Source organism: Verticillium nonalfalfae (assembly GCF_003724135.2).
Source record: "Verticillium nonalfalfae strain VnAa140/NRRL 66861 chromosome Unknown scaffold_6, whole genome shotgun sequence".
NCBI lineage: Eukaryota > Fungi > Ascomycota > Sordariomycetes > Glomerellales > Plectosphaerellaceae > Verticillium > Verticillium nonalfalfae.
The window spans coordinates 95,049-359,762 of NW_021167231.1; the positions used below are offsets into that span (position 1 = coordinate 95,049).

Here is a 264,714-nt window from a genome sequence, read left to right on the forward strand (position 1 = left end):
TTCTCAATACGAGGTGTAGCATCGCAAAATACCGGCTTATTGATCACGTACTGCATTGAGATCACATGTTGATGCTCATCTATTCAAGATTCGTTGGGGCGAAGAAGTGGGGTAGTCTCCCATTCAGCGTGTGTTCTGAGGAGCTAAATGAGCGGCCCTTATGCATAAATTCCTTCAGGGCCATGATCTCGACCCTTTTTCATAGGTACCTAAGAAGTATGTCGAATACCAAGTCCAATCGCGGTACCCAACACGACCCCGACTACCACGCCGACCGAGATCCCGATGACTGTACGTTTGCTGGGTGTGAGCATGGAGCCAGATTGTGGCCCTTTGCCGTATTGCTGCCTTTCAGGGTCATTGGTGTCAGAGAAAGGTATGTTGCTTGCAGACCACTGTACATTGTGAGGCATGATGTGTGAGTGGCGGTGTGAAATGCGTGTAATTCCGTCGTGGAAAGCGAGAGCAAGGTTCTTTAGTGAGGGCTGAGTCTGTCAGATGGGAAACATATCTCATCTCATCTCGGGGCGGCAGTTGCGCTTCTGAAATACAGCATATGTTTTCTTTCTTGGAATGCGTTGGTGCTCATCCTCGGTAAAAACTCCATGGTGGTGCTGATACTGTAGGATTCGACAAGGTCGTGTCGCTCTCAATAAAGTTATTTTGAGAACGCTTATCAATAGAATGGCAGTCCCCGAATGACATCAGTCCAGGTATTGATCGTCACTTGCAGTGCCCGTAGATCTCTTCCACGCCACTTCCCATAAGCCGACACAAATGACTTTGTAGCAAAGCATCTATCTACTATTACTCGATAAACGGACAGTGGAACCTCCGTATTCATATTCCTGATTCCGAACTATTGCAAGTAAAATGGCACAAGAATAATGAGCATCACTGTACAAACCGTCTCTACCACACCATCTCTGCAACATAAGGCCAAATGGCAGCACTCATCCTTTCTCACTTATTCAACGCACCTTTCGAGGCTTGGAAGCCATACCTATTGCTCGTTTTGGCCGTCAAACTCACCATCGTTACCCTGGCCTTGCCAAAGGTATCACCTTTTGCCTCTTTCATCCCACCATATGCCTTGACGCTGTGGTCATTACTCTCCATCAGCCCGACGACAACCGCTTGGTCTCCGCCGTACTTGGAGTACTCACTTGGAATCACTTGCATTGTCAACCTGATTATCTTGCCGCGCATATTACTATTCGAAAAGCACAACGTAGTTGCTGCCCCGAAATTTGATGCTCTGCCGAGATCGAACTCCACAGGATCCTGGCGGGAAACCCTGTCAAATGCCACAAGCATCTGGAACAACCCTCGAAATATCACGACGACGGAAACATATCTATGGCATAGGTCCTCTCCAGCCTTGATTTGGTTCATGGTCGTTCGTTTGATACGAATTGGCTTTCTTGTTTGTTTGCACTATACAGTTATCCGGAGACTCTCAGACCCCTATTTTCTAGATATTGGGCTGGATGACGTTTCACCAAGACGAGAAAGCCTTGTCAGACGCTTGGTTTGGTCTTTAGACGAAGTCACACAGTTCGAGGTCATTCTGCGCATGCTTATGCCTCTGAACTGGGTCTGGATGAATTACCTCTGTCTTGAGTGCTACCACGACTTTCTGTCCATCCTTTTTGTCTGTATTCTGCGGATAGACGACATGAACCACTGGCCTCCGCTTTTCGGTAGCGTCACAGAAGCTTACACTGTCAAGCGGTTCTGGGGCAGGTTCTGGCACCGAGTCACCGCCCACAACATGGCCACTCTCGCAAAGCCGACATCTCGAGTTCTTCTGCGGTGTAAGCCAGGCTCGAGGGCGGATAAAGCGACAATCGCGTTCTTCATATTCATTCTCTCTGGGGCCGCACATGCGGTAGTGGCTTGGAGAACCGCGGAAGGCTCTGAGATTCGCGACATAGCTTTTTACGTGGCGAATTTCGCTGCTGCTGCGGCAGAGGTCTCGGTTTCACGAGCATTCTGGGGAAGCCAGTTTGTGCAGTCACTGAAGAGAAAAGGCTTCTTCGAACGCAGTGTCGTTCGTATCTTAGGTCGTATAGCGGGATTTCTTTGGGTGTATATGTGGTTCGTGTGGCTGGTTCCTAAGTGGCAGTTCCCTAAGCTTCACAGTCAGAGAACGAAGCAACTACAGATGGAAATTGCCCTATTCTTTGGAGATTTGTAGTATCTTAGATCCAAACTCAGCGCTCTTGCTTATCTTTTTAGCGCTCTATATCCTAGCTCATTCTGATAAAAGTTTCTGACGCATTGCAAAACTTCTGTATATTTTTCGCCAGCTTGGTCTGTGACGAAGTCCTGGACCCGCGCTACAGGGAGACGGATGCCTGCAAGAACACTGGATTCTTACGTGTTTCAGACAACCCAAGGTTGTTAGCCATGACAACCCTCGCTGTAGAAGATGCAGCAAGCGCCTCAAAGTAACGCAATCATCTGGCCTCATGGAAGCTGGTGGCGAAGCTGAGGAAGGGCGCATAATCCTAATGCTTGGCAACACATGGGCCATGGAGTAGACGGCCTGTAAAAATAGATTCACGATGGTGCCCCGCGCTCAAAGAACCACTTGCACAGTGCTGGCTCGCCTACGCTTAAGCATGACAGATCAAGTCATACTTCGTCGTTTCGCAGAGCTTGTAGTGGTACATCTCAGCAGGCAGGGGTCTGGATGCAGTCAGGGATCTGCACGCGGCTAGATCCGTGGGGGTGTGAGATCGAATCTCCAGGGGTCTTGGACCACACAGCAACCCACGTGCAGGCCATATGAGATGAGCGCCTGTTTCTCCTCCGTCCTAACTCACAAGGATCCGTTTCGATCTTTTTCTTTTTCTAGCTCACATGGTCGTCATTGTAAGACGAATCCGGACATGCTGGATTGTCGTTGATAGGATTCGACCCCTGCAGTGCATTATCATCGCCTTCCACATGAAGTTGCAACATCAATTCAAAGAGTGAGGCCAGACACTACAAAAGAATTTTTAAACGGATCATTTTGCCAAGAAACGAAGGATTGTGAGACTCATGGCTCACTCAATATTACCCTTTCAAGGCCGTACATGTCCGCGGCGTGTCAGCCAGCCTTGAGGTGGCGATGGAATATCACTTCGAGCTTCAACGTCACTTTCAAATCCTCTGAAGATCTTTTGATTTTTGCAGTAGGGTTCTATAATTGGAAAGGCCATATCTGCAAATCGAGGTCTGCCCAGAAGACTGGCCAGTTCAACAAGCTCAGCCTCACTCGAGGATCTATGAGAAGGATTTGGCATGCGCTATGTCGACGATCCGCTATTGATGGCAACTCAATGATCGACCAGAGTGTAAGGATAGTTCTGGCTGATGTGTGGTTACTTGTGTTGACGTCAGGCCAAGTCGCCACCTCAGACCGTGAACATCTGAAGCAGGTAAGACGGCATGAAGCATAGGATACACAAGATGGAAACAGCTCAGACGATATGGATAGCTATAAAGCTGATGATTGCCTCTTGAGGAGTTGATTCATATCAAACAGACAACAGTAACAAGGAAAAGTCCTCATTCCTGAACCTTACCATAAGAACACTATATTTTGACTTCACGAACCATATCCATCTCTTTCCACCATAACTCCGGACTCGTTTTCGTTACACCATAAACGCCAAGATGCGTGTTTCAGCTGTTGTTCATCCGCTTATCCTTACTCTCGCCTGCGTGGAAACGGCTGATGCAAGCTTCATCGGCGCCGCTGTCAGGGGTGTCCGTGCCGGCACAACGGCCGGTCGCATGTCGGGCAGCGTCAACACCTTGGTCCAGAACGCATTCCGCAACGTCCGCACCATGTTGACGCCTGGAACTGGCCAGATGGCTACTAGGATCAAGGACCGCGCGGCCGCTGTTCGCCAGGCCATGACCCTCTCGGAAGAGGGAAAGAAGTTCCTCAAGTTCGGCATTTTGAGCAGCACCATCTCTGGTACTGTGTCCGGCACCATATCCGGAAATATCAGCAAGAACAGTAAAAAGACACGCCGTATGTACACCGACCGCTCCGAGCTTCTATCTCGTGAGCTCCTGGCCCGCCAGGATGAGGTCGCTGAGCCTGGTGCCGCGCCCGAAGGCATCAGCCAGTACGAGTGGGACCTCTGCTTCTGGGACACTGTTACTGCTGCCCACGTTGTAATCTCAGGCGAGCACAATTGGATCCAGATGGACGGCCTCCCCCCCGTCTGTGTCATGATGAACGACAATCTGGCCGGGGACCCTGAAGCTGGCACTGGTATCAATTGCGGTGAAGGCTGCATTCGATACGAAAACCTTTCGCCCGAGGACTTCAACTCCATGGCTGATTACCTCAATGGTCTTGTACCTTGAGCAAAGAGTCATTCGATCATTATGGAACGTTCTTTCGTTATGCAACATACTGTTGCCTCTGTGCCGTGCGCATGTCTTTGCAAGTGCTGGGTGGTAGCAGCCATGGGAGAGGCCTAGGGTTCCTAGGTAGTGAAACTTGGTTGAGGAAATCTCTCTTTCTTGTGATCTTAGCTTGCTGTCTGTATCTATCTTGCTCAGTCATTATCGAACAATCCAATACTTCACTTAAACCATGGATTTCTGGTCCTGTGTTCCGCGAGACACACAGTATGAGCGAGGTCCGGAATGGACGAACATACCTCTGTTCTTAATACCACTAGCAGCATAAAGTAGCATAGGTCTCACCGGTGCATGGAGTACCTGGAGATAGGTTGTTTCCTGAGGCGAATTGCTCACTCTTCAGCAATTACACTCTCATGCAAATGTTGGTAGCAATAATCGAGGAGTTTTCGTCTAGTCCTGATGATGCCTAACGCATCTGGATGAGTAAACACCCTTTTTGACCTCTTGTGACTGAAATGGTGTCGTGATATCTCGTCCTGAACTTACACTGGCTCATGTTTGTTATGGACCACCTATCCAAGTAGCCAATCTAGGTCAAGATGCACAGATTCTTTACAATTTATTATCTGAAATTTTCACAGTTAGCATAATACGAGATAATTACTTTAGATTGAATGGTGCAATGGAAGAGTTTTCCTGCATGAGAACTGTTTACAACTTCCACTTCCACTTCCAGAGGCCATGCCCGGGTACCCTCGTCGCCTCGGCTCTAACTCCAGCCACAGACACAGCTGCCACAGCCATCAATGCTCCCACCAAAACTGCTACAGGCGTGTAACTGTTGGCGTCTCTCGGCACACCGTGGCCCGGAACTAGTACGCCAGCGACAGGAGTGCCCACAAGCGTGGCTAACCCTTGCAGCATGTAGAAAACTCCACCCATGCGAGGAATCTCCTTAACCCCAAACAGCTCAATCAACGCCACTGGGAACAGACTGATGAATGCGCTAGCAAACAATCCGTATAGGACGGTAAAGCTGATGAACAGGTTCCTCGCTGTTGGTTCGTCGACGGTTGCGACAAGTGTACTGGGGACCCATAAACCCAGGCTGATTATCGCAGTAAGCAATGTCGTTAGAAAGAACGAGTTGAGTCTTCCAACTCGATCCGAGATGAACCCCACCGCAATCTTGCCGACAGCATTGCAGGCATTACTCAACGCTGTCAAGTTTGCCCCCTCTCTCTCGTCGTAGCCTAGTGATTTAGCATAAAGGACTGTGAAGAAGACCGGCGTGTAATAAGCAGCGCTTTGGAATATAGTGCTGGCAGCTTGCAGAATAAATTTTGGCCGCTTCGCAGTCTGCCAGTCGGGAAGGGGAATGTTAAAGAGTGCTGTAACAGGGGATAGGGCCTTGTTTTTGGCGGCGAGATGATTCGCCATGCTCGGCTCCCAATCAAGGAACGACCCAGAAATACAAATAATCGTGGTAGCCAGGCATGCCGTCAGTCGCAGGGTATTCCGGAAGCCGATGTTGTTGATACATGCTGAGATTGTTGGTGCCCAGACCAAGCCGCCGATGCCAGTGCCAGCAGAAATAAAACCCATCGCTAAGCCCCTTCGCTTGTCAAACCATGTGGGTGCAATGGTCATAGACGGGACAAACGAAAGCCCTGTCGCGATTCCGAGCAGCAATCCCTGAGCCAGCTGAAAGTGCCACAGGACCTTGCCGAAACTCGCCAGAACGCTCGCGACACCAAAGAGGATGCCGCCAGCCCATATGGCGTTTCGAGGCTTGAAATATTTGACCCATGCCATGACAAACGGAGCCGTTACTGTCATGAGCGACGCTGAAAGCGTCCCTATGAGGTCTATTGTAGCCGAAGAGGCCCCAGTGAAGGGGCTCCCTTCTCGAAGCACCATGGTTTCGTAATGCTCCTGGTAGACACCAAAACCAAAGAGTATACCGCAGGCCGTGAAATTGATCATAAATGCGGCCAGAATGACTGTTAAGTATCTCCTTGCGTTTCTATCAGTAACTTGATGAGACGTATCTGAGGTGATTCTCCACGTTGCTCACCACTTTGGACATTGAATTTCAGTTGGATTGCCGCTCAGGTCTGGGGCTGGTTCAGTCATGGTTCGGTGTCGGATCGGCCTCGATGGGTGAGTATGCCTGAAAACTCTGGAGCTTTCGAGCCATCAGTTATTAATACATATTTGGGCACGAGGTGGTTACATAGTGTTATATACCCAGTCTCCCGTGACACTCTCTGGATTCTCCATTGCTGTGTCATACCCCGTATTAGCCGCACAGATGAGGAAGGACTTTGCGATCAAGCCCCGCCTGTTGGCGTCGCCGCTGTAATCCATTGGATGAAATGGAATGCTTTGCGGATTTGAAAAGCAAAGGGAATGAACACCGAGGCGTAGACTGCCTAATATTTGCCAAAGATACCTCGAAAATCTCGTTTGAGGATTCAAGTAAATAACAAAGCACATTATGATGGATATTTTCAGTATAGCGGCAATGTGGTGGATGAAGAGCTTGCGCCAGCTCAGAGATGACATGGGAATCAAGACTCTAAAAAACTGGACATGAGGAGGGGCAATACGACAAGGCGCAACCACCAGGATTTACACTCTATGTACCATCCTGACTTTTGCGAAGACTCGAATAACAAATGGGAGGACGCCGGAATAACACGTTGGAATAAACTTGTTTTGCGGAGAAAGTGCACACGATTGCCCGACGCAACCCTTACTCATCTGAGAACAGAGAGCCCGCCAGGTACTTCAATCCAGTGTCGCAAGCTACTGTAACGACTTTTTTGTTCGCCCCCAATTCTTTAGCGAGCTGAATTGCTGCAAGGACATTCAGGCCCGATGATGTTCCAACCAAAAGACCTTCTTCCCTGGCCAGCTGGCGGCACATGCGACGAGCAGCCTCTTCATCCACTGTGCGGACTTCGTCATACAACTCTTTATCGATGTGGACCGAGATGAACCCGGGTGCGATGCCGTCAACGCCATGCGAGCCGCTCATGCCTGTAGCCAACAAAGCCGCTGAGCTGGGTTCAAGCAGGATAACTCGAACATTTGGGTTCTGAGATCTGATCGCTTTGGACACGCCCATAGCCATGCCAGCTGTTCCAAACGCACCACAGAAGACGTCGAAGCCGTCCGGAAATTGGCTGTTTAGCTCATGGCCAATCTCCGCGTATCCGATGAGTGCGTCATGATTGCTGAATTGATCAGTATGGAGATACTCGTCGGTCGACCCGAGATCTGCGGCCCTGTTCTTCATCGATATCATCAGGCTTGCCGTCGCTTGCCCTGTGGGGCTGTGTGTGACGTCGACCGCTGCTCCGAATGCAAACATCGTTCGCAATTTCTCCTTTGCATACGCGTCGGACGATAGAGCCAGGAACTTGTACCCTTTGACGGCGCAGATAAAGGCCAAAGACGACCCGGTGCTACCACCTGTAGCTTCAATAACCGTCATGTTGGGTCTGAGCTCTCCGCGACGCTCGGCTTCTTCAATCATGGATCTGGCCATGCGGTCTTTGTAAGAGCCTGTGGGGTTCATGTACTCGAGTTTGACGTAGACATCGGCGCAGCCTTCCGGAACGACATGCTTGAGCTGCACAACAGGTGTATTACCAATGGTATCCAGAATTGTAGGAGCTAGGGGCGGAGGCATGGGAGCCATGGTTGGAAATGATGTTCGATTGGTCTTGCAGAACCAAATCAAGAAAAAGAAAAACGGCACCGAGGGAGGCTTGGCTTATTATATGGTGAACGTGCGAGCCATGCAGCGCTAAAGTTACAATGATCGCAAATCATCTTCTTCTTCGCCAGAAGTGGAGCTCCTTGAGTTTGCGTCTTTTTGGTCAACTGAATGGTTTGAGCTTTCGGAGAAGGCTTTCTTTGCATCGCTCTCTTCACCGTCCACACGGGGGGGGACAGCTCTGGAAGCCGGAGAAGTTGTGTGGCATGACTCAAGCAATACGTTGAGACGAAGCGAAAAGGGATAAGGAAGGCAAATGCGATCAGCCCCGCTGTGCAGCTTGACAAGCCGCTAGGTTGAATTCACTCTAGCTTTCTACGTAAGGAAGGCGGATGCGATCGGTTCTCCTCCAGCGACTCACTCCAATGACTCACGTTGAGATCTTGTCTACCTAGTGTATTACGCTGCCTCGGGCAATGACAAACGCAACCATGGTCGCGTGAGGGCTGACTCCTTCATCCAGTCGTCGTGCGCTGTGGTCATTCCGCTACGGGCAGATAAACACTCATCTCAAACCCGTTGGTATAGGGGAGGGTCAGATTGCGAAACCCATTCCTCGGCTCTCGCAGATATGCCAGTAGGTCCTTGTATCCTTCAGCGCCAGATATCGTATTGTCTGTCAGGATGACTGCACCGTATCGCAGGCGGGGCAGGACGACCTTGAGTGTCGGGAGAGCGAGGGCCGACCAGACTATTCATAAGTCAGCGAGACCCAAAGGGCTGTTTTTGGATCATAGCAAAGCGAGACTCACTGTCAAGGAGCAAAAGGTCAACCTGCGGCAACCCTTCCTTCAGGGTTTCAAGCAGATTGCCCACTCTCAAGTCAATCTCTTGTTCGACTGTCGGGCCGCAGCGTGCCCAGTACTTGCGCGCAATTTCTGCCTTTTGCGTCTCCTTTTCGGTCGCGATGATAGTCCCAGTCTTTCCTGTGGCGGCTTTTGTTTTACCAACAGCAAGAGCAAGATAGATGGTGCTGACGCCGAAACTAGTTCCGGCTTCGACAATGTTGGTAGCTCCCATCGCATTGATGAGTTGGTACGTAAACTGGCATTTGTCTTCGTCCAAAGCAATGAATTTATCGAGCATGAGCTTGTCGAATTCGCTCGCAACATTTGCATGAACGTGTTGATCTTCGAGGTCGCCAATGACCTCGGAAGAGAAAACTTTCTTCCCACTTCTAGAAATGGCCGCTTCCTGTTCCAGGGATTTCTGGTGAAGCTCGGACAGGAGTTCAAGGATGTGATCCGGAGCATCGATGGCTGGAAGAGATGACATGATGTGATCTGAAGCTTTTGAGAATGTGAAAGAAAAATAGGCAAATGACAAAGTGTGATGTGAACAAGAACATAATGAGTATTGGGAATTCGCAGTTCTTATACTTGAGCTGTGCTTGGAGCAACCTTCAGTGTGGCTCCGTGATGCAGCTTGCTAGCTTGTTCTGGGCCAATGTGCTTGGCCTGGCGCCATGGATGCCGACAAGATTTGCGAAGCCGATTCCATTTCTGGCTCTTCTATAGTCATCCTCAACAGGCTTTCGCTCCCCAAGCTGCGTTGAATGTGGAACCTGAGATGTTGCCGCTTTAACCTGAGCTCAGGGTGGAGTAGGGTGAGCAAAGAGCTATCAACCCTGGTCTACTACTTGGCCTGGCAGGGCTTGGGCGTAGCACAGATCGGGCGTAATATAGACATCACTAGCACGTGATGCCGCCCACTTGTAGTTCATGTTCCTGCCAACGTAACCAATCCATTCTATTTGTCCAGTCTCACTTCCACCAACCAAAACGTTGTGTAGTTCTCTAAATCACTTATCAAATACCATCAACCACATACTCCTCCACATCTCAAGCTCTCGAGACTCTAGACCAGATACCACGAAGAAAGTGGGTACGGCGACGGTCATGTACTCCGGCGACAGCTTCATGCCTTCTAGCCTCACACGGTAAACAGCGCAACAGATGCATCAAAAAATCAATTCTCGACACGTTGTTCAATAGTACTCGACTTTTGCTTTCGGCACGCAGATCGGATTCTTCGCGTGATGATCCATGGTTCTGCTCTTTCCAAATCTTAGTTGGAGGTGCTTTCCTGGCACGGGAGAACCGCCGGCCGTCGCAACTACTGGCTGATCAATAGCCTCAACCCATCCAACCTCCTTCAGTGGCGCCCATGTCCTTACGCCGGCCGACGTGTTTGAAAGTCCGGGCTCGTTGATGCTGCTTGGGCGGTCTGATTCCAAGCTCAAAGCGATCAATTCAGTCATGCTCTCCCATGCGTCGCTCGTTTCCCCATGCCAAAGCACCCACAATGTGTGACCCAGCGCAATGACGGCGTGGGCCATCAAGATTGCCATGCAGAGGCGATCGAACCATCCTCGAGCTGACATTGCGTAACCTGGGAGGATCATCTGAAGCTTTACGCTAACCATGTCGTTGGCGCTTTCGGGACTGAAAGCTGTTTTAGGTTTGTTCAAGTTCACCAGCTTTTTCGCAGTCTCGGCTGTCCACGGGTGTGACACGAGCGGCTCCAGCATGGCGCTGTAATTCGACGTCATGAAGCTTGATGATCGGGACAATCCATCGACGACAAGAACAGCAAGTGCGAGCTCCGTAGCCTGGAGGGCGTCCCATCCTTGAAGAGTATCGGAAATAGCGAGATTCAGGATACTCTCGACAGTGGTGACTGACGTGTCGTTGGGCTGATTTGGACTAACAGGCACCTTGGCCCCAAGATCATCAAACCAAGCGCTCGATAAACCCACGCGTTCCCACGAGCCGTCCATTGGTGCAGTGAAGTCGCGCCACCTAAAGTCCTCTGTGCCTACCTCACTGTCCACAAGAATGTGGCCCTGGTCGGCGGCAAAATTATACTTGATAGCTCGATAGTCCTGGTCGACAGTCATCTTGCCAGCTGCCCACCAAGAGTCGATGGTGCAGCTCATGGTCTCCCATGATTGGACTTCGTCAGCCGCAAGGCGGAAGAGGAAAACACCCAGATAGTCGAGTCCTTTGTCATTAGTGGGCAAGTCCACGGCGACAGCGAAAACCCCTGGGCCATTTCCTTGGCTCAGCCGAGCCCTTACCGGGTCAGTCATGTCAATATGGGAAAGATTTGTCCATGCAGTCCCCCCTTCGTCCAGATATCTTGGGCGGCCGTGGCCTGGATACATGGGGAACGACCCGAGGACCTCAAAGCTTTCTTGTTGTGTGGAAAAGCTTCCCAACCACTCGTTGCAAACGATCCGAACCGCTGGGATCTTTGTCTCAACAACGGCGATCCTGGTGTCGCCGTAACTCAGCAAGTCAGGATCTGGATGAACGATGCCGGCTGGTTTTGTGTCCCTCAAGTATTGCAAGGCACTGCCCCAAAGAGTATGCCATGCTGCTTGAGTCGTCGCAGTGGGCGTGTGAGCTGTGATGGCCCACGTGTCGATAACGTATTGGCCGTTGAGGCGGAGCCTTGCATGAACGTTCTTCCTGATACGTGAATCTTCCAGTTCAAACGAGATCAGGTCGTTGACAAATCTTCTCTGGCGGTTTCGAAACACGTTGTAGATCGAATGGTAGCCATGAGCGAGGCATTTCTGAGCTACAGGATCGGTTTTGGGGCAATCGCTCAAGGGGACGGGCAACGGCTGATGTGGCCACATGTCTTCCTGTGATCCTATCAAAATTTAGTATGCCTGTTGGGAAAGAATGGGCCAGACGGTCAACAATACCATTGAGCCAGAATCTGCCCCCGCCTGCCGGCCAATCCATTACTCGAGGAACCATCAGGACAGCGCTGCTTGGACCAGCAAGGACGGTGATTATTCCGGACACGAACAACAGTAGGACCAATCCGAATTTCCGAAGTACAGATGCATGCTTGTATCTGATGGAGCCCCAGAGGTCGGATGACCAGAGGTAGCTGAGGAATCGGTCAGCAAGAGTTGATTCGGATTCTGTGTTAATCTCTCACCTCAGCGTTGTGAAGCGAAACCCAGCGCCCAGCCACCCCAACGGAATACCTGGCCCAAATGTCATTTCCGACCTCACCACATGGAAGATAACTGTCGATAGACTAGCCACGATGAGTAGCTCCTGCACCTTCGCACAGAGCTGGAGAACCCCCAGCTTGATGCTGTCAGAGCCCCGCCAACCCTGGAGGCGTGTGCCGATAAAGTAACCCATCAAGTTGATGGAGATGAGTATGATTGATATCATTGCTGGCAGTAGGTGCACTATGCAACGTGCGAGGGCTGCTTTGCGCGAAAGTACAAAAAGGCTCTTTGGCGGCTCAGGCCCTTTGCGGATTGTGATTATCTCAAGGCCAATGGCGCGAATGGCTCTGGCATATCTTGTGGTGATGTCAATACAGCCACGACCAACCCTTTTCCATGGCTCAAGCCAATTTGACCTCGGAGGAGGCATCTGTGCTGTTTGTGCCGTCATAGAGGCTGCTCGTATTTGGAAGTAAGGCTAGTAATGTGGCACATGTCCCGATCAGGGCCCATCTGAGTATTTATATTTGTGTTGAGGCTCTCGAGCACATTTTCAGCTGGGTGTGCCAAGAAGGCTCCCAGCCTGATCCTCTGTGGCGGCGGCAACTCTGTCGAGCAGGCTCCGGCCATACGGGAACGTCGCAACCAATCGCAGCTGCATGGAAGTATTCACGGCTGACACGTGGCTGGTCTGGTCACATTCTACCACGGACGACGAATGCATTCGCGATCGTTATAGCCTCATATTTTCCAGCAAGGGGTTCCCAATCAGTATTGCCTTCGACTTCCTTCAAAGAGACGCGGTCAGGCTGTGTCGGCTATCTGGAATCCTCCTCTGGATCTACCAGCCATCAAGACATGGCACTACAGGTCATTTAGAACCCCAGGACATTCCAAAAAAAAAAAAAAGCTCCGGGCCTCCAGCCGTTGATGCGAAATAATCGATGCCTTATCTTCAAATTTTCAGCTAACTCCCGTCTGTGAAGAATGTCACGTCCCAGTGGTTCCCCTCGTCCTAAATCCGCTTCAGCACTCGAATCCCCAAGCAAGTTCAAGCAACTCACCACATAGATGTTCCCGGAACGAGCTTTGTACCGGCTCGCGCCATCAGAGCGGTTCGAGATCCTCGTGAACGTGCCCCTTACGTATCGGTTGAGGGCCGCGTTCTTGGCAAAGTCGAGCTTATGCCCCGTGCTGTGAGAGTACTTGCCCGTTGGGTGGCCGACCTCGGTGCCGCTAGTAATGATAAGGCTGCACTTGCACGCCTTCTTCAGTGTGATGGCGCCAGCGACCGTCGTTGCCCGGATGCCGGAGAAGGACGTGCATCTTGGGTTGGACTTGGTCGTACAGGCACCCGTAGAGCGCCAGAGGATGCCCGCGGCCTTGAAGCGCTGAGAGGCTTGGAATTGGGTGAGCTGGGTCTGGGCGCTGATGCAGAGGGCCCAGAGGACGGCGGAGAGAAAGAGGAATAACTGCAGCATGAGGCGCGTTACCCTCGCATCAGTAGGTATTCACAGGGCAAGCTGGTGAGAACTCACCTTCATGACTGGCGTTGTGCACAAATCTTGGATACTGCTTTTGAGAGATCTATCGCCGCTCAATGCAACCTGAAGCAACCAGATGCACCTGTCGGTACCTAGGATTGAATGCGACGTTGTTGCAGCTCAGCGTTAAACGCAGAAAGATCAGTGTGACGGATCAGTGCGACGACCTTTGAGATAAATACTCGCATGCAAGCCGCCGGTGCGATGCTGACCCGAATAGAACGTTCACGCGACGTAAATAGATGCTCGGCTGCGTAGGCCAATGATGGATTGCATATCGCCGGCGCCTAGGCTCACGATAGGTCCAATCTAGAGCATGACAAGGGCAGTGCATAATCCCCCGGACAGGCCACCAAATAAGGCCCAGAGGCCTGTCAACATGTGGAAAATAGACGCCACGTCTTATGCCTCAATTATGAGGGGATAATCACTGGTTTGTATTCTTCTTAATATTAGTTAGGGATGAAATAAGTTGTGGCATCAGGAAGACTCACCACCGACATCCGCGTTTGGTTCCAGTACCAAGCTCCACTGCTAAAGTCTTCTTGTCTTGTCCAGGCAGTCTCGAATTATCGCGTCCGGCCTCAAGAGCAGAACCTGGTCGCCCATGTTCGCCGATGAATCAGGCTACTCAAATCCCACCACCGTAAGCGGCTTCATCGGGGCGTCATTGTGCCCTGAAGCTGTACAATCTAAGGTAAGTATCCTCCACTGCCGCCGTAAGCTCATCCTTTATGACCTCCTTCATTACGAACCCCAATATATTGATAGTTCGCGGAAACCAGGCGATTCTCCGACTTATCCCATAATACATCAGCCAATGAGTCCAAGCCGAGCTTCTTTTAGTAGGGTTTCTTGCCCGTCATTCCGCATACCGTGCGACTGGATCATATGCGGACGGAATACTGATACCTTGGGTCAATGGCCCTCTAATTGCTGAGGGTCTGGGCATTATGCAAACCAGGGAGCTGGAACCTCACCATCAACGCGAAGCCACCATTGCATCGCCTCGGATTTACCGGATGAATCCCGTAGGTCCTGCTGCTTCCATATTGACTCGATGAGGCTTCGCATAACGCGAACATTCCCAACATTTCGAATTTCGTCCATTCGCTCCAAGACTCTGAGGATTTGAACGCGTTCATCTTCTGTGCGTGCTTCGCAAGCGGTGATAAAAACTGGCCAGGGGCTCGTTGCCACCCGGACCGTTCTCAACGCTGCAAAAATCTGTTGTAAGTATACAGCGCTTCGCATGTCGTCACCGGGGGCGGGAGCGACGCGCTGGAGATACAATAGAGCTGCCAATCGATATAGTTCGGCAGTCGCCGAAGCATCTTTGATCTGCACAGTTGTAGAGTTGGCCGCTTCATCGGGGCTGAGGTGCTGGGAGGCCATTCGCAACCTCTCTTCCAAAGCCATTCGCTGTTGTGACTGTTCACCCGGATCGGGGTTTACGCTTGAGTCCGACAACGCCATGCGCATTTGATTGATGAATGAAATGCTACTGAAAACATCGGTGGAGCATCCGAACAGGCCAATGATCTTGATGCAAGTCAGCCAAGCTCCGGAGCGTTAGAATCAAACTGACCAAGTTTGACGTGGGTTGTAAGTTGCTTGAGTAAGTTAACACGCGCAAATCTCCCCGACTACCTCGGGAAGGTTGAGCGAAGCTACTAAGAACGTCGTAGTAGACTACCCAGTTCATGAGAAAATCGGACATCGGGCGCTGCTGCTGATGCGATTGTAGGCCGCGCAACATCTTTTTCGCGCCGTCGAGGTGCAAGTGAAACTGAGCTTCCTGCTCGTCAAAGACCTGAACACTGTTAGCTGCGAATGCCCTTTTGGTTTATCGAAATCCGGCTTACGCTGTACATGCACAGCATCATAGTAGTAGCTAGCTGTGCCTCTGCATCTGCGTTGCAACCAAATCTTGATGACGCCGCCAGTGACTCATGGAGACACTTGATTGCACTTATCTTATATTTCAGCGCGGCACCTGGTCCTTGGTGATGATATGCAGAGATGGCTAGCAAAGAGCTGCACAGAGCTGTCGCGGACCCATCTCGACAGGACAATACCACCGGCAGGATCTGATCATGGAAGCCATTCCTCGCCCGAGTTGTTGAGCACATGGGGGCTATGATCTGCTGATCTATAGCATGTGAGCTGGAGAACGGACACAGTTTGCCAAAGGTTACAGACAATACGCTAAAAGCATGGCATCTTCGCCAACGATTGGTGAATGGAGCGACAGGGAATGCAGCGGCCCTGCAGATGTTCGCTCTATGAACTGACGCCAAGTAAGGCGCTTTTCCTTCAGGCAAAAGTCCATCCAGGTGAAGTTCAAGAATCTGCAGTAATTGTCTTGAGGGTAATCATGGGGAGTCGCGGCGTTTGCCACATGGCATAAGATGAGTTCTCCACGCCTGGCACAAGGCTCGTCAGGCCAGACCAATCGAATCCCGTAGCCTGCACATTGCCTTTTTGTTCGAACACAGTTGTTACAATGAGGAATTGTCCTGTCACAACCAATTTTGCGGTCTAGCAGCAAAGTCAGTGTTTTAGACTGGTGTTGCAGGCGGACTGCGGTAGGGGGCCCACAACTCCTTACTCTTGCACGTCCAACAACCCTGCGGCGCCGTCATGGTGGAATTGAGGCTGTAGATGCTTCATGGTGTAATAAAGAGCTCCGTCTTCATAAGATGACTGTCCGGCAAAGAAGTACTGAAGCCCCGCACGATGACTAAGGTTTATGTTGACCATTTCTCGTCTAGTCCCGTTCCGGGGCGCCGTGGGCAGGAAGGGAACTAGATGGAGACAGACATGACTGCTGTCATTTTAGCGGCCATGCCCCACAAGTGAATTTCAATTGTGACCGTCACATTGGGTATGTAGACATCACAGACCTATAAGAATGTTCTGCCTCCGCGCGGGATGAGCCGGGGACACCTTTTTTGAGAGCTAAGGAAGATGACTCAGCGCATGGCCCAAGGCTCCTGCGACGAGAGTGGATATCTCGAAAGGGGAAACTTCGCATTTTCAAGTCTTTGAAGCAGAACTTTGCGTACGGGGTGAGCCGAATCTTAGGGGGAAATATAGCAGGAGTCGTCAGTACGAGGACAAGGGTATTCAGCGTGACTACTACGATTGATGAAGTCATTCGTCAGTGGTAGCTCTATTGACTCCCTCAGTAATCTTATCATCCTATCCATACCAGTGCCAATAACCCAGCGACCACCGCTCAGACCATGATCTGAAATCTGCAGTTGCAAATATCCTCAGTCTAGAATCAAGTCTCTAAGATGTTTTAACGCCTTTCATAAGATAAGATGCTAACAACACCAGACTAAACATCCTATGTCTATGTGTTCACAGTTTATATCTTCTCGTCTAGGTCTATTCTATGCCGAATCCATAAATCAAGCGCCAAATGACACGCGTGTATAAACGCAAACGAAGGACCCAAACCAACCGAAAGACCAAATCCACAGACTAAAGCTTAGATCGAAACCCGAGGGACGCCTTCCTCCTCTTAGTCTCACGCGCGAGGACCAAAACAGCTGCTCCAGCGGCCATACAGCTTGCAGCAAACATTTGGGCATTCAAGTAATCAACCCCGCCTTTGATCAACGTCCCTGAGACTGCTGGTCCGATGAGAGCACCGAAACCAGACACGGTATTGACCATGCCAAGAAGCGTGCCTTGCTTCTGTGGGTCGAACCTTACAGAAGCCAGCGCAGTAGGCGCAAGCGACTGTATCCCGCCCATCGATAGGCTGAAGAACACGGTCCAAGCATACAACCCTCCGACGGTCGTCACCGGGGCCCACAGGAAGACGACCAGAGACGTGACGACCACGTGCACGACGAAGAGATTGAGAGGGCCAATGATCGGAGAGATGAAGCTGGGGGCGAGACGACCGACGATGCCGACACCATTCAAAACCAGAATCAGGTTGAGAGATTGGGTGTACTCCAAACCCAATGCGCTGCGAGCATATGACGCCAGGTAGAAGATTGGAAAAAAGAGTCCAATGTAAACCTGTGGATTGAAGTCAGTTTTGATATCATATAGAACAGGGGTAACGGCGTAGAGTCTGAAATTACCATAAACGATCCAACGGCAAATAAATTGTACTCAGGGATCATAAAAGCGCTCCAGTCGAAGAACGCCCCTCCGATCTTAGGTGTTACCCTAGGCCGGACGACAACCAGGGCTGCGGTCAACGTCACCAGCTGGATAAGTCCAATGGCCCGCATCGTCCAACCGAAACCAATCGTCGGCAGTAGCGTTCTAGCCATGCTGGGAAAAACGAGACCGCCGACAGTACTACCGCAGGCTGCAATAGCCAAGGCCACGGCTCGCTTCCCCGTGAAGTAGGTCGAGATGACCGTCATGGTCGGAGTGAACATCAAGCCGTTGCCTAGGCCTGTGCAAACGCCTTGCGCAAGGAACACCTGCCAGTAGGTTTTGGATATTGATGTCATGAAGGTCCCGATAAGAACGAGCAGACTACCTGCTGTCATGGTGCTCCGGAAGTACCCTGCGTCGGTCAATGCCCCGGCTATACTGCCCACGAAGAAGAGCAGGAAGACTTCGAAAGATCCAATCCACGAGATTTCAGAAGAAGACCGTCCAAGCGCCGTGACGTAGTAGGTTTGGAAGACACCAAAGGATATGAAGACTCCCCTGTTCTCATTCAGCCGTTGCAGCTGGCAAGTGAAGACGAGAAATGAATACTGACCAGGTGTTCATGATGACGAAGAAGCCTGACACAACTACGACCCGATGTTAAAAGAAATTCCCCGCAGCAGATGTCAGGCTAAATAAGATTGCGTACCAGACAACCACGCCCAAAGGCCACCATCGGGTGGTTGAGTTTCAGAATTTCCAGAGGGACCTAACGGCGCGCTCTCGATCGATGGTTCGTCGTGGGTCAGTATGTCTTGGGCGTTTTCATTTCCACTCTTTTCGGTCGTTAAAGACATTTTTGGTGAGAATTTCGCGTCAGGTCTACTAAGTTATTTGCGAAAGGTTATTCGGGCAGTGTCAAAGTCGCATCCGATGTGATAAACTGTAGTACGACCAAGGGGAGGGCTCGATGATGTTTTTTCTTGGGAAGTAGATTACAGAGGATATCATAAAGGTATTAAGGTTTATCGTGACATTCTGATACCAAAATTCAGCTGCAAGAAGAGGCTCCTGATGTTTTATACGGAATCAGTCGTCTTCTTAGTCAAAGGGGCGAGCGCCAAAGAATTCCCTCCCTAACTGATTTTAGCGAGAGAGAGGTTCCAATTGAGGAAAATAAAATCGATGCTTACGGTTGGCTCTGGCTTTGTAAAGGATAGTTTGATTTGTCAGTTGCAGAAGTGCTGTGCTCGTGTGGTTCGGATTAGAGACTAGGCCAACTATAGTAACTAAACCCGCGAACCACTGTGACGTGTGTAAGTAATATCGCCAGCGTCAACAACTACGATGGAGATCCGGCGACGAACTAGGGCATCTCATTACGTCGTGTCTGGCATTTCGCAGGGTCGAGCTTAATAAGTTCATCTTGCCGATGGTTGATAAGGCTTAGCAAGCTCGCGCGGCGTGTCCGACGAAAGGTTTTCAGTTCGAACGAACGAGAAGCTAGGAATGCTTTCGTTGAGAAGTTCTCGGGTTACATTGAATGCTATATTAACCAGTCTAAATTCCCGATTCCAAAAAAGCAGTGCATCCAGTTTTCCTCAGATCAGTTGACTCAAGCACCCTAACAGACGAAACACCACCCACACCGCAGCCATGCCTACTTGCTCAGGATTCAACAGCAGCGTCAGCATGACCTTCATCGGCACGGCGACCGCTATTCTTGAGATCGACGGTGTCAAGTTCCTGACCGATCCCTTCTTCGCGCCGGCTAAAACTTCCTATCAACACCCAGAGCGCGGGTACCAGCTCTTCAATCACGACGAACCCGCTCTGACCCTCAAAGATCTTCCCCCTATCGACGCCGTCCTACTCAGCCACGAAGATCACTGGGATAACCTCGACGAGCTCGGCCGCCAGCTCCTCGACGGCCGTCATGTATTCACCACGATGGACGGTGCTAAGCAACTGGCTCCTCGGCCAGGCGTCGTCGGCATGCGGCCGTGGCAGGAAAACACGATTGCCTTGGGCGGCAAGACGTTCCGCATCACGGCTACGCCCGCCGTCCACGTTCCCGGCGACGAATGCACCGGCTTCATCCTCACGACCGAGTCCTTTGGCAAACACCCCGACGGTCGTCCCAACGCCCTATACTTCAGCGGCGACACCGTGTACACGGATGAGCTCCCTGCGATGGCCGACAAATTTCATATCGCGGCCGCCATTATGAACATTGGCGATGCTCGTTTCCAATTTGAGCCTGAGCCTGCCCCGAAAACCCAGATCACCATGGGTGGTAAGGACGCAGCCCAGCTGTTCCGCGCCATCAAGGCCGACTGGATCATTCCCATGCACTTCGACGGTTGGGACCACTTCACGCAATATCAACAGGAGTTGACGAATGCTTTCGAGGAGGCTGGTGTTCATGGGCATGTCATCTGGCTCAAGCTTGGAGAGCCAGTCAAAATCTTTTGAGATGGGCAATCGGTACATGTACATAGAGAACGGTGAAAATTGAATATAGAAGAATATGCAAGGCCAACTGCGTCGCCCGGGCGTCTGAGGGTACACTCAATCTCAGCCAATGGTCGTTTCAACTTGCTGTATGTTTGTGAGATCAAGTGCACCGCGCGTTGCGACACCACAGCAAGGCTCATAGTCGCAAGCCAAGCTTGCCTCCTGATTTACAATGGCCCTGAACCCTCCAACAGGGGTTCGGCATGAGAACGACTCGGTCGTAGAACAGAAGCAGCCCTTGCCGAATCCATTGTCAGGAGCTCACTCCCTACCTGTCTACCTAAGGTACCTAAGGTATGTAAGGATCTGGGATTCGTCCCCACGTGCTCGCGGGTACTCGAACCTGCTGCACGATGTGGGGGTAGCCCAAGTACCTGCCAGCAGCGAGGCTCCCCAGCAGCGAGGCTCCCCAGCAGCGAGGCTCCCCAGCGGCGAGGCCCCAGCGGCGAGGCTCCCCATCAATGCGGGGCACGTGTCCAGCCGAGCGAGCTTCAGCAGGCCCAAGCTCCCTCCCCTCCCTCCCCTCACTTCCCCTGTTCCTCGATCCGCACGCATCCTCGGCATTTCGCCCATCCCCCCCCCAAGCCTCCTCATCCCAACGGATATCCAACTCCGCGTCATAAGAAGAGGCTGTCTCGCATCACCATCATCACCAACCATGTGACCGAACTTGCGGATAGCCTGCTGCATTGACAGGCACCATTGACGAAAACCATTGAAGCATCGACCTGAGCTGCGAATATCGAGTAGCCAAACACACAAAGGCACCAGACCTTCTAGACGCCACCATGATTGGCCCGCCACCTCTCACCGGGCTCAAGGTCCTCGAATTTGCAGGCCTGGCACCTGGCCCCTTTGCCGGCATGCTCCTCGCCGATGCCGGCGCCAGCGTCCTCCGCATCGACCGCGCTGTGCCCCAGGCCGACGGCAAGGGGAAGCCCCTGCCGACCGAAGACATCCTCGCGCGCCACAAGGCCTCGATCGCCGTCGACCTCAAGGACCCCGCCGGCGTCGCCCTCGTCAAGACGCTCGCCGCCTCGGCCGACATGCTCATCGACCCCTTCCGACCAGGCGTGCTCGAGAAGCTCGGTCTCGGCCCCGACGTCCTCTGCGCCCTGAACCCGCGCCTCATCTACGGCCGCATGACCGGCTTCCGCCGCGACGGCAAGTACGCCACCATGGCTGGCCACGACATCAACTACCTCGCCGTCTCGGGCGCCCTCGGCGTCCTCGGCCGCGACGGCGAGAAGCCCCACCCGCCCTGGAATGTCCTCGCCGACTTTGCCGGCGGCGGCGCCACGCTCTTCCAGGGCCTCCTCCTCGCCGTCGTCGCGCGCCACGCCACGGGCCGCGGCCAGGTCGTCGAGGCCAACATGGTCGACGGCGCGAGCTACCTGACGACGTTCCCGCGCTTCGCGCTCAAGACGCCGCTCGGCAACAACGGCCGCGGACGCAACCTCCTCGACGGCGGCTGCCCGTACTACGACACGTACGAGACGAGCGACGGCAGGTACATGTCGGTCGGCGCCCTCGAGCCTCAGTTCTACAAGGCCCTGATCCGGGGCCTCGGCCTCGAAGGCCAGGGCTGGGAGGCGAAACGACAGGATCCGCAGGTGTGGCCCGCGATGCGCACCCTCTTCACAGAGGTCTTCCTCTCGAAATCCCGAACAGAGTGGGAAGCCATCTTCGACGGCACCGACGCGTGCTGCACGCCCGTGTTGGAGTACCCCGAGCTCGAGTCGGAAGCGGGGCGCGAGGGCGACCAGCGCCCCGCCGTCACGCTCGTTGAAACGCCATGCCTGGCCGTCGTCGCAGGGGCAGAGGATGCGCGCCAGGGCCAAGGGCCTGGGGTGCCCGGCGCTGGATACGTCGGCATCCCGTTGCGCCCTGGAGACGGCGGCGAGGCTATGCTGCAGGAGTGGCTGGGCTGGAGCAGCGGCAAGGAGTTCGAAGTGCTGCGAGGAGGCTTGGTCCTCAAGTCAAAACTGTAGACTGGAGCACCTTTGGGAAATCAATGGACGACGGACTTGTTTTTGTACCAAACTAGCAAGCCTCCCCCGCCCGTTTCACAATCTGATGGCCCCTTTGCCGTGTCCCGTGCGACTCTGCGTGTTGTCGACTTGCTCTACTTCCCGCTCAGTTTGACCGTCCAGTGCACCAGCGTCTCGTCAATCTCCTCCGCGTGCTCCCCCTTGCCGAGACCGAATGGCGACAGCTTCAGCTTGGCAGCCTCGACGAACATGTCCCGCGACAACAGCCACCTCAACACCGCACCGTACGCACTGTCTAGCGCCCCCGAGATCCAGGCGTGGTGCGCGCTCAGCGCCTCGCCGCACATGGTGAACTTGTTACCGCAGAACATGTCCTGGAACGGCGGGTACAGGTTGCTGAACTGGCCCGGGCCGAACAGGGCGAACGCGCCGCCGGTGAACGGGTCGTGCGACCACGCCCAGGCATGGTGCGCCGCGTAGTCGCCCCACAGGTCGTCGAAGCTCGGCGGCTTGGGCTGGCCGGCCCACAGCTTGACGAGGCCCTGGAGGCAGACGGCGACGATGGCGTCGCTCTGCTGCGGGGCGACCTTGGTGTAGTCGGGCACGAGGGCCGCCATGCGCGACGCGTCCTGGGCCCACGAGTAGGAGACCATGAGCACGTTGGGGCTGTCGGCGCCGTCGTCCCAGGAGGGGTAGACGACGTTGCTGATGGGGAGGTCCGAGGACGAGACGCCGCCGTACTTGTCGTTGCCCTGGTAGAAGCTCGCCCACCAGCGCGTCTTGAACTTGATGGCGACCTTGGTGGCGCGGTCGTAGCTGAGCGCGCGGATGCCCGTGAGGATTCCGTCATCGAGACCGAGGCCTTGAATGTCCATGCGCTGGAGCGGCGCCATGGCCGTCGTGTTGAAGACCATGCCGTACTGAGTCGGGGGCTGGGGCTTGCCGTTCTGGTCGGCCGTCGTCACCTCGATGGCGGTGCCGTCGGAGGAAAGGCCCATGGCCACGACGGGCGTCGAGCAGGTGACCTTGATGGCAGGAGTCGTGGTATCGGGCCAGCTTGAGCCTTCTACCGTGCTCCTCATGGTGTCGGTCACCACAGACATGCCGCCCTCGAGTCGGTACCAGGGCTTCTTCGTCGCCGCGTTGAAGTCACTGTAATCGCACAGCGTCTCGGTGAGGGCCTGGTCGAAGAGCCCGGTGGATCTGGCGCACGATTCCGAATCAGCATGAAATACACGACACGGACCGTACCTAGGTCTGCACGAGGTTCTGGGCTGCGTGAGGGCTCACGTATCACTTGTCTCGCCAGACATGGTTTGGTCGTAGGTCAGGCCAGCCTTCAGCATGAGGTAGTCTCTGGTCGAATAGTTGTCGTTGCCATCAGCGTAGTACTGATCAGTCTGGGTCGTGAACTGGGTGAGGACGGCCGCGATGGCGGTCTCAAAGGCGGAGCCGCTGCAAGACTTTAGTCCATGTCCATAGTGCCAGCTGCAGCGCAGTACTCACTCGGGTGATTTGGTGTTGGAGTACCAAAAGCTCGTCGGTTCGTACCCATTTCCATTAGCATCGAGGACCCGGTACACGTAATCAACCAGCTTGTCTGGGATGTTCAGCAGCTTGGGATTATTGATGAGATTCAGAGTCCTAGGCATCGGTCAGCCGGGCTCCCATAGCCCAAAGCGAGCGCCTTCGGTGACTAGGTACTCACGAAGCCATGCCGGGAATATCCGGAATCCTCATCGCGCCCATGTCGTAGTAGTTATGAGTACAGGGTGTAGAGTCAGTAAAGGTGTATGTGGCACACCGACCGCCGGCATGGTCAGAGGCCTCGAGGATGTCGACGTTTGTGATGCCAAGGTACTTGAGCATCATGGCCACGTACAAGCCCGCGGCGCCGGCGCCGACGATGCAGATCTTGTCATCAAAACCTCCGGCGGCGCCGTAGAGCCTGTGAGCTTCATCAAGAGATGGGAGCGAGAAGGGAGGAAGAGGCGCCACGTCCTGGTTCTTGACGCGGGCTCTCTTTTCCTCGAGATACTTGCTGAGGTGCGATTTGGCTACAGCTGCGCGAAGGCCAGGAGGTACCTCGGGCAGTATGTCAGCCGAGATTCTTGTGCCACGGAGAGCCATTGTCAAAGATTTTGATGTGCTGATGAAGTATTTTGATTCTGAGAAGAGTTTATCCCATAAGAACCTGGACATAAGGATGGATCAATGGATGGGATAGCTGACACTCGGTTTTATAGTTAGTTGTGAGGTCGTCGAGCCTCAATGGCAGCGTCCTCTCAAAGGCAACTAAAAGTCAAAGTTCCAGTTATCATCCCCTCCCCCCTCTCCTTCCCACACATTGGTGAACCGGTGAAGCACACGAAACACCAAATGCGAAAGTCAATCGATCCTGAGCACATGCCCGTGCATGCAGCAGCCCATGGTGGCCAGCTGAATCACGGCGGCTCGGTTGAACATGACGGGTCACATTTGTGACATGCGGCAACATGACAGCTAGTATGAGCTGAAGACTCGCCTCAGCCGGAACAAGGCAAACCATCGACAGTCCTGGCCAAGCTAAGTCGCGATGCACCACGAAGGGGGAAGGTCTGGATCCAAGCCACTAAATCCATTCACATATGCGTTAGTGCTGGCCGGCGCGGACCTCGAGCCGCGAGTTGAGGGGGTCTCACAAAACTGGAGCCTCAAGAGGAGGAGGCGGCGCTGCATTGCGCAGCCTGCGGAGGGTGGCGTCCGCGGGCCGTCGCGTGGCACCTGAGATGTCGCTTGAAATGCTGCATGGTATTCTCCGAATGGCATCTTCTGACCGAGCTCTCCTTGCAGGAACGTGCTGGAAAATGGCGGCGTTGAGGGGCGGTCGAAGCCGGATCCAACTGGTTGACGATGGCCTCGCCATGTGCCGATTGGAGTTGGGCTTTGCAGGGAGGCTTTCTCGAAAGCTGAGTTGTGAGGCGCCAATCGTCGAAAGGCAGGTCATTGATCATCCAAGTCGAGGGCATGCGTAGCTAGCTGACCGCTGCTTTGGGTTGGATGAATTTACAAAAGGCTAGCATGCGACTGGGATTGTGACGACTATTGGATGGAACGCCCGTTCGTCGGCCAATCGCCCAGTCGCAGAGCATGCCGCAGCCAGCTGATTGAAACGTCGCCAAATCGCTGCGTCTCGTGTTGGTGAGGTATTTCGCAGAGTCGTGTGGTGGGGGTGCTCACATGTTGTGACGAGTTGAACTCGTGAGGGGACTTGCAACGGGCTGAAAGCTGTCGATTGTCAACAGACTGCAAGCATCATGCTGAGCGACGCACCATTTGCTGGTGACCGGTGTGAGACATCTCCCCCTCCCTCCCAGATGCTGTGGCTTGAGACTTTGGCGCTGAAAAGCATACTCTGCCTTATGCAACGGCAATCGCCGGACTTGAACTGCAATCACTCGGCAGTGTGCTCAATGGCGACGGACTGTATTGTGTAACCCAACCTCACGTCGTGGCCCCTCCAATGAGATGCAGTGCCTAGCTTGATCAACATGTGCTTCGGCATGATCAGCCAGCCTAGAACTCCTGACAAGTAGGGTCATACGGAACGATAGCAAGTCACAGCAGACTTCTAAGCCGCTCAGGTAGGCCCAATATTCACCCATGCATACTTCACAGATCCATTCGCTCAAATAAGAATACTCGTATACACACACCCACTCATCCTGCAAACGGCCCTGTTCAGACCAGCTTTTGGATCCCGGGCTGGATGTCCTCCAAGATGCCCATCAGCTCCTCCCAGACCTTGGATTGCATCACCTCGCCATCATCGCCGTTCAAGATGGGGGCATAGTCCGCGACGAGGCAGTTCTCCATGTACCGCCCGTGTGACTCCTCATCGGCGAGCGCTCCGGCCAGCAGGCAGCGCGAGCCCATCTCCGACGTACGCCCGACGATGCGTAGACCAATGTTCACGGGGTAGTTGAAGGGGAAGGGCATGGAACGGAACAGCTCCGTCTGGCAGAGGCCAGGGTGGACCGAGTTGATGATGATGTCCTCATCGGCGCTGTGCGCCGAGGCGCGTGTCGCAACGGCGAGGTGTTTAACGGCGATGATCTGCAGAAGCTTGGAGACGTTGTAGCGGTCTAAGAGACTGCGGTTCTCGTTGAGAGCTTTGAAGACCTCCTTCTCTTTACGCTCGTTGAAGTAAGCCTAGCCAATGTTAGCGGGAGGGTTCAACATGCGAGACACTCGTATGGTGGAGTTGTAGTGAGCCTTACCAGGTGACCTGCCGCACTAGCAGTGACAGTAAGATGCGGCTTCGTCTTGTACTGCTTGGCCGTCGCCCTCATCTTGGGGAGCAGAAGAATCGACAGCAGGAACGTCCCGATGACATTGATGGCCAGCGTCGACTCCCATCCCTCGCCCGTGTCGGCGTACTCAGCTGTTGCGAGACTAGCATTACTCAGTAAGATGTCAACACGGCCAAGCTCCTTCTCGACACGGGCGGCAAAGGCCTTGACATTGTTAAAGACGCCAAGGTCGATCTGCCAGACATCGAGACGGGTGGGACTGTCAGGGTGGGAGGCGCGTATCGTCTTGACTGCGGCCTCCCCCTTTGCGGTATCGCGACAAGCGACAATGACGCGGTCAGCGTGCAGGCGGGTGAAGTGACGCGCAGCCTCGAGGCCGAGGCCAACGTTGGCGCCAGTGACGATGATGGTCCTTCCTATCTGCAGGTCCTCGGGGACTGGAAGGTTTTTGAATTGAGAGACGAACGAGTTGATGAACCCGGCCATTGCAGCGATAGACCGACGAACCGATCGATTGGGAAATGCGAGGAGTCGTCTTTACCCAATCAGCTGGTCTTATTGATTCGTCACGTATATATGAGATTCGTTCATGAAACTTTTGAGAAGGCCAAGAGATGAAAGTTGCCGAGGCCCAGACAAGGTGTCGTTACATTGTAGCTCATGCCTGTGTCATGTCGTCAGGACACGGCTATGTCACTAACTGTCTCACCGATATGGGTATGCAATTGGGAAGGGTAGTCCTTTCGCGGTGTCTCATGCCCATACCGCCAGCAGCCACTCTCCCTGGCAGGCGAAGATGTGCGCGAGAGAGAGACTGTTGAGGACCGAGTCGGAAATCACCGTGGTTGCTACATTTGTATGATGTTCGGTACACACTGCCGTTACACCGATCGTCACACCAGATCGGGCGCGTCGGTTACGCATGTCAGACTGACTAAATCAAACCGAAGGATCCCAGCAGTCCGGCGACCCCTGACATGTCTCCACAGGCCGCCGTGTGTCATCCGGCGTATGCGATTTGGTCACATACATTCTTTGTCCATAGATCAATCGATATCATGACGAGCAGGTTCGCAAACAATACATCATGATAAAATTCTAAGCTACCCCCTGCCTAATCGAAAACAAGGGGAGACAGCGGTCGCGCAACCCAAGGCACGGGCAAGCCAAATTGTAAAACGCGTCAACAAGAGTGTGCAACACCAAAAGCGCACCGTCTGGACTCCCCCACTCCTCCCTATGTCGGGTCCTTGCGGATGAATCGGCCTCGTGATGTCCACATGCGCTTCCGCAACTCGCATCATGGATGGGGCCATCCTTCGTCGAGAACCGGTAATCTCGGAGACCTGCACACACGTGCTCCTTCTAACACTCGCCGAACGTCTCCCCAGTATGCAATTCGAGAATGTGCGCTTCGTAACCTCTCTGTATCGTCGTCGTCATCGCATCTACTGAACCTGGCTGACAATCTCGCTGGCCCGCGCGAGGGACTCGACCATTTGCTGGCACTCCTTTCTCCGGCGCACGGTGAAGTCGCTTTCCTTGAGCAGGTCGTCGAGAGTATCGCTGCGGTACATATTCTCCAGGAGCTCCTTTTGCATCTCATCCTTGGTAAACCTATTCACATGTCAGCAAAGTTTTGATATCATAACGGGCGGGGCTACGTACTGAACAAGATTGAGCATGATAGCCTTGGGAACCATGTCGATCATGGTACGCTTCGTAATGTTGAAGTAAGATGAGATAAGCAGCTCTAAGGGTGATGGTTAATCGACTGATGATAGACTTTCCTTCCACTTGTGGCAAACTTACTGATGACCTCGACCTCAATGTTCTCGCGCTCAGAAAGCATGCCAGAGGCCTTGAGCGTAGGGGGAGGGGCCTCCATCGCGGCCGCCTTCTTCTTGTTCTTCGCTGCGAAGAAACTGCCGAAGAAACCACCGTTGGCGTCGCTTTCAGGCACGGTTGGGGACTGAGCCCTGGGTGTTCCGCCGGGCAGAGGCTTGCCGGTCTTGGGGTCGACCTGCACAGGCTTGGCGGGGTTGTACCGCTCATTGACGATTGCCATGGCACGGTGGCCGTTGAGGAAATCAGGGTGTCCAGTGTTGACATAGCAAGCCTCCATGCTGACAAGATCCTTGACAAGCTTGTTCGTGGGAGTCATTGCCTTCTTGAAGAAACCGATGACGACAGCGTGCATCTTCTCCTTGAGTTGGGGATACCTCCTGTAAAGAGTTTTGCCAAGAAGCTGTGAAAGAATGCGAACCAACTCGTCATAGACGAGCGACACGCACTTCAGGCTAGGGTCTTCCAGTCGCTTGATCTGCTGCTTGACGATCAGCTCAAAGGCGGTCGTGCCTACAAAGAGTGCCGGCGAAGAGCCCGAGGAGTTGTAAAGGATAGTGCGGATATCGACATCCTTGACGACATCAAACGGATCGACGGCCTTGACACCATTGGAGTACAGTTCGTGAAACACAAAGCTGATACGGGCACCACCCGACAGCTCTGTGCTCGACAGCTCCGTGTTGTTGCCGTCCAAAACCGTACGCCATTCGTTCGTAAACTCGGTGATAATGTTCAGAACAATATTGCCGCTGTTGCCAAGCATGCTAGGGCCCAGGCTGTCCAGCTCCGAGGTGTACTTCTGTAGAGAGCTGGAAATGCGAGCCTTGATGTCAGGAAGCGTTTGCTTGATATGCATCATAAGGATGAGGTTAAGCTTTTTCGCCAGGTACGGTGTACCGCAGTAGGAGCTCTTGTTGCGGTATGACTTGTGGTTCTCGAAGAAGTTCTTCTCAGCCTCGAGGGCGCTCGTGATGGCCTTCTTGTTGTCGATGTCGCGCTGTCCTCGGTTGACGACAGGGACGTAGCCGAGACGCAGGGGGATGATGCGACCCGCCAGAATGTCTACAACATCGGTTCCGTCGTCCATCAAATCAATCTTGGTCAAGACGCCGATAGTTCTTTGGCCCTCGGGGTCCACCTCCCTCGCCATCTTGAGACCGTCAGAGTTTGCCAGATCGATGTTGGCTGAGGTTACAGCAAGGACGATGGCGTTTGGCTTCGAGATGTACTTGAGCACCATGTCGCGAATCTGCCTCTCGATATCCCTGGGCTGGTCACCAACAGGAACTTTGGTCAAGCCAGGCAAATCAACAAGAGTCAAGGTAAGGACATTGGGAGAGTAGACACGCAGGTTGATCGGCGCCGCCGAGATGCCGGCATTTCGGCCAACCTTTGCATCAGTCTCCCTGCTGATTTCGTCGCGGATCTTGTTGAAGTCGAAGAACTTCTGGCCTGGGATGTGGAGGAACTCGCCCCACTCGTCGTTGTTGGCGGCCTTGTCGGAGCTGTTGGCGACCTCGTCGTTGACGCCGTTGGAGGCTTGTGCCGGTCGGTTGATGAGCTGGAGGACAAGCGGTCGTCGTGTGCAAATACCAGCACCTCGCGGCAGGCTGGTGGTGGTGGGGTCAGCGTCAGAACCACATGAGCAGGGACAAGGAGGGGTAAGGAGAAAGGGGCTTACAAGTCGCGACCAACGATGTTCTCTAGCACGGAACTCTTTCCACTGGACTGGCTGCCGACAACAGCGATCTGGGGAAGGTCGATGGGATTGTTGACACCAACTGTCGAAAATACATCCTGGAGCTTGTTGACCAGTCTACATGCCTTATTAGCTGCCTGCATCCAAACGTGTAGCGGAGGATGGAACAAGCGTACGTGATGAGAGCAGGATCGGAAATACCGCCGTGGGCGCTGGCGACATGAGCGTTGGCCGCCATGATGGATGTCGTGTGGTTTTGTAAAATATGGACGTGAGGTGTGGTGATTCTGGCGATGGGCTCGTCGGCCGTCTCTGGAGTGACGGTGAGGGTGGCTCGTGTCGCAGATGGTTGCTGAAGCGTGACTTGAGAAGGACTTGGGTGATGCGGTGAATGTTGTTGGAGCGACTTGGCGGGTCTATCCGTCTCGATGGATGTTCGCAACAGCTGGCGCAACGAAAGCTGGTGGTCAGCAAAGATGCGAGTGCTCGAAGGTTCTCTCCTCGAAGCGTCGTTGTTGGGTTGGGGCTTTGGGAGACATTCACAAGCCTGACCGGGGCAACAAATCCACCTCGACTTACGACGTCGCTGGCCAGAGCAGGGGCGCTAGCCACGTGTGGCTCGAGCTCAGCCTTCTGGTTGCCAGCCTGAGCGTGGATTGCGCTGGATTGCCTAGTGCGAGGCGATTCCCCTACGAGACCCTCCCACATGATTGGCGATATGTGCTTACTCATCGCTTCAAGGCAGTCGCACCGCCAATCGAAGTTGCTTAAATTCAGGTGCCTAAGTCGGACAATTGTTGATTGATGTTGTCGTCATCAGAGTCGTCACTAATGGGGTTATGTATCATGTTTGTTCAAGTAGGTAGGTAGGCAGCAACCTTTGTACAAGGAGTTGTTGCCGAGTGGAGGCATTCTTAGAGTTTACATGTAGCGAGGAAGCCGGTGTGGCGGCAGGACAGTACGAGGTGCTGTTTGAGCGTGTTTGACTAAGTGAAGTACCTTTTCTTGAACTTGAACCGAGCGCTGGAAGGGCACCCTGGAATAGAACACCCTCATCTGTTGTGCAGTCAGTGACTGGTTCTGGCCTAAGAAACCTTTGACACGGCATAGCTCGTTAGGCTTGTGCTAGGCTTTTACTGGCCTCTATGCGGCCCCAAGACATATGCAAGGCTTCTCTCATGACACATTTCGAACACTCCAAGAGAGGTGACAACACAAGCCACCTCTCTTTCTAGCAGTCGTGACCCACTCACGCACTTGAAGCATTTTGAGAGCTCTGGCCCGAATGGACCGAATGGAGCGAGTATCAGGCAGGCGTTCAGGTGGGAGGCACCTGACTTGTTACTAACTGGTGTTGGCGGAGAGAGCACGCCAGCAGCAGCAGCAGCAGCGCCCTGATAAGATCAAGCAGCACATACCCCACAGTGGAGCGGAGCCTGCGGAATCCCTGCGTCGGCCACCTGGTTGGTGCTGGTGCCATGATGACGTCCAATCAAGGTCGCCTGCTGTCATGTGCTCACCTCTTGCAGCATTGCTTCTCCAAGCCAAAACGCACCTGGCTGCCCAGTACGTACCTGGTCGATGGTGACCTACCTACCTGCACCTTAACCTCACCCGGTCCCAACCATTGTCGCCGTCACTCAAGCATACCACGAATACCAACGAGCGCCAGAGACTCCCTCTTACATGCTACCGTGTTACTTTCTTGACGGGAGTCGCCTTATTCCTTAGACAAGCTCTTGCTCATTCCACCGCGGGATCATTCCCGCGGTGAACGGCAGGTCGTCGACCTCACGCTGGACTCCCATCCTCATTCCCCTCCCCATTCCAATCCCGATCCCAACTCCGACGGCCCATCTACCTCGCCAAATCCTCGACACATCGCCGAACCCGTCTCCTCTGCCCCCAATCCAGACCAGCTTCACCAGTCCCCGCCATCAACGTACACCATCGACAGCCGTGAACACCCATCTTCGAGCTCCCATCCTCGCGCCAGTACCCATACGATAGCATCGAACCAGCCACGCCAGGCCCTCGGCCGGAGACAACGCAGCGATTCAGACCAGGAACATACGGACTTGGTCGGAGGTACCCCAAATCGGAGCTCTCGTTACAAGCGCCACCGGACCGACATGCCAGCTGATGACGATGCTCGTACCTCGAACGGGACGTCGAGGCCTAGCCATAATGGTGCTTCCACTGCTGAAACCACGACATCCTCGGCTAACGGCATATACAAAGCGGCGATAGCGACAAATGGCTCTTCAGCTGCCTCTCGTTTGGCCTCCTCCTCATACCATGGCCATGACAAGGAGGAGGTCACTCGCATCCTCATACAGACCTTGGCGGACATGGGATATCAGTCCGCTGCCGAGTCTTTGAGTCACGACAGCGGCTTTCAGCTTGAGAGCAAAACTGTTGGAAGCTTTCGAACTGCTATCATTGATGGGGTGTGGGATGTGGCCGAAGAACTACTCTCTGGGGCTGCTGCCTCCGGTGACAGGGGCCAGCAGGGCAATGGTTTGGTTCTTGCTTCAGGATCCAACCCAAGCCTCATGCGATTTTGGATACGACAACAGAAGTTTTTGGAGTTACTGGAAAGCAAGCACATTAGTCAAGCTCTTGTGGTTCTGAGGACGGAGCTTACGCCATTATACCAGGACACTCAGAAGCTCCACATGTTGTCTAGTCTACTCATGTGCACCTCGACCGAAGATCTGCGGTCGAAATCCGGCTGGGACGGCTCACGGGGGAATTCAAGACGTGAGCTGCTTTCAGAACTATCCAGTGAGTCCCTTGCCAACCCGGCAGTTTCCGTGTGTTGATCGAAGAGCAGAATGTATATCACCGTCCGTTATGCTACCTCAAAATCGCCTGGCTGTCCTTCTGGACCAGGTGAAGCAGAGTCAGATCGATAGCTGTCTCTGGCACACCAGCGCATCCTCGCCATCTCTCTACTCCGACCACACTTGTGACCGCACTCACTTCCCCAACGAGACTGCACTGCAACTCACTGATCTGACGGGTGAGGTTTGGGGTGTTCAGTTTTCCAATGACGGACGGAAACTGGCTGGATTTGGATCTAATGACACAGTTATGATTTGGGAAGTCCCCTCTTTCAACGTTGTCCGGACACTAGGGGACCATGTCGATGGCTGCGCGAATCTGGCATGGAGTCCGGATGACTCCATGATAGTAACATGCGGTCGCGATAAGCATGCACGGCTGTGGGATACCAAGGTGGGCTCTTGGTCCTCGTATCCCGTTCCACTCACTAACGACAACAATAGTCCGGCCACCTCCTAAAGAAGATTGGCCGCCTCGCAGAGCCTGTCAGCGGGTGCGTCTGGGCGCCGGACGGCCAAAGCTTCGTGGTCAGTTCACTGGACAAGGAGCACAGTATACAGTCCTGGAGCGTAGACGGAGAGCTCATATGCGACTGGGCAAAGAAGCACAGGGTCCAAGATGTCTGTGGATCCGCCGACGGCCACTGGCTTGTCGCCGTAGACGACTCGCAGTCGATTCATATCTACAACGCTGTGACGCGAAAGCTTGAATGCACTATGAAGCTCGATTCTAGGCCAACCTCGGTTAGCATCAGTGTGGATTCGAGGCATCTGCTGGTCAACAAACAAAACGACGAGGCGCAGCTGATCGATCTGATCGCTCGGAAACCTGTACAGAAATTCATCGGACACACAGGCGGCGCCTGTTTGATTCGGAGTGCTTTTGGCGGTGCGAACGAGAGTTTCGTCGTCAGCGGCAGCGAAGGTTTGTGACACTTGAGTCTCGCCAGTCACCCCTACTAACCGGACTCTCCAGACGGCAGCATACTTATCTGGCACAAGAACAGCGGAGTGGCCGTGGAAAGGCTGCAGGGCCACTCTCCTCGGACAAATGCTGTTGTGTGGAATCCGACAGATCCGTGCATGATTGCGTCCTGTGGTGACGAAGGCGTTATAAAGATGTGAGCAGAACTGATTGATTTCTGCTATTAACTGTCACTAACATGGCACAGATGGTCCAACAAAGCGAAGGGGGCGACACTTCGGTCAATTCGCGGGGGGGCGGATCTTTAGTTATAGAGGCATCCTAGGCGCAATGCGATTGTTTCGGGCTCAAAGACTCAATACAGAATTCTATCGATAATGATGCCATCCAGCGTGCGGTCCAAGCTCCTATGTTTATGATGAAATGTTCACAGGAACATCCAGAGAAGAGTACCCATTCCGCTAGCGAGCATTGCAGGGCCAAAGGTGGCGGCACCTGAGCTGTTCGTCGATGTCGCTGGATCGTTGTTCGTGTGCGCCTCGCTGTCGCTGCCACCATGTTCGGTCGAGGTTCCCGTAGCATTGGTCACCGGAGAGCTCGCGCCGTCGATGAGCAGCGACGAGACGGCAGCCAGCACGTTCAGGGCCTCGCCAGCACCAGTCGTGCCATCCGCTTCCGGTTCGACGTACTCGCCGAGTGACCAATAGAAGCCGCATGCACGTCCCGAATCGCCACCAGTGCACTGCTCAACGGCGGCTTGCGCCGACTTTTGCAGCACGGGCAGGATGAGCTGGCTTGTAGAGGGGACGAGCTGGGTGACGACAGCCAGGAGTCGATGCGCATAGCCCTTGTACGCAATCATGTCGCCAGTGCAGCGACCCTTGGCGGCCTCGCAGGGGACCTCGTAAGCGACGTCTTCGGGGAAGAAGTCCTGGAGGAATCGCCCCACGAGCTCGTTCGTACGCTCAAGCCACTTCTCCTCCTGGGTGTGGTTGTAGATGAAGGCAGCCCCCTGCGTCAGGAAAGCAATGTTCGTGGAAAAGGTGGCCTTGTTCACATCGGTACAGTTTTGCTCAGAGTGCGCACCATCGTACGCTCGCCAGGTCTTGTGGTCAATGTATTCCAAAGCCCAAAGCCAATCCCAGGTCGCCTCGGCCTGGCGCAGGTAGGTGCTGTTACCGGTGTAGCGGGCGAGGCGCGCGCCCAGGTTGAAAAAGACGGCGTTGGAAACGGTATTCTTGTACTGGTAGCCAAGCTGTTCGGGGGAAACAGCCCAGGCCAGCCCTCCGCCGCACCGGTCATCGAGACGCTCAACCTGAATGTCCCAGACGGCTTGTGCCAAGGGCAGCCAACCTTCATTGTCAGGAGCGGGAAATTGATGTTCGGCAGCCAGCATAGCGGCCATGCCCCAGAAGCCTTGATCGTCGTTGACGAGGGTAGCAGTCTGGTTGGCCGGCATGTAGTTGCGGTCCTTTCCTGCCTGGTGGGCCAGGCCCTCGGCCACGACATCGTTGTAGGTCGCGTCACCAGTCAAGTGCCAATAGTCAACGAGGGTGCTCATCATTGTGGCTGCTTGGTACCAGTAGTAGTCACCCAGACCCTCAGATGGCGGTCCCGGCAGGAGGCCGGGGGTCTTGCCCGTGCTGTTGCCATCGTAAAAGCGCATCGCGTCGTACGCAAGGGTCTGGGCTGACTCGCGAATTTCATCTTTCACACTGTCAGCCAAGCCTCGAACCCCAACTCTGAAAGTGACTCAACGTACCATCTGTACCAACGGAATAGCCCTGCGCCAGGGCGGTGGCGAGGCATCCCAGGACGAGCAACGCCGAGGGGCGGCCACCGGTGGGCAGAGACGCAAACATGGCGATGACCGACGAAACGGGGAAAGCGAGCGGAATTAGCCTGCGGTTTCAAGGTTGCAGGCGATGGTTGCTGAGTAACAACAACGAACGAGTGGCGGCTCCTATTTCTTACACTAGGTGCCAATGTGTGGGTTGAGAGAAGACTTGCTACTCAGCATAAAGATAGGCGCCTCAAGTAGCTGGCATGGAGAAGAGACTGGCGGTTCAAGTATTGAGAACGACATCTTGCTGCCTATTCTGTGCCGCAAACAAACTTGCACTGCAGCGCCGAAGAACTTGGCGACAGGGTTGATGAAGGATCCTTCAGGTACGAAGGAAGCGAGATCTCAGGTGAGCTGTCCATGCAGACGCTGCGCGGCCATTGGCCAACGTCACGCGCCTCGGACCTGGTCCTCTGCAACAACATTGGCAAACCCAATTGATTGTTGAAGACAACCAAGCGCGGCATGCTGCAGACCTTGGATATGTTTTCGTATCATCAGAATACGAGATGAGAGGCTTGAGGTGTAGCACTCGCAGCAAGTGGTCGGGGTGGACCTCCACCGCCCGAAATTTCCGCGGGGAGCAGGCTAGCGAGCTTCCTTTTTCGTAACAGAGGGCACTGATATTTGAATTGCGACTGCCATGGAAGTTCAAAGGCTGAGCTGCCACGTTTGTTGTCCAAGGTACCTAGCATGTGAAGCAGATTGTACAACGAATACGACCTGAACTCGTTGTGTGGAGCCGTTGACGATAATTGAATCGCGCTTTCTCTGGTGTCAACATTGTTGAGGAGGACGAAGGACACCCATCAGCTGGGGAAGGATTGTAGGCACCGCCGAGACTTTGACGAAATGATGATGGTTGGAGTATGTCTAAGCATGCCAGCTCACCAGTTTTCCTTCCACTTAGATGACGACTTTCTCGACATTGCCAAGCCGCACCTCCAAACCAAAGTACCTAGCTTAGTCGCCTCAGCTGCCCAATATGTGTGCTTTGAGGGAGGGCAACCCATTCATTCTTTCAGCCGGCGGAAGGTTGGAACAAATATGGAATGAACCTGCTTCGTGGAGCTTGGTGTCAAGTAAGGTAAGGTTGAGGTACCATAGGTAGGTAGGCAGGAGCTTAGGTAGGTAGGCAGGTACCTAGGTAGGTAGCTAAGTACCTAGTCATCTATAAGGTAGCAACCATGACATTCATTCACTCTTGCCTCCGCAGGGCAGGCACAATGCAACTCACTTACCCGCGGGCATCTCTTTCTTCAGCATGTGTCCTCAGCTTTTGTGATTCAGAGCAAGCTTCAAGTGATGCCTTCCACTTCCATATTGAGGATCGGCTCCGCCTCTTAAATACATACCTTCCTCGGGCAAGACGACTCTATTGACCAGTACCCTAATCAAGTTCGGCCTTGGTGACCTTGATTATCTTTCAGTCACTCTACTAGACACCTTCGTTGGCGAGCTCACATTGAGGCAAAAGCTCCTGGTGTTGAGAGAGACAGTTTCCGGTCCTGATTACCTAGGTAGCAACAGAAGGTCATTCGAGAATGCCTACCTCTGCTGCCCATCCCTGCCTGCAGTGCAGTGCGACGTTCAAGAGCTGGAAGTCGTTGCAAACGCACCGTGAAGAGGAATATCAGAAGGATGGCTCTCACGTACATTGTGCCACCTGCGGCCTTACCTTTGGCTCGGTCATTGTCATGGTACACCATGTGAAACAGGTGAGTCTTCATCGTTGACGACCCAAGGCCCCCCTAGAACGTCCTTCAATGTTGACTCTACGGCATCAGGCCCACGGAAGGGAGCAGGACCTGAAATGCCCAGGATGCGAAGCCAGGTTCGCCCGAGCTGGTGGCCTCATGGGACACCTCGAGTATGAGGAATGCTCCGTCATCCCAAAGTCTGCTCTAGACGCATATCGCACAAAAAAACTTGCCATGCCCTTGGCCTTGGAGAAGCTCAGCCTGACCGAATCAGATTCTGACAAAGCCAACTTGAACGCTGGCAATGCACACAAATGGGTCCGACACCCTGCCGAGAACCAAGCCCCGGCTAACAGGCTTTCGTTTGCTCCTGATGCCTTCCCCATACTGCCAAGCCAGGCGAGCCAGGTCTCGCAGCCACAAGCCCAACGTCAGCAACCGGGCGGTCAAGGTCTCCCTGATGCGTGGGGACGACAGGAGAATATTTTTCCAAATGCGACGGCCGTACAGAGACCAACATCCGCACAACTGGCTGAGGCGACAAGACCCAATGCAAAATCAGAATACCTTGCAGCTATCCATGATCCGAACCATCAGGATTTCGATGCCGAGAAGTACTTCAATGACTTCAATAACCTATTTGAATGTCCAATGAAAGGATGTCCGCAGTCGTTTGATTCTGCCGTTGCGATCACGAACCATCTGGTGACCCGCGGTATGCACGGCACTGGTGACAGACTTCAATGCCCGGCGTGTCTTCGATTCTTCGTCGGTGTCACGGCCATGACCCAACATGCCGAGTCTCAGTCAACGCGCTGCAACATCCGAACATCGGCAAAGTATCGGCCGTTTCTGGCCCAGCTCACTGCCGGTGTCATGGACGCCGTAGGACAGCACTCCGACACGACCATCAAGTATGAGGTCACCAACGAGGCCCTTATTCAGTACGGCAAAGTAAGTCGCAGTCTCAACGCTGTCGCTAGTGTCCAGCCAGGCTCGATCAAGCTCTCTGAGCGTGCCGACTACTGGCGTACTCATGAGGTCAAAGATGCAGAATGGTAAATCGAGGACCCAAGTTTTGAGTGCACAGGGCCGACGAGATGCAGCTCCTCGGTAAGCAAACAAAGTGTTTCCCGCCCTTGGCCTCGGTAGGACCAACGACGCGTAGATAGCTTAAGCAGACAAATGAGAACCCCGTAGGAAAAGTTAAACACAATGCGCTGCAGTGTGATCATGCTGCTCGAGAATGAGAAGTGACGTCCACCACGCTAGCCAGCACGCGACGCGTGTCCCAGATTACTGGTACGACTTGACATCTGGCCCTCGAATTTGCACCGCCACAACCTGGCCTCGGTGTTGGTCAGCACCAGCCTCGCCCCCTGACCCTCTCTCAGGGACCCCTGATGCCCTGATTGTGATGGTATCAGATACCGAAGCTTCCATTGAAGGTCGGATCGTCCGCGTAGCCATCAACCATCCACCATCACCTACGGAGTTTCCGGCATTCGCTTTCTGACGACGCACAACATCTGCAGTGCCTCCATGCGACGATAAAACATTTTCTTTCCGCTTTCCTGTCCACGCTATGAGAGGCATCCTCCTTGCACTTCGCACTCCGTCCCCTGTCTGCTGATGGACTCTATTCGACCCGCATCACCAACACCCTTCACCATGGCTGGGATTCGTCGGTGGGCACGCAGGATCGAGCGCTGCTGCTGCACCTCCCTGACCTACTTCCCTCTCCTTTTCGTTTACGGCCTCACCACATGGGCCGTCTGGGTAGACGTCAACATTGGCTCTTCCCAATCCAAGGTTGCTTGGCTAGGTGCGTGGCAGCCCACCCCTCTATGTCCGTTCGATTTGATCCAACAGCACTGACCTACTGGTATAGGCAACGGCTCATCCTTCGTCGCGATCCTTATATATGGACTTCTCAACTGGTCCTACACAACTGCCGTCTTCACAAACCCTGGCAGCACCACCAACGACAATGGCTACGCCGAGTTACCAACCGAAGCCCCGCCAACCGCCACTTCCTTCACCGTCAAGTCCAATGGTGAAGTGCGTTTCTGCAAGAAATGCCAAGCCAGGAAACCCGATCGCGCCCATCACTGTTCTAGCTGCCGCAAGTGTGTTCTCAAGATGGATCACCACTGTCCTTGGCTGGCCACGTGCATCGGGTTGAAGAACCACAAAGCTTTCCTGTTGTTCCTGATCTATACGACAATCCTGTGTTTTTACTCCTTCGCCGTCTCTGGTAGCTGGGTCTACGTCGAGATTGTCAACAACACTACATACGTAGACACGCTGCTCCCCATCAACTTCATAATTCTGAGCGTTGTGTCGGGCATCATCGGCATCGTTGTCGGAGCGTTCACTGGCTGGCATATACTGTTAGCCAGCCGAGGCCAGACCACCATTGAGTGTCTCGAGAAGACGCGCTACCTCTCGCCTATCCGCCGAGCTATGCAGACGAACAATATCCGCGGTGTTCCGCTACCGCAATATGGGCAGCAGCTGCTTGACGTTCACGCCAACGCCCTCCCGGGCATCACCCGCCCCGAAGAGGGTGAGGAATACCGCTCCGGTGTGCCCGGTCTTGACGGCCAGCGTCCCGCATTCCAATCCTATGAGGAGGTTGAGAGACACAACGCCCGGAAACGCTACGAGGACTACCTCGATGAGCAGGACTCGGAGAAGCTCCCTAATGCCTTCGACCTCGGCGCCAAGCGTAACCTCTTCCACCTCTTTGGTCCCACGCCTTGGCTTTGGGCCTTTCCCATCTGCAACACGACTGGCAATGGGTGGTCTTGGGAGGCCAGCCCCAAGTGGGTTGCAGCCCAAGATCGTATCAGGCGGGATCGCGAAGCTCAGCGCGCCCGTGAAGTCAATGCTGGATGGGGCTCCGACGATGCGCCGCCCCAGTTCCTACGTCCCAACCCTCCGGCCGGTGCGGGCCGCCACTTCAACCAGACGTCAGCGCCCTCGCCCTCGCCCTCGACACTCACAGGCCGAAAAACACCCTCCAAGGCCGACCGTGTACTAGGCCGTGACCCTAACCTGTACGCAGACGAGATGCAGGATGCCGTCTCCATGCGAAAGCTCAGCCCCAGAGGCAAGACGATTGAAGACGACCTCTTTGCCACAGACGATGAGGGCCACAGCCCCCAAGACGACGCCGAGGCCGCAGAAAACAGGGCCATGAACCTCGTGACGAACGGAGGCTGGGGCCGCGGCGGCGCAAGCGGGCTGCTGAGGAAACATAGCAGCAACAGTACCAGCCCGTCCATAGGCGGGACAGGCTTTGACCGACGGGCGTCGGCGGTGGATGATGATCTCGACTAAAGTGTTTCTCTTATTCTGCTTAAGGGGAAGGGGAGAGGAGTCATGAATATACCACGCGCCGGCCGGATATGTCGGCGTTCTGTTTCGGTCTGGATTTTTCTGTAGTTTATCATGGGAAGCATCATGTCGAAGGGGCTGGGAGAGCGCTTTCCCGACTGAAGCTATTCATTTCAAGTCATGTATCGTGAACAAGATTGATATAGAACTCAATCATGGGACGGCAGCTTAGGCTTTTTAACTCAATTCGAAGCACCACTCAAGACGAAACCCATGTTTGATTTTGTTATTGATACGGTGCAATGTTATGAACGTGATTATCGCTGTGCCATGGAAGCACAACTGGGTCTTCAATCTGATGCCTTTTCCCTATTCCCTTGTCCTCGTCCCATGGTGCAAAGCAGACAACCTCATAAAGACCTCTATTGAAGCAATTCCTTGGAGCACAGAAAGCCGGAGTTGCCTCACCGGCAGGTCGTCGTCTCGTCCCAGTTCGCCCGATGTACTCTGATGCTAACGCTAATGCTTCTTCCTGAGTCCTGAAACTCGTGCCGATGCTCCATTCTTCCAGAGATCACTGAACGGTAAGGACCTTTGTCTTGTTCTCCTTCTGCGCCTTCATCGCCTCCACCCAGCGATCCGTCTCCCGCAGCGCCTTCTTGGGATCCTTCTTCCTCTTGAGCAGGAATCCCTGAATCTCCGCTGGGCTCAGAAGCCCGTCGTCGATTTTGCTGCCAAACGCGGCCGCAATGTGTGACAGGCCTTCGACGCCGTCGTCGCCGCCGCCCTCGGCTCCCTTGTTCTCCGCCTGTCCGTTCTGCGTCGCCTCGCCGCTCTTCTCGACGGCGGCGTCGTTCTTGGCGGCATCTGCCTCGTACATACGCTCGAACAGCTCGCGCGCCTGCTCGCTCGTGGCGTTTCCAAAGGCGACTTGTAGATCGACGCGACCAGGCCGGATGAGCGCGGCGTCGAGGGCCTCGGGGTGATTGGTCGTCATGACGAGGACGCGGCCTTCCTGAGACGCGACGCCGTCGATGGCGTTGAGGAGACCGGAGAGGGAGATACCCTTGCGGTCGTCGCCGCCGGCGCCGGGTGCCTTGAGGGCGCGGGCGAGGTCGGAGACCTTCCAGTCTTCGCGGGGGCGGTGGGCCGCAGGCTGGTCGTGTGATGCGGAGTCCTTGTCGCCGTTGACGCTCGCGCGCGCACCGCGGCCTGGGCGGGTCTTCTTGTCTGTGGCTGGTACTTCGCTTGCTTCCTCTTCCTCTACCTCTTCTTGTGGGCGGCGGAGGCCGGCGGCGTCAATGTCTTCGAGGAGGACGACGCAGCGCCGGGGCAGGCTGCTGAAGAGGGTGCCGAGATCTTCTTCGGAGAGCGTGGGCTCGAGCAGACTGATGACGTAGATGTCGAGACCGAAGACTCCGGCGAGGGCAAACGACAGAGACGTCTTGCCGGTGCCAGGAGGTCCGTGGAATAGATAACCGCGACGAAGAGGGATACCGCGGTTAGCGTACCAACGCGGGGTCGCAGGGTGGAGATACTCGTTCATATCGGCGAGGACGGTCGACTTTTGAGCGGCGTCGAGGATGACTGTGCGAAGGGCGCGGACGGGACGAACTGCCACAGTCGCCCAGTTGCGAGGGTTGAAGCGGCGGAGGGGCTGCGGCGAGGGTCGTTTAATGGTGGTGCGGGCGACGTGGTCGCTGTAGTAATGCTGCTTGACGGCCTGGAGGAGAGTCTTAATAGGTGTGGTTGAGCGGCCGAAGCAGGAGATGACGAGGACCTCCTCTTTCTCCAGGGTCGTGCCGGTCGAGCCACGAGCTCCTCCAGAATTATCGTCGAGGAACGACTGGTGCTTCCGCTGCAGGCGGAAGTAGCGACGTCCATACCAGAAGCCGTGAAGACCAACTGCTGGCACGAAGCGAGGGGGTGCGTTGGCCTGCTGGTTGGAGAAGTTGAGATACTTTTCATCGCCGCCGCCGGCAATCGTGCGAAGCTGAAGGGCATCTATCTGATCCTCGTCATCTTCCCAGGCGGAATGAGCAGCGGTCTCGGCCATGAGTGAGCGAGACGTCGTGACCAACGGCTGAACGGCGAGCCACTTCATCATATGAACATAGATTTCGTCTGTCGAGGCCACGGTGATGGATGCCATGAAATGGGCAGTTACGATCGCAGCGAGGGCGTGGTAAAGCTGTCGGGCAAAGCGGTTGATGGCCCAGGCGGCGGCGGCGAGGGTCAAGAGGAACGAGGGGTCGATGGGCAGGCCAAGACGGGCGCCGAGGATGTTGTTGGCGAGATTCAAGGCGCGGAGAAGAGGACTGAGTTGGCCTCCGAGGAGGGGAGCCAGGGCGTCCAGAAGGGGGTTCTTGGGAAGTCGCCCATGGCTGGTAAAGGTACCAGAAGATGATGCCGTAGGTGGAGTCCCAGCGCAAGCATCTACTGTGCTGTTTGGGCCGAAGAGGCCGTAGAGGATCTCCTTAATGTCCATCACGGCCACCCTGCTTGTGGTGTTGTTGTTGCTGGTTGTCCTTGTAATCTCAAATCTGCGAGTTTCTTCGTTGAAGCCTTTTGTAGGCCTTGCCCGGTCTCGCGCAGTGTCCCGTCTTTCGGCTCGGCCGATTGGTTGTAGCCGGCGTTCACGATATTAGGTTGGCCGGTCGTCTGGTCACTTGCCCCGTCGTCCGGTCACTTGCCCAATTCCAATGTCCGGACCTCCTTGTCTTCCAGCTCTTGAAACCGTCCAGCCTTTATTGCTGTTCGCCCTTGCTCGGCCTTGGGCTGTCAGTCCAGCTCGATGCTTTGATGTCTATGTAGCTCCTAGTGATCCTGGTAGAATGAAGGATCATACGTTCTATGAAAGCTGGGAAGAGGCGAGTGACAGGAGGAAACGTAGGCCGGACGATGACTTATACCTTGAACGCCTTTGTGGGCTCAATGAGGTACACTCTTTAGGCAGCAAAGTTCACTTGACTTATGACCAGCCCCTAGGTGAAATGATCTGCATGAGGTACCTTGTGTATAAGGTTTTCGGGCGGGTTGCGGTATTGTGAAGGCAATGCTGTGAATCGGTGCCTGAACTGCCTCACTCGCAAAATGCCATGTTCTCTATAAAAAGCCAGCAGGCAAGCAGATGACGTCTCTCTTTTCATCGTTGCGTTACAAGGTAGTGTGGTGGGGCTGTCATCATCAGTCGCCACCTACTTGCATGCAGCCTCTGTTGTCGGTTTTGGGAACGCGAGGTCTTCTGGACAAGGCAACGAACCCAGGCACCGAGCCCAGGCACAAGGGCAGAAGTGTTGATCAATAGGTCTAGAACAATATTGTCAAGGCAGCCAGTCGATGTAAGCCGTTGGATTGGCCCTCTGCTACATGCTACATAAGTCTTGGTTGGGAATGGGGGCTGACTCACAGTCGGTGTTCGTATTGGGACTGGTCGGTGTCCTATCTGGGCAATCATCGCTGGCCTAGCTGGCTGAACAACCACCAATCTGTCTTCTGATCTGCTTCCATCCTCACTTGCATTGTGGTATTGCCTGTATGACTCGTCGAGCCAGTATTTTGGCCGGCCGTTTGTGGCCTTCTCGGTAACCTGATTACAAGGCAGGCCCTCGGGGTCCAACGCCGCTTCCCGTAACCTCTTCAGCCTCGACCTCATCGTCGTCTGCCTCTTCCTCTCCTTCCACATCCTCGTCCTCGTCTTCATCCTCGTCATATCCCCCTGCTGTCATTTCAACGTCCGTGTCCCTGAGAGCATCTGCTTGTCGTTTTGATGGCCCGCCGAAGCGATTAGCCCCGAAAGCCACGTAATCGTCATCGTCGTCTTCTTCGTCGTCTTCCTCCTCATCGTCATCGTCATCATACTCGTTACCCGTCTCTTCGGCCTCGCCTTCCATGGGAACGTAGAAGCTCCGGTCGGCATACGGCGATCTGCTCGCATCATTCTGGCCAGCCGACCCTGTCAATTGCGCCAGGATGCTTTCCTCTTCCTCATCTTCGTCTGGTTCTCCGTCCTCCTGCAAAATGCCACTCAGGTTCGGATCGATTTTGACATGATCATCTTGGCTGTGATCTGACGTCTGCTCGTCTCTGCTGGCTAGGGCGCGGGCCGTCTCATGTGCGGAATGGTATCTATTCGGCCCGCTGCCTCCTTCGAGCGGCTCGTCGTCTTCGCCATCGACTTCTGCCACGCTTTTGAGCCGCGGCCCGCGCTTGTTCTGCCCAGGCACGCGATAGTCAAAACCGTGCGTCTTCTTTTTCTTGGGTTGCTTCCAGTTTCGACCGTAAATCTCGCGCATTTCGTCGTCTGTGAGCTTCAGATCAGGGACAGGGATCCGCACGGCTGACGAGTTAGGCGGGGGCGTGGTGTCCCGCACCTCAAACACTGCATCGAACGCCTCATCAGGGAACTTGCGCCCAAATTGAACTGCCATCATCTTTGTCTTCATAACAGCTTTAAGTTTCGCCCACGTGGCTCCGTGGAACCACCCGCTCGTTAAGATGCTACACTCGGGTCGCACGGGCGACTCGTTTACGATCCGTGCAATGACTGGGTCGGTGATGTCACAGACCTGCCAGATCTTGCCATCGGACCAAAACGATTTGCCGTCAAAGACGTGGCTGTTAAAATTGTCGCCCATCTGCTGTCGGGCTTCGGTGCGGATACTGCGAAGGCCTTGCCACGTCTCGCCGGCATATCCCGGCTGCAGCTTGCGTAAATTGAAGATGACAGTTTGGTATTTGCGGAAGCTTGGATCAGACCGAGGATCGACGCCGTACTTGATGATGGAATCACGGAACGGCCCACCCCGAAACTGATATCCTGCAAAGCCCGCACAGCGCTTGACGATGTGTGCGTTACGAACCTTGGTCCCGAGGGCGTTCAGGAGCGATCTTCGGGTCCATATCGGCCTGTCCTCCATAAGCTCCTTGGAGAGAGTGATGCACATCTCGACCTCAGGGTCACCGCCATCATACTCGAACTGCGGGCCCGTTGGCACGGGGTACTGGTCGGCACTGAGGAAATAGCCGACCAAGACAGGCATTTGTGTGTTGACCAGTGTTTGCTTGCCACTAGGGTCCATCTCGGGACGCACGTATGGATTCTGCTCGTACGTATAATTGAACGGCAGGGCGGTTGTAGCCCATTGTGGAGGTGGGATGAGCTCAACATTCGGACCCAGGTCTGTTCCCTCGTTGAATTTGAACTCTCGCATCTTGTTGAGGTCGCCAGACATGACGCCCTCTTGGAATCTCTTGATAAAAGGCGACTCGTCCATGTTCCATTGAAAGTCAGCTGGGCCTGCGTCATGTCAGTCATGGGCCTGTCTACCAAGCACGCGGCGTCAAACCTCGAAATCGGTGCGTGCCCTTCACAAGGCCAACCGGCTCAACACGATAGTCGTCGATGTTGTCTTGTAGCTTCCGCCGTAAGACTCTTGGATTATCTTCTCGTGCCTTGGAGCATACGTAGGACGAGGGTGCATCCACAGCCCCAGGCTCCATCGCGTTCGACTCGCCCTCGAAGGGGCCGCTTGAGCCTTTCTTACGTTTCCTCCCTGTCCTTTTGGGAACAGTGATCTTGAGCACAACGTTGTGTGTAGCGGCGTTATGCGACATGACAGGTCTCCTGAAAGGACTCTCCGGGTTGAGATAGAAGGGGATGCTCAGGCGATCCAAGTCAAGCACGTTCTGGAAACTGGTGATTCTTCCAAACGCCTTTTCAGCCCGGTCCAGATTCATGACAATCATGGGCACTTCGACTGCTGATAGGACACGCTTGGGAATCGGGTGCCTGCGCGCTTCGTCATCAAAGATGTCGCTCTCTGAGCTTGACGTGGATTCCGATTCAGATGAGCCGAGAATATTTTCCGACCTCGCTGCTGCTTTCGCCAAGGCGTGCTCCATGGCACCCTTTCGCAAATGGTCGGCCGGCCGATATGCGGCGTCGTTGGGATTCTGCATCTTGCATGCAGTATGGAAGATATGTTGATGGATATCAATATCGTTGGTGCTCGAGGATTACCCTCGTTTACACATCTCTGGACGATGCCACTGGGCGCCGGGGAGCTCGCTCGCTTGACGTGCTCATCTCCCACTGAGGGAATGCAGCTCTTGCACAGAATGAAACAGACGGCTTGGCTGAGCAGGCTTTCATTAGCTATAGGGTTGTCGATGAGCCAGGCTTACATCGGACGGGCAAGAATTGCTGAAGAAGTAATTGCCGAGCATACAGTGTCTCGCCGCCCTTCGACAACGCGCACTGTAACTGGCCCCAATCGAAGAAGCTGCCAAATCCCGTGATATCTGGCCCGTGCACCAGTCCACCAAACACCCCCCACTGGCCGCGTGGGATCGTGTCCAATGTACCTCCTAACAGCTTGGGTGCAATCTTTACCAGTGCATTGACGAGAGGGAGATTGGCCAGTACCTGCCTCCCTCAATCCCCCCCTTCCCCTTCCACTCCCACTACCTCAATTTGCCGTCGCCAAGTGCACCTAAGGGGGTTCCTCTTACCGTTACCTGTAGGTGTTCCTGAAAGTCCGGATCAGCCCCAGGTGTGATCAGCATCGACCTCGATCCTGACAACTACGTACAGACAAGCCTTTTCATTTCTTTTCGTTTGATTCACTGATCTTTTGCGACCTGCCGCGCACGACAAATTGCCGGATATCCCCCGGCTCGTCGTCGAGGTGCCTTACGCTACCTACCCAGCTTAGGTACCCAAGGTACCTACCTAGGTACTAGAGGCTAGCCCCATATCTTACCACGAGTCCCCTGCTATTCCACAGGGCCACCCGGCTCTCAGCTCTCCCAAAGGTACCTACATAGCCAGGAGACAGAGAGAGAGCACCGGGGGTCTAGTTGGCTCCGTGTTGTCGCACACCTCACGTTGGCCCCGCAAACAACTGCGACTCCAACTCCCAGCATTCTCCCCGACAACACCACTTCCGCAGCTCAAGCCCAACTCGAGGTCGAATCAGGCCAAAAATACACCAAGGGTCTCCCCCCCTTTCGCCTGCCCTCGCATCCCACCTCACCTCGCCATAATTGTGCATCAGGCCTTCCTTGAGTGCCTTCGCCTCCCAAGCCGAATGGGTGTGCTTCTCTCTGGCGCCCCTCATTGAACACCCGCCTCTGGCTTGGCCTGTGCCCTGTAGCACCACCCATCATCATCCTAACCACGTCAAACTCCCCGACACTGCGGTCGCACGTTCGCGAGGCGAACTCCATCCCCTCCCCACCGAACATTCAAACGCCTTCCCCCCTCAACCCGGGAGCAAGGTGTCTCCCATTGACTCCTGCCAATATTCTGCTCCTTCCTTCACAAACCTGTCCATCGAATCAGAAGGCGGTGTCATCGTCACGACAGGCCTGAACACCTACCCTCTCCGTGTCGCGATACACCTGTCGGCCACCATCCAACACGACCTCGCGCGACCGCAATCATCTCCCAACAAGCTCTGGCTACCTCTTGTGCCTTTCTTGCACCCGCCAGCCTTGCCTGTATACCTACCTTGCCGTTGCCCCTCAGCTGTTCCCGCACCGGTGCCTGACGCAACGAATCACCCCTCGGCAACCCCCGTTATCAGCGTTCGTCACCATCAAATACCGTACTGAGGTGTTCTATGAACAATATGAATCGCTTCAGCCAGCGCGTTAAGGTATGCTCCTCACTCCACCTCCGTACGAACTGCCCACTGATCTTGTTGACGAACTCGGTACAGGCCCAGTTGTCGCGCGGGAAGGACCCCAACAAGCCCAAGAAGAGCAAGGACGCCAAGGATGGTGCCGCCTCACCTTCGTCCGTGGGCTCGGGTCGCGACGCAAACCAGTCCCCTGTGTTGACGCCTTCTTCTTCGACTTCTACCCTGAACGACATTCGCAACAAGCCTCTGCCCAGCGGCACCGCAACCGACCACGGCGCACCGAACCAGCCGTCACCTCTGAGCAACCAACAAACCGCGGGCCAGGATCGTTTCGGTGGCACCTCACAAGCTTCCAATGGCAACGGTACCCCTTCCCGACTCGGGGCTCTACCTCCGTCCGTCGTCATCAGCCCAAGCGCTCCGGTAAGATACCCCCCTCTCTCACTATCAGCCCATGCCCATGAATCCAGGCGTGCATTCTTGGTCCGCTGCTAACGACAACTCCACTGTAGCACGTCCCCCCTCCTGGCGCAGCAGAGACTATGCCACACGACCTGGCACCCCCCAAGGCGGGCACCAAGTCGCTGATGTTCGACCGCCTTCATCAAACACCGAAAGACGTGCCCGAGGGCATGCGGACGCCAAAACGCCAGCACTCTTCGCGATTCGACATCTCAGCGGATCGCGAGCTCGAGAAACTGCCGGGCTTTCACGAAGTACCTCCCAATCGGCGCCAGGACCTGTTCATGCAGAAAATTGATCAATGCAATGTCATCTTTGACTTTAACGATGCCAGTGGCGACATGAAGTCGAAGGAGATCAAGCGACTGGCACTGCACGAGCTGCTCGACTACGTGGCCAACAACCGTCAGGTCATTACAGAACCCATGTATCCGAGGGTCGTCGAAATGTTCAACAAGAACTTGTTCCGTCCCATCCCGCCCCCCATGAACCCCCAAGGCGAGGCTTTCGATCCGGAAGAGGATGAGCCCGTGCTGGAGGTAGCGTGGCCTCATATTCAGGTCGTGTACGAGTTCTTCCTTCGCTTCATCGAAAGCCAGGACTTCAACACGAACATTGCCAAAGCCTACATCGACCATAGCTTTGTCCTGCAGCTACTGGAATTGTTCGACTCCGAGGACCCTCGTGAAAGAGACTTCCTGAAGACCACTCTTCATCGCATTTACGGCAAATTCCTGAACTTGCGATCTTTTATCAGGCGCTCCATCAACAACGTCTTTTTCCAGTTCACTTATGAGACAGAGAGGTTCAACGGTATCGCGGAGCTTCTTGAAATCCTGGGCTCGATCATCAACGGATTTGCTTTGCCGTTGAAGGAGGAACACAAGACCTTCCTCACGCGAGTTCTGATCCCCCTGCACAAGGTCAAGAGCTTGAGCATGTACCACCCTCAACTAGCTTACTGCATTGTGCAGTTCTTGGAGAAAGACGCATCTCTAACAGAAGAGGTAAGTTTGTGTCGGCGCGTCAGCCACCGTATCGAGAGCAAAGAATAGCGCTAACCGCTGCAGGTTGTTCTCGGTTTGCTCCGATACTGGCCCAAGACCAACAGCACCAAAGAGGTTATGTTCCTCAATGAGGTGGAGGATATCTTTGAAGTCATGGACCCTGCCGAATTCGCCAAGGTTCAGGAGCCCCTATTCCACCAGCTTGCGAAGTCAGTTGCGAGTCCGCACTTCCAAGTCGCCGAGCGCGCTTTATACTTCTGGAACAACGAGTACTTTTGCAACCTTGTCAGCGACAATGTGGAGATCATCCTCCCCATCATGTTTGCACCCCTATACGAGAATTCCAAGGGTCACTGGAACAGGTGTGTTCCTCATTTGGTATCCCGTAACTGCTTGAGCTGACAGCCTTATCAGGACAATTCACGGTATGGTGTACAACGCTATGAAGCTTTTCATGGAGATCAACCCCCAGCTCTTTGACGACTGCTCCCACGACTACACTGAGCAACAAAACACTGCTGTTGCACGCGAGACCGAGAGGAAGCAAAAGTGGGACTCAATTGCCAGCCTTGCGAGCCAGAGGAAATCCACAAATGGCACCGCTGGCCCCCGAGAGCACACCCCGTCTCCAACAGCAATGTCTCAGTTAGCTTTGTGAGCGGCGCATTCATTGCAGAACTCGCGGGCAGAGACTTTGGCCCGGACAACGATGGATGTCAAAAAAGGAAGGGATCCATGAGGCCACACAGTAGACCGTAGACATGGAATAGGAGCATGTCAAGTATACGTTCCGCTGGCACGATGCCCAGCTTTCGGTATCTGAAAGTTACAGGATGGGTGGTTAGGCCAAGTGTGCAGAACAAGAATAACGTCGCTCGGTTTGGGCTTCAGAATTATTAGCGCTGAGACTGCATTTCATTTTAAACAACTGTCTGAACTGCTCGAAGGCTGTGACACGCATTCTTGACAAGCGCTACCTCCACCGTCCTCTGCCCCTGTCGTGGCTGCCGCGGCTGCTGTAGCCCCCCCTCCCGTACGACTGCTGCGGCTGACTATACTGGTGCAGCGGTGGCGGCGGCGGCGGTGGCGGTTGTTGCTGGTGCTGCTGCCAATTGGCCCCCGGACCCCCTGGAGGTGGTGGTACGGGGGGGAACCAGTTCGGCGGCGGTCCGCCCATGCCCAGGTGAGGCGGAGGCGGAGGCGGTGGTGGCCAAGACCCTTGGTGCCCAAAGTGTGCAAACTCCCCACCGCCAGGGCCGGGCGGCGGAGGTGGGAAGGGCAATGGTGGCGGGAAGGACGGCGGAGGGGGTGGCGGGCGTCCGCGTTGCGCGTTGGCTGTCGAGTCGTAGTGAGCGTGGTCGTCACGGTCCCGGCTACGACTCAGACCGGGGTCGTGATCTCGCGATGTAGAGGATGGTGAGATGTATCGCCGAGGGGGTGTTCGAGATCTCGATCTACTATAAGACTGAGGCCGAAATCGTCCTCTTGGCTCGGGGCTACGTCGTGCGGTGTCACGGTTCCGGCCACGACTGCGACTTCGGCTGCGGCTCGGGCTCGGGCTGTTGCGGGACAATCTTCGTCGCTTGAAGGCTGGCGGTGAGTTGGTGCGACTCCTTGATCTGTCTCGAGACGGGCTCCTCGAGCGACTGGACGCCTGCGAGCGCTCGCGGCCACGGCTCATGGGACCCAGCTTGGCGTTTTTCTTTCGCTGCTTCATCTTTTCGCAGAACCCTCGCGACCAGCCGTAGTATGTTGTGCCGCCAATGATGTCCCCCGTGATCTCATCGATGATGACCTGCTCCCCCATCTCGTTCCGGTCCACCAGCGAGTCTTCGTCGCCCGTCGCTTCCTTGCTGTAGATGCTCTCCACATCTTGGAGAAGATTCTTGACGGCCTGTGCGAGGGCCTTGTCGGCGGGGCCGGATGCTAGCTGAAGAGGCTTGATCATGTCGGGGTGCATGGGCTTCGTCGAATTGGGCGTCAGGTGAGGGAGCCAATTGGCCGCGGGCAGGTCATACCACGACAGCCGAGGGTCGCCGTGCATCGAGGGCAACAGGTATGGAGCCTCCCTCCCAGATCTTGCACCGCTGGCCTGGCCAGAGCTGGCTTTTGCGTCGTCGTTCGTCGTCTGGGCGGCCGTGAGGCTCTGCGGATCTGCTCGCAGGATGTCCCTCAGGTCCTGAATCAGACCAGGTGAGAAGTAACGCTCTTCATCCCAGAGTGACAACAGGCTGCCGAGCTTGCTCATATGCTTTGGACTGTTCTGGAAGCTCGCTGCTTGGCGGAACAGGCTGGGCAAGCTGCCCTCGATCTCCTTTGCAAAACCAGCATTGTGCTGCCGGCTACTTGTATGATAGATGACGTCATTCAAGACATAGAGGATGTGCAGCTGCCTGCGCTTCGCAGATGGTCTCCTGACGCCGACGGCAGCATCACCGGTCAGGGAGCTCGACAAGGCTACCAGATATTTGCCTAGGGCTGCGACGCGTGCCGGCGATGCGCATAGGTGGTCAAGGATCCAGCGCTTGCATTTCTAGAAGCGTGGTGGTTTAGTCTCGAAGCTGGCGACGGGAGAAGCGCGTATCGGCACGAAAAGGGGCCGAATGAGCGGACAGGGCAAGTCAAACCTGAACGTTGGCAGGGGAGCATTTCGAGATGGCATCAGAGAGCAGGGTGTGGAACGACTCGATTTGGGGGCGGGTCAGAGGCGTCGGCTCTTTGCGGAAAAGGACGGCGCTGAAGTTGACCTTCGCGATGGCCAGTTGAGGGGTCGTCATCGTCAAGGAACTTGCATGTCGACCGTATCGTGGTTCTGGGCAATCGCGCCTGTGTCGTCGTGCGGCGCGGCTGCTTGTTGGAATTGCTAGCCTGAAGCCTGGTGAGGTGCATACACACAGTCGGAGGAGATCCGCGAGTGGAGCCTTGGACCCATAAAAGAGCAGATGCACGTGATACTGATCGCACGAATTACCATTCGGGCGTCTGACGTACCTTACATGTACATGCGTCACACAGCTCCGGCCATCGGAATGAGAAGAACTTCCCCAGACGCCCCACTAGCAGCTTGGCTTGCTTGCTATTTCCTACCTATCCAAACCTTTTCCTCCGAATCGAATCCACGTTATTTTGAATGACTCTCTAGTGGCGATTACGCAGCTGAATCTCACCCTGACATCTACTGAACATTTCCTGCCGACCGACTCATCAATTGATTGATTGACCTGGACAACATCAACAATCATGTGCCCGACTCCCGATCAAGCTCCGGCCGCGAACGGCCATGCCAACGGCGCGAATGGCTCGAACGGCTCCGCCAACTGCATGTCATACCCTGCCCACCTATGGCTTCCTCGCTCACCGGAGAGGATGAGCGTTTGCTAACATGTACCACAGCCCACCCTGGATTCACGGCCATTCCCGTAAGTGTTACCCTCCAGTGATACAGGCGAAAGCCTTACATCAATGTCCATTGGGTCAGAGCTCTAATCGCCTCGTCCGCAGACCAAGCAAACGCACTCCAGCCCCTACCAGCCTGTAGGCGACTTCCTCAGCAATGTTTCTAGGTTCAAGATCAGTGAGTCTACCGGCGCAACAAGACCAAGATTGACGGGCCATGAATCGTCCTCGAGTAACACGCTTCTGACACCATGTGCTCCCGGCAGTCGAGTCCACCCTGCGCGAGGGCGAGCAGTTCGCCAACGCCTTCTTCGACACAGAGACCAAGATCAAGATTGCCAAGGCCCTCGACGATTTTGGAGTCGACTACATTGAGTTGACATCCCCCGCGTCCAGTGAGCAGTCGCGTAAGGACTGCGAGACGATCTGCAAGCTCGGCCTCAAGGCTAAGATCCTCACCCACGTTCGCTGCCACATGGATGATGCCCGTCTGGCCGTTGAGACTGGTGTTGATGGCCTTGACGTCGTTATCGGAACATCTTCATATCTTCGGGAGCACTCGCACGGCAAGGACATGACGTACATCATCAACGTGAGTTATCCAAGTTCGATCGGGTGTCTTAATGCAGCCGAAGCGTTCACCTAGTCAATGACATGACGCTGACAACCTGACAGACGGCCATTGAGGTCATTGAGTTCGTCAAATCGAAGGGCCTTGAGGTTCGCTTTTCCAGCGAAGACTCCTTCCGCTCCAACCTCGTCGACCTTCTCTCCGTGTACAGCGCCGTCGACAAGGTTGGCGTCACGCGTGTCGGTATCGCAGACACAGTGTCAGTGGAATCCTGTTGTTTGGTGCCGAGTGTTTGCTGACCTTCTCTTAGTGGCTGCGCATCCCCCAGACAGGTCTATGACCTGGTCAGGAGTAAGTTGCGGAGCAGCACATCCCTCGGCTTGGAGAAAACTGTCTGACAACGTTCCCTATAGCTCTTCGTGGCGTTGTCAAGTGCGACATTGAGACCCATTTCCACGATGATACTGGCTGTGCCGTTGCCAACGCCTACTGCGCTCTCGAGGCCGGTGCTACACACGGTGAGTTTCATCACAAAACATGGTTCTCTCTGGAAACGATACTAATCAGATTACTCATCAGTTGATACTTCCGTTCTTGGTATGTCCATGCCTGCCATGGCAAAGGCTCTGCAGTGTCTTAGTGGCTCATGCACCAAGGTGATAAGAAACATGACACTGACGTTGTTGTCTAGGAATCGGTGAGCGCAACGGTATCACCACTCTCGGTGGTCTGATGGCGGTACGTGTTGAGATATCCCGATACCTTGAACTGTGAGCTGACATCTTTTAAAGAGGATGGTTGTCGCCGATCGCGAATATGTTACCAGCAAGTAAGTTGGATGCTTGGTCCGTCCTGCCTCACCCTGAGGCTAATGACTACACAGGTACAAGCTCCACAAGCTCAAGGATCTTGAGAACCTCGTGGCCGACGCTGGTATGTCTTTTTCCCTGCCCATAATACCACTGTTTTGCGATTGTTACGAAGCAAGGTTGTTTGAGCTTTCAACCCCAACACCTGAGGTTCATCGGACGTTGCCTTCAAACCCAATCGCAGTTCGCGAATCGTGAAAAAATCATGAAATAAAGGCTGACTTGAACAGTCCAAATTAACATCCCGTTCAATAACCCTATCACCGGATTCGTACGTTCTCCCCCAAACCTCAAGCTCCTCCATTATTTGAGTCTAACACAAGCGTCAGTGTGCTTTCACCCATAAGGCCGGTATTCACGCCAAGGCTATCCTGAACAACCCCAGCACCTACGAGGTCCTGAACCCCTCCGATTTCGGCTTGTCTCGCTGTAAGTTAATCTGCTATCGCGACGGAGAGCTTTGCTGACCTTGCACCCAGACGTCCACTTCGCGTCTAGGTTGACTGGCTGGAACGCCATCAAGAGCCGTGTCGAGCAGCTTGGCCTGACCATGACCGATGCACAGGTCAAGGAGTGCACCAAGAAGGTCAAAGCCATGGCCGACGTGAGGCCGCTCGCTATTGACGACGCTGACTCCGTCATCCGTACCTTCCACCTGAACTTGACCTCGGACGAGGAGAAGCCTCTGCTTCCCGATCTGACCTCTGAAGAGCATGCCAAGTTTGTGCAGGCCGAGAAGGAGATCGCCGCTGAGCCTGAGAAGAGATCACTGGATACCACTGAGGAAACAAATGGCAGCGCTGCCAAGAAGGTCAAAGTCTAAATACGCTGGGGATGTACAACAGGCGCCTAAAAGGGGTGGACAGCTCCCACAAGTTTGAAATCATGTACGTTTGTCACAGATACGAAGGGAAGAGTTGCAAAAAGTTTACAGTCAGCTTGCTCAAGATCTCAAGATGTGGTAGCCATTGGAAGCGTGGTTCCTTCACGATTGATTGTATGAGTGTTCGAGCCGCTACCAATGCGTGACGGAGGGAGCTGGTGAGGGGTGGAATTTAGGGCATGTTGACAGTGATTCTGTTGGCTTGTGTGTAGATCTGAGTAGAAGAATGTCCGGTATGGTGAAGAGTGTTTTTGGTGTAACTGATCAACGGGAGCTAGCTGCTTAATCTCACATTGCTGCCGACCAATCCCCTGCACACGGTTGCATGGTTACCTGCAACGTTGACGTTGTGCACACCGCATCGTCAGCGACGACCGCTGCATGCGCTACCATTGGGCAGTTTGTGAGATAAGACCAAGGCGTGCTTGGCAACTCGAGACTACATCCCCTCACAGAAGGGAAGAAGGATAATGAAATGTAGAGGGGAGGCTTGGGTCGTTAATTCGTAGCGCCACTATCAGCTCGCCGTTTCTAAAGAGAACGTAGCAAATCCGCATTAATAATTGTACAATCACCCCGGGCACCGTATTCGTCCCAGGGCAGCAGGGCACTCTAAACACGACGTTTCTTCCACCCGTTTGTGTGTGTCTGCAATCAGGAAAATCGGTCTCCCTTCGTACTCCTGAATGGCGCAGCACTCTCATACTTGCTCTTCTCGAAGATTCGTTGTTCCTCCGTCGTAGGCGCATGGCGCGTCGGCGCAGGGTCGGCGCCAGCCTCCTGGCTGGGAGAGCCAGCCGTGTCGGTGCGGGCAGGGCTGGCGGCCGGGGTGCCGCCCATTGTCGCGGACGAGAGGGGCCTGCTGGGGACGTTCTCGGAGTATTCCATCGACTCGATCATCTGCTTCTTCCTGCGCTGGTCCTCAAGCCTGGTCATCCGATCGGCGTTGATGCTCTTCTTCGCGAAGTAGTATGCGCCTCCGCCAGCTGTCGTCATTGTGTCAGCAGTCTGTGTGTCCTAGGATCAGGCCTATCAGGTAGCGTACCAACACAAAGAGAGCCCCATCCGAGCCTAGAGTCGAGAATGGTCAGTTTGGCAGGCTCACGGGTTTGAGCGCACCAGGCATCACGTACCAGAATGATTTGACCTACGCCATCCTCAGGTCAGTCATGGCACAACACGTGAGGTCATCGCCGGGTGGGTCTTACGTTGTTCATCTTGTGTTTGCCGGTGAATTGGCCGTTCTTGTCTGGGTTGCGAAGAGACGAAGGAGTGCGTAGAGGAGGAAAAGGTCGAGCGACGGCGACGAACGGGGCGAACGATTGTAAAATGTTCAGTCGTTCCGAGCGACATGGATTAATGGGGTGATATCGACGACTTCTCCCATGGTCCAGCCATTCAGATCCCGCCTGAACCGTGCGTGCTTCCCTTGAAGACCCCACCCCACCTCCGGCTCCGGCTGGCTTCGCCTGCTACCTAAGGTGCCTGCCTACCTACCTACCTAGGCGGCAGTCATGGTACGGGACTGGGACTGACATTTAGGCTTAGTACCCTGCCTGGCTGGTGACGGGGCCATTGATGGGCGAATGCACGCGATGTTGGCGATTTACAGGGGGGTTCCAGGGTGAGGTGACGCAGTTCTGTAGCCGGCTGAGGCCCTGTGGCCGCAGCATCTACCTACCTCTACATGTACCTAGGTACCTAGGTAGGTACCCTCGCTACCTACGAGTACCTCGCGCCTGCTACGAAACCAACTCAACAGCCCCGCGCCGGGCGGGGCTCGAGCTGAGGCGCCCTGGTCCTTCCTGGCCGCGGGCTTTCTACCAGTGGCTCTTGAGCTCCTGCCCAGCCAGGGTCGATGTGCCATCAGGTGGTACCCACGGTACTTGCCCACCTAGGTAGGTACCTTGGTACTTTTGCCAGGCACATCAAACGGCTTTGCCCAGTTCGGCCCAGCGCTGTGGGACCCCAGCCCAGTGACGCTGTCGAGCGGGAAACAGCTTACGACAGGCGAGGCGGCTGTTCAGGCGTCGCCAGGACACGAGACTTTGACAGCAACTGGAACATCCGACACTGCCACAGCCCGCCGATCTCCCTTTCAATGCCGACTGTCCTCAACAGGCAAATGCCCACGCAGACACCAAGCGATACGAAATTACCATCACAGTAGACTCGCACAATCCACAGACCACACCCGACCATCAGCTCTCTCTCTGTCTCCCAGGAACAAGCCATGTCCTCCGAGTAGCCTCTGCCCCCCCCGCAAGCTTCAACTCTAAACCTAGAGATATCATTATGATCGACCCTCCAGTGCGGCCCTATTCAACCTCATCGACTTTCCAAATACAATCAGTCTCGTCCTCCCAGGCAACATCTAGTCACGGACGTCATTCTGCCGGTGGACTCCATCGCTGCTCTGGTGGCTCACTTCGCGTCCCTTGAGCTCTCAGCGCCAGTGTCCGACCCTGGGTATTATGGGTGTTCTCGATTTGAAACCCCGCTGCCGACCTGACTCCCCCCTTTCGTAGCCACAGCATGGCGCCCCCAGAGGAGAACGGGCCTGATGGCTCGTCGCTTGTGAGTCCCAGCTACGTGCTGATGTGCCTGTCCATGTGCTGATAGCATCGCAGAAGCCCGTGTCGTCGCTACGAGCCAAGTTCGAAAACCTGCAGATGGCCCATCCCCCCGAACCAGGCGTCGGCCCCTCGCCCCCTCGAACAGTCTCTCCGGCGCCCAAACCAGAGCGGTTGCGCGAGGTCAAGACAGCGCAAGAGAACATGCATCATGCGCCCGCACCGCGGCCGCCGCCAAAACCACGAGCCGATCGCGGCAGTGTATCTGCAACACATCTCCCCCTCCCTCACCATGAGCTTGACCTCCGCGCCTCCACGCGTTCACTTGGGCCACCGCCTCCGCTGAGTCCAAAGCCAACGACCATGGCCCCGTCCGTCATGATCGAGCCTCCTCATTCTCCCCCGAAACACATGATCGCCAAGTTTGCTCGGGATGATGCGCCAAGTCTCCTGAACCCCGACTATATCGTGACTCCTTCGACTCCGTCCGTACCCTCACGTTCCTTCAAGATACCAAGCCGCACCTCTACGCCCACACTCGAGCCTCGGAAGTCGCCTATGCTCACTGCTTCGCGACCACCATCGCCGCCTCCGCCTAGGAGGTCCGGGGAGATGCGAAGGGAAAAGCCACCACCGCCGATCAGCCGAAACGAGAAGCCCCTAATTCCAGCACAACGGCGAACATCAGTTTTCGCAGATCCGATACGATTGCCAGAACCGAGGCGACAGCCGCAAGAGACCTCTCCGTTCAATAGTCCGCCCAGCAGCCCGGGAAGTCCTGGCGGGGACACACCTCCATTGCCTTCAAGGCCAAGACCGCATGTTGCGCAGACAGATGTATTACGACCCAGGAAGCTAGATCTAGGGTTCGAGCCGCCTCCTCTACACCATTCGCTCGTGACTAAGCGTCAACGCGACAACGATCTGGGCATGAGGGAACAGATGGCTTCTCCGCATATGAATGAACAAAAACCAGCGCTTCCGACACGGCCATTATCACAGATCGAGCCACCGCCTCGACCTGCGCCCTTGACCTCCACGACGATGATGCCCCCACCCCGGCCAGCGCGGCAGGGCTCCGCTATGATTCCCACGCAGGAAGCAGCAACGCCTCCGAAGCGTATAGTCTCTACGCCAACAACGGGCGTCATTCCGCCCCCAGCTCGGATACCTGGACGATCAAATACTGTTGTTGACAGGTCCCTTGACAGGAGCGCTCCGCCAGACGTGCGTTCTATTCGCACATCTGCTCCTGCACAAGCATCGTCGGCCCTTCCTTCTACCTCCAATCCCGCTGCCCAGCCGCCTATTACAAAAGCAGACGGCGTCAACCAAGGCTCCACGTACCCCGATCCCTCTAACACGAATCGGAGAGCCCCCTCGGTCAAGCAAGGTGTGCACGAGGTACCTACCAAGTATGACACACGTGTGTTCGATGTCTGCGGGGATCTTGTTTGTACTACAGGTCTGCTCACCCGAGTCTGGAGTCTTCGCGACGGCGAGCTCCTCGTAAATCTTGCACACGGCGAAGGCGTCAAAGCTACATCCATCGCGTTCAAACCTGGCTCCAACGTTGACGAAGAAGGGCAACGGTTGTGGATAGGAACAAATATGGGAGAGATCCTGGAAGCCGACATTGCCACACAAACCATCGTAGCCAAGAAGGCTACGGCCCATGCACGACATGAGGTTATCAAAATTTATCGGCATTACAACGAGCTGTGGACACTGGATGAGAGCGGCACGCTTGCTATTTGGGGTCCGGATGAGGATCATACGCCGAATCTCAATGGGAACCCGCACCAGACCTATCGACTTCCTCGGACACACGCGTTCTCCATGGTTGTAGGTGATCTTCTATGGCATGCAACCGGCAAGGAGATCCGGATCTTTGCACCTACTCTCGAGGGCGAGACACAGTTTCAAGTCCTGATTCGGCCACTCGTGCAAGACAGTGCCGGGGAGGTCACTTCCGGGACGCTGATGCGGACACATCCGACAAGAGCTTTCTTCGGGCACGTCGACGGCAAAGTCAGCATCTACAACACCAAGGACTTTTCTTGTCTTGCAGTACTGAGTATCAGCGGGTACAAGATCAACTCGTTGACGGGTGTCGGTGATTACATTTGGGCTGGTTTCAACAACGGCAAGATCTCCGTTTACGATATTAGCCAGACCCCATGGACGATCAAAAAGGAGTGGCAGGCACATGAAAACCCTGTCGTCAAAATCGTTTCCGACCCTTCTAGTTCCTACAGGATAGATCGACTGCAGGTTATTTCCCTCGGGGCCGACAACGTCATCCGCGTATGGGATGGACTGCTACAGGAAGATTGGCAAGAGGACGAGATGAAGGCGCAGGAAGCTCAGTACTGCGACTTTGAAGACATCAAAGCTTTGGTCATGACTTGGAATGCTGGTGCATCCACTCCTCATAGTCTTCGTTACGCGGACCAAGACGCTACCTTTATCCGCAATCTGCTTCAGTCGAGCGACTCGCCCGATATATTGATATTCGGTTTCCAAGAACTTGTCGATCTTGAGGACAAGACTGCTACCGCCAGTAAGTGAACTCTGACTTCCTTCAGTCAACCGTTATCTGACACAGAGCAGAGCGTTTCTTCAAGTCCAAGAAGAAGGAAGGGTCAGACCAGGAGCGAATGAGCCACCAGTACCGAGACTGGCGTGATTTCCTGATGAAGAGCCTTGACGACCACATGCCTCGGCATGATCTGTATCACTTGCTTCACACAGCCACGCTCGTCGGCCTCTTCACTTGTATTTTTGTGAAATCCTCACTTCGAGATCGGATCCGCAACTTGAGTGCCTCCGAGGTCAAGCGTGGCATGGGAGGCCTACATGGGAACAAGGGCGCCATTGTCGTTCGCTTCCTTGTTGATGATACTTCCATGTGCTTCATCAACTGCCATCTAGCTGCCGGTCAATCGCAGGCGAACAGCCGGCATAACGACATCGCTGCCATCCTGGAGACACCGCTTCTGCCAGCTGAACGGGATGCCAACAAACGCATCGACAGTTACACCGGCGGCGGCGACGGAACCTTGATCCTGGACCACGAATTGTGTGTGTTGAACGGGGATCTCAACTATCGCATCGACACCATGTCACGGGACACGGTTGTAATGGCAGTCAAGCAGAACAACTTGGCCAAGCTACTGGAGCGAGATCAGCTTCTCGTAGCCAGGCGGCGTAACCCTGGCTTCCGTCTTCGAGCTTTCGAGGAGCTGCCGATCAAATTTGCCCCAACGTACAAGTATGATGTCGGCACGGACGATTACGACACGAGCGAGAAGCGCCGTTCACCTGCTTGGTGCGACCGATTGCTGTACCGTGGCCGAGGGCGCATCAAGCAGCTTGACTACGTGCGTCATGAGGTTCGCGTATCAGATCATCGGCCTGTGACTGGACGTTTCAGATTCACCGTAAAGCGGATTGATCCTAGAGATCGGGCCGTTGCATGGATGGACTGTCAGGTTCGTTTCGAAGACCTCCGGGCGAGGGAGGAGAATAACGAAAAGTGAGTTTCTCTTTTGTTTGGCCCACTGAGACGACGTGCATCATGCTCATTCACCACAGGATGGCATACCTCATGCACGTAATCGGGTACGACACAGCCACAGCCAAGTCTCTGGCAAAACCTCGAAGGGATCGGAGTCCCAGTAGGACGCGAGCATAGAGGAGAGGTAACCATTGCCAGCTTGGCAATTGACTCAACAGTCGGTAGGGAGAGGTGGGAAACAAAACGGCGGCACGACATGGGACTGGGACTGGGAGGGTCGGATCTTCATTGTGCTTTGAAAAAGGCGACACGGGGCGCAGATAGACGGGCCGCAACACGCTCGAGGATCAGGAAACGGGGAGGGCGTTGCACAATAGAGATGGTGACGCAACGGTTTGGTCGCTGTCACATGGAGACGAGGTACGCGGTTGGCTGGGGCGCCAGCCAGCGTCCAAAGATGAAGCATATCAACCAGATGATGAATAGATTTTTTGTTTCAAAGCTTGAGCTCCATGTTCATACTGCTCGCTGCGGATGTTTGCGTGTGGTTTTTGCTTGGTAGATTGCGACGTGAGCGTTTGACTTTCTCATCGGCGCCGATATGGCAAGCAACTACCAGACAACCCTTCTCGTAACTAGCATCAACCACACTGACGGCCACTCACACCGCATCGAGGGTCCGCCACGCAGACAGGCAGGTGCACAAGGTCAAGCATCGGGGAAAACTAGCAATTGGCCCAATAAGTTTGTATTCTGTTCTTCAACAGGTCTAGCAGAATGATAACCCCAGCGCAGCAGCTGGGGAGAGAAAAACGAAAATGAGTCTAATCATACGGTGGTACTGTGGGCCTTTGCTCTCTCAATCCACTCTTCTTCTTTTTTTTTCGAGGATACCATGTTTTCAACGCGAGTAGACGCAATCAAGGAAAGATCCCTCTTCCGGGACAACATGGGGTGCGAAGTGGCGCTTCAAAGGCCAAGCAGAGCACGGGCGCCCGGCTCGCTGCAGACGTAAATAACGTCGTGGTCGTCGGAGAAGCCGTTGAACTTGGTGGCAGAGCACTTGGTGTAGGCGCCCATGTCCTCAAAGTAGAGCCAGTCGCCAACATCGAGTTCGTGTTCGAAGGAGATGCTCTCGGTGATGCGATCAATGCCGTCGCAGGTGGGGCCCCAGACAGAATAACGGGTTCCCTGGCCTTCGGGGCAGGCGTTGGCGGCGGGGTGATCGAAGAGAGTACGCGCGCTGGTGCGGAGGACCTTGGCGACAGGGTGCTGGTGGTCGAACATGATGGAAGAGAAGTTTCCGTAGAGACCATCGTTGACATAGATCATGTAGCTCTTGTCGTCGGCAGGCGTAGGACCATCGACGGTGCGACGGGCAATGACGTTGCAGGCAATGGTGAAGGCCGAAGACACGTAGTAGCGACCAGGCTCCGCCATGATGTTGACGTTGCTGCTGGGAGGGAAGTACTCGTCGAGAGCGCCACGAAGGACAGCCGCCATGTCTTCGAAACTGTCGTCGCAGAAGCCGCCGCCAATGTCGAGCGTCTTCATGTTGAAACCGAAGGCGCGACCCTGCTCGAACACGAGGTACGAGTCGTGGACAGCCTTGTAGAAGGCCATGGGGTCAGAGGCACCCGAGCCAACGTGGAAGCTGACGCCGACAACGTTGAGACCCAGGTCCTTGGCGAGAGCGAGGAGCTCTCCCGCGATCTCCTTGGAAGCACCAAACTTCATGCTGAAGCGGCACAGGCTGGACTCGTCGTCGGTCATGATGCGGAGGAAGAGCTCGGCGCCAGGGTAGAGCTTTGCAATCTTGTAGAGCTCATCGGCATTGTCAAAGGTCATCTGCTTGACGCCCTGAGTCTTGACGTAGCGGAGGTACGAGTTGGTCTTGCAGGGCTGGGCGTAAATGATGCGCTCGGGGGCGAGGCCCATGTTGAGGATCTGGTCAATCTCCCACTTGGAGGCGCAGTCAAAGCCGGTGCCGAGGGCAGCCAGGAGCTCGATGACGCGGGGGTCGGGGTTGCACTTGACGGCATAGAAGGGCTTGACGCGAGGCAAGTTGAGCTTCCAGCGCATGTGCTGGCGGTAAACCTCGCCGAGGTCGGCAACGAAGAAGGTGTCCTCTTCGCCGGCTCCGCAGGACTCCGTGTCGATGCTCTCGACACGGCGGCGGAGAGCCTCGCCGATGAGCTGCTTGGGCGTGATCACGGCATTGTTGGCGGGGGCGTGATCAGCGTATTGCTGCTTCGCCTTCAGGATTGTGTGGTAGCTACGATCATAATTGATGGTAGGAAGGGCATATTGCTCAAGAGCGACAGTTGCCATAACCATATCCGTGAAGTTGACTGGTTGGTCAAGGACGAGCGGTTAACTTGTCTGGTGGTGTTGAAGCCTGACGGTCAAGCGGGTCCTAGGGTGGCCGGAAGCGGTAGCAGGCAGATCCCTCAGCGATCTGGCGAGTTCTCCTCGACTCTCCCTCGACGAGAGGAAGAGGCTCCGAGTGCGTCCTATGCGGCAGCTGATCGGGTGTAGAGTCGACGGGAGGCGTCTGTTGAAACAGAACGTCGAACAGGAAGAATTCGAGTTTTTGCTTAGGCGTGCGCAGGGGCGGGAGGGGGGATGTTGTTGGTGATGTGGAAAGACTTCCGAACGCTGAAATCTTGATCACTGACGAAGCTGACGGCCGCGGGAGCCGTGGTGCACCTGTTGCCTTTGAGACGACCAAAGGCGAGTCGGGGTTGGAAGGGGAGAAATCTCCGTACTGTCGAAGATCTGGACACCCCAACTTTTGTCAGTCTTGGTACTCTTCAAGTGGCGTGGCCCGTCATGGAAGAAAGAAAGGGTCTGTCTCCGGTGATGATTCTGGCGCGTAGGGGGAAGATTCTGGCACTGCGTGACAGGCAGACTGTGGGAGGCTTTCCGGGAGGCGAAGGTGGTATTTTCAAGAGTCATCCGCTCGCTGTGTGTGACCCAATAGACCTGTCCTTTCGTGCCGAGCCTTTCCAGCCAGGCGTGCCGTCGTGTGCCGACTATTCATGCCTCGTGTGTTACGCAGAACGTTCGGACTTACCCAAAAGATTTTGTTTGCGGGGAGCACCTCGAAAGCTGAGACAGCTGCGATGCGATTGATGAGGCGAGATGGTGTTGGAAGCGTGTTGAGCTCAAAAGAGGTGTTTTGGTCGAGGACAAGAGCCAGCCGGGTCAAGGTCGTGGTGGGGTGGCAGGAGGCGGGAGGTTTTTATTCGGTAGCAGGCAATTCTTAGGTCAGCGCGGCCGGTCGTGGTAACGCCAGGCAGGGCTAAAACTCTTCAAGGCCTGGCGCTGGGGTGTGCCTGCCCAAGCCCGTCTGCCCCTTCCCCCTGGTATCTGTTGCGCCTGCCAGGAAAGAGTTCGCGTCCGCCCAAGGTACCACGTCTCAGCCCCCCTCCAATGACGGAGCGTTACCCGCCTGCTAGGCCCCTTCGGGTCGATCGGTCGTGTGCCGGTACCCAATTATCTGTTTTTCATGATGCGTGCCAACCCTCTTGCAGCCCACCAGGACCCAGACGGTTCTCGACCGTTGCCATATCGTTGCTCCACTGGCGAGCACAGGTAGGTACATGTCGTCTGGCCATACATCGCGAAACGGTACCTGGCAAGGAGACACAAGGTCGAGGGCTTTGTACATCGTGATCGACCGCTCGCGGAGCCGCCAAGGATGCCCTCGATCTCCCAGACGGGATACGGCGAGACAGCCTCTGCAGCAGCGCCTCCTATCATGTGCATCCGAAATGCCACCCTCCCTCTTCCTCTCCTCCAGACCGCAACTCGAGCGGGTCACCACCAATAGACAAAACAGTACGATGGAACCGCCCAGGAGGCCGCCCTGCCGCATCTGACCAGGGAAGCTTTCGCTCGACCTGCAAGAGCTCCAGAAGCTCGAACCTCATCGACAGACCGCCAGTCTCTCTGCGCCTCAACACCATGTAATCCCGTGAAGAGAAATTCCCTCATCTCCATCAGACAGGACAAACCACCCATCCGGACGTCTCCCCGGAACAGCCTGTCCACCCTCCTTCGGGGAGCTGCTCAGACCTGTCTCTGCGCTGTCCTGCTTGCTGTCCTGCTTGCTGTCCTGCCTGCTCGAGGTTTCCTCCCTCCCCGCCTCCTCCATGGTCGTGCCCGTCGTGGGTCTCTCCGACCGGCTGTCTTTCCCGGTTCTCGCACATGCAGAGCACTGCCAGGGGGGGAAGGAAGGGAGGGGGGGCAGGAGCGCGCTGCCCATCGCACACACAGCTCGAGGCCACACACTCTCAGGCTCGCACCCTCCTCGGTCCCCCGGCCATCGGGCACCGTGGCCCTCATCGAGAATTCTCCATGACAGCTGGGCCCGGGATGCTCCGCCAGACGAGCGCAGAAAATGGGGATCCGCCCGTGTGCAAAAGGCTGCATTGCACTTGCGCACCGCTTCCATGAATTGCGAATTGGCGTGGCGGGGTCGTGACGTATGCGGGGCACATCCGTTTTCCTTTACTTTCTTGGTCCCGTTCGGCCAGTCCGTTTTTCTTATTTGGGTACTCTTTGTTTTTCCATTTTCACGGAGCCATCTACGGGACCTAGTGGGGACATTCGTCAACGCAGTCTTACTGCCGTCTCACCGTGCAATCCGGGGTGCCTACGTGTTCTTGCGTGCGTGCCTCACTTCCTGGATTCATCGCGTTGTCCCGTCGGAAAAGAATTCACTTGTGTCATGGGGCGCAAATTGTGTACTCTGCCACTTAGTCTGATGGTCCAAGACTGCGGACCTCAGGTCTGAAAAGGCGAGCGCGCCGGTTGCGGTGGCACCTCCCAGCACTTGCGAGCCAGGAGAGGCCGCTGACCCCCTGGCGTCCTTGCGGGTTGCTATTGCGTTTTGCTGTGGTCTCTTTGCCATGGAGAAGAATGGGCAGGAAGACGTATCGTATAGAAACGCGTAGGTTTGGTCATTTCACGGACAGAGCAGATGAGAGAGCCTCCAAGAGTCCCAGCACTCGGAGAAGGGGTATTATCCTTGGGGCCATGATGATGGTACAGTAAATGGGTACAAGATGGTACAAAGCCGTCAGAGGGACTCGAATGGCCCCCTCTGGCTGAAAGCCGCCAGTCGTCGTCTGTTCTTTAGTCGAGCTCCTCGGCCCCCTGAATGTCCATCTCTTGGACCTTCCAGGATCCGTCAACCCAAGCTCTCTTCTCGCCGAGGAAAGCCACCCGCTCCTCCTCCTTCTTGAGGCCGTCGACGAGGTACTTCTGCGCCACGGCGCGCACCTGCTCCTTCGTCACGTCGAGCAGCTGCTCGCGGCGCGTCTGCTTCATCTCGTCGGTGATGCCAGACAGGAAACGGCCCATGCCCTCCTCGTTGACCGAGCGGGGCGCGTCCACGCTCTGGAAGATGGACAGTTTGGCCTCCTCGAGATCCCTGTCGGCCCACGACTTGTCGACCGCCCACTGCCCGGCGCCACGCATGATGGAGAGCGTGTTTTGCGGGTTGGGGTCGCGGTATGAGTAAAAGCCGAAGAGGCCGTCGAGGGCGCGCGAGTACGCTCCACCGCCGTACGCGCCGCCCTTTTCGCGAATCTCGTGATGGAGGTGCTTGTGGGTAAGCAGCTGTGCCAGCACCTGCAGCGGCGCACCCTCGGCCGAAGTGTACGAGGTGGTGGGCAGGGCGAGCGAGCCATAGTACACCTGGTAAGGCAGGGGGTAGAACGACTTGGCATCCCGGGCAAAGCTTGTTGGCTGCGTTGCCGGCAGGGACACGGTGCTCTGGGGCACGGACGACAAGAACTTGCCCAGGGCCGACGTGTTGGCTCCCACGCTCTCGGAGCCGCAGGTCAGAGCGGTGCGCATGTTTCCGCCGGCTAGAGCAAGCTGCTGGATCTTCTTGAGCTTGTCGATCACATCAACCAGCCCATCCGACTCGGGCCGGTTGGCCAGCGAAGTAACAAGCTTCACCTGGGAGAGGCCGCCAATCTGCTGCCGGAGCCAAGCGTTACGCGTCAGACCGGATTCGGCAACCCCACGCGCGAATTGGTGACCGGACGAGGCGATGTCATTCACGACACCGTCTGCCGAAGCTTGTAGGAGTTGCCTGATCCTTTGACCGGCCTCGGGGCTGTCAAAGTCGGTTTCCTGGATCAGCTTACGCAGAAGATCGAACATGGCAGGGACATTTCGGTCCAGTGCCATGCCTGCGAAGATGAAGCCCTCGGTAGCGTGCTGGAAGTCGGTAGGCGAAGGGGTGGAGTGGTAGCCGACCGACATGCCGCCAGTCTTGAGCTTCATCAGGTCTTCCAGCTGCTCCATAGACGTGTCCTTGGTGCCCAAACGCATGATGCTGTCCGTGAACAGGGGAATCAGCTCTCTCAGCTCGTTGGGGAGGTTTTCGATCGTGTTGACGGCGCGGAAGTAGGTGAGGCCGTTGGTCGGGGCCTCGTGCCACTGCGTCTTGACGCCATTGGTGCTGTCATCGCGCACCACGACCGGCTCCTTGCTCCTAGGGATGTCCTTGACGTGGACGGTGGGCAGGCAGGAGAGGTCCTCAGTATTCGACTTGCCCTGCTCGACAAGCAGCTCCAGCTCGCGCTCTTCGAACTGCTTACGGGCTTCGGCCTCGCCTCCTGCCTTCTTCGTCGCTTCCTCAATTTTTGAGGCCAGCCTCGTCTTCTCCTCGGCAGCGAGGTCTTCGCTGAAAGTAGCTGAAGGCGTCATGGTGAATGTCAAGGTGTTGTCATTCAACAAATACTTGTCGATCAGCCTCTCAAGGTAGTCGCCTTCAGCCAGTCGGGCCTCGAATGCTGAGATGGTGTCACTCCAGGCGAGCGAATCGAAGGGATCGACTCCGGTGAACCACTTGGGCTTAAGCCTGTGGAGCAGAGACATGCCAAAGTTGGCAGTCTTGTGCTTGAGTGCCAACTCGAGCTGGTGCAGAGAGCCGTCAATTTTGGTGCGGTCGAACCCGTTCTGGCGGGCCTCCTTGAGGATACGCTGAATCTCATCTTTCAACTTGGGGACGTCGGCCTCCTGAACGCCTGTCAAACCAACAGAGTAGATGCCCAGCTTGCCAGAACCATCATAGCCAGCGTTGGGGCTAAAGTCGGTTCCGAGACCCGATTCGATCAAGCCCCTGTAAAGAGGAGAACCGTAGCCGTCCATGAGCAAGGTTGAGAGGAGCGACAGCGAGAATGTCTCAACGACGTCCGAAGTCTCTCCCATAACCCAGGAAACGGACGTCTTGAACTGCTTGTCCGCGGCAACTAGGGGATCCAGGGGTCCCTCGACAATGTGCTCCTGCGGCCCGTTGCTGAGATCGATAGGGCTGTGAACAAGCGTGTCCTCGGCGATCCGGTCGAACACCTTCAAGCGCGCGTCAACCTCTTGCAAATGGTCAGCCAGAGGCATGTCGCCGTAGGTGAAGAGCTTGGCGTTGCTGGGATGGTAGTGCTGCGCATGGTATGACGATAGCTGCTCGTACGTCAGGTCGGTGATCTTCTGCGGGTCGCCACCGGAGTTGTTAATGTCGGGGAATATCCTGTCCTGGAAACGGATGTAGAACAGATACCCGGCATCGGACATCTGACCCTTCATCTCGTTGTAGACAACGCCCTTGAAGACGAGCTTGCTGTCCTCGGGCGTGGCCTCAGCAGTTTGCATCGCCTGTGGATTCTCGGGCCCTATTCTCCAGCCTTCCTGGGTAAAGTCGGTCTTTTTCAGAAGCGGGTGGAGCGTGGCGTCCATGTAGACAGACATGAGGTTCTTGAAGTCTTGCGCGTTTGTCGTCGAATACGGGTAGAATGTATGGTCGGATGCGGTGAAGGCGTTCATGAAGTTGGAAAGAGTTCGCGGAAGCATCTTGAAGAACGGATCGCGGATGGGGTATCTAGTCAGTGTCAGCTTGGGAGACTCGGAGGATTCTCTAAAGCTCTCGAAAAACGTACTTCTGGCTACCACAGAGCGTTGTGTGCTCGAGGATGTGAGGCACACCAGTGTCGTCCGGCGGGTTCGTCTTGAAGCCGATGGAGAAGACATTGTTGCTGTCGTCTCGGGCGATGTGGAGGTAATCGGCGCCAGTCTTGTCGTGCTGCAGGTGCAGGGCCGTCAGCTTCAGCTCAGGCACATGCTTGGACCGCAGCAAGGTGAAGCCGTGAAGCTTCTCGCCGGCCTTGGGGTACTGTGCGAGCTCGGTGACAGCTGCGCGAGCTGTGCTAGCAACGCTAGCCGCGTTCTTGGCCGTGTTGCGCAGCATGGTGATGGTGCGTATGTGGGAAGGATGGAGAGATCTCAAACACGCAGTGGCAGCATGGTTCTCCAGACAGAACGATATGGTGTGACAGGGGTTCTAGTGCACAGGGCGAGGATGAATCATCCAGACTTCGGACCTTCGGGCGGTTTCTTCGATGGCAACCGACAGGCCCTGAGCCACAGTGGAGCCTCGTAGGAGGCAATTCCCAAATTTTCTCTGGCAGTTGGACGGAAAAGGTCCACTCCAACACATAATGCCGTGCATTCATTCGTCATCGGGAGGCCAGGGCGAGGATGCTTTGATGCAATGCACAAGCCACTTGTTCTTCTATCGGGCTACTAGTCCCTGGCCAACGCATTATCGGGTCTCTCCCCCATCTGCCTGGCCCGACCCATGCTCGAGGAGCCAATGTGAGGCCTCGTTCGGATTCAATGACCCAAGGACAAGACGTGCTACGACCTCCGTAATCCCCAGCCCACCGGGTCATCATTGCTTAAGCCGATAATTTCTGGATCGAGTCCTCACCATCCGCAGCCATTCATCGTCAATCTCCTCTTCCTTCGTGTTGGCCCTCACCCAGATCGCGACAGGACGGGACCAAAGACATGCGGGACCCCTAGACCGGAACATAATTCTTGAAGGAATCAATAAGGACACCTTGGAACAGAGCCCAACGTAATAACCCATCCCCCCCTCCCGAAGCAGCACACATCCACTCCCGTGTGGGCGTTGCTTTTGCATTGCATTCCATTTCTAATGCGAATGCCCTTCCCCTAGTCGACAACGCACCCCCAGCCTGACTCAGGCCTATCCGGACGACGACAGCCTCAGAAAAACCCACCGCTGGGACTCTCCCCGACCATCGTTCGCAATTCCACTCGCTCTTGCGAACGAAACCGAACGGCCAGATCCGCGCGACGTCTGCACTGCTGACAATTCAGCCTCCCCACCCTCGTCGCTGGACGCATGCAGGACCCGCCCTCGTGACCACGACGTCCGTCGCTCGATCACACACACACTCGCTCTCGCCCCCTCAGCGATGCCAGCTAGCTCGCCTGATACGACTTTGCCAAACGGGCAAGACGGAGCTATCCCGCCAGGTGTCGCCGGCTACGCGAGGAAGACAAAGGCCAAGAAACCCGTAGACATGAACGCGTCGAAGCTGCTCAAGCATCGCATTGCGCAGCTGGAGCAGGATGCTGCTGGTGAAAAGGATCAGGAGGCCGAGATTGGTGAGTTGCATCCCGTGTCTTCTGTTTTTTTTTTTGGAACGTGGCCGGCATCTTGGCTGGTGGGCGCTGTCGGACGCCGGGGAGGACTCACGTGGCTGACGGTGCCATCACAGAGCGCGAGGTCAAGAAGGCAAGCCGGGAGATGATGCAACAGGTATCCAAGATGACCGACATGGCCAAAATTGAGCACCTCACGCGCAAATCCAGCGAACTCCTGGCCGATATGCGACGCATGGAGCGGGAGAATCAGAAGAACAAGAAACGGGGCGACGCTCTTCAAAAGGAGAAGGATGCGAACCGCACCGAGCTCAGCAAGACGGTTGGCCTCAAGGACAAGCTGGAGAAGTTGTGTCGTGAGCTGCAGAAGGACAACAACAAGTACAAGGTGCGCAGCCTGCAGGGATTCAGGATGATGGCCACGAACTACGCAGGGACTAACCGAGGCAGAACGACAACAAAACCTTCCAGGACAACCTCAAGCACAATAGCGCATCCTACGATGAGAAGTATTCGATATTACTGTCCAAACTCGAGGGCATACAGGAAGAAAAAGACCATCCCCGCAAGCAGGTTGTAGAGATTGGCGTCGAGACGCTGTTCAGGAACCGTTTCAAGTCCTTTATTGAGCAGTACGAGCTCCGGGAGCTGCACTTCCACTCGCAGATGCGCACCAAAGAGCTCGAGGTGCAATACCACATGGCACGGTACGAGCGCGAGAAGAAGAACGCGGAAGCCGAAGCTGCCAAGGCGCGCCAACTCCAGGAGCAGGTCCGGACCTTCACCAAGACGGAGACGGAACTGAGGAATCAACTCAACGTCTACGTGGACAAGTTTAAGCAGGTATGTGTGGAGGGTTTGCGAGTCCCTCGGCCCAGATCCCCCCAGGCTAATCGGCCAAGGTTGAGGACACACTCAACAACAGTAACGATCTATTTCTCACGTTTCGGAAGGAAATGGAGGAGATGTCCAAGAAGACGAAGCGGCTGGAGAAGGAGAACGAGACGATGAAGCGCAAACACGAGGCGACGAATGCCAACATCATCTCCATGGCGGAGGAGCGCGAGGCCATGCGGACCAGGACGGCCGAAGCAACCAAGAAGACGGGCAAACTTATCAGCATCATTGAGCAGATGCAGCAGCAAGGCCGCAAAGTGCCTCCGGGCATGGCGGCCACGCTGGAGAGCTGCTACTCGGATAGCAACGGGCACGTGGATGGAGACGGAAGCGACTACTCTGACGAGGGCGACGACGACGAGCAAAGCGAAGAATTCGACGACGACACGGAGGAAGAGCCGCAGGCCGCCGATGATGTGCCACCACGCCCCTATGGCCCTGAACGTCCACCCGTATCGGCCCCTCAAGCCGCGACAAACGGACACTAGGAGGAGTCTGCACGCCGCGCTTCAGGGGCTAGCATCAAGACGGCACCAGTATCGCCCGCCGAGCTTGTCGACACTTGCGAGAGCAAGTTGGATGTGCCACGGGGCGATACGTCGGCAGTTGTGGGCCTCGACGCGAGCAGCCGGTCTCACTCGATGCCAGAAATGGCGGTCGGGGATCGCGAGGTGGCCAATAGTATCCAGCACCCAAGCACAAGCAGAACGATGCCAGGCTCCTATCAGTTCAACGGCGTCGGCTTCGGCGTCACAGGCACGCTGGAGGACCACGACTCTCCGGAGAGGCGGCGAACACGGCTGCTATCCCGCCTCACGCGGTTCACGCGATGGGCGCTGTAGCACACCTTTTTGCTGCAGCCATTTTCGGCGGCCCCGGTCGTGGTCAGGCCGGCTTGTCATCTCGGGCTAGGTCTTGCTGCCGCTTTCGCTTCTCGTGGCACACGAGCCGCGCAGGCTGAGGCGTGATCTCGGGCGAGGAAAAGTGCGGCCTGGATACCGGGCTGTCCCTGTGTTGTTTAAGATCTCTCTGCTCTGAACAGCGATAGTGTAGTGCTAGCGGGAATGTCTACAGTATTGCTTCTGATGCGTGATCGTGAGGAATTTGCAGTCAGCGCTGACGGCAGCACGACGAACAAGTAGAATTGAGTTCGACACTCTATGTTTGTAGAGTCAAGCACGGATCATGGTGGATGACTCGGATCGCGTCAAAGTGACTGAGAATCGCAGTGTTCCAACCAACGAATGGCGCTGCGACGTTGGATCGAGAGGTGGGGGAAGAGCATCTCTGCATCTGTACTATGGACGGCAGCTGCAGGGTCGAGAGCTCTTCCCACTTTGATGGTGGAACGGGCGGCAGGCGGCTGGGGAATGTTGGGGGGGGGAAGGCCCCGCCCGCCTAAACGCCAACCACCCGCCGAGTGCTCTTACCTTGGCTTGCCGCTTGACCTTGCCTGGAATCATCTTCTCAGGTTCCGTCTCAGACGCATACACGACAAGACCAGGCTCCCGTCAGCATCAGCTCTCCAATTCCTCCCCAAGCCAATGTCTCGTCCATCCGATCCCGTATCACACTCCGCGCATGGCCATTGAGCCGGCATAGGCCACGGCCTCGCACCCTCCTCGCCTCGTCACGATTTTTGAGCAACTCGGCTTGGGACTGCGACGGCTGCCCGATGCGAATAGGTGACCTGAAGGGAGCTAGCGACGTCATTCAACTGCCACCCTCCCTTCACACGCTCTCGATCTACCATCCCCTCTACACATAACAATCATCCTCCCCGCGGGTGACCGCCACAATGGACTTTCTCGAAGACCCCCGATTGCGCCAGCGCTGGAACCAAATCTCCCACACGACAGGCGAAGTCACCGAGAACGCAGCTGCTGGCATCTGGTCCTTCCAGCACCACTATCTCAACCCGTGCCTCGCCTCCCTCGGCAACGCCATCGATGCCTGCGCCGCCCCTTGCCTCGGTGACCTTGAGGAGCGCGCTCGCCGGCGTCGCGAGGCTGACCGCCGCGCCGCCGAATACAGTTTTGACTTTTACGACGACTGGTACGCCGACGACGGGCTGCCGGGCAACAGTGGCGATGACTCTACCGCGCTGGGAGGCGCTGGCGCCGGTGACGGAGGCTGGAGCATCGCCGACTGGGACCGGCTGCTGGCGGGCACAGGGGCCCAGAGACGGCACGGCGGTGCCGACGGCGAAGGGGTGCAGCAGGAGCAGCCGAAGCGGAAGAGGGGCATGAGCTACGGCACACGTGGTGCTGGGCGGCGCAAGGCGAGCGGCGAGCTGGATCCGACCATTATACCGAGCACACAGCCGATAGGCTTCCTGAGCAAGCTGCCGTGGAAGTTGGGCAAGACGCTACGATACAAGCCCAGCGCGGCGGATCTGCAAGACCATCCCGGGCAGCACGAAGCGTTGGGCATGGGTGAGGCTGAGCCGTTGCTGGACGAGGGCAGTGAAGGGTCAGAATATGACGGGCAGGCGTATCAGCCTGAACGGACTGTCGCTGCCGGTAGGAAACGCAGCGGAACGACGGGGTCGGGCGACACATCAGACTCGTACCGTTCAAGAGGAGACCTGTTCCCGAGCGATGGCGAAGGCGAGGAGGACGCTGTGCCGTTGGACGACGAGTTTTCAATGGTCCTATCCCGCGTCAATACAGGCGATGATCGCAGCAGCGGCAAGACGAGACGAAGCAGCAAAGGCAAGAGGCCCGTCAGCGGCATGTCACGAACCGTGTCTCGCGCAACCATTGACTCGATTCGCACGCGAGCAAGTACGCCTGGACCGCGACACAGCTCGGGGAGTACACCAGTGACCCCGGAGTTGAACCGCGTGCAGTCGATGGAGGATTTACAACGAGAAGAGGATCAGATGCGCGAGGAGGAGGATGCCGAGGTGGAGGCGAAGCGCAGGAGAGCCCTTGCGCTTGCAATAGAGAAGGGTCTGCGGGGCGTGAGCGAAGCAAATGAGGCCGTCAAAGAGGACAAGCCTACAGCGAGCGACGAAGCGGATGTACCAGAGCCGACAGCGTCCAAGGGTGGCGAACAGCCAACTTTCTCGGGAGACAACGACGGTCCGTTGTCGGGCGGTCGGCCACCTGGAGGCTTCCTGACCATCACAGACGGAGGCCAGCTGGGAGGCGAAGAATTTGTTCCTGCTCGCCTGCCGCGGTTCAGGTGATGAAGGTCCGTCGAGCGATAGTCAATTCATCTAGGAGATCTGGCGATGCACAGCACGCCATCGTAAACGAAGGACGAGAGACGAAGCCATGAACCAAGAGCGTCACGTCAGTTACGATACCACGGCTTGTTCGAATTAATACATTGAAGGGCAATCGGCTCAACGATTTTGATCTATCGAACTTTGTTTTGGCGATGAAACGCGTTTTCTTGACGAATCTCCACATCTCAGCATAATGGCAAAAACAGAGATGGTTTACGGACAAATGACCATCAACAAGAAAACACTACTCGCCATCTCGCCATCTCGCCGTTCGCTTGGGAGCGTGCCGACGGAGCGTCTGCAAGATGTGACACCGACTCCGACGGCGAGCACCGATCTAGGGTTGAACCTGGGGAAACTAGGGAGCTTGGGGCCAAGACGGCGAGCTGGTGTCCGCACACGGAAATGCCGAGGTCGCGCGCCCCCAGAGGACTCCCCCGCATCATCAGCTGTTGGAGATGTGCCCCCTGTAAAGCTCGACCCCAGATCGCCACTAGAGTTCAACCACATACATATGTGCATGCTGGCTTCTACTCTTCAGACGGCTTTTCCCCGCGACTTGCATACATTGTTTGGTCCGCCAATCCTGACCTCATCATCGACACGCCGTCACGACTTGTACACTGCCTCTCACCGCATCGAGGTATTATCACCATGGCACCCATCACAACACCCTTGACGACCCTCCTGGGCGTCTCGCACCCCATACTTCTCGCCGGCATGGCTCGCACGTCAGGCGGCCGCCTTGCCGCTGCCGTGTCCAACGCCGGCGGCCTCGGTGTCATTGGCGGCTTCATGTACACACCCGACCAGCTTCGCGAGATTGTGGCCGAACTCAAGGCTCATCTCACTGACCCCTCCCTCCCCTTCGGTGTCGACCTCGCTCTTCCTCAGATTGGCGGCAACGCTCGCAAGACGAACCACGACTACACCGGCGGTAAGCTCGACGAGCTCATTGACATCACCATCGAGTCCGGCGCCAAGCTCTTTGTCAGTGCTGTCGGCGTGCCGCCCAAGCACGTTATCGACCGGCTGCACGATGCCGGTATCCTGATCATGAACATGGTCGGGCACCCGAAGCATGCCGTCAAGGCGCTCGACCTCGGCGTCGACCTCATCTGCGCGCAGGGTGGCGAGGGCGGCGGCCACACGGGTGACGTTGCCAACTCGGTGCTCATCCCTGCCGTCGTCGACGTGGCGCGCAAGTACCGTCCCAAGTTGCTCGGCGGGCTCCCGGCGCTCGTTGTTGCCGCGGGCGGCATCTACGGCGGGCGCTCCCTCGCGAGTTCTCTCATGCAGGGCGCCGCTGGCGTATGGGTCGGCACACGCTTCGTCGCTTCTGTCGAGGCGGGGTGCAGCGAGGAGCACAAGCGCGAGGTTGTGTCGTGTGGGTTCGATGGCACAGAGAGGACACTTGTATTGTCTGGGCGGCCGCTGAGGATGAAGACGAATGACTACATTCGCGGGTGGCACGCGCAACCCGAAAGGGTCAAGAAGTTGTGCGACAGTGGGACGGTGCCGATCGAGCACGACCTCGAGGAGGGGAACGACATTGATCCGCCGCATCTCATGGGCCAGGTTGCTGGTTTGATCACGAGGATACAGCCGGCGGGAGAGATTGTTGACGAGATGGTGGCTGAGGCAGTGGACATGTTAAAGCTAGGGAGCACGTATCTCGACGCGACGAAGAGCAGATTGTAGGTTCCAGGCGGAGTCTGCGGATCCGATGCTCGCACTCTACGTGTACTACCACCATTTCTACTACTGAATAACACAGGCTCGTCTTCGTGCCATCGTTCTGTGCGGTTTCTCGATTCTGTTGAGCTTCCCATCAACCAACCATTCCAGTCCCCTTGTGTCCGAGCAACTTGTTTATTCTGCGTTTCTCATCGGGCTGTTCATCCTGGGTCCTCTCGTTTAGACTCGTCAACGCCTAGCCCACGGCCTCTTGTTTTCTTCACACGCTCAAATCAAGTCTCCAAGCCAGCCGGAAACGAAGCACACGTCCCAGGCAGCGGACCCCGAGACGAAGGGGCTCAGCAGCACAAACACGGGCATCCTGACCACGACGAGCCAGACAAGCCTCGCCGCAGTCCACGCGGCCTCGCACAGGCTCTCCTTCCACGCGTCCGGGTCGACGACGCGGCCGATGCGCACGCGCGCCGTGGGATGCACCCTATCCCCCTCCAAGCAGTCCGGCAGCACGCCGTTCCACACGCGCGCCGTCCGCACGGGGCCCTCGCTGCCGTAGAGCTCCCGCAGCTGGTCCGCGTAGCCGGCCGTCGCGTCGCGCGCGTAGACGACGTAGGCCCGCGGCCCGACGACGGGCGCCGGCTGCCGACGGCGCGCGCGGCGCAGGCGGTACGGGCGGAAGACGTAGGTGACGGTCTCGAGATCGGCAAAGTGGCCGAGCAGGTGGTCGTCCTCGGGCGCGCGCGTGTCCTCGAACGAGACGGGCGCGCCCCAGGTGGCCGGGTGCGGGCAGGGCGCGTCGGGCAGGCAGGGCGCGAGGCGGCGGCGCCAGGTGCCGTGGCGGGCCTCCTCCCACTGCAGCTTGCGCGGCTTCTCGGTGATGGCGACGACGAGGTGGCGCGTGTTGAGGAGGTGGCGGACGCGCGGGTCGCGGAAGCTGCGGCCGCGCGCCGTGTCGCGGATGGGCATGAGGACGGCGTCGGCGTCGAGGTTGAAGGGGTCGTGGTGGCTCGGTCGGCGGAAGTCCGTACCGGGCACGGCGCGGCGGAACTGCGTCGGCCGCGGGGTCGGGTCCTCGGGCTGAAGCGGGTGGCGAACCGTGTTGGTGCGGTGGAGGTGGCGGAGGGCCACGAGGCGGGCTTCATAGCAGACGCGCAGGAGCGCGAACGACGCCTGCGCTTGCTTGATGCCGTTGTGTCCGAAAGGGATGGTCTGCGGGTGTGGAAGCAAGGAGAGACGTCTGTTCAGAGACCACTTGCTGGGGGGGTGGGCAAAGGTGATGAGCCGGTTGGGCATGGCAAACTCCCAGATCAGCTCCCTGATTTCAAAGGGAAGGCGGGCAAAGCACCTGAACGTCGTAGTCTTGTTTCTGTTTTGGCCTTGTTAACAACAACACCATGTGAGGATTGATGCGAGGGATGAGGTACCGGTGGATGAGCTCGCGACTTCCCACTTTGATATCGGCTTTGATCTCCTTGAGGGCTTGATTGACTCCGTTCAGGGAGCTGCTCAAAGACGAGGCAAGCCTTTTGCTAGTCAGGCGGAGAGCTTGCAAGTGAGCGTTCGTCTCTTGAGCCTGGTTGCGTGCGTCGTTCTCCTTGCGCTGGATGACAATGCTGGGCTCTTGGAACCTGACCTTGAGCTCTCTCCCTGACGACGCCATGGCTGCGGTCGCTCACGTTGACCGGCGTAAGCTTTGCAGCGTGAAGGCCAGCGGCAAGACCAGATGAAGGCGTGAGGCCGGTCGTGCTCGATGTTCAGTTAGCTCAGCCAGCCGGTATCTATGCTCGAAAGCCAGCAGCAGACAGCAGGCCGCAGAGACGTCGTGAAGAAGAAGAACAAGAAGAACAAGAAGAGAGAAAAGGAAGAAAGATTAGTTGAGTGAGAGAGTGTTGATCTCAGTCGACAGGCTCACTGGTCCTCGCCTATAGAGGACTTGCAGGTCAGCAGAACGCAGAGGACGGTGCCGAAGTTTCTACCACGGAAGGCACGCAGCACCTTCCCTTGGGGCGACTGAGGTCTCGTGGGAGAAATCATCGGGCTGTGTTTGGTTGCAAGCTTATCGCGACATTCACCGGGTCTCAGGCTGTGGCAATTCATAGGGGGCGGCACGGCGGTTTATACACATTCCACGGAAGCGGGCCGTCTTCGAGACTCTTGTGCTGCAATCACAAATGCCAAGACCAACCCCCGCCCAGGCAAAACCGACTCTGTGGCCTATGCTTGACTCGTGAACAGTTCAAGCGGCGAGACAAGCCATCACCGTGGTCGTGTGGCCAGACCTGGCGGTCTCACAATCGTTGACGAATTCCTGACCCTGCGTTACGCTGCTCCAGAAAGAGGTTCACCCAACAGAAACCGACGGCCTCTCATCAGCATGCTTGAAAAGAGCAGGAAAACCCGTGTCGCTCTTTTACACCATCGTCCATAGGCCCCGGGGCGAGATACAAATCCTGTGACGCAGGTTGTTACGATGTTTAGGTAACTCCTTAGGTAACCCTGACATTCTCCAACCCAAAACCCAAGCAACCGTCCCTAAGATGACTACAAACTCGTCGCCATGAGTCACCGCAGGCATCCAAGTAGACTGTGAAGACCCTGTGACGTGGTCGTCACGGTGTCTATTCTCCTTCATCGTCAATTTCCGCTTGGTTGTCCCATGAGACTTGAGAGCAAGCCGTGGCCTGTCCTGCAGGCACATTCGTTAGGCAGAAGAAAAGTCTACCAAGAGCAGAGTGGCCGAAGCAAAGGTGCTCATATGGGAACACCAAATGGGAAGAGCACCGCACAGCTCATGAACGAAATGAAGCAATGCCATGGATACGTGGCTCGTATTTATACAGTAGCGCTACCAATGACGCCGCTGGTGACCCCAGCCAGCGTTGATCCCGCTTCATCCCAGGGGGCCAAAATGCCTCTAATTGAGAATGAGAACCGCAACGATGATGGGCATGAAATTTCAGCAACCGGGCGCCTAGTTCCTCATGTGCCGTGCACCATGACTCCAGGCTCCTTTAGGACAGACCAAATAGCAAAAGTGAAAACCAGTCGCGATCAACCTCCGAAGGAAAAAAAAAATACAAGTGGTCTAACTGCCACGGAAAAGGAACTGCATGTCCTCCGGGCTGAGCGACTTCATCGCCTTGTCATCCCCATTGACGGTCGAGTGAATCATGTTCGTCTTCTTCTCTTGGAGCTGAACGATACGGCTCTCTACCGAGTCCTCGATGCAAAGACGGGTAATGGTACAGGGACGGCCCTGTCCGATACGATGGCAGCGATCCGCAGACTGCCACTCGGCCGCAGGGTTCCACCAGCTGTGACTTTGATCAGCAAAACGCACATAGAAGCAGGGAACGAGGGGATTGCTTACGGGTCCACGATAAAGACGTGAGACGCCTCAGTCAGGTTGAGAGCCACACCTCCCGCCTTCATGGAAACCAGGAAGCACTCGACTTCTGGGTTCTTCATGAAATGGTCGATAGATGCTTGTCGTTGCGCGGGCGTCATCGAACCATCGAGCATGACAGTGGTGACGCCGGCGCGGCGGAGACGCCACTCGATGAGCTGAAGCATCGACGTAAAGTTGGAAAACACAATCGACTTGTGCGTGGCCTTGTCAGACCGGAGCTTGTGCAGCTCGTATACGAGCGTCTCGATTTTGCTTGACGAAGTCCACTCCTCCATCTTGATGCGGTTGATGATGGACGACTTCTTTACCATGGCCTGGTCCTGCTCAATCTCGGGCTGCTCCAGGTCGATCGACAGCGGTATATGGCACATGGGACACGACAGCTCATCCATGTTGCTCTTGGACGACATCATGTAATCCCTGGCGCAGCCACGGCAGAAGTCGTGCCGACATTTGGACCGAATCGCATCCTCGGCGGGTTCGTCGCAAATGCAGCAGACCATGATGTTCTGACCGCCCTCGGCATTCTTCTTCAGGATCAAGTCAGGATGATCGGCAATCTGGCGCATTTGCATGAGTAGACCGAAAATGTTGGCATACTGGTTCAGCATGACGCCACGAGCCACATACGTGTCGAACTGGCGTTGCGTGTTGGTCATGATGCTGCGCGCAAAGTCATTCTCCACCTCGCTGAAGAATTCCCGGTTGATATTGATCTCTTTGACGGGCAGGTCCATGGCACTCATGTGGTCCTTCTTCAAGCGGCGAAGCATGAACTTGCTAGTTATCAGTCGCAGCTTTTTGAAGGCGATGGCACCGGGTCCCATGGCACCGTATTTAATGATGGGGTTCAAAATCTCCTGGTTGAACACGGACACGTGCTGAATGGCAGAATGTCCGCAACTGTTGCACATCTTGTGCTCGTCCATGTTCCACTCGAGTTGGCTGCACTTGCACTGCTTGCAAAGATACGAGGCGAATGGTGTAATGTTGAGGAAGCGCACAAGTGAGAACAGCTCTCCGATTCGGTTCTGGAGAGGCGTGCCTGTCAGACACCATCTGTAGTCGCCTTTCAAGGCGATGCATGCCCTGGCAGTGCCCGTGTCGCGGCCCTTGATGTAGTGTGCCTCGTCGAGAATAATTCGGTGGAAGTCGATCTGGTGGATTATGCTCTTCTGTTTGTGGACCTCGCCCTTCTTGCGCTGGTTGAACCCCTTTTCCTGCTTGCGAAACATGGACTCCAAACTATTGTACGACATCATGATGACATCGAACTTTTTGAGCTCCTTGGCTGTGACATTCTTGACCTTTGTATTGGTGCCATGGAAAACGAACGTCTTCAGGGTTCCGTCTGTGTACGAGGCAATCTCGTTGGTCCATTGCATCAGGGCAACAGGCGGGACTAAAACGAGGGAAGGCTTCTTGATCGAGCCGTGGTCGGACATGATGAGGGAGACGCTCTGTAGGGTCTTGCCCAAGCCCATCTCATCACCCAGAAGGCCACCCTTCCAATCAGTCATCTCCATCTCTTTCATCCAAGCAACACCCTTCAGCTGAAAAGGCTTGAGCTGTCGTGTAATATTGGTGGGCTGAACCGCCTCAGCACCGGACATGGCAGGCCGTGCTTCCAAGTCTGTCCACATCGTGTCGAGTTCCGGGTGGTGTCTCTCAAGTCGGTCCCGCTCTCGGCGGGCACGGCGGCCGAGCACAAAGTCATGCGAATCGTCAAGATTTATCCGAGCGCTAGCATCAGCAAGCTCGGGGAGCTCCTCGTCCGACTGATCTGGGTCGAAATCATCATCATCAGGCTCCGAAGAAGGAAGGAGTGGCAACGTGGCAGCCGATCTGAAGCCTTGAGGAGCATTGGGCCGAGTTGGACGCTTCTTCTTAGGCAGCGCTCCGGAACGTGGCCGCGCAACTTCAACCATATCATCGCTGCTGTCGTCCTCGCCCGTCTCCTCGGGGGCTTCAAAATCATCCGATTCTGTCTTGATGCTCAAGGCCTCGCTAAGGTCTGAAGACGAAGCTTGACCATTGGCGTCATCAGAGAGGGCATCGTCTTCGGAGTCAGTGATAAGCTTCTGCTTCTTCGTGGGTCGTTCGATGCTTGCCGAGAGTGGAGACTTTGATGGTCTGCCGCGTTTGCCCTTGACTACAGGGGTTCTATCCAAAGAAGCTCGCAGACCACGGCCTGGACGACTGGTAGACACGAGAGCTGGCATGTCCATCTTTTCATACTCTTCTTTTTGTAGGCGCCGAGCAATGATTTCGTCGGGAGGAGTGTCAAAAGCCAACTCGTCCTCGTCACTGTCGAGAACTTCATACGTGTTGCTGCTGCGCTTCGAGGCGCGAGCGAGTGAAAACCGGGTGTTTCTAGTGGCCCTCTCACTAGGGGCTCTTTCCATGACTGGAATTTGCACCTCCAGACGACTCATCATGGGTCGAGTTGATGCCGACTTCTCGTCAGCAGCCGGTGGCGCTGGCGTGACCTCGTGGCTCGTAGCCGGAGTAGAAGCCTCGCTTGCTGAGGTGAAGGTAGCCGAGGTCGAGGCCGACGTTGTCGATTTGCTGCCTCTCACGACCACACTCAAGGGTTCGATAGCGTCCACAGGCGGCAGAGAAACTGCAGAGCTCAGCTTTTGGGTCGAGGTAGACCTGGTCATTCGGCGAGAGCGACTACTCTCTTTAAGAATTAGGTCAGTGAAATGGTGTGGACCGTGGTATAAGTGGTGCTGAGCAAAAGGGGACTACGTAGTGCGGGGGTCAACAGCACTCACCAGGGGTCTCAGGCCTGGACGCAAGAGAGTGCGCGGCTGAGGTGCGGGCTTTGCGAGGCGCCATTTTGCCCAAAGATCGGGGAGAACAGGACGGGTAGGGCCAGTATATCTTGCGGCGATTGAGATGGCGTCCGGGGGGACACCGCAAAATCTTGCCTCAGGTCAATCGATCAACCAACAGGGAAGATGACGACAACAGCAGGACCAGCTGCAAGGCTTTGCGCGCGCGTCAACCAGTCGCAACAGACGAGCGGGCGACTCTGTGGAGGAAGCGCTCTGCCTCACTTTCTAACAGGCTATGGGGCGTGACAATTGACAAGAAGGGGCCGGAAGCCGACGAACAAGACGAAGATGACCCGGGGGAGTGAAGAAGGAAGTCAAAAGTAGTCGGTCTGAAAGGGTGGGAAAAGTTGTTAGATCCGGGGAAGGCAGCAGCGGCGAAATTGGCCAATCCGGGGCAAGTGCAGCTGTAGCCTTCTTCGGTGAGAGGAACAGAAAGATGACAGTGAGAGCATAAGGTTGGTCGATGGCGACGGGTGGAAGGGCTGAGTTGCGACCGAGGACGCCTCGGCAGCTCACACTCGCAAGAGAAACGGGAAGCCTTGTTCAATAGCTGAAAGGTACGTCCGCCCGTTCACTGGTGTCAGGGGGATGGACCAACGGGGCAGAGCTGGCACTAGGTTGCCACCCTTTTCCTCCGAAAAAGTAGTGGTGAATACTGACAACTGGGGAGTTGGCGGACGCGTTTGGCGGGCAGGGGCGGGGTGGCAAGTCTTCACGAAGTCACGTGGAGCCCCTTTTCCCATTAAAACCCTTGCATCCGGGGGCCGTGCGCTGTGGCGACTGACTCTGTCCAAACGCCATACAGTGCATCGCACCCATGGTTTTTTTGGATATCATAGACGTCATTGGCATTACTTGGACACGACGAACCTCGAGTTCGCTTCTTCGCAGAAGCAAATTGCCTTGGCTGGGACGTTGAACATTCGGCAGGCTTTACACATGCAGCTCGATGCATCATTGCCATATTTTCAACCACGGCTACATCATTGGTGACGGCAAATGTGGACTGATTTCGAAAGACTGTCTCACGTCCCTTGCGGACCAGTGGCAAGGCAGAACTCGAAATGCTCACGAAGTCACGTGACTTTGCAGAAAGTAGCGCTGCCCAGAAATGTGCGGGTCGCTCAAAATAGCACTGTGATGATATGCGAGACTCCAAGCTACCACACAGTGCTAATAAGGACATGATTCAGCAGCTGGTGAATCGGCTGGGAAAAGGGGCCCAAAAAGGAAAGACCCCCACACCGTGTTTGCAATCCCTGCAGGAACGATGCCCCCCGGTCCCCGCGAGGTACCTTCATAGGCACCGCGTTGAGGGACCCTTGGGACCGGACCGTTCTCTGCGCGTCTCCCGTTCCCTTTCCCTCGGCAGCTTGGCGGGTTCCTGCCTAGCCGACATCAAGTTGCCACTTGCCTCACACTGATCTTGGGCCAAAAATCTGTGAGCCGCATCAGAGTACCTACCTACGTTGACCAGAATTACCAACTGCGGCCTGTGACCACCCGACTCTTGTCAGAACTTGCATAGGCCGAACCGTCTTCAGCCGTCTTATTTTCCTCATCATCTCAACTGCGTCAGAGGCTCACACTCAGCACGATGGTTCGCAACGTGACCGGTCCGTGAGTACCATCGCCGCCAGCACTTGCCTCTGAGTACCCAGGCAGCCACTAACTCAAGGACAAGGCGATCGGCCCTTACTTCTTTCCTCGCCGTCCGTCATCTCCCTCTCTGATCTGTCGAGGTTTTCATCCTGATAGTGTATCATTAGGCAAATAACATCTCCGCCCAGCAAATCACCCGCGATGTAGAGCAGCGTCGTGCAGCTGCCGCTGCTTCCCTCCAGAATCAAGCCCAGGATGATGACGACCGAGGTGACGACAATGAGGATGAGCCACAGCAGGACGGTGACGGAGACCATCGCATGACTAATGCCGCCGATGAGACGGCTGAAACAACTGCGTCCGCCGACACATCTATTGATGTTGCTGCCCCGGCTACGCCTCCGCTCGCGACCGCCCGCCAGAGAGCCGCCGAAAAGAGAAAGGCTAGCAAACTCGCTGCTGATAAGATCAAGGCCCGTAAGGCGGCCAAGAAGGCTAAGAAGAGCGGCGACGATGACGGAGATTTCTTTGGCGACCTTGCTGACCTCCTCGATGGTCCGGTGGTTCCAGTGCCCGGTCAGCTGAACAACTGCGAGGTTTGCAGCAAACGTTTTACTGTTACACCATACTCCAAGGCTGGCCCTGATGGTGGACTTCTATGTGCCGCCTGTAGCAGAAACGTGAAGAAAGGCGATGACAAGCCGAAGAAAAAGGTCACCAAGTCGACTGGCGGGGTTGGCAGACGCCGTGCCGTCCAGAGCAACATCATGGACGGCAACTATCATCGCGGCGCCAAGAGCCTCCTGACTCTCTGCATCAACACCCTTGTCAAGAACCTCAGTTTGGCCGAAGATTTGGGGGATCTGCCTTCTCATGTCATCGACAAGATCGCCCGCAGCATCGCGAAGAGGCGTCTCCTCGATCCCAAGACTCTGGCCCTGTTCACCCGCCCATCCATTGAGATTCTCAGCATCTATGACGGTGCCAAGCTCACTCCAGATGACTACATTACTGTCCTTATGGTTTGCAGTAATCTGAGGCAATTGAGGGTTCGGAACGGTATCCAATTCAGGGATTCCGTCATGACCTATCTTATGGGCCGCACCATGAGTCTAGAAAAACTCTCGCTTCATGGGTCCAATCTGATCAGCGCTGGCCACTGGACGGAGTACCTCACCAGCAAGGGTCATGCCCTGACCACGCTTCAGGTATACTACACCAACGAGCACTTTGGAGACGATGTGCTAGCGTTGCTCTCCGGCTGCTGCCCAAAGCTGGAACGTCTTAAGATCTACAGTAACCAGGAAGTCACGAGCGACGGCATGAGAAAGCTTGGCGACATCAAAACCCTGAAGCACATTAGCCTTCACCTCCTGGCCCCCATCGCCCCTAAAGCACATGTCTCGATCATACGCGACCTAGGCAAGAACCTTGAAACTCTGTCATTGAAAGCGGCCCCTGCCATCAACGACGAAGCTCTCACCGCCATCAAGGCCAACTGCGCCTCCCTCACTAAGTTGCGCATCACACAGAGCGAGGCAATCACAGATGAGGGCTTTAGCGACCTATTCACTGATTGGTCTAACCCTCCGCTGAGATTCATCGATTTTGACAAGGACCGTCACGTTGATGCTGAGGACGCGGTGGAAAACCCCAACAAAATCGGACTCTGCGCTGACGGCTTCCGCGCCCTCATGGCTCACTCTGGCCGTGAGCTATGCTTCCTCTACATATCCAGCTGCCGCAGCATCACGAAGCAGGCCTTCGAAGAGGTTTTTGTAGAGCATAAGCAATATCCTAAGCTACAGATTCTCGACATTAGCTTCTGTGGCGAGGTCGACGATTTCGTCGTTGGCTCTGTGTTCCGAAGCTGCCCGAAACTTCGACAGCTAAAGGTCTTTGGCTGCATGAAAGTCACCAGCCAGGTCAAGATTCCTAGGGGCACTCTCCTGATCGGCGTGCCCAACGCGATGGGCGTGGAAATTGAGGGAACTGAGTAGTCGAGGGCTTAAGGAAATGAAACACCGGGATGACGAATGAATCATGAGCAAAGGGCGTTTGGGGGTCTAGCACCTTGTAGAATTCACTTCGGAATTAGCTTTCTTATTTATTACCCTTTTCGCTTCCACTTTCTACCTGCCTGCTGCGAAACTTACTTGGTGCAGAACCAGGACAGTTGCTGGACACACCACTCAAATTAAGTAGCGCATCAATGACGACCAATCTGCCGGAAAGGCAAACACCACAAGCTCTTCGCGCACGGAAGTGATTGTCATAATGTGGTGGATTAGATGTACTCCTTCCCGAGGACTAGGTACTTGCTAAATCTTGCACCCCTCGCTTATACAAGATCTGCCTTTTTCATCAAATCATCATGTCATTTGTTCACAACCTTTCGCTGCCTTTTCTTCCTCTTTAATCGGCCATGTGGTCCTTGACGAACTGGATGTCTTGCTTGACATAAGAGTTCAACCTCGCCTCGAGCTCTGCGTCGGTCAGCGCGGCAGACTGCCTGGCCATACCCTTGGGGCTGCATGCGCTCGTGTCCTGAAGGTAATGCAGGTGAGCCTCAATGTCGAGGCCGAGGGTACCGCCGTTGCAGCCGATGCTGGCGATGCCCTCGCAGACGCGAATGTCGGCCACGGTGTAGTCGACCTTGTCGGAGCCACCGCCCGAAAGCCAGTACTCGACGCTGGTGTGCCTGTAGCCGAGAATGATGGGGGGAAGACGGGGGACGGGGTCGGCGGCGTGGGTGACGCGGTACTCGGCGCCGGCCTGGGCGGAGACAAACTTGGCGAAGTAGTCGTTACCGACACGGGGCGAACCGTACGTGTAGATGGTGACAGGGATCGACTCCTTGGCACGGAGGTAGGCGGCGCCGATGGTGGCAACGGCGGCGCCGAGGGAGTGGCCGGTAGCAACGACGGTGTAGTTAGGGTTGGCGGCGCGAGCCTGTTTGATGGCGGCGATGGCCGGGGTGCGGATCTCGCGCCAGGCGTTGTTGAAGCCGGTGTGAACCTTGCAGTTGGCTGTGAGGTCGGTGCAGCCAGTGAAGGCGAAGAGAATGTTGGAGATCCAGTTGCGAATGCTGCGGCGTGTCAGTGGAGGACTCGAGCAGTGGGAGGACTTGTGTCTTACTTGGAGGAGCCGCGAACTGTCAGCACAATGGTGCGGGCGACATCGTCCCTGACCACGAGACCTTCAATGCCAGAGGTGACACCGGCGAAGGAGGCTATAGTCGTAGCACGGTTCGCCTCAACCTGAGGGCAGCCGTTCTCCGAGCACTTGACAGCGGCGCCAGGCGCATTGGCCCCGTTACAGTAGGCCGCAGCAGCGTACTGGACGTAGAAGCGGAAGTTGTTCAGGTCTGCACTGGTGACGCCGACGGCTGGGGGGGGGGGGACGTCAGTCGAGCAAGCATGAACTGGAGTCGGGGGACTGACCTCTTTCATCAAGAGCCGCAAGAGTGTTGCCATACTCCTTGATTGGCAAGACACCGGCCGTGGCCGTGGCGGCCAGGAGAGACAGGACGGGCAGCTTGAACAACATGTTGACTGAATTTCACAACAGCAACAAGGAAGAAGAGCTTCAGCGAGCGAACAAGACGCTTTGGTTTCAAGCCCGTCGAGATCTTGAGTACCACCTTGAGCAACTGGAGTCCGTGTAATCGAAAGCGAGACTGCAGCAAGGGCACATGATGTTACGAGACCGGCGCGGCAGAGCCTTCATATAGAGGATCATCTGGGGAAGGCCATGCTCATCGCGGGATGAACATGTTCCTGGGCGCCGGTACCATGCTCCCTGTTCGGGAAGGAGGTGACAGGGCCATCCCTTGAAAGGCCCGTAAGTGTGCACGGAGAAGAGGGGGGCGGAACGGGGGACGGTCTAGAAGATAGTTGGGAAGTTCCGACATGTCTCAGCATCCGCACATCCGGAGGCTGCAGCAGAGATGCGCCTCGCGGATGGGTCAGAGATGAGATATTGGCTTGTCGCGGCGGAAAAAGCACACATGACAAGGCTCCGTTGGTCAGCAGCAATACAACAGGTGGTAGACGGCGTTCGCGAGGCGCCGAACGTAGCAACGTCTTGCGCCCATCACCACAGGTTTACTGGACGATTGACCAGTAAGATCGCATGGTAGCGTTGCAGGCCGGTTTCCGCCCCGGCCACAAGGTGACAGCCAATACGACTGGCTGAGAGGCAAGGGGTGCGAAGCGCAAAGTAACAGAGTGAGAGAAAAAAAAAACAATCAATCTTGAATTCCCCCGCAAGCCGCTCGGTGCGCGAACGGGGCATAGGTTCGTTTGTTGGGAAGAAGCGGGTTCTCGTCGGGCTTCGTCTCTGGCGAAGCAGCTCCCCAAACCAGCAAGGCTTCGGGCGTGGCTGCCAGAAGGGGTACAACAGACGAGGCGGCCAAGGATATCGCGAGATCTGGGATGGTGGGGGATGGGGTAAGATCGGCACTTGAAGGTGTCCACGCGGACGAAGAGTGCGGGCGCCTGTCGGGGTGGCTGGCGATTGGCCGGCGATTGGTGCACGCTGGGTTCGTATGGAGTCCGGAGCTGTCACTGGATGTGTGTGCCCGGGAAGCGCTGCGCCGAACAAAGGCGGTGGAAGATGGCGTCGGCATCGTGAGCTGAGAGCAGGATGCGGTCGACTTGGATCGTTTTGGGGGGGTTCCTCCGACCGGTTCCACGACGAGTCAACACTTCGGCGCGGACTGGAGTCTGATGACCCAGTGCTGGATCGTGTGAGGAGCCCGGAAATGAGGGCTTTCTGTTCTTTGACACTGCTGAAGCTGAAGCTGCTCGATGCTCGGGGATCACCACCGGGATTGCTGTGGTTTGTTGAGGGGGGAGAAATGAGTGATGGGGTCTTGTAGGTAGGTGGACACGAGGTATCTGCCGAAGGGTTTTTTGCTGTCGAAGTACTTCCCCACCGCCATGTGTCCCCCACAGTCCACCGCTGGGTATTGCCTGCCAAGTCTTTGCTTCCTGGGTCGTGCCTTCATGATCATCGTCACCATGCAACCCCCCTCCTGCCTCCCTTCTCATCTCGACCTCAGCTGCCCCGCCTGTGTGTGCCCACCTACTGGAAGTGCAATTTGCCATGAAAGTCATCAGGACGTTCCAGCTCATCATGCTCATATCGCTCCCCCATGCGGCTGAGCTACTGAGCCGAGTTGGGTAACTCACAGCATTGCGTACACGACACTGCGCTGCTGCGGACCATCCCATCCATCCATCTCTCCCCGCTACCCCCCCCCCCCCTGGCCATCTTGTCAAATGACGATGCTGATGCCACCCAATTTATCAAGCCAGCAGCCGAGAGCCCCGGGATTGCAACCCTATCTCAGCAGCACAGCAACACAGCGAGCGGCACGGTGTCCAACTCTCCAGCTTTTGCGCGTCTTGTCTGCCGATGCCAACCAGTGGCGGCCCAGCGGCAGCCCGAAGTGGCCGGTAGACAAGGGGGCGCCCAGCCTCAGTGGGCTTTCGCTTGCCAGAATGGGCATCGTCACATCACGAGGCCCTTCGAACCACGACTTCAATGCGAGCCTACGTGTTGATCCAGCAATAGGATTCAATTCCCGTACACCAGCCTTCGACTCGAGCCTCGGTTGACACGATTGTCTGGGGTTTTGACTTGTGATAGAGCAAATTCACCATCGACGAGACTCTGACGAAGACGACATCCACAAGGCACTTCGTTCCAGAGGGATCTGACAATCATTGTCGGGCTCGGCAAAGTTCGTCAGAGTCTTCTTTCTTGTTCTACAAGGGCATTGTCTTTCGCTGCCACTACTGTGCAGATGTCTCGCTCGCCTCTCGGCCGAGTCGGCTCGCCTGAACAGCACCACAACTGACAGCATTGCTCGTCATCGTGGTGATCCACCAGATCTATCAGTCTCCGGCCCCATCCACCGCACCGTTGCACCCTGCCCACCGCAACGACTTTCTTCTCTGGGGCTAGTGACTGTTTCTGATTGCTCAACTGGCTCGCTTGGCCAAAGGGCCGAATTGATACAGCAGATCGATCGATATATGCGGTCTAGTATACCACAGGCGAGCCGCCCCGCAGTCTTTTTCGACCACTTGCCAGTGGCTCGGCCCCTGAATTGGTGCAACCTCACAAGTTGATCTGTCAAATCGTGGACCAAAATTCATGGATGCCAAGTCAGGAACGTATCATTCTTAGCTGGGATGTCAACCTTTTTCTTGATACATATTGCGCCAAGTGAGCCTGGCGATCTGCATGTTCAGGGCTCAAGTGAGCCATCGTAGGAACGCAGGGCAAGAAACAAGATGCCGGCATGCTAAGCCAGGCGTTGTGTCAGACTATAAGTATACACGTTGTAAGCCGTAGGATCTTGAGGGTGTCCCGAGTCGTTCCATCTTTGGTACGGCGGAAGATCGATTCATCTGGTCTCACTGATACAGAGCCAAAAAGCGTGAAGCATCTTCGCCTTGCATTTCGTGAACATGGCGCCCTCCCCTCTGAATCTTCTGCTCCTCGGAGCAGTTCTTTCCCAAAGCACAGCCAGTGTCATCAGCCCAAGACAACGAGTCCCTGATGGGTTCGTTGCCAAATCAGTCTACCCTACACCGCATGGTGGCTGGGACCGTGACTGGGTAGACAGCTACGAACGCGCCAAAGCTATCGTTGACCAGATGACTCTGGCCGAAAAGACCAACATTACTTCCGGCAGCGGTTGGTGGATGGGTACGTGCCGGTTCGCTACTATGACTTGAGAAAAAACTGCTAACCAGAGACCAGGGTACGTGACTCAGGCATCCCAAGACGGTCGATACTCTGTGATACTGACATTGAAGTAGACGTTGCGTCGGCAACACTGGCAGCGCCCCTCGCGTTGGATTCCCTCAACTCTGCCTAGGTGATGGAGCCACTGGCGTCAACCAAGTTGATAATGTCACCGCGTTCCCGCCTGGCATCACCACAGGCGCCACTTGGGACAAAGACCTCATCTACCGTCGTGCCGTCGCCCTCGGGAAAGAGTTTCGCGGCAAGGGTGTCAACGTCTGGTTAGGGCCCAGTGTTGGTCCCCTGGGCCGCAAGCCCAAAGGCGGTCGTAACTGGGAGGGCTTCGGCTCGGACCCCGTGCTTCAGGCCAAGGCTGGCGCCCTGTCGATCAAAGGTGTTCAGGAGCAAGGTGTCATCGCCACGATCAAGCATCTGATCGGAAACGAACAGGAAATGTCAGTCTCAATCATGGTCGTTCTTTTTTGCTTGCTTTTTCTTTAACTGACATTTTCAGGTACCGAATGTATAACCCTTTGCAGCAGGGTCTGAGCGCGAATATTGGTAAGTGATCGGCGTCGACGTGCCGGCACGTCATCAAATCTGACAGGGATAGACGACCGAACCTTGCATGAGATCTACCTTTGGCCGTTTGCCGAGGGCATTCGTGCAGGCTCCGGCGCCGTCATGACAGCCTACAACGCGGTTAGTTGTTGCTTCTTCGATAATGCGACGGTGGCAGGCTACTAATGGCATTGACAGGTCAATGGTTCTGCAAGCGTGCACAACAGCCAGATGATCAATGGCGTTCTGAAGAATGAGCTGGGCTTTCAGGGGTTCGTCATGAGCGATTGGTTTTCGCAAATGTCTGGTGTCGACGCTGGTAAATCACGTCCCGCCTAGGCATGCTGCTCGCCGACTAACATGGAACAGCAATTGCGGGCCTCGATATGGCCATGCCTGGAGATACCCAAGTGCCCCTGTTCGGTTACAGCTACTGGATGTACGACTTGACCCGCTCCGTCCTGAATGGCTCAGTTCCCATGGATCGTCTGAACGACATGACCACGCGCATCGTCGCGACATGGCTCAAGTTCGGACAAGACGAGGGCTTTCCTAAGGTCAACTTCCATCTGCTGTCCAACGATGCTGTGGGAGATCTCTACCAGGCCGCCTGGCCCTTCTCGCCCCGAGGTGTTATCAATGAGTTTGTGCAAGTCCAAGCGGACCACAACCTCGTCGCACGAGAGGTTGCTCAAGATGCCATCACCCTGCTGAAGAACAATGGCAGTCTTCTTCCGATCGCGACATCTCGTTCCATCAAGGTCTTTGGCACTGCTGCACAGACAAATCCCGACGGCCCCAATGCGTGCGACTTCCGCAGCTGCAACAAGGGTGTCCTCGGCATGGGCTGGGGGTCAGGCGTGGTCGACTACATGTACATTGACGATCCCATCGGCGCACTGCGCAAGCGTGCCGGCAACGTCGAGTACTTTGCCACAGACAACTTCCCGCGGGTGCCAACGCCCAACGCGAACGACGTGGCCATCGTCTTCATCACTTCGGACTCTGGCGAGAACTCCTTTACCGTCGAAGGCAATAACGGTGACCGCAACTCCGACGGGCTTCGGGCTTGGCACAACGGCGACCGTCTTGTGAAGGACGTTGCCGCGGCTTACAGCAATGTCATCGTCGTTGTTCAGACTGTCGGCCCCATTCTCGTCGAAGAGTGGATTGACCTGCCCAGCGTCAAATCCGTGCTCTTCCAGCACCTTCCGGGACAAGAAGCTGGCGAGTCGCTCACCAACGTCCTCTTTGGCAATGTTTCGCCTTCGGGTCACCTTCCCTACAGCATCACGCGTCGCGAGGAGGATCTTCCCGAGAGTCTCACGAAGCTCACGGGCGGTTCGACCGGACAGCCGCAGGACACCTTCTCCGAGGGTCTTTACATCGACTACCGTTATCTGAACAAGAACGGCATCAAGCCCCGTTTCGCCTTCGGACACGGCTTGTCTTACACAAGCTTCAACTTCACGAACCCCTCCATCAGCGCCGTGACACAGCTGTCCCGCACTCCGCCCGCGCCCCCATCGCGAGCCCCCGTCCTCAACTTCAACCAAGCCATCCACCCCTGGCAGCAGGGCGTTGTGCCAGCCGGGTTCAACAAGATTTTCCGTTACCTCTACTCGTGGTGCACCGAAGGCGAGGCCAAGCAGGCCGTCCGCGACCGTGAAGACGGCAAGAAGTACCCGTACCCGCCCGGCTACACAACGGTGCAGCCATCCGCGGTCCCAGCCAGCGGCGCCTCGGGCGGCAACCCCCGGCTGTTCGACGTCGCGTTCCGCGTGTCGGTGACGGTGCGCAACACGGGCGCGACGCACACGGGCCGTGCCAGCGTGCAGGCGTACGTCCAGTTCCCCGACGGCGGCCCGGAGACGCCGATTGTGCAGCTGCGCGACTTTGAGAAGACGTCGAGGCTGGCGCCGGGTGGCAGCCAGGTTGTCACGCTGGCGCTGACGAGGAAGGACCTCAGCATCTGGGATGTCGTGAGCCAGAACTGGATCGTCCCGTCGCCGGGCGGGCGGTACAAGATCTGGATCGGCGATGCCAGTGATAGGCTGTTTACTGCTTGCTACACCGACACGGGCAGGTGCGAGAGCGGACTTCAGAGCCCCGTGTAAGCGACGGATGGCCCTATCGTTTACTGAGCGTGTTTCTGGCAGGGCTCGCCTACATGATTGTTCGTTTCAAAGAAGAAGCGTGGGATCAAAGCTGATGATGATGGGATGAGGCAGTGATACAATAATCATGTTTTCCCCTTCATGGCCTAGTCCTTGTGATGTGCCATCTGAACATGACCGTGGACAAGGTCTCTCATCTGCTTGATCAGACCTCGAATTGGCGCTTGATATTTTATCCTTGTACGGGCTACAAGGCGGATGTCGTGCCACCCAGCTTGTCAGCGGGAGCGTACCCCTGTCTCTGCCGCAGATGGGTGATTGGCGGTCACAAAATGAGAAGCGAATCAGACATGTGGGAAGCCCCTGCACAAAAAGGAACAAGGAAAAAAAAAACCTCTTCTTCCCAGCACAATCAATCGGTCTCATGAAGAGAGAAAGGCAAAAGATGTGGACACGCCGGGAATTGAACCCGGGACCTTCAGCAGTTTAGTATTGATCAGATCAATGCTAAGCAGATGTCATACCCCTAGACCACACGCCCGTTTGTTGTTGTAGGGCAAGGTGTATTGTGAGTACATGTTGCTAGTGATAAATCACGCAGAAATGAGGTTGTGGATCTGTGGTCTGTGGAAATGAATGCCGGCTTTGACCATTGATCCACCCAAACCCAACGTCTTATGTCATGGTATCCCCATCGCTCTCATAACAGTTAGTTCGGTAGAGGCATTTCGAGCGTTCTGAAAGAGGCAGGTAGGGTAGGCGTACAATCATGGAGCAGGCCACAGAGACCAAATCCTCTTGGCGCTCAGCCCTTGCGGGCCGGTGATTCCATGTATCCATCTGTGCTTCCAGAACATCGGGCTTGATAGCAGCCGATGTGGCGGTTCGCTGACGTCCAGCGCGACACGTTTACCAATGCAAGGGATGGGCTCTGTCATGCGCGTGATGTGATGCGAAGAACGCATCAGTAAGACGTTCAACGATGAACTAGAGTCTCGACACACACGCATGCTCCAGGGCTTTGGAAACATGGACAAAGGTCGGCACGTGGGCCCAGCTCGTGAGACCTTATTCAGACCCGGATCCGGAGCGAAGCCCAGGAACTTGTGTCTTTCTGATTTATGATGGGTTCTGTCAGTACTCGGAGAGGAGTGGCTCGCTGTCTTACATCTGAACGCGAGGAGAGGAGAGGTAGGTCCTGCATACAGGACGAACTGTCGAAGGTAAGAAGACGAGCTTGCAAGCGCCCAGCCAATGGTATATGTGAGAATGATTAGCAGGGAATCTATCGATGTGAGAGGTGTCGTCAAGCTGTCCATCCCATCATTCTGGCACGGCGTACCGCCCACTGCAACGGACCAGACTGGTTAGCTGGTTGGTGGTCATTCTGGTGGTGTGGAACGTGCCAGTTGGTGAACCGTCTGATCAACGTCTCCCCTGATCGATCTGAAATATCTTCTTGTTCACGACACCACGCCAAGCCCATGATGGCGCCGGGGTCCCTACCATGTTGGCAGCAGCCTATCGCCGAAGGGCTCTTCGCTCGCAGCCGCCACCAACGGGTGCAACCGCTGGATAAGGAAGAGATGTGGCGGGAACATGGGATCCGTCGGGATCACCGCTCATGTGTTCGGTTCGATCCGAGGCTGCATCGGGCATGTGTTTGTACGGGCGATGCATTCTTCTAGATGGCGAGAGAGAGAGAGAAAGAGAGAGAGTCTGCAAGCTACCTAGGGACCTAAGGTAGGTACCTCCCTAAGGTAAGGTCGGTAAGGTACCTACCCTGAGGTACCTTACCTAGGTACCCATCTACCTGACCTTGGATAACGTCAAAGGGTTTGCATTGGTCCGTGTGGTGTTCGAAAAGGCCCCTTTCTTCCTTCCTCCCTCTCTCGCACTCAGAAACATGGCCGCTCACCGCATCTGGACGTGCCTCCCTAAGGTGCCTTCCTACCTCACCCAGGCAGGTAAGATATCTTGGTAGACATAGATGGCACATCGCCCAGCATTAGGCCTAGACCATATTCACTCTACCGGCCCTTGATGCTGCGGCATCAGTCAGTCATTCCCTCGACTCGTCTAGACCTCGACGCGCCACTAGAATTTTATTCAGAACCCCATCTGGAAGGCGTCGCCATGCTCGTTGCAGCGTTGGCAGTCGCATTCCATCGTTCCCTTCTTCCACACACCACCAGAAGTTCTCCCTGACAGATCAAGGAGGACTGCATGTCTCGCATCTTTCCATGTGAGCCACCGTTTCGCCTGATTATTGTATGCTACGTATCCTGCAAGATCATTCTCAGCTAGGTGCCAATCCCAGATTTGCCATTCAGGCCCTCAACACCATCTTTGGGACCCTGGCCACAAGTGGCTTGATCACCGGAGTGACCGCTCATCAAGCTCTACCGCTCATGCCTTGGCCATATCCATGAGCTTCAATAAGATCCTTACTTTGACTTAAAAGGGTCCATGACCCTCTCATTATCACAATTCATCTCGAGCACCTGCACCAGGCCCCTCTACCAAGCTTCTCACCTCCGTCTTGACGCAATTCAAACCCTTTCGTCACTGTACCTCCAGTATCATCGACTGCCACCAACACACGTCTGCTCCTACAGTATTGCTGGATGGAAAAAAAGTGACCCGGCAAAGACGTTGCTTTTACCCTGAAGCCCAACATGAAAACCAGCTTCGTGCTCAAGGGTATTAGTGCCCTCTTGAGCATCACTGGCGTCGCCGCAGCTCCTGCTACGAATAGTAAAAATAACGATAAAGCTTGCTTATCTGGCCCAAAGCCCAGGGTATCCGTCAAACAGGTCGGCTATTCAACTCTCTCTCTCACTCCACCTGAACACTGTGCCTAACGCATTCCAGGTCTCCAACTTTTGCGAGACGACATCCGGAGTCAAGTCGTACAGCGGATACGTCACGCTTCCACCTAGTACAAACTATCCCTTCGAGCAGAATATCTTCTTTTGGCTTTTTGAATCACGGAGCCGGCCCAAGTCCGACCCCTTGACTGTCTGGATCAACGGCGGGCCCGGCTCGCCCTCGACCGATCAGGCTCTCGGTAGCAACGGCCCCTGCCGTGTGCAGCCCGACTCAAAGACGACGAAGCTCAACGCCGACTCATGGAATAATAAGGCTAATTTGCTGTACATCGACCAGCCGGTACAGACGGGATTCAGTTACAATAACGTAACGCCCGGTCGCCTGGGTTTGATCGGTGGATTCGTATACCCTGAAGGCACTTCGGTTCCTGAGTATGAGACCGTTCTTTTCAATGGCAGTTTCTCGACCCAGGACCCAAGCCAGACGCTGAACACCACGCAGAGTATTGCGCGGGTTCTGTGGGACTTCATGCAAGTCTGGCAGGGAGAGAAAAAACTGAAAGACTACGTCCGGCCTAGTATCAACCTCTGGTCACAGTCATAGTACGTGCACACCCCGTTCTCCCCCTATCTTGCGGTGGCCAAACCTGTTTCAATTTGTATCGCCAATGCACAAAACTAACCAGTTCCTAGCGGTGGTCACTACGTGCCTGCCATTGCGACCTACTTTGAAGCGCAGTCTAAACTTGCGACGGCCGGCAAGCTGCCACCCAATCCTCGTATTTGCTCTCGCGCCAAGTCTATCCGCATCGCCACCGTCGGCATTATTGCCCCTTTCATCGACATCGTCGGTCAATTTGCTGACCTAGAATTCGCCTTGAATAATACCTATGGCATTGAGATATTCGATCCAGCTACCGTGGACAACCTGGTCGAGCAGGCCGAGGCTCCTGGTGGCTGCTTCGATCTGATCGATGACTGTCGCAACATCACCAACAGGCTCGACCCCGAAGGCTGGGGGAACGCTCCCGAAGTCTACCCAGTCTGCAATAATGCCTTCTTCACGTGCTATCAACTGATCGAGAGCCGATACGAGGCCACAGGCGTGAGTTGCCATCTGTTTCCTCCCATTCACTTTCCCAAGAGCGATGCCCAAGCTGACGACGCTCCCCAGCGCGATTCCTTCGACATCACCCAGCCAGCAGCCGCCCAGTTCCCTCCCCCCTATGCTTATGGTTTCCTCAACCGCCAAAACACGCAGTCCCGCCTCGGCGTGCCCGTGAACTATACCGCCTTCTCACCGAGCATCCAATATCCCTTCTTCGCCACAGGCGACTTTCTCCTGTCGTTCGCGCCTCACGTCGAGCGCCTCCTCGCCGCCGACATACCCGTCCACCTTATCCACGGCGACCGTGACTGGCGCGCAAACTGGATCGGCGGCGAGGCAGTAGCCCTCGCGCTCGCCCACCGCAACCGCGCCCGCTTTGCCGCCGCCGGCTACGCCCCGCTCTCCGTGCCCGGTGTGCCCGCCGGCAAGGCAGGCCACGTTCGTCAGGCCGGCCGTCTCAGCTTCTCCGTTGTCACCAACGCAGGGCACGAGATCCCGTACTACCAACCCACGACCGCCTACACCATCTACCAGCGTGCCATCGAGGGCAGGGATGTCGCGACTGGTAAGAAGGCTATTGGCAACGGGGACAAGTACGCAACGAGCGGGCCAAAGGACATTCGGGGCGCGCGCACGCCGCTACCCCCCAAGGCGCCCGTGTTCTGCTACACCGCCAGCACGCCCATCGTGCGGGGCCAGTGTACAGATGCGCAGATTGCGGCGCTGGCGGACGGCACGGCCGTCGTGAAGGACTTTGTCGTCGTGCAGCCTGCGTGGAGCGGGTAGGCGACGGGGGTAGGGTTCCATACAGAAGCGTCTGGGGAGGGGGATGTACACGTACCTACGGAAGCGACAGCCTACAGCTCAAACATGACAGCTGGATGACGGACGGCCAGGGGCGACGGCCAGTTGGCGCTTCATACAGAGGCCCGTTATTGCACGTGGCCGTCGCAATAGTATAGCTAGTGAACCATCGATAGGCTTGATTAAGCATAGAAAATGGGACGCACAGATCCACACGACGAGGCGACAGACTGCACGTAGTTCGTACAAGCAGCAAACACAACAAAACTTTCCAAGGTGGTGAAGTATGCATCATGTCGGTTCATTGTTGGTCTACACCAAAAACAGGCATCTATCCTGATGATGGGCAGCGCCTTTATCTTCCTCTCGCCGCTCACGAGCCAGCGCGTCGCCAGTCCATATGTATGCAATCAAAAAAAGCCTCTGCCGCCCCCTTCGTTCGCAAGCAAGTGAAAAAGCCTCCTTCTCGCTGGGGGGGAAAAGGTCATCAACGCCAAAGCCACTCTCTATTATGGCTCCCATCATGAGTCGTTACGTATTGAAAGCCGTGGTATCAGATCGAATCAGTCGTACATGGAACACCTCGGCTGAGCGTTCATGGGCCCAGCCGGGTGGACTTTTCGGAAAATAGCAAGTATCGTCATCCGATGGGTCAAAAAGTCTCCATCGTTGACATTGGAGATTGTTGCAGACGAGCTCATAAGAAGCCGCCCTCGGTAAAGCCAACGCCGGCTCGCCAGCCACAGCGCTTCTCCCATTCCTCACGGTCCATGTCCCGCGGGCGCGGGGGGGCGCCCCTAGCGTTTAAAGTACCCCTCGGTGCTGGTGATGGATTTCGGTCGAACTCGGTGCTCTCGCGACTGCTCCCGCCGCTCACGTTCGTCTGGACTAAGAGTAAGCTGCTGGTGCTGGAGAGGCGCTTGGTAAACTCGGTGAAGCTCAGCCGCTTGGCACTCGAAGTGGACTGGCGCTTCTCCTGGTTCGGCCGTGAGCCTCCATCTTCGGAAGTCTTACCGGATGATGGCATTGGGACGTCCAGTCTGCCCTGTGGTACCAGCTGGGGTTGACTGTGTGTTCTTTGCGCGACGCTAGGGCGGAGCTTCGAGTGGGCGGTATGGGGCCTGGATGGGGCCTGCAGAGGTGTTTCGTGGTTCGTAGTGCTTCGCGTGGTGGATGACTGAGAGGCCGACTGCTGCTGCTGATGCGCCAATGATTGCGATGAGGTGCGCTGCTGACGCGGCGGGCCTGCGAGATAGTTGAGAGCCCGCTGCGCATTGGGTGGGATGAGTGTTTGGCGGTTTCCGTCAGCTTCGTGGGCGTATTCGTCCGACGACGAGTCTTCTTCGTCCTCCTCCTCAGCCGAAGAGCTGTCATCGACATCCCAGGCACTTTGTAAGGCTGCTCGCTCCGTCTCCTTTCGCTTCTCTATCTGCTGACGCTTTTCGTCTGCCTCGCGCATCAGAGCATCAAAGCGCGCCAGCGAGGTTAGTTTTTCCTCTCCGGGCACCTCCCGTTCCGAGCCGGGAATGCAGCGAAGCTGAAAAGCTCGGTCGAGGATTGTCTCACGTGCCGCGGGTGGCGAGCTAGAGTTGATAGCCGCGGGGTGTAAGGCCTGAGAGCTAACACTCCCTCGACCTCGAATTGGTGAGCTGACAGTCGAAGATCGTCCCTGTGCAGCGGTCCAACCCTCAATCAGCTCGCCTTGCTGATACTCGCCCACGGTGGCCACCGGGGATGGAATGTCAGTTGGGAGGACGGTCGTGTATTTATTGAGATCGGGCATGGCATAGCCCATGTGCGCTGGGTGTGAGGCACTCGAAGGAGACGATATATCACTTCGCTTGGAACGCAGGCTGGGAGACTCTGAACTGAAAGTTACAGGACGCTCGCGACCCGAGTGATGAGTCGAGTTTTTGTGCAGAAGAGCAGATCGAGAATTGGCATTGCCGCTTGACGGACGCGGGTAATACTCGTTCGTATGGGCGCGCTGCGGGAACGGGTTGATAAAAGACGGCGACGCCGGGCTGTCCGGACTCATGGGGGCTGTCTTCTTCATCAAGATGAAGCGAGCCCACTCATGCAGACTGATGTGGTGGTCGTCTGGAGGGGTTCTGAACCAGAGTGTGGTGGCGCTGGGCTCTTTGCTTGAGATAAGGCCTCCAGCTCTGCTAGAACGGCGTTTTCGCTCCTTATCGTTGATCGTGACAACGAGGGTGGGAAGCACCGGTCCCTGTTTGCGATGTGCGACCATTTGCACTTGGCAATCGACAATGGCGCCAATAGGGTACTGGTGGGTGGGCTCCCAGTCATCCTGCAAGTTTGGAAAACTTAGGTTATGGCCCGAGTACTCCGAAGCCGTGAGCCTTACCTTGGACTTGTACACAGATATGCAAGGATCCTCGGTGGGCAGTGGCTTAGAGGGGGTTTTCGAGGAGGAGGAGGAGGAAGAATTGGTAATGCGACTGGTCGTCATGACCTGCGCGAGGCTCGGACTGGGCTGTTGTTCGAGTTTGTCTTGCTTATGGGCGTTGCGGCGGCCTACGACGACATATCGCGGCTGTGTGGACTCGATTAGCAGAGCACTTCCAAGGGAGGGAGAGAGAAAGGCTGGGTAGGGTTCAACACACCTTCCAGACTGCACGACCGAGAATTTGACCTCTCTCGGGAGGAATCAACAGGACTCCCTCGCAGGATTCCATGTTGATCGAATTTTGAGGTCCTGGGAGGTCGTCGTCGTGGCGGTGGAAGGCGAAAAGGAGTCGTCGTGAGGAAGGGGGTTCAAGGATCACGAATTAAGATTAAATCGGCATTCTGAATGCTGGGGAATTCCGCAGACAGCGAACAAAAGCAACCGTCGGGCTGACTGGCTATGTATGAACAGACCAAGGGAGCGAAAGAGGCGAAGAGAAATTCGACAGCCTCCGGGGCTCCTTGAGTGTACGAACGAGCAGCGTGGCGGCGGGCGGCGACAAAGGCCCAGTGAGGGGGGTTTGTGTGTGGTTCGATGGGCTTGATGTCGTGTGGAGGGGGGGGGGACGAGGCGCGCTGCTGGATGCGGGCTGCAGTAGGAGATGTCGAGGTTGGCAGTGCGGAAGAGAGAGGCCGACGACGACAAGGTGGATGATGGGGATGAAGTTGCCTACCAAGGGACGACGGGGAGGAAAGGAAATGTGAGGTGCGGCCAGGTCGGCCGAGAGTTCGTCAAAGTCGCCGGGCTAATGAAGTACCTCAGGTACCTCTTCCCTCTGCTTGCAGTGTCGGATTGGTATTATTGTTCTTTTTGATTTGATTGCGAAGCCAGAAGTCACGACTAGCCCCCCGGCTGTTGCCTCTTGATGCTCCAGCACACTTGCCCGCATTTGGTTGCATTGGGGGGGTCTTGGGGGGAAAGTGCTTCCGGGGGGCCCCTGTATTCAGGCACCGCGAGATCCACTGGGCCCGATCGCTATTGCCCGCTTTTCCTGCAAGCAGAGAAGGACCGTTCACGGACGGACGCAAGTGGCGGACGAGCAGGTGAGCAGGCTGGCAGCTCCGAGACGAATTTCCATTTCGTGGAACTTGCTTATGATGACCAGGTAGGAACTTGCCTAGGTGCATTGCTGCTGCCATCTTCAGCCAGAAACCGCGGTGGATCGGGAGGCGGCGGCACAGCGCACAGCTCACAGCTCACACAGCGCACAGCGCCCAGTTCACAGCGTGCCAGGCGAATGGGAAACATTCGTCACATATCTACATCTTCACCGCTGTCTCGATGTTGCTTCTGTCAGACTTGCCTTCCCAGCCCACCTGCGTCCCCGACCGTCTCTCTTTGTCTTGTTTGAGATCACCTTGCACGCCATCTGCTTGTGGCTCCCCCTCTCTCCCCTTTCCCCCCTCCTCCACCCTGCCGTCCGCCCTCGAGATGCCCAGATGCCTTGCTCACCATAGGTGTGTATTCTGGGTAACACAGTTTCAGACCGCCACAGAGCCCACCCCCCTCCTTCCCCCATCCCTCCAACATCCAGCCATGCTTCTTCTTCTTCACCGGCTTCAATGACGCAGATTTCGCTGGCTGCCGTTGCCATCCTCGCCGCCCATTGTCTCTGCTGGAGCGCCTCCATGCCATGTGCCTTGCGCCCATCGCCTCACGATCAGCTGCGGCCATCGAACACTGGCCGGGTCTAACCGCAGAAGCTCCGAATGCTCGCATCGTGTACCCACGGCACACGCACCAGAGCCTCGCCAGCCGTCGACTGACCATCAGGGACCAATCGACCCCTGTCCTGCGACCGCACCACAAGAGCATGACCAAAGGCACAACCACTTTCGACGACAATTGCCTCGGCGGCATGACTCTCGCTCCGTGGACGAACTCAAGGGGTAATTCAGGCCTGCTGCTGCATCTCAGTGGGTAGCCAGACGCATGGTGACCACACCATCTGCAGGACCAATATCTCTCCTGAGCTAGACCCCTCCTCCTGGCTGCACCTGGCTCCTGAACCCCTGGCCCAGTGTACCCTTCGGACAAAATGGCAGTGGTCATGTGCAGACACGCAGCCGTGCCGTGGGCGAGCCTACCGATGGAAGGGTGCTGGGATTGATTACTTACACCAGTCCGGCAGTCGGTTAATCATTGTGGCTGGCTTGCGCCTTTCCAACTTCCCCTTTCGTCGGCCAAAGTCAGGTGCATTTCCAACAATCACAAGCGACTGTGGCGCACCATGACTCCTGTAATGTCGTGTCGACCATCTTCGGCCTTAAAATGCCCCGAGGGATCATGCCCGTTCTTTGATCGACAATCCGTTGTCTCTAGCACGGGGCCTAGGAGGGAAAACGAGAAGGACGGCACAAATCTTCGGGGTTTGGCGCTGGCCGGGGCCAAGGCGTTGCGGGTGGAAACATCGCCAATCTCACAGACAAATGTCAGGATCAGGGATAACCACGGGTGGCCTTTCTCTGCCAAACCGCCGGCGTCCCAACTCCTATGCGACGCTGCCCTGTTCGTTACTGTCAGCATTCCTCTGCTGGTTCGCACTACGGTGCGTAGCCGAGCGACATGCAGTGCAAGCCACGCATGCCACGCCGACCACGAACTCGTACCTGCATGGAAAACTCGGTAGCGTGGATGGCTCTTTGCTCTGTTCCTGTTCGCTGCCACAGCAATCGCTGCTGATGCAAGTCACTGCACCTAAGGCTGGCCCATTTGTACACCTCCGCCCGATCTTGAGTCCAGCGTTCTCAGCGTCTGTGAGTCCAGCCCCTCTCACCACCCAGTGTCGCGATCCCACCTCGGATTGCTCGGCGCCACGAAACGGTGATCGTCGACGGCGTCTTGTGCCGTCTCTGGTATAGGCATGGCAAGCTTTGCTTGACCAGGACCAGATTCATGGTCATGGCCAGGACGTGTGGCAGCTCCCGTACCGCATCTTACGTGCCCGGGATCTCGCTGTTTAGCTCCCTTCTACAACTGTCCCCCGTCAAGGATTCCTTCCCCGCACGGAATCGTCACGTCCCGTTGCGTCCTTTCTTTTGACTGGCACCCGAGCGTGACCACCATCTTGCATGTGGCGTTGTCAACGCAACCAACCTGCACAACTCAGCCGCCCGTCACGATGCATGACCAGCAAACAAAACAACTTATTGGGTTAGCCAATGCTCTAGGCTCATGGCGCCACCCTCGCCGTGCTGCACCACCGTACTCCCTAAGCTCTCTAGGACTTGGATCAAACGATCCGGGGTTCGATTCCTTCCTGTGCTCTGAGGTCATGGCCCCAATCTACAGGCTCCCCTCCGCTCTCTATCACCATTCAAGACAAACGGCGGTCGGAGGACAATTGCTGTCCCGCGCAGCTGGATGACACAGGTGTCGGTCGTCCCGGGAAATCTTCCTAGCCCCTGCATAAGCGGCCACGCGACGCTCAGTCAGCAAGCGGCCGTCGCCGCCCTGTCCGGGGATAAAGCTCAGTGCAGCATAGACCGTCACCTCCAGCCAGGCCCAGAGATGCGCCAGCGTCAATAGCGCCGTCTGTGTTGAAAACGATGACGGACACTAAACGGACGCTGTCCCTTGTCACCGCTTTGATGGTGTGGGGGTTTGCGCTCTACTTGACTCGTTGGTCTCTGGCTCGTCGGAGTAACCGTTCGAGACCACCGCTCACACAGGTTTGCATTGTGGTCCTCTGGTCAAAAAGCTGTTAGTCCTGGTTCTGCCCTGTGCTGGCGTGATGACATAGCTGATTGATCTCGGTACCTTTCCGCTCCCTCCCTCAAACTCTGCGCTCAGACGGTATCTTAAGCTTTTGACGCGAGTCGGACTGACATTGCGAAGCTCAACTGGACGACTCGACCACGATCCGCGGAATCGGGTCCACGGCATGCAAATACGCCTTTGCCTTCGAAGCATCATCCGGAGACTCCGATCTGTTTTCGTCATGCCGCGGTTGGGGCACGACCTCATCGTCCGGATTCCCTTCCGAAACGGATATCGGCTCCGGCTCTTCTTCAAAGCGCCCGACGTTCGTCGGCGTTGATGCAGGATTTTCAATACGCCATTCCCGAATATTTGGGACGCCTCTGATTCGTTCGTGGAAGCGAGCCGGCAAAATACTTTCGCGATCCTCTTGGTCCGCTGGCGTGAACATCCGGGCAAGAAACCGCGCCGTAACGATGCAGAAGGCGAGACCCGCCCATGATTGCCATGGAATCGCACCCATGTCGATGTATGGTAGTGATATGGCTGGCGCTATCAGTGTGCTCTCCTTTCATCTGGCTCGCTTTGAGGGGCTGTCAGCTGGCGTGAGGCTGAAGACGAACTTATTTGTTATGCTGGAAGGGGCCGATGCAGCAACCCCCCCCCCCCTTAGTGAATGGCACTACTACTGGTTTCCAGTCAGATGGGGGAAAACCGGTGCTTTCCCGGCCACAGAAGGTAGGTTGCCAGTGAATGTGCCGATATGTGGTTTGGGCCTTTCGGATCCGAACCTGGTCATATGGGCCTCGCGCAGTGCTTGTAAGTCAGGCTTACACTACCCATTTCTGAGCGCTGCGAACGAATTCAATGGCGCTCAAGAAATATGGAAGACGGTTCACCTGTAGGGAGCCCGTGTAATAGTTACCAATCCATGGCACTCACCCGAACGACTCGACTAGCTAGATAGTAGTACTCTAGATGAGGGACACAGCAGCCGTTCTCTTCGAACAACATCAGAAAGATCAAAAGAGCAGGTCGTTTCCAAGGAACCCAATCTAAAAGTTATCGAGGCTATTCAATGGTCCATAGCCCAATGGAGTTGCAAACAGCACACAAGCGACGAACGACTACCAACCCTCCCCATCGTTTCCTCGCTACAATGTACCAATCTTCGATGCCAGAAATCCGACGCCCTCGCCAGCACGGCGTGTATAGTCCAGGTGCGGGGCCAGCACTACCAGCTGCCCATCGCAAATGACATCTCCCGGATTGCACAGAAACGACACTCTGTCAGGCGGAAAGTTGAATATACGACTGCCGTCCTGCATCTTCTGGGTGTCGCCAACCATGAGGACACCAACTATCTGGTTCTTGGCCACGGGCGGGAGGCTTTCTATTGACCTGTGCGCGACCGCTGCGCCTTGGCTTTGAACATGTTGGCCGAGAGCGAGCGGAACTAGGGACAAGGAGGAGGGCGCACCTGTAACCGCCGACGACGACCTTGGAGGCTGGACAATTCATCGCCGCACCGAGCAGGACACTGCTCATGGCTGCTATGCTGGGCCCGTCCGTGCCGCCGGGTAGGAAATTGGGCGCAGGAATGGCGGCGTAGTTGATGCCTTCTGTCGCTACGCGGGAGTCGCCGTATGTGGACTTGAGGCCACTTGACAGGGGCGGCCCAACCAGTGTGCCCTATCTCTAGTCAGTGGGAGAACTCTATGGTGGCGAAGGGTGACCGAGGATGAAGAAGGTCTGCACCATGTTGCCCTGCTCTGACGTGCCCCGGGCGAAGACGAAAATGACATCTCGGCAGCCGCCCAGCGTGAGTTCGTTGCTGACGATGGAGGCCGCGATAGCTGGATCGCTGACGTTGACCTGACTGAGCGTCTCCAGTCTTGCGAGGCTTTCGGCGTCGAATTCGCCCGTCTCGGCGGCGCGAGGGGTGAGAGATGGAGACACGGCGAGTGCGAGTGTCGCTGACGCCAGGAGAACAACGATTCGCATGGTCGAACAGGCACCGCGAGGCGTGCAGACCTACAAGAATCGCGATGTCGAGATTTGTGCTCGGAGATTTCTTTGGCAAAAAGTGGTGAGACCCCGAGTTCTGATTCGGGTGAGGGTATTGTCGTGGTCCCCGTCGTTTCGGATCGGTGCGATGCACTGACATCTTTGACCATGCGCCTTGACGTCCGAAACATCTCCAGCAAGTCGCACCAGCCATATCGGGCGAACTGTTCGAATGAACTGTTCGAGAGCAGAAGCACCTGATCAGAAGTCTGGTGGGAAAGACGGCGAGATGTTTGTATGGGCGGGGTTGAATGTCATCTTCCGTCGGGTGATGTTGGGGGTGGTGATGCCTGCCCCTTCGAAGGTCAAATTACGAAAAGGCCGGGATCCTATGACCGAGTTGATGAGATTAGAGAGATGAAATTGTTGAGTGAATATTTCTTTCAAGAGCCCATTTTTGTTTTCTCAAAATGTGGTTGTTGTTTATGGGAACGAGTATGAATGCATCTCGGCTTGCTCCCGAACAAGTCAGGAGAAGAGCAGCAGATTCAAAGATGCAATTAGAGACGTTTCTTGACATGGTTCCCACCAAGATAAAACGTCGATTTGGGTTGACTTTGGTATCGACGGAATATGGACTCATAAGGCACGTCGCTGTCGTTTCTTTTCACGGCTGCCACTTGTGTGACACTTTGCCTACCAACGAAGCCAGGCATCGCCGGAGAGTTGACATGCTGCGGCACAGCGTCATTTGGGAAGGTAGAAAATAAGAAACATGGGATGGTAAAGAAACATAGGGCCATGCTGTGTAGGCCATTGACATATCAATCAGAGTGATGCACTGCAGGAAGGCACCGGTGAAGGACATTGTCAAATGATGCAGCAAGGTGTCGTGGACCATCTGTCCTATACGCATTACCCCAGATCGTTTGGCAAGGGATATTTATCGTATACTCGATGTCGATGCTAGCACATTTTGTTGGACCAAAAGCCCAATGCGCAGCTGAGTTTTCTGTCTGCTGGATTTCCCCGACAGCCAAGGCGTTGATACAACATTGAGCAGTCCCATACGCAGAGTCGGTGGACTTCCGTGATGAACACGATCGCGATGTGACACAGTCACAATGAGGTGTCAATTCCGAGCCTGTCCGAGATGACCTGAGGCTTGAACGTCAAGATAGAGTCATCGGCGTGGAGAGGCAGGCGATGGAACAGGATGATGCCAGGATCGTGAGTTCCCGGCCTTGGCACGTCCGAATGACTGAGGCGCCTTCAATCGCAGGAAACTTCTTCGAAGAATTCTTCGAAGGAAGGCCAAGACATAGTCACCGGCGAAGTTGAGGTACTCGTTCCCTGACTCTCGTGTCAATTCGGAGTCATCGACAGCTGTCATTCCCATTGCCATCGGACCCATCGCATGCAACCTCAATCACAAGCCGAGCAGCACGCGCACGAACAGCACGTGACATCCCGAGCTTGCGGATTCGAACCCCGGGACCCCATTGCTAGACGTGACGCCATTCGACAGCTCTCCGCAGGTCCACCCACTGGTAACCCTGGGGCCCAGGGCGCAGGACCCGCGCGCGGTGTGTGAGGTGCACAGTCGCTGGGGGGCCCGCTGTATTTTTCTCAAAAGCGTGCCAATCACCTTCCGCAATCGGGCGCATAGAGCTGTCTCCCCAGCCGGTATGACTACCAAGATCGCTACCTCAGGTTCCTACCTAGGTACCTATACATGGTACAGGTGCCGACTGCCCCAGCAGCTAGCAAGCCTCGCCAGCAAAACAGTCAGTCGAGACCCGGACCACTACCGTACTTTCCCCTTCGAGTCAGACCACATCTCGAAAGTCGTCCCCGACTTTTAATATCTTCTCCCTCTCCAACCTCTCTCTGCCAGTCTTCCCTTCCCCCCTTCAAGCGCTCTTTGCTCGTTTGATCCTCCACCATCACAATGCTTTCTTCTCTGCGAATCGCCACCAGGCAAGCCGGCCTGCGCCGCGCATCGGCCCTCCCGCTCAATGTCGCCCGCGCCGGCTCGACCTGGGCCAACGTTGCCCAGGGCCCTCCTGTAAGTACACTTGAAGCTTGTCTCTCGGAGGTGTCATGATGCTAACTGTTCGTCAGGATGTAAGTCAATAATGCCAATGCCTTCCGAGATTGGACTTCCAGCTGATCCGAGCCTCCCTCCGAAAGGCCATTCTCGGTACGTCATTGATGCCCTCGGTCTGCATGCATCGCAGCTAACGTTCTTGCCCAGGTATCACCGAAGCCTTCAAGGCCGACACGTTCGACAAGAAGATCAACCTCGGTATGTCTTCTTTGCCGTTCTCCTGTCATCTCCGATCGTCAGGTCGTGCTGACCTAAACCCACACCAGGTGTCGGTGCCTACCGTGACGACAAGGGCAAGCCGTACGTCCTCCCCTCGGTGCGCACTGCCGAGCAGAAGGTCGTCGACGCCAAGCTGAACAAGGAGTACGCCGGCATCACCGGTGTGCCTGACTTCACCAAGGCCGCCGCCGAGCTCGCCTACGGTGCCGACTCGTCCGCCCTGTCGCGTCTCGCCATCACTCAGTCCATCTCCGGTACGGGCGCCCTGCGCATCGGCGCCGAATTCCTCAAGCGCTTCTTCCCCGGCGAGAAGAAGATCTACATCCCCACGCCCTCGTGGGCCAACCACAAGGCCGTCTTCTCCGACGCCGGCCTCCAGGTTGAGCAGTACCGCTATTACAACCGCGACACCATCGGCCTCGATTTTGAGGGCATGATCGCCGACATCAAGGCCGCGCCCAAGGGCTCCGTCTTCCTCTTCCACGCGTGCGCCCACAACCCCACCGGCGTTGACCCCACGCAGGAGCAGTGGAAGGAAATCTCGGCTGTTGTCAAGGCCAGCGGCCACTTCTCCTTCTTCGACATGGCCTACCAGGGTTTCGCCTCGGGCTCCACCGACAAGGACGCCTTTGCCCTGCGCCACTTTGTCGCCGAGGGCCACGACCTCTGCCTTGCCCAGTCCTTCGCCAAGAACATGGGTCTCTACGGTGAGCGTGTCGGCGCCTTCAGCATCGTCGCCAACGACGCTGCCGAGGCCAAGCGCGTCGACAGCCAGATCAAGATTGTCGTGCGCCCCATGTACTCGAACCCTCCCATCCACGGTGCCCGTGTCGCCGCCGAGATCCTCACCAACCCTGCCCTCTACAAGCAGTGGCTCGGCGAGGTCAAGGAGATGGCCGACCGCATCATCACCATGCGCGCCCTGCTCAAGGAGAACCTCGAGAAGCTCGGCAGCAAGCATGACTGGAGCCACATCACCAGCCAGATTGGCATGTTCGCCTACACGGGCCTGACGCCCGAGCAGATGGACTCCCTCGCCAAGGAGCACAGCGTCTACGCCACCAAGGACGGCCGTATCTCCGTCGCCGGCATCACCAGCGACAACGTCGGCCGCCTCGCCGAGGCCATCTTCAAGGTCAAGGGTTAAGTGGGCTATGGGGGCGCACGGGTGTAAAATCGGGAGCGGCCATGGTGCCTGGATATGGGCCAGGGGGGCGGTGGGCGGCAGACTAGATGACAAGCGAGCGATGACGCCCGCGGCAGTAGACTGGCAGCGCTGATTCTGTATAACACCATGATTCTCTTGACGACATTGCATTCTCGTGGTGGCTCGATATGCTTTGTGATTTCATGCTTCGTAATTCGTGTTCCGTCATGACATCAAGACCCAAGACGGCCCTTCACCTCCCCAGCCTCTTGAGATCCTTCTTCACCTCGTCAATCTCCCTCTCCATGGCCCTGTACACCCTCGCCATCTCCCTCATCCGTCCCTCCTGCGCCTGCGCCTGCGCCTGTCCCCTCTGCGCACCCACGCCATACGCCTCGAGCTCCATCTCGAGCCGGCGAATGCTCTCCTCGACCCTGACCCTCGCATCCCGCAGATGGACGCCGTAGTTGGCCAGCGCAGACACCGTCTCGGGCGTGTACACATGGTCCTCGACAGCCTTGGCGACCATGCGCGCCTCGACCTCGGCCCTGCGCGCCGCGAGCCCGACCTCGGCAGCCCGCAGCTCGAGGCTCCGCGCCACGACGCCGTGCTTGCCTTCGAGGGCGCGTACCAGCAGCCCGACGGCGCGGGCCTCGTCGGCGAGCAGCGCGGCCACGTCCTCGGCCAGGCGCAGGCGGTCGGCGGCGGTCTGGACGGCGGCGCGGCGGACCTCGGCGCGCAGGGCGACGGCGGCGGGCGCGAGCTTGGGGACGCCGCGGTGGAGGAAGCTCGGGTTCGTGTCGGGGTGGGCGACGCGCACGAGGGACGTCGCGGCGGCGTGCAGGGCTGTGCCGACGAGGGGACCCAGCGCGGGCAGGAGGGTCGGGAGGTCGGAGAGGGGCGGGTGGGCGAGGAGGGTGTCTGCTTCGGCGGGCGTCAGGGGCGGCGCCGACGGGTCGAGGAGCGCGGGCAGCAGGACGAGGAGGTCGAGGAGTGGCGGCGGTAGGGAGGACGGCTGGGCGGCGGGGCGGGACTTGCCGATTGTGCCTTTTGGTGCTGGGGCTGGGGGTGGTGTTGCTGTTGCGAGGGCGTGGGTTAGGAGGTGGTGCTTTGCGTGGGTTTTGCGGTGGGCACGGAGGTCCTTGGGACGTGTCAGATTATCCCCCCTCGGCCTGAAGAGGGTACATACGTTATGAACGGATTCGCGCTCCTTGCGGAGGGCATCGTTCTTGGTCGAACCGTCTGGGTTGAGGATGACGGTTGTGAGGGTGTGGTGGAGGGATGCAAAGTCGGGATTGTTGTCGAGGATCGACTGTTCGATGGGCGGCAGCATTGTGCTCGGCCTGCATGGAGATTCTCTGTCTCTCTCCCTCTTTCTCGCTCAAATGGTTGGTTCGTACAAGCACATGAAATTATTAGGTTGTCATGGTCAAGATATCATGCATCTGCCCACCGCGTTCCATACCTCCTACAGCGCAGCACCCCCAATTGAACCCCCCCTTGGACCCCTCACCCCTCACCCCTCGCGAACCCGACACGATGTCACCTGATTGGCAGCACACGAGCCTGACCCCCCCCCCTACCTGTCTTGGCCCGTGGCGGATTTTCCCTGAAGCCGATCCCCGACTCGAATCGACTATGCACGGAAAAAAGTACGACTCCCCAAGCGAACATCACCTCACTTGAAGCTCGACGATCCGGCCATCACGAGGTCACGGGATCTTCAATTGGCACTCGAAACAGATCCAAAGACCAATGTCACGACGATAGCACGGCACCTCGAACTCGTACACACGCACACACACATCACCCTCCCTCACAATGTCGACGCTCGCCGCCCAGCGCGGCAGCGCCCCCCTACGCGGCCTCGCCTCGTCTCTCAGCTCCCTGTCCCTCCAAACACCCAGCGGCCGTGCCTTCTCGACGACGCCGGCGGCGCTGACAAAAACCATCGCCCTCCACCGCATCCCCGCCTTCCCCATCCCCGACTACCCCCTGGGGCCGCGCCTCATCTACAAGCAGTCCAACGGCGGGCTCTCCGCGACGACCCGCATCCGCCGCGGCAACAACATCTCGTCCGACCACAAGGTCAAGACGCCGCGGGCCTGGCGGCCCAACATCCACCGCAAGCGCCTCTGGTCGGCGGCCCTCGGCGTCTGGGTGCGGGCCCGGCTCTCGCTGCGCGTGCTGCGCACCATCCGCAAGGAGGGCGGCCTCGACGCCTACGTGCTCAAGTCCAAGGCCGCGCGCGTCCGCGACCTGGGCCCCGGCGGCTGGAAGCTGCGCTGGCTCGTCATGCGGACGGCCGCCGTGCGGGCGCGCTTCGCCGACGAGCGCGCCCGCCTCGGCGTCGTGCGGCCCGCCGGCGTCGAGGACGAGGACAACACGGACCTCGTCCACGTGCTCGTCGACGGCGCCACGCCCGGCCCCCTGAGCGCCGTCAGCAGGGCCATCATCGCGCGCCGCGCCGAGGCCGTCGCCGCCGACAGGATGGCCTGGGACGTGGCCGCGCTGCAGGCCCAGGGCCAGGAGTTTGCCCTCGGCGAGGAGGCCGAGCTGGCGGGTGACGAGGACGTCAGGGGCGCGGGCGAGCAGGTCGGCGGCACCGTGGAGGAGCTCGACGCTGCGATCGAGGCGATGGAGAAGGACGAGGCCAAGAGGTCATGAGTTGGAAGCGGGCCGATGCGGCGACCCTGTGTCTATTGTATCATATGTGTACTTTTCCGTGTTTCTCCCCCTGCCCGGACAGATGGCCGGCACAAGACGTATCCCTGCATACTTTCCCTTGGATGAACGGGCCTCGAGCCTTGGTGACTCGACAAAGGGGTGACCGTGATGGTGGGATGCAGCCATCGAGGCCAGACATGCGAGCGTTCATACAGGATACGACTCAGTTGGCTCATCTCACTCACACGGCATACACCACTCGACGGCATACCCGACAGCATTCACAACGCAGCGTCTGGAAAATGTGTAGAATCAAAATCTTGACATGTCTTTGGAAAAATCAAGGCTACCTTTTGTATCCCATCAAAACGCCGTCCTGCCTCTCCTCTAAAATCGCAAGTCCCAGCCAATCTTAGGTCCCAACGTCGGCAGCTCGTCGGCCACGCTCTGCACATCCTTGTCACCACGTCCACTGAGGCAGATGACGACGTCCTCGTCCTTCTTCATCGTCTTGGCGAGCTCGAGCGCACCATAGATGCCGTGCGCCGACTCGAGCGCGGGAATGATACCCTCGAGCTGGCTCATGAGGCGGAAGCCGATAAAGGCCTCCGCATCGGTGGCGACAACGTACTGGGCGCGGTTGCTGTCTTTCCAGGAGCTCAGTTCGGGGCCGACACCCGGGTAGTCGAGACCGGCCGAGACGGAGTGCGTCTCGGAGATCTGACCGTGCTTGTCCTGCAGGACGTACGTCTTGACGCCGTGCAGCACACCCTTCGTGCCGCCCGAGAGCGTGGCACTGTGGCGCGCCGTCTCGACGCCGTCGCCGCCAGCCTCCACACCGACAAGCCGGACGCTGGGGTCGTTGGAGAAGGGGTAGAACATGCCGACGGCGTTGCTCCCGCCGCCGACGCAGGCGACGACGGCGTCCGGCAGCTTGCCGCGCTTCTCCTGCATCTGGCGCTTCGTCTCCTCGCCAATGACGGACTGGAAAGTGCGCACAATAGTCGGGAACGGGTGGGGGCCGATGGCGGAGCCGATGATGTAGTGAGTCGTCTCAAGGTTGACGACCCAGGCACGCAGAGCCTCGTTGACGGCGTCGCGGAGCGTGCGGCTGCCGGCCTCGACGGCCACAACCTTGGCGCCGAGGAGCTTCATGCGGAACACGTTGAGGGCCTGGCGGCGCACGTCCTCGGCGCCCATGTAGACGGTGCACTCCATGCCGAACTTGGCGCAGACAGTCGCCGTCGCGACACCGTGCTGGCCGGCGCCTGTTTCGGCAATAATCTTGGTCTTTCCGAGGCGCTTCGCCAGCAGGAGCTGACCCAGCGCATTGTTGATCTTGTGGGAGCCCGTGTGGTTGAGATCCTCACGCTTCAACCAAATGTTGGCACCTCCAGCGTGCTCTGTCAAGCGCTCTGCGAGGTGCAGGTGGCCAGGTCGGCCCATGTAGTCGTAGTAGGACCTGTACTCCTCCCAGAACTTGGGGTCGTTGTTGATCTTGTTGAAGCCCTCCTCGAGCTCGGACAGGCAGTCCATCAGACTCTCGGGGACGTACTGTCCGCCGAATTCGCCGAAGCGCTCGGGAATCTTGCCGTGCATGGCGGCGAGCTGCGCGACAAGGTCGCTGTCCTGCTCGGCCGTGATGGTGGCCGAGACGGTAGGAACGGCCTCGGGGGCCTTGGCATCGGCAATGGCCTCAACGATGCCGACTTCGCGCGTCGTTTCGTTCGCGGCCTCGGGCCTGCGGCCGCCGAGATAGGCACAGTACTCCTCGAGGTCCTTGAGGCGGTTCTCAGGGGTGGCCTTCTGCAGGGTCGTGATGATCTGGCTGCCGACGACGACACCATCGGAGAGGGTAGCAAGGCTCTGGAAGTGTTCGCGGGTGCTGACGCCAAAGCCGACAGCGGCGGGCTTGTCGCCGCTGTACTTCTTCACGCGGGAGATGAGTTCGGGGAGGTTGGCGTTCAGGGAGCCGAGGGCACCGGTAACGCCTTGGCGGGAAACGACGTAGATGAAAGAGTCGGCGAGCTGGCAGAGAATCTTCATGCGGGCATCAGATGTGGCGGGCGCGATGAGGGGAACGTAGGAGAGTCTGCTGGGTGTCAGTACAACGGCCAAAGAATTCGAATCTCCCGAGGACAGGTATATCCATGACGTACTGTCCCTTGTTGCAAAGCTTGCGGAACGAGACGGCCTCCTCGGGCGGCAGATCGACAACGATGAAGCCGTTGACGCCGCTGTCAGCGCAGTCGTTGAGGAGCCTCTCCTCGCCGTAGCTCAAGAGAGGGTTGTAGTATCCCATCAGCAGAACTGGCGCCTTGAGGCCCTTACTCCTCGCGTCCTTGACCATCTTCAGTGTGGACTCGATGGTGACGCCATTTTGCAGAGCAATTGTGTTGGAGGTCTGAATGGTCGGGCCGTCGGCGATAGGGTCTGTGAAGGGCGCGCCGAGCTCGAGGATATCTGGCCATGTCAGGAAAAAGTCGTATGGAGGGCTGATCCATCGTCAAGACTCACCAGCTCCACCCTTCTCCATGGCGAGGAGAATATCAGGCGTCTCCTCGGCCGTAGGAAAGCCGGCGGTGACATATGTCACGAGGGCTGACTGTCATCGCTTGTCAGTTACGTTTTCCCGTCGACTAGAGCTGGTGGATTTTTCGAGGCCATGCCATCGTGCGTGGTGTGTTCGGTGGCGGGGTGAAGGAAAAAGTGCCCCGCGATTGGGAGGACGAGGGGCAAATGGAGGTGGGACTCGACTCACCCTGTTCTCGGCCTTGCAGCGCTGAAAAGTCTTGCGAATGTGATCCATGGTGCTGCCGAATGTGCAATGATCCCAATTGATGTGCAGTAGGTTGAATCTTGCTGCTAATAATCTCAATGCGGGGAGGGGTCAAGTTGTTCTTAAGAAGTGGTGATGTAGAGGCGGTGGGGGAGGTCACAGTCATAGTCACTTTCGCAGAGATCACTACTCGGCCCAGGTACGTAGCGACGCTGGTGGTGGGTACTGAAGCTCCGGGCGAGACTAGTCCTACGTCGGAGTCGCTGCAGCGGCCAAGCCGCCGAGCGCTGCACTCCAGCTTCGATGCCTTGAGCATGGGAAAGGCCTCTCTCTCTCAGTGCCTCCTTCCAGTGAGTGCTCGAGGCCTGGGGCGGGGGCATAGGAAGGGACCACCTGGAGAAAGTGGAGCCCTCGTCGCCACCGACCGATGCCGGAACGGGTGGCTCCTTGCGCCTGCCCCCAGCACTGGGCAGCGCCGCGCTTGGCGATCGCCAGCGGAGGTGCCCGAAAAGGGACGCACATGTCGTCCTCCGCCACTGATACAGACCCTGACTCACCACCAAAGCCTCCGACTCCGACACCGCTGTCGATCCTGGGGCCGTCGTGCCATCAACTCCGACGAACAGTGTAGGCCCAATTGGATACACGCAAAACATCACAATTCTCAAGGCTCATGGTTTGCAGTGTGGTTTATTGATCTTCCCAGCTACGACAAGTCAATCTGGCGCGTGACTGGACTCACTACTACAGTACCAAAGTAATGCAGTTTGCAATCTGTGTGTACCATGTGCCGTGTGGCCAAAGGGCAAACAAGAGCATACTCCGAGATGCGCAAAGAAAGAGAATGGTATCTTCAACCCCTCCACAAAAAAAAAATGGGAGGCAAAGCATCAAGGTCAGGTACTTGGAGACCATGTCCTCTATGCAAAAAAAAAATGATTTCCGTATAACCCGCCCAAAATGTCAATCAGATACCCTCGACGCGCCTCGCTTGGACCTGTATGCAAAAATCGTCTTATCTGCATTGAAAAGGAGAGTCTCTCTCGGCCTTGGGTCCAGCCGTTAGCCGGAGGAATGAGTTCCAGGTCGTTCAATCGTCCATTCTTTTTTTTTTTTGTGTGTTTCGTGTTTTGGGTAGATTTTCCCTTCTGTTCTTCTTGTTTTTCTTCAAACGGCTCAGAACTTGTTGCCTGACCCTTCAAACTGCCCATAAGAGCTTATCCTCTTGGGCGAGGTCATCGCCTGTGCCCTGCCGCCCGCCACCTTGGAGACATACTTCTCGTTCTCGGCCTCGCGCGCGTAGTAATTTTCATCGTCCGTTCGGCCCACCGCTGAGGCTTCGCTGCCAAAGTGGGGGAACCGCTCGTCCGAGTGGTGCGTCGCCTCACGGGGCGTCAGCGGCGGCCTGGCGTCGCCTGTGTAGCGCATGCCGCCCTCGCCGCGTCCCTTGTCTGGCATGGCCATGCCGACGAGCGCGCGAATCACACCGATGAGGACAATGATGACATAAACGAGGAGGATGCCGGTGGAGATGAGTGCTTCGGTGACGATGTGATTGCGGATCTTGTCCACGACGTACTGGACGGCGCCTGTCACCTCGTCGGTCGTGACAGAAGACGGCGTGGCCAGGAAGGTCGTGAGATCAGAGTCATCGCCGATCGACTCCTGCGCACCCATGCTGAAAGTGTCGTTGGCAAACTGGGGAAGGCTGACCTTGGCGTGGTCGTGCACCCAGGTGAGACCCTTCTGAACGGCCTCGACCTTAAGGCCGATCGTGCAGAAGATGACGTCCTTGATGGGCTTGATGAGGATTGTGCCGTTGAAAACTGTCTCGAGGCCAGTTGCCATGCCATCGGTGAACGTGTTGAGCGTGTCGTTGACCGAGCCCGTGGCCTCCCTCACCCAGCCGAGAAGATCGTTGTTGATCTCATCCTGGGTCGAGAGCACCACACCGTTGGCGCCATCAGCCCACTCCTTGGATACCGCAGCCAGGCTGCCGACAACGTCCTCTGCGAATTCGCCCACTTGGTTGGCCAGCTCCGGCACGGTGCGTTCGATGGCCTTGAGCAGGACAAACTGGCACAAGCAGGCAAAGAAGCCGGCGAGCGCGAGAGAAAGCACGAAGAGTGCGGGGAGAGACGTCGCGTACGCAAAGGCCCAGCGCGCGAGAATCTGACGCTTGCCCGAGAAGCGGGAGGCGAGTTTGATGCCCCATGAAGCAGTGGTCGGGCGCGAGGCGATGTAAATGACATCCATCGAGTCGTACGTGTGGTCGCCGACAATCTTGGCGTGCTGCTGCTGGCGGCGCCATCGCTTGATCTCAAACCAGGCCATTGGCACGATGCACAAGACGGCAAGCACCGAGATGACAACGATGAAAATGGTGCGCGCTGTGCGTACGAGGTGGCGGAGCTTGTCAAAAAACTCGGAGATGGTGTTGTTCTCCGAGCAAAAGTTCAGCGCCTGCTTCGAGGCGACGGGGAAAACGGAACGGTCGAACCGATAATCCTTGTAGGCATCGTCGATGGTCTCCTTCAGCAAGTTGAAGGGGATGGCGATCGCCTCAGCTGTCATGTTCTGGATTTCCCTGAAGGTGGGTAGATCGTCCTTCAGTTCGTCGAGGTCACTGACGAGACCATCCGTGTTGATATTAATATCCTTGAGGTCGCCGATAGGGCCAGACAGGTCAAGGTCCGGGAAGTCGGGGAAGACGCCGCCGATGAACGAATCTTCGATGCTGCTCTTGACATTGTTGATGCCGTCTTCGATATTCTTGGCGCGGGACTCGAGGGTATCGGTAATCTTGCTGATAGCGCTGTTCATGAGGTCTGTCACCTTTTCGGTGACGTCGGAAGCAACATCGAGACCGCCGTGAACGAACGCCGCGATCAGGCAGACGTACATGGAGGTGACCATGTTGATGACGAAGAGGATGAGACCCTGGATGCCGGTGAGGAGAAGGCCAAGCACAGCGACAAGCCCATCGAGGGTCTTCTCGATGCCCTGTGCGGACAGCTCGTTGACGCCGACAGAAAGGTAATGAGGCATCGACGCCATGGCGCTGCCGACATCTTCAACCTTTGTGCAAGCCGAGAGGGCCTTACGGTTGGCTTCATCCACATCCTCGTCGACGCCGGCGACCATGAGGAGGACTCGGACGAGCACAAGAAGAAGAAGGATTGTCCAGCGGTTGATCCATATTTGCGAAAGTCTGGAACGGAGGCTGAGGTAGGGGGTGAAGGTGGGCGCTGTGTCGGCGCGAGCCATCTGTGTCTTTCTAAGCTCAGACAGCTCGACCGAGTCGGAGCGGAGGGAGTCAGGGACGGCTGGGTAGCCGGCCTCCTCCTCCTTGTGTTTTCGTGTGAATAGCATGATTGTTTCTAAAAATGTGTAAGAATCTGGTATGTATGTACTTTGACTTTTCGTTTCAAATTGCGCTGTCGCTGTGTAGACGATGATCGATGGGCGCAAAAGAAGTGTAATGCGAAATGTCGATTAGATGAAGCAGAAGGGGAAGTAAAGAATTAACTGCGAGTGAAGGAAATCACACAAAGGAAATTCGTCAAGACAGAAATTGTTGAACAAGGTCGCTGATCAATACATCGTGGGCAGTTGGGCGTGGGTTGAATAGGTTGACAATAGGGGGTTATGTGGTAACAATGGGAATCGAGGGTCTAGAGTGGGCGGTGGGTGCGGTGCAGCAATAAGGCAACGCATACAGCATCGGAGTGGTTCAAGGTTGCAACAGAGAAAGAAATCTGCTCACCTGATTGTAATGCACAACAGCTGAAACCAATGACGGCGCTTCTTTACGAACTCTTGGTCGATTTTACAAACGACCCAGGTTGCTTGGGATCGTTTTGTCAGAATCGGCCAGATGGGCTCGGGTTGACTTGCACTCGTTTAAGCGCTTTCACGATGCCTCTCAGCCAACCAAACCCGTCGGTCCAGGGTACAGGTGAGCGGCTCCCCAAACGTCGATGGGGCCCCAAGGGGAGAATGGTCGCGGCCCGGTGGCTCTGATGGTTCGAGATTGAGCGCTTCAGAGAAAATTGTAGGGCTGTGCCGGCGGGTAGAGGGTGCTTGGTAAAGAAGGGGTGTCGTTGTGGTTTTTGGTTGTGGCCTGGAGTCCTGGCCACTCTCTTCTCCTATGAGCTGCACTGATTGTACAACCAACTTGCACGATGACTTTTCTGATATGTTCTGTAGGCGCCCTGTGTGGCTTGGCTTGAAGGGGGACGGCGTCGAGATATACAAATATGTATCTGGATGAGTCAAAGGCAAGGGGACACCACGGAGTGAGAAGTTGATGGTGCCCATCTTTCCAAAAACGCTTTCTGAGAGGCGAGGCCTCTGGGATGTACATTTATCTGGCTGGTTGCCCATCGCTTCACTGGGCCGCCGGCCGGCAGGTTTCGTGTCGGCAAGCAAGGGTTGCGAATGCAGACTGACGACATTGGCACAACCAGTGAGTCGGTTCGCAAGCCAAGACAAGAGTCGGTGGACAGCTTCCAGGTGGGCACAACCCCCCGACAGCTGGCGGTGGTGGCAGTGCACCTTTGCTCGCGTGCTGGCGGTTGTCCAGGGGGATGGACGGAGGACGTTGCTGGTCTTGGAATGCCTGGAAAGGAGCTTGGTCAAGACCCTGCGCTCGGGACTCATCGCGACTGGACGCGTGTGGAGGCGGAAGGCCAGTGAATGTGAAAGCAGCGGACAGCAAGGCAACGATCGCCGCGACAAGGTTGAGACGAGTGGACGGTTGTGACGGGGGAGGCGTCCATCCTTTCTGTTTAGGCAAGTTGGCAGCGAATCAAGTGCCTGAAGAGGTCGAGTCGGATGACCCTTGGCCTGACCCCTGTCGCTGAAGTAGCTGGTCGTCAGGGCAGAGGCACGAAGGGTCCAACAGTCGCCGTGAACGTTGCCAAGTATCGCCACCGTCAGATTGTGCCACCTCAGGGTCTGTCAGGGCCTGCCAGGGCCTGCCAGGGCCATCAGGGCTGCCAGGGCCTGGTGCTGCCTGTGATGGAAAACCGGTTTGCGTTGCAGAGGCACGACCAAGATGGGGGGGCAGGTCAGATGGACTTTGGACAAACGAAGCAGAGGAAACGATGATCATTCCGCTTCAGGATCATGACGGAGGGCGACTCACCAAGAGACTTTGTGTTTCAGAAGATACGGGAAAGGTTCTGGAATGCTGTTCGTGGGCCGACTCTTCCCACATCTTTCCGCTCGACGGCTGTGCCAGATGGAGCTTGGAGCCGGGGACGTGATGGCGGGTTGAAGATGGCCAAGTGTACCCTACCTACCCCACCTCAGTCGGAGGCGCCTCCTTCTCTGCAACTCCGCGACCCTCTCGACCTGCACCTATCTCCAACCTCTTCGAAAGCACGTGATGTGCCTGATCTGTATCTTCCCTCTCTCCTATGGCATGACCAAAGCCTAACGTAAGCACCCACACCCAGTGTTCTCCCAACGCGGTTCTCACATGATTGGCGGCACAGTACGGGAGAGGGGTATCGCCTACATCGCTTGCATTGCCTGCATGGAGCAGCCTGTCAAAGCAGCTGTCCAAAAAACGATATATGATGGCTTCAGTCGCTGAACACGTCTAGCAGGGACGTAGAGACGGGTCCTCGAGGCTTCGGTTGGGCATCACTCGCACTTGCACTGCACTTCAGACACGCTACCTGTCTCTGCCGCGGCCCTAGGAACAATCGGCGTCCTACTAACCACTACACGCCTGAAAGAAACGACCAGGGCCACATGGTCCCGGGTGAAGGTCCGGAGGAGTCCATCTCACCATCAGCCAATTGCGCGCCCACAATCGCTGAAGAATCCGCTCTTCCCGCTAGGGACCGCTGAAGGCCCGCTGAGGAACACGCGAGCGCCCCCCACCGGATGTCCACGCTGCCAACGGCGGCCATCGCGGTTAGGTGGTAGCTTGAACCTTAAGGCACCTAACCTCGCTATGCCCCCCAGTCGTACGAAGGCCAGTGTCGCTCCCGCGGGCGACCACGGCGTTGCACCAGGTCGACCCAGGTCAGTATCGGTATTTCATTTACTTCGGATGGGACTACTCTCCGCGCGCCATCCCACCCTGTCATGCAACATGCAAGGAGCATTTGATGCGTCAGGTAGCCACGTACATGAGAAAGAGGAGGCAGGGGCGGAGCAGGGGCAAGGCTCAACACGCCATAAACTGCTCAAACTGTCCTTCAATACACATCAGTCTTATGCTTTCTCTCCACCATCAATCCTCTTGATATCAATCATGGCTGGTTCCTCGCCTGCACCTGTAGACAACGCTCCGGCTGCTGCTGCGGCGGTAGCCGCTGTTCCCGAGGCGGCTGCTGCCCCGGCTGCTGCCCCGGCTACCAGCGAAGTTGACGACAATATCCTGCCCGGCCGCCATTGGATCGCTCAGGTACGAGCCATATCTTGGGCGCGCAGCATAGTCGTACTGATTCATGTGCCCTAGGCCGAGAACGATGCAGATTCGTTTGTCGACAGCGTAGGCGACGAGACCACGGCCTCTCTGCGGTCCAGCATTCGTAACTACAGGGAAATCAATGGCAGAACCTACCACGGCGAGGTCGGCCAAGCCGAATATTGGTCCGTGAACCACCATACATCGCTGCACAGGATGTCTTGTTTTACTGACTTGTGATGAAGGGGCCCTAACGATGACAGAGCGCAAGAAGGGCTTGACATTCAGTGAGTGTTGGTGTGTACCTGTGGTTCCGCAATGTATGGCTTACGCCGAACAGCCACCACGCCTGTTTCCTCATGCTGGGTCAGGAGCTTCATCTCGCCCCACTCCAAGAGGGTATTCAAGTACGAGTCTATGCTGTCCGAATTTTCATGATTGTTGTTAACATATGGGTCGATAGAAAGTTCTTGATATCGGAACTGGGACAGGTAAGGCACCTATCATCTTCCACGGGAGCAGCTTCTAACAGTGACACAGGTATCTGGGCAATGTGAGTGTTTCCGGACACTGTTCTTGTCGTCATACAGCAGCTCACCGTCCATAGCGACTTTGCGGATGAGTTCCCCGGCGCCGAGGTGATCGGCACCGACGTGTCCCCCATCCAGCCCTCTTGGATTCCGCCCAACCTCAAGTTGTATGTTATTTCTGTCCCTCTGGGTCCGCTGTGTGATGTACATGCTGACGCCCCGCGACTCATACAGTGAAATTGACGACTGCACCCGAGAATGGACATATGCTGAGAACAGCATCGATTACGTCCATACTCGCTGGCTCATCGGCAGCATCGCTGACTGGACTGCTTTGTTCAAGGAGGCGTTCAAGTGCCTCAAGCCCGGTGGCTATCTCGAGAGCCACGAGCCGTCGTCCGGTTTTGAGAACCAGGGCGAGCCCCTGGACCAGAAGAGCGCCTTGGCCCAGTGGGGCAAGTTCTTCGTCAAGGGCGGGCTGAAGTTCGGTCGTCCTTTCACCGTCTTTGAGGAACACATTCAGAGAAAGGCGATGGAGGCGGCCGGCTTTGTCGACATTGAGGAGCGTGAGATCATCGTACGAGCACCCAACATCTCACCTCCCACACTGCATATGACTAACGTGGAGACAGAACCCCGTCGGCAACTGGCCTGCCGATCCCAAGACGAAGGAGATTGCCCAGTTCTCTGAGGCGACCTTCCTTGAGGACCCCAAGGGGTACATCGCCTTCTTCGCCCACGCCCTTGATTGGACGACTGAAGAGATTGAAATGTACCTGTTGCAGTTCCGCCGCGAGCTCAAGTCGAGCAATCACCGGGCCTTCTATCGCCACAGGGTCGTTTGGGGCAAGAAGCCCCTGGTCTGAGAGCCCTCACGTCAGCTCAACAGCTCTGAGGAGACGCCTCGTTCGAGTTGATGAAACTCCAAGAGTGGTCGCATGGGAGGCAGCAAGCGTGATTCTCTGGATTGGGAAGGAAATGGGATTGTTCTTGACTCCGTAGCTTATGAAAGCAGTGACCTGCCTGTGATGGACCTGTCACTCTGTCTCCTTTGCCCACGCCCCCGTTGGTCACGGATATTCAATCAGAGGCCTACTTCCACACCTGTCTCGTTCGCCTTGGTGCTGTCTTTACGTCAGAGCTCGAACCGAATGATCGGCAGCGAATGAAACAAATGATCTGAGAAGCAATGCAACTACATTATGGTGATGCGGTAGGAATCAATGGCTGTAGTGAGTAGATACTTGGTCATAACTGTGCACTGTGGAAAGCGTCGAGTAATGGAGGGTTGAAGCCGCCATAAAAAGCACGTAATTAATGACAACAGGATGTTGTTCACAGCCAGCCCGAATATCGAGGACTCATTCGCAACTTGCACGCGAATAATCCATTATGCCAGCCTCTTCCATATGGTCACGTGCACGCTGGTGTGAACCACCAAGAGACCTGGGACTACCACGTGACTGTAGTAGCATTTTCTTCGATATGGTCACAGCAGTTTCTGCTTGAAGATTTTCAGCCCTTCCCAATCGAGCAGGCGGTCTAGGCGCAATGCTCAAACCTTCCTCACCTGTCACCACCACATCACCCGTCCACAGCCTGCCACTTGGTTATCCCCTCCCCTCAGCTCAAACACCGCTCTGACCCAACAGTCGTCCTTGACTCCAAGAAGTCATCGACAGTGTCATCGCGAATCCTTCAAATCTGTGGCCGGCAGCATTTAATCCACAGCGCTTGTCGTTCTTACGTCGTCCAGACACCTCGAAGCTTCGTAACCCTCGCAGATCATCAGTGTCTGTTCTCTCGCGACCAAGGTCCTGCAGCAACACTCGTGCTGCCCACGCGTCATTCTTCTTGATTCATACGAGCTTCTTGAGAAACAGAAAGAATCGTGCATCATGGCTGAACAACCGCGCGACCTGTCGTCGATCCTCGCCGCCCTTGGTAAGCAAGCACCCGAAACATGTACCATGCACAATGCCAGGTCTCAAGCCTGTCATGCCGTCGTCCCTATACCTTTGTCTGCGTTCTTTCACTCTGCGTTCTTTCACTCTGCGTTCTTTCACTCTGCGTTCTTTCAAAAAAGCTGACTCGATGATCCGCAGGCGCTGCGCAGCGCGGTCCCTCGACGACGCCCACACAAGGACAGCCACCCGCTCATCCCGGTTACCCCCCGCCCCCCGGCGTTCAACAACCGCCTCCCTCCTACCCTCCTATGCCCCAGGGCGCAGCTCCGCCGCCTCACTATCCTGGCGCCAGCGGCTACCCGATGCCTCAACCCATGGCTTCTGGCAGTGTCGACCTCAGCTCTATCCGCCCCGTCAATTCTGGTACCGTCAGCCTTGCTGATGCTATTGCCCAAGCCAAGGCTTTCGCCGCCGAGAAGGGGGTCAGCTCCTACGATCGACCAGTCGTGTACGCCAACGAACCGCCTCGCGGGCCGCAAGATCCTCGCGCTTATCAGCAAAACTCTCGTTCCCGATCACCACCCTCGCGCCGTGACCCTTACCGAGACGGAGGCAACCCCTACCGCGATGAGCGTCGTGAGGATCGAGGCCCCTCTCGCGACTACGGCCACGGTGGTGGCCACGGTCGCGAGCGTTCCTACTCCCCAGGCCCCCGAGGCGGAGGCCGCACCTTTTCGCCCAAGAACGGCGGTGGCGGCGGCCGCGAGCGCTCCCCTCTACGTAGCAATGGTGGCGACGACCACGCCGAGACCATTCAGATCGAGTCCAGCCTCGTGGGCCTCATCATCGGCCGACAGGGCGAGAACCTCCGTCGCATCGAGGGAGAGAGCGGCTGCCGTGTACAGTTCATGCCATCGACCGACGGCGGCCCATACCGTTCGTGCAAAATTTCAGGCCCAAGGCCACGCCGCGCCGAAGTCAAGACTGCCATCAACCGCATCATCGAGGACAGCGGCATGAGTGTGATCAACCGAGGTGGAGCCCTCAAGTCGCAAGGTGATCCGCGCGCCGGCGGCATGGGCGGCCCTGCCCCCAAGGAGGGTGAAGACTGCCTGCAGATTATGGTGCCAGATAGGACCGTTGGCCTCATCATCGGACGTGGCGGTGAGACGATTCGCGACCTTCAAGAGCGTTCCGGCTGCCACATTAACATCACGAGCGAAGCCAAGAGCACCAACGGCCTTCGCCCCGTCAACCTCATTGGCTCTCCCCAGGCCGCTGCCATGGCCAAGGAGGCAATTCTTGAGATCGTCGACAGCGACAGCCGTGGTGACGGCCAGCCGGTCCCGCCCAAGAGGGGCCCTCGACAGGACAATGCTCGAGATGGTCCTAGTGGCGGCGGCGGCGGTGGCGGCGGTCATGATAAGATCAACGACACTATTCACGTTCCATCTGAGGCTGTTGGTATGATCATTGGCAAGGGCGGCGAAACCATCAGGGAGATGCAAAATAACACTGGGTGCAAAATCAATGTTGCCCAGTCGTCTGGTCCTGGTGAAGTTGAGCGCGAAATCGCCCTCATTGGCAGCCGCGAAAGCATCACGCAAGCAAAGGCAGCGATCGAAGAGAAGGTGGACGCAGTGGTAGGTCCATACAACCCTTGCGAGGGATGAGCATTCTCGGCTAACACGTCAACAGCGCCAAAAGAGCGGAGGTGGTGGTGGTGGACGTGATGGTGGTGGCCGTGGTCGTCAACAACAGCACCATGACTATGACAATTACTCGCAGCAGGCTTCTAATGCTCCAGCACAGGCTAACGCTCCGGCGGCTCCGGCGCCGGCAGCTGCAGATGGATCTGATCCGTACGCCCAATGTATGTTTCCCCCCGTTGGCTGTCACTAATCTGCCGTTACTGACTTGAATCCAGATGGCGGCTACCAGAACTACCTGGCCCTTTGGTACCAGTCATTGATGTACCAGCAACAGCAAGGTGGTAGCGCTCCCCCAGCGGGCGGCCCCCCAGCTCCTGGTGCGGCTTAGGTGCGCCAGGGCTGCTCCTCGTCGACTTGGGGATGCATCCTTGTGTGATGTGCATGATCTTTCGACCTCGATCAACATGATGCCTCGCATGACCGTCTGACGCCTGACGAATTTCTCTGCGTGCCCGCCTCTTATTGACTGGTGCTGCATCCTCAACGCCATCGTTGATTCGCCCCGATCGTTGATTCAAGATGCTGTTTATTGCACGTCTCACCCATTTGGAAGGGCACCACATCCGCCTCATGATACACGACCATGGGGGAAGGGACCACTTATTTGACGTGTGTCGTTCGGCCCCCGATGCACATGTCCAAGCTTTTGATTGACGCGCCATGACGCCTCTTGACGACTTGAACTCTAATGCTCGTCCGCTTCTTGCTGGGACCTCATTCGCACGCATATGACTTTGAAAGGACGTTCGTGGTGGGGACGAGGTTCAGCCAGATCCATTGGACTCGCATGCTTTCCTCGTGACGGTCGCGTTGATCCTTCAACTGCACGAAACTTCCATCGACGAACAACGTTTCTCCATCCTGCTGATCGTCCGTTTGGAATTGCCTTGGATATCGGCCGTGCCATGGTCTTACCTACTGTCACCACGCTAGGATTCGCCATCGACTGACGGTCGTTGTCCACCTTGAACAGCTTGCTACTATACCGTGTACTGGATGATGGTTCTTCTGTGGCATTCTCGTCACGGACAGCTCGTCACGATGTCCCGCTCAAGTTTACCGCGCAGACAGAACGATGGGACATGGTAGTCCTGCTGTCCCAGCGACACTTTTCGTTTTTCTTTTCTTCCTTTTTCCCTTGCCTTTTGTTTTCCCCTCCTAGCTTTGGCTTCATAGTTATGCGCAGGCGTTTTGCGCATACATATCTCTGCCCGATTATTTCAATCAGAGGCTCACGAATGGGATGGGCGGGCACCATGTGGTAGGCCAGGTTTTGGCCAAACAGAAAAAAAAAGCATGGAGGTGGTGAATGGACAATTGTCCACATGTATCAGATAGTAATGCGGAATATCAGTCAGCAGCTGTTCACGATTTGCGTGACCCTCCGATGCGCGCTTCGGCCTCATCGGCTTCATGCCGCCTTCTTAAACGTCTCCGTGACGACCTTCCAATAACGCGCAGAGTCGGTCCGGGCGTGTGCTACATGCCCGCTGCCCACGAACCGCTCTCTTCTCACCTCCAGCCCTCCAGCCGCCGCCTCGTCGGCGTGCGCTTCGACATCCTTCCAGCCGACCATTTTGTCGTCCGCGCTGTATACATACGTCCGCCGCAGCTCGGTCGCGGTGACCCGCTCCGCATTGAGCGCCGCCGCCGCCCGGTCGAGAGAGCTCGCGCGGCGCAGCGGCACGTGGAGGAGCCAGTAGATCGCCAGCAAGAGGTACAGTACCGGTGCCAGCGGCCAGGGCACGCCTGTCGCGAGGGCGCCGTGGGTCCTGCGGAAACGAAACGGGGCCGGGCAGGAGTCGAAGACGGCAACGTGCGGGGGCAGAGCCGCGGGGCCCAGGAGGGCGAGGAGGCGGTGCAGGCTTGCGGCGCCGCCGTTGGAGAAGACGTGCAGGCGGAGGCGGTGGTTCTTGGCGCTGGCCGGCGGGGGCAGGCCGGCGATCAGGGACAGCGCCGGGGCGAGGGCGGCTTGGGAACGAGGGCGTGAGAGGACGTGCGTGGCTGGGTGTTTGAGGAGGAGGCGGGTGTGCGGGAAGAGAAGGAGGTGGTGAGACAGGTATTTGGCGATGTGGGCGTCAGAGGCGGCGTACCATGCGAAGAGGATCGTTAGATCGTGGGAGGGCGAGGGAGGGTCGTAGAGGAGGGTTGAGGGGGTAAGAGTCCTCATCCGGAGGAACGGGTCAGAGCTTTGCGTGGCCATCGCGGTATCAAGCGAGCACGTAGTACCGTGCGGTAGAAGGACTGGAAGGGCGTCGTCGCATTTTGTGCGGAGTTGTGCCGCAGAGCCTCGGACCTGCGGGCCATCGTCGCGCCGGGGGTCCGTTTCCGCGGAAGGGTGAGATGCTCCGAGTCTCACCCCGTGACAGTGACCGTGCTGCGGAGCTGCCACAGCGTCGCATCCCGGGCATCTGGCCCAGACCAATAGTCCAGGCGGGCCTCAGAAATCGCTCGAGCATTAGGCACCTACTTTGACAGTTGCCAAGTGTAGCTGTGAATGGCCGAGATCCGAGAATTTGTAGAAGCCAAGCTCGACTGTAGCAAACAGCCTCTTGCAAGTGTTCCAGCCCTGCGGCTCAGCAATGATGTGGTCAATGACTTGACTCGGGAAACCCAATCAATCTCGCCTGTTGGCAGAGTCTTGACAGAGAATCGGTGTAAGAACCAGTGAGAGGATATGTCAACTTCATTGCCAAGTCAATACTGTACAAACCCATTTTGGGGCTCCTGGCCGAGGCACTCTCCCCTTCCTGACCACATAAATGTTCACGTCTTCCTCCTCTCTATCGTGAACCGGTCCTCGCCGTGAACCTCATCCTGCTAGTTTCTGTTGACTCTCGCCTGTTGTTTCTCATAGCCACCACGTTTTTTGCAAGGTTTGCATATCGCCTTACAACATGCATTTCTTCACCCCACTTGCTATTCTTCTCTCGACCATCACAGCTGTACATGCCGACAACGATCAGGAAATCAAGTTTACAACACCCGAGACACAACAAGTACTCAACATCTCAGCACCCGTCCTCTTCGAATGGACTCTCCCTGAGTCTGGCACATATCGAGCTTTCGATCGCATGAACTTGACCCTCACCGTGGATGTTACAAACGAAGGAGAGCCTGTGAGCTTGATGAGCCTGATTGCCATCGACATCGATCTCCGGAGTCTGAGCTACGAATGGCACCCGAGCAACTTCACAAAGGACTTGGACGAAATTTCTGCCACTCTGTTATCTGGAAACCACAATCAAGTACTGGCCGAGATTGGGGGCGACCCGAACGACGAAAGCGTTGGCTTCGTGGCACATGCTATTGAAGAGGTAGGCTTGGAGGGATACCATACCATGGCGCCTGCTGAGTCGGGGGCCAGTGTCGGGCGCCGGTCGATGTGGGCTTTCAGCGCTCTGCCTGTGATCATGGCCGTGGCGCACGGCATGGTGTGAAACAGCATCGACTTGACGAAAGAGGTAGACATACGAGACATATAAAATGAACAAGATGCTCTCTCGTGACATGGTTTGCTTTGCTTGGCGAACTTTGCCTGTGAAACGATGTCATCCGTGCTTTCAAGGATGACAGGCCGGACCTTTGGACTGAAGTCGGCCGTCGTGTCACCTGTCCATGGCCGATCTGACAGATGCAGAGCGACCGGCCTCGGAGGAAGACATCGGCTCTGGGTGCTTGGTGCTGGCATGCCGTCAAGGTGCCCCTGAGTGGTGTCACATATGCCTCTTCCACGCCTCGAATTGACGACGACCAACACCGTCCACTGCAGGCACCCGGTCCTGGGCAACACTGCCGGCGGGTGATCGAGTTTCTGACGGGACCGGTGCCGCAAGCTCGCATTATAAGGGAGTACAGAATTTCGGTGATTCGGCTAGATCGGGTCAACAAGCTTAGACAGCACTGCTCAAGTGATGTGCAGTTTGTACCTTGCTCTTGAACCGGGCCGATGGTTGCATCCACTAGCAAGCGAAAGCTCGGTGGCCTCCAAGATATCTACCTTGGGTACCTAAGGTAATAGGTAGGTAGGTAAGTAAGGTAGCTTACCGTGGGAACAAACATGGTTCGAGGCAGAAACTCTCTCGGACACTTGCGTTCGTGTCTGCTGCCTCGTGTGGTTTTGGTCGGTTCTCTGCACCTTCCTCGCAATGCCACCGTTGCCATCCGCTCGCTCTTGCCTGCTGCAGTTTCGCCTAGGAAGCCTCTGATTCACCTCGGATCGGGATGCATGGTTCTGTTTGCCTTGACACCGTGAGCTACAAGTCTGTCCACCCCTTCTATACCTCCGATCCCTCCCCCCTTTCTTCATTCTATCGCCTGGGCCATCATCGTCCTCTGTACCCTGACACGTACTGTCGGTTTCGTGTGTTCTTCCAGGTCCATCCTGAACATCACCTTTGATTTCTTACTTCTTTCTATTCCAACATTCACCCACAAGTCTTTCGTTCAGAACTGAATCCCTCTTCCTGTTATTAGGACTTCCGACATGAAACCCATCAGCCTGCTCACCTCTCTCGCTGGCGCTGGCCTGCTCACGGTCACACTAGTCCACGCTGAGATTGATCTCTCGAGTCCTTTTCAGGGCGTCTCTTTCCAACGCATCAAGGCAGTCCGTGATCGATCCTCCGACGAGACCTCAACTCACCGCCAGGTCCTGAAGCCCTTTCATGGTCGCATCACCAGACACAATGCCGCTTCCGCCATTGCTGCCGCTGAGAAGGGGCAGCCCGGCGCAGGCTACCAGAACATCACCGCCCTTTCGCCCTACGGGACGCAGTATGCCATGGAAGTCATCTGGGATGGCACGCCTATTCAGATGATATTCGACACTGGAAGCAGCGATACCTGGGCGGCCCGGTCCGACTTTTCCTGCACCAATCGAGGCGGAACCATAGAATACCCTCAAGAGTCGTGCAGTTTCGGCAACCCCGCAATCGACAGCTTCAAGTATGGCGAGATCCCCGACATACACTTCACCCTCGGCTACGGCTCCGGTGAACGCGTCTCCGGCCCCATGGGCTACAGCGACCTGACCGTTGCTGGTATCACCGTCAAACAAACGCAGGTCGGCCTGGCCAACCAAACCTTTTGGTACGGTAACAACGTGACCCAGGGCATTCTTGGCATGGCGTACCCTGCCTTGACGAGTGCCTATTCGGGGAGCCTCAGCGAGAACCGCCAGGCGTTCCAGATCCCTTATGCCCCTTTCTTCACCAGCATGGTTCAGCAGGGACTCAGTGATGCTAGCTTCAGCGTCGCTCTTGCCCGCAACTCGTCCAACGGCCTCATCGCCTGGGGTGGCCGCACTGGCCTGCCCACGACGGGCCCGACCGCTTCTACCGACCTCATCGTTGTAAGTAGTAGTTGTAGAAGGCCCGTTAGGTTCTTCAACTGCAGCCTACCCCGGACTAACGCCTCCACAGGCCAATATCAACCCAACAAGGAGCGAAACAGCCTGGAAATACTCGTATTATACCATTATTGTCGAAGGCGTCCAGTGGGCACAAACAGTCGACTCGACACATTGTGCCTACATCGTCGATACCGCGACGACACTGACTTATGTGCCGCCGCAAGTGGCCGAAGCCATTGCCAATGCTTTCGAGCCCGCCGCCATGTACATGTTCTCATACGGCGGCTACTTTGCACCATGCGATGCCATCGCGCCCAGGATTGCTTTCCATATTGGAGGCGAGAAATTCTTCATCAACCCTGTCGACATGATGTGGCGTCATCTGAAGGACCCCCTGACCGGATACTGCCAGATTGGCATCTCGACGGGCGGACCAGGGCCTTATATCCTGGGCATGACGTTTTTGCAAAACGTTGAGGTTGAGTTTGATGTTGGCGCAGCCGAAGTACGTTTTCACGGCCGCCAGTTTTACGGACCAACCCCGGCACTCCCCGAACAGTAGAGTCGTGCTCAGGAGCAGGGTCGCAAGGCTATCGAGAAAGCCGAGGCGAAGCTTTGCCCAGCTTGCAATAGAGATTCAAAGCAGTCCCAATGGTGGAATTGAAGAACGCAACCTACCGCGATACTACTGCATTTCAGTGTTGCATGGACAACATGAGATGTGGCCAAGACAAGGACACGTCCAAGTCTTTCCCCATATGACGGGGGCTGACAGTGTAAAGGGTCATATCACGCATGTGATCAGTGACATACAAGATCCTCTGTATCAATGAAGTATATAGGTTGCTTGACCTTTTGGTCGATGCTGTCCATATCGTGTGAACGGCTGTAATGATGCAGTGCAACGATCGAGACATGATGTGATACGATAAGCGAGCCTGCGACCCCCACTGAGCGACAGCCACATTCGTGGGGGACGTGTCTCAGAGACTTGAGGTGTAGAACGGGCAGGTAGAACCCAGCGCCTGGGTCTGATCGACAGCGCGAGGTTTTCCACGTTCCCAGACACAAAAAAAAGAAGAAAACACACTCTCCTTGCCAGCATGTCCACTCAGCAGTCGGGGTTACGGGCGCACCTCATTTGCACTGGAACCCAGCGTGCTCCCTAGAAGGCCAGCTGCCGCCTCGCATCTCAAACCCAATCCCACCCCGCCGCTATCAGCCCCCTCGTTGCGCTACGGGGTGGGTGACCAGGCCTCAGCGGCAGTGCCATCAATTGCCGCAGCATTTTCCTGTGGTCGATTCCTCTGCAGCAACCTACATTCTACCTCTTCCGAAAGACGATAACCGACCACTCAGCAGTAGCTCGAGCAAGAGCTTTCCTTATACCTCTAATCGTCACCGAGACTAGACACGAGAGAGAGAGAGAAAGAGAGAGAGCGAGGAAGCATAGGCACGCAGCACGCAGCAGCAAGCATGTTCGGAGGAGTTGCCGCGGGGCCCCCGCTGGCGGAAACCAGGGCGGGCAGGCGGCGCCAGAATACCTACAGCTTCAGCAGGGTGAGTTGCGGTCGAACCCAATTTCTCGTTTTCATTTCGTCGCTTTGTCGTTCCTCCTCTCCCTCGAAAATCACCTTCCACTGCCGAGTCTGCGTCCTCTTTCTATTCTTCCTTTCTTTCTCGCACACTTCTCCCTCTTCCCAAGCGGCCGTGGGGGCAACAAGAGTCGAGACCCTTCTGGCGAGGGTGGCACCCCCCTTGTCGGGTCGGGACGTGCTTGCGCGTGACCTCGCTGTCAAGTGATGCCGTGGAGGCGGTGTAGTTCACAGGGGCCGCACCGACGACGTAGGACTGGCGAGGTGCCGATTTGCTGGGAATTATGCTGTTCCTGGTGCCTGGACGAGCCGTTCAGAAGTGTGGAGGGAGGGCAACCAGTGCGGACAAGTTTTATATTGGGGTGGCATCAAAGCAAACGACCCGCGGGATAAAAGACAAGCAGTGTCTGTGACAAGCGTCGTCGGTACTTCATAGCCACTGACGCACTTGCACAACGGCGCGGTTGGGATGAGACAAACTTTGGCGAAGCGAGTGGTCCATGGGAAAACAACGAGGTTTGAGAGTGGGAAAGGCAACGAGCGTTCTTGACAGGGCCCATGGAAAGCATATTTCTTGCCTCGATGCAGCAAGGCTTGTCGGGAATCCCAGTGCCAAGTCGGCAACATGGGTGCGGCTCGTCGGACACGGTCACGCTGGCATTGTCACATCGCAGTGCTTTACGGCGAGGGCGCTGGGCTCCACCTCGGCTGTTCGGTGAGGCAAGGGACCGCGACCAGAGTGATGTGTCGGGGTCCCGGCCAAGCAGCTAGCCAGAGCGTTCTCTGAAGCTGGACCAACTTGGAGATGCGGGGTGGGCAGCCAAGCCTGTCGTAGAGGAGCCGAACCAGCCAGCAGCAGGGACAACAGGGCCACCCACTTTGTCAAGGTCTCTTGACCTTCTCACCCACGCTGTTCGCCCCTCGTCGGCTCTCTGGAAGTTGTGGACGGGCTACGGGAAAGAGAGAATAGACGGTGTGGGCATTCGGCCGGGCCAATGGTGTCGGAGAAGGCCCCATCAGCTCATCCTGCGATTCCCGAAGGACCCTCCCTACCCGTCACCCGTCGCCTGCCGCCCCGCGCACTCAACTGTCCATCCTCGGGAATCCTCGCGCCATTCGTCATTCGTTTGACTGGTCTCTTGGTGCTGTGGTTTTGGCATTACCTACTACCTACCAGTTGTCGGTCCACTCTACTACCCACCATCTCAACGTCCGCTCTGGACTCTGGCGGCCTCTTCTTCACCCTTGAACACCCCTCGAGCCTGGCAGAGAGCTCTTCTTCAGCCCTAGGAGAAGGACGGCCGGAAGAGTCTTTGTCCCACTTGACGATCCACGCACCTGCCAGAGAGACGAAGCATCTACCCACTTCCACTGGCCAGAGCCTGGCTAGCAGCACCTTTTCCCCATTCCCATCACCACCTCTCTGCTTCACCTTGTTGCCCTTTCATTGTATCCGTCTCTGGCGGTTTGTCCCGGGGCCCAAACATTACTCTTCACACCTTGCGGTTCTCAATTGGCTCGCCATCACAGCGTCTGGCATTACTTCCCCCCACCAAGCCCGTCTCAAGCCTTGAGTCAGGCTCGTACTTCTCCTAGACGTTTTGGGAGCTTTGCTGCCGGTGCTGCAACTATCACACGAGCTCAGCTTTGCCAACACCACCTCACCCCTGGCGTCACGCGGACTCAGATCGACCCCGACCTCACGACAAGCACCTCTCCTTCATGTGTTCCAATTCTACCTCGTGCTATTCTTACATTTTATCACTTTTCTTCAAACAAAGCATATTACCGTACCGGCAATTAAGTCAAGATGGTGCGATTGACTAACGGCATGGGCGTCCAGGTGGAAGACACCAAGGTCTGCGTGGTCATGGTGGGCTTGCCAGCCCGAGGAAAGAGCTTCATCGCCCAAAAGGGTAAGTGAGACCTGACAAGCCAGACATAACAGCCTCTACTGCTGCTCTGATGCTGACATTTTCGCCAGCGCAACGTTATCTCAAATGGCTTTCAATAGAGGCCAAGACATTCAATGTCGGCAACTACCGCCGTGAGACGGCTGCTCAGCCCACCGCCGACTTCTTCGACGTCAAGAACCGCGAGGGCGAGCAGAAGCGCCGCGCTGCCGCTGAGGCTGCCATCGCCGACATGATGACCTGGTTCCAGAAGGAAAATGGCACTGTCGCCATTCTTGACGCGACCAACTCCACGAAAGAGCGCCGCAAGTGGGTTTTGGACCGCTGCACGAAGGAGGGCGTTGAAGTCATCTTTGTTGAGAGCAAGTGTGATGATGAAGACCTCATCATGGCCAATATTCGTGACGTCAAGGCCACTTCGCCCGATTACGCTGGCCAAGACCCCGAGCAGGCGGCACTCGACTTCCGCAACCGCATTCGCAATTACGAGCAGGTGTACACGTCGATCGACGAAGATGGTGACGAAAACAGCTACACGTTCCTCAAGATTATGGATGTCGGCAAGCAAGTCATCATCAACCGCATTCAGGACTACCTGCAGAGCCGCATTGTTTATTATCTCATGAACCTCCACATCCGCCCGCGCTCCATCTGGCTGTCAAGAGTGAGTTTCTCTGAGCTACCAATGAAACCCAGTAATCGTGTCCCCCCCCAGGCTGACAAACGCTTTAGCACGGCGAGTCGCTATACAACCTCGACGGCCGCATTGGCGGCGATACCATGCTGTCGCCTCGCGGTGAGCAATACGCTCGCAAACTGCCCGAGCTCGTGCGTGAGTCCGTCGGCGACGACCGCCCCTTGACGGTCTGGACATCAACCCTCAAGCGCACCATCGCCACAGCCCGTTTCCACCCGCCTCACTACAACCAGCTCCAGTGGAAGGCGCTCGACGAGCTCGACTCTGGCGTCTGCGATGGCCTGACGTATCAGGAAATCAAGGACCGCTACCCTGACGACTTTGCAGCCCGCGACGAGGACAAGTACAACTATCGCTACCGTGGCGGCGAGTCGTACCGCGACGTGGTTATCCGCCTGGAGCCCATCATCATGGAACTCGAGCGCTCTGAGGACATCCTCATCGTCACGCATCAAGCCGTGCTGCGTTGCATCTACGCTTACTTCATGAAGAAGGACCAGTCCCAAAGCCCCTGGATGAACGTGCCGCTGCACACCCTCATCAAGCTCACTCCCCGCGCGTACGGCACCGAGGAGGTCCGCTATGAGGCCAACATCCCCGCCGTCAGCACATGGCGTGGCAAGGGTAGCACGGCGAAGCACGAGAACCCCACGCCTGAGACCATCTAGTTCTGCTTGATTGAGGAGAAACACGGCCACTGAGATACTTGGGGCAAGGACAGGACCATGAAGAACCCAGGAATATGCATCGACACACGGGACCCAGTTTGTCATTTGATCCACACTCCTTGAGTGGTGACGAAGAATTCTTTGCTTCATTGGCGTTTTGAGGATGGCATGCTGGTATGATCGGCTCGGCCGTGGCGGAGTTGCATGGACGAGGAGGGGGACAGGTTCAAAATTGAGGGCACGGGGATCAGTGTGAGTCGCAACGGGCCTGCGACTTGTATCGTTATTTATGAATGAACCCAGTTGACGTATGACCATCGGACATTCATGGCTCTCAAGTCACGCTGAGTAAATCGTTGATGTATTTACATATCCCTGAGCACCCGAGGTGAACAGGTCTTGAGGTTCTGGTTTTGGGGTAAGGTAGCGCGTAGTGTTGCCCCGCCACATTCGCAAGGCCATCTGGCGATGAACCTGAACCACGTGAGAAACTGCGATAGGGAAGCAAAAATTGAATGGAATCACTGAAAGAAAACAGCATCCATTTCTCCGTTTGAAGAGCGCGTAGTCATGTATTGTTTAAAGGCTGACACCTCTTGACTCTTCGTGATGAGACGATGCCGAGTGGATGGACAACAGGTTCACGGATGGGAGAACATGGTATTCTTATCTTATCTAATCGTCAGCCTTCTCCACGCGCCGCTGATACGCACCCTGTCTAACCAAAGCAGGTTAGACACATGGTGACTTCATTGAGGAGGCAGTGGTAGCGATCCACTAGATCTATTGCCAAAAGGGCAAGGCTCGCACGAAAATTCTGGTTAGACAGTAAGTGCTAAATTGAGTAGGGCTGTGGGGATGTGCATATTGACAGAGTCCCGCTGTCCCAGAATTTTTCTGGCGATAAGAAAAAAATCCCACCTCTTCAATCCGACCCAGAGAGCCTTGACACCGTTTTCGAGGTACACATTTCCCCAACCCCGACAACTCGACAAACCACAAACGGCACAATGGTCGACGCCGCCTCCAACAAGAAGCGCAAGCTCCGCGACGCCAACGGCGACAAGGCTGCTGCCCGCAAGGCCGCTGAGGCTCCGGTAGCCGTCTCCCGAAAGTCGAAGAAGCAGAAGCAGGCGAAGGACGCTGCCGAGGAGTCTGAGGACAACTTCGAGTCTGGCAGCGAAGAGGAGGAGCAAGACGAGGAGGACGAGGACGAAGATCCTGAAGCGGCCGAAGCCAACGCGGAAGCCGTTGCGACCGCAGCAAACGACCAAGATGTCGACCTGGAGATCCCGAACCGCGAGGCCCTGACCCTGCCACCCTCGGGCGAGGAGGCGCAGGACTTCTCGCAGCTCAACCTGTCGGAGAAGACGATGAAGGCGATAGAGGGCATGGGGTTCACAAAAATGACGGAGATTCAGAGGAGAGGTATCCCGCCCCTGCTGACGGGTCGCGATGTCCTGGGTGCGGCCAAGACGGGCTCGGGCAAGACGCTTGCCTTCCTGATCCCCGCCATCGAGATGCTCAGCTCGCTGCGCTTCAAGCCCCGAAATGGAACCGGTGTCATCGTCGTGGTAAGTTTTGAGAGAATGCCCGTTGGGATGGTAGCCCGTTGGGATGCAAGCAGTCGCTAACATGCGCAGTCCCCCACCCGCGAACTCGCCCTGCAGATCTTCGGCGTCGCGCGCGAGCTCATGGAGCACCACTCTCAGACCTACGGCATTGTCATTGGCGGCGCCAACCGCCGTGCTGAGGCCGAGAAGCTCGCCAAGGGCGTCAACCTCATCATCGCCACGCCCGGCCGCCTGCTCGATCACCTGCAGAACACGCCCTTTGTCTTCAAGAACCTCAAGACCCTCATCATTGACGAGGCCGACCGCATCCTCGAGATTGGTTTCGAGGACGAGATGCGCCAGATTGTCAAGATCCTGCCCAGCGCCGACAGGCAGACGTCCCTCTTCTCGGCGACCCAGACGACCAAGGTCGAGGACCTTGCGCGGATATCGCTCCGCGCCGGACCGCTGTACATCAACGTCGACCAGACGAAGGAGCACAGCACCGTCGAGGGCCTCGAGCAGGGTTACGTCATCTGCGACGAGGACAAGCGGTTCCTGCTGCTGTTCTCCTTTCTGAAGAGGAACCTGAAGAAGAAGGTCATTGTCTTCTTCAGCAGCTGCAACTCGGTCAAGTACCACGCCGAGCTGCTGAACTACATCGACCTCCCTGTTCTGAGTACGTCGTCCTCACCCGCCTGGAACATTGCCGCATGGTCAACTTGCTAACGACTCGTAGGTCTTCACGGCAAGATGAAGCAGCAGGCTCGCACGAACACTTTCTTCGAGTTCTGCAATGCCAAGCAAGGCACCCTCATCTGCACTGACGTTGCTGCCCGTGGCCTCGATGTACGTAACCTGACATTGTGCCATCCCAGACAGACTGCTGACACGCCCAGATCCCCTCCGTCGACTGGTCCGTCTCGTTCGACCCCCCTGATGCGCCCACCGACTACGTGAGTCCTCTCCACAAAACACGACACGACACCCTTAAAGTAGCATGCATACTGACAAGTCTAGATTCACCGTGTCGGCCGTACCGCCCGCGCCAACGCCAAGGGCAAGTCGCTCCTCTTCCTGCACCCCAGCGAGGTGGGCTTCCTGTCGCACCTCAAGGCGGCGCGCGTGCCCGTCGTCGAGTTTGAGTTTCCCGCCAGCAAGGTCGCCAACATCCAGGCCCTCCTCGAGAAGCTCATCAGCCAGAACTACTACCTCAACAAGTCGGCCAAGGACGGCTACCGCAGCTACCTGCACGCCTACGCGAGCCACTCGCTGCGCTCCGTCTACGACATTAACAAGCTCGACCTCGCCAAGCTCGCCAAGAGCTTCGGCTTTGCCGTCCCCCCCCGCGTCGACGTCACGGTCGGCGCCAGCGGCCGGGACAAGAAGGTCCAGGGCAGGAGGACGTACGGCATCCAGCCGAGGCAGAATGACCGCTTCAGGCAGAAGGGTCGGTCCAACTGAGGCGAGAATACCCGAGGACAGGGAGCGGAGCCAGAATCGATAGGCGAGGGAGAAGGGGGCATCAAAGGGGAGGAGGATGGGTGAAAAAATCAACACACTTGTACTTTCTGGCGTGTTCGGTCAGCATGGCGTTTTAGAACAACTTTTTTTTTTTGGACAGAACCTGTTGGGATTTCGGGACCTGTACGACGTTCGAGATCGGCTGCCCCTGTCTGCTGTTTTATGAGCTTTGTCGTCCTCTTTCTTGTTTTGCTGCTGGGCGTGCTTTGTGTGCATGTGTGCTTTGTCCGCTGTCGTGGTTTCCGGCATTGGTCATCTCGTCTTCTTCGTTGTCTTTATTACCAACGCATCAAGGAGGATGAATCCAGTACAGCGTCATTCAATCGCACCTGCCTTCTGGTAGGGCCCGATATGATCCATGCCGCACGAACAGCCTTTCGATTGGTACGGTTTCCTTCGTTCTCGCCAGTTCAACTGCCACGACTCCTTTCCTACCCCCTTAACGCATCGATATTGGTAGAAAACAATAGCCAGGAGACCCTCGCTGGCGACATCAACATCGTGAGAAGCCACTCCCAAGTCGTACCGCGCACAATGTGCATCCAGATTTATACGCTGCACGTCTCCTGCGATCACCACCAGTATCAAAACACCTTCCCATGCCGTTCCGCTCGCGGTCACAACCTCGGCCACCCGACGCGCGACCTCACTCTGCACCACACGAAGCACCTTCCTGCATCTCCGCCGAGCGAGTCGAAGCTGGCCATGTGCACTGGTGAGTTGAGGAATGCGACGCGGCCTGTGGAGGGGACTTGCCAGGCCTGCGTGCGGAAGGCGCGCGAGAAGCGAGGTTCGATGGTCGTCGTGTTCAAGCGGAAGAGCATTCACTGACTGCTGAAGTAGGGCAGAAGGGAAGGCGCAGAGACGACACGATGACGGATGTGAGGACGAGCATCGCCGGGTTTGAGGATATACTTGCTAGGCTGAAGATGTGATGCTCCCGAGGCTGGCATATCGGAGCCGTGAGCATGGCCCCTGAACACTGGGATCTGGAAGGAGATATCAGTCCAGATTGAGAAGGGTCCATAAGTGCCGTGGAAGCGCCATCATCGGCAGTCTTTCCGAGAGAGGACAACACTGTCAAGGAAGGCAACGGCACGCAGCAAGTTTGCAAGCGAAGCGTTGTAAGGCTAAACGAAAAGACATCGTAGGTTGAAACTTGGGCTGATCCCTTGACAGATGGCTGGCTAATGAGTCGTCGAATGGCTTACTTTCATATGAGGAAGACGTGACGAGGTATTTGGTAGTTGGAAAGATTTGCTCACAACGTGGTGCGCTGGCTGAGATATCGGAGGCTGATGATATTGCGCTTCCGTGAGTGAGCTGAGCATCCTGAGCCATACGCCTTTTCAAGCTTGAAGCTGGGTTAATGTGCAGTGAGAAGCTGCGTCCAGGACGGATCGAGACAGGCCACCAATGGAAAAGCACTATCATGATTGCTTCGATGACCAGGGGCTGAAGCACCAGAAGCATCTGGTGGCATGTTATGCTCTGGTGCGCCGCATGCTTAGGAGTCATAGGGATTTTTCCAATGCAGATGCGACGAATTCATGGCCAACTGAAGCAGCAAGCATCTATGCTCGTGGACGCAGCTTTGCTCGGGTAGTGCATCCTCATGTTCCATGTCCAATCTGTGAATTTGACTTGCGGGGCAACACAGCAGCTGGTCGTTAAGTACTAGCTACCTTACTTGACCTTGGTACTAGGTAGGTACTTTAGGTAGTATATGCCAATGTCGTCTTGTCATACAGCACGAGTGCCATCGTCAGCTGACAGTGAGACGAAGTGAGGCCGTCGCTTCTTGGCCATGACCACTTCGTGGCATGGTTGCCTGGGGTTGGTCGAAGAAGCGACGACTGGACAGACAACGCCTGCACAAAGCCGCCGTGGAATATGAACAAGCTGCTGCAGCGTGGCTTCCAAAAAGATCTAGCGGCCCCGTCTTCCCCAGGCCAGAACTCCACTGACAGGTCCTCTGTCGAATCAGCACTGCGGGGCTCAACGAACAGAGGTTAGCGCCCAGGGGGGAGGGGGCCGATTTCCCTTGAACCCCTGCCGGGCGCTGGGTGTCTCCTGCTGCTCCTGCGCAGGCTGCACCTTCCACCTGGTCCTGGTGAGAGGGGGGACGAGGGGGGCAGGAGCAAGCTAGCGCGGCGCCAGGTACGCATGCCCATGCCCGCCGGGTCGAGCAAGTCCAGCCAGGCCAAGGCCAGGCCAAGCCAAGCACCACCGCCCACCATCATCGGAGTTGCAGATGCAGTGCGTGCGGCGTTGCTTGTCGGCTAAGTCCTGTCCTGATCCTGACAAGGTCCTGTCCTGACAAGACCCAACAAACTTGCCTGGAGAGCAGTTTCGACGAGCAACTCCTCCTCTTCCTCGGGTGGCCTTCTCCCATTCAGCATTGGCACCGCTTCAGAGCTGCTACCCCACGACAGCAACCTCCGCCCACGGCGTCACCACATGATATCGCAATAGCACACGCTTCTCCCCCTCCAACCCCTTCACAATGGCAGCGAAAAAGGCTCGCCAGAGGATCAGCTATGGTACGCCCCCCTTCTCCCGTCTGCCGTGTTGCGGATTGCCTCATCCATACCTGTCGCGGCTTGCGACAACACCCAACCCCGCACAACACAGCCAGGGAAGGACACGCCGACGAGCCAGAACGATCAAGCACGCACCGACGGGCTCCGAGGCAAGCCCCAATATACCTTGCTCATCGCCGTACTGACCTGTTGTGCCCGCACGCGCAGTCCTCGAGCTTCCCAACTCCCAGCCCGGTGGCCACCGACTTGGCGTCAACGGACTCGCCATTGACAAGACCAATGCCATTCTGTAGGCCTCTCGCCACACTCTCCGCACCCCCGATGTCTTTGCGCTTGCTGACCGTGCCACCGTGCAGTTATTCCGGCGGACGAGATGGCGTCGTTTGCGCCTGGGATCTCCTCGACATGAAGGCTGGCGCAGCTGGCCTCGCGACTACCGACAGCACCAAGCCCAAATCTTCCACCAAGTTCCGCGCTCAAACCCAGGCCCATACGCACTGGATCAACGACATTGTCCTCGCCCAGAACAACACGGCACTCGTATCTGCCTCGTCCGATCTGACCGTCAAGGTCTGGCGCCCGCACTCCGAGACCCAGAAAGATGCCATCACCATTGGCGAGCATGCCGACTACGTCAAGTGCGTCGCCACCCCGCCCCACGATCCGTCGGCCAACTGGGTTGCTTCCGGCGGCCTCGATCGCAAGATTTGCCTCTGGGACCTGAACGGCGGCGGCAAGACTCTCGAAATCGACAACAAGGGCGAGGTCGCCGAGAAGGGCTCGATCTACGCCCTGAGCGTCGCACCTCGTATCATCGCCAGTGGTGGTCCCGAGTCCAGCGTGCGCTTGTGGGATCCCAGGACCGGCGACGCCGTCACCAAGTTTGTCGGCCACACAGACAACGTGCGCTCCATCCTGCTCAACGAGGCCGGCGACACCGTCATGACGTCCAGTTCCGATTCGACAATCAAACTCTGGAGCATCACTGCTGGTCGTTGCATGTACACCTTTACCATGCACAACGATAGTGTTTGGTCGCTCTACTCGGACGACCCGACATTGGGCATATTCTACAGCAGTGACCGTTCTGGAATGGTAGCCAAGACTGATGTGCGAGGCACGCTCGAGGACATGGACGACGGCCTGTCACTTGCCATTGCGCAAGAGCATGGCAACATTAGCAAGATTTTGGCTGCCGACGGCTACATCTGGACAGCTACATCTACATCATCCATCAACAAGTGGCCCGATGTCGACACGTCGTCAGACATTAAGCTGCCCGAGGCTTACCATCGACACCGGTCAGCCTCTGGATCCACAGCACGGCCCAGGCAAGTGTCACCCCCGCCAGCTACCGAGTCTACAGACAAGAAGGAAGAGAATAAGGAAATTCCAGCGAAATCGATCCTCAAAATCTCCAACACGGCTACATTCCCGAAGCAAGTCGCTCGAGACCCCGATGCGGCGATTGGCGGCAATGCCGCGGCGAGAAAGGGATCTGAAATTGCGCCCGACTCGACATCCCATGGACCCGAGCCCCTGTTCCACCTTCCACGAGAAACCATCGAGGGCCAGTTCGGCCTGGTGAAGCACAAGCTCCTAAACGACAGGAGAAGAGTGCTGACGCTAGACACTGCTGGCGATGTGCTCCTTTGGGATCTGATCCGGGTTTGTATACACATGACGTGCTTCTCACAGCCAGGTCCGCTAACGTCTCATGTAGTGCGAGGTTATCCAGAGCTACGGAAAGCGGCATTTAGAGGACGTCGAGCCCGAAGTCAACACCCGTGAAGCTGTTGCCCCCTGGTGTTCTATAGATACGAGTTCCGGCAGCCTCACGGTTGTGCTTGAACCTTTCAACTGCTTCGACGCCGAGATGTACGCCGACGACCTGGCGCCGGGCGAGGCGGTGGACTTCAGGGATGACCAACGAAGTACGTCAGGCACCCGTCATCACGCAACGACTTGTGGTTGCTAACAGACTGCAGTCAACCTTGGAAAGTGGATTCTTCGATACTTGTTCGCGAATGTCATTGACGAGGAGATCAAAAAGGATGAGATTCACCGCGCAGCTCTCAACGAGACGGTTGAGAAGAGGATCGCCGCTGCCCGCCGAGTGGCCCCGCCCACCTCGATCGAGATGCCGACCAATACATTTGGGGGGGCCGAGGGCCCGGGATCTGCAACGACACCGCGTGCTAATGGCGCGCAGTGGGCGCCGACCCCTGGTCTTGCCATCGGCATGGCGACCCCTGGTGCCCGTCTGCAAGATGTTCCGGAGGGCGCAGCTACACCGGCAAGCCCCTTGGAGAAGAGGACGTCGCACGCCAACCGCACTTCGGTGGAAAATGGAGACTACTTCTCCAGCACTATTGCACCGGCCGACGGCGCCTCGAAGGGTGGACAGACACCTGCGACGCCATCAGAGCCCGCAGCAAATGACGTCAAATCGCCCGGCGCCGAGAATGGTAAAGAAAAGGAGAAGGACGCGAACGGCAAGGCACCCAGCACGCCGTTCGGCAAGAAGAAGTTCCGCATGGGCATGGGCAGCATGTCGTTTGGAAGCAAGAAGATTGGCCGCTCGGCATCGACCAGCACAGAGAAGCCTGCCGTTGTGGATGAAAAGGCAGAGGAGTCTGAGTCGTCGTCAACACACGAGAAGGAAGTCGACGACAGTTTCCTCGGTGTCGTCCAGCGTATTCGCAACGAATATGAAAAGCAACTCACCGACAGCCCCGACAAGATTGTCGAAACGGGCATCACGCCCAGTCTGTACAACGATACGCCCGTCCTCAAGCTGCCTTCTGGTACCAAAGTATTCATTCAGGAGGAGACGTCTGGCTCGAGCGCCAACTTGTATCAGGGCACGGTCGAGACGGTCGGCCAGGATGTCGACGTCATTGAGCAGCGTGGTCCCATGTGGCTGGGAGAGGTGCTTCTGCAGAACCAGATCCCGCCGAAAGACCCAGTCAAGGTGTCGTTTGTGTTGGTGCCGTGGGAGAACTCGCTTCCCGACCTGGCGGCCACGGATGGCAACAACCGCCTGAACGCCAACAGAATGCTGCGCGTCAAGAAGATCCTGTCGTATGTCGCAGAGAGGATCGAGCCGCCTGTGACAGAGCCCGACCCAAATGCGCTCAGGCCAGATGAGTACCTCGAGTTGTACTGCAACGACATGGTGAGTCTGACACACTGCATTGGACGGAGAGGGGCGCTAACGGAACGTAGAAACTACCCAACACAATGACGCTGGCCACGCTACGTGCACACGTATGGAAGGGTGGTAATGACATCACGCTGCACTACAAGGCGAACGGTCGCAAGGTGATTGAGAATCCCATCCCGACACCACAGGCAGCGGCACCAGTCGAGCCAGAGGCGGCGCCAGCCGAGGCAGGTGCCGATGGAGCGGACGGGTCTGCCGCCCCTTTGACGCCGGCCCCAACGACCACTCCGGCAGCGACGACAACGGCGCCTACGACGGCAGCGGCATAGAAGAAGTGACGACATGCGTCATGTGCATTTCCGAGCCCGTGTGGCGAACCTAGTATGGGTTGCAGGTGGCGGTGCTGTGGTGCAGCGTCCGAGGTGTTTCTTGGTGTCTCTATACTTCTATATATCCAAGGGGTATTCCGTTTCCTCTAATGAGTAGTGTACATACGTCGCTGTCGTAGCATGGGATACCGCTACCATCAGAGCTCATCAACGCTATGTGCTGCCGTGTTTTGCGGGACGATGGCTGCCCCTGTTGTCGTGCTCCTTTCTGCTCCGTCTGACGTGTTCGGCCGTGCGTTCCTTGCCCCTCACAGAACTCCCTCGGCCAGGCGCCTCTCGTTGTCGCGCGTGGTCTGCATTGTGTTGACGACAAACTGGTAGCTGCCCAGGAAGATGGCGCCGCCGATGCTGATCCAGGTGATGCGCGGCACGGTGCCGGCAAAGAAGGCCTTCCAGCCCTCCTCGCGCCACACGCTCCGCAAGACGTCAGCGACCCTGACCTTTTGCTCGGACAGCATGACCCTCGTCTTGAGCACGTCGAGCGGCGTCGTCAGACCGGCGGCCACGGCACCAGCGGCGCTGCCGTAGAGGGCGCTCTCGACGGCGCCAACGTCGGCCACGGCGGCCAGATCACTGGCGTTGCCCCCGGCGGCGGCGGCGGCAGCAGCACGCTGCCTGCGGGCGCGGCCCCAGGCCTTGAGGCGCTCCCACAGGGGGAACTGGATGATGGTGAAGGGCACCTCGCGCATGACGGTGATGCCCCAGCCGCGGTAGAGCTCGCGCCAGACGCCGACGAGGCCGCGGTCGGCGCGCAGGGCGAGGATGGAGGCGAGGGCGCTGGCCGAGGACGGGTGGCGGCCGGCCTGGGTGCGCTGCTTGACGACCTCTGTCGGCACGCGGACGGCGCAGGCGGCGACCTCGCCGAGGGAGGCGGCCACCATGTGGGCGGCGGGGGCGGGCAGCGGGCCGGGGCGGGCGGGGTCGGTGAGGCGCGCCTTGGCGGCCTCGTAGGTGCAGAAGAAGAAGGCGGCGCCGGGGGAGGAGCCGACGATGGCGGAGCCGACGCCGCGGTAGATGCCTGTGAAGCCGCCCGAGGGGAAGAAGCCGGCGCGCGACTGCAGGCGGGTCTTGAGGGTGTCGAGGGGGAAGAGCGAGAGGTCGACTGTTGTGCCGGCGAGGCCGCCGGCGAGGAGGGCTGTCGTGAAGGGCGTCGACATGGTTGGGCAGGAGGGAGGGGGTTGACGTTTTCGGGAGTGCGTGGATGGAGGAGTCGGTTCGAGGGGTCAGAGGGTCGTCGAGGACAGTGTCGAGAGCCAGTCGACGTGGCAGGCGTCTTCGAGCGACAGATGACAGACTAATTAAAAGAAAGAAAAAAGCAGCGGCCGCAGCCTGATCAGTCGGTCGCCGTGTGCATTCTGAGGGTCAATGGAGTTCGGGGGGGGGATGCCGTCGAGGATGGAGGAGCCAACGAGTGACGATGCAAAGGCCGAGGGGGAAAGAAAGTCGATGGGTGTAGTGTCGGCGCAGGGTCCCGCCGTGTTGAGCCGAGCTGGGCACGGTGTGATGGTCTGACCGAGAGACGACGGACGGCTGACCGAGCTCACCGCAGTTCTTAGTTCTTTCGGCAAGCGCGACTTGGTCTGTTCTCCTGCCGCCAACTGCTGTCGCTTCCACCACTTTCAGTTACGGTTACGAAAATGCTAAGCTAGTCTCTCGAGCTTCCACTATCCTCTCGAGCTTCCACTATCCTCTCGAGCTTCTACTATCCTCTCGAGCTTCTACTATCCTCTCGAGCTTCCACTACGTCTCTTAACCTTCTACTACTCCTCTCGAGCTTCTACTACGTCTCTCGAGCTTCTAATACTCCTCTCGAGCTTCCACTATCCTCTCGAGCTTCCACTACGTCTCTCGAGCTTCCAACACTCCTCTCGAGCTTCCACCATCCTCTCGAGCTTCCACCACGTCTCTCGAGCTTCCACTACTCGAGCTTCCACCACTCGAGCTTCCACCATTCCTCTCGAGCCTCCACCATCCTCTCCAGCTTCCACCATCCTCTCCAGCTTCCACCATCCTCTCCAGCTTCCCCTGCGCGCCGACTCCCATCGTCAAGCTTCATCACGAGGGCCTATCCAGCACGTTGCCACGTCCCGCGCAGCCATCCATTGGTGCCCACGCCACCCCTCCCCCCAGAACACACGCCGTATGAGCGTCCCCGTCTTCCACCATGTTCCGAAGCCCATCTCCTTCATCGAGTTCAGCGAGGCCGTCCGCGCAACATGTCCGCCGCGCTTCCCCCACGCCCTGCACACGGTGCCTCGTCGCGTGGCCCTCGCCGTGAGCGGCGGTGCCGACTCGATGGCCCTCGCCTTCCTCTTCAGCCGCCTGCGCACTCTCGACCAGGGCATGAAGGTCGCCGACAACAGCATCGTCGCCAAACCCACCGCCTTTGTCGTCGACCACCGCCTGCGCCCCACGAGCACCAAGGAAGCCTACCAGACCATCAACGTCATCCAGTCCCTCAGCAAGTTCATGAAGGCTGAGCTTCTCACCATCCACTGGGCCCGCGAGCTGGGGCTGACCCACACGGCAGCTCACCCTTTCGACCCCAACGCCCTGCCCAACGTCGAGACGCTCGCACGCCGCCTGCGCTACCGCCGCCTCGGCATGGCCTGTGCCAGGTTCGACATTGCCAGCCTCTTCACGGCCCACCACGAAGACGACCAGTACGAGACGGTCCTCATGCGCCTGCTCAACGGCCACCGCGCGCGGGGCCTTCGTGGCATGGCTCCCGCCGCCAACATTCCCGAGTGCTTCGACATACACGGCGCCTACGAGAGCGGCTTTGTCGACGACCAGCTGCGGCCCCAGCCCTTCATCCGTTTCCATCCTCGGAAGCAGGACTGGCGCCTCATCCGCCGCGACATGCGCCGCGACCTGGACAAGGCCGCCTACGCGGCTGAGCTGCGCCGCGGCCTGCAGACGGAGCTCGACATTGCCTACATCCACCAGCAGTACGCCGACGGCGCCGACAGCAAGCCGTCGTCGAGGCGACACGCGCCGCCGCCGCCGCTGCCGCCCATCCAGACTGAGGACGCTGGCGTCGTCGTCTACCGACCCCTGCTCGCCTTCCCCAAGGACCGTCTCATCGCCACGTGCGAGGCCAACAATGTGCCGTGGATCGAGGATGCCACCAACAAGGACCCCACCATGACCATGCGCAACGCCGTCCGCTACATGTGGAAGGGCCACGACCTCCCCGCGGCGCTGAGCAAGCCCGCCATCCTGGCCATGTCCCGTCGCTGTGCTGCGCGTGCCGAGGCCGACGAGGCCGAGGCCGATCGCTGGGCCACGCGCATGGTCATCCGCAATTTCCAGCCCAACGTGGGCACCCTGACCGTCCGCTTCCCCGACCTCGCCGTCCCGCCTGCGCGGCGCCCGTCCCGCTACGCCTGTCGTCGCCACGCACTGCGCCTGTCCCGCCGCCGCACCATGGCCGCCCTGCTCATCCGCCGCGCCGTGGCCTTCGCCACGCCAGAGCCCAACCCGCCGGCCATCGCCAGCCTGCAGACCTACCTGCCGCGCCTCTTCCCGTCCGTCGCGACGCCCTCGGAGGCAGCGCGCCTCGATGCCGTCCCCAAAGCCTTCAACCAGGCCTCGGTCCTCTTCATCCCCGTACCCCCCTCCTCCTCACCGACCTCGGCCCAGGAGTGGCTTCTGACCCGCGAGCCCCACCCCTCGCGGGCCCCCCTCCCCTTCGTCGCCTTCATCAAGAACGACTTTAGCGACGCGCCCTTTGTCTTTCTCGACAAGCCCGAGACGTCGCCGCCGCCCGACGCGAGCCCCTGGACCGACTGGCGCCGCTGGACCCTCTGGGACGGCCGCTACTGGGTCCGCCTGCGGATGCGCTTCAAGGGCGTCGTCCGCATCGGGCCCCTGACCCCGGCCCACGCCGCCGACTTTCGCACGAGCCTGCCGCCCGCCGACCGCGCTCGGCTCACCGACCTGCTGCGCCGCCACGCCCCGGGCAAAGTGCGGTACACCCTGCCGGCCCTGTACGCCGTCGACAGCCCGCCGCCGAAACCCTTGTCCGCCGCCGCTGCTGCCGCTGCTGCCGCTGAAACGGGCGCCGATGCCGCGACGACCAAAGAGGCCGAAACGCCAGCGCCGCCCCGGCAACCGGATGTTGGTTGGTGGCGCGGCCAGCAGCGTCGCGTCAAGATGCTCGGCCTGCTGACGGTGCCGGTGCACCTGCCCGGCCTCGACAGGTGGCTGCAGTGGGAGGCGCGGTACAAAAAGGTCGACACGGGCCTGCTCGGCCGGCACGCGTCCGCTTCTTCGGCAGCGAGGACGGGCCGCGGCGAGCGGAGGCGACGCTGGGTGCGGCGGTCGGAGCGAGGCGCTGTCGTGGAACGGAGAAGAGAGCGAGGCGATAGGAGATAGCAGACGAGAAACGTCGAGATGAGATACCCCCTTCCTTCTGAGAGATTTTACTCTTTGGATGAAATACAATGAATGCAAAAATGATGGCTTGCATGCAACGTGCGAGGCCTGGGAATACCTGGATTATGAGCATGGTTCGGTAGCGTCGCGGGCCGGGGGCCATGCAAGCTGTTCTGGGCCCTCTTGGCCTCTGGCACTCTGGCACATGGTCCTCTCGCTGTAGTATCTGGTTCATCTACTCTGCGGAGCCTCGGACACGTCACGTAGAGAAACTAGAATATGTTCAACAGGACGAAAAACAATGATCAGTAGACGCATTTCAAGAGCCCACCTCACACCCCCTGATAACTAGCCACATCATAGCATGCCCAAAATCAGCCATTGACGCCAGAGCTATGCTAGCCATGTCGAAAGAAGAAGAAAGAACAGTCCAAATAAATAGGTATCGCAGGTCATCAAAATACGCTCCCAGCCTCTCGCTCTCCCTCTTACATCTCCTCCTCCCCCTTACATCTCCTCCTCCCCCCTAAGTCTCTTCCTCCCCTAAATCCTTCTCCCCCCCCCCCCCCCCTAAACCAATGTGAAAGGCGTCGTTTCTTCCATCCCACTCCTTTCCATCGCATTGTCTACCAGCGTATCCGAGCAGTACTCGCTACAGCACACAAACCGAAACTTGCCCCCCTCGACCGGCCGCAGCACGAACGCAAAGTGACTCCCGTCCACCCACACGACGCGGTCGCCGACGGCTGGCGGATCGAGGCGGCCCCAGTTGTTGTAGCTGTAGTAGAGCAGCAGACCCGTCGACGTGACGAACGAGTTGAACGCCGTCGTGGCCAGCTTCAGCCAGAAGCGCAGCTCGTCGTCTTCCTCCCCGACGCCGTCCGGCTTGTGCAGGAGCTCGCGCCGCGCGCGCTCCCACATGGGCCTCAGGTCGGGGTCTGTCGTCGACGTCGGGAGTCCGAGCCACTCCTCGAGGACGACGTTCACGTCCTCGCCGCGGAGTTCGGCTGTGCGCGTGACAATCTCCTGGTCGACCCGCGCCGCGACGTCACGCAGGTCGGGGCAGCGGGTCGGGTAGCCGCGAATGCCGTACTCGACGCCTTCTGTCGGACGGGACATGACGCTGATGCACTCGCCGAGATCATACGCAAGGACCGTCAGCTCGAGGCCGTCGGGGGATATATCGACGTGGCCGGGACCCTTGGAGTCGCCGGAGCGGTCGTTCTCGATCTGCTCACGGAAATCGGGAACCCAGGAGGGCGCGTCTCCGCCTAGCGGGGGGAAGTAGGCAATGATGTTGATGTTGCCGGTGTGCTGCAGCACAAACTGGGCGTAGTCGTGATACACGGTCCTGAAGGGGAGATCGTAGTTGGGCGTCAGGTGAGGTGGCAGGCTTTTGTAGGGAATCAGGGCGAGAAGGGCATAAATCTTATCAGCCGGCAGAGAGGCCTCGAGCGAGCCGAACGCGATGAAGAGATCGAGCAACTCTGTGGCGACGATTCTCTCGGCCGATTCGACGGTCTCTGCCGTTGCTGCCGCCTTGGCCGCCGCCAAACGAAGCTGGCGCTGCTGTCGCGCCCACCACACACGTCCATACATCTGCCACCGCAGGTACACGTCCTCCCAGACCCAGTGGAACGGACTCTCCTCAATGTCCAGCAGGAACCAGAGTGCCACCAAGCCGCCCATGCCAAACACATGACGGCCAAAGAGCACCTGGGGTTGCGCGTGGGCGAGCACGGCTTCCTGTATCACCCAGGTCCGGTCGAACCAGTTGTGATAGTACAGGTGGTCCCTGACGAGGCGGCGATTGGCCTTCATAATGTGTTCCGACGGCTTGGCAGCAACAGTGTCAGCCGTCATGGCCTCGACGTGGGCGACGCTCCGCAGGTACGGCACCAGCTCAGCAAAGACGTCGTCGTTGTGCCTGTCGCCCTTTTCTGGCGGATCCTCTTCGTCAGGGTCGGCCATGGGGCCAAGCCAGATGATGACCTCAGCTGCATTTCCGTAGATTCGACCCATCTTCGGCACCTCTCTTGACTTGTCGTCGTTGTCCCCCTGGTTGATACACACGGCATCGGCCCAGAGGGGCAGCTCCTCCAGGGTCTTGTGGTCGTACATGGATTCCCGCAATTGGCGCAGAGCCTCGATCAGGTTCAACGTGAACCTGCACGACTTGCCGTTGACGACGGCGAGGCCCGTCTCATCAGGGTCGCCCCATACATAGGAGAGGGCGCGGTAGCGGACATGGTCATCAAAAGCGACGGTGCGCAGCTCGCACACAATCTTGTCTGTGCGCTTCGCGCTCGGCTTGATGGTGAGTAGGCGAATAGAGGAATCAGACAGCGGTTCGTAGGAGGCTTCCAAGGAGTGTCTGCTGCCGAGGTGCAAGAAACGGCGCATGCGCTGGGAGAGATCGGCAACGTCCATGGTGCTGGGTAATGTGGCCAGTGGCAAGCTGGATGTTGGGTATACTGTCGATGCCAATTCTCAATCTAACACGCCGTGCCCGGGTCGTCACGTTGGGCACACTCGAGGTTTTATCTCCATCTAGTGCTGATGAGGCGTGGCATGCCATTATGCCCCCCCCCCTCTCCTTCCACGCTAGGCGGACGAGGCCCATCGCCGTGCATCCATTAAAAGAAGTGGAAGTACAGCACGCAATCTGCAGTGCAGGTTCAGCGCATCTGCAGTGCAGCCCTGTCGCCAGCGGTCTCGTTTCGCGACATTGGAGGCCTGGGTAAGGCTGCAGTGGCGGCCACGCCGTCAGATGATGATGCGTCGCCGTAGCCAAAATTCTCTATACTGGCCACACGAACTGACAATGGCCCCGGGGCTGAGCTGGCCGCAGGCGGTTCGAAGGATCGAGGCGCCTGGTGGCAGTGGACTGGACTGCAGCTGCTGCATCGACAGGGGGGGGAATGGTTGTTGAAGGCCGAAGGGCGGAAACTCGGATGCGAAGACGGATCAAAGCCCCAGAAAGGGAGAAAGGAGGAGGGGTGGATGACATAAGCCGAAGCCTGGATGCCTCCTGCCTTCTCTGCCGCTGGACCCATTATTCGCCGGCGGAAAGCTGCGACACTCTGACGACATCGTTCATCGGCAGGCAGGAGCAGCAGACCTGTAAGTGGCAGGAGTGAGGAATGAGGCACAACGCAGCTCACCAAACGCGAGGTACCTTACTCAAGGTACCAGGTAGGTCACGATAAAGTATCAATTGGATGCAGGAAAGTCGTCGATGCAAGCATATCCCATCGTACCGACGCAAATGCCCTTTGGGGGGCATACACGCCACGCACGTTGTCCTTCCATAAACTCCGTTCTAGCCGTTCATTACACGTCGTTCCCGCTTCCGTATCCATCCATCACGGCAGGAGAATCGTCTGCACTGCTTGTTCTCCCAGCAGTCAGGTCTCACAGGCCGTCGCGCATGCTCGTGCCGGCCTTGTGCGTCTCCTCGGCCGCCTTCTTCGTCTTCTCCTGCAGCTGCTCGGGCGTCAGGTCCGCGTTGCGGTCCGCGTTGATGGCCTCCTCGCTGTCCGACGCCAGCTCGGGCTTCCAGTGACCCTTGCCCTCCTTCTGCTTCCGGAGGGAGTCGTCCTGGTGCTTCTTGTAGTCGGCGTCTTCTGGAGCGAGCGTCAGTACAGACTTGGCTTTTTGCCCCCTTGGCGAAGGGAAATCACGTACGGCCTGCGGACTCCTTGAGACCGGCCCGCGCCGTCGTCGAGAGCTGGAAGCTGCGGCCGGCAGCAATCTTCTGGGCCGTGACGCGCGCGGGGCGAGCAGAGAGAGCGATGCGGGAAATCATCTTGACAGTTGTTTGTATGTAGACGAGTACGGGGTTGTATGCGTTTCGTGGGATCGCTCAATTGAAGTTTCTGGTGTATCTGACGATGAGCCAACCGCTTTCTTTTCTTTCTTTCAAGGGGTAATTGTCAGTGGAAAAGCCTGAGGAGGAGCATTCAGATTTAATAGAAACGGCAAGCACCCAAGCACCCAAGCACCCAAGCACCAGTGGAACGACAAGCTCCCCTCGCAGCGTCATGACGATCGCGGACGAGCTAGGCGGCTCTTCTTAATGGCCCGTGACGTCACGATCGCGAATGGTCCGGTGTTGTGGGGACCTCTTTCCGGCACGGGCAGGAGGGAGACCAGCCATCGACAGCCGATGCATTGGAAAGAAGCTACTCTTCTGCCCCCCCTTTTCTTCCCCGTTCCTCGACCATTGTACTGTACTGCTGCTTACCTACCCTCGGTAAGTTTGTTAGCTCGTAACGTATGCAGGCGCCAGGGTGCAGCACGGGGGTGTGGTTCGCTCGGACGCACAAAGTGATTCAGGGGGGGCAGAGGTAACGGGAGGGGTAGATGCCAAACCCAGGGGGCCAAGGGGGCGGGTTCTCGTACCTGACCTTAACCTTCCTGTGCCTCCTGGTGTCTGCAGATGTTCGAGACCTGCGTCGCATTGCAGCACATTCGATTCTCCTCCGCGTGTGTTCGTCATGTTGTGGCATGGGTCGTCGGTTGTACGATGATGGCGCCTCATCGTGATGCTGCTGTCCTGTAGTGGAATGCTCGGCCGAGACATGCTCCTCGTTGTGCGGAAGATGACGGACGTGTATGCATGCCTCCGGGAGAGTGTAGTATCACAGCGTGTTCATGGCAACAACAAATCATCACACAATACATTGGAAACAAATTTGCTGAACATATCGTATATTGCGCCTTGCTGGCATCTGGTGCCAAGGTCGAGCGATGGCCCGAAACCTTCATAGAACACGTTGCACATCTTGAGTTCCTACACCCCGACCCTGTCCCAAAGAACAAGGCAGCCCAACACCGGCCGACAATCGAGTCGGCAATCCCAGCCCAAGGTATCTCCCGTTCAACAACAACCCTGAAGAGCCGTTTATCGTATCATACCGCGCTCCCTGAGAACACAACACCTCCAAAGATGCGTCGCAAAACGTGCTGCCAGCCCTAGGACCAGATCCGGCCCCCTCCAGAATGGTACAAAAAAGCAGAGGCGTCGGCCGGGGACCAGCGAGGCCTGTCCCTGCCAAGGGAACGAGGCCGCGCGACCCCCTCCAACCGCCCCGGATATTTGCAAGAACACAGGAGGATCGCAGAGAAGACGGTGAAAAGAAAACACCAACCAAACATGTAAAGATCAACCAACTCCGCCTTTCCCCGATGAAAGGCATAAAACAGTTGCCGTTGAACCGCTACCCCGGCTTGGAGATTTGTTCCCCCCACAAACAAGCAAAAGCAAAAAAACGCACGAGTCTTTGCCCGCCTCCCGCCGCCGACCAGTCGCCCGTCGCGCCCTGAGATTTCCCATGTGAGACCGTAACAGAAACACCCGTGACCCCCGCTATTGTTGTGAATAAGGTTGCCGAAAAACACTCATTCTATATGAGATTGAGAGAGATTCTTTTTTCTTTGGAGAATGTCCTCGTCGTCGTAATCCCCGAACCCGCAAAAAACCGCGAAATGTGAATCATGGGGCAGCAGGATCGACCCGCTGACCGTGTGAGAAAGACATGCCGATGATTATAGTTGGTAGTCCGAACTCCGCCGTGAAATGTTGCTGAGCACCGATGCAATGTTCGAGTGTGAAATGCAAAAACCACCGCTTTGCAAAACGCCATTCGTGGATCCAGTCGTCTCATCTTGAGATGACAGTGGACACCGAACTTTCGTTGTGATATTTTTGGTGAGTGAAAGAAAAATGACCTGACCAAAAAAGGAAATGGTATCAAGAGATCGCCGCTGTCGAGAAGTGGACGTGTTGCCCGTATATCGGTAGAGGTTTTTTGTACAGAAAGATGTGGTTGTCGTAGATTGTTCAGCCAGCCGTCGAACAGAGGTTCGAGCTAGCCAGTCCAGCCAGATCCTCCTGGTACCCAGCCCGCGAGGAGGTGATTGATGATGCCATTTCATATCGTGAGAGTATCGGTTGCCCGGTGTGTCGCAAAGATGCGACGACCAGAGACGAATGAGCAGTAATTTGTACAAATCAAAGTTGCAAAGGCCTCAGACGGCGAGGACATGCCACCACGACTGCTGCTTGCGAAGCAGCCGGGCGACAGGGCCTTACCATCGTCGACCCATGCCTTGCTGCATGCGACCGGGCGAGACCGAGGGCGGCGGGCTGGACATGGTAATACCAGTGGCTGGGTTGATGATGGGAATGGCGTTGCGGGTGCGCGTGGCGGCAGGCTGGTGGATCTTCATGGTGGACTGCTGGGCCTGGTAGGTGGCCGGGTTGAAGGGAGGCGAGCTGGAGTTGAGGGAGAAGCCGGGAGCGACTTGCTGAGGCTGCTGGGTGGGGGAAGACTCAGGAGAGTTGCTGGCCAGTGAGGAGCGCTCAGAAGAGCTGTGAATGGAGACCAGCTGTCAAGCACATGGTCAGTTTTTCGTGTCGGTGGAGGGCATCTTGCGGTCTCAACTTACGTCAGTCTCGGTGAGCAGAGCTGGACAGAACTCCATGTCGTCCTCGAGGTCGAAGGAGCGCGACACCTCAAACTTGGAGCGGAAGGCGTTGATGACAGCAGACTCGTTGAGCTCCTTCATGCTGCGGACACCGCGGAACTGCTTGTGGGAGTTCTGGGACACAGACAGCCTCGGCGCCCTCCTGTTGCGCCCGCCATGGTGGTTGTGCGACGCGCCAGGAACGGCGGGGGTAGGTTGTGCGTGGTGGTTGAAGTGGTAATATGAAGACATTATCTAAGATGGGGGAGCTAGGTTCCGTGCCAGTGCAGATGTTGGTTGGTTGTGTCTTGCGAGGTTGACGTGACTGCGAGAGGACGAATGAGTCGAGTCGCAGGGTGGATGCTTTTGTGTTGGGGGCAGCGTTGTGGCGGGTTGGTGTCGGATCTTTGTGTGGGTGAACCGAGCGTTGGTGCGGTATTAAATCGGCTTGGTAGCACAAAACAATGACACCGGCCGAGGTAATTCGAGTAAACGTCGTTGGGGAGCGTGAATGGTGAGTTGATGATGTCGCAGGGAGGAGAGGATGTTCAAGATGTTTTCTTTTACTTTGGAAGCGGTAATGGAAGGGGGGGCTTTTTTGCGATGGTCAAGGTATTGGACAGGAGTGGGAAGGGGGGGAAGATGTAAGGTTGGGGGGAGACGTGGGAGGCAGGAGGCCCGGACGTGGTATTGGTTTTGACGAGCGAGAGGCACAAGAACACAAGAACGAGGTGCCTGGGTGCAGGGCAGGGCAGGCCGAGTGCAGGCGGGTGCAGAGGAAGGGAGGCAAGGGAGGGATCGGCTGGGCCCCCCGCTTTTGGTGAGTGGGCGGGCCAATGAAAGACAACCAATGCTACAGTGCTTGACAGTGGGGGAACTGTGACCCCACAGCTTGACGCCATCTACGCATTCGCCACTTGGACATGATTGGATGCCGGAACCACTACTAGGCCGCTCCCAGGTTAGCGCTCTCACCAGATTGAGCGCATGGGCGGTCCTGCGGTGTTGCGGTGTCGCCGGACAGTGCGGGAGTGACGCTTGCGGCCTGCAGGCTGAGATGAGGCCCCTGTCTCCCCTGCCAGCCCTTCCACCCTCACAGTGTCCACTGAAAGCGTCGGCCCCCCCCCCCTGGTTCTCCTTCGTCAGTGAGTTCCTGTCCGCACTACGCTACGGACGCTTCGCTGCCCTTGTCCAGTGTTTGGTATCTATCTATCTATCTTCTTTGTTCATTTTGGCTCGAGGCCTCTTCAAGTCTCTGGACAGTGTCCGTCGTGAACCGTGCACAGGGGGGCTGAATGTGGTCTCCAGATTTATACGATCAACTGACCAAGTGGAACCCCAAGGACACAGGCTGCTTGCCTTGTTCTGTATACGTGTATGGATGGCTTCAATGCGTCAACCGCCACTGCGAGATACCTGTGCCTCCCTATTCTATTGCACCCAGCTAAAGTACCTACTGCGGCGCAACGGCAGGCAGGCTGACGCCTGAAGTGGGCAGACGGGCAAAGAAAGGCAGTGACTGACACTGGCACTCTGGAGGATCCGAACGCAGTCGTGTGATTCATAGTGGATTCCAGCCTGCCGCTGCTTACGATCCCATCTGTACCTGCACCATGCCAGGGCCCAACAGCATCCGAAAGCACCAGGTGTGGGTGGCATGTTGCGTGAGTTAGTCAGGCAGGCATTCATTTTACTTCACTCGTCGTGCTTCACGCTTCACAGTGAGAGTAAGAAGCCCGTTTCGCTTGCACCCGCATCCAATCCCATCCTGTTCAGGGGGACGAAAACAACAAGCCCTGGCCTGCCCTGAGAAGTCGGGGCGAAGCGCCCTTAGCGGAAACTATGCGTGTTTCTCATTCCATGCGACATGCGACGGCCTTGCCTGGCCGCCCACAGTGTCACCTTGGATGTCTCGGATTGGCACCACAGTTGACCCCCCAAAGCCCACCGACCTGGAAGACCCCCTGCACCGTCGGACGCCTGGGATGTCAGGCCGCCATGTGCCCCTCGGTCTTGCCTCCCACGAATGATTGTGGGGTGATTTGTGCAACCCACGGTCGACTCACTCCTGCTGGACCCAGGTTGCACAAGACAAGACGGGCAGGAAGAAGGCATCAATGCATCTATCGAGGCGGGGCGACCCAATACAGGTTGACGTGAGGTGAGGCGAGGCGAGAACGAGACGGCAAAGCTGGATTGTGGAGTGTCCTTGCTTCGGGCCCGCCTTCCTCCCAGTTTGTTATTATTCCCCCCTCGCCTGCCACTGGTCGGCTTTGTTGGGAATCACAGCCCAAAGTCAACATTCACGACTGAGACTTCATGTTTTGTCAAGCTGTTGACCCTTGACCCAAGACGAAGGAGAAGAGGGCCACATCGACGAAATGGACCGTGTCGAATACACAGGCTACACGGTGACGAGACCTGAAGATGCTCGCGCTTGGCCCTCCAGTCCGTCGTGGTCGACCAAGGCCTGGATTGAGCACAGAATAGACTCGCCAGCCGCCACGTTTCTAACCAACTCGCCTGACGCTAGGATGCATCCTCTGTCACTGTGTGAGTTCGAAGCTCCAATCTGCAGGTCGACTTGTTGATGTGTGTGGGATCAACCGGGACACGCCTGCTAGCTACCAGTACAACCCTCCCAGGGACCGGGGGGTGGGGGGAGGCGAGCTGGAGGGGGGGCACACAAGCACGAACACACCAGTCCGACAGCGACAAGCGTCATCCACAAGCGCTGGCACTCGACACTCAAAGCCAGATGCCTTTCGGATCTGGGGGCCAGAGTCCTTGTGGAACGCCCGTTGAGCGCGAATGAGGAGTCGGCTGTCTCGCCTTGGCTGATCTAAGTGGCCAATTGATAGACATGCCCATGATGGAAACGGCTGCGGCGGGAAGCGTTGGTCTCGTCTGCCGTCTGCGTGCGACAGCAACTGCCACCTAGGCCGTCAGTCGTCCATCAGTAGCTGGCGGTTTGACGCTTCGGCTTCGCCAGATTGCTCGCCCTTGTCATGCTGTACCTTTGTGGCAGCGCCGTTGTCACCAACCTCCCAGTCCATCCTCAGCCCTCGCCCTCCCTAATGGGGGTCCCGATTTCAGAACCAAGGAAAGACCCTGGATCCTCGATCTGGCCCTCCTGCTGCTGTCACCGTCCACCACCAGCCGACCCTTGTGCCTCCCCTCTCTCGACCTTTCCCCTCTCCAGGCTCTTCCGCCATGCGAGCCGGGGGTGGCTTTGAGACTGTGAGACCTTGCTGACTTTGTTACTTTTTCCTGTCGAGCACGCAGCGACTTGAAGAGTCGGGAGAAAGACTCTCGCGTGCTAGTGTCGTCAGCATCTGCATTTTGGCACCTAGCCATCCAAACACCCTGCAGGCCTACCCAGCTCAGGTCCCTCGTCAAAGTCGAGATGGAGGACAGCCTGAGTTGTCAAGCATCAACTGACGACAAGTGCGGGGCAGAGGGGTCAGGGACACCAGGGGCGCCAGAGGGCCCCTGAAGGTGGACGATGCTATTTCTGATGTGCCCAACCACGCCTCCGACCAACCACCAGAAACAGGCCTGACTGGGTTCCTGGAAAAGCGAATGGCACCTAAAGAAATGCGTCTTTCCAACTCTGCATCTGTCAGTTGCGCAAGAAGGATCTCGAAGACCCGAGCGACGATTGCTACCCCTTCAGGACATACCTTTGTCTTAGCTCCGCCTTGTTCGTTGATTGGAACGCCCGCTGTATGCATGTCCCATCGTCGAGGATGCATCCGTAGTAGTCGACGGAGAGAACTGGACCACCATCGACGACGAAGATAAGACGAGGATGGAGGGGTGGAGAAACCCTGGCTGCTGCCGTTGAGAGGATAGGGGGAGCCATCTTCATCCAATACCTCGTTGACGCCGCCCTTCACCATTTGTGGTTTGCTACCCTTGTCCGCCAGCCACCCTCCGACCTCCTCGGGCACCACCAACCGTCACAGTGCCGAATGGAAAGGACCCCATCGCCCGCTCCCAACCTTTCCCCGACGACAAGGCGGTTTTGGGTGGTCAGGCGGTGTGCCTCTTGCGCCAAGGGTCAGTGGCCCAGGGCTCTCGTGGCTCTGATGGACTCACAGCGCACCCTGTGGGCTGAGCACTCTGACCCTGCTGGTACATGGTACTCCTCCACTTCACAGCCTACGAACGATTCGGTCTCAACGCTTGTCGCACTGCCACACCGCCATTCTGGGAGCGCCCCCGATCAAATCGTGCATCACACGCTTCTGGCGAATGCGGTTGCTGCTGCGCAAAATTTGCTACGGCAATTCGATGCCCGGGGCATGGCAATTACAGGCAGTGCAGTGGTGAGTGCAGTGGTGCTAAAAGTACACATGTACACGTAGGAGGCTTGGGCATGCTCGACGGCCCGCCTGGGCTGCCCTGCATGCTGTAAGTGGGCGAGCCTGTACCAAGTCAACAGGTGCAGAATCTTCCCGTCGCCTTTGATGCTGCAAGTTGACTCCCACTTCGGGCTATTCTGACGGGCGGCGGCGTTGCACATGCGGCGGCAGACGCGGCTGCAAGTGTGCGGCTCAACCGTGAATGCCCCTGTACGGTCTCTCGGTGTAGGCTTCTTAGAAACATGGAGCTCTCAGAGGTGGACGGATGAGGTTGACTTCGGACGGCAGCTTTATATTCTCCTGTTTCCGAGCGGCGACCCTGTCACGATCATAGATGGAGCCATTCGCAGCATCTGCCCTTCTTGGATGAGGCGTGCGACCGACCGATTTTGATCCGGGCATTCTCTCACCGGGCGAGTTGAAACTGGGAAGATCAATGATGGTCGCTCTTTGAAACAACCTCGCTCACCATAGCTAATGACGGCGAACCGCCGTGTTGCACGCACAGGACATCTAGCAGGAGTGTCTGCTTGATCCATGACCAATTACCATCTTGCTTACCATGGCCGGGACATGACGATTCAATCATGTGCCGGCAGTCGGCGTCGCTGCCAGCCCGGCCGGTGTCATCAAGTTCTCTTCGTTCAGGCACCTGGCTATAAGCCAGTCTCAACCCTCAAGCCGGGATGAGGGTGACTTGACTGGCATTCTCCTGTTTAGACGGCGCCAATCTCATCCGATACGGATCTCCTATCTATGTTCGCGCTCGTTGACGGGAAGTCATTGGGAATTGATGGGTTACACAACTCGCCGTGCTGCTTGGGCGCGCCTTCACCCATGTGTCCTTCATACCGATCTCGGATCCCCCTCTGTCTGCTCCAGCCCGGATCAGGTCTGCATCTACTTGTCTATAATGCTCTCCCCTGCCCGTTAGTTTTCTATTGTTTGAGTCTGGCAAGAGGGATGAACGGCTAGATACAACGGCCCGGCGGATATCCATGTGGACCTGGCGTCGACGGACGACCCCTGCCGGATTTCAACCTCGGCCCTTGGGCCGGCCGTTGCAATAGACTTGAACATAACCTCACGATATTTGGCTCGCTTCAACATCGAGTCCCTTCAATATTGACCGCTGCCATGATGAAGGATCATCTGCCCTCCCGCCTGCTCGCTCCCGTGGTGGCCGTTACCGCTGTCGGCCTCACCGCTTACCTCTATCTCCGCCCAGCCCTCATCCGTGACCCGTCCGCGACGAAGCCTCCCGCGCCGGCCCGCTCGCCGAAATGGACCGTTCTCCCATCCCTCTCAACCCTACAGCGAGATGAGCTGCCGTACCCACCAGATCTGCTCCCCGGCGGCCGCGACGTCGACACGCCCTACGGCTCACTGCGTGTGTACGAATGGGGCCCCGAAGCGGGCGAGAAGGTGCTCCTCCTCCACGGCATCGGGACGCCGTGCATCGCACTCGGCGAGATGGCGCGGGCGCTCGCCGACGGCGGCCATCGCGTCATGCTCTTTGACTTTTTCGGGCGCGGCTACTCCGACAGCCCAACCGACGTGCCGCACGATGCGCGTCTCTACAACACCCAGCTACACCTCGCCCTCGCCTCGTCGTCGCTGCCCTGGTCGGGCGCAGACGCCTTCCACCTCGTCGGCTACTCGCTCGGCGGCGCCATCGCCGCCTCGTTCGCCCGTCACGTGCCCCACGCCCTGCGCTCGCTCGTCCTCGTCGCCCCCGCCGGCCTTGTCCGCCCGCGCCACGTCTCCCGCACCAGCCGCCTGCTGTACTCGACCGGCGTGCTCCCCGAGCCGCTGCTGCGCTGGCTCGTGCGCCGCCGCCTGGAGCCGCCGGCCCCCGTAGACCCCGGGGCCGTCCTCGACGATGACGTCGCTGGCGAGAGCGACGCCACGGGCGGGGCGACGTTTGACAATGCGCTGCTCGACCTTGCGCGGCCCGAGCTGACGGTTGCGCGGGTCATGCGGTGGCAGCTCGCGGCGCATCCGGGGTTTGTGCCGGCGTATCGGAGCACCATCCGGTGGGCGCCCATCTATGGCCAGGGCCAGGGGGAGTGGGCGCCCCTGAGGGGCATCCTCGAGGAGCGGCGTGCGGGGCGGGTGAAGAACGGGCTCCGGGGGGGCAGGGTGTGCTTTGTGGTGGGCGAGACGGATCCTGTCATCGTGGCCGGCGAGCTCGAGCAGGATGCGAGGCTGATGCTGGGGGAGGATGCGGTTGATATGAGGGTCGTCAAGGGGACTGGGCATGAGGTTGGCATCACGAGGGGCAGGGAGGTCGCGGGCATTGCCATGCGGTACTGGCAGTCCATACAGGCTGCGCAGTCATGTTCATGATAACGAACTACCTAGACGTATATAGATGTCAAGCCATTTCGCAAACAAGGTCAAAATCATGACCTGTCGTCGTAAGACATGTCTGCACATGGGGCAGTCTCTCATCAGGGCATACACACCGCAGTGCTGAAAGACGAAATAACAAAAAGGATTTCTCCTTCATAGCGCCGGTCTCGAATCCGCAGTCCCTCCACGCGCTTTCCGGCCTGCGCGCCCTCGCATATAGAGGCATGCGATCAGGGTATTTGTTTAGGGCAACCTCTAGGACCACTACACCATGCGTCACGGTATTCGTGGCCCTTGTTGACAGCGGTGGCAGGGACGAGGATATATAAATCGTCCGACGCGGGAAGGAGCCCAGGCAACGCCATGGCAACCGATGGCGTTGGCCTGTTGGACTCGACAAGAGCTTCTCTATCGGGCCATGTCACGCTCACATGCTTTCGAGGCATCGACCGAAAGTCCAGGGTCATATCTGGTTTGATGTATGCTGCATTCATGCTTCTATCATGTACATCGTCATGTGTTGTTTGGTCGCTGCTTGTAGCCTTTACTGCCCGCCGTTTCTATAGGCAGACCGCCACCTCGCCGCTCCGATCTATCCCTTGTCAGGGTTCACCAATGTACCAGCTTTCATGCATGCTCCGCGCTTGGGGGCGCGTGCTTGCACGCCGCCTCCTCAACCGTTTCTATTTGTCCAGGCCGCGCGCCTTGATGAACCTGTTGAGCTGCTCCCTCGTGAGCTTGTCCTGGTACTGCTCGTGGCACTCGTAGAAGGAAATGAGCTCCTGCGTGCAGTCGACCATGGCCGTAATGTCGACGTTGCTCTCGGCGAGCCACGCGCCGAAGCGCTGCACCCTGCCGATGCGCGCCTCGGGCTGCTTCTCCTTGTCGGCGGGGTTCGGCGTCGTCGGCGCACCGCCGGGCATCGAGAAGCCGGCGGGCCCGCGGCCGCCCTGCGACTGCGTCAGCGCGGCCGTCGCGGCGGCGATGCCCGACGTCGTCGTCGGCTGGGCCATGCCCGAGGACGGGCGCAGCACGAGGGCCAGCAGGATGGCCGTCAGCGCAACGGTGTGCGGCGGAAACAGCAGCGGCAGGTCGGTCATGTAGTGGTCGTTGATGATGGACCAGGCGAGGGCCGTGTCCTCCTGCGTCAGGGCCAGGTCGCCCTGAAAGGCGGTCAGCGTGCGGTAGGGCTGGTGGACGATGAGCTGCGAGCTCATCTCGCTGATGAGGAAGAACTCGCACTCGCCGAGCTTGGACGTGTCGAGGGAGACAAAGTCGGGCCACAGCGAGCGGGCCTCGCTGACAATGAGGCGGATGTGCTGCGGGCACTCCTCCATTTTACAGGAGAGGTAGACGGCCGTCGCGATGACGAGATAGACGTTGGTGCGTCGAATCTCGATCTTGGTGTAGAAGCGCTTGATGTAGACCTGGGCCGTGGCCATGGCCTGCTGGCGGACACCTAGGCGCTTGCCGAGCCGGTTGATTTCTGGAAGAACAGGACGGACACGAGTAAGTCAAGGGCCTCGCCAGTGAGAAGACGCACGAGGAGAGACGCCGCACAAGGGTCAGACAAACGTTGGTTGAAGTAAATGTTCAGATGGCGCACCTGAGGCAGAGGGAACAGCTGGACGAGCTCGGTGTTCTCGTCCTCGAGCTTCTGGCGCATGGTAGCCAGGCCATCCTTGGTGAACTGCCAGTATCGCCGCTGGGTCGAGTCCCAGAAGTTGGCGGCCATGTCACTGTCACGTCGTGGACATAGTCATTCGACCGTGGCGGCTCTGCTCTCGGTCCGGCGAGTCGAGCGGCAACGTGGACGGGACGGTGTTTGTTGGTTCGAGAGGTGATCGGTGTTGGTGGAGGCCAGCGGAATCGGACGTTGCAGCCGGGTCCAACGAGGCTGTGGCTCGTACTCTGTGGCTCATTCTCTGTGGCTCATGTCCTGTGGCAGCAGTGCTCGAGGCGTGTCAGGAATGGTCAGCAGGAGGCGCAGAGGGCGGGGGGCCTTTGGGGGGTGTAGTGATGACATGTGGCTCAAACTGGGCACTAGGCGCGGGTACAGCTGTGGCTGCGGCCTTGGCATGCGGGAGTGCTTTTTCTTGGTCGCCGTCGCGAAACTACGTCAATCCCTTTTGAGGCTGTGACCCCAAGCCCCGAGGATAGACACACGCACCGCACTTCAATCCAAAGGCGTCCCTGCCCTTGTGATACTTCTCGACGCCATCGACACCGCCGACCCAACGACGTCTCGCGAGCCAACGATCTCCCTCGAGCCAACGCACTATGGCTGTCTGTTGACCTTGACCCGACGACATTGCCCTGCCTTGCCGTGCGCCCCATGAGGCTTCGGTCGACTTCCGACCCTCGACCCGCCGATTGTCGTCTCCTCATGCCGCCGCTGCGATGGGGGTGACACGCCTTGTATCCGAGCTCGAGCTGGGATGGATCGAGTCGCAGAACCAGCGTGACAAGCGCATGGAGGAGCTGTGGGCCAAGCTGGACACGCAAAAGTCGGGCTTCCTCGACTTCAAGGGCCTGCAGCGGGGATTGAAGAGGATTGATCATCGTCAGCCACCCTCTGTTTTGTTCCTCGCTCTCGTTGTCCTGTGCTGATGTTTGCGAGCCGTAGCCATGAAAAATGCGGGAGAGATGATGCGCCAGATCCTGTCAAGGGTCGACACAAACGAGGACGGACGGATCGACTATGAAGGTGCGTTCACATGAGAGGCCAACATTTGTTGGTGTGTCTCCGTATCCAAGGAGAGGTCTTCGCTGACAGACGCTTCTGCAGAGTTCCGGACGTTCGTTGAGCAGACCGAGAAGCAGCTTCTGATCCTGTTCCACTCGATCGATCGGGACAATAACGGAAAGCTCGACAAGGCAGAGCTGCAGGCGGCTTTCAAGCGTGCTGGGCTCGTTGTGCCGATGCGGAAGCTCGACGCCTTTTTCAACGACATTGACCTGAACAACGACGGCTATATTACCTTTGGCGAATGGCGGTACGTGAGACCTTGGTGGCGCCTTCGTGACCGTGCTGCGTGGACGTGAGGGGACTGCGAGCTTATAAGAGCTCCTGGTGGAACGCCCTCGTCGTCGTGTGGATGCTGCCTGAGAATACCGAGGGCTGCGTTTTGCCCATTCACGCGCAACACTATACTGTGCGCAGTTGGCTGACCTCTTGATTCACTGCATTAGGGACTTCCTGCTGTTTATGCCGGTGCACCACGGCAATGCGCCGCTTGAGGCTGTTCTCAGCTACTACTCGTCGATTGTCACCCTCACTGCCGAGGGCGACTCGATGGTATCGGAGGAAACACTTGAAGGCTTAGGTACGACCGGCTTCCTTCTCAAAACTCTCTTTGGGTCTATCCTGCGGATTGCCTCCCCTGCGGACCGCGACACCGAGCCCACCGACTTGCAGCAACCAACACCAGATTCCACGCCTTCCCTCTCCCCGGGATCCAGTACTACCACCACAGAAGACCAACGCCTCGCGGCGCCATCATTACGAGACTCCTCCGTACCGCCATCACAACCAGCAGACCCCCTCACAAGTAATCGAGAAGACATGGAGTCGAGCGTGCTCCAGTCCTATGTCACGGCTCTCGACGCCGCTCACGCCGAAGAGCGCGCCACCATCGCAAAGTCCCTCCGCCTCGGCCAGGCGGCAATCCAGACGACGACCACAACGGACCAAGGCTCTCAGGTGCGCCAGAAGAAAACAAAACTGACGAGTTACATCCCTGATCCAGGCTACTTCCTTGCCGGTGCCGTCGCTGGCGGTGTCTCGCGCACCGCCACGGCGCCCCTTGACCGTCTCAAGGTCTACCTGCTCGTCAACACCAAGTCGAGCGCCGACACGGCCCTCGCGGCCCTCAAGCAGGGGCGGCCCCTCGTCGCCCTGGCCAATGCCGGCAAGCCCTTTGGCGATGCCTTTCGTGATCTTTGGCAGGCCGGTGGCATGCGCAGCTTGTTTGCGGGTACGTTGGTCCGCACCTCGTGCATGCGCCGCACGTATATGCTGACTGGCCGTAGGCAACGGACTCAACGTGATCAAAATTATGCCTGAAAGCGCAATCAAGGTCTGTCTTGCCCCCCCCCCCCCCCTGTCAATCCTGTTGTTCTTTGCCCGTCTGACATGCGCCTAGTTTGGGTCCTACGAAGCCGCCAAGAGGGCCCTCGCTAAGCTCGAGGGCCATGACGACCCCAAGAGGATCAACTCCTACTCCAAATTCACGGCGGGCGGCATTGCCGGCATGGTCGCACAGTAAGTCACCGAGAAGCTACAACGAACACGGAGTCTTCTGTCTAACAACATGCTAGATTCTGCGTCTACCCCCTTGATACCCTCAAGTTCAGGTATGACCAAACCCCCTCTCGATGCGCCTTGTCCCACATCCTCCTGACAGCCTTGCAGACTTCAGACATCCACTGTCCAGGGCGGCCTGACAGGCAACGCTCTCGTCATTGACACGGCCAAGAAGATGTGGCTCGCAGGCGGCTTCCGCTCCGCCTACCGCGGCGTCACCATGGGCCTGATCGGCATGTTCCCGTACAGCGCCATCGACATGGGCACGTTCGAGCTCCTCAAGACGTCGTACAAGAAGTACGCCGCCCAGTACCAGGGCATCCACGAAGAGGACGCCAAGCCGGGCAACATTGTCACGGGCATCATTGGCGCGACGAGCGGCGCGTTCGGCGCCACGGTCGTCTATCCGCTCAACGTCCTGCGCACGCGCCTGCAGACGCAGGGCACGGCCATGCACCCGGCGACGTATACGGGCATATGGGACGTGGCGCAGAAGACGCTGAAGAACGAAGGCATGCGGGGCATGTACAAGGGTCTGACGCCGAACCTCCTCAAGGTTGCGCCCGCCCTCAGCATCACCTGGGTCATGTACGAAAACTCCAAACGCATGCTGGGTCTGGAGTAAGAGAGGCAACAGCGGCAACAGCGGCAACAGGGTTTGGATGCCGCACTCGAATATACAACAAGCGAAATACACAGCCAAGCAGGACCTGCGAACACAGGTGGCGCGCAGATCAAGGGCATAGCATGGCGTCTGGGCCGCGAGCATTCTCCCCGTTTTTTTTTTCCTTCCAAAAAAAAAGGGAGAGAGAAAAAAAAGAGGGAGCGGCGGCACAACCGTGCGGAGGATTTCGGTAACCGTAATGTGTACAGAAGGCGGCAAAGCGGACAGGCAGACGATGGAGGTCGGGTTGTCTCCGAGGGGGGCATCCTTGAAAGATACCAAGAGAGCGTCAATCGGTTGAGATGCAAGTCATTCACACTGCCTGCGCATGCTTCTACTTTTTGCTGTGTGGAGGGCAGGCTGCAAGTAGGCAGTGCCGTGGTGCAGACGCCTTGTTGTGGTAATCCATCTCCCGTCTCTGTCCGCCCTCGTATGAGTATGCACTTCTTTGCTACGAATGTGAAGTTCGATTGTCAAAGCAGAGAGCCGGGTCCGAAGGTCTAGGCCGTCGTGGCGGGGGGCATCCGGGCCGCCGATCCCTGCACGACTTGACTCGTCCCCACTCCCACGTAATCCACTCACGACGTCGTGCTTCCACTCGCATGAACTCTCCCGCCTGGCATGATTGCCTGGCCGAACCACGACACATCCAACTCTCCAAAGCATCGATCGCTGCCGTCATTACCTTGTTTCCCCACCACCGGCATCGTGCTCCCAAGCCAAGTCGCTGTCACCATGTCGAAACCGAACCAGCTCTTCCTTCTCGCCGATCACATCAAGCTCTCCTTGCTGGAGCGCCAGCGCGCCAAGTCTCTCAACCTTGACGACGATTCCCAGGAGGGCCACATCTCGCGCTCCCTCGACCAGTTTCGTGATGGGCTAGAGGCGCTGCAGGAGGAGCAGAGGCGGCAGACAGAATCCGGTGATGCCAGGTGAGCTCCGTCCCACTTCCGTGCCCCCTCCACCACCACCACCACCACCACCTCCCTCTCCCCTTCTGCCCCGAAGGGAAACCTCCCGGGTGCCCGGAACTGACGAAACATCCCAGCGGCGCCCACTCCATCGCCGATGCCCTGCCCGCCCTGCAGAAGCAGTACTCCGACCTGACGTCCCAGTTCCACGGCTTCCCGACGCCAGAAACCACCTCGACGCTCACGCAGCCCAACGACCCCTCCCTCTCGCCCGACTTTGCCCACGCCCAGTCGGCGACGGCGGGGCCGCCGCGCAAGACAACGCTCCGCTCGCCCTCGAGCTCGTCGACGATCCCCAAGACGGTCCGCTTCACCGACTCGGCGCCATCCCCCTCGGCCGCCGACCCGGCGCTGACGGCCGAGCTCTTCGGCCCCTACCGCGACGAGCCGTCCGAGACGGAGCACCGCGACGCCACCGCCGGCGCCGGCCTCGACAACCAGCAGATCCACGCCTACCACGCGCGCGTGCTGCGCGAGCAGGACGACCACCTCGACCGCCTCGGCGAGAGCATCGGCCGCCAGCGCGAGCTCAGCATGCAGATCGGCGACGAGCTCGACTCGCACGTCGCCATGCTCGACGACGTCGACGCCGCCACCGACCGCCACCAGGGCCGCCTCGACCGCGCCCGCCGCAACCTCAACAAGGTCGCGCGCTCGGCCGGCGAGAGCAAGCAGATGATGACCATTATCGCCCTCATCATCATCCTCGTCCTGCTCATTGCCGTGCTGAAATGAACGGGGGAGGACGTGCTGGATACTATGACAAGAGAGACGCAGTCTTCCTTCGTCTTGGATGAATCGATTGTCGGAGAGCCGAAACGTAATGCGCGGGAACGGGGAAACGTGGGAGGACGGCGCTGGACGCAGATGGTATGCGTTGCGCGCCTGAGAGCGAGAGACGAGAGCAGGCTTTCGCATGGGCCCCTTTTTTCAAACTCGAACTGTTTTTTTGTTTCGTTTTTTTTTTCGTTTTTGGAATAACACCAGCACCCTTCTTTCCATGTCTTGCGGCAGGCCTTGTTCTGGAATCCTCCTGGTTTTCTGGCCCCATACGCAGCACACACGTACCCCCCCCCCTCCCCTATCTTTACCCTCCCCAAATCCCCTACACACAGCATGGCTAGGAGTCCGGCGCACATCGCTGGGATTTTCTGATTTTGATTTTTTTCGGGGTCTTTGATATCACACTGCCAGTCGGCCGTTTTCAGCATCTCAAGTATACAGGGTAGCAACATGGCAGGCTGTTCTTCGCCAGAGCGCGAGGATCGGCCAACATTGTACATCATGCTGTTCCCGCCGTGAACATGTTGCTTCTTTCGCAGCAGCGTCGAAATGCAAAAGAGTTCGGAAGGGGCCCCAGCGTCTGTTGCCCCAACCTACATCTCTTGTCGTCAGTCGCGGTGAGTCTGCGTCTCGGCTGCGGTGAGTCTGCATCGGTCGCGGTGAGTCTGCGTCGGTCGCGGTGAGTCTGCGTCGGTTGCGGTGAATCAGCGTCGCAGTGAATCATCGTTGTCGGTCATTTAATTGTTTTGGAATAGGCGCTGGCAGGAATTGAACGTCGTGCCTACGAGGTGAATCTATATAAATACCACAACAAACTCCACCCCACCAACGAGGTTTGATCTGGGCTCCTAGCCAGGCAGCCCGCCTTCCTCGTTGGCGGCCAGTTTTCAGAAATTTATACTTAAGTACCCTCTGCACTCTTGCCTCCTGTTTGCCCGTGTATATGTGCTAGTGAACGCTTGCCGTCATGCTTTTCAGAAAGGACAAAACGTAGAGGAAGCGCGGTTGAGCAGGTACGAATACACCATATCATTCTTACTCCTAACAAGCTTGCTCCTCCATCCAAGGCTCAGTACGCGTGCGCTGTAAAGAATATCTGATCAAAGAGACGCGACTTCATGACCCCTTAGCGAATGATATCTCCCTCCTTGTACATGCCCTCAAGTCCCTCGAGGATATCGCTTCCTCCTAGCATTCCCTTGCCTCCCACCATGACCCTCCTCTCCGCTTGCCAGACTTCGTGAAACTTGATCGTATTGTCGCTTGATGCCACTACAATACCGCCTTCCTCTGCTGGGCGCTCTCTTGCTCGGCCACGACACAGTCCCTTGGGACCGCCTGGGTACGCAATGGCGCTGAGTGCTCTGTGGCCCTTTTCCCACTTAACCACGCCGACCATCTCGCACGAGGGCCAACTGAACACGGCAATACGAAACAGGTGTTCGGGCTGTGAATAGCCAAAAGTGGCAGCAATCTCACGCCGGTTCGTGGACCATATAAGTGATGTCACCTGCGCCGCACATGCAATGGTTGCAAGAGCTGTGCCGGTCTTGGTGTGGAAGAAGTGTATGCATCGGTCATTGGAGCCGCCCCCTGTCGCAACGAGGCCGTCCTGCTATGGACAAAAGGCAATCGCCTTGACGGCGGCGCTGTGGATCCAGCGATGCGTCTCTGAACCGGGTCCGAACTGCGGCACCTTATCAGGCGAGGTTCGGACGGTCCGGATGCTGGTACCGTCCACTAGCAGTTGAAATGCCTCTTCATCCCTTCCTTCATTTTGTATTAGCATGTCATACAACTCACTGCCGATGCTTTCCGATGACTGCGTCCGCTTCCGTACCGTCGGCGAGACTAAACCCTGGTGTCGTTGTGGTCGTAGGATCTTGTTGACCTCGAACAAGCAGCAATAGTTGTCATTGGCACCAGTCGCAAAGACTTGACCGTTGGGGGACCAGACTAATGCGCAAATCTGCAAAGCATGGGCAGAAATCTTAGCTACCAGCGTAATGGAACCAGGCCAGTCGTCGCGGGCCACTTCCCACGCTTCAGGCCACTCCACAACGTAGTAGTAGATATGTCCCAAGACGTCGCCTACAATCAAGTCCTCGGTGGAGACCTTCCGTGGCGGGTTCGTGGGATGCTTCGACAGCCGCATTGTACACGTCGGCCGCTAGCTGACACAGCAGATCGGGAACGGGTGCGTCATCTCGAAGCGCGGACGGTGACTATTAAGAGACGTCAGGGCAAAGTAGCCACTCGATCGACTGTAGGCAAGTATTCCTTTCCCTCCCTCTTCCGAGGAGAAAGAAACCGAAGTCAGCCAGGGCGAGTCAGGCCCACGCACCACGGGCATGACTCCGTGACGACTAGACCATGAGTACAGCGTGCCTCCCAGCCCTACCGCAAGGACGTTCCAAGTCCCCGAGTAGGCCAGCGTTGAGCAGTAGTAGTCATCGCGGAGCTCGGGGGCGTCAAGCACACGGAACGGTGCTGAAGGCAACCTGCGCTCGACTCGAGTAGCCCGTGCTCCTGCTCCGAGTATGGTCAGTCTGGTAGTCCGAGAAAATTGGGAAGCTGACCTACTCCCGGAGTGATGTGGTTCGATCCATTCCGTACCGTTCCACGTCGTTTTTCTTTTGTGCCCTATTGTCTGCCTAGTGTGTGGGGGCTTGAGCAGCTTGTCACTGAAAGCGAAAATCTTTGACGCCTGATCAATGTTCAGGGCATATGCAAGGCGAGCTTCATGTTGTTCAACGTCTCTCGGATATGTCGAATTCTTCAGACCCGGAAATGCATGATAGTGAAATCGAGCGCTGGTACCAGTTCGAATGAGGTGGCCACGGCCACTGTCGATGGCCGTGCCACTGGGAGCCACGCCACCGATAGCCTAGATTGTACCGTGGCTAAGCTGTCTCGTACTGAAGATGCGTCGGTTCTCCGGCATAGGGACGATTGTTGTTCCTACTTGGGTGGCTATTAGCGAGCCGCTTCGATTGTGGGGCAGGCCCTGAAATCTCCTACTTGGCGCCTCTTCCATGCGGGAGACGTTGCGGAAGTCTGAGGCCAAAGGGGGGGCAGTGGCGGTCGCTCGGTGCAGAAAGACGTCAGGAGAGGCATGATGGTTTCGCAAGAGCCTCTCGGAGGCTGTCAAGTCATCGACGGGCTTGGAGGTACGGTACGTGATAGAGATGGGTGCGGACGCTGTCCATCGTGGTATGAAGCGGTCCGGCAGGTTCAGAGACCCTTTTGTATATTGTCGATTCGGTTTTGGCCGGACCACTTTGTTGGAGTGAAAGTTTGCGGGGATGCTGGTACGCAATCTGGATCGAGTCTGTCTTCTCGTGGGCGTGGGTTCGACCTCAGGCTCTTTACCAGGCTCTTTATCAGACTCGTGATCAGACTCGTGCTTATCTGAAGATCCAGAGCCGTCACACACAAAGTCGTAGTTGAGACAGTGTGGAGGGACTTCTGGGACATCATCATGGTGGGCTCTCTTCTCCGGCGAAGAGCACTCAGAGGAACCGTAGCCCGAGTCGGCTGGACTGTCAAAGGGGTTGGCTAGTCTGGTCAGCCCCCGGATTCGACGGGACCGGGGCGTGCGGGGAGTCGGTCCCATGGCCAAGGCCTGCTTGTTGGTCGCCGGCAAACCGATTAGCCTGCGGGCGGTAGAGAAAGATGTGTGGATGCCTTGGTCACCGAGTCACGGGAGAAGAGCTCAGACAACTCAGATTGAGCCCGTACGGTATTGAGACAAAGAATGACTGATCATACGGATAACAAGGTCAAAATCTATAATGTATGTCGGTTGGGACGTCGATGAGCCAATCCACCTCGCATACCAACGTGGCGAGATGGCGGGAACTGGATGAGCACGTGTCGGACAACGTAGGAAAGGGAGAAGAAGAGAGAGAGAGGAGACGACTGTAGGGGCATGAGGGATGGAAGAGAATGAGGAAGACAACAGCCAGGCGGCCGAGCTCTGCAAGAGATGTGACCGAGTGCAGTTTCTCAGGCAGCGCGCCATGACGGTGACAGTAGACGAGATACCTGATCACCAGTTTGCTGTTGCCTTAGATGAAACATACTCGATGGGTGCTGCAGTCACATGCAAGAATCTTCTTGCCTTATGTCCTGGGTAGGTTCCTCCCTTCCTGCCTACCTACCTTAGGTAGGTAGGCACGGTTATTTCAGTCGGGAAGGTTCACCTGGCTCTGAATTCCTGGAAGGCGTCTCCGGGAAGCGTCTTGCTCTCTACCATCAGATGGGGCCAAATTGTTTCTTCTTTTATTTATTGTGCATACCTTACCTTACCATTAAAACACCACAAGTAAACTGACCAGGGGACATGCCACAGCACCCTGGAGCAAGGCCGTCTTACATCAAGATCGTCACCTATTGAACTAGTGTGCTGTCGAACAGGGAGCTTGGGCCCGCCTGAACCAGCACCTCTCGCCTCGGTGTACCTACCCATCCGGTGAGGAGAGGTGGGGTGATTGTTCCTGGCAGCACTGTGACATGACGAGGTGGGCGGCGTCCGTGGGCGTGGGGAATCCCTGGCACCGTCACATTTACTTCCCGCCAAGTACCAAACACCCAAGACCGTCTGACAAGTCCGACAAGTCCGCCAACGTCCCGATTCTGCTGCATAATCCGGATCCGACCACCCTCGCCCGCAGTGGCACCTTGTCGATCCGTTCTGCCGTGACTTTATCCTGGACACCTTCCTTCTCTTGTTGGAAGCTCCCTCTTCATCTCTGCCATGGCCAGCGTAAGCAATCCCCCCATCATCATCACTCCCACGCCATCCCAATCGCCCGCTCTGCCAATCATCGCGATAAAGCTGACGCACGCCCAAAGCACGGCGTAGCCCGCACGTCCCGCGCCCGTACGCCAGCTCAGTACCAAGCCGACCAGGACAAGATTGCCGCCTACCGCGACCTCGACGCCCGCCTGCTTGCCGCCAACACCGACCCCTCCGCCCTCGCCGACCCCGCGACCCTGTCCCTGACGGCGGACCTCCTTGCTCGCAACCCCGAACACTACACGGCATGGAACGTCCGCAGGCGCTGCCTAACCTGTGGCTCCTTGTCAAAACGCTCGCCTGGGCCATCGCCGTCGGCGCCGTCCGCGACTTCTTCCACACACTCCACAGCACCAACGTCCTCCGCCGCATGGTCGCCCTCTGGCTCGGCCGCGACCCAGCCAGCCCCCGCGTCCCGTCCACACCCCTCGAGTGGGAGGAGTGGTACAACAGCTGAGGGGAGCCCGGCCCCTGGCGTTGCGGTCCCCGAGGCCAACGCAACCCTGAAAACGGACGACAAAACTGACGACAAGCACAATGCACTCGTCCTCGACACGCTGCGCTCCGAGTTACAGTTTACCTTTCCCCTCATCAAGGCTAACCCAAAGTGCTACTGGATCTGGAACTACCGCCTATGGCTGCTGCAGCAGGCCATCGAGCTGCTGCCGGTGGCTGCCGCCCGCCGCGTCTGGGACGAGGAGCTCGGTCTCGTCGCCCTGATGCTCACCAAGGACCAGCGCAACTTTCATGCCTGGGGCTACCGTCGCCACGTCGTCCGCACTCTAGAGAGCGAGGCGCTCGCCGGCAGCACCATGTCAGAGGCCGAGTTTGCGTACACTGAGCGCATGATCAGCGCCGGTCTATCCAACTTTTCCGCCTGGCATCACCGGAGCCGGGTCATCCCGCGCCTGCTGGATGAGAGGGGGTTCAATGACGCGGAGAGGCGAGCCTTTCTGGATGCGGGTAGGCATCCCTTGCCCTTGTGAAGACTTTATCACACTTGTTTCGCGAAGCTGACAGGCTGCAGAATTCTCGTTGGTGAGGAGAGCCCTCGACGTCGGGCCGGAAGACCAGTCCTGCTGGTACTATCACCAATTCCTGGTCCTCAACATTACGGAACCAGTAGGCAAGCAGACGATTGCGCCCAACCTGAGTGCCGAAGACAAGGTGCCCATTCTGCAGAGTGAGATCGACAACATTAAGGACCTTCTTGAAGACTACGACGACGATCTCAAGCTGGCATATGAGGCGCTCATGGACTACACGCCCGCCCTCGCGCGACTCGAAGGGCGCGAGGAAACCGAGGCCAACAGGGCCGAGCTGCAGGGGTGGCTCGCTAAGCTGCGGAAGCTGGACCCCATGCGCAAGGGACGCTGGGATGATTTCGAGCGGACGCATAGCTTGCGTTGATGTTCGTGTGGACTTGGTACGGTGTACGATGACGAATTGACATGATGAGATGATCAAATTAGATACAATATGAGCACAAGGTTGTTCAATACAAGGCAGCATGCTGTACATATCACCACAGATTTACCGCCACCACCTCCGCTCTTTATGCGGTACACTTGCCCCTGACAAGACTGGCATCCTTGCCAACGAGGCCGTCAATATATCCCAGCAGCGTCTCCACGGGGATCATGTCAATGGTGCCGAGCGTCGGGCTCGACGACTTGAACACCTGTCCGCCAAACAGCACGCGCACATACCACCCGCTCTCGCTGCCCGCCGCACCGGTCGGCGCAGCCGTGGGCGTCGTGGTGACCGTCGCCGTCTGCGTGACGACGCACGCGCACGCCGACTTGACAGCGGCCGCGTCCCCCTTGCAGTTGGCGATCCAAGCCGGCAGCGGCGACGCCGTCGCCGTCTCCTGGGCCGTGAAGCCAGGGCAAAAGGCTGAGGCCGAGGCCGACTCGCGGATCATCTGGCGCAGGCAGTTGTTCCTGCTGCAGCCGGGCGCGACGACGGTCGGTGCCGGCTGTGACGAGGCGGTACCGCCCTGCTTCTTCGTCTTCTTCTGGTACAGCTCGAAGACGACCTCGGCGCCCATGCCGGGCCAGACCATGTGGTCGACCTGCAGCAGCGACAGCAGGCGCGAGACGGAGCCGTCGTGGGCGACGTTGTGCCTGTAGATCGGGGCGTTGGCGGCGCCGTCACCGGCGGCGGCGGCGCGCAGGTGCCCCGCCAGCTCGGCGGCCCATACGCCGTAGGTCGCGGCGCTGGCGGCGAGCGAGTCGGGGCTGTCGCGGTAGATCTGGGAGTACTCCCAGTGGCCGATGCGGAAGACGGTATCGGCCTGGGTCTGGCTGATGCAGGCCGACGTGTCGTTGCGGCCGTTGACGAGCTTGCAGGGCAGGGGCTTGTCGTGGCACTGGCGGGCCGAGAGGTTGTCGTAGTAGGGGTCGAAGGAGTTGTGGAAACCGGCGTTGGAGGCGGGCACGCCAGAGATGGTGTCGAGAGCCGAGTAGAGCGGGGCCGCGGCGCGGAGGTGGTTCGCCCAGGCCGGGTTGCTGCCGGATTTGATGCGGCTGAAGAGGGACGAGCCGGCAGGGCAGCTGTACTGAGGTTCAAGGGAGTCGACGCCCGACGCCTGGATGTTGAGGCCCTGCGGCGATGTCGTGTCATACATGCCCTTGATCAGAAGGCCGGCAACTTGGCTCGTGATCTGGTTGTTGGTCACGCGGTACTGGACCTTCTCGTGCCACGAGGGGTCATTGCGACTGGGCAGGAACCCCAGAAGATCGTGATAAACGCCGAAGAGATCGACGCCGTGGACATACGAGTCGTCGAGGCCCTGAGCCGTGATTTGGGGGAATTGGCAGGTTCCGATCCAGCCGGCAGGGACGAAGGGGTTGACGGGCGAGATGTACACTTTCCAGTACGTCTTGGCTGCGGAGTTGCTGCCGTCCAGACGCTCTCCAAAGTAGAAGAGGCCCTGCTCATCGCAGTTCCACTGGTAGGACTCGACGGGGAAGGCGTTGGAGGAGTACGGCGTGCGTTTGTGGTGACGGTGGATCTGGCACAGAATTAGTCGTTTGGTCAAGTAGAGAAGTCCCAGGACTTGGCTCACCAGCTCAACATATTTCAGTTCAAAGTCATCCGACGGCCTGACATATTCCGTCTTGCGCACGTGGGGCATGTTGCACCAGTTGTACGTGCCGTACTTGTCGATTGGCGTCTCCGAGGTATCATAGATGAACCCCCACTTGCCCTCACCGTTGAGCACCTCGGTGAAGTTGGCATTGACCTGGGACTTGGCTGGCGCATGCCAGCTCACATCCATGGACTGTGCTGACACGGTTGAACCGACAACTGCGAGGGCGCCCAGGATGGGGCCAGTCTTGGACCAGAGAGCCATGATGTGTTGCGTGGTGTAGGTGCCGATGAGGAAAATGCCAAGGCAGAGTAGGGTGAGCCTGGTCAGTGAAGAGAGGCTTGCTGATTTCATGCTCCCAGCGGCCAGTGATGAAGACATGACAACGGCTTTTATGCTCGACGGCCATTCTACACTCCCCTCCTCATCAAGGTCCCAAAGTGCTGGCGACAAGGTCACCACGTGCGTCGGCGGTGCTCCGCTGGCGGGGTCAAAGGTTGCATCTGCAATTTCGGAACACGGCGAACAAGTGGCACTATGGGACACGTTTCGAGGCCCGTCTGTAGGGACTATTGATGATATTGAAGGATAGCCTGGCGGAGAGTTCGGTCGTCATTCCCACGATGATGCCCAAGTGCAGTCGTGGTTGGCGGCGTGGGCTCGCACGTGGGGAGGCGCGCTCGACGACTGGCTGTTCCTGGAACGGTACGTACCTGGCCGATTGACCAATGGCATGTGTTCCTGGTATGCGAGGAGGGAAGCACTGCCAGATTCCTGCGAATAGGTACTTGTCCCAGTCAAGGTAAGGTTCTCGTAGACCTCATGTATTCTCCCGTGCTACCTCTATCTGGATTTCCCTTTCATCCGAGTCATAGCAGGCCAGCAACGATCCCTCCATCTCCATCATCTTGCCCCACCTATGTCTGTCTATCCGGGTTGAGACCACCCTGAGCATCATCGCCTCTCTGTCGCCATGCTCAGCAAGATGAAATCGACTGCGAAGGTGCTTCTTCACAGCTCAGAACGCACACTTCATCTGGTTTTTTCTTTCTTTTCCTTATAGAAAAAAAAGCCATCAATGTCCTCGTCGATGGCCACGTCCCAGGTCAATGCCAGGAAACTGGGGGATTCCGAGGATGCCTGGGGCCGGACACTGGTTGTACCAGTATGCGTCAATGAAGTACCACGCAACCCATCTACCAGACTGCTCGTCCCAACCATACCGCCACTCCCCTAGACGCGGCGGGGTCGGGATCCTCGGCACGACAGGTTGCTGTAGGGTCGGTGGGTCCGCGAGAGTCGGCGAGGGCGGGGCCGTGTACGGTGGCAGAGCCGCGCCCCGTTGATTGTGGGCGTGCTAAGCCTCGCCAGTTCGGGGGTCGACGTTTGGGGCACGGCGTTTCTTGTTGACCATCTCATCGACATCGTCGAGGTCGCGGAGCGTGGGCTGCCAGAGGTTGGTGGCGATGATGACGTCCTCAGCCATCTTTCTCTTCCCACCCTGGTTCTCGTTCTTGTTCTTGTGTCTGTCTTTTTTGTCGTCCCAGGCAGTGGTGCTAGCAGCTGTCATGTGCCGGGAGCTTATTCTGCGTCGAGAGTCTGGTATTAAATGATTTCTGCTGAATCCTGCAATCCTTGCGAGCGAGGACCACCAGGGGGCTTGTTGCTATCGGACAAAAGAAAATGCTGATGCAAGCTCGTCGTGGTGTAGCCAGAGCCTCTTTGGGGGAGCGATGTGAGCGACGTGACTGATCGATAGTGTGAGAGATGGTAGAAAGAACATGAACTCGAGGTCAGAGGCATGGACGTGCCAGATCATTCCTTATGGAAATAAAAGAAAGCTTTGGTCGTCATGGCGAATATGCTCTGACCCCATTGCGGTCAAGCAACGGGATAAAGAACGCGGTCGAGACAATGCCAGACCTGACGAGCCATAAAGCTCAACACAATTCTATGTTCCTTCATGGACAGAGGGTTACCAATGCGTATGTGCCAGAGCTGGCCGATCCTTTCTTGAGTCTGGACAAAGGGCCATGACATGGGGCACGCAAGTGGCCAGTGTATGTCTTGTCGTGAGTTGACTTCCAGGCTCCTCCCACATTAGAGTACTGTATCCTTCGTTCATCGTCTTCACGCAGGTGCGTTTCGATACAAATGTTGTGTAGTACTTCACAGAAAAGCCCACGCATTCAACACGAGTCCTTTTGGTCAAGGTCGTGAAGCTACCGGGTTTTGAGTAGCCCCCCCCCCTTCTATTACCCGTGCGGATCTCTGCCTGTCATTCTGGTATGAAGGGTGTTGGCGTGATCGTTGTTCATTTCCAAAAGCACCTGCAACAGCTAAGGAACTGAAATTCCATGTCTCGAAGCGCAATCCCATGATGAGAGGATTCCCCCAGTCCGTCGTCAAGGCAATACATGCTGTAGCGCGCACTCGCCATCTTGGCCTGTTCCGTGGGAAATGTGACGCGGGGTAAGCATCAGTCCTACGGAAACAGACCGTCCTTGGCCTCATCATAGTAGACCATGACGCCCAGGCCATGCCTTGCTCAATAGCGGGGAGAGCACCTCACAGGTTGAAGACACTTCTTTTCCGTGAGGGAATTGTTCAGGCAGCAACTTTTAAGCAAGACAGAATAGCATGCAGGGTGAACACACCACAGCAATCCGTCACCTCGCACATCTGCCGCGAGCAAATGCAGAGGACAGCATCCGACTCACTTGCCGGCCTGCTCGGGCAACGAGACGTGGAAACGGCGCTTCTAGAATGGAGCCTTGGATCGAACAGCATGGGAATATGGCTGCCTGCACTGCATGTCGGTCGTCGTCGACTCCGCCTCCTCCAGATGGGCCACAAGTTAAAGTTGGGTCGCCAAGAAAAGTGTTGGGTGGCATCGTCTCTCGGAGAACACTGCACCATGCCTACGTTAGGTGCCTAGGTAGACAAACTCAAAAGACAACCCACGTAGACAAGATGCGCATCGCCCACAGACGGAAGGAGCGGGAGGGCGGAGCAATGTCCTGCCCGTAGTGGTGTTCCCCTTCCACGGCTGCCTTGCCCTCTGGATCTCAGGACCTGCCGACCCGGGAAGGCTGCCCGATGAGGGCGGCGACGTCAGTGGCCGGATCCCGTTAGCGGACTGCACATGACAAAGCCTCCTGGCTCCGGATAGGTCCACCATGATGGAACAGGACCCACCCGCTCATCCACCCATCCATTCATCATCCATCCGTGGCCGCCCCCCAATTCATGACTGCTGTGACACCTGACCCTGAACCTTTCCTCGCCGTCAGCCATTGCACCTGAACCACCTCACCTACCATACCAACAATAAAAGCATCCCAACCGCCCCTCGAACCGACCTATCCAACGCCAAAAACCCAAACATCAAGAGAAACCTTTCGATCGCGAAGCCCAAGACAAACCTAGAAGAGCCCGACGACTACCTTACCTACCCAACACACCAAAGACACCCACCATCAACATGAAGCCCTCTTCGTTCCTCGTTGCCGCCCTCGCCATCGTCCCCGGCGCCATCGCCGTCGACCAGATGAAGAACATCATCGTCTGGGCGCAGGACGACACCACTACCGACGCCATGATCGAGAAGGCCAAGTCGGCCATCATTGATGCCGGTGGCAAGGTCACGCACGTCTACAGCACTCTCATCCGGTACGTCGCCTACGCCCGACGAGAGCGATCGACACCGTTACCTCGTCAACCCCCACAGGCTACAAGAAACGATTTGGGAGAGTTGAATGCTAACAGAAGACAGTGGGTTTGACGCCATCGCGCCTGCCAAGGTCGTCGAGGCCGTCTCCGCCTTCGACGCCGGCCTCAAGGTCGAGGAGGACCAGATTGTGACGACATACCAGAACAAGGACAACTAGAGGGGGCGAAGCGACGAGGCATACGACGGCGTGCTCTGGAGCATGGACACAAAAGGATGTCGAAATCATGGGGGACGGGCCTCGACGCAACGATGACACGCGTGCCATGCCATCGACGGCCCGGGGAGTACAACCACATTCATTCGCTTAGCATGGGAAGTATCTGGTGTTGGGCGTTTTTTTAGCAGATACCTGATCGAACTGAACCGAATCGAACCCTTGGTGGCTCGACGAATAGACGGACACTTGATTTTTGTTTGTATTTTTGTTCTGAGCATCGTCCCCGTGTTCATGCAGTGTTACACTCTCAGACTGCATGGCACCAAAGAAGGTTCGCTCCTATAGTTTGAGGGGGCGGTGGCATGGTTCGTAAGGGCCTGTCGATGCGCCGCTACGAAACCAAGGGACCATGCCCGTGATTGAATCGGAACAGCTCGTCTGCCGCTCAAGCGATCACCGGCCATCTGAAGGCTGATGGTGTTCACCTGTGAGAGGGACCGACGCCTGAAAGAAACCGACCAAACCGTAAGCATGACGGCTGGGCGTTGATGATGAGCGTGCTTGTGGAGGAGAAAAAGGCGGGATCGGCCGCTAACATAACCCCCCTCCCGTGTCCCTCTCTCCCAGCACCACCCCACGATGATGACATGCAGTACACGGCTCGACTCAACCTGGGACCTGGGATACTCAGCGGCCGAGAGCTCCGCCATCCGTCTGCCCAGGGACAGTGGGGAGAGGGACGGAGAGCTCGGATGGTTGTCACGTTCGGCACAGCGTGACACCCACCGGAAATAGGCATGCCTCTTCTCTTCTCTAGGCTTTGTTTGACACAGATGTGATTTCTGCAAGACCATGGGGTGTTTCTCCTGACATTTGCCTCATCTACACAAAGTGGCTAGGGGCCATGGAGGGGCCAGAGCGTACATGGTACATGAAGCATGGGGGAGGACGAACGACGGGGGGGGGAGGGGGGCGATGGTGCTGTTTGAGGGGAGGGCCGGCGGGAAACTCTGCCTTTGTTCGGAAGGCTGGGGATGGGAGCTGAAGAAGCCTCTGGTGTGTGTGTGTGTGTTGCTTGTTCTTCAGCTGGGAAAGGGAAAAGAATGAACAAGGCGTCTGTGATGTGCCGTCACTCGAGATACTGAAGTCTCAACTCAGCTCGGCGTCCTGCTCAGCTCAGTGCGATGTGAGATGCGTGGGGGGACTGACGAACAGCAGTAGACACCTTCAGGCGAGGGTACCTCACGACAAAGACAGCAGAAGACAGAGAAGGGTCCCCGGCATTGAGCAGCAAGCCCACGACATGTCATGCAGGTCCCCCCCCCCCCCCTTGATGCGACGCCGTTATTGGCCTTGACCCCCCTAGTCGAGTCATGGCATGGGATCCCTGGTCTCTCGTGTCGCCTCGCCTCAACCTTGTGCAGAGTGTCACCCGTTGTTTCGGACACTTTGGATAATTGGACCGTAGGGAGCACCTCTGGCACCGAGACATCTTTGGCACCGCGACACAACCCAACCTGTGGCTTTACAGAACATCGTAATCGATAAGAAGAAAGAGCTTGGACCCGGACTTGCTCGTTGACCCTCCGTATCGTCCCTGTCCATCGTCTCGGTCCCCTCGAACAACATTTGTGATTCAGCACGACGACCCTCTTCAATCCCATTGTTCACCTACTGACGCTGGACACCTTCTCTGACGTCTGCTCTGCGGACCTCTCTCCCTTCCCCACGAATGGCCTTTTACTAGATAACACCCGCCAACAGCAGCAGTCTCCTTCGTGCCGAGCATGCCACCGCCGTCAACATTCGCTGCATACATGGAATCAGGCCTTCGCTGAAGACATCCCGAACATTGGCTCTTCGACGACGACGAGTCTTGACGACAAGGGACACGACCTCCTGTCTTTTCCTTCGGCCCACCCACCATACGACCCAGCACATACATCACGCACACAAGCATGACGTTCACAAAGGGCGCGCAGGACGCGCTCCTGCAATGGGCCAACACCTTTGCCCTCGACAAGAAGGCCAGGACAATGGACGACTTCCATGATGGCATCCTCCTCTCCCAGATCCTCGCCGACCTCGACACCAGCTACGACCCCTCCGAAGTCCAGACCGAAGACAAGCGGTGGCTCGCCAACAAGAAGAACCTCCAGAGCGTCTACAAAGGCCTTGCCCGCCTGATCCACCGCGAGTGTCCCGGCCTCGGCCGCCAGGCCAGGATCGCCGACTTTCGCGCCATCGCCTCGAGCCCCGATGCCCAGGGCATCTGCAAGGTAGGCCACGACCACCCCGTGTGCTCGACGAAGCCCACCCAGCGCGTGCTAACCACAGTGTCCCTGCAGCTCCTGGCGCTCCTGTTCGCCGTCGCCATGCTCGGCAGCAACAACGAGCGCTACGTGACCCGCATCACGCGCGACATCACCGACGGCGCCGCCCTGTCGCAGCTGCAGCGCATCACGGTCGAGATGAAGACGGACATGGAGGAGGCGCTCGCCGCCGCCGGCACCGACGACGCCCACGACGTGGCCGTCGAGGCGCGGGACCCGGACCTCGCCCTCGAGGAGGAGAACGCCGGCCTCATGGCCCAGCTCGACAAGAAGCAGAAGAACCTTGCCGACATGGAGACGCGCCTCGCCCACCTGCAGGAGAGCTACGACGACCTCAAGGACGAGGCCGCCCGTGTCACGAGCGAGCTCGAGGACGTGCGCAGCATGCACAGCGGCGCCGGCGACCAGGTCATCCGCAACCTCGAGATGAAGATTCGCGAGCAAGACGAGCTCATCGCCACACAGGAGGGCCAGCTCGAGGACGTGCGCGTCGCCAAGGAGCGCCTGCAGACCGAGATGGCCGCCCTCAAGACGAGGGCCGCCCGCGCCGACGTCCTCGAGGACGAGGTCAACGAGCTGCGCTACCGCGCCGAGGAGCTCGGCCGCAAGGCCAACATGGTCGAGCGGTACAAGCAGAAGCTCGAGGCGAGCAGCAAGATGCAGAGCGAGCTCGACAACTTGCGCTACGAAAAGGAGGAGATGCAGCGCGACCTGCTCGAGTACGAAAAGGTCCTGAAGAGGAACCGCGCCCTCGAGCTGACAAACGACAAGTACGCCGAGAAGATGCAGGATTACGAGGTCCAGCTTATCGAGCTGGACGGCAAGCGGAAGGAGGAGTACAACGAGATGATCGCGCTCAGGGAACACCTCGAGTCTCTCAGCGCGCAGCGCAAGGCTGACGAGATGTTCATCGGCGAGCTGCAGGAGCAGATCAGCACGGGTGGCCACGGCCACGGGAACAAGTCTCCGTCGAGTCCTGGGGGCGCCGGGTTCAACCTCGACGAGGAGCTCGAGAACGCAAAGGACGTGGCGCCCAATCTGAGCCTCGAGATCTCACGACTCAAGGCCGAGAACCAGCTGCTGCGCAGCAGCATGGGCTCGGGATCAGAAAACTCACGCTTGCGCAAGGAGCTCGAGGAAGAGCGCGCGCAGCGCAACCGGCTGCAGAAGAACTTCAACGATATTCACGAGAAGCACACCGTGGCGGAAGCACAGGTCCAGTCACTGCTGCGCGACATGACGGACGAAAAGTATGTCGAGAAGATGGATACCCTGTTCCCCGCCGGTGGCAACGTGGCAATGCTAACGCAGGAGTTCTTCACCGCCAGGGCCTACAACGAACTCGTCGCACAGCAGAAGAAGTCGGAATTGGAGCTCAAGCAACACATGGAGCTGGCGACAGAACTACGAAACCGCATCGCGGACCGTGACCGCGAACTGTTGAGTGCGAAGACTGACCTTTCAGCCGTCGAGAAGGATAGTATTGAAGCGCTCGAAGAGCTCAAGGCGACCGACAAGCTCATCTCCGGCTCGCTGCAGGAGGAGCTCGAGGCGCTGCGAACCGACCACAAGAACGCCGCCACGGACGTGCAGGAGGCGCAAAAGGCACTGACCAAAGCCCTCCTCGAGAAGGACGAGCTTCGAAAGGATCTCGATACCGTCAAGGAGCAGGGCGCTGGGCAAGACTCGTCCAAATATCTGGAGAAGATCCAACAGCTGCGTGACCGGCTCAAGGAGCGCAACGAGGTGAGTGGCCCTCTTTCAGTCCAGTCGAGATATACGCGAGACCACATCGTCATCTTCCCCGACAGCAACACGCGCCTCCCCGGACAGCCCACAAGGCCGCCTGCGTGCAAACAGGCCCGTAGTAGCATCTTACCAGCCCGTCCTTCCGCTGCCCTTGTCAGGGACAGCCATCCGCTGGCGCGAGAAGCAGCCTTCAAAATGACTGCCCCCAAGCTCTCCCTTTCGTCCGTACACTCCCCAACATGCATGGGAACGGCGGAATCAGGCATACCTGCCCCTGTTCAAGGCTCGAACCCGATACTCCCGAAACCCAAGGAACGGCCCACGTCTTGGTTGCCCGTCCACAGCAGCGTCCCTCAAGAGAAGCGTAGCTCTTGGGGGGCACTGTTCTGGTAGATGCCGGTGGATGCCTGTACTTTCAAGTGGAAGCTGCACAATTGATGGGCATCGTCACTCGCGGCTGTATGAAACACAGACTGACATGACATCTTCTAGCAACTCGAGAAAGCCGAACGCGACAGGCACGACCTCACGCGCAAGCTCAAAGCCTCAACAGATGGCGGCGCCGCACTGGCACAAAAGGTATACGCTGGACGATACTTTGCTCCCAAGAGCTTCCCCCTTTCCCTAGACAGCGCAAGAAAAATTCCCGTCTTTCTCTCTCTCTCAGAACGGGTCTTCACTTCATCCGCGTGAGAATCTGACGCTGACTATTGCAACCTGAAGACCCAGAGCGACCAGATTATCAAGAACCTGCAGCGCGAGAACGCGCTCATCGCCACGGCGTGGTACGACCTCACAAGCAGGTTGCAAAGCAACCACGTCGTTCTGCAAAGACGCAACGATGTGCCGCGTAGCTGGCTCAACAAACAGCGCCAGATGGTCAATGGTACGGCCAAGCCCTGCTTCTTCCAAGCATGATGCGGTCGTCTCCGCGACGCCGCGCCAGGACCCCCAAGCCGCGGCAGAACACATCGCTGATAGTTATTGATATGTCCAGCTACCCCTAGGAAGTGAGCTTGGCCGTTCAGACCGGCAAGGGTCACGCACCTGACTTTACGACCTTTTTCAGCCCTTCACTTATACCACGATCATCATTATCATATCACTCATCGCATTAGAGCGTTCCCTTTTTCTCTCCCAGAATCCCATCTCAGCCTCTCGAAACTTCACATTTAGGCACGTTTTCACGGATTCACCCGCATGTTGTAGAGTTGACGCCGACTGCGTGCTCCGTCATCAATTGAACCGCCCTGCTTTCTTGTTTCTCCTCGATCGACGGTAGCTGGCTTCGTCGCATTCCTCTGGCGTGCGGCACGTTCCTGGGTTGCTTTTTTTCTCCGGAGTTGTTCTGCTAGAGTGTCGGGTTTTGGGAGGTCTGAAAGGAGATAGAAGTAAATACCCCCCCACATTCAATATTAGGTGGAAAACACCACTCCATTGCGTGTAAAACCTAGTTAGGGCGATGTTTGTTCGCAGTGACATGTGCCGTGGGATGATCTGGGATACTTTGGCGGCGCTCGCGCCAACCTTGGGGGCTACTAGTCAGCTTGAAACATGCCTGGCAACCTGATATTGTCCTTTGGTCAGACGTCTAGTGATCCTCACTGCATGGACAGGATTGATGTACATGCGGTGCGAGGTCAAGGTCGCCCGCCCGTCCATATCGTTGCGTCGGGTAGGGGTGGATCGCGCGGGATATGAGTTGTCATGGTGCAGTTCAAAAGCACGTTCATTGACCCAAGGACTCGGGTCTACAGAATGAGTTTTTGCCGCAGTTTGTAGGACAATACGCAACTGTCAAACGGGGCATTGCTTCAGATCGTTGTTCACGTACTTCATGCTGTCCAGAGAGCATCCCTACGAGAACTGAACCAAACCACGATGGCCACAGACTCAAGATACGGTGCAGCAACGAATCCGAGTACATGCACGGACTCAGCACGAGACTCCAGAATATCACAATAATGGCGGAAGATGGCAGAAGAGTTCATCCTTAAACCTCCATTCGGTTTATTAGTGAGACAGTGATACATACAAGGCGTGATGGTGGCCGAGGGTCTCCCGGACAAGTACAATGAACATACTCCGTCGCTAACCCCCTGGCAGAGACGAGCGCAGGCTCCCCGATGCAGCAACCCCAATTGTCCAACGCCTCATCCGGAGGCTTGGAGCTCAAAACAAACATCATGAAGCGCTTTTCCCCCTCCGTGCCGGGCGTGACATCCAGGAAACGTCGCATCGTGCTCCGCAACTCTCCTCCGTTGCTTCCGACCATTTCTCCCCTCCCATTCACGCGAGTCCTGCTTCCAGTGGTGGCAGGGCATCCAAGGGGGAGACGGGCTGCCTGGGGCAACCCGCTTACTGTGAGCCGGTGATGCGGCTGATGATGCCGGGAGCGCTGGGCTTGCGCTGGGCGTCGAAAATGGTGAGCATGTTCTTCCATACCTGCGAGGGCTGCTGGGAGGCGTCGATGCCCTTCCAGATACCGGTCTTCTGGTAGTAACCCACGACGGGGGCGGTCTGCTGGTGGTAGGTGGCCAGACGCTTCTTCAGGGCCTCGGCGTTGTCGTCACTGCGCTGGATGAGAGGCTCGCCGGTGATGTCGTCCTTCATGTGCTCCTTGGGAGGGTTGAAGGTGCTGTGGTACGAGCGGCCAGAGGCGGGATGGACGAGACGGCCGGTGATGCGGGCGACGAGGAGGGAGTCGTCGATTTGCAGCTCGACGGCGTGCTGGAGGTTCTTCTTGCGCTCGGCGAGCATCTCGTCGAGGCGCTGGGCCTGGACGACTGTGCGGGGGAAACCGTCGAGGATGAAGCTGGGGGTGCACGGTTAGCACGGGTCGGTGATGCACCGGATTGGGAAAAAAAAGGGCAAAGACAACATACCCTCCCTTGCACTCCTTGTTGTTGTCGAGCTCCTCCTGGATCATGCCGATGACAATCTCGTCGCTGACGAGGCCGCCCTGGTCCATGATCTTCTTGGCTTCTCGGCCCAGCGGAGTCTTTTTCGCGACTTGCGATCGCAGCATGTCACCGGTGGCCTACGCGCGAGCACAAGATCAGTACAGCGTTCAAATCTTGGCAAAAATGACGTTTGAACAAGCCAATTGACATACCAGGTGGCAGCAGGAGAACTTCTCCTTGATCTTGGGAGCTTGCGTGCCCTTGCCTACGGAGAAGGCCAAACGTCAGCACCAGATACCTCTGCGAAAACAGGCGCGAAAAAGACGCCAGTAGGACGAGCATACCAGCACCAGGGGGGCCGATGAGGATCATGCGGACCTCCTCGGCACTCTTGGTCGTGGTACCAAAGGACTTCTGCTCCAGAGACTTGATCCGCGACTCGAGGCCCTCGACCACACCGGTCAACCGCTTGACTTCATCCTCAATGATACCCATTGTTGCAGAGCTTCGAGTGAACGAGGTCGTACCGGGGCAGAGTTGCGAAAGTGTGTCTCGAAAGGGAAGGAGGAGCTACTCGAAGGCACAGAAGGGGGAGGAGGTGGGAGGACCGAGTCGTGTATAGTCGTGGGGAGGAGAAGGGTGAGAAAAAAATAAATTGGCAGAGGGTTGGATGGTGTTGAGAACTGGACGACAGGTAATCAAGGTCGAAGGTCAAGGCCGGGCTAGGAGCTGTGTTCTCGCGCACCTGCCTGTGTACCTGTGCACCGACCCGGGCCAGAGCAGCCAGTCGCACCCGAGCAGGGACCAGGGGCCTGCCGTCTGGGATCTCTATTGTTGCGACGGTGGCTCTGGCTTTCCACCATCCACCATCCACCCGCAGCGAGCGTTGAGCGCACCCAGACGTGACGGGTGGGAAAGCATGTGGGGCGCCCCAAAAACACAGTGGAGCTCTACAGCGGTCGTCCGGCTGTTTCGTCCTGCTGTTGCGTGCTATAGCCTCCGTATTCCCGCCTGCCAGCTGTTCCGTTACAGCGACGCCGTCGCTATTGGCCCTGGCCCCCCACTGGACATTCCTCTGCGCCGAGGTTCGGTCAGACTGGTTAGTACTCGGATAATCCCTTCGGTTCTTCGGGAGAAGCACGGATAAGGATGGTTGGTATGAGGTCACCACCGCCTTGCTGGCGGTGCGACATTAATACACACACCCGGCACGAATGGGGTTGGCATCAAGGTCATACCATCGGTATGTGGTGCCGGCATTGGCTTCTCACATGCCTATGGATGATCATTTGCGTGTCAGAAAGCCAGACAAGAGGGCCATGCTCCGATTCCTGCTTTTTTGTATGCACAAACTTGTATGCATAGATAGAATGCAAGCCCACGTGAACATGACGACTCGCTCAGAAGGGCATCGAGGACTCTACCTATTAAGGTGCCTTTGGGTAAAAGTACCTTGGGTACCTAGGTAGGTAAGCTACCTTGCGTAGCCAGCACCTCGATCACTTACCCGGCCCAGGTGCCCGAAGCTTAGCTTATCTAATCATTGCCCCCCTGCATCGCACGTGACCTCGCGCTACAGCTCCCTTGGTGCGCTAAGCTGCTCTGAGAGCTCTGAGCTGGGCTGGGCGCAAGGCGGAAGGCAGCATCAAGTTACGACAACACCACCAACGATATCGAAAACCGCCGCTGCACTACCATCGCCATCTCTCCCTCTCGCCAACCACCAAACCACCCCTTCTCTGCTGCACCGAGACTCAAACCACCCACCATGCCTGCCACCACAGCAGACACGCTCTCTCTCGTTAACCGAAACGTCTCCGTCGCCCCTCTCGTCCTCCTCTCCGCCGTCGATCATTACAACCGTGCTGTGTTTAAGGGCTCCAAGCGCAGAGTCGTCGGTGTGCTATTGGGTCAGAACGATGGAAAGAACGTCAGGGTGTCAAACAGCTTCGCAGGTGAGTCGAAATCTGGTTTCTGATTCCTGAGAGCGCCAGGAATGATCTCAGGGCTGACAAACCATCGCCACAGTGCCCTTCGAAGAGGATGAGAAGGATCCCTCCGTATGGTTCTTGGACCACAACTATGTCGAGGGCATGAACGACATGTTTAAGAAGGTCAATGCGAAGGAGAAGCTGATCGGGTGGTACCACTCTGGACCTAAGCTGCGCGCGTCAGATTTGGAGATCAACGAGCTGTTCAAGCGATACACACCAAACCCCCTCCTTGTCATTATCGATGTTCAGCCGAAGGAGTCTGGCGTGCCCACAGATGCGTATTTTGCGGTAGAGGAGATCAAGGATGTAAGTGTACATAACACTGCTGGCAAGGCCCTTGCTGACCTAAAAAAAAAGGATGGCACCACAACGTCCCGGACCTTTGTACACACACCCTCCATCATCGAGGCCGAGGAAGCGGAAGAGATCGGTGTTGAGCATCTCCTTCGCGACATTCGCGACGTCGCCGTTGGCACCCTCTCCACGCGGATAACGAACCAGCTGCAATCCCTGCAAGGGTTGCACCTACGCCTCCGTGACATTGGCGCATACCTCCAGAAGGTCCTCGACGGCCAGCTGCCCGTCAACCACGCCATTCTCGGCAATCTGCAAGACGTCTTCAACCTCCTGCCCAACCTCTCCACACCCAAGGCTAGCGCCGACGGCAGCACTAAGCCCGCGGGCAGCGAACTCTCATATGCGATGGGCGTCAAGACCAACGACCAGCTCATGGCGATCTACCTCAGCAGTCTCATCCGTGCCATCACGGCCTTCCACGATCTCATCGAGAACAAGATTCAGAACCGCCAGCAGCAGGAGGACAAGGAGGCGAAGAAGGATGACGCGGCCAACGGCGACAAGGACGAGAAGAAGGACGGCGCTGCCAATGGCGTGAATGGCGATGGGAAGGAGGGCTCCGACAAGGAGAAGGAGACCAAGGAGAAGAAGAAATAGACCACTCGACACGAAGGGCAAAGCCCCGGTGCCGGGAGCGATAGGGCGCAGGGGCGCGGGCAAGGCGCCGCGGGGCCAAAATAGACCAGGCGGAACGGCGCGGCAGGCGATACGGGCTTGTCATGATACACTTTGGCGTCCGGGAGGAAGAGGTTGGCCGGGATCAACCATTAGCAGTGGTGGGCGCGGCCGTGTCGGCATTGAGGCTGCGCGCCTCACACTGTACAACTGAAAGCATTGATTTGAGCAAAACGTGACGGCCCTAGACTGCCGAGACCCAGTGCGATGGTGTAGTAGGGACTGGTGTTCAATTTTTACATTTCAGCTACCATGCCCGCCATCTCCATTCTGGAGACTCGCCTCTCGACAGCATGACTCCCCAGGACCTTCCATCGTTCAGCCAGTAGACTGGCCAGTAGATGCTTGCAGCATGACACGGCCGCGCCGCCGTCCTGCCCGTCAGAGCTCATGCCTCCAAATCGCCATTCGATCGCCTCCTCTTCTGCTGGGCCGTCCACGTCCGTCCCGGCTTCGAGGATATCCTCGTCCCCGTCCACGCGGATGGGGAACGCCTCATACGCAAAATTGGCGCACGAGCAGTTCCACGCGTCAAGATGCACAATGTACGGCGCTGACAGCGTCGCGGCGTATGCGTTGCGCTTCGAAGTCGCCGCCGCCGAGCGCACGAGGTAGAAGGCCGCCGCCTCGTTCTCGGCCGTCTCTCCCTGCACAGCTCGCTCGGGAAGCACGCGGGTGACGAGAGAGCGGTCGAGGAGGTCCAGAGCTGGCAGGAGGAGGGTTGGATAGAGGACGTGCAGGGTTGCAAGGAGGGGCCGGATGGCAGGCGGGAGACCAGAAAGGGGGTTCGATGGGGCGGTGTTGGGGCTGGTTGCTGGGGCTGGGACGGAGGTGATCGTGTTGACCAGAGAGGTGAGCACTGCTCCAGGGGTTGGGAGTGTCATGCTTTCGGGATGCGTCATGAGTCTGGATGAGGTACATGTAAGTGAGGTCCTGGCGTTGAAAGCTGATGAGTCGTAGGGAGCATGAGGGCCCGGAGCCTGGCTCAACGTAAGGCGCTATGTGATGTTGTCTGGTTCTGTAGTCAGTGGTCCATTCTGCGTCACGAGTCGAAGGCCATACTACATTTGTTTCTGAAGCGAGGCATCGTACAAGTCGAAATGTGGTCAGGTTGCTATGCAGGAGATCATGGTAGCCACCAACACCTACGGTCGTGGGTGAGACGGCGCCATTCGAACAGTGCAATACATTTTTAGCTGGACTGTACGTTATCATGCTCTCTCCAACCCAAATTTTGAGTTTCAAATTGAACATACGAAATCTTCTAGCAAAGTTTATATCGTCCCAATGTCATTACAGCCCTGAAATACTTTTTTTGGTGTTACAATCGCAAGTGAAATCCTGTGCGCCGCGCCTTTACACCCACTCCTTAGGGTTCCTCAACACATCCACCAGCCTCTGCTCACGACTCTTAGGCTCGGGCTCGTGCATGTAGTGCCACGATGCCGTAAGTGGCAGGCTCATGAGAATGCTCTCCACCCTGGACCCCGGGGTGTTGAGGCCAAACGCCGTGCCGCGATCGTGGACCAGGTTGAACTCGACGTACTTGCCCCTGCGAATCTGCTGCCACTCCTTCTCCTGCTCAGTGAAGGGCATGTCCTTCCTCTTCTCGATGATAGGCATGTACGCGGGCAGGAAGGACTTGAGGCAGTCTTGGGCAAAAGCAAACGTGTTCTCCCTGTCCTTCTCCGTCTCATCGAGGTCGTCGAAGAAGATGCCGCCTACACCGCGGCACTCGCCCCTGTGCTTGTTGTAGAAGTATTCGTCACACCATTTCTTGAAGCGAGGGTAGTAGTCCTTGTCGTGGTTGTCACATGCCTCCTTGAGCGTCTTGTGGAAGTGCACGGCGTCCTCGTCGAACAGGTACGCCGGCGTCAGGTCGCTGCCGCCACCGAACCACCATGCATGAGCCGTACCGTCGGGGTGCGACGTCTCAAAGTATCGGTAGTTCAGGTGGACCGTCGGCGCCATGGGGTTCTTTGGGTGCAGCACCATGCTGAGGCCGGTCGCGAAGAAGGGGAGCGCGTCAATGTTCTCGTCGAGGTGCATGTTCTTGTGGTTGGCGCGCATCTTGGCGACAGCGGCCTTAGGGAGTGTGCCGTAGACAACACTGACGCCGACACCACCCTTCTCGAAGATGTTTCCGTCCTGGAGAACGCAGGTGATGCCGCCGCCACCCTCGGCGCGCTTCCACTCGTCCCTTCGGAACTTGGCGCCGTCGAGCTTCTGCAGCTCCCACACAATCTCGTCCTGCTGCTCCTTGATGAACTTCTCCATCCGCAGGCGCATCGGGGCGTCGCTGGTCACGCCCGCCTCCTTCTTGGTCAGGGCATCGCGTTCGGCAAGGGTAGGGCCATCGAGTTGATCGGGTTCCTGAACAGCCTGGGGTAGAGCAAGGTCAGCACCTGGCTCGGGGGATGATGGCGGGAGGGGATCGGCAGCATGTACCATTTTGTAGCCAAGGGTACCTGCAAGGGATAGGCCGACGGCAGAGATGAGCAAGTAGTTAGGTGTGTACGAAGACTTTTGAGCGGTCAATTGGGGTTCGGACGAGTTGAATCGAGCACCGAGTCGCAAGGGAAATCGATACGAGTGCTGCTGCTGTTGCTTCGTGGCAATCCTCGACTGGGCAGAGAGCTGGGTGAAGAGCTTCCGCCCTTGCCACCTGGAGGCCATCGCGAAGGGGATATAAATACAGACGAAGGATGGGAGCAAACAAAGGTGAATGATCGAACGATACTATGGTCTCAACATAAGACCACTTTCAAAAGTGCAAATGCGGTTGGCCGCTTTCTGATGGGTGTGACTTGAGAACGATCAGCCAGTCGGGTGGGTTGGATTGCAAGAAATCGAATGTTCGAAAGCCGAGAGCCATGCAGAGGGAAGAGCTCGAACGGAGCTGGACCCCTGGGCGACGTGGCTTGGCCCAGGGGCCACCCCAGGCCGCCAGCCTGTGGTTCGGCATTGAATCGGCTGGTGGGATGGTGGGGTGATGAACCGCGCACCTGGGTGACACTACACTGTCTTGACTGGGCACTAGGTACCTACCTGGCACTGGGTACCTAGGTAGGTAGGTACTAAAAACTATGTCAGGTGGGTACTGAACACACTGGACAACGGACACTGGAACTGGACACTGGGCGCAAAGGGGACGGGGGGTTATCATGTCAGCGGCGACGGGTGCGGGCACAGTACGTACCGAAAGCACGAATGACCCCTCAGGCCATCTCTGATTGCGTCACTGTGTCACGGCCATGAGTTCTCATGGTGTGAGTGCGACGAGGCCATGAATGACATGCATGCATCGACATGCATCAAACGGCTCGAATGTATGCCTGCTCTGCTTCGCTGAAAACCCCATCCAAGGCTAGCAAACAAAAACCTACACTGTGATGCTCCATGATGGCACATCGACGCCTCGTCAATGTTATGCTAGATCCCGTGGAGACAGCAGGCTTCCAAACCGGTGACTCCCCCCAGAGTCAGCTGCCTCGTTTTGACGGTTCACGAGCACTCAAAGCCGCCACCCCCCTATGCAATCCTCGGTCCACCAGCGTGGGGTCTGTGCACAATGCGTCGTTCATATCGCTATCCTCGGGGAGGCTTGGAGGCCTACAGAGGCGTATTTCGTGAAAGAATGCAGTCATTCAGTCGACGCTACGAGTCCAGCTGGCAGCCAAGCTTGATAGTAATTCGAAATCCCATTCCAGCTGCCACAATGGCACCGCTTCGCCAGGCAGCGGTGCTGGTGCTGGTGACCACTCACCAATATCCCCGCACCAGATCGGATCTGGACTAGCTTTGCAATTAGTCACCTGCCAGCCCCGCGCCGCCCGCCTGCCGCCTTCAGTGAACACCGCCCCTTCAGGTCGTCCAGGTCCCAGGCGGCAACCAACCCAACTCTACCTCTCCCCTTCGCAAACGTACCTCTTCTACCTAACCTTCTCTTCTACATCTTTCTCCGACACCATCAGTCATCACCACGACATCATATATAAACCCTTCTGCTGCACCCTTTTTGATCGACGGACCTGTCAACAGCGGCAACGAACCCAACCACAACCGACAGTATGCGATCCAAGTTCAAGGACGAGCACCCCTTCGAGAAGCGTAAGGCTGAGGCCGAGCGCATTCGTCAGAAGTACTCGGACCGTATTCCTGTATGTAGTCTCCTCTGTTCTATTTCTCAGTCGATACTGCCAGGCGACAACGTGGTATTTGTCGCTGTGTCGACCTTCCATCTCGTGCATGGGCGGGCATCGTCGGCCTCGACCATCGACTGATAAGCACCGTCTTATCATCACTGGTGCCTAGCCGCGACGGCCATTCTCATTGCGAAGCAAAGCAAAGCTGACCGCGCTCTCAACAGGTCATCTGCGAGAAGGTGGAAAAGTCCGACATCGCCACCATCGATAAGAAGAAGTATCTGGTGCCCGCGGACCTGACCGTCGGTCAGTTCGTCTACGTCATCCGGAAGCGTATCAAGCTCTCCCCGGAGAAGGCCATTTTCATCTTCGTCGATGAGGTCCTGCCACCCACGGCTGCCTTGATGAGCAGCATCTACGAGGAGCACAAGGACGAGGACGGGTACGTTTCTCCATCCCCCTCACTGTCCAGGTTCAGGGACTAACTACATTTGAAGCTTCCTCTACATTACCTACTCCGGCGAGAACACCTTCGGCGACTGCGAGACTGCTTGAGCTTCAGAGAGAGCTTCCTTTTTGCAGCTGTCCCTCAATTCGGACTATGTCGGCGTTTGGTTTCTCTGGTCACATTATGAATGGGTTATGGCTTCGCACTTGATTCACTTGTCAGTGCTTCGGGGAAGGGAGATGAAGTAGCCAGTTCTACTCGGATATTTCCTTTCAATACACTCAGATACCTCGTCTGTATTGCTCCTGGCGATGTTATGCCACTCTGGATGATGTTTTAGTGACACCTTTCTGGCGGTTACATGTCACACGTCGCTCGCCGTTCGGCAGCTGCTGCTGCTGCGCTGTGCTAGAGTGCGCTACCCGTTCAGATCCTCAAGGTCTGTTGGACATGGCCAGTATGTGTATCGGACTGGCTGTGATGCCAAGTCAGACACCAGGATGCCAAGGTACACCTGACTGGCAATAATAGTTGGAGGAGAAGGAACACTGGTATGCACACTTTATGGAAGTTAGGCTTTTGCCGTATGAGACTAAGCTGTCGAAGGGATGGGTCGAGTCAATGAGTGCGTACTCCAGCAACAGACACGTTCAGGAATGGAAGATCTGAATAGAGGACGAAGACTACAAAGCAAGACAGACCCCAATTCAAACTCCTGAGCGCCTACGCAATGCTGAATTTGGAATCGTTCAGGTTCTCAGGCTCCCCGGGGCGCTCTCAGTCTCTCCCCAGATATCCTTGCTTTCCTGTTCAACGGCTCTCATGCCGACAGCAACCTCTTCAAGCCGAGCAACGACGTCCAGCACACCTCGATTGACCCGCTGGAAATACTGATCGTTCGCCTCACGTCGCTTCCTTGCCAGCAGAATGTCGGCCTCGGTCTCTTCCTCGAGCTTAGCGCCCAGTCGCTCCGTGCCCATCCCGCTACTTCCAGGCCTTGCGCTGCCCGTTCCCGCCGTGCTGCGGCCGGCATCCGTCCCGTCACCACTCTTCCCGGTGGTCGTGTCACCCAGGACCGCACCCTTCAGGTTCCTGACCTCGTCGGCGCCAGCCGCCGAGAAAGCGCCGTGATCGCGGTGGCCTACGCCGATGGCATCGTCGGCCTCGCTGCGCGCCCAGGCTTGCGCGAGCGATATCTGCGCGGCCCGTAGGTCCGCCAGTTTACGATCATGATCGGGCCCGAACACATGCGTTCCGCCTGACGCAGAGAGCTCAACCTCCTCGAGAGTGGCTTGCATCTCGGCCCACAAGGCATCTGTCCTGTCGGTGGCGCTGCGGACGCTGTCCTGCTTACCCAGAGCGACGGTCGGCCGGTTGACCGAGGGCGCCGAGACTGTGAGAGATCCATTCCGCTGGTGCGAGGCCGCTTGCTGCTGAGGTAGAGAAGACACGCCGGCCGAGGTGGTGGCCGCAAGGGGGATTCCTGGGATCGAGACATGCGACGCAGCGGGTGACGGATGGAGGAACAGCGCGGGCGGAGGGTCCCGCTGCTTGCTCTTCGTCCTGTTCAGCGGGGGCGTGCCGCCGTTTTGCACATCACCCGTCACGTCCCAAGCCCGATCCGACGTTGACGAGCTAGTCACCTTGCTGAAACTCGACTGCATCGCATAGGGAACGGGAGGTGGGGGACTGGGAAGAGGTTCCGGTCGATGATGGGGTTGGGGTTGGATGTCGGCTGCAAGAGTAGCGACAAGTCCTTGCCATGATTGGATGACGAACGGTGAGCTGAGGGATCCGCACCGTCGACCGACTCTCCGCATCATTGACCCTGCCTTATCTTATCATGCACGTGACCCGCTTCGCCCAAGCCACCCCTCTAGGGTCGTCAAACCCTACAGAATTTCCTCTCGGCTCCGCTACAGCGACGAAAGCTCCCAGTATCCCGACTTTTCGCAGCCTACGCCCAGTCACCACCCATCAATCAAGTCATCACCCGCGATACCTCACTAAATCGGTACGTACGCACGCCCTGTCGAACGCCAGTCGCCTCCTCTGCACCGATTGCTCCCGAACGATCGAATTTCTGTCCCTTGTCATCGCCGCCGCCCCGTCTCGCATCACATCTTCCAACAACGAGGAGGGCGAAAAAAGCCACCACACACAAGAGCAAAAAATCACTAACATCTCGGTGCCGCAGCAACCATGGCTCGTGGACTCAACGCGGCGCGCAAGCTGCGCCTCAACAGGAAGGACCAGCGCTGGGCGGATCTGGGATACAAGAAGCGTGCTCTGGGAACCGCCTTCAAGTCCTCCCCCTTCGGTGGCTCCTCCCACGCCAAGGGCATCGTCCTCGAGAAGGTCGGTGTCGAGGCCAAGCAGCCCAACTCGGCCATTCGCAAGTGTGTCCGTGTTCAGTTGATCAAGAACGGCAAGAAGGTCACCGCTTTCGGTATGATACACCTCCACGGTCCGAGGGACGAGAGGAAAACGGGGAGAGTCGCGCGCCCGTCGGCGTGGCGTGACCTGGACATCCTCATCGTTGCGCACGACATGATTGCTAACACCTTTCTCCAGTCCCCAACGACGGTTGCCTCAACTTCGTCGACGAGAACGACGAGGTCCTGCTCGCCGGTTTCGGTCGCAAGGGCAAGGCCAAGGGTGATATCCCCGGTGTTCGCTTCAAGGTCGTCAAGGTTTCCGGTGTCGGTCTGCTCGCCCTGTGGAAGGAGAAGAAGGAGAAGCCCCGTTCGTAAACGGTCGGCTCGCAAGGGTCGTCGTGTGGAAGGAGAAACGGAAAATTTCGGCACTTGGAGTTCACGCTTTGCATTGGGCATGGATCATACGGTCACGGTCCTGATACTCTCGGAAGGCAGACATTTGGTCGATGAATGAAACAAGATCATAAACGTCCACCTGCTTGTGGCGAGGTGTCACAATTGAACACCAGGCACGGAAATTTTGCTTCTGCACGGCGACGAGATCATATTGAACGTGCCATGGATGGTGATGAATGACGAACGAGAGAAGCAGACGTGGTTATGATGTACAGGTACAACGTGATACATTACAGTCACAAAGGGTTCACAGGTCTATCGCATCTAGTGTACAATCGCCTTGTTGTCTTCGTCGTCGGCGGCGTACCGCACAGCGTAGTCCACGCCGAGGCCCATGCTGATGACGCCGCCGGTGATCCAGCAGCCGTTGACGAACCACCACCAGCAGTCCTTGACGCTCTTGAGGTTGACGCGCTTGATCATGATGCCGAGCGTCACGAGCGCGCCGCCGCAGCTGCCGACGAAGAAGGCAGGGCCAGCCCCGGCCGCAACGCCTGCGGCGCCGAGCAGGCCAATCTGGACAGCGGCCAGGCCCGTGAGGACCTTTTTCGTGTCGGCGTCGTGCTTGAGGGCGATGCTCTTGATGCCCGCCTTGGCGTCGTCCTTGATGTCCATGTGGGCGTAGATCATGTCGTACAGCACCGTCCAGGCAATGTTGGACGAGTAGAGGCAGGCGGCGGCCGTCAGCGCCGCGCTGTTGGCGAGCAGGTCGACGCCGAGGGCGGGGAAGCCCATGAAGGCGCCCCAGGAGAAGGTCAGGCCGAGAACGGCTTGAGGGTAGTAGGTGACGCGCTTGGCGAGGGGGTACGAGGCGACGAAGAGGAGGCTCGGGACACCGTAGTAGAGGCACTGTAGCGGGAAGGAGAGGAGGATACCGAGACCCGCGAACAGCTGGGCACCGGTGAAGACGAGAGCGTTGAAAGGCGTGACAGCGCGGCGGGCGATGGGGCGGAAGCGCGTGCGAGTGACGTGAGGGTCGAGGTTGCGGTCCCACAGGTCGTTAATGGTACAACCGGCGCCGCGCATGATGAGAGCGCCGGAGAAGAAGAGGAGGGTCGTTCCCAGGACGGACAGGGGGCTGGCCATGGGCATGGCCATCGGTGCGGCCATGAGGGTTGAGAAGAGACAGGGGAAGAAGAGGTAGTAGGTGCCGGTCGGCTTGTCGATACGGATGAGCTCTGCGTAGGGGACCCATGACTTCGGCAGAACAGAGAGGATGCCCGCCGTCGGCGGCGTGTATACGGGCTCAGCCAGGGGAACTGGTGAGCTGTCAGGGGTGACAACAGTGGTAGCACATCTTGCCGGGGTGAGAGAAACGAGCGCCGGCGGACAGTTCAGGGTCCGTTGAACAATGCTTGTCTGGGGTTTCCTGTATGGCCGTAGTGCCAAACTGGCGGGTGTTCTCCCAGACGAAAGTGAAAACGCGCGAGCTTGTAGTCCGCGAGCCGCCCACGCCGGACTCACAGGGAGTCTAACCATTCTCAAGACAACGCTCATCAATGTCAGTTGCTGGAGGGGGATCTGGCGGAGAAGAGCCACTCACAGTTACCGGTACATGTACAGAAGGAGAGAACCGTTCATCGCCCCCCCAGCCAGACTGAAGTGAGCACACGCAAGCCGGTGACGGTTGTGAAGTGAAATCGTGTATCACCAAGGTCCGTTTTGGTCAAAAATGTTGATGGTATGGACTTTGCTCATTCGCTCCCAAATCGACGAAGTGGTCCGTGCCAACGACTTTGCGGGTTTCCATTCTTATCGTACCTTACCTGGCCAGAGCTAGAACGCGCCACGAACCAAGATATCGCATAAATCTCGGCACCTTCAAGACATTCGGCTTCTTCATGAGATTCGGCTCCTTCATGAGATTCGGCTCCTTCATGAGATTTGGCTCCTTCAAGAGTTCATGAAACTCAACGAGAACTCGTCCTGCCTGTTTCGGAGCTGACTGAAGGCTCAGACTCTGACCGCAGAGCATCCTGTCTTGTTTTGCCCCATCACCGATTCGGAGCCATTGCAGGGCTTGTTGTTCGTCTGGCCATCGTGAATCAGAATGAATGCAGCACTGAAAGCAAGTCCATGTCCATGCCTTTGGCTGTCACACGACTGCCTTGCATGGCAATCGAGAGGGGCTGGTTGCGCCGACGGATGCCTCCCTGACGAGACTACGCACACCTATAACAGGCTGCGCCTCACTCTTCGATCGCACGAGACGAACGGCTGTTGCTGCCGATTGCTGTGCAGCCCGGACCGTGGCTCCGTACGGGCAACTGGATCCCTGGCTTCTTGAAGTGCTGACCGCCATTATGAGGCCCGCCGCCCCAGGAGAATGAGCTCACGACAGCACCGGCTGCTGGGGTCATGTAAGAAAGGCGCGGCTGGTGGTGGCTTGTACACAGAGTGCGAAGCAACGCGCCCCGCGGAATTACAGGAACTTTTGTACAAGAAGACTAAACTGAAGAAAAAAGGAAGCCTTGGCAACCCCCAGATTGCGCCAGATCGGGCGACAAATGCTGGGGCACGACTGCCACCTTACACACTGCTCATTTCCCCCATGGCCAACTGAGGAGGCCCTGCGAGGCCTGCGAGGCGGAGCGTGGCCGTTTGGGTGTCGGCGCAGTGCGCTGCCTAAACCGTGCCGCATCTCGGCCGCTGCAGCGCGAAGCAGAGAGGCCTCATCGTGAACATGGGCTCGTAGCAAGTTGCGCTATAAAGGGGGGATCTGGCGCCGACGACATCGTGACCATGGACCTTGTAGATACACTTCTTCACATTGTGCACAGCAAGCTTCTTACACCGAGAGCATCGAGACACCCTTTGAACTCATTCACCAATACTAATTTCCTCTATCATCTATTTGCCTAGCCATTACGATGCCTTCTTCCGTTGTCAACCTGTTGACCTTGATCAACGTCGGGCCTCTGACCACCACTTTCACCGCCCCAGAATCTTGTGCGACCAGCGACTTTGGCTTGAAAGGTGCTGCTCCTTCTGGTCTTCCGGCATGGCCATGGGCTGTTGTAGGCGAATGCCGCAACGAGACAGGACCCCGTGACAACGAATGTCTGCCGCTTGGCGAAAAGTGGGATGAACTCTGGACATCGCTCTCCAGTGCAGCGGCCGAACCAACGCCAACCGCCGAGGCAAGACTGCCCATCTTTTACAACTCGCCCGGCTACCACTGTCCTTCGGGGTGGGAGACGGCTGGCGTGGCGGCTGCCCTCAACGGCTCGGCCAGCGTCACCGGCGCGTTTGCTCCGGCGTTCACGGAGTTCGGTGAGCCGGAGGGCGCCATGCCGCCGGGCAACTTTCTCGCCAACCAAATCACGTCCGCCCTTGAGCCGCGGGAGACGGCTATCATCTGCTGCCCCAGGTACGTCCACTGCCTCCTTCCTCCCTGAACCCACCGATCTACAAGCACGAAGCCGAGGGCTGACAAGGTGCGTTCCGCACCCGAACAGCGGTCACACGATGAACCTGCAGATGGATACGTGCCACACCAGCTTCCCCGTCTCCGAGCTCGCTGGCTCGACCGGCTGCGTGACAAGCTCTACACCCCTCGCCTCGGGGTCAGCATCCGCAACGGAAATATATCTGTCAACAACATCGACGGTGACCTGGGACTATCAGGGGACCACCACGACCCAGACCTTTTACTTCCCCATCCCCGATCCCGACCAGACGTACGGTGAGCCGTCGACTGCTGCGTACACCTTTGGGCCGGAGGGACCAGACGAGGAGTACTACCCAGATGGCCCGTGGGTTGGCGTCAAGGGCACGCCTGCCGTCATCCTCTTCAACAAGGGCACTGCCGAGACCAACAGCGCCGCCCCCAGCAGCAGCACCACCGGAGGGAGCACCGATCCTGTCGAGGAGAGCGGTGCGTCGGCGATGCGCTCTGCGGGCATTTGGGGGGCTGCGGGAGGCGTGACGGCTGTCTGGACCGTCGCGGCTCTGGCTGGTGTCGGGCTGGTTGCTGCCCTGTAAGGAAGGTGATTGGTATGCACTGGTCAGTACGAGACAGTCAATGTCCGAGGTTGGAGGAGACATAGACGTATGTGTTCTGGTGCTTTTTCCTGAGCGCATGCATGGTGCGAGCTCGGGTTGCCTTATTTCGATAGATAGCTCATGATTATGGAAACATCCTGGCCATGAACCGAGAATTCGTTTGGTGTGTGAGTATGCTGATGATCAGTGCTAGTGCCTGTCGCAACACCATGAAGTCGATTTGATGTTCAAAAAGTCATTTGGGTGAACAACGTGTCTGCCTCTGGGTCGTTCCCCCCTTACATGGAAGGAACCACCATTCTCAGGTACGTGCCTCACCAAGGTACCACCTTAACGGGCACCTAGGCACCCAGGCACCCAAGGTACCTACCTACCTTACCTACCTTGCCTACCTAGGTACCTACCTAGGTACCTACCTAGGTAGGCAAGTTAAGGTGCCTCTGTACCTGAGAAGGTACTGGCTCTGGGCTAAGGGGCCCCTGCTAATGCCTGCACCCCGCTGAACCACTACCGGGAGCATTTCCCATTGGTCTTCGGTCTCCCAAGACACCTCCTGCGTGACGCGCCAACGTCAACTGCCATTTTATTCTCGACCTGTGATCGCATTGCAGCCTGTCGCAAATATCACCACGACATCAGATGGCCTGCTGGAACACCACTTGACGCGTCGATAGTACACACGAACACAAAGATCTGTGCACAAGTGCCACCAGGCGACACACATCGTCAGCACGCCCAGCCTCCTGTGATGTGGTGACCGGACTACCCACCCCCCACTCGACGCTCAAGATGCCAACCTCGATGCATCCCCAGGCCAAGTTCGACCCTATATCGCCGGACTTGGACCTCTACGCCTTGGTCGATCGATGCGCCAGTTTTGAATGGGTCCTTCGCATCTCGACCCGCCAGATCCGCAATCTGGGCCCCGAGGAGTTTGAGAAGCTGGTGATGCTTCAAGTCATCAACGGCGGCAAGCCTCTGGTCATTGAAGGCTGGAATGACGTCTTGCCCCGCGACATCTTCAGCAGAGACTGGCTCGAGGCGACGTACGACAAGAAACGTAGGTCGTCGTTTCCTCTCGCCCACCTTGGTTGCGACAGCATGCTGACAGGTGCTCCAGAAGAGAATGTTCGCGACATCGGAGCTGGGAACGACATTCCCATGACGACCGGACATTACCTGCGATCCATGAAACAGCTCACAAACCAGTGGACCCCCAGCAACTACCGCGATGAGCGCCGACAGCGACTGTATCTCAAGGACATCGACTGCCCCCCCGAGTGGCAAGAGCAACTGCAGAAGGTCATCCCGCCAAGCCTCTTTTACATGAATGAGAACATCACGGAGAGAGGAGGCGGAGGCACGCGCAACGACGGCATTTTGGGCGGCGCATCCGAGGCTACCGCGGCTTGCGCTGGAGACCTCATGTCCAGCCTCCCCGAGGAGATGAGGGCGCAGAACCTCATGTGCTACATCGGCCACGAGGGCACGTATACACCCGCCCACAGAGAAATGTGCGCGAGTCTGGGACAGAACATCATGGTGGAGGCTTCCAGCGACGAACACGGAGAAAAGCCAGGAAGCTCCGTCTGGTTCATGACCGAGACCAAGGACCGCGAGGTGGTCCGGGAGTACTTTCTCTCCATGCTGGGTCACGACGTGGAGATTGAGAAGCATTTTGCCCAGATCAATGCATGGAAGAAGGCCACCTTTCCGGTCTACATTGTTGACCAGAGACCAGGCGATTTCATCCTCATCCCGCCCCTCGCACCACACCAGGTCTGGAACCGTGGCACGCGCACGATGAAGGTCGCCTGGAACAGGACAACCGCCGAGACCCTCGACCTGGCCCTGCACGAGGCCCTGCCCAAGGCCCGGCTTGTCTGCCGCGACGAGCAGTACAAGAACAAGGCCATCATTTACTACACCCTCAAAAAGTATCATCAACAGCTGCAGGAGGCAGAGGAAAAGAACGAGATGAGCATGCTTGGCTTCGAAGGCTTCAGTCAGGAGCTGTTCCGTTCCTCGCCGCGCTTTCAGCAATTAACCCGCGACTTCCGACATCTTTTCGGCCTATTCACGGAGATCATGACGGACGAAATGTTTGCGACAAAGGAGACAGCCGTCGAATTTGTCGAGTTCGACTCATGCGTCATCTGCTCCTACTGCCGCTGCAACATCTTCAACCGCTTCCTCACCTGCAAGAGTTGCGTGAGGACCCTCGTCACGGGTGACGAGGATGCCTACGATGTCTGCATGGGATGCTATGCCATGGGACGATCCTGCATGTGCCAATCTGGTCTGACGTGGTGTGAGCAGTTTGACTGGAATGCTCTGGTGACTGACTACGAAACGTTTCGGACCGTGGTCATCAAGAACGACGGATTTGTCGACATGGAGCTGTCTCCGCAGCCTCTCGAGGTTGCAAGAACCCGCCAGGGCAAAAAGTCCACAGCGCAGATCTGCCAGGAAGCACTCAAGCGACGCCCTTTCAAGGACATTTCACAGCCCGAGGCAGAGATTGTACCGAGCGAGTCGGAACAGGAACCAGACCTCGACGACCAGGGCCGGCCAAAGAAGAAGAAGAAAAAGTACAAGCGAAAGGCCAAGAAGGGCGATCTCAAGCGATGCCATGTGTGCTGCCACAAGGATTACGCCTTCCGCGTCCACGACTGCAGCAATCCCCAGTGCAAGGAGAGCTACTGCTACGGCGTACTCTATCGTGCTTTCGACATGATGCCGCAAACAGTGCTGGAGAACGAGAATTGGCTGTGTCCCAAGTGTTTGGGCATCTGCAATTGCGGTGCGTGCCGGCGCGTCCAGCTCGGCGACCCGTACATGCCCAAGAACACTCTTCTCGGCCACGACACCAAGGCTGTCGCAGATGACCGAAGCATCGAACTGCTTGTCGACTTTAGGGTCCACAACTTGAACTGGCTCAAGGCCATGGGTGAAGATGGCCGCACGACTGACAGCAAGAGAATGAAGAACCTTCGCGAGCAAGCGGATACGGCCAAGGCCCAGGACAGCATTGGGCAGGCGGCCGAAGAAGCCATTGCAAATGCCACCACGACTTCCATGCCGCAGACTGGCCATGATCATCAGCTCATCAATGGCTACGGCGACCAGAGTCACGCTTTTGAAGGCCAGCAGTATATCGACCCGAACGTCCCAGATCCCAACGACGCGCATCATGAAGTTGACCCGCCAACCATTTTACTAGACCCTGATGAAACCATGATGACTGCTGACTTGGGCGATGATTCTGCCTACCCGGATCCCGTGATGCTCGGCGGACAGCGCATGCTCGGTATGGGTTACTACGACCAAGACAACGGACCTGACCAGATTCTTTTCGATCATTTCCAGATGCCCTCGGCCGATGCCTTGGTATTTGATGAAGACGCTGAAGTCGTGAAAAAGGCGCTTCGCGCTCAGAAGAGAAGGGCTAAGCAGCAGGACGAGGTTGACCCCGACTTTGCGGGGCCCAAATCTCACAAAAAAAGGAGAAAAGACAATAACGTTGAGATGTCTTCCATGGACCCTGCCCTTTTCGGCGCCGATGCCTCAGCTGCGGACACGACAATGCCGGAGGACGAGTCTGTCGAGCCCTCAGCTCAACTGACGCAGGAGGCCGAAGACCAGGCCGGAAGGCATAAGCAACCTGTTTTCCCAGCCAATGTGCCGTCTCTTCGCCATGCAAAGCCAATGGTATCGTACGCGGAGGCTGACGAGCCGTTGGTGGAAGACCCGGATGATGTGCTACCAGCATGGGAAACACACCCAGGTCCACGTAAGCCACGCGAGCACGTCGACCCGCCGGTGCTTGGCGCAGAACCAGATGATCCCTTGCTTGGGGCCTCGGGTGCCGTTCGCGAACTTCTCGGGCAGACTACGTCGGGCGGGCATGAAGCCATGGGGAATGACGGCGAGCCAAAACGTAGAGGTCCCGGACGGCGATCGGGGAAGCCCGATGCTGTGGAAGCTACAGGCAGCCCCGATCAGCCGGCTGGTCCCTCGGCAGCCGAGCTTGCTGCACGCAGACGCGCTGCGAGGGCGAACCGCAGATCTGGCGTGGAACTCGCTGAGGATGCTGAGATGCTGGACCTTGACGAGCTGCCCGCCACCAAGGCAGTGGACCTTGGTGACGATTCAGGAGCCGAGTCGGCACATGGTTCAGCGGAGAAAGAAGACGATGATGGTGACTTTGGCAAGCCGTCAGCAGCTCGCCAGGCCAGGAGCGGACCGAAGCCTGCGCCGAAGCCTGCACCGAAGCCTGCAGCTGCCGAACCAGGCGTAAAGCGTCCCCGTGGCCGGCCCCGTAAGATACAACCCCAGGAAACACCCCCTGCCAAAGCCTCAACACAGATGTCCATGGCGGAGCGGATGGCAGCCCGCGGAAAGAAGTTTAAGATCGGAAACCGCGGTGGTCTTCGCAACTCTAGGGGAGGCAAGATCGCCAGCAGGAGCTCGATCACGCCGCGCGCATCCATGCCGACGGACACGGCCCCGGGCGACGCAGGCGCGGCGCACAAGACTCCTGTGCCCTCCGACGACGTCTTCCCCGAGACGGACCTGGCGCCCCCCCTCGAGGCGAAGCCTGCGACGGACGGCCGGCGCCGGCAAAACGAAGACGAGGATGAAGACTTCCAGGTGGAATCACCGTCGCGCTCTCCGTCTGTCGAATCGCTTCCTGGACCGCGCGAGCCGGAGCCATCCCCGCCACCCCAGCTGCCGGTCAATTCGAAGCCGACAATCGTTCGCCTCGGCTCGCACTCGGACTCGGACTTTGAAGGTGGAGACAACGACGCGCCACGGCGTCTCAGCGGTTCGCTGCCAGCTTCAGAAAGTGACGATGACAGCAGCGACGGTGATATACCCAACGTGCCTGTCGTGCGGCCCATCCGCGGCCGGGGCGTCGTACGGGGCATGCGAGGCGTGGGCGGACGCGGTCGAGGTCGCGGGCGGCCCCGGGGACGGCCTCGAGGCAGCTAGGCAACTTTCGTTAAGGTCCCTAGTCTGGAAGCCCAGGACGCTGTGGCATTTAGGAGAGAAAAAAGCGAGCCACTTGAGGCTTGCAAGATGGCTGCGTGAGTTTTGGGGCAGCTTTAGTGGTCTCGAGAGCAAGGCCTGCCCAGCAGTTGCTCGTGTGCCGGACGTTCTACATTATGATACCCTCTTATTCTTTTCTCTTCAACCATGCTTCTTCTGTCTCTCCGTCGTGCCTCGCTCTGTGCTCACGGCCATGGGGTGTCAGACCGTCCTCGTCGTTCCGTCTCTTCGAGGCATCATATCCCGCCGTTCCGCCACGATCCAGCACATACGACCATACCTACTGGAAAGCTCGGGATCCCGTCCGCTCTCCCATCGATAAACCAGTAAGGGCTGAACTAGTAGTTGGGTGGGTGACCACCAGCGAATCCTCGGTGTTGTATGTTTTTTGGTATTCCTCATTTTTTTGAGGTTGGACACGAGTTGTGCAGTTGTGCGGTTGTCACTGGAGTGAAGCCGGCCTGTTATAACACCCCACTTTTGAAAGAGTCGAAAGTCTCTCATTAAGTTCGAGTGGATACAGTAGCTGTCAGTGGAAGGCCATGTCTTCGTCCTGCTGAGGTGCGTTCTGCGACTCCTTACACCGGCCTTGACGAGGACGACATGACTTCGACGGCGAATATGGAAACTTGGCAGCAGGAGGCAAAAAAACCGCCGTGCTTAACAGCTCGTACTCGGATTGAAATGTATCATATATGCTATGAAAATGATCATTGCGCCTGATGTAGGCGTTGTTTTTTCGTTGATTTGTCTCGCAGTACGTGCCCATGATTGCACATTTAATAACAAGCCGAGCATCTCCACGCCCTCTAAAACAAATGACAACCTTGGAGACTCAATAGTCTGTTCGTCAGACAGCATCAACCAAGCGGCTGCGGTTCTTCTCTCTTGTGACCGGGAAAACGTTTATGTGATATTCGTACTGGCAGGCACCATGGCCTGTTACGCTGGCGGTCATGGCGACCAATGAGAGAATGTCACAAGAGCCGCAAGACAAGCCTGTTGCCCACAGTATGTGTGATATCCAGGCCATCGTAAAACACGCCGTAATATCACAGCCACTCAACTCCTCAATGGACCTGTCGAGATATCACGCTGGCGAGCATCAGAAATTGAGCACTTGCTTCGCAGTCGTGCCGCAACTTCAATCCCCCACACCCATCAAGGGATACCTTGGAAGTCCGGATGATGCCTCCGCGACGAGTCCGACCACTTGACGAACATGGTTCGACAGGCAGCCAGAGAGAGCAGCCACTCCCACACCAGACTCATCTCAACCTCTCTAGCCTCCAGGCCATGCCCTGTAGTCACTGCCCTTGCCCATTTGGGAGGTTGCGAAGCGACGTCGGGTCGGTCTGACGCTATCCGCCATTGACGAAAAATCGCCAGTCGAGGGGGACAAAGGGGACCAAAATTCTCGCCCTACCACTTCGCGCATATCCTGACCCCATCAGCCTCCAAGAGCCGCGTCCACGTTCCAGGCCGCCACCGCCCTCCCTCGGCCAACCATCTTTCAGCACCACATGTTCCGGATCCGGCGCAACCAGCTCGCTCGGGGGGACCTGGGGCCTGACTTGAAAGACACCTTCCAAAGGGTCCCGACCACCTGGATTTCCCCTCTACCGCACGGGAAGCCCATGCCCCTTCCGCAGATGATCGACCAGCGGCGCTCGCCGCCTGGGGGGGCTGGATCCCCCTCTGAAAGACAAGCGTTTTTAGAGTTTTGCCGCCGCCCCCATCTTCAATCCTCCCCCAGGGCAGCTTTCACCCCACTCGATCATGTTTCTTTGTTCTGTTCCCGCTCGCCTTGTTCTCGAGGTCTTCGCTCCTTGCGCCGACCGAACAGCTGGGTCTAGAGGCTGCGCTGGACAAGGGAGAACCACGCGAGCCTGCTCAGGGCGGAAAGCCGCATCGAGCTGGTCGGGACGCGAGCTGTGGCCTGGGCCATGCGTCGGATGGCCGAGAAGCTTGGATCATGCGAGCCCTAGACGATCCGGGGAGGCCCAGATGGTGATATGGGGGAGGGGCAACGGCTCTGGCGTGCACAGTGAGCACAGTTGGCGCGGGGGGCTGGGGATGTATCTTTTTCTCGTCCCCATGGAACGGTGGTATTGCTCTTTGACAAGGCTGGGGATCGAAATAGTCGCGCCGACAGATGCGTGGACCTGGAGGTTGGGTGTTGACGGATGCGGGTTGGCAAAGGTAGGAATGATGATGCTGCTCATACATGTACTCAGTGTGTTCGTGGCAAACAAAGGTGGGAGGGAGGCTGGCAGATGTGGAATGCTGATTAGCTCAGCGTCGACGACATGGAAGGGATTGACTTTTTTTCGTCAAAACAATACTGGATACTATAATGATCAGTTTTATTGCATCTGTTTGCGTCTTTGCGATACGTTTGTGCTTGTTGGGCGTTTTGCTATGCCGGGGCATACGGCGCTGCGGGCTCCACAGCCGGGCCGTGGTCGGAGCGGAGGTCGGGGCTCCGCGATATAGAGTCACGGGGTTAGCGGCGAGGTGTGGTGTGCTCTGGAGCCATCAAGATACCCCTCCAAGGTGCCTCACGCTGGACTGCCACTCGGCATTATTGTGCTGAAGCCCGCGCCCTTGCTACCCTCATTGCGAATGGCTTGCTACCCTCATCGTGAATGGCTTCGAATGGCTTCGTTTTCTTTTTAAAGTGGAAAGGGGCTGCCGGCTGGCTGCTGCAAAGCGCCGCACATGATGCTGGCATGGAACTGGATTACCCCCATGGCCTTTGTTTGCGCTTCCAGACTGGAGATGGTGACATGGACGCCGCCATGGCGGTGATACTGTGCGGGCATGTACCAGGGCAAAGATGAAGATCGCCGTCTGCTGCACGACATCTATCGAGGAGGTCAACCAGGCGTCCTTAATAGGGGAGCCAGGACAAAAGGAGCCTCTGCCGCCGAACATGGCGCGAGCCCGCCCGCGGTACCTCTTCTCTCCGAGCGACGCAGCCCGCGTCAATCTTCCGATCTGGCCAAGTCTCAAATGACCGACGCGGGATAAATCGATCGACCCTGAATCTCTCACAGAGCGGTGAGGGAAACAGAACAAAAAAGAGGCTTCGCGATTCCCAAACGACAGAAGACTTCCTCCTCCTTGAGCCGAACACCACACGTGCTTCTTTTAGTCTGGTGGGCAATCTCCCCAATCTGCCCAATCCTTCCAGAAGCCCGCGCCGTCTCTCAATGCGAAACGAAGGCCGCCCCCCCTTTCTCAAGAAGAGAAGAAACGGGCACGAGAGGACCAACGCCCAATGTCCGCTTCGTATCGCCTCCCCCACATTCAAGGACGCACAGGGGTGGGTAGGGATTCTCCCGTCGCCAAGGGTCCCCCCCTGAACAGAGGCCCCGTACCGCACAGGACCAACAACCTACAGAGTCCCACCCTGGGCGTCGTCCACCGACACCTTCATTTCGGCACGGCGATCGGTTTTCGTTTGCGACTCCGGCCGAGAGACGAAGGGGGACCCTGCACGTTTGACGGGGATTTTTGTTGTCCCTGGCCATCTCTTCAAACATGTCCTGTCCGCCAGGACGCCAAGAGCAGGATGGATCGTCTGCAAGCGAAAGAGGCGTGCAGGCTGGCATGGCGTGGTTTGAGAAGCACAGGGTCGACAGGTCACTCATGATTGTTCCCCTAGTATCCGACCGGCCGGCCGACTCTCACCGAGAAGCGGATCTCATCTGGCGCGCCCCCCCTATTCAAGTCATTTTCTTTCTTTCTTTCCAAATTGGCATGACCGAAGGCGGCTGTTCTGCCATGTGGATAGGAAACACGGCTCACGGACGGGCACAACGCCATTGCACGTTATGCACAGACATTTGTGCCAATAAATCTCCGTTGGCGGCGTGTCGTGTGGATATGACAGGACCGGCGTCAATTTTTTTTTTCCCCTCTCTCTCTTGCTTTCCGTGCCTTGCCCTTCACGTAAGAGAAACGAGAGGGAGAAAGAGAGGGGAGGCAGAAAAATCAATCCCAAGACCGAACACGGGACGCCTTGGTCGTCGAGGGGGTCCTGCAACCGTCGGTCTGAACAGGTAATAATGAAAACGATATATGATCTCCCGCCTGAGCCCGGGCCGCTAGATGGCCATCGTGAGGTGCGCCGGCCGGCGTTATGTTAGGGGAGCCACTCTTCTTCTCTTGTCACTGAGCACAGTGGAAAGAGGACGGCCGATACGAAAGAGCAGCTGCTCCGTGACACCAAAAGCACCGACCCCGTACCACGGTCAACAAGCTTAATGCGAAGTGGGATCTCTGTGCCCGTGGCAGGCCTGCCAGGCATCGCGGCGCAAGGCACTGCAAGCACCCAGAAAGAGAGAGAGAGAGAGCGGCAAGATGAAAAGTACAGAGGCCTGTGCGGTGGACGCTGCTCTGCACTAGCCCGATGGACCAGCCCGGTAGCAGAGCCGATCAGGAACGATCGCAACATGAAGCAAAGTAACACACGCACAGCCAGCAGCAGCAGGAGCAGCAGCACCATGGTGACCATGACGATGCCGCATCTGACAGCACCATTTGCAAAAGAACTCGATATAACACACACACAAGCCTGCCTACTCATGATCTGTCTCATGTCCTTGAGGTTCCCGTTTCCCAGCCAAAATCTGCGAACCGGTTCAAAAAAGAGCCTCTCCCGGCCCTCCCTACATATGGCGTTGAGACAAGTAAACCCATCTTTCTGCGCGCGCCGCCCGCCTCCTCGCCCCGCGACGAGACAACGCTGGCACCCAGAAGAAGAAAAAAGAACAAGGCTGCTTCATATCTATGAATAAGGCCCCACCGTCAGCACCGGGAATGCTGTCAGGCAGACAATGTCCGCATGCACATGCACCCATCCAAACGTAGATGGACACAACACAATGGCCAGGGGGGGGGGGGGGGGGGCGATCGAGCACCAAACCAACACCTGTCTCTGTCGCCTGGGGAAACGAGACGACAGCCACCGATAGTTGAAATGAAGACAAGACGGGCGCTGCGCATTTCAGTCATCTGGCGTGCCGAGCCCGTCACCACACACCCTGGGCACTCCATCGGCAATGTCACCTCGCAGGCGACAGACAGACAGGCAGACAGACAGACAGACGTGCCGCGTGCCGCGTGCGGCAGGCAGGCAGCGCGCAGTCAGTGCACACATCTCACCGTGCGGTACCTCGTCCGGCCTGGCCCTCCCCCCAGGTTGGGGTAAGGGAAGCTCGGTGTTCCCCAGCCAGGAGCCATGTTCCTGCATCGTGCAGCCTCCAGAATGACATGCTGCATCGTGTATTGGGGTCCAAATCGAAAACCCGTGAAGCAGGTTATGCCAGTGTAACGTCAGAACCGCAGGCGGCCCGTCTTGCGTGCCAAACGCTTCCCATGACACCCGTGGCGTTCGCCTGCCTGAGACATCACTTCACATGGAACGAGACAAGAGGCAAGACACGATCAAAGATGAAAAGCGCCAATGTGTAGGAAAAAGAACGTGATTGGTATCATTGTGAGCAGCTGTCTTTCGTCCCCTCGACCTAATGCCCTGGCTTGGCTTGTTGCCAGGAGACCCGTCTCCGGGGCAGTCTGACCGCCCCGGTTGCATCTGCATTTCACCGCCCGTCCGAATCAACGGCGCTGGTGTCCCAAGACAATGGGAAAAGAACAAAGGATTGTAAGTATGTGTATCCGCAAGCGCCGTCGCCCCCAGTGATGGGCCCATCACCCTGCCTGTCTGCCCTGTACCGCGGGACCAGACTGTGAAACGCCGGTAAATCAGTCTCCCACCCCCCTGCCCTGTCCCCAACAGAGAACGCCGCGCCAAAGATTCGTGACCAAATGCAAATATCCGATTAAGTATGTGGTAGTGGTGATGCTTGTTTGTGTTTTCCTTTTTTTTTTCTGCGTGTCGCCGTCAAGACCCTTGTCGAGGCGACGATCATGCCTTGATGCTCTTCCTCCTGTGGAAGCTGCTCAGTATCCTGTTCTTGCCTGTTGACGAGACGGGGGAAGAAGCAGCAGGAGAGACTGGTGACATGAGCGCCGAGTCGCGAGTATTCCTCTTGGCGGCCTTCATAATGTCGTTGTAACTGATGGGACCGGTGGCGGCGGGTGATGCCTGCTCCTTGGTCTCAAGGGGGAGAGATGCAGTCGAGGCCGAGTTGAATTGATCCTTGAGAGCGGGCTTGCTTCGCTTGCGCACAATGCTGAGTCCCCTCTTGAGGATGGCTGTTGGTGTGCGAGGCGTCACTGGCTGCTCCGACTCACGCTCCTCGTCCAGCGTCTGCTCGTACGTCTTGCCAGCGTATGGGTCAATGCTGAGGAAGGCAGGCTTCTGCTTCGCCATGGCGCCGACGAACATGCTGCTTGACCTGGGCGGGTGGGTCGGGTTGAAGGAGACGCCGGTGGAGGAGGAGGAGATGGAAAGGCGGCGCAGCGAAGGCTCGGTGACCGACGTGCCCAGGCTGCTCTGGGGCCTGTCTTGGGATGAAGTGGGTGAGGCAGAGCGGCGAGTAGCAGGGAGGTCGATGATCGAGGGCTTGCCGATGAAGACAACCGACACGACCTTGGCCGTGTCCTCGTGGCTCTTTCTCCTCACGGGAGAGCCAGTCGACTCCTCGCTCTCGGATTCAAAGTCGTAGTCGGAGAACTCGTCAAACTCGTCGGCAGAAGAGGAGGCGTCCTCTTCGGACGAGAGATAGACGTCTTGCGGTGTGGCACGAGACAGTGTCGTGGTCTGTTCCTCGGCGGCAAGCTTCATGGTGAAGGCATTCAGGAGTCGAGATGATCGCAGATTGCTTCTCGGAGGGAGGGCGGGTGCGTCTCCAGACTTGAGGCACGCCTCGGTCTTGACAGACTCGGTGGCCATGATGTCGTCGGCGTCGTAGTATTCGTCGAGCATGTTGTCTTGGTACTTGATATCGTTATCGTGGGTGGCAGAGGATGAGGAGACGTCGGACGGGGCAGACGACTCGTTATTTGAGGGCTGTTTGTCCTGGGTGTGGAGCTCGTCCTGGACGCGGGTTGCGGCGTGGGTTATGGAATGCGTGGACTCCCTAGAAGGGATGGTGTGGTCGACCAGAGACATTGTGTCCCTCAGCCAGGAGACAGCAGAAAAAAAGCGGTAGAGGTTGCTAGAGTGTATCCTGAGACGGCAGGTCTCACTTGAAGTATGAGGTCACGGCAAGGAAACGGGCTGATCGACAGCCAACTGGTGGGATGTTGGAAGAGGTGGTACCAGCCGAGACGTGGAATGGAAAGGAGGATAGTATCGTGAAAGATGGAATGGTTGCGGGTGGAGGAGGAGGAGGAATAGTAGTAGTCGAAGAGGGGGTCGGTGGACAGATGAATATTTTATTCTGGCTGGGACTTGGTTATGAACATGGGAACTGGGGTAGGAGGCATGGGAGGTGCAGCCCCCCATGGTTATGTACGGGTTGGCGACATTCTGGCATCTGGGCTGGGCAAGCGTGGCCCGTCATGGTGGTGGGCAAGGGCTGTTCATAGCGGTGGGCAAGGGCCGTTCATTGCCTTTGGGGGTAGAGGATGATGGACGATGTGCCAAGTGCATGGATGCATGCATCATGGAGGGGGGGGGGCCCCGGCAGAGCGTCTGCACAAACGAGTGGGCCCACCATGGAGGGGTCCAGGAGGTACCTCGCGCACAGTGTCCCTGTCGGCGTTCGTACGGCACAGGCCAGGGGGGCTGGTCCTTCTCTGTGGTTCGCGCTATCCACGAAACTAACCCTCACAGCCTTGGCTGGCTCTGCCGCCGCCACCCAGAGCTACTGTGCTGTTCCTACCTTACCTACCACCTTACCTTACAGTAAGTGCTGCCGCCCCTTCCATCCTGTCAGGTGTCCTGCCCTGACGTGCCCTGTCCTCCTGTTCTCTGCCCTGCAGCTCGATAGTGGGAGAAGAGAGGGGTGGGCAGAGAGCGATAGTGTTCCTCTGTTTCATCTAAGAAACATGCAATTCTCACCCTAGTACTACGATTGAATAGAGTGGAATGGATAAAGGGAGCTCCTTGCGCGTTGCGGCGCGTCGGCGCTCCCTCGATCACGTCGAAGATTGAATGTTCGTCAAATAGATTGGACGCGCTGTGGGGTGGGCAGTCGGCATGAGCGTGTTCGGCGAACAAAGAGATAAGTCATGGCGAGATGGAGAGATGGGGATGAGCACCAGCCCAGATGGTCATGGCGGCCTGCTCACGGCCGCCACTACTGGTGCTGTCAAACGAGATCTGAGGGAAGTGTCCCCAGAGAGCAGAAGGGAGAACACCGTCCATGCTCCCGGTGTTCACCGGCGCATGCACACCCATCAGTCGCTCCTCATGACCAGCAGATTCCTTCCACATGCTCGCTTCACTTCTTACTTGTTCGAAGAGCCGCGAAAACGACCATCATCATGACCGACATACAACAAGATGGCTTGGGGGGGGGGGGGGGGGGGGGATGGATGATCATCCCCAAGCCACAGCCCGATCATCAGACGACCAGAAACAGTTAGCGCAGGGGAAGCCATTGGTTCGCTGCCCTCGTCGGAGCTGCTGGTCGGCCTCTTGCGGCAGTAGCAGGCGCTGTTGCTGCTGCTGCTGCACCTGCTTCACTGCACTGCACTGCACTCGCCCTTCACAATCTAGAAGCAGCCCAATTTGTCTCGTTTCCCAGCGCGACATCGTGACCCGCTCGAGTCAAGTCCCCTCCAAAGTTTGCCCACAGACCCAACGCCGCGAGATCCGCATCATCATTTCCAGGGAGATTTCACACGCCATGATCAGACTTGGATCCCAATTTGAGTCGCAAACCCGTGGCCTGCCCACGTCCGTCCGCCGCCGCCGATGCTCGCCGGCTACTGTACGTGGGTGGGCGTGTGCCAGTGAGGTGAGATCCGCCTAATTTCGGCGGCCAACGGATCCCTTCATCGCCCGTTCACCCTCAACTGATAGAGCTCACTCATCTTACCACTTGCCGGCGAAGAGATCTTCTGGTCACGAACACCCCATCGCATTGCGATCAGCGGAGCTTCCCCTGGTCTCCTCCGGGACTTGACAGTCCCCTTCAACATTGGCACACACGCCCCTTGCTACTGTGTGGTGCCCGGAGTATCGAGTAGATGCGCATCATGCCATGTTTCCCTCCAAAATGTCCTGCAGCTAGTAGTCGGCTTGCCTCCCCCATGTCTGCTGAGAAAGTCGTGGGTTGGCGGGTCGTGGGACATGGGCTATGGGCCTCGAGCTATGGCACGGGCACAACGCGATCCGGAAATCGAGGGCCCACGGATAGAAGTCTTCTGAAGCACGAGACGCATCGTGGTGCTGGCGTCCCCTTGATTTCGAGTGTCTGTGCCGCGTGGTACCTGCCTGCACCGTGCATCGCTCGCGACTCCTTTGGAAAGGCGAGAAGAGGAAGGGGGAGCTCCTGTGCGCTCTCACTGGTGCACCGAGGCCACGGAGCGACGACATCGTCGCCTCGAGGCGCTCTCTGCCCACCACACCATCTCGTCGGCCGAGTTTCGGTGCTGCACGAATCACAGCTCAATCCAGGCATGCCGATGCGCTCTCTCGCCCGCCCATCTCCCCGCTGACCGCCAGTCGAGCCCATATTTTTCTCTTGGGTCACCACCCTGCGGCAACGAGGAGGTCGAGGTTGCTGGCTCTCGAAGCTCTTTGGCTCCCCTTTTCCCGTCACTTTGTCGTTCGACACAGGGAAGATAGGGAAAAAAGAAAACGAAGACCTGTCAGAATAGGCTCACAGCTGGGCCCTTCCCCCCATGGACCTGACCGATCCCTCCTGGCATCCCGGTGCAAAGAGCACCCCCACCTTTACCCTCGAGTTTCGCCTTCAGGCCCGTCAACAGCAAGCGCCGGGGTGCGCAGGTCATCCTCACTGACATGAAACAGCGTCGCCTCGGGGGGCCCCCAGCAGACACTTCTTGGCCCTGACCGACCACACCTTGACGTTCGTCTGATGTTCTCTGACGGACGCTGTACGATGTGGGCGAGGCCACGGGCCCTGACGGGTGCCCTGGGTAAGCTTGACAAAACACTCTTGAGATCAGGGCCGATGTGCACGGCATGAATGTTTGGTTTCGGCGAGACGGGACGAAAAAGGCGCGTTGGCCACGGCATGACGGCGGGCATGAAGAATAGGGTCCTGGGGGCGCGCCCTGAGTAGATGGGCCTTCTGTGCCCCTCGTACCGATGCTCAGCAATGGAAGCGCTGGCTGTTCTTGTCGAAACACCCGCAGAGCACCATGGGCGATCCTGGTCGCGCGCGCACCGTGCTGGGGTTCCAGTCCGCCCCCTATCGGCCGCCGCTTGCTGACCCTGGCACAGTGCATCGGGTCCGACCAGGCCCGACTCTTTGCAGCATGCAGGCTCAGGGTCGAGGATAGCCTCACCTGCATCTGCAGGCCCCTCTCATCAGAGCAGAGCGAGGGAGCGATGAAAAATTCCTATCGACGATTTCTCAACTTTTCTTTCCTTTGTAGTCAGACCTACGATACTTTCCTTGCACTGCGGGGGCGCCACTTTGGGGCACTGGCGCCCGACGGTGGCAGAAGCACGAGGTTCAGGAATGCTCCATAGGAAAAGTTGCTACGCATGCATGGCGTTGCATCGCCAGATCATGGTTCAAGTCTTTTTGCTCGGACAGGTTGGCAGTGGGCCCCGTGCCATTCTGTCGACTTGCGCTTGCCCGCCTCATCTGCCTCTCTGTGCCCACCACGGTGCAGCAGTGGGTGGAGAGGGCTCGCTCACGTCATGACAGGAGCTGGCTGCAGCTGCTGGACTTCGACGAGCACAGGCCATCCATCGTCGAGCTCACCTCACCCACTTCTGGTCGCGCCAGCCACTCTTCGCACACCTTCTCCAGCCTCTTCCAGGCGCGCCCACTCTTCGCACACCTTCTCCAGCCTCTTCCAGGCGTCGCGCCCACTGTCCGGCTGTCCAGTCCTCCAGCTGTACTGTACAGCTCTCCAGCTTTCCAGCCGTTCAGCCACCAGCCACACGTCGGGGCCGACACGAGCGCGGCGGGCCACTACTGCGATCCCCCTAGTCCTGACCCGGCTTAGGTGTCGTTCGGGTTTGGCCGTTGGGATTTCTAAAAATGGGTTCTATACCCTCTTTCACGAGAACAAAGGCACGAAGAACTTTGGCGAGTCAATACTCGAGCGCTTTGTTCGGACTTGACCTTGACTGCGGTGCGTCCGCCTATCCGATCACGAGCACTTCGCTGTGGCCGCCGCTGACCGCTCTGCCCACCCTGCCTGGCTCCGGCTCGTGGGTCGGCAGCGGTACAAGGTCGCCGAAACGTCTACACTGTACCGCCAGAGCGAGAATGAGACTCTGTGTGTTTGTGTGTTTGTGGGTGTGTGTGTGTGTGTGTGTGTGTGTGTGTCCACACATCGTCACGTCAGGGTGTTGAAGAATTCATCGCATTCCAGAGAGGTCATCCTCCGCCAAACGACCCTGCCGCCACTCTCCATGCGCCCATCGTTGTCGCAGGTCCCCATAGTGGCAAGCACGAGCTTCAGGCCCCCGCCCTATGATCCATTGATGTACCATCTAGTTATCCCTGCCATCGTCACCACGCTCACGAGTATCACCGTTTCAGAATGTCGCGAGATCTCCTCTGCCGTCACTGATGTGCATGCCTATCCGCTTGATCGACACCGGGCTCCTCGCCGCCGCGGTTGCGCAGGGTTCTGGTCGGAAACACAACTGTTGCGCGATCGTCTGATCCCACCTGTGCGGTGTGGCCCCCGCAGAGAATGGAGAGGGCATCATCATTCGCATCAGAAGGGCGAAGGAGGGGGGAGGGGGAGGGGGAGGGGGAGGGGGAAGGTATCATCGGACTCCTTCTCATTCTCCGCCGGCGCATCGCTCACCCGTTCACCCCATCATCTTAGCTGCCGCCTGCTATCGGCCGATGCAGTGCGCTTTGTGTTTTTTGGACGTTGGACGTTGGAGGCCCCTTTCTGTCGTTCTGTGCGTTGCAGGCGCGACGGTGGGAGGTGGGCGGCCGCGAATTGAGCGGCCTGTCGGGCGCATAGGTGATACTCGGCGTACCTATGTGTATGTGTGTGGCAACCTTTTTCAGGTATGACTGCTCACTGACATTTTCAGGAGCTTTCAGCCCGCCCCCAACCACACCTCCTACTTCTCATAGACCCCAAATTGAAGTTGTCGCAAGTGTGCCACATTGTAGCCCGAGAATAAGCAGAAGCCCGCCCCCATGATACCGTCGCGCTGGGTAAGTAGGTCGTCATGTTCCCGGAGTCGGGCGCAGCGTGCTGACTATTTGCGCGAGTAGCCCCCGACGTCCGCCGCTCGCACAGCCGCACGCAGCTGACAGGGCGGAGCCGCGCCTCGGACATCCCACACTGGCTGATCCTCTGAGGATGAGAGGATTGGATCCTTTGACTTCCTACTAGGACTCGTAGCGCAATTGCCATTGCTTAGTGAGCGTCCTGCCAATTGCAGCGGTTTTGTTCCTGGTGGTCTCTTTTTGGGGGGGAGCCTTCGAGCTAGCTTGTGCTTACACTGAACTTGGGGTCCCTCTTGGCTGTCAAGTCGCACTACATCTGCTAGGGCTGGATACGCTGCGGTCGCCCTCGTGATGCTTCTCCGTCTTGAGACGCTGACTGGATCGAATCCGCCCGATGTGCCTGTCTGCTGGATGGTGGTGCCGCGGGGAGCGATCCTGTTGGTATTTGCATCTACATCGCGATTGGGCCCCCAAAGGCAGTGTCGTATAGGTCTCACAGCGATTTCGCTCGAGTGCACCCTCTACTGTCTGTGCTCGGCAGAGGCTCGAGGATGATTCCGTTACACCTTAAGGCTGCACCTGCCAGCATCGAGCACGACATGGAGGTTTCGCTCGGGGGGCGGGAGGAAGGCGCCCCCAGTCTTGATTGCCCGGGAAAAGGACAAGTTTCACGACTCGTTCGTCTATTTCTGGTAGGTATACTTGCTACAGTCTGAGTGCTTATGCCGCATCTCGCTCGCCCCCGACAGTGGGAACACAGTACGATCGGTACATCCACGGGGGCAAGATGTATAGCCCAGGGTCTCTCGTCAGACCGCTGCCCTCGCGTTGGCCAGCTCCATTTCTTGGGTGGTATCTACGATGTAGGAGCAATAACGCCTCTCATGGGCATACACGGCGGCCTCTGTCATGCAGCAGAGTGAGATCGGACGAATCTGGTCCAGGTCAGCTATTCGGGTGCTCCTCGAATCATGAATCTCGACAAGCTGCTGAGCCTGGCACAATGCTGACCGTCACAGGAAGGTATCGATAGCGTGCATATCAGATGAAGAGACCAACCTGCCCTAGCATGAGTCGGAAACCCCCCCGCCAACCCGAGCTGTGTATGTTGACAGTGCAGGTCGGCCTATCCGAAACTCTACCCCGCGCACCTCTGGCCATATGAAGACGCTCGGGCAGCTGTTTGACATTGAACTGCGGTGCATTGACGGCGGGATTGGCCGAGCCCGACACCTTGACAGGATCGCCCGGCAAACACACCTCTGACTCGGGGGGAGTTTTGTCACGAGTGCTGTGGAGGCCCAATCGCAATGCCTTGCACACCATCCTCCCGGTGGTTGCCTACCGCAGGTGTGTAATGCCGTGTTCTTTGGGGCCGGAGCTCCGTACCCAAGGCACCAAGGGAACGCTGAGAGGCTCGGCCCCGCCCGCCAAACAGGCCCCACCCGGACCCGGGCGTGAAGACGCCGATGGAGGGCGTGTCTGGCTATGACATCACAGGACCCTGACGTGGCTGACGAAGGAAAACCCACCCCCACAAACATGGTTGCTTGCTGCCCACAAACTGGCAGCGTTCACTCCGGTGCTTCCTTGCCTCGAAAACCTGTACTGGCTTGCTTTGGGGGAGAGGGAAACCCTGTCCCAATTGCAAAGGTTTTATTCAGCGGAGCATGTCCAGCAGGGACGCGCTGCAGTCACGCCATCAAGACGTCAAGACGTCAAGCCGTCAAGCCACCGGTGAGGCGCCCATCTGCCAAATGCTGCATGTTCCAGGCTTCTCCCCCCACCCTTGCCCAGTTTCTTGCCGAAAGGTGCGCATACGCGATGCTGGCCATGATGGTGGGTTATGTCGTCGATAAGCGGGGGGACCGGAGGAGGGTGAGGGATATGCCGGCCGTGCAAGCCGTGCTTGGGGTTGCGTCGCCTGCATCGTGACGTCGTGCGGGTGGTCAGCCTGCCTCTGGACTGCCCCGTCGCGAAATCCATACTCTTGGGACAATGGACACGACCTCATCTCGTCGTTGGGTCTGTGCCTACAGTCGACAAAGGGCATACTGTATACAGCGAAATGGCAATACTAGTTCAGTGAGGCGAATCTCTGTCCATTGCCTTCCTGCGAAGCGAATGACAACACGATCTCGCGGCCGCCATGCTCTGTCAATCAAGGGAAGGGCAACGAAGGGCCCCGTCAACGGCGTGGGCCGGACGAACCGCGTGGTCGTAACCTGCAGGGTCCCGACCGGGATGCCGCTCCGCAAAGGAACCGGCTTTTCGTGCGTCACGCACCCACCCATCCTTCCTCTGGAGGCATGAAGTCACACAGTATGCTCGTCAAAGACCATGTACCGCCATATGCCTTCGCGCGCGAGCGCCACATGCACGCAAGAAGAAGCCAGCAGAAAAATCTTGGGCCCCTTGGCGAACGCGGCCTTGTACTGCCTTGATGGATGATGATGCATGTGATGGGGACGAGACCTTTTTTTCGTTTTCTTTGTCCCCTCATGGAGTCATTGGAAGGGTGTGTGGCGGGTTGTTGGCGGAGGAAGAAGAGGAGTGCTTCCTTCGTGCTGGTCTGGCGAATGAGAGGCAGGGTGCGAGTGCACATGGGAGACGATGGAGTTTGGGATGGCCTCGAAGGACTTGGAGATCGTCGACTTGACTACGCCAGGAACACGACTAGAGTCGGACCTGACGTGTTGATCGATTTGCCACGAGGGGGGGGGGGGGGGCACTACCGAAAGACAAGACTGTGCTTCATCCAACGCCTCTGGGGATTCTAAACATAGAGGATCTTCAGCTCTTCGCCTTCGTCCTTTGATTCCTTCTGGGGGCGAAGGATGACCATTTGTTGTTGATCAGCTTGAATCGTCGCGCTGCCTGTCTTTCAGATCGCTCTGGCCTAGCTTTTCATGTTGCTAGCCTCGACTGACGACCACAGCTGGATGACCAGCCCGTCCAATATCAACGCCAGGTCCTGACAGGTTTTCATGGTGTACAGAGAAAGCATCAGGTTGCCGTCTTGGTCCGCGGCCTGTCAGACACGACACAATCCCAGTTGGCCGTATTCCTGCTCGCCTATAAACAACAGCAGCTGCACGACAATGCTTCACAGGACTCTAAACTCAAGGCCGAGGTCCCTCAGATGCTTTGTCCTTATGCCGAATCTGCCATTGGCGTTGTGTGAAAAATTTCAATCGTTGACGAGGACGCATCAAACACAAATCGCCAATTTCGCGATGGCCAGAGGCCATATCACGGTCCTCCTGTATATCCCGTTCTTTCGCACTCTAAGAGGAGAAAAGTCTTCCTGCTTAAAGCCACGAGTTGAAGAATACGCATGTTTTTAAACGAAGTCGGATGAGATAGACGATGCAAACGCCGATTGACCTAAGGCCTTACTCCAGAGTTCGGAGAAAGGCACATCAACATTGGTTCCAGATCAAAAGCATGGTTGACGCATGCACCATAAGAAGAAGACGGTATTCTCAGCCCCGGACAAGGAAACAGTCGCGAGGGCGATGGCGCAAAAGCCGTTGATGTGGCAGGAGGTCCAATAACCCATGGGAGATCCATTGTCCCATGGTCTAGTGCTGATATGACCCTCACCGTGACACCGCATCCAATACTGTCATGAAAGCCCGCCCTCAGCAAGAACAACAGAATGCGATAGAGGGAGAGCTTCAGCCGCGTCACTCGCGCGCTACAGGCAGGCGACCGCTCATCACAGGCTGCACCATCGATCCTCGATCCAAGCTGGACGACTCATAGTTCGTTGAATCACCTGTCATAACGCTGCTCCAACGTGGGGTATACTATCGTACAAAAAAAAAAAGAACAATCTCCCCAATGTAGAATCTGAAATGCGAAATCGATGAGCCGCTTGCCTCAACTCCGCGGCGGTGCTCATAGCTGCCTGCTCCAGGCACACATCCCAATGCCCATCTGGCGGCCCTCCTCCTACGCGGAGGAACGCGCGTGAAACTCGAATTAAAACCCGCCAGACCTACAACCCCCCCCCAGCCGACCTTTTCCCCACCGTCCTAATGAAAGGGGTTAAAAAAATACAATCCACAAGACCAAAGTTCATGTCCCATCGCCGCCTCTCACCGCCACATGTCCCGATCGCCCCTTTTCTCTCCAGCACTGCTGACGGGACGCGGCCACGAGTCCCCGCCAGCCTGCAGCCCGCTCGGCATGGGCGGTGGTGCATCCTGCGGCAAGGCCGTGAAGCCGCCGATGCCGTTGCCGACCATGACGCTGCGTCGCGCGCCAGCCGTATTCCACCCGTTGCCGAGCATGTCGGCGCCGAGTCCGTAGGAGCTGATGGGCCTCTCGCTCTGCAGCGCCCCCGGCACCATGCTATAGCGCGAGGGCGCGGGGCCGAGCTGTGCCGTGGGCGAGACTTTGACGAACGACCAGTTCATGGCCTCGTCCTTCTTGGCAAAGACCTCGAGCGTGTGCGTCAGGGAGCCCGTGCCGGCGAAAGGATTGTTCGAGCTGAAACGGTTGGAGGCCGGAGCGCCCGAAGGGGCAAAGGGGCGCATCGGGGGCTGAAGGCCACCGTTGCCACCTGTCATGTTTGGCGCGAGAAAGTTGCCGTGGGGCGACTTGGAGAGGCCGGAGCCGGAGGAGGAGGGACGGCCGTGTTGGGCGAAGGAGGCGCGCGGAGGCGGAGGCGGTAGACCGGAGAGCTGGTCGGCAAACTCAGCGTCGAGCACGTAGACGGCTCGCAGGTTCGTGAGGCCGTTGGCGAGGATGGAGGAGGCGAGATAGGTGTAGTAGGTTTGCGTGATGCCGGAGTATGGGCTTGCTTGCGGATCGCTGCTGATTTCGTAGCGCAACGTCTCCAACGACCTCGAGGCCAGCCTCTGCGTCTGGGGGCCGCTCTTGAAGGGACCATCCACCCTGCACTGCACGATGAGGGACTTGAGAGATGTGGCAAGCGAGACAACCTCATGCAGGGTGGGAATCTCGACGCCCGTCTTGTTGAGGGCGAGCACGGTGAGAGCGGCGCGTGTCTCGGGATAGCTCAGATAGTCAACCAAGCCGGCAGCCGTGACATTGGGCGTTTTGGTGAGCACGAGCTGCTCGAGCGCGGGGAACGGTGGCAACATCTCGTTGTAGACGAAGACGTCATCACTGAAGGCCCTGCTGTCGGTCACCTTGAGCGCGTGCAGGTTGGGCAGCGCGGCGAGAACGTGGCGCAAGACGTTGGGATCCATGTTGATTTTGATCAGTTCCAGGACCTCGAGATGCCTCCAAATGGTCCCCTGGGCCAGCTTGGCCAGACTTCGCTCTGCCCCGCCGCGGTATGTCATTTTCAGCAGCTTGGGACATCGTGCCTCGACCTCGAGGCGCAGTGTTGCGTAGGCAGAGTCGTCGGAGAAGAGGCCTTCGGGAAGATCGACATAGAGCAGATTGGGCAGGACGGCGATTGTACGAGCGAGATCGGCCTGGGCCGCTTCGCGCAGCATGTAGGGCGTCTTGAAGTAGCGAACACGGGCGCCGAGACGGGTCGGGTCGTCACGGAGGGTGCGGCACAGAAGCTTCAGGCGGGCGCTCGGCGTGTCCTCGGGTTCGCCGTTGCGGTCAAACTTGGTGCGGCGCTTGCGCAGTTCGGCGAGGTAGGCTTCACGAGCGCAATAGTGAACGGGATCAATCCGAATGCTGTGGTATCTGATGTGGGGGGGCAAACCCGCCCCCCCCAAAGTCAGCCAGAAGGACCACGGCATGGTGCGGCGACAGAAAGACACGGTTGGACTTACAGAACCTTCCTGGCAGCGGCACGCCACTGCTTGCAGACCTGGACGCAGTGGGCGAGGTCCCTGAGGTCGCAGAGCATGCACCCATCTTCGAGAGCGCTCTGCTCGCACGTCTCGTAGGACTCGTCCTGGGCTTGAGGGCACACGGCGACGAAGATGCGCTCGAGGACGGTGGAGGGGAGCTCAGCGATCAGACGGGCGGAGAAGCGCGTGGGTGGAAAGAGGGGCGCCCGAGACTTGGCATCGAGGCCGTCCTCGCCGTTGGGATAGGACGGGCCCCAAGGAACGCCGATGGCATCCTTCTTCTTGTCCTTGTTGCGCCGGAAGCTGAAGATGCCCATTTTGCGAAAGGGAAGCCTCATGTTGCGGAGGAGCAGGAGGAGGAGAAGAAGAGAGGGGGAAGGATAGTTGAAGGACGAAATTCGGGCAATCGGGCCTAGTCGTGGTGGTGCTCAGCACCCTGGGGTTGGGGTAAGGTGGTCAGTGGTCAGTGGTCAGTGGTCCACAGTGACCCAGGGTTAGGGGGAGGGGAGGGGGGCCAGGGGGGCCAGGGGGGGGGGCTTGTCAGCCCAAAAGGAGGACGTCCAGAGGCACGCAGACGGCCGATTGGGCGGGTGGGCGCGTTCTTCGGGCCTAGGATCGTCGGATGTCTGACCGTAGTGGCGGCTGCGAGCTGTAGTCTGAGGCAGGGTGTCTCAGTAGCTCTTTGTGCTGAGACGGTGTTAGAGCTTCTGGCATTCCACCAAGCTCCCAACTTTGTTTGCACGCGGGGCCCCTATTTTCCCCCTTTGCTTGCCGATGGTGTGTGCCGCCTCTCAAAGGGATGGCAGACGAAGCCTTAAAAGGAGGGGCGACGCTGCGATTGGGGCCAGGAATGGAGAGCTGCGAAAGGGAACTGGACGAAGGATCTTCAGGGGTCCGAATGGCAGGCAGTCAGGCAGGCAGGCAGGCAGGCAAGAGGTCTTCCTCGACGTGATAGGAGGGTCGTGTAGGATCGGTGCATTGGATGGTGGTGGATTGTCTCGCGTCGCGTGTTGGCGATCCTTCGACCTCTAGAAGCGCGTACAGTACTGGTGGCCGCCCTACCGTTGCACTGGTGCTGATTCCGTGCTCATTGGCCGCATCAAGCTTCCGAGCCACATAGAAAGTACAATGTCACATTCGTCGACGTCAAACACAGCATGCTCCATTGCACAAGTTGTGTAAGCGAATCCACGCGTTGATTCCACGTGGCTGCTTCTTCTGAACTAGTATCTAGGTAGGTGGCGTGGGGATGGTACAAGTCCTTCTTGCAAGCCGACATCGCATCAGCGTAACCCTGCCGCCAGCATCGCGCCCAGCATCATCGTGGCCTATAAAATATATAAAAAGCACTTTCTGGGTTCAGCAGTGCGCTGCGGGCCTCTGCCTCCGTCCACCCTCGCAGGATTCGCCTTCGTTTCGCGGCCATCATGTTGGAGTATACGCAGATGCGGATTGCAAGCCCCCCGCAACATGACATAGCCTCATGATGCGAAATGTCTCGTCAAAGTTGACTGCACGCCGAGAATGAACAGCAGCAGTCCTAGGGGTACCCACCTGGTGATGGTGCGGATTTCGTCGTCGAGGAGGCAGACGAGCAAAGCTCGCTGCACCTCAGCCCAGGAACTGAAAGGTGTGATGGATGATTTGGAAGAAGTGGAATATCAGTTACTCCGTCCAGAGCATCGTCCGAGGACAATGGTGGAAAAAATCGTTCCAAAAATTGAAGAATGGCGGCCGTCACGGCTACCAAACTATTCTGTATGGCGGCCAGGTGTAGACCCCCGCCTCTAAAAGGAGGACGAAGATCGCCACCGGGCACCCCATAAGAACCCTATGCACGAACTGGCCCGTTGGCTCCGAACCTTCAAAGCCCGGCCGGCTTAAGTTGATGGGTAGACCAGGCGCTCATGGCTCGAGACATCATCGAAAGGGAGACGGCACGAGCCACCATGGTAGCGATGAAAACAAGATGGGGGTAAACATGATTGGGCATCGCTTGTGAGGTAGGCATGCTGTGAGATATCCAAAAGTCATGAAGAAGAAGACGAGAAGGAGAAGAGGAGAAGAGCGGAATTCCGACAAAACATGTGAGTACTCACGGTTGTGCAGTGAGAAGGAGCTGAGAAGGACGCTCCTGACTTCTTCGAGGTCGGGCTTGAACTTGCCTTCCCGTCTCATGCATCCTGCTTGGTTCGGCCTTCTGAGAACTGTTGCGCCTGCACCTCCTGAAGAGTGACGACTTTCTAGGAACCGGTGCCTTTGAGGAAGTTCCTCAGTAGAATAGATGTAGCTGCAACCTAGTATGATGAGCGTGAGGCTTCTTTGGAAGCTGCAAGCGCTTTTTCTCAGTTTCACTAGAGAAACACCATGGACGCTCTGCAATGTGTACAGGGAAGGAGCAATCAGTGTATGTCCAGCAACACCTGTGACCTCGTGATGTCGGCAGTATCCAGGTTTACTTCGCCTTGGAGTGCAGCTTCTGGGTTGGGTCTTTCCTTTCGCTCAACTCCGTGCACAACGGTATGAATACAGCGCCATGATCCCCTCGGACTGCTTGTGGTGGTCTTCATATATACTTCGTCACAGGCATCATCGGCTTCGGGTCTGGGCGAGCAAGATGCAACTCGTTGATCAAACCACCCTGGAAGCTATGGGACTGCGCCGGCTTATACACCATGTTTTTTTCAAGCAAATTACGACAACTACCTCATATAGTTGCTTTCCGAGACGTGGTGCAGACGAACCTGCTGCTTTACAGATGTGCATGGCAAGTGAAGTCCTGTCCAGCATATGCCGTCCTCGCCTCGCACATTGGCCATTCAGAGCAAGCAGGCTCCCTTCGAATCCCACCAAAACCCACCTTCGACCATCCCCTTGGACCAAGGGCCGCCGGGAGTTGCCGTCTCTCCCGCATCGTGCACGACTCGCCGACTGACGAGGCGCGTAAAGGACAATGCAGTCTGGTTTGGGGCCCCATCTCCATGGTATTCCCATTCCGAGCCCCCCCATGTACAAACCACCCTGACCCCTGAGTCCTCTTGCTAGCGGGAGCACGGATACCAACATTCCCGACTGCATGGCATCAGCAATTGACCAGGTAGGCAACTACAGATGGTCGAGCCTCGTCGCACATCAATCTGCTGTCTCGTGGCCTCGGGGCAGTCCCTCGATTGATGTCGAGACACGCAAACTGCCGTTAGGAAACAAGTCATGTGGGCGAGGTTAGATGGATGCTTAATTATTATAATCCCCCCCTCGTGTCAAAAGCAAAATACAATGGCGATGGCGCTGAGATGTGACTCTGCCTCGTGCCCAACCGTGCCACTCGCCGTCTCGCGTCCCCTGCCTCATCTACTATGCAAGTTCGCCGCAATCCCGTACACTTCGACAACACGGTCGCCAGATGCATCCACTGATATCTTTTGATGCCAGATATCACCGTCATTTTTGTCATGCGCCCCCGCATGCTCGATTGTGTCAGCGTGGAAGATGTCTCGTGGCGTTTCGTGTTCGTCAGCCTGTAGCGCTCCAGCTGAGTGCCACCCTTCTTTTTCCAGACTTGTATGCAGAGTGGTAACGACAGCCGATGGCGATCATCTAGTTGCTGCTACCAGTGCCGTTGCCGTTTGTGGGTTGCAGAGGCACGCCGTCGAGGGGGCTGGGTGGGCCGACACGCTTCGTGCGCAGCGTCAGCGGGAAGGGGTACTCCTCAGGGTCTTCCTCCTCACTGGCAGAGTTTTGGTCAGCATCATCATTGGTGTGAAATTCGGGAGGGGGGAGAGCAAAACTTACGGCAGCTTCCAAGCGACATAGTCCTCAGTGCTCAGGCCTTCGCGGCCCTCTTGCAGGCTGGCAAAGTCACCAGGCGTCATCATGCCAGAACGGTCACGAGGAGACCCGGGCACTGAGAAAGGTCGCGAGATCTTCTGCTCGACACCGAGGATCGTGTCCTCCTCCTCGTCACCCTGGAACGATCCAGGATAGGCCCGGCGCAGCGCCAGTTGGCGCGCCTTGACGTACTCCATGCCCATCCTCTTCCAGTCGAGCAGGTCGCTGAGACGCTCCGTGCGGTTACGTTGATTGATACGCTGGCGACGGCTCTTCTGGCAAAAGTCGAACATGTGCGAGGTCAACGAGTTGACCGAGTCATCGACACCCTTCATCCGGCGGTCAACAATGTAGATACCGTAATCGCTCGAGTTCTCGATGAGCTCCTCCATGTAGCAGCCAAAGCCAGACAGGTTCGTGGTAATGCTGGGAACGCCCATGACCGTGCACTCGGCCGGGGTGTAGCCCCAAGGCTCGTAGTAGGATGCGAAGATGCCCATGTGCGTGCCACGCACAAACTCGTCGTAGTCCATGGGCAGGACGGGGTTGGCAGAGTTGAGGAATTCTGGGTGGAAGACAACCTTGACTCGGTCAGAAGGGTGGTTGAAAAGCTGGACCCGACGAATCTGGTTCAGGATAGGATCTTCGCTATCGTTCAGCATGTTATGGGTGACGATGGGAGGCAGGCCGTGCCTCTTCATCGCGAAGAGGCGTCTCCGCAGGAGGACGCGGTCAGCACCGGTGATCAGCTCCTTCTCATCGGGGAGCGGGTCGCCGTCGTGCCACTTAAGAGAGCGCTCGAAGATGCGCTTGCCAATGCCACGCTCGATGATGTCAACAGTGTCCCGCAGCGACTTCATGACGGCCTGGCCCTTGAGAGCCTCGACAGTCAGCGATGTCGTCTGGGCAGGCATGATGATGAAGGCCACGACCGTCATCTTGCTGCCAGCGCTCTTGAGGCGGTGGTTGAGGCGTGCCAGCGACTCAACAAACATGTCAACACCCTTGTTCCTGAACTCGTAACGACCGGCCGTGAAGAAGTACAGCGTGTTCTCCGGGTCGAAATCATAGTGGCCGTAGAAATGGCCTCGCACAAATTCGTGAATCTTCTCCTTCGCCTGCTGATGCAAGTTCTGGAATTCGTGGACAGCCGAGAACTTGGTGACGTTGAGGCCGTTGGGAAGAACGCCGTCAGGCTTGCGCTTGAGCAGGTGCTCGCTCTCGTACGCTGTAATGTGGGAGACAGTCGTGAATACATCGCAGGCGTGGGCAGCAGCTCGCTCGATGCAGTACCTGTGGTAGATACCGCGCTTGCCAGCCTCGGCGTCCACATCGAACCACTGCAGGTTGTTGTAAAAGTCGACCGAGCCAGCACAGAGGTAACGACCAAGCAGCGTGGCGTGAGTGGTGAAGATGGTGGTCACATCAATGCGGCGCTTCTTGCACAGGGGCAATGCAACACCGGCGAGCCACTCGTGGAAGTGCGCAATAACGGCCTTCTTCTTCTCGTGGCAGACAAACTGAACAAACGATTAGCACAACAACAGGTGGTTGATGACACTTGCACCCACCTCTCCGAGGAACCACGCAACCAGGTATCCGAAAACGATGGCCTCATTCGTCTCGTCGTCATTGGGTGGCGAGGGAATGCTGGCGACGTTCCACAGGTCCGTCTTCCACTCATCAAGGAACTTGTAAGCGGTCTTGGTGTCGAACAGGAGCACTCGGGGTGCGCCCTCAATCAGCCAGCGACCATACAGGATGCCGATACCGCGCTCCTTCATGGAGTTGATCGTGGCAGCAAGCTCAGGAACGGTAGGCTCGAGCTCCTCGACTTCGACGGCGGCCTACGCTTGTTAGCAGCTGGAACAGAGAGCTCCGAGTCGAAGCACCATACCGATTGGTGGTTCAGCGGACCGATGAGGGTGTAGCGCTCGCCATATTCGGCTGTTGTGACGGGGGCCTTTGACTTGATCACAGAGTAGATGCCGCCAACTAGTGGAAGAATGTCAGCAGCAGCTCGACAGCAAGGTAACTCGTACTGCTCGAGAGCTCGGATACTCACCTCGGTGAGCAACTTCCGTTGCGATTTCGAAGAGGAGATGATCCTTCACCTCACGGGCGGAACGCTCGTCTTGCGACATGGCTACCTGTCTGCGCGCTGTGGTCTGGGATGCTAGAGAAATGGACGGACAGTCAGTTGCTGTGACACCAGGCAACTGAGGCGCGACGGCAGTTTGGATTGGTGACATGGAGGAAGGCCAATGGACGGGGAGAGGCATTGGGGCGCGATGGGTAGGTGGAGGAGGAGCAGGATTCAAGAGGGGAGCGTTCGGTTGTTTGATGGCACGTCAGGCCACGCCGAGCGACGTACCTGTGACGAGGTGGCTCAGGACGTTTCCTGAAAGCTAGAGCTACGTGAAGCTCCCGTGATGCTTCGGTAGCTGCCGTGGCGAGGGGCGGTGGCAGGTTCGAGTGCGATTGTAGGAGGACACAAACAAGGTGGGAAGAGGTGGAAAGCCAGCTGAGGAAGGCGGGTTGCGGGGGAGGGAGAGGGCAGGTTTTAGGGTGATGGGGACGATGTCCGCGGAGCAGCCAATGTCAGACAGAATCAGTCGAAGGGTAAGGTAAGGTGGTGAGAGAGAAGAGTGAGCGGAGGGTCCGTCGGGAGCACCTGGTGCATGCAGCTGGACGAGGAGGTGTTGTGGGAGCAACGGCGTCAGGTAGCAAGTAGCAGGTAGTAGGTAGCAGGTAGTGAGCGGCTGTGGTGGTGGTGTGCGAGTATGCCTGCCACCACTGTTACGTCGGTGCTGCTGCCCACCTCATTGTCTGACTATCTGCTCCTGGCCGACCCAATTCTCGATCCTCCCGATCCAATGGCATCGACCCGGGGGGCCCTTGAAGGCCAAGGGGAGGGGGGGGCAAGCTGTCCGGCTGCACTAAGCGTGGAACAATCATGGTGGGTATCCTACAGGGGTCGAGAGCCATTTCAGGCCGGGGCTTTTGGGCGCTGAGCAACTACATTCATGGCGGGAATCCACTCCAGCCGGCCGACTCTTGGTCGATACAAGTCTGGGCCTCCAGCTTGTCGAGCCTGTCGAGGTTGTCAAGCCTTTTTTTCTCTCGCTGGGTCCGAGGGGCCTCGTGTTGACCATCACTGCCCCAACGAGCTTCTTCATCGTCCTGTCGGGGCGAGATGCGTCTACAGCCGCCACTTTGGGCGCGACCAACGCCGAATAATCCCGCGGCAACACCTCGTCGCATTGAGTAAAAGGGTTGAGGAACTGACAATTCCCTCAATATTGGGATGAAAATCTTTTTCATGCCCTTTTCCTTTCCCTTGCGACGCCGAGAATAGCAGCGCCGGCGTCTCTTCCCGTGGCTCCTGCAATCTTGATTTTCCTTCGAGGGTGGGATTCCGGAGACACGGACATCGGGACATGGCGCAAAGAAAAAATCTCGATGGGAAATCCTCAGGCCTGCCTACCTCCCTAGGTAGGTACCTAGGTAGCTGCCCAGGTAGCTGAACGGTGCCTACGAACCGTGGAATGGGCAATCTCCAGGCCAGTGGGGGGTCCCCCAGCCTTCGCGCGGGAGGAGCTTCAGCACAGTCCACCCTCGCTTGGGTGTGCGCGCGAGTGTGCGCGAGGGTGCCCTGTGCTCATCCATCCGCAGTGGGCTGCCTATTCGCCCATTAGACAGTATGACGACAATGAATGCGGGGTTGGCTGAGCTAAAAACCTCCCGGCAACAGCGAACGTGACGAGGTTTGCAGCGAGCATTCGGACGGCTCCTGATGGCGACCAATCAAGCCTGTGTCACCAGACCACCAACCTGGGGGGGCACTCCGGGGTCTCCAACCCGCCCAACGCAAGAAGGGTCTCTGGTCCTACCCTACTGGTCGACGCTCCAAGGTTCGGACGGAGGCGAAGAAAGGAAGGAAAACACGTTTTGCTACGCCAGAACGTGGCATACCGACGTGACCAATGCGAAACCTTGCTGGCAGAGAGTTTTGTCTGACGTGAGCTCGAGAAGGGTGTATCTGGAATGCCTTGCTAGCCTTTTTCTTCTCTTTTCTTTTTCTTGTTAATGTCTTGGTCTCTCGACAGCCTCGCCCATGCTGCGATCCGACAGTTGCGCAAGTAAGACTTTCAGTAGGGATGAATGCGCCGTGGTGGGATCACAAGGAATGCCTGAATCGCAGCTCAAGCCACGCCTCGCTCAGGCCGGCACTACATTCCGTGCCCCCCATGCCGCAATGACCAACTCCCATGACACCCTGACCAGTTGAGGAAAGAAAACACCACGCACGCATCCCAGATCGTAGAGAAAAGCTGCTATTGGACTTGCCTTTCGACGCAGACTGACAAGATTTCTTCGACAGCTGACAAGCGCAACGACCTAGCTTACAGGGATCGTTCACGCATCTGCACGCACAACGTCATCTGTCGTGGACCCTGCCTTGCCTTGCAATTCCATTGGGACGTCTCATTGGCTAGGGCAATGAATGCCTCTCGAAATAACTAAATCGAGGCCGGGACGTTATAAGACATTGCCTACATCACAACCCAGCAATAGAGAGTCATCGTGTGTCTTAACAATAGGAAGAATGTAGATTTAAAAGATGGGTTGGCCCATGAAATTAGTGGGTGTATGACATGGCAGCCGCATTTCAGGCTTTGAGTGAGGAGGTTTCACTTGGGAGCTTATTCACCATCGATCGCCTGGATGCTGCCGCGTGCAATTTGCACTTCTCGCTTTAGCTAATGTGATATCGACAATGATCATATGGGGCTATCCTCTCCCGGAACTCTTTATACTGAAGGCGCTCTGCCTCATTCCTCCTCGATTTTCAGAAGTTTTGGCTGTCCGTATCGTTCGCAGGTCACCGTAAGGGAATGCAGGAGCAACGAGTGGCCGAGAGCTCTGACTTACTGGCTAGCTGTAGAGTGACTCTAACATATGTCAGGCGTGTGTCCGGAATTCCTGAGCGTCTGCCCTGCCGCCGAAACTAGTCAAGGGTAATGAGTGTCGTTCCAGGCTGGCGAACACGGCTTTCAAAGTCAGGCCCTCCAGCACAATCAGGTTTGAAAAGATCGTGGTTCCGAGAGCTTATTTCCGTTTGGCTCCTCGGACGGCGACCCCCGGAAACGACTATGTTCAACCCGCTCCACCACAATGCTTCCTCACAGACACCTATCCCCATCAACAGCAAGCTAGCTTTCCAGTTTGAGGAACAGCAGTTGTACGTAGCGTTTCGCGGACGGGTCTCCCAGATGATCCGTCGCTCGATGGTAAGGGTGATATGAGTCAGGATGAGCGGACACAGCAACTCGTCAGATAGCGTCCGGGGCGTTTTTGAGGACTGGTTAATTGGCTCCACTTTAGAACTTTGCACCACAGAGAGGGAAGCAAAGGCCGGTTAGGCGCATACCTTCCCTATATACGATTTCCTTCGATACCTATTGGCCCACCCCCAAACAGGAATAGTACATAGACCATTGCTTGCTGAAGCCCCTCAGCCCCGGCGCTTGGATGGTCACATGACATTTCCAAGCGCCAGCGCCCAGTTCTAATCCTGCTGATCAAGGTTTTTCGTCAGTGGCCGGCCAGTAACTTCTACATCAACAACCTCAATCCCGCCTGACGCTGACTATCAACACCCCTTGCGCCTCCGCCACCGGCATTCGCAATAACCCATTCATCGCGATGCTGAAACATCTTCTTTCTTGCGCTGGCTGTCCGTTAGACTGTACTGACGGCAAGGTCCGCATTTACTGGCCTGGCAAATGATCCAAATCACTACAGTAACTCTCCCAGTTACGACTCCGACCATCGTATTATCCGTGGCCTATCCTATACTTGACAACACCAGATCGGTGGCGCAACATCAAAGCTCTACAGTATTGCGGCGGTGACACAGGTTTATAATTTTCGAGGACCAGTGCTTCGTGCAGCAGCCTCTGTCGATGACTTCACCGCCACTCCGCAACATCATCGTACATGGACCTGTACGATATCGTCTGTCAGACCACCAAAACCTGCCCTGCTTGAGACAGCATCATTTTGGGTGCCTTCACCGATGCGCGCCGTCGCTGCGAATCCGTGTCCGGGGTTTTGGGGGCGGAGGATGATCATCATCACGGAGGGGATTACCCAGCAGTTGTGGGCGCTCGCGCTGGCGAAATCCTGCGCCATGACAACGCTTGTCGTGCATGCTACTGGTTGAGCTTCTGCCTCGATTCTGATCAACGTCGAATGTCAAGTTGGAGCATCTGATGTTGCCTCCAAACGATGGCTAGGTGCCCCTCGCTTGGTCCGCTTGCAGATTGAAATTCAGCGACGGTGCGGTCGAAAGTCCACCCAATCCCTGCCCTCACGATAGTTCCGATCGGAGACGCGGCCTAAGTCCCCGTCCGGTCACCGCGGTCGTGCGCGAGGCAACGGGCACGCGTCGTTCCCGAACCCTGCAGTTTGCCTAGGTTGTCGGCATCACTACTGATACTGATTCTCACAAATGGGGGGTGGGCAGGTATAGCACGACGGCGCTGCCAAAACGAGTGTTTCGCCGGTCTCAGCACGATCGGGATCGAGTGGTGATTTGGATTTGGACCGACTCATGCAGAATGCATCTTGTCGAATCGAGATGCACTCAGGAGAGACTGGCTACGACTATGTGTCTTGAGGAGGGAGCTCTCCTGCTTCGTTCTCAGCGTTGCTGCAGGTGCAGGGAGTCGATGTTCATGAAGCACACAAGATCCAGGTACCTAGGCCCCTGCAAATCGAAGCAGTCGTAAGATGAGGGAGCAGATGGGGAGCAGCAATTAATAGGCTTGATCAGATACGGCACGGATGGAGCTGTGCATTTCGCAACCACATAGATAGACCTGAAGGGGCCAAGCACAACGGTCCCGCGCGGAGGACAGTTGGGATTCGCTGAACACCTGGTACGGTGGACAGCCTTGAAAGTGGTATGCGAGTGCACCGCCTGCTCGCCGATCTGGCTTGGGAGAGAATTTCTCTTCAGTTGCCGGAAGTTGACAATATGCTGAATGCTCGGGACGGCTTCGTGTACCTTTTCCATTCCAGTTTGGAGGGAAAGTTCACGCCAGTCCCGTGACCAAGATACTCTTGGTTCTCAGCCATCTTTTCTTTGCGTTACCTCGACTTCCACCCATAACATCTACCCTCCCCCCTCTGTCGCCTCACTGCCACATTGGACGCACGGACCCGTGCTCTCCCTCTCTCTCCACAGGCACGCCGCGTTTATCCACCAAGCGCGCTTATCGCGTCTGGAGTCGGGAAAACCCCGGATGGGTATCCTCTCAGAAAACTCGAACTCAGTTGGATTGCCGCGATGGAGCCTTCCTCTGGTCATCCACGTCGTTCCCGACATGTTGCAATGAGAGACGACCGGAGACACGTCCAGGAGCGCAGAGATCGTGGCAGACCAGGTCAAGCTGCGGCAGGCTCTCGCAGATCTGCATCGCCTCCCCCTCGTCGGCCCCACGATAGCGACCGAAATCCTGATAGACGTCCACGAGACCCGCATCCCAAGCGCCCGTCTTCTGAGAGGCCGACTCCTTCCCCCCACGACAAACAACGCGATCGCAGCAGAGACCGGGCTCGCCGCCACTCGCCATCATCCAGTCGTCGTGACGACCGCGAAGACAATCCTTACCACGCATCACGGCCCCGACATCTCATCGATACGCGCCGGGGGGGTAGAGACGAGCCGAGGGGCGACACTCGCCGGCCACGCAGCCCGAGCCCTCGACGACGTCCCGACGGCCGTCGATTACCATCCCTATCAGTAAAACGTACAAGAAGCCGGAGTCCTCTTGCGACTGCCCGAGACGGCAAACCAATTCATCGAGACGACAACCGTCGACAAGATTCAAGAGACCGGCGGGGAGACCTGTTACCACACAGGGAGCCACGTAACGCCTCGACACCAGTCTCCCGCCGTTCTCCCTCGCTCCCCCGCGAAAACACTCGCCCCGGGGCTCAAGACAGCGCGCGGAACGGACGCCGCAGTCGTTCGCGGTCCCCGGCCCGAGGGGAGCCCCATCACGCATCTCGCGGTCACTCGCGGTCACGGCGGCGTTCCCGCTCGCCGGTAGATCGCCGTCAAAGGTCCCCAAGGGCACGAACACCTCCATCTCATCGACCCCCGAGGTCGCCCTCCTCGCCGCGGGCTGGTTCTAGGCACGGCTCGCACCACGAGTCCGACCACATTCGCCAAAATCGATCTCGTCGTGCATCACGATCCACTAGCAGGGGATCGGGACCCAGAGCAAGGAGAGGCGACGAAGTACGATCTGGGCGACAGAGCTCGCCAGGCACAAGCGGGAAAGAAGACAATATGTCGGGACGTGGCAGCCACCGTGGAGGCTTCAATGCTCGCCACCAGGCGCACAACGCTTTTGCTGGCAATCATGGGTATAGTGACCCCTATCAGTACTATCACCCTCCCCCCCACTTCCCTCCGAACCCCTACATCAACTCACCTAACATGTCTCCCTACGACATGGGCGGCTGGGGTGGCTCTCCCCATCAGTATGTCTCTTTTGAAGCGGTTGCAGATTTATCAATGTACCGAAATATTTGCTAACCTGTTCAATAGCCAGTATCCCCCTCAGTATCCCCAGGGACCTCAGGGCATGTATCCGCCGCAAAACGGCCCCCAAGGACAATATCCACCCTCGAACCCATATTCACCTCCCCCATCTGCCCCAACAGGCCCGATGCAGCAATATGGCAGAGGTAGCAACTTCCGCGGAGGCGGTTCGGGCTTCCGAGGCAATCAATTCAGTGGTGCACGTGGAGGCTACCGCGGGAACAATTTCAAGAGCGCGCAGTGGAACGCTTCACAAACGATTGGAGGTCGGGGCTCGTCTGCGCAAGGCGACGATGCCAAGTCACAGAAGTCATCCAATTCCGCCGTCGCAAGCGTCAAGTCGGACAAGGACGATTTCGAAGAGCAACCAGATTCCTTCCGTCCGTCCAAAGACCTCCAGGTCGAAGACACGTCGCCCCCCGTGATCTCAGATGACAAGGAAATGGCTCCTCCCACGCGGCCTCCTCCATCTGGTCCAGCAGCACAATCTCCGGCGTCGTCGGTGTCGTCAAAGTTCAGTTTTGCATTTAAGGCATCTGCAAAACCCACTCCCGCGGTACCGAAACCAGAGATATCTCAGAAATTCAATGCTTTGCCTCCAAAGAAAGAGCTGACTCAGCAAACGGACGATAAAGATACCAACGACCGCGATCGGGAACGGGAACACGAGCACAGAGCTCGAGAGGACCGGGAACGGGAGCGAGACCGGGAGCGAGACCGAGAGCGTGACCGCGATCGCGAACGTGATCGCGAAAGAGACCGTCGTGATCGCGAGTACCGGGAACGCGACCGTCGCGAGCGGGACTACCGCGAACGAGACAATCGTGAGCGCGACATTCCACGCGGCGCACCAACAGAACCGGCATCTGCTAGAGGAAGGCAAGACGCAAGGCATCATCAACAACCACCACCTCCGGGTCCGAAGGCAGCACCAACGCCTCCCGCCCCCAAGACTCGGATTGTGAAGCAAAAGATGAAGCGTCTCAAGCCGCGGCTGAGCTTACCACCAGATCTCGTCAAGTCCGAATCAGTCTACTTTCGAAAGCCTGGCAACGAGTCGGTTGTTGGTTCTGGTACCTATGGCAAGGTGTTCAAAGGTCTACACTGCTACACCAAGGATCTGGTTGCACTGAAGAAGATTCGGATGGAGGGCGAAAAGGACGGGTTCCCTGTGACGGCTGTCCGCGAGATCAAACTCCTCCAGTCGCTCCGACACCCCAACGTTGTCGAGCTCAAGGAGGTCATGGTGGAGAAGAATGACTGTTTCATGGTCTTCGAGTATCTTTCTCACGACTTGACGGGCTTGCTCAATCATCCTTCCTTCAAACTCGATGCTGCCCAGAAAAAGCATCTTGCCAGGCAGGTTTTCGAAGGCCTCGACTATCTTCATGTTCGCGGCGTTTTGCACAGAGATCTCAAAGCTGCCAACATCCTGGTCAGCAGCGACGGAATCCTCAAGCTTGCCGACTTTGGTCTGGCACGCTTCTACGCCAAACGGCATCAGCTCGACTATACAAACCGTGTCATTACGATATGGTATCGGTCTCCTGAGCTTCTCCTGGGAGAGACGCGATACGGCCCAGCTTGCGACATGTGGAGCACGGCTTGCATCCTGATGGAAATCTTCACGCGCCACGCCACATTTCCTGGCGACGGTGGCGAGATCAGTCAACTCGACAAGATTTACAATGTCATGGGGACCCCGAACAAGGCTGAATGGCCTGGTCTTATCGACATGCCCTGGTTCGAACTCTTGCGGCCAGGTTACCGACGGGCCAGTTCTTTTGCCGCCAAGTACAGGGACAAGCTCACACCCGCCGCTTACGACTTGATTTGGTCAATCTTCAAATATGACCCAGCTAAGCGCCCGAGTGCAGCCGAAGCTCTTCAGCATACATACTTTACGACCGAGGAACCGCCTGCGCGTCAAGCCATTGAGTAAGTTTTCAAAACAAACACCCCAGTCCGCATTGCTCATTCTAATATACTTCATAGGCTCGCAAACTTGGATGGTGACTGGCATGAGCTTGAGTCGAAAGCACTCCGCAAGGAGAATGAGCGGAAAGAGAGAGAGGCCCGGCACGCAGCACGCAGCAAAGACGGTCGAGACCACCGACAGAAGGAGAAAGATCGCAAGCGTGAGAATGAGACGCATGACCAGCGCGGTGATGCTAAACGACTGCATGTGGAGGGTAAACCGCCGCAGCCTGTGGATCACGCCACTGCCGCTGCTGCGCACAAGGCCTAGCGGACCAAGGCGTTAGAGAAGGCCCAGGGCATCTCGAATCGCTGAATTGGCCAGCGACTCGCACGGCGTGCACATCCACGCAAAGGAGACATCACAACGTTCAGTTCAACCCAGGCCATCTCTCCGACAGAGAGAAAGAGAGGAGTGGCTTACAGGTTCATATTTCGAATCATGATTTTGGCGAAGCACTAATATTGCATGCACACGGCAAGGCGTTACGGATTGCAAGCTCGGCTGGTAGAGCTGGTAGAGCTGGTAGAGGGAGCTGGACTTGAGGCAGCACAGTGTTGCATTTGCATTTTCGGAAGGAATGCACGCTCCAGGCTACTCTCGAGAATGAGCATTCGGGGCGTGCCATGCACCGATATTCCTCCCGCGTCGAGGGGAGAAGATGGCCCGCGGACGCGCGACGGGACCATGCCATGGTGATTTGGGAAGGGGCGTCAGAAATGGCCGTGAGCTTGCGGGTGAAACGTTGATGTTCACCATGGCAAGGAGGCTTCACATTGTCTTGCCGACATGTTTATATACCTCTGTATATTGTGACAAAAGTCTAATCAGACATCATCAAGCCCATGCTTCATCGAGATGTGATGCTAGTGAATCATGCTTGGCGCAGTGATTTGTGGCCCATCGTTTCTCTCCCTTCCGTCAAGCTCCTTTGGGCAGGTTGACCAAGCGGACTAGAAATACTCTCTACACAGCACTTGAGGCGTGGGCCTTGTGGTCGCATCGCCAGGCGATACCGAGCGGTGGGTAAGGTGAGTGATTACCTAAACACCATCAAGCTCCACTGCACTAGTCCCCTTGTGTCCGAAACCACACGTCGCGACAACTCCCACCCGATCTGGCCTTACACGTAGAGGGGAGCTGCCGCCGAACCCAATATTTTACACCACGCTGGCCCGACCCTGGGACTCGTGCAAGACTGTGGACAGGCAGAGCTCACACGCACCCCTTCCCTCCCAGCTCAAACTTGTTGGTAAAATCACTGCACCTAGTCCAGCTGGCGGCAACCTCCCGCTGCCCCAATCCACCACCCACCATGTTCAACTCTCTCAACCGCATCCAGAACGCCTTTGGCTTCTTCACAACGGTCGCCTTCGTCGTCGCTACCTTTATCGCCCTGTCCGATGTCGTCACCCCGCGCGCCCCCACCGCCGGCGTCATCAAGACCGACTCGCTCCAGGTCGTCAAGGGCCGCCCGCACTACTACAGCAGCAAGAAGGAGGAGTACGCCATCATCAAGTTCTCCCTAGAGGCCGACCTCTCCGACCTCTTCACCTGGAACACGTGCGTCGCCCTCCGAACCCCTTGCCTTGCCTGCGGTTTCCTGCACCTTTTGAGGGCAGTGAGCCTACAAAGAACAAGAAGAACGAGGAGGAGAGAAGGAAAAGAAAGAAACAAAGAAAGAGAGAGAGAAAGAGAAAGCTAACAAGTCTTCCACAGCAAGCAAGTTTTTGTCTACGTGACGGCAGAATGGCCCTCGACGACGGGCGGCGCCAACGCCACGAACGAGGCCGTCATCTGGGACCAGATCATCACGTCGCCGAGCGCCGACCACCTCGCCAACCTCGGCCCCGTCTCCATGCGCAAGCTCCGCGCCAGCGCCGCCGGCAAGAGCATCGACCCCGGCCGCGGCAAGCTCAAGCTCAAGAACCAGAAGCCCAAGTACCAGATCACGCACCCCTCGGGCAAGCTCGCCGAGGCCGACAATGTTCAGCTGCGGCTGCACTACAACGTCCAGCCCTGGGTCGGCCTTCTGACGTGGAACCAGGACGCCGACCTCGGCGTCTGGAAGGCCCTGCGCGGGGGCACGAGCAAGTTCTTCACGCTGCCAGCCATCAAGGCGAAGACCAAGGCGAAATAGACTGTTGCGTAGTGTATCCTTGTCAGAAGCAGTAGTGCATTGAATCTTGTCCACACATGACACATACGTACAGGCCGTCTCAGTGATGTACTTTTTGTGAAAAAAACGAATTTATTTGCACCGCCTCCTCTCGCCAGCTAGCTAACTGTATCACCACCTCGTCATACCGCTTGGCGCCGTGTATATATGCTATGGATGGAATAACTTTCCTTCTGACACATTCGTCGACACGTTTCCGCTGGCTCCTCAACCTGCGAACACTGAGCCCGAAATCCGTGCAGAATATAACCCACCCAGAGAACCGAGCCAACATGAAACGAAATCAACAGCAGCCTCAGATCAGCAGCTTCGCACGTCTATCCGCAGCCCTCCAGACTGCTAGTTCTGAGAGGGGGCAGGAGGGGCCGCTCCACCACGAGCACCGCCACGAGCACCTCCTCGACCGCGTCCGCCACGTCCACGGCCCCTTCCACGCGCATCAAGAGACGCAGGAGGAGGCACATTGCCGTACATCTGCTGCTGCGGCTGAGGCGAGGACTGTGGGGCAGGTCCGCCGTTGGCGACAGGTCCGCCGCGTCCCCGACCGCGGCCACGGCCACGAGAGGCCTGGCCATCTCCTCCCTGGTTGCCGTTGGGATGAGGTCGATAGACCAAAGTGCTATGGAGCAAGTTGGGAACATTGCCGCCCCCGCTGCCATTTGCTCCGTTTTGACCCCTGCCGCCACCCCGGGGCTGGCCATGAGACTGCCCATTCATCGCACCGCGATAGCTCCCTCTGAGAGGCGCCGGCGCCGATGCGTCTCTGTACTGTGGGGTGCCATTGGGGTTGTAAGAGCCCGTCGTCAGCGATGTGGACGCGGGCGCAGGGCGTCGCTGAGTGGCGGCCTTGGAGCCCGAGATGACCTGCTTGTGCGTTGTGTTCAGGACGGATGAGGATGCCACCGTCATGCCCCGGAAGGGAGGAGCGCGTTCACCCAGTGTCGTACCGCTCATGAAGGTCACGTCCCAAACGACATCAAGCAGAATAGCCGTGGCAGTGCGTCCAATGCCAACCACGGTACCGCGGCTTGCAATGGGAACCTTGCCGGTTGCAGCAACATATGTGACACGGTCGCCAAGGTTGAACTTCTGGTTGCCCATGAGCAGTTCGGCATCCGTAGGCTTCAGAAGCGCCGACCGCGGAACGTTGTTGAGCTTCTTAGTCGTGGTGTTCTGCGAGATCTGGAAAGCTTGCTCGCCGGCCTCAGCCAATTTCATAACTGTCACAGAGTCGAGTTGTTCGGCATCAAGAGGAACCCTTTCAAACTTGCTTGTCTCTGCCGCCTTGAGCCATTGACCGATCTCCTTGACGCGCTTAGCAGCCACGGCCGAGTCGGGCCAGATGTCAGTGTCGCTGATGTCGCTCTGCTGCGCCTTGGTCTGGATGGCAACGAAGAAGTCTGGGAACGCTGCGACGTACTTGGCAAGCAGCTCGATCGCGGCGTTGCTGAACTCCCAGCCTGACTGGTTCTTCTGAGAGTATCCGAGGACTTTCTGCTTCTTAGCGTCGAACTTGAGGTTGAGACCAAGGTTGACCCTGAGGCCTCCCACGGTGTTGACTTGATACGAAGACAGAATCTTGCTGAGTATCAGAGGATGGAGTCCCAACATCTTAGCTACAGCATAGGAGGGCGTGAAGCGGTTCTGGCGGTTGACCTCCTGGATGATAGGCTTTGCGTATTCAGGCTCCTTGGCCTGAAGCACCGAAACCACAATCTCCGCCTTATTGTTTGCGTGGCCGAGCACTTCCAGGGGGCGGCCGTAGTGGAATTCTCCCAAGAAGAAGGCCCGCGTACCCGCGGGGTACTCCTCTTCGATGGGGACTGACGCCCTCTCAATGAAGCGCTCATCCTGACTGATGACCTCGTTCACAATAGTCTGTGATGCATAGACGCTCCTCATGCTTGGGTTCTCTGCGTACTCCTTGATGAGCGCGCCTTCCTCGGTCTTGATGAGACCCTTGAGCATGTGCACATGCACCAGCGATTCAACCTCACCAATTGTGAATCCCAACCGCTTGGCATGCCAGTTCTCGATGTACTGAGACTCTCTCGAGAAACCTTCAATCTCCCGGGGGCCATGGTTCTTCTGGACAACAGTCGTACCCGTGTGGTCGAGTTCGTAGTCGAATAGCTCATCCACAACACGGACAATCTTTGCTTCTTGGAGGAAAGGATACCCGACGAAGCACTTCTGGCCTAGCTTCTTTTTGGCCACCTCAGCCTTTGTCGTGATCTCCGACTCGCTCAGAGTGATGATCATGCTAGGGTTACGGCTGTCCTGTTGAAAAACGTTGACCCCGTATCCTTCCATGAGTTGGCCGGTGTAGGGAAGCGTATGAATGGAAGGGAAACCAGCCAGAGCCTCGGCACTGATCTTAACCCCGTCCATCAGGCCAGAACGATACTGCAGGCCTTCGGTGCTTGGCAGCTCAAAAATGTTCTCGACGCACCGGCACTGAGGAATGTCTGGAAAGACGCCAACCATGGAGGACGGGTAGGTGAAGTTGACCTCAGGGTTGTAAGTGAACTTCAGGGAAACACCGAATTGGTTTCGTGACTTTTCGTCGTCACTCAATTCCTCGTTAACCGGGCCCATTGCGTCAAGAAGTCGCTTCTCATCAATAAAGGGAATCTTGACAACTGCCTCCCATTCCATCTTCTTGCCGTTCATGTCAAGCTCGAAGTCTCGCGGATAGAAGTCGATGATGGGCGACTTTGGGTTTGTCATGAGATCCCAGTACACGGTGGGGACGATCGATTTACTTCGGTCAGGGAGGACACCCATAAGCTGTTCGTACGGACGGAAAGGCTGGCCCAGCTTGAAGTTCAGATCAGCACCCAGACCCTTGATGACGTCTAGATTATGTTAGCGGCAATCCCATATCGTTCGGCAGTGAAACTAACCTGATGTCAAGGGAGAGTAGTGGTAGGCATAGAACCAAGGCCACGAGGCAATTCCTCTGTAGTAGTAGTACAAAACCCACTGCAGGCCTTGCACATAGTTTTCACAAAGAGCAGTGAGCTCCTTGTCGTAGTTGTCCGGCGCCCAGTCCTCAAACTTCTGCAGGTAGTACTTGGTCTTCCAGCCTTGGTACTTCTGCTTATAAAGGTCCGCATAGTGCTGCTTGGCGTCATCTGCAGTTATGTCAACTACAGTTGCCTTGTCGTAATTCTTCATGACACGGAACAGAGCCAGGGTGCCCTCCTCCTCCTCCTCGTTGTTATCCTCGCTTTGAGGAGACGTGAGAATCAGATGACGGTGGCCATCGTCGTCTTCCTTGGTACTCCAGTCCACATGGACAGCGTCGGCAAGATCCTGCACAAACTTGCGATCGGCAGCGTTGAGCTCTGTGCCTAGATCGAGGGGTTCAGGGGTGGGTTTGGTGAGGTACGGCTTGATGTAGTTCTTCCAAAGGTCCCTCTGCGCGGAGGTCATGACGACACCCTTGCCTCTCTGCTTGGACTGCGCAGCGTTCTTCTGCTGCTGCTCGCTGATTTGCTTCGATTGAAACCATCGCTCATCAGAGACGTCGTGTTCGAATTGGTCGGTCTCATCCTTGGCCAACTCAGTCAACAGACGCTGCAGGCGTTGGAGATTGATGACGCCGCCTTCGTTGATGTATCCATCGCACTCGGGCAGGATGCTCTTATATATCCTAAACATAGATGCAAGTGCGCCTTCGTTGATGTGAAGGCGGGGGAGATGGGGAAGGAAATCGTTGCCAATGAAGAAACCCATGAGGATGAAGTCGTCGATGACCCGCTCAAGATCATATGGAAAGTTCAAAATCCCATCTTGCTTGAGCTCCTGGAACTCTAGATCCAGGTACTCACGGACGATACAGAGATGCAGAAGATAAAAGTTCTGATGCTCCAGCTCCTTCGATTTGGTCTTCGACGCACGGCCGAAGGTAACCTCTTCACGAAGAAGGCAGAAGTGGGGATCGTGACTGAGCAGACCAAGCATGATCAGGTCAGCATCCAGGCCGTAGAGACAGTGTCGGACGTTCGTATCGTAATCAGGCTGAGCCTTGGCGTTCCTGATATACTCCATGATTTTGTGCTCGCCCTCGCCGGGAACCTCGTGCCCGGAGAGAACAATCTCGCACTCCTGCCAATCAGCATCCTCAGTCACCTTTTTGTTGACAAAGTACTTCAGTTGACGGGAGAGCTTGGCCATAAACTCAGTGCCTGGGGATTGTTAGTCGTGGTCTGGACTTGGGGTTGTGTTGGGCGCAAGACGGACCTGGGGTGATGCAATTGCTGTCGAAAGGAGCCTCCTTGGGCATTTCCACACCATCTTTGATGGCCTTCTCTCTCGCATTCTCGGCATCAAGAGCCGTCCGGAACCGACGAGATCGCTGCTGGTTCATCTTGGCGCGCGGGGCGACACCGTCGATGGCCATGTAGAAAAGCTTTTTCGGCTTGATCTTGCCGAAAAGATGCTCAATGTAGTTGAAGATACGGATGAACATCTCCTCCTCACTCAGACGGAATGTCGCATCCTCTCCGGCATCCTTATGCGTACAATTGTGAATGATTCCATTCATGTCCAGCTGTCCACCAACATCAGTCTCGGAAGTCATGGCGATGCGGGGCAGGTCGGGAGACGAACATAGAGGGCGTCGAATTCGGGAATGCGATTCTCGGCAATGACCTGCGAGATGGCAGGATAGCGCTCAGAGAGCCACCTGAAGAACTTGGGGACACTGCAGATAGATGGTCAGCTCGAGTCCCATTTGCGATGCATCAGCGTGGTGGCGCGGCAGCGTACCCCATGGTGAATGTAGACCGGGTAGAGAGCTGGAAGCTGTGCTAGATGCTACACGGAAGCGCGATGACTCTGCAAATTTGCAGAACAGAGAAATGTCGGGTTGAAAGCCTGGAGCAGCTTCGGATGTGATTTGGGTGCTGGCGCAAAACCGAAATCGTTGCGTCTGCGACGGTTGGAGGGAAAGGAAATTTGAACGTAAGAAGTCAATACAGCCGTGAGCAAGATACAACACAAAAGAAACTCTAGGCTTCTTCCGATGAACAGGGAACTCGACCGTCGAGTTGTGTTCTCGTCTGATGATAAGTTGCGCGGTACGTGGCGGGTGAGTATGCAGGATGCAGAACAGGTCGGGAGCTTCAGGCGCCAGGACGGGGTACCTGCTGCTTGCGGCGAGGTCCAGGGAGTCACCAGTGTCATGAGTTGCTGGGGGAGGGGCAAATTCGGTGGGTCCAGGGCAAACCTGCCGCTCCAAGCGCGCGAGATGAACAAGCGCGGCTGATTGAGCGCCAGATAAGCTTCCTGATAAGGCTCATCTCAAATACCTGCCTTCAAACACTTTACGCGATTCGCGTCGCGTCTTCCTCCACTCTGACAATTGCGGCACGGATGTGAGAGGTCTTTCCACCTGGCAACGAACCACCTCCCACTTCATCCAACTCATCCCACATACTCGACCCCGCCGCACTCTTACACCGATCGCATTGGAATCTACCGAGCTCCATTCATTCAGCGATCTCGGTATTCCCAGATCTGCCCAAAAAGATGGCACCAGCGCAGGTGGTCGACGACGTTGACGGTGAGCGGAACACACTACAGGAGTTCTTGCGACTTTTGGAAGGCAGGGTCGCTAATTTACAGTAGTCGACATGCATCAGGAGGATGATGAGAATATGGAGCAGCGCCTCATCAACGAGGGTAGGTATCCCTCTCGTCACAGTGCGTTTTGGCGTCCAACTAACCATGGTATGCGCATAGAGTACAAGACCTGGAAGAAGAACAGCCCCTTCCTCTACGATATGATTCTCAGGTACGCATACAAGCTGCAGAACAGAACTATTGCAATGACTGACAATTTGCAGTACTGCTCTCGAGTGGCCGACCCTAACGACTCAATGGTTTCCCGACGTGAAGGAGCCAGAGGGCAAGAACTACCGTGTTCACCGATTGCTTCTTGGTACTCACACTTCTGAGGGCATGCCAAACCACCTGCAAATCGCCGAAGTGGAAGTCCCCAAATCCATCGAGCCGAGCACCGACGACCTCGACGAGGAACGGGGGGAGATTGGTGGCTATGGAAAGTTTGGCGGTTTGGCGCCCATTCGTTTCAACATTGTGCAAAAGATCGACCACCCTGGCGAGGTGAACAAGGCGCGGTACCAACCTCAAAACCCAGATCTCATTGCCACACTCTGTGTTGATGGCAAGATCCTCGTGTTTGACCGCACGAAGCACAGCATGACGGCTGATGGAAAGGTCAGCCCTGAGGTCGAGCTCGTGGGTCACAAGCAGGAGGGATACGGCCTTAGCTGGAATCCACACGAGGCCGGCTGCTTGGCTTCTGGTAGCGAGGACACTACCGTCTGCCTCTGGTAAGGGTTCCGCTCGCATCCCAAATACAGACGGCCCAGCTGACGATATCAGGGACATCAAGACGCTGCAGGAGGGTAGCCGCACTCTGAAGCCGGCTCGCAAGTATACTCACCACACTCAAATCGTCAATGACGTGCAGTACCACCCGGTCTCGAAGTCGCTCATCGGTACCGTCTCGGACGATCTGACGATGCAGATCATCGACGTGCGTTCGCCGGAGACCAATATTGCGTCCTTGTCCGCCAAGCGCGGCCATTCGGACGCCATCAACGCGCTTGCATTCAACCCAGCTTCGGAGGTCTTGGTGGCCACTGCATCCGCCGACAAGACTCTGGGCGTCTGGGATCTCAGGAATGTCAAGGAAAAAATTCACACTCTCGAGGGTCACAATGACGCCGTTACCTCGCTGTCATGGCATCCCCATGAAGCTGGCATCCTGGGCAGCGGCAGTTACGATCGAAGAATCATCTTCTGGGATCTTTCACGGGTTGGCGACGAGCAGCTGCCGGACGACCAGGAAGACGGCCCACCGGAGCTTCTCTTCATGCATGGAGGCCACACAAACCACCTCGCAGATTTCGCGTGGAACCCGAACGACCCGTGGCTCGTCTGTAGCGCTGCCGAGGACAACTTGCTGCAGATCTGGAGGGTGGCAGACTCGATCGTCGGCCGCGACGACGGCGACATGAGCCTCGACGAAATTGACCGTTAGCAAAGGCATCGCAGACTCAAGCAAGCCAATCATACTGTGGACCTTTTGCGAGAGTCTCTGCAGGTTTTGCAGGTCAAGCGAAAGGAGCATTGATCGTGTTGGCCGTTGGTAGGAGTCGATTTACGGCGTTTCGGTGGGGATCAACAAGCGGAGGGTTCAAGAAGCTTGGTTTCTGCCAGGTCATGAACGAACTCTCAAGACAGCCGCGACCTCGGGAGCTGAAGATTCTCTTTGAGTCATTGCTTTTACGAGAAAACCACGCCCACTGTGTTCACGTTCGAATAGCATAATTCTTTTCATTGCTGACCAATGGTTCTAAGTGCGAAGTAGCTTCGTAACGTGAATGAAGACAGACGTGACAGTACCCAACTATCCGGCGAGAATGTGAGCAACTATAGCTTATTGCCTCTTTCTACTTTGAAGTATTCCTCTCGATCCCGCCGTGGCCAGACCTTTCCTTGCCGGGGCTCTTCAGACGTGAGGCAGTAGAGGTAGGCAGACCCTGCTTCCAACAAACAGGAAAATGTTACTGAAAAATATGCTCCGGCCGGTAGTCGAAAGAGGTGGTCTACCAGCTTCAAACCAGGCAGTACAAATACTCGAACACAGGTTCATCAACTGACACAGATGAAGAACTTGGGGTTGGCAGACAAGGGCAGTTGCTGTTCCTTCCTCCACGGAGGTGTCTGCCTACTTACTACCCATTCACCACTCCAGTCTACCTATCTGCAATACTTTCTCCTGGGATAACCACCAGATTTCCCTTCCCAACCATCATCGTTCTATCAAACGAGGATATAGGTCCCCTGGTAACAACTGTGCGACCTCGAAGCTGATCACGATCAAAGGGCTCATCACTGCCAACCATTGCCGTATCACCGCCAATACCAACCATCATCGCACCTCACGCGTGATACTAACTGGACAGCACAGCAATGGATGTGGCACCATTTGAAGGGGTGCCTCTTGCACCCAAGGGTGCGACCCTTGCCGACTTTGACGCCTATATTGCCGAGACCAGGGCCCTCCTCGAGGACCGATACCCCCGGCAGACAATTACCAACGAGATGCTCGTTGTTGCCATACAGACTCGAGCCCGCGCCGAACTTGACGCCATGGAGGCTGCAGATGCGGATCATGACGCAACTACAGACGAAGACCTCGAGATGGAAGGTGTCATCCCTGACAACGACATCATCAACGACTCTCTCGCCCACGGCCCCGAGTCTCAGCCTTGGCGTGACGCCGCGGAGGTCGAGTACCACACTCGAGAGCACGCGAAACGTGTGTGCCGCAGTGACCCCTTTTCCTCCATCCGGCGCAGCATGGGAGGCATGCGCGTTCGCTTCAGCCTCCTCGAGTCGCTTTGCCAGCACGTCGAGCTTGCTGTCGAGCTTGGTGGTCACCTCGAGCCAAGGGACGTCTTGTCCTTGTTCTCCGTCAGCCGCACCTTCCACGGTGCCATCAGTGCCGTCATGACCTCGACCCTACGCATGTGGGTACGCCGGCATGCTCCTGAGAGCGGTGACATCTTCTCCTTTCGGCTCTACCGCCACCTCTGCGTCCGAGACCCCGCCGGCCGCACCAACGCCTTCGGCTCCAAGCAGTTCGACCCTTTCGACGCCGTCATGGCCCAAGTCCGCCACGTGCCCTCTTTGAAGTGGTACCAGATGGTCGTGCTCCGCGAGCGGTGCGTCAACGACATTGTCGATGCCCTCGAAGGGGGGGGTCAGCAGCTGCCCATTGGTACCGAGCGCAGCCTCAAGAAGATGTGGCTTCTCATGGACGTAGCCACGACGAAAGGCCGCACCACCATGATCGGGAACGAAGCTCTCTGGACCCACGCTGACCTGCACAATATTCAGTTCTTTCTCACCAAGCTTAGCATGCACTTTCGAGATCCTGTCTGGGCCGACCCCTTCATGAACACCCTTGTCAAACTCCTCTTGGGTCAGCGCACCCTCTACAAGCTCTGGCTCATGCTCACGCGACACGGCCTCACGGAGCTGGGAGACATTATTAAGCTCAAGGTCCGCTACGACTATCTGCCCGTCCACGAGCAGTACCGGCGTGCCCTCTTCGGCGAGAAGGTTCTTGGCGTCCCTGCTCACGAAGTTGGCGTCCTGCATCTCGAAGCCTGGGGTCGTGGTACAGGCCATCTTCAACGCCCGGATGAGCTGATCCGCACCGAGGCTGTCCGTCGCGGCCTCGATATTGACCGTCACATCATCTACATGATCCTCTGGGGCCAGAAGAGTATACCTGAGGATGATTTCCTGGACGAGGACGAGCTCCCGGACGCGGACATATTGGAAACCACCACATGGGCCGAGCTCTCCCAGCCCCAGCGCGCCGATCTTCTCCAGGAGAACCTCGACACCTTCCGCTCCGAGCGGCAGTTCCTGTTTGCGCGCCAGGCACGCCTCAGCCGTATCGCCCGCATCAACGCCGCTGTGCAGGCCGACATGGTCGGCGGCGGCGGATCCGCAAGCAGCGCACCGGCCATCAACCCCGACGATGGCATCGATTTCTCCGCCCTGCCCACGGAAGACGACCCCAGTACATGGACACGTACCGTCGTCAGCCCCGAGCCGGACAGCGGAGCCTTGCGCGGATCCGAGCCGACCCTGACCGAGGCCATGAGGGACGCCATGCGGCGTACCGACCGCGTTGATGGCGCGCAGTCCGACGACGACGTGCGGCTGTACATCTATGGCGTTCTGTTCGGCTCAGGCCTCGCCGACGAGGACCAGGAAATCAGGGCTGACAAGGCGTGGGTCGACTGGGAGAGCGAGGACTCGGACCCGCGGTGGCTCGAGTACGTCGACGAGATCAACGCCCCTGATGACGAGAGTTTTGAGCAATTTGATGATCTCGAGCTCTATGAGCGGCAGGAGGAAGCTCATGGTGAAGATGAAGATGACAGCACGGCTCCAGCCCTATATCCGGAGTTGACGGATGATGGAGACGTTGACTGGAATCTGTACGACGATCTGAGCAGTTCAAATACCCCGCCCGAAGTGTGATGAGAACGCAGCAAGCACATGGTTGAATGTTGGTTGAGAGACAGCGCTGGATGTTTGGCTGAGCAGGTTAGCAGGGGATCAAAGGTTGACACTGGTCATGGGTTGAACAAAGGACGGCGTTACTTCGAGCGACATGCATATACGACCGCAACAGCTCGCTGGCTCAGGCAGGTTCAAAACGATAGTATTACATATGCTCATTTTCCCTCAAGCGATCATTACCTGGTCGGTCTTGTCAACATCTTCACACTCGCCCTGAATAGGTGCCAAAGCATGATGGACTCACCTCTAGCATGCCAACAACAGTCGTCGTGTCATTACTAAGCTGCTCTTCGCGGACCTCGCCTTGGCAAAATCAAGCAATAGTATTCTTCATACCTAACGCCGCCTGCAGGATGCAGTTTTTACACCCCACCGGCTAACGGTATGCAACAGGAGATATAACTTGGAACAGACGAGTTATGAAAAGCAACACGTTTCGCATTCTCAGACGCGAAAGAAAATTAAAGCAGTCAGCCCGCCTGACCATGTTCACTCCCCGACTCCCCCAACTCTGCCGCCCATCCAACCGTGAAACCATCTTGAAGGGGGCAAAGCTCAAGCCAAAGCCAAAGCCAAATGCCCAAGCAAACTAAAAGTATTGGGAAGAGAACAAGGACGAAATGAGAATGGGAGAGGTGGAGGAGAGGGGTGTGAGAGTATCAGAAAAGACAAGCAGATCAAATAAAAAAAAAGAGAGAAGACAGGAAAAAGGACAGACATCGATCGAAGAAGTAGAAGAGCGAGACCGCACACCGAAGCCGAGGTTCCTTTCCCACTCCTTCGCTATGCATCTCTCCCACCGTACTGCCCCCTGGGCTGTCATGCCACAAGCCATTCGCGCGCAACCCCACCCAATGGGCAAAAGTCCGACTCCGCAGTCCAGTCCCCCAAAGTAGCCAGCCCTTTTGTACGGACTCTGATGCTCAACGGCATCAAACGCAACTCCGCCCAACGTGTTCCGAATCCGTCCAGTTGTAGTAACACTCTTTTGTCTTTCCCGCCTCGCAAACTTTTGTACCCGGTTACTCATGGTATTCTGACAACAACCGTGGCCCAAGATTCTTCCCCATCTTGCCGACCGCCTTACTTGAAACATGAAACAAATGGGGTTCCCTCGATGACCAGTGGTCGAGGGGTCGTTGATGCCAAAGCAAATGCTCTATCGTCGTCCCGTCTCAAAGCTCGTCCCGGGGTCGAGGGGTGGGTTCTTCAACGTCCGATGCAAAACGGCGATCGATATACAGCCATCTGGTGAATACACAACCTACTTAGGCAGGGGACTTGTTCTGAGGCGCGGAGCCACCATTCTGGCGAGCATCTCCGCCGGTCACAGAGAGGCCTCCGATGCCGCTAGAAAGGAAGGCGAAAGGGTCGTTCTCGTTCTGCGAGTAGAAGTTGTTCGACGGACCAGCAGACGCGGGTCCGTTGGAGGCAGACTGGAAGGCCGCCTCCGCAGCGCGGCTGTCAAAAGGGCCGGCCGAGTGTGCGCCCGGGGCCGGACCGAAGTGCGTGTTCAAGGACGAGGGGTACGCTGCGGCACCGCCACCGCCGAGGCCCGAGGGAAGCGCGTAGGTGCTGGGGGGGCCACCGAAATGCTGACCGCCAGCATAGCCACCACCGGAGCCGAAGTTGCCACCACCGGACGCGAAGGGGCCTGGACCAGTATTGCCGCCCATTGAGCCCTGGTTCATGTTATAATTGGAAGGGGGATCCATGGGAGACGGGTAGCCACCAGAGTCGGCAACAACGGCGGCGCCAGCACGGCTGGCACCGCAACGGAGGCAGCAGACATTCTTAGCAAAGTTGTGGTAACCACAGACTTCATTACCGCACTTCCAATCGCCGGCGCGGAAAGGAACAACACCGCTGCCGCCCATACGACCACCACCGTGTCCCATGTGACCGTGGTGGTGCTGAGGAGGGGGCATCATCTGAGGGGGCCCATAGCCGCTGTAGCCGCCACCGCCACCGCCGCCGCCGCCGCCGTATCCGATCTCGCCCGAAGGGCCGGCGTTCACGGCCGGGAAGGAGCATCGGAAGCAAGCTGTGCGCCTCTGGAAGTTGGAAAATCCGCACGAGGGGCAGGTCCAGTCACCGGGACGGGGGCGGTTCTTGCTGGGAGGGAAGGGCGTAAGAATCTCAGCAGCGCGGTCCAAAACACGACTCGAGGAGGGCGACACTTCGATAGCCTTCTCGTTAAGAGCGCGACCGTTCATGCAGAGGCTCTCAGCAGCCTGTTGAACGGGTCAGCACATGATCCGACTGGCACGGTGCAGTCAGATGGGGATGGAACAAACTCACCTCTTCGTGGGAGGAAAAGACAGCAAAGCCGCTGCCAGTGGGCTTGTGCTGCTCGGGAGTGCGCAGAGTCCAGAAGGCGATGGGACGTCCACCGAACTGGGTGAACCAGCTCTCAAGCTCCGACTGGGTAGTGTCGTGGGGGAGGCCTGACATGTGGAGGACCTTGCTACGCTCGGACAAGAAGGCTCTAACATCAGCACGAGCGTCCATGGGACGTGTCAGGACGTCGGGGTGCTCATGAGCAGGCTGAGACTTGCGGATCAGGCCACGAAGAACCCGGGCAAGAGTGACAGCCTCCTCCATGGCACGACGGGGAGAAGCAGGCGCCAAAGCCTGAAGGTGGAATGGCAGGTTGTGCTTGATGGGGGCGCTCGACTGGACAGGCTCCACCTCGAGAGCAGCGCAGATGTTGGAGAGCATCGAGGGGCCGAAGGGTAGCGACTCGGGGTGGTGCTGCTGCCATCGCTGGTACTCAGTACGGAGATCAAAGGTCCGCGAGTGCTGAAGGTAAGGCGGCAGGACCACAGCCTTGTCGCGGGCCTCGCGGGGCAGCTGAACCCGAAGGTCCCAAGCATCGAGAGTGACGAAGACAAAGTCAAGGTTCTGCGAGGTCAAGTGCTCATTGGCAAACGCATCAAAACGGTTGACAGCATCCCTAAAGGTGCCAGCGTTCCTAACATGTTCCCAAGTCAAGGTTGTGAGGCTCGCTGGTGGGCAGATGGTTAGCACCTAGATATTGGACCGAGTTTTTAGGCCGAGGCGCGCGGCCTTGCCGGGACGGCAGGGCGGCGGCCGCGATAGTAACCACAAAAAAAAAGAGAAGGAGCCGACATACTGCAGAGAGGCGTGATAGGAGTATTGATGGGTTTGACGAGGGCACTATCACGGACGATCTGGGTAGGGTAGTGATTAGAAATACGTCATCAGAAAGGGGAGGGGGTGGATGGGGAGGGCGATAGCTTACTTCCTCTAGGGACTTAGCATCGAGCAAAATCCATCCAAGCTCAATGACTTCAGCGGAATCCTTGGTGACATAGACACCGTGCTCGTCGCAGGTGGTGGCGACGTGGATCACGACGTAGCGATCAATGTTGAGCTGCGAGCCCGCTTGAGATCCAGACATGTTGGGTAGTCGGGGCTGGGTTCGCCGTCAGACGGAGCTTGTACTGTACAGTGGGAAAAAAAGGGTCCTCGGTATCGGAGGCACGGGAAGGAGGAGAGGGTGCCGTGTTGCTGCCTCGGATGGGTATCGCTGCTGTCGAGGAGAGGGAAAAAAAAAAGACGAAGGTATGTCGGGAAGCTTGAGTTGGAGAGACTTGACTCAGGCGACTTGGGCGAGAGGCACGAGAAAGAGATACTGGCGGATGAAGTTCGGAGGGTAGCTTCAGGAGTTGATGCGGCAAGGCGGAGCTTGATGCGAGCACGACCAAAGCAAGCAACGCGAAAGGGGACGGAGAGCAGCAAGGACGGAATTGACGCGGTCGTCAGTCGATACAGTCGAGGCGCGGGTACTTTTCTTCCCTGGCGGTTGGCAGCCGTGGGGGATGGAATCCGGGAAAAGGAAGGTAAGGTGGTAGGAAGGAGAAGCGAGAGAGAGGCAAGGCGAAGGTGGAAGGATGGAGGCAGCAGAGTGGAAGCCCAGGAGTTGGAAACAAAATTGCCCTGGTCCAGTCACAGGTGTGTTGGCGTGGGAAAGTACCTCTGGCCTGAGTTCGTTGACCTTTTTTCGGGACGAGGACGGGGATAGGACGTGGTCGACGCGGCGTGGAGTACCTTATTCATTGAAATGGGACCCGACTGGCACGACTGGCAGCGACAGGGTAAGTGTGGGTAGGCGAGGTACCTGGGCACTGCCAGTTGAGGTGACAAGATGACAGGCAGGTACCTACCTACCTGACTACCTACTACCGAAGGTAGGTACCTACGAGCCCAACCCTATTGGGGGTGGCAGTGGAGGCAATTAGTGCCTGTCCAGGCAGGCACCACCACACCGAAAGGCAGACACACAGAGGGGCAGGGACACGCACAGGCACCTCCTGCCTCATTCTCGGCCTGCCGGGGCCTAGGAGGCAGGGACCTTCGGTGCCTGGGTTGTAGGCAGGTAGCGCGCGGGTCGACGAACGATTCATCGTGTCCTTTACCTACCTACCTTGGGTATTAAGTGACGGACCGCACCATGAACCTCGTGGCATCTTCTGGTATGACAATCGTCAAAAAGGGACTGGAGGGTCCTCGATTCCCGGGGTTCGGCAACCCAAACATGTTGTCCTACGAGTGTGCCTCCGTGACGGACCTTGGGCGGGTGGCAGCGCTAGAGGGGAACCTGGCGCCCGGTGCCTGCATCCAGCGCCGCGGAAGGAGAAACAACGCCTCGGGTCCCTGACTCCTCCTCCCAAAGCTTTCCCACAGGCCACAGGGGGCCGACGTCTCCGCCGGGACCCCTGGTAAGCCGTCCCCGGTATTAGCGTCCATATCTCGCTCGCATCCATGCTTGCCATGCAATTGGAAATGCAACCGTGCTGCCACAGCACAGAAGGCCACATCATCAACCAAGCCAACCCCGTTTCGCATGGCTGCCGTGTCTCCTAGGGACCTCAAGCCAAAGCCTCCTCCGCCAACGGCCAACGGTTCCATCCGACATGACATCAGATGGAGAGAGTGACAGAGATAGAGATGGTGCTCCTTTGTACGTCAAGGAAATCGACGTGCGCTATGTTAGGTACGCACATACCGGCCCAAGGGCAGTAATTGATGCGAAGGATCCCTCGCCTTGTTAGATCCCGAGAATCGACCTGTCCAGCACGGTGCGCGGGAGGCCTGAAGGTACTCGCCTCGACAAAAAGGGGCCCAGGCCAGGTACCACTTGTTCCCACGATGGCTTTCTCGAGCCTACGCTCCAGACTGTGACGGCTTAAGCTTCAGCCTTTTCAGGCGAGCTGGCGAGTTGGCCTCCTCATTGTCACAGCCTTGCTTCCGATCAGTTCCGCAGGATGTAACAGCCTGCTCTGCATGGAACATGGCCACGGATGTGTCTGTCACAACAGCTTTGCAGCTTTGGGTAAACCCCTACGACTGATACGGATCAGGTGACAAGACCGCCTCTGCGAACCACCTTCGTGGATTCATGACCTCAGATCGAACTCATTGAATCTGGCTTGTGACCACAGTGCCGTGTGCTCAGACAGTTGGCGTCATGGGTGGTCGTCCACCCACCTTAACATGTCTCAATCAGACAGCCTCCAACTTTTGTTGGAGGCGTCCTCATCATACATGGTTACATCTCACCCCGGCCCCTCCCTAGCCTCAGCCGACAGAGCTAGTACAAGTAAGTGCTTCGTGAGCTATTGTGAGCGACCCCAGCGGCCGTATGACTTCGAATTGATTGACCAAACCCCCACGGAAAGGATTGGCTGCCGCCTTCTCTATCGGTTAGGGATGCACGACAGACTGCTTCGGCCTCCAGTTGTTGCAGCAGGCCAGGGCGTTTCGAAACACCGACGACAAGACTGTCTGCGATGGGTTTGGAATGGGTTGGGTCCCCTCACAACACAGCTCCGGCTCAGCCTGGAAGCAACTGGCAGAAATGCTGGAGGGTTGTTGACGCGAGTTGGAGGCCTGTGAAAGTCATCACGTTGGTCTTTCGAGGTTCCAGCGTCGGCGAGGCGTCATTTCGTTCCGACAATATCAGTCCACAATGATGTATCAGCTTCCGCTGTGTACCCTGTTCGGATCACACCACACACCGGGTCAGCCAGCGTTTGGACCGGCACCGGACAAGTTGCACGTTGGGCCACCTCGCGGCACGGCACGTCGCGACACCGCCGACCTGCTCCAAGCAAACAATTTGTCTCTTATTTCACCCGTTTGCGAACCAACAACTGTCGAGGAACTAGACAGTTTCTCCGTGCAATATCGACAGTGTTCAGGGGTTTGGTCTGAACCCGCAAAACGCTTTGACTGACTTTGCTCGACCAATACCCGAATCCAGCAGACTCGGATGTTTGTCCGTCGCCGACAGGGCTCATGCTTCCAGAAACGCGGAAGAACCCCTTGCCTGTGACACCACACACCCGCTGGTTGATAATGGCCGTGCTAGCCCACTACACTTGACAAGCCTGCTCCAGCGCTTATCGATACCGGGCTGCCTTGCTGGTGCTCATTTGTTCAGCGTTCGTGTACACAACAAGACACAGACAGATTGGCCTGGCAACCTTGCGACCGCCGGTACACTCGGAGGCACCAGGAGGTTTTTCTTGATTCTCAAGATTTGGCAGCTCGCCCAAGCATATTACCAAATTACTCTTTAAAGCGGTTTGAAACATAGACCAGCACCCTTAGTCTACCTGAACGACGGACTACCAGTTCAAGGCTTGCTTGCTTCTCAGTCAGCGATTCGCCCCTTCTGTAAATGTGGTGACTGGTTTGTAGCTGGTCACGTCCGACTCGGTCTTAACGAATTCCGGTAACTGGTCGAGGAGTCTCCATTCATTCGGAACTGAAATATATAACATCCAAGGCATCACCTGGCCTTCGGAATGGCACGCCATTCTTCAGCTCTCCGACGGGGTAGTCCGACTGGAGATGTTGGCCTTCGTTGCTTGACATTCGCCCAAGTGGGACAACGAGGAAGACTTGCGGCAGAGCCCGCGAACCCGCTCGGCACCATCACGCAGTCAATTGAAAGCACTGACTCGCGATGCACCCTATAAGGCAGACGAACGCAGCGCAATGCGAGACGGAGCCGACCGCTGTGTGAGGGCTCTGATCGAAGATGGCGGCGCCGAGCATAGCACAATCCGAACACCCGAGTGGGCGTCTGCACCTACGTCATACAGAGCTTAATTTTTCTACGCCCACGTCACGATGTCAGGTGTCTGGGCTGCGAACGATGCCACAAAACGGGACTAACGGTAGACGGGACGCGCAATCGTCTGAAGTGGCCAGCCAAGTGGTCTGGTATTGGCAGATTCTTGAAGACATTTAAGATGCCAGAGCTCAACCCAAAGTGCGGATGCGTGGAGAGCCTGCAACTTCGACGACTATCAACACTGAAGGCAGCATCCGCAACATCCTGACAATCACTTACAAAATAACATTAAAAAGGCACAAACATCCGCAAAAATGGCCGGTGGCGGAATCACAGCTCTTCTCATCGTCCTCGTAACGCTTTTCGGTGAGTGTTCATATCTGAATATTTCGTCTTGATGCTGACCTGAGCTTCCAGTGCCGCCCATTGGTGTAATATTCACAGCCGGCTGTGGTATGGACCTCGTGGTCAACATCTTCCTTACGATACTTGGTTTCATTCCTGGCTTGATCCATGGACTCTACGTTCTCTATATCTACTACGATCGACGTGAACAGGCTGCTACAGGTCGCATCTCGTCAAGTCGCGCGCCAGGTATCTACAGCGACAAGGTGCAGAGTGGAGCTGGTGCCGGCTACGGCACCACACGTTATTAGAAGCGCGCCCCTTCATCGAAATGAGCAATCCCACAATACGCTTAGTGATTCCACGAGAAAGAACACTTCGTAGTGCAGTGAGGAGGACATGGTGGTGTCACACTCGTGTGCTCTGCCGTGACGGGCGGGGAGGGTGGATGAGCGGTTGGTAATGCTTGTGGGTGTACAGCCCAAGGCCTGTCTTCGTAGGGCCAGTCAAGCTTAGCTACCAATGCAAGTCATTGAGACGATTCATCGTCGCTTATGCTACCCGCCTTGAATACGTTGATTGAGGAGGCACATGTTAAGAAAGGCACTGCTGCTCTGAAGACATCAACAAGGGTTCACGTCTTCAATCTCCTTCGCCCGTTTGCTTTCCAATATGTGGACAATTGGATGCTGTAGATAAGTCAGTATCTTTTCCTGGAGAAGCAGAAAGAGAAGGAAAAGGCATTTCGGCCAAAAGAGAGGGGGGTCGAGCCAGCAGGTTACAATGACTACCTTAGGTGCGGGAGATGGTGGTCACTCACGAAATTCTAAGCGGCTTCAGCCTCGGGCACTTGTCTTGCCGCCGCATGATTCGCCAAAATGTATCAAACGATGCGCAACGAGCCGAACTGTTTCAACTTCAACTCATACATGCACATCCAGGTGTTGTCGGTCCTCTGAACAACGGGACATGTTAGCCCATATCCGGCTGTATGACCTGACAATGACCCCGACATAACAGGCTGAGGGCTGCCTGTGCTTGGAAGTAGGGTTAGCAATCATTGGGTTTTGCATGTCAAATCAGGAGAGGCAGGTACTTTAAAAAAAAAACAATCGAACGGCTGGACATTCAAGAGGTCGAGTCGCATGATGCGACAAGGGGTCCCTCCAGGTCCTCAAACCCTCAACGGTTGAGCAGATCAGCGAGTCGTAGACACTTGAGGCAGCGAACCCGAAGAGACAGCCATGCTACATATTTTCCGTATCACCAAGCCGCTTCCCCCCTCGAATGGCGAAATGATAATGCGCTTCTTCTCGTAGTGGCCGCGCAGGATAGCGCAAAGCCAGCTCATCCGTACATTTGTATGTCAAAATTGGTTCAGGTCCACCATACCGTCCAGATACGGGCAACTCGTTCAGCCTGAAGGTACATATGAGACTGCCAAGGAACGTGGCAAGTCTGGTCAATATGGTCATCGGAACATGACATTGGTTTGGTCACGAGAGGAGAATTCGTATGGAGTGTGCAGCGTCCAAGACGTGCCCTTCATCTGTGATTAAGAAAAACGCGCTCTTCGTTGCCAGGGCCTCAAGCTTCAGAGCCTTGAACTCCACGGGTCTAATTTACTTCATGCACCGGCCGGAGCGTCGCGCCCCTGCAAGTTGCCAAAAGGTGACGACGAGGATATCCGAGCATCGGGTTCAATACACTGGATGCTGCGCTGCCAGGGACGTTCGCAATGGAAACGTTTGTGCTCGCGTGTCTGCTGGCTTGGTGGCTTGGCCAGTTGAGGTTGAAGAACGGAACTGGGGCGTGCGTAGCGGTGCACACGTGCTGTCATCTGAGACCTTTCCATGTGTCGTAGATCGCCCGGAGGCTGTCATGGTGCTCTAGTATTCAGGGGCACCATGCATAGACAACAAGGGCCTGTATGTGGCGGGCTGTTCGCGGAGGACGAGAGGTGGCATGTAGACAGTGAGAGGCTAAGTCGTGTACGTTTCGGTGTATTCTACCGATACGCAGGCTGCCATGTGTGCTGTCATTATTGATCCAAGCATGAGCCGAGCCACAGTAGCAGCATGCAGCATTGGCAGCCATAAGCGTAAGAATTCATGAGGTTGAAACCAGCGGCTTTCCCGGGCGACTGAGAGCCAGCACACACGGACAACAGGTAGTCATGAATTGGTCCTTCGTGCTCGAGGAACGGACCCGAATTGAGCCACGTCGACGTTCCACATGTTATGTGTCCAGAGAGTGGGAGTTTGAGTCAACGATGAGTTGAGACCCCAATGTCGACCATGGATGGTGCGTATAAGTGGAGGGCCCAGACAGTAAGTACCTGGCGAACAGGGGCTGAGAAAGCTACCACAGGGTGTGGAAGGAAAGGGCGAGGGGAGGCGAACTGGGGACGGCAGGCGCGAGCGGAGACAGTGCGAAGAGGAGTCGATCAGGTGCGGATCATGGTCAGAACAGCACAGTGTGGCACTGTTCGGCAGCTCACGCAAGTACGGCAACCCCGCAGCGGCGATTGGTTGGCGCGTCTTCTTAGGCTCCCCCGCCAGACTGCCCCTTCGTCTTGGGCCACCCTTTGAACGACAGCCACGACAGACGTGCAGCATGCACTCGTCCGGCTAGGCCAGTCGCCTATCACTGTCGTGCGCTCTCCTGCGCCCGGCTGCAACTCAACCTCCGGTCCAGCGACTGCTCTTCTTTTTTCCTCCTCTCCTCCTCGACAGAATCCTCCCTCTCGCGAGATACCGCGATTCCGTCCCCGTACAATCAATCCGGGGTGTTGCGAATTGCGTCCCGTCTGCTCCTCTTCGCTGTCCACTCTCCACTTTCGTGCCTCGAGCACCTCGGAACATAGCAGACTAACCGCCCGAACATCTGATCCGACTTGTCTCGATTCGACACTGCCCAGCACGCGATCGCCTCGTCTGCCTCCGTGTGGATCAGAATCCCACGCTCGGCCACAAACAGCCTTTGGCACCATGCGTCTGCCACCGGCCGCTGTCTAAACTATACATCCCATCTGCAGCACGACGCAGACCGGCCCCTGTGGCCAGCCACGGTGCCGTATGCCAGCCTGTCTGCCTCACTATACATAAAAACCACCATCCGCCGCACGACGTGCTAGATATCACGATGGACCAGACAAGGCCTGCTACGTCTGGCCAGTACGGCCGCTACCGACCTCCAACACAACTTGTCTCGAACGCATCCGTCGCTTCATCGCAGGCATCCATCTCCCGGCAACCCAAAAATTCAAGACGCGATTCATTGCCCTTCTCCTTCCCGCCTCTCTTCCAGCCGAACACTTCATCGACCTCTCTCATACCATCCACAGCAGAGGGCAAGCCGATTCCACTCGACGACGACACAGCTGCCCACCGCACTCTGGCCCTCCGAGAACTCAACGTGAACTACCCGTCGCGCAGCCGTTACGCGAAGTCGACAGGAGCTCAGAGCAGCACCAACTCACAGCCTGTGCTCGTACGGACTTATTCAGAGACGGAGAGCAGGCAGTCGAGCACCACGCGCAGCATCATCGCAGGAGGGAAGCCTGTTCACTCCACCGCAAACAACTCTGTTGGCAACGGCCCTGCCGCTTCGGTCAGGCGTATCATAGCATTTCGGTCGCCACTCAGCGGTCAGCAGCATGGTCTGCTGAGCATGGCAAGAGCAAAGTCGAAGAAGGGCCTAGGCAAT

At 57.1% G+C, this 264,714-nt stretch overlaps 89 protein-coding genes and 1 non-coding gene across 90 annotated transcripts in view; 43 read left to right on the forward strand and 47 right to left on the reverse strand.

Annotated features, from left to right (window-relative positions):
- Nucleotides 1-3,669: 3,669 nt before the first annotated feature.
- Nucleotides 3,670-4,374, forward strand: D7B24_007431 (uncharacterized protein; the record flags this gene model as incomplete). Its single annotated transcript, XM_028641541.1, has 1 exon — nt 3,670-4,374. One exon carries the CDS (start codon nt 3,670-3,672, stop codon nt 4,372-4,374), a length of 705 nt encoding a protein of 234 aa, XP_028498666.1.
- Nucleotides 4,375-5,088: 714 nt separating this feature from the next.
- On the reverse strand, nt 5,089-6,513 carry D7B24_007432 (uncharacterized protein; the record flags this gene model as incomplete). The annotated part of the gene is made up of 2 exons (XM_028641542.1): nt 5,089-6,394; nt 6,455-6,513. 2 exons carry the CDS (start codon nt 6,511-6,513, stop codon nt 5,089-5,091), a joined length of 1,365 nt encoding a protein of 454 aa, XP_028498667.1.
- A 622-nt stretch (nt 6,514-7,135) lies between these two features.
- On the reverse strand, nt 7,136-8,086 carry D7B24_007433 (uncharacterized protein; the record flags this gene model as incomplete). Its single annotated transcript, XM_028641543.1, has 1 exon — nt 7,136-8,086. The coding sequence occupies one exon, from the start codon at nt 8,084-8,086 to the stop codon at nt 7,136-7,138; it is 951 nt and encodes a 316-aa protein (XP_028498668.1).
- Nucleotides 8,087-8,643: 557 nt separating this feature from the next.
- On the reverse strand, nt 8,644-9,439 carry D7B24_007434 (uncharacterized protein; the record flags this gene model as incomplete). The annotated part of the gene is made up of 2 exons (XM_028641544.1): nt 8,644-8,855; nt 8,917-9,439. The coding sequence occupies 2 exons, from the start codon at nt 9,437-9,439 to the stop codon at nt 8,644-8,646; spliced, it is 735 nt and encodes a 244-aa protein (XP_028498669.1).
- A 712-nt stretch (nt 9,440-10,151) lies between these two features.
- On the reverse strand, nt 10,152-12,366 carry D7B24_007435 (uncharacterized protein; the record flags this gene model as incomplete). The annotated part of the gene is made up of 3 exons (XM_028641545.1): nt 10,152-11,824; nt 11,880-12,070; nt 12,122-12,366. 3 exons carry the CDS (start codon nt 12,364-12,366, stop codon nt 10,152-10,154), a joined length of 2,109 nt encoding a protein of 702 aa, XP_028498670.1.
- Nucleotides 12,367-13,110: 744 nt separating this feature from the next.
- On the reverse strand, nt 13,111-13,687 carry D7B24_007436 (uncharacterized protein; the record flags this gene model as incomplete). The annotated part of the gene is made up of 3 exons (XM_028641546.1): nt 13,111-13,158; nt 13,208-13,615; nt 13,682-13,687. 3 exons carry the CDS (start codon nt 13,685-13,687, stop codon nt 13,111-13,113), a joined length of 462 nt encoding a protein of 153 aa, XP_028498671.1.
- Nucleotides 13,688-14,638: 951 nt separating this feature from the next.
- On the reverse strand, nt 14,639-16,332 carry D7B24_007437 (uncharacterized protein; the record flags this gene model as incomplete). Its single annotated transcript, XM_028641547.1, has 5 exons — nt 14,639-15,229; nt 15,276-15,500; nt 15,553-15,839; nt 15,890-16,228; nt 16,299-16,332. The coding sequence occupies 5 exons, from the start codon at nt 16,330-16,332 to the stop codon at nt 14,639-14,641; spliced, it is 1,476 nt and encodes a 491-aa protein (XP_028498672.1).
- An 847-nt stretch (nt 16,333-17,179) lies between these two features.
- D7B24_007438 (uncharacterized protein) lies at nt 17,180-18,675 on the reverse strand (the record flags this gene model as incomplete). Its single annotated transcript, XM_028641548.1, has 4 exons — nt 17,180-17,728; nt 17,794-18,376; nt 18,432-18,465; nt 18,528-18,675. The coding sequence occupies 4 exons, from the start codon at nt 18,673-18,675 to the stop codon at nt 17,180-17,182; spliced, it is 1,314 nt and encodes a 437-aa protein (XP_028498673.1).
- A 799-nt stretch (nt 18,676-19,474) lies between these two features.
- On the forward strand, nt 19,475-20,293 carry D7B24_007439 (uncharacterized protein; the record flags this gene model as incomplete). Its single annotated transcript, XM_028641549.1, has 1 exon — nt 19,475-20,293. One exon carries the CDS (start codon nt 19,475-19,477, stop codon nt 20,291-20,293), a length of 819 nt encoding a protein of 272 aa, XP_028498674.1.
- An 830-nt stretch (nt 20,294-21,123) lies between these two features.
- Nucleotides 21,124-22,326, forward strand: D7B24_007440 (uncharacterized protein; the record flags this gene model as incomplete). Its single annotated transcript, XM_028641550.1, has 1 exon — nt 21,124-22,326. The coding sequence occupies one exon, from the start codon at nt 21,124-21,126 to the stop codon at nt 22,324-22,326; it is 1,203 nt and encodes a 400-aa protein (XP_028498675.1).
- A 134-nt stretch (nt 22,327-22,460) lies between these two features.
- D7B24_007441 (uncharacterized protein) lies at nt 22,461-24,456 on the reverse strand (the record flags this gene model as incomplete). The annotated part of the gene is made up of 4 exons (XM_028641551.1): nt 22,461-23,529; nt 23,617-23,781; nt 23,833-23,970; nt 24,035-24,456. The coding sequence occupies 4 exons, from the start codon at nt 24,454-24,456 to the stop codon at nt 22,461-22,463; spliced, it is 1,794 nt and encodes a 597-aa protein (XP_028498676.1).
- A 1,590-nt stretch (nt 24,457-26,046) lies between these two features.
- Nucleotides 26,047-27,104, reverse strand: D7B24_007442 (uncharacterized protein; the record flags this gene model as incomplete). The annotated part of the gene is made up of 2 exons (XM_028641552.1): nt 26,047-26,517; nt 26,586-27,104. The coding sequence occupies 2 exons, from the start codon at nt 27,102-27,104 to the stop codon at nt 26,047-26,049; spliced, it is 990 nt and encodes a 329-aa protein (XP_028498677.1).
- Nucleotides 27,105-28,066: 962 nt separating this feature from the next.
- VPS1 (vacuolar protein sorting-associated protein 1) lies at nt 28,067-30,873 on the reverse strand (the record flags this gene model as incomplete). Its single annotated transcript, XM_028641553.1, has 6 exons — nt 28,067-28,235; nt 28,287-28,371; nt 28,431-30,076; nt 30,148-30,282; nt 30,342-30,691; nt 30,745-30,873. The coding sequence occupies 6 exons, from the start codon at nt 30,871-30,873 to the stop codon at nt 28,067-28,069; spliced, it is 2,514 nt and encodes an 837-aa protein (XP_028498678.1).
- A 1,424-nt stretch (nt 30,874-32,297) lies between these two features.
- WDR26 (WD repeat-containing protein 26) lies at nt 32,298-34,136 on the forward strand (the record flags this gene model as incomplete). Its single annotated transcript, XM_028641554.1, has 4 exons — nt 32,298-32,952; nt 33,260-33,405; nt 33,456-33,936; nt 33,988-34,136. The coding sequence occupies 4 exons, from the start codon at nt 32,298-32,300 to the stop codon at nt 34,134-34,136; spliced, it is 1,431 nt and encodes a 476-aa protein (XP_028498679.1).
- A 227-nt stretch (nt 34,137-34,363) lies between these two features.
- Nucleotides 34,364-35,798, reverse strand: D7B24_007445 (uncharacterized protein; the record flags this gene model as incomplete). Its single annotated transcript, XM_028641555.1, has 2 exons — nt 34,364-35,643; nt 35,699-35,798. The coding sequence occupies 2 exons, from the start codon at nt 35,796-35,798 to the stop codon at nt 34,364-34,366; spliced, it is 1,380 nt and encodes a 459-aa protein (XP_028498680.1).
- Nucleotides 35,799-37,545: 1,747 nt separating this feature from the next.
- D7B24_007446 (uncharacterized protein) lies at nt 37,546-38,541 on the forward strand (the record flags this gene model as incomplete). Its single annotated transcript, XM_028641556.1, has 1 exon — nt 37,546-38,541. The coding sequence occupies one exon, from the start codon at nt 37,546-37,548 to the stop codon at nt 38,539-38,541; it is 996 nt and encodes a 331-aa protein (XP_028498681.1).
- A 609-nt stretch (nt 38,542-39,150) lies between these two features.
- Nucleotides 39,151-40,824, forward strand: PFA3 (palmitoyltransferase for Vac8p; the record flags this gene model as incomplete). Its single annotated transcript, XM_028641557.1, has 2 exons — nt 39,151-39,304; nt 39,371-40,824. 2 exons carry the CDS (start codon nt 39,151-39,153, stop codon nt 40,822-40,824), a joined length of 1,608 nt encoding a protein of 535 aa, XP_028498682.1.
- Nucleotides 40,825-41,395: 571 nt separating this feature from the next.
- Nucleotides 41,396-43,309, reverse strand: D7B24_007448 (uncharacterized protein; the record flags this gene model as incomplete). Its single annotated transcript, XM_028641558.1, has 1 exon — nt 41,396-43,309. The coding sequence occupies one exon, from the start codon at nt 43,307-43,309 to the stop codon at nt 41,396-41,398; it is 1,914 nt and encodes a 637-aa protein (XP_028498683.1).
- A 1,105-nt stretch (nt 43,310-44,414) lies between these two features.
- TFC1 (tau 95 subunit of transcription factor TFIIIC) lies at nt 44,415-46,782 on the reverse strand (the record flags this gene model as incomplete). The annotated part of the gene is made up of 2 exons (XM_028641559.1): nt 44,415-46,120; nt 46,170-46,782. The coding sequence occupies 2 exons, from the start codon at nt 46,780-46,782 to the stop codon at nt 44,415-44,417; spliced, it is 2,319 nt and encodes a 772-aa protein (XP_028498684.1).
- A 1,664-nt stretch (nt 46,783-48,446) lies between these two features.
- PPP2R5D (Serine/threonine-protein phosphatase 2A 56 kDa regulatory subunit delta isoform) lies at nt 48,447-50,594 on the forward strand (the record flags this gene model as incomplete). Its single annotated transcript, XM_028641560.1, has 5 exons — nt 48,447-48,482; nt 48,546-48,890; nt 48,980-49,936; nt 50,000-50,298; nt 50,351-50,594. The coding sequence occupies 5 exons, from the start codon at nt 48,447-48,449 to the stop codon at nt 50,592-50,594; spliced, it is 1,881 nt and encodes a 626-aa protein (XP_028498685.1).
- Nucleotides 50,595-50,909: 315 nt separating this feature from the next.
- On the reverse strand, nt 50,910-52,713 carry D7B24_007451 (uncharacterized protein; the record flags this gene model as incomplete). The annotated part of the gene is made up of 2 exons (XM_028641561.1): nt 50,910-52,469; nt 52,564-52,713. 2 exons carry the CDS (start codon nt 52,711-52,713, stop codon nt 50,910-50,912), a joined length of 1,710 nt encoding a protein of 569 aa, XP_028498686.1.
- Nucleotides 52,714-53,176: 463 nt separating this feature from the next.
- On the forward strand, nt 53,177-55,595 carry LYS1_3 (Saccharopine dehydrogenase; the record flags this gene model as incomplete). The annotated part of the gene is made up of 14 exons (XM_028641562.1): nt 53,177-53,255; nt 53,330-53,355; nt 53,438-53,510; nt 53,599-53,924; nt 54,008-54,162; nt 54,214-54,254; nt 54,317-54,421; nt 54,483-54,542; nt 54,595-54,641; nt 54,695-54,732; nt 54,787-54,836; nt 55,003-55,043; nt 55,102-55,201; nt 55,252-55,595. The coding sequence occupies 14 exons, from the start codon at nt 53,177-53,179 to the stop codon at nt 55,593-55,595; spliced, it is 1,485 nt and encodes a 494-aa protein (XP_028498687.1).
- Nucleotides 55,596-56,309: 714 nt separating this feature from the next.
- On the reverse strand, nt 56,310-57,231 carry D7B24_007453 (uncharacterized protein; the record flags this gene model as incomplete). Its single annotated transcript, XM_028641563.1, has 5 exons — nt 56,310-56,641; nt 56,701-56,726; nt 56,789-56,802; nt 56,864-56,904; nt 57,192-57,231. 5 exons carry the CDS (start codon nt 57,229-57,231, stop codon nt 56,310-56,312), a joined length of 453 nt encoding a protein of 150 aa, XP_028498688.1.
- A 959-nt stretch (nt 57,232-58,190) lies between these two features.
- D7B24_007454 (uncharacterized protein) lies at nt 58,191-62,072 on the forward strand (the record flags this gene model as incomplete). The annotated part of the gene is made up of 5 exons (XM_028641564.1): nt 58,191-58,232; nt 58,286-60,791; nt 60,842-61,766; nt 61,826-61,852; nt 62,069-62,072. The coding sequence occupies 5 exons, from the start codon at nt 58,191-58,193 to the stop codon at nt 62,070-62,072; spliced, it is 3,504 nt and encodes a 1,167-aa protein (XP_028498689.1).
- Nucleotides 62,073-62,717: 645 nt separating this feature from the next.
- On the reverse strand, nt 62,718-64,085 carry SPE1 (Ornithine decarboxylase; the record flags this gene model as incomplete). Its single annotated transcript, XM_028641565.1, has 1 exon — nt 62,718-64,085. The coding sequence occupies one exon, from the start codon at nt 64,083-64,085 to the stop codon at nt 62,718-62,720; it is 1,368 nt and encodes a 455-aa protein (XP_028498690.1).
- A 79-nt stretch (nt 64,086-64,164) lies between these two features.
- D7B24_007456 (uncharacterized protein) lies at nt 64,165-65,320 on the reverse strand (the record flags this gene model as incomplete). Its single annotated transcript, XM_028641566.1, has 2 exons — nt 64,165-64,526; nt 65,290-65,320. The coding sequence occupies 2 exons, from the start codon at nt 65,318-65,320 to the stop codon at nt 64,165-64,167; spliced, it is 393 nt and encodes a 130-aa protein (XP_028498691.1).
- Nucleotides 65,321-66,890: 1,570 nt separating this feature from the next.
- Nucleotides 66,891-70,011, reverse strand: CYM1 (Mitochondrial presequence protease; the record flags this gene model as incomplete). The annotated part of the gene is made up of 2 exons (XM_028641567.1): nt 66,891-69,645; nt 69,704-70,011. The coding sequence occupies 2 exons, from the start codon at nt 70,009-70,011 to the stop codon at nt 66,891-66,893; spliced, it is 3,063 nt and encodes a 1,020-aa protein (XP_028498692.1).
- Nucleotides 70,012-71,047: 1,036 nt separating this feature from the next.
- On the forward strand, nt 71,048-72,976 carry D7B24_007458 (uncharacterized protein; the record flags this gene model as incomplete). Its single annotated transcript, XM_028641568.1, has 5 exons — nt 71,048-71,240; nt 71,354-71,625; nt 71,688-72,080; nt 72,140-72,586; nt 72,623-72,976. 5 exons carry the CDS (start codon nt 71,048-71,050, stop codon nt 72,974-72,976), a joined length of 1,659 nt encoding a protein of 552 aa, XP_028498693.1.
- A 956-nt stretch (nt 72,977-73,932) lies between these two features.
- On the forward strand, nt 73,933-75,327 carry D7B24_007459 (uncharacterized protein; the record flags this gene model as incomplete). Its single annotated transcript, XM_028641569.1, has 1 exon — nt 73,933-75,327. One exon carries the CDS (start codon nt 73,933-73,935, stop codon nt 75,325-75,327), a length of 1,395 nt encoding a protein of 464 aa, XP_028498694.1.
- A 696-nt stretch (nt 75,328-76,023) lies between these two features.
- On the forward strand, nt 76,024-77,070 carry D7B24_007460 (uncharacterized protein; the record flags this gene model as incomplete). The annotated part of the gene is made up of 1 exon (XM_028641570.1): nt 76,024-77,070. The coding sequence occupies one exon, from the start codon at nt 76,024-76,026 to the stop codon at nt 77,068-77,070; it is 1,047 nt and encodes a 348-aa protein (XP_028498695.1).
- A 264-nt stretch (nt 77,071-77,334) lies between these two features.
- Nucleotides 77,335-78,724, reverse strand: D7B24_007461 (uncharacterized protein; the record flags this gene model as incomplete). The annotated part of the gene is made up of 2 exons (XM_028641571.1): nt 77,335-78,430; nt 78,489-78,724. 2 exons carry the CDS (start codon nt 78,722-78,724, stop codon nt 77,335-77,337), a joined length of 1,332 nt encoding a protein of 443 aa, XP_028498696.1.
- Nucleotides 78,725-80,149: 1,425 nt separating this feature from the next.
- D7B24_007462 (uncharacterized protein) lies at nt 80,150-83,314 on the reverse strand (the record flags this gene model as incomplete). The annotated part of the gene is made up of 3 exons (XM_028641572.1): nt 80,150-80,378; nt 80,435-83,156; nt 83,251-83,314. 3 exons carry the CDS (start codon nt 83,312-83,314, stop codon nt 80,150-80,152), a joined length of 3,015 nt encoding a protein of 1,004 aa, XP_028498697.1.
- A 1,596-nt stretch (nt 83,315-84,910) lies between these two features.
- Nucleotides 84,911-86,915, forward strand: D7B24_007463 (uncharacterized protein; the record flags this gene model as incomplete). Its single annotated transcript, XM_028641573.1, has 3 exons — nt 84,911-84,933; nt 84,998-85,025; nt 85,083-86,915. 3 exons carry the CDS (start codon nt 84,911-84,913, stop codon nt 86,913-86,915), a joined length of 1,884 nt encoding a protein of 627 aa, XP_028498698.1.
- Nucleotides 86,916-87,330: 415 nt separating this feature from the next.
- Nucleotides 87,331-88,464, reverse strand: D7B24_007464 (uncharacterized protein; the record flags this gene model as incomplete). Its single annotated transcript, XM_028641574.1, has 3 exons — nt 87,331-88,003; nt 88,054-88,303; nt 88,359-88,464. The coding sequence occupies 3 exons, from the start codon at nt 88,462-88,464 to the stop codon at nt 87,331-87,333; spliced, it is 1,029 nt and encodes a 342-aa protein (XP_028498699.1).
- Nucleotides 88,465-91,397: 2,933 nt separating this feature from the next.
- Nucleotides 91,398-94,355, forward strand: D7B24_007465 (uncharacterized protein; the record flags this gene model as incomplete). Its single annotated transcript, XM_028641575.1, has 6 exons — nt 91,398-91,638; nt 91,811-92,132; nt 92,192-92,238; nt 92,291-92,379; nt 92,437-92,557; nt 92,608-94,355. 6 exons carry the CDS (start codon nt 91,398-91,400, stop codon nt 94,353-94,355), a joined length of 2,568 nt encoding a protein of 855 aa, XP_028498700.1.
- A 448-nt stretch (nt 94,356-94,803) lies between these two features.
- Nucleotides 94,804-94,896, reverse strand: D7B24_007466. Its single transcript has one exon. It is a non-coding gene; the product is annotated as a tRNA-Ala (tRNA).
- Nucleotides 94,897-97,033: 2,137 nt separating this feature from the next.
- Nucleotides 97,034-99,080, forward strand: D7B24_007467 (uncharacterized protein; the record flags this gene model as incomplete). Its single annotated transcript, XM_028641576.1, has 4 exons — nt 97,034-97,171; nt 97,230-97,789; nt 97,880-98,291; nt 98,361-99,080. The coding sequence occupies 4 exons, from the start codon at nt 97,034-97,036 to the stop codon at nt 99,078-99,080; spliced, it is 1,830 nt and encodes a 609-aa protein (XP_028498701.1).
- A 715-nt stretch (nt 99,081-99,795) lies between these two features.
- D7B24_007468 (uncharacterized protein) lies at nt 99,796-101,797 on the reverse strand (the record flags this gene model as incomplete). The annotated part of the gene is made up of 3 exons (XM_028641577.1): nt 99,796-101,409; nt 101,467-101,655; nt 101,726-101,797. The coding sequence occupies 3 exons, from the start codon at nt 101,795-101,797 to the stop codon at nt 99,796-99,798; spliced, it is 1,875 nt and encodes a 624-aa protein (XP_028498702.1).
- A 4,624-nt stretch (nt 101,798-106,421) lies between these two features.
- On the reverse strand, nt 106,422-107,271 carry D7B24_007469 (uncharacterized protein; the record flags this gene model as incomplete). Its single annotated transcript, XM_028641578.1, has 3 exons — nt 106,422-106,692; nt 106,748-106,959; nt 107,026-107,271. The coding sequence occupies 3 exons, from the start codon at nt 107,269-107,271 to the stop codon at nt 106,422-106,424; spliced, it is 729 nt and encodes a 242-aa protein (XP_028498703.1).
- A 1,954-nt stretch (nt 107,272-109,225) lies between these two features.
- Nucleotides 109,226-110,750, forward strand: AAT1 (aspartate transaminase aat1; the record flags this gene model as incomplete). The annotated part of the gene is made up of 3 exons (XM_028641579.1): nt 109,226-109,346; nt 109,532-109,582; nt 109,651-110,750. 3 exons carry the CDS (start codon nt 109,226-109,228, stop codon nt 110,748-110,750), a joined length of 1,272 nt encoding a protein of 423 aa, XP_028498704.1.
- Nucleotides 110,751-111,003: 253 nt separating this feature from the next.
- D7B24_007471 (uncharacterized protein) lies at nt 111,004-112,083 on the reverse strand (the record flags this gene model as incomplete). Its single annotated transcript, XM_028641580.1, has 2 exons — nt 111,004-111,891; nt 111,940-112,083. 2 exons carry the CDS (start codon nt 112,081-112,083, stop codon nt 111,004-111,006), a joined length of 1,032 nt encoding a protein of 343 aa, XP_028498705.1.
- A 488-nt stretch (nt 112,084-112,571) lies between these two features.
- Nucleotides 112,572-113,417, forward strand: MRPL24 (39S ribosomal protein L24, mitochondrial; the record flags this gene model as incomplete). The annotated part of the gene is made up of 1 exon (XM_028641581.1): nt 112,572-113,417. The coding sequence occupies one exon, from the start codon at nt 112,572-112,574 to the stop codon at nt 113,415-113,417; it is 846 nt and encodes a 281-aa protein (XP_028498706.1).
- Nucleotides 113,418-113,804: 387 nt separating this feature from the next.
- Nucleotides 113,805-116,226, reverse strand: TRP5 (tryptophan synthetase; the record flags this gene model as incomplete). Its single annotated transcript, XM_028641582.1, has 4 exons — nt 113,805-115,509; nt 115,577-115,880; nt 115,935-116,022; nt 116,179-116,226. 4 exons carry the CDS (start codon nt 116,224-116,226, stop codon nt 113,805-113,807), a joined length of 2,145 nt encoding a protein of 714 aa, XP_028498707.1.
- Nucleotides 116,227-117,372: 1,146 nt separating this feature from the next.
- On the reverse strand, nt 117,373-119,568 carry PRM1 (plasma membrane fusion protein prm1; the record flags this gene model as incomplete). The annotated part of the gene is made up of 1 exon (XM_028641583.1): nt 117,373-119,568. The coding sequence occupies one exon, from the start codon at nt 119,566-119,568 to the stop codon at nt 117,373-117,375; it is 2,196 nt and encodes a 731-aa protein (XP_028498708.1).
- A 2,899-nt stretch (nt 119,569-122,467) lies between these two features.
- Nucleotides 122,468-124,019, forward strand: D7B24_007475 (uncharacterized protein; the record flags this gene model as incomplete). The annotated part of the gene is made up of 9 exons (XM_028641584.1): nt 122,468-122,620; nt 122,675-122,808; nt 122,869-122,910; nt 122,964-123,030; nt 123,087-123,114; nt 123,164-123,176; nt 123,231-123,320; nt 123,388-123,730; nt 123,786-124,019. 9 exons carry the CDS (start codon nt 122,468-122,470, stop codon nt 124,017-124,019), a joined length of 1,104 nt encoding a protein of 367 aa, XP_028498709.1.
- Nucleotides 124,020-125,051: 1,032 nt separating this feature from the next.
- On the forward strand, nt 125,052-127,100 carry D7B24_007476 (uncharacterized protein; the record flags this gene model as incomplete). Its single annotated transcript, XM_028641585.1, has 4 exons — nt 125,052-125,097; nt 125,259-126,703; nt 126,759-126,933; nt 126,988-127,100. 4 exons carry the CDS (start codon nt 125,052-125,054, stop codon nt 127,098-127,100), a joined length of 1,779 nt encoding a protein of 592 aa, XP_028498710.1.
- A 1,083-nt stretch (nt 127,101-128,183) lies between these two features.
- D7B24_007477 (uncharacterized protein) lies at nt 128,184-128,942 on the reverse strand (the record flags this gene model as incomplete). The annotated part of the gene is made up of 1 exon (XM_028641586.1): nt 128,184-128,942. One exon carries the CDS (start codon nt 128,940-128,942, stop codon nt 128,184-128,186), a length of 759 nt encoding a protein of 252 aa, XP_028498711.1.
- Nucleotides 128,943-129,669: 727 nt separating this feature from the next.
- D7B24_007478 (uncharacterized protein) lies at nt 129,670-130,212 on the forward strand (the record flags this gene model as incomplete). Its single annotated transcript, XM_028641587.1, has 1 exon — nt 129,670-130,212. One exon carries the CDS (start codon nt 129,670-129,672, stop codon nt 130,210-130,212), a length of 543 nt encoding a protein of 180 aa, XP_028498712.1.
- A 1,046-nt stretch (nt 130,213-131,258) lies between these two features.
- D7B24_007479 (uncharacterized protein) lies at nt 131,259-132,687 on the forward strand (the record flags this gene model as incomplete). The annotated part of the gene is made up of 2 exons (XM_028641588.1): nt 131,259-132,125; nt 132,196-132,687. 2 exons carry the CDS (start codon nt 131,259-131,261, stop codon nt 132,685-132,687), a joined length of 1,359 nt encoding a protein of 452 aa, XP_028498713.1.
- Nucleotides 132,688-135,530: 2,843 nt separating this feature from the next.
- FBP26 (Fructose-2,6-bisphosphatase) lies at nt 135,531-136,998 on the forward strand (the record flags this gene model as incomplete). The annotated part of the gene is made up of 3 exons (XM_028641589.1): nt 135,531-135,636; nt 135,705-136,297; nt 136,366-136,998. 3 exons carry the CDS (start codon nt 135,531-135,533, stop codon nt 136,996-136,998), a joined length of 1,332 nt encoding a protein of 443 aa, XP_028498714.1.
- A 1,010-nt stretch (nt 136,999-138,008) lies between these two features.
- Nucleotides 138,009-140,906, forward strand: HAS1 (ATP-dependent RNA helicase; the record flags this gene model as incomplete). The annotated part of the gene is made up of 6 exons (XM_028641590.1): nt 138,009-138,572; nt 138,642-139,230; nt 139,291-139,400; nt 139,451-139,507; nt 139,572-140,001; nt 140,536-140,906. 6 exons carry the CDS (start codon nt 138,009-138,011, stop codon nt 140,904-140,906), a joined length of 2,121 nt encoding a protein of 706 aa, XP_028498715.1.
- A 1,675-nt stretch (nt 140,907-142,581) lies between these two features.
- D7B24_007482 (uncharacterized protein) lies at nt 142,582-146,113 on the forward strand (the record flags this gene model as incomplete). Its single annotated transcript, XM_028641591.1, has 6 exons — nt 142,582-142,618; nt 142,826-142,907; nt 142,975-144,286; nt 144,342-144,552; nt 144,607-145,796; nt 145,847-146,113. 6 exons carry the CDS (start codon nt 142,582-142,584, stop codon nt 146,111-146,113), a joined length of 3,099 nt encoding a protein of 1,032 aa, XP_028498716.1.
- Nucleotides 146,114-146,421: 308 nt separating this feature from the next.
- PET8 (S-adenosylmethionine transporter) lies at nt 146,422-147,330 on the reverse strand (the record flags this gene model as incomplete). The annotated part of the gene is made up of 1 exon (XM_028641592.1): nt 146,422-147,330. The coding sequence occupies one exon, from the start codon at nt 147,328-147,330 to the stop codon at nt 146,422-146,424; it is 909 nt and encodes a 302-aa protein (XP_028498717.1).
- A 985-nt stretch (nt 147,331-148,315) lies between these two features.
- Nucleotides 148,316-150,553, forward strand: D7B24_007484 (uncharacterized protein; the record flags this gene model as incomplete). Its single annotated transcript, XM_028641593.1, has 1 exon — nt 148,316-150,553. The coding sequence occupies one exon, from the start codon at nt 148,316-148,318 to the stop codon at nt 150,551-150,553; it is 2,238 nt and encodes a 745-aa protein (XP_028498718.1).
- A 570-nt stretch (nt 150,554-151,123) lies between these two features.
- D7B24_007485 (uncharacterized protein) lies at nt 151,124-152,983 on the reverse strand (the record flags this gene model as incomplete). The annotated part of the gene is made up of 1 exon (XM_028641594.1): nt 151,124-152,983. The coding sequence occupies one exon, from the start codon at nt 152,981-152,983 to the stop codon at nt 151,124-151,126; it is 1,860 nt and encodes a 619-aa protein (XP_028498719.1).
- Nucleotides 152,984-153,967: 984 nt separating this feature from the next.
- Nucleotides 153,968-154,361, reverse strand: D7B24_007486 (uncharacterized protein; the record flags this gene model as incomplete). Its single annotated transcript, XM_028641595.1, has 2 exons — nt 153,968-154,179; nt 154,241-154,361. The coding sequence occupies 2 exons, from the start codon at nt 154,359-154,361 to the stop codon at nt 153,968-153,970; spliced, it is 333 nt and encodes a 110-aa protein (XP_028498720.1).
- A 2,285-nt stretch (nt 154,362-156,646) lies between these two features.
- On the reverse strand, nt 156,647-157,276 carry D7B24_007487 (uncharacterized protein; the record flags this gene model as incomplete). Its single annotated transcript, XM_028641596.1, has 2 exons — nt 156,647-156,946; nt 157,007-157,276. 2 exons carry the CDS (start codon nt 157,274-157,276, stop codon nt 156,647-156,649), a joined length of 570 nt encoding a protein of 189 aa, XP_028498721.1.
- A 5,252-nt stretch (nt 157,277-162,528) lies between these two features.
- D7B24_007488 (uncharacterized protein) lies at nt 162,529-163,740 on the forward strand (the record flags this gene model as incomplete). Its single annotated transcript, XM_028641597.1, has 1 exon — nt 162,529-163,740. One exon carries the CDS (start codon nt 162,529-162,531, stop codon nt 163,738-163,740), a length of 1,212 nt encoding a protein of 403 aa, XP_028498722.1.
- A 689-nt stretch (nt 163,741-164,429) lies between these two features.
- Nucleotides 164,430-165,481, reverse strand: SSN8 (RNA polymerase II holoenzyme cyclin-like subunit; the record flags this gene model as incomplete). The annotated part of the gene is made up of 2 exons (XM_028641598.1): nt 164,430-165,232; nt 165,322-165,481. The coding sequence occupies 2 exons, from the start codon at nt 165,479-165,481 to the stop codon at nt 164,430-164,432; spliced, it is 963 nt and encodes a 320-aa protein (XP_028498723.1).
- A 665-nt stretch (nt 165,482-166,146) lies between these two features.
- Nucleotides 166,147-168,677, forward strand: D7B24_007490 (uncharacterized protein; the record flags this gene model as incomplete). The annotated part of the gene is made up of 8 exons (XM_028641599.1): nt 166,147-166,309; nt 166,373-166,453; nt 166,535-166,742; nt 166,939-167,723; nt 167,779-167,825; nt 167,892-168,010; nt 168,067-168,102; nt 168,161-168,677. 8 exons carry the CDS (start codon nt 166,147-166,149, stop codon nt 168,675-168,677), a joined length of 1,956 nt encoding a protein of 651 aa, XP_028498724.1.
- A 774-nt stretch (nt 168,678-169,451) lies between these two features.
- D7B24_007491 (uncharacterized protein) lies at nt 169,452-170,422 on the forward strand (the record flags this gene model as incomplete). The annotated part of the gene is made up of 2 exons (XM_028641600.1): nt 169,452-169,648; nt 169,765-170,422. 2 exons carry the CDS (start codon nt 169,452-169,454, stop codon nt 170,420-170,422), a joined length of 855 nt encoding a protein of 284 aa, XP_028498725.1.
- Nucleotides 170,423-172,085: 1,663 nt separating this feature from the next.
- D7B24_007492 (uncharacterized protein) lies at nt 172,086-174,403 on the reverse strand (the record flags this gene model as incomplete). Its single annotated transcript, XM_028641601.1, has 4 exons — nt 172,086-172,610; nt 172,815-172,999; nt 173,390-174,157; nt 174,310-174,403. The coding sequence occupies 4 exons, from the start codon at nt 174,401-174,403 to the stop codon at nt 172,086-172,088; spliced, it is 1,572 nt and encodes a 523-aa protein (XP_028498726.1).
- Nucleotides 174,404-175,229: 826 nt separating this feature from the next.
- Nucleotides 175,230-176,681, forward strand: BET4 (Rab geranylgeranyltransferase; the record flags this gene model as incomplete). The annotated part of the gene is made up of 3 exons (XM_028641602.1): nt 175,230-175,238; nt 175,328-176,234; nt 176,299-176,681. 3 exons carry the CDS (start codon nt 175,230-175,232, stop codon nt 176,679-176,681), a joined length of 1,299 nt encoding a protein of 432 aa, XP_028498727.1.
- A 145-nt stretch (nt 176,682-176,826) lies between these two features.
- Nucleotides 176,827-178,746, reverse strand: D7B24_007494 (uncharacterized protein; the record flags this gene model as incomplete). The annotated part of the gene is made up of 1 exon (XM_028641603.1): nt 176,827-178,746. The coding sequence occupies one exon, from the start codon at nt 178,744-178,746 to the stop codon at nt 176,827-176,829; it is 1,920 nt and encodes a 639-aa protein (XP_028498728.1).
- A 694-nt stretch (nt 178,747-179,440) lies between these two features.
- On the reverse strand, nt 179,441-179,935 carry D7B24_007495 (uncharacterized protein; the record flags this gene model as incomplete). The annotated part of the gene is made up of 2 exons (XM_028641604.1): nt 179,441-179,722; nt 179,777-179,935. The coding sequence occupies 2 exons, from the start codon at nt 179,933-179,935 to the stop codon at nt 179,441-179,443; spliced, it is 441 nt and encodes a 146-aa protein (XP_028498729.1).
- Nucleotides 179,936-181,849: 1,914 nt separating this feature from the next.
- On the forward strand, nt 181,850-182,255 carry D7B24_007496 (uncharacterized protein; the record flags this gene model as incomplete). The annotated part of the gene is made up of 2 exons (XM_028641605.1): nt 181,850-182,037; nt 182,141-182,255. 2 exons carry the CDS (start codon nt 181,850-181,852, stop codon nt 182,253-182,255), a joined length of 303 nt encoding a protein of 100 aa, XP_028498730.1.
- A 1,373-nt stretch (nt 182,256-183,628) lies between these two features.
- Nucleotides 183,629-187,255, forward strand: D7B24_007497 (uncharacterized protein; the record flags this gene model as incomplete). Its single annotated transcript, XM_028641606.1, has 4 exons — nt 183,629-183,654; nt 184,192-186,334; nt 186,830-186,916; nt 187,061-187,255. The coding sequence occupies 4 exons, from the start codon at nt 183,629-183,631 to the stop codon at nt 187,253-187,255; spliced, it is 2,451 nt and encodes an 816-aa protein (XP_028498731.1).
- A 1,440-nt stretch (nt 187,256-188,695) lies between these two features.
- Nucleotides 188,696-189,735, reverse strand: ADK1 (adenylate kinase; the record flags this gene model as incomplete). Its single annotated transcript, XM_028641607.1, has 4 exons — nt 188,696-189,152; nt 189,223-189,377; nt 189,453-189,505; nt 189,585-189,735. 4 exons carry the CDS (start codon nt 189,733-189,735, stop codon nt 188,696-188,698), a joined length of 816 nt encoding a protein of 271 aa, XP_028498732.1.
- Nucleotides 189,736-191,008: 1,273 nt separating this feature from the next.
- On the forward strand, nt 191,009-192,188 carry RPN8 (proteasome regulatory particle subunit; the record flags this gene model as incomplete). The annotated part of the gene is made up of 3 exons (XM_028641608.1): nt 191,009-191,195; nt 191,269-191,540; nt 191,592-192,188. The coding sequence occupies 3 exons, from the start codon at nt 191,009-191,011 to the stop codon at nt 192,186-192,188; spliced, it is 1,056 nt and encodes a 351-aa protein (XP_028498733.1).
- A 314-nt stretch (nt 192,189-192,502) lies between these two features.
- On the reverse strand, nt 192,503-193,150 carry D7B24_007500 (uncharacterized protein; the record flags this gene model as incomplete). The annotated part of the gene is made up of 1 exon (XM_028641609.1): nt 192,503-193,150. One exon carries the CDS (start codon nt 193,148-193,150, stop codon nt 192,503-192,505), a length of 648 nt encoding a protein of 215 aa, XP_028498734.1.
- Nucleotides 193,151-193,622: 472 nt separating this feature from the next.
- On the reverse strand, nt 193,623-194,942 carry HEM13 (Coproporphyrinogen-III oxidase; the record flags this gene model as incomplete). The annotated part of the gene is made up of 1 exon (XM_028641610.1): nt 193,623-194,942. One exon carries the CDS (start codon nt 194,940-194,942, stop codon nt 193,623-193,625), a length of 1,320 nt encoding a protein of 439 aa, XP_028498735.1.
- Nucleotides 194,943-196,336: 1,394 nt separating this feature from the next.
- On the forward strand, nt 196,337-196,966 carry ATG8 (ubiquitin-like protein atg8; the record flags this gene model as incomplete). Its single annotated transcript, XM_028641611.1, has 3 exons — nt 196,337-196,426; nt 196,636-196,853; nt 196,909-196,966. 3 exons carry the CDS (start codon nt 196,337-196,339, stop codon nt 196,964-196,966), a joined length of 366 nt encoding a protein of 121 aa, XP_028498736.1.
- Nucleotides 196,967-197,608: 642 nt separating this feature from the next.
- On the reverse strand, nt 197,609-198,682 carry D7B24_007503 (uncharacterized protein; the record flags this gene model as incomplete). Its single annotated transcript, XM_028641612.1, has 1 exon — nt 197,609-198,682. The coding sequence occupies one exon, from the start codon at nt 198,680-198,682 to the stop codon at nt 197,609-197,611; it is 1,074 nt and encodes a 357-aa protein (XP_028498737.1).
- A 379-nt stretch (nt 198,683-199,061) lies between these two features.
- RPS23 (40S ribosomal protein S23) lies at nt 199,062-199,612 on the forward strand (the record flags this gene model as incomplete). Its single annotated transcript, XM_028641613.1, has 2 exons — nt 199,062-199,308; nt 199,434-199,612. The coding sequence occupies 2 exons, from the start codon at nt 199,062-199,064 to the stop codon at nt 199,610-199,612; spliced, it is 426 nt and encodes a 141-aa protein (XP_028498738.1).
- Nucleotides 199,613-199,957: 345 nt separating this feature from the next.
- Nucleotides 199,958-201,668, reverse strand: COQ2 (Para-hydroxybenzoate--polyprenyltransferase, mitochondrial precursor (PHB:polyprenyltransferase); the record flags this gene model as incomplete). The annotated part of the gene is made up of 2 exons (XM_028641614.1): nt 199,958-201,062; nt 201,460-201,668. The coding sequence occupies 2 exons, from the start codon at nt 201,666-201,668 to the stop codon at nt 199,958-199,960; spliced, it is 1,314 nt and encodes a 437-aa protein (XP_028498739.1).
- An 895-nt stretch (nt 201,669-202,563) lies between these two features.
- On the forward strand, nt 202,564-203,677 carry D7B24_007506 (uncharacterized protein; the record flags this gene model as incomplete). The annotated part of the gene is made up of 2 exons (XM_028641615.1): nt 202,564-203,063; nt 203,152-203,677. 2 exons carry the CDS (start codon nt 202,564-202,566, stop codon nt 203,675-203,677), a joined length of 1,026 nt encoding a protein of 341 aa, XP_028498740.1.
- An 810-nt stretch (nt 203,678-204,487) lies between these two features.
- Nucleotides 204,488-208,693, forward strand: D7B24_007507 (uncharacterized protein; the record flags this gene model as incomplete). Its single annotated transcript, XM_028641616.1, has 2 exons — nt 204,488-204,758; nt 204,819-208,693. 2 exons carry the CDS (start codon nt 204,488-204,490, stop codon nt 208,691-208,693), a joined length of 4,146 nt encoding a protein of 1,381 aa, XP_028498741.1.
- Nucleotides 208,694-214,685: 5,992 nt separating this feature from the next.
- On the reverse strand, nt 214,686-215,834 carry D7B24_007508 (uncharacterized protein; the record flags this gene model as incomplete). Its single annotated transcript, XM_028641617.1, has 1 exon — nt 214,686-215,834. One exon carries the CDS (start codon nt 215,832-215,834, stop codon nt 214,686-214,688), a length of 1,149 nt encoding a protein of 382 aa, XP_028498742.1.
- A 2,684-nt stretch (nt 215,835-218,518) lies between these two features.
- On the forward strand, nt 218,519-219,820 carry D7B24_007509 (uncharacterized protein; the record flags this gene model as incomplete). Its single annotated transcript, XM_028641618.1, has 2 exons — nt 218,519-218,616; nt 219,517-219,820. 2 exons carry the CDS (start codon nt 218,519-218,521, stop codon nt 219,818-219,820), a joined length of 402 nt encoding a protein of 133 aa, XP_028498743.1.
- A 5,299-nt stretch (nt 219,821-225,119) lies between these two features.
- On the reverse strand, nt 225,120-227,119 carry D7B24_007510 (uncharacterized protein; the record flags this gene model as incomplete). The annotated part of the gene is made up of 2 exons (XM_028641619.1): nt 225,120-226,692; nt 226,782-227,119. The coding sequence occupies 2 exons, from the start codon at nt 227,117-227,119 to the stop codon at nt 225,120-225,122; spliced, it is 1,911 nt and encodes a 636-aa protein (XP_028498744.1).
- Nucleotides 227,120-230,399: 3,280 nt separating this feature from the next.
- Nucleotides 230,400-232,774, reverse strand: GSY1 (glycogen synthase; the record flags this gene model as incomplete). The annotated part of the gene is made up of 5 exons (XM_028641620.1): nt 230,400-230,529; nt 230,595-232,150; nt 232,202-232,477; nt 232,528-232,625; nt 232,696-232,774. 5 exons carry the CDS (start codon nt 232,772-232,774, stop codon nt 230,400-230,402), a joined length of 2,139 nt encoding a protein of 712 aa, XP_028498745.1.
- Nucleotides 232,775-237,970: 5,196 nt separating this feature from the next.
- D7B24_007512 (uncharacterized protein) lies at nt 237,971-238,318 on the reverse strand (the record flags this gene model as incomplete). The annotated part of the gene is made up of 1 exon (XM_028641621.1): nt 237,971-238,318. One exon carries the CDS (start codon nt 238,316-238,318, stop codon nt 237,971-237,973), a length of 348 nt encoding a protein of 115 aa, XP_028498746.1.
- Nucleotides 238,319-238,995: 677 nt separating this feature from the next.
- Nucleotides 238,996-241,498, forward strand: CTK1 (kinase subunit of RNA polymerase II carboxy-terminal domain kinase I; the record flags this gene model as incomplete). Its single annotated transcript, XM_028641622.1, has 3 exons — nt 238,996-239,189; nt 239,257-241,188; nt 241,246-241,498. The coding sequence occupies 3 exons, from the start codon at nt 238,996-238,998 to the stop codon at nt 241,496-241,498; spliced, it is 2,379 nt and encodes a 792-aa protein (XP_028498747.1).
- Nucleotides 241,499-242,543: 1,045 nt separating this feature from the next.
- On the forward strand, nt 242,544-243,368 carry D7B24_007514 (uncharacterized protein; the record flags this gene model as incomplete). The annotated part of the gene is made up of 2 exons (XM_028641623.1): nt 242,544-242,791; nt 242,948-243,368. The coding sequence occupies 2 exons, from the start codon at nt 242,544-242,546 to the stop codon at nt 243,366-243,368; spliced, it is 669 nt and encodes a 222-aa protein (XP_028498748.1).
- A 378-nt stretch (nt 243,369-243,746) lies between these two features.
- D7B24_007515 (uncharacterized protein) lies at nt 243,747-248,188 on the reverse strand (the record flags this gene model as incomplete). Its single annotated transcript, XM_028641624.1, has 5 exons — nt 243,747-246,265; nt 246,314-247,600; nt 247,656-247,965; nt 248,025-248,118; nt 248,184-248,188. The coding sequence occupies 5 exons, from the start codon at nt 248,186-248,188 to the stop codon at nt 243,747-243,749; spliced, it is 4,215 nt and encodes a 1,404-aa protein (XP_028498749.1).
- A 757-nt stretch (nt 248,189-248,945) lies between these two features.
- HAT2 (Histone acetyltransferase type B subunit 2) lies at nt 248,946-250,485 on the forward strand (the record flags this gene model as incomplete). Its single annotated transcript, XM_028641625.1, has 5 exons — nt 248,946-248,979; nt 249,045-249,098; nt 249,159-249,210; nt 249,263-249,772; nt 249,825-250,485. The coding sequence occupies 5 exons, from the start codon at nt 248,946-248,948 to the stop codon at nt 250,483-250,485; spliced, it is 1,311 nt and encodes a 436-aa protein (XP_028498750.1).
- A 935-nt stretch (nt 250,486-251,420) lies between these two features.
- Nucleotides 251,421-253,511, forward strand: D7B24_007517 (uncharacterized protein; the record flags this gene model as incomplete). Its single annotated transcript, XM_028641626.1, has 1 exon — nt 251,421-253,511. One exon carries the CDS (start codon nt 251,421-251,423, stop codon nt 253,509-253,511), a length of 2,091 nt encoding a protein of 696 aa, XP_028498751.1.
- A 1,310-nt stretch (nt 253,512-254,821) lies between these two features.
- Nucleotides 254,822-256,977, reverse strand: D7B24_007518 (uncharacterized protein; the record flags this gene model as incomplete). Its single annotated transcript, XM_028641627.1, has 4 exons — nt 254,822-255,787; nt 255,855-256,561; nt 256,690-256,747; nt 256,819-256,977. The coding sequence occupies 4 exons, from the start codon at nt 256,975-256,977 to the stop codon at nt 254,822-254,824; spliced, it is 1,890 nt and encodes a 629-aa protein (XP_028498752.1).
- A 3,998-nt stretch (nt 256,978-260,975) lies between these two features.
- On the forward strand, nt 260,976-261,317 carry D7B24_007519 (uncharacterized protein; the record flags this gene model as incomplete). The annotated part of the gene is made up of 2 exons (XM_028641628.1): nt 260,976-261,027; nt 261,079-261,317. 2 exons carry the CDS (start codon nt 260,976-260,978, stop codon nt 261,315-261,317), a joined length of 291 nt encoding a protein of 96 aa, XP_028498753.1.
- A 2,833-nt stretch (nt 261,318-264,150) lies between these two features.
- Nucleotides 264,151-264,714, forward strand: part of D7B24_007520 (uncharacterized protein) — a gene marked incomplete at both ends in the record, with an annotated part of 1,127 nt that continues 563 nt past the window's right edge. Inside the window, one exon of the mRNA XM_028641629.1 lies at nt 264,151-264,714. This exon is cut by the window's right edge and continues 420 nt beyond it. Coding sequence (XP_028498754.1) covers nt 264,151-264,714 — 564 coding nt within the window.